General features: G+C 39.9%; 1 protein-coding gene across 1 annotated transcript; it reads left to right on the top strand.

The window, feature by feature from the left end:
- Nucleotides 1-73,275: 73,275 nt before the first annotated feature.
- PPP3CA (protein phosphatase 3 catalytic subunit alpha) lies at nt 73,276-244,106 on the top strand. Its single transcript, XM_058803206.1, has 13 exons — nt 73,276-73,561; nt 143,942-144,142; nt 193,615-193,739; nt 202,101-202,212; nt 203,395-203,540; nt 205,474-205,613; nt 212,000-212,077; nt 213,863-213,957; nt 222,093-222,218; nt 224,841-224,915; nt 232,464-232,548; nt 236,344-236,441; nt 242,370-244,106. The coding sequence occupies exons 1-13, from the start codon at nt 73,504-73,506 to the stop codon at nt 242,561-242,563; spliced, it is 1,533 nt and encodes a 510-aa protein (XP_058659189.1). The 5' UTR covers nt 73,276-73,503; the 3' UTR covers nt 242,564-244,106.
- The last annotated feature ends 44,252 nt before the right edge of the window (nt 244,107-288,358 follow it).

Genomic DNA, 288,358 nt, shown 5'->3' with positions numbered 1-288,358 from the left:
CAAGGTTGGATGGGGTTTTGAACAATCTGGTCTAGCGGAAGGTGTCCCTGCCCAAGGCATAAACAATATGATATTTAAGGACTTTTTCAACCCAAACCATTCTATGACTTCATAAAGGAAAGTGAAGTGTGTGAATCTCAAGGATTTGTTTCTCTTCTGGATTGTTTGCTTGTAGGTCACACTGAACTGTTTGTTTTCTTTTCTCCAAAATAATACTGGTCAAAAGTAATTGTCATGACTTTGCATGAGAGGCATTTAAGGAAGTGACTCAAATAAAGTTCAGATTGTAACTTTAAATCCACATTTAAAAAAATTAATTTTATACTTCCTTTCTGTGTGGGTTGATGCACCTTTTATCACTTTGCTGAATGTTGTCTTTTGAATTCCGATCTCCTACCTCACAGTATCACTACACACAAATCATCACATATGATGCATCACAAATATTGGTTTATCCTCTCCTTGCCTTTATATTGGAAAATATTTCTTATTTCAGTCACTCTGATTCTCTTTTGAGGCTGGATTGTTTTCAGTACTTCCAAGGGGCAAAAAAGCAAATGGTTTTTTAGGAGTGTAGAATATGAAAGAGGGGCAAGTCTGGAAAAAAATAATTGTACTTTCATTGGTGCTACATCCACTATGGTGGAGCTGCATCAAAGCAATTGTAAATATGAGTAATTTCCCTCTGTCCTGCAAAGAAAGAGTCCAGATGGTCTGTCAGACTGCTGGAACTTCCAGCCTCCCAAAAATTACTTCTCCAGCACCTGAGGAAGGAGGGAGGGCTCATTGGATCCTGCTGGCATCTTGTCTACATTGCTCTGCATGTACAAGTGCCAAGACTGAGGTGTCTGAGACTGACTTTCTTTGCACCATGTACCCTGATATCACTATTTTAGGCTTTGTGGCTTGATAGAGAGAGGGAGAACATACAGGATTATTTTAGCTTTGCAGCTTGCTAGAGATAGGGAGAAAATATAGCATTGAAAGCAACTTTTAAGAGTTGCATGTTTGGCATATACAGTATGCATTTTTTTTATTTTTCCTTTTTGAAGTGCCCATAAGTAGGTGGGTGCTTGGAAAATAGGACAGCATGATGAGAATGACTGTTAATATTCAACATGCTTTATATGCAATAGCTTTGCATATATTTATATTTTAAAAATTACTTTTTTGGTCCTCTATTTTGTAGAGTTCTTGTGGTGTATTACCATAATCAGTTTTTCTTAAGTCCAGCTTGGAAACCCCTTATTGTTAAAAAACATCCTTACATTTCAATAAACTTATTTTTCTCACATTTTCTGCCCCTCTGTTTACTCTATGGGTAAATTAGCACTTATCCAAGAAGTGGCCTGATCATTTTTAAAAGCCCAGTAGAAGAGAGGGAGAGATGCTAAGTAATGCTTCTGCACCTTTAGCCTCTTGTAGCAGAGAGAACCCAGTGGAACCTGGCATTTTTGAGAGTTATAAAGCTCTGGGTAGCACTGTTCCATTTTGGAGGGTACATAGTAACATCTTACACTTTTTATTGGAAAATAAAAGCAAGATAATTTTCTGTCTGAATATATAATGCATGAATGACTGCTTTTGAGACACTGATACATAAATTATAGATAGCCTTTCAGATTCTGCACTATGTATTATTAATTAAAAACTGAAGATCTTCATCTACACCCTGATATCTAGGCCATCGGAGAACATATTTTAGTGTTGGGGACTATATAACCCAGGCAGAATGCAATAAAATGCTACCATTTTGTTGTTTCTGGGTAGCATTTTGGTACACAAAATGGCCAGAACCTTCTGCTATTAGAGTGGACAGCAGGTGTTCTGCTTTATGAAGAAGAGACATGAACAAGAATGAAGGTGATGTTTTATTTTCCTTTGCACACACAAAAATAATATGAAGAAGCATTTATCTCATGCTTAGCTTAAATTATGTAATTTCCCACAAGACACAGTTTGCATTAGGAAATCTCTCTTTCTGTCCTTCACTCTGTCTTCTCATCTCTTCTCCTTGCAATGTTGTTTGATGGGTGTTGTAGTTGCCTGCTAGAGTAATTCTGAATTGCAGATTCAGAGAGAAACTGATGAAAATGCTCAAAGTTGCCAGATATTCTTAATAGCTAAGGTTCTAAAATAAAATAAAAGAAACACATAATAAAGCACATAAGCACAGCAAGCCACAGGTAGCATCAATTCCTTTTAAATTAACCTGGAAACAGCCTATCATAGTCTGTTGAGATGTTGGGTAGTGATTGTAGACCCACACTGAAGAGTGAACATGGAGAATGTCCATTGATTGTTTCTTGTAATCTAAGGATGTGCTAGAGCCTTGAATTTGAACAAATAGCCTTTGTTGTGTGAAGCAAAATTGAATAAAAGCTAATATCTGACATATGTCTACAATCACAAATTTAACAGCAATCAGAATATGTCTGCCCAATTCTGTACTCTATTTTTTAACTAGTTTTACATGGAGAACTACAGATAGTTTTGTGTTTGTTTACATTCTATGAATCAGTTGTAACTGCTGCTGTAAATACATGTTCATGTAGCTCTTCATTTTTACTGACAGAATGCTTCATGCTGGGACTGTTGCACAGCTGGGCCATAAATCTCATGCAAAAGTCAGGCAATACAAATGAAGATAAATGCAAATACAAAACCCAGACTAAAATGAGAGCTTCATTCATCCTATAGCTTGTGTGCTGGGAACAGAGAAATCATTCTCTGAGGAACAGACCACCTTTAGAACCTGTACAGATCTGAGGTGTTTATTGTCTCACAGGCCAGATCTTGTCACAGCTTCCTTAAGAAAAATTTCCAAAGATCTCGGGGAATTATCACAGCAAGACTCAACTTCCCAATGTGCATACATGACAAGTTAGAATAAAAATTGATGTCTAATTATTACTCATGTCAGGCAGTAAGAGTAACAGCCATTTATTTTCTTTTAGTGATAAGAAGGTAAAATAGGTGCCATCTGCTGATGAGCCAAACAATTTCTCCCCCATTGAATACTCCTGTTCTTGAAAGTAGCTGCCTTATTAATGCCTTCCTTAAATGCAAACAGCTTGTTTATGATCAGAGCCCAGCTACCAACCAGCCCTCATCTTAGTATTTGAATGAGTTCTTTTCCAATGAATAATCTCCCTGCATTTCATTGCTGACTAAATGAAAATGGAAGGAAGGAGCTGGGGAAGAAAGCTTGTGTGATTCTCTTGGACTGTGGTGGGGTAGCTGCTGGGATTTATAGGTTTCTTAGCTTCATTTTCCTCAGAGAAGGAGCTGATTCAGCAGTGTCTCTTGTGGTTTATGCTGATGGCAGGCTGCCATTGCAGTCAGCACAATCAGAGCAGTGTGATCCCCCTGTAATGCTGCTTGGATGGACTTGTAGCTTTGACCCGCAACTGACCCACATTTGGTTGCTTTGCAGTGGTTGACAACAGGGGGGCCCCAACCAGGCTAAGCCTGCAGGATTTCCAGAGCTTCCAAAGCTGAAGCACAATAGTTGTTTCCATCCCTCATTACTCTGCTCCCCTCTGCCTTCTTTACTCCTTCTTAACTGCTGCCTCCTTCTGAGGCTTTTTAGAGGAGCTGGGAGGTTGTGGCTGCCAGTGTCGGCCTACCCTGAGCATGGCAGGGCATTGCCACCGGCAGGGTCAGAGCAGGCCCTGGTGCACCAGGGCATGGGTGTACGACCGTCCCAGGCAAGAGGGCAGGGGCTATGTCAGTGAAAATGGATGTGGCACTGTAGGGCAGAGGAAACATCTGAGGTTTTTCTATTTCTGGGTTCTGGGAAGCCTGTGTTGCCAGAAGCTGTCCTTGTCATAGCCTGTGAGTAACCCTCAGAGGCACAATGATTCAGAGCTACCCCTCTGAGTCATAGGTCAGCAAAGTGACTTTCATTAAATACTTCTCATGCAGCTTCTAGTGAGTGGCATCAAGGTCAAAAATTATGCAGATCTGAAAACTGATGGGAACACATCTGAAGTTATAGTACTTAGAAATAAAAACTTTGGAAATTACGTTGAATCCAGGATACTGAACTTAGGACAAGACTTTAGATCTAGGCAATGGATGGTATTGGTCACTTTTATTTCAAAATTCTGATTCCAGCTACTGCCAGGGATAATGTTTTGGACTGGATGTACAAAAGTCAAATACCGGCTTACGGTACCTTTCCTTCCTGCTTTTCTGCGCTTTAGGGGACAACAGACATTCATTCTTCTCCCTTATCAGTAATACATCACACCTTCCTTTTATCAGTTCCTACAGGCAGGAGCATATACATGTATGTATAATCTTGTAGTGAGCCATGTTTCTTACCCACCTATCCTATAAACAATTTATGCTGTTTTCTGTCACATGTGCAGTTATATGGTGCATGTGCAAATATGAAATCAAAGGACTCAGGCAATGCTGACTCTACTGTCGTTTTCCCTTGCTCCAGAATAAATTGTGCTGGTCTTTCTGTTAGCATGGTGAAGTTCTGAGGGCCTTGCCTTTTAAATAGACTGTTTCAAAACAGTTTTTTTTTGGAAATAACTATTGTGGCAGCAGGATGCTGAGTGGTGTGTGGGCTGTGTGAAAGTGGCTCAGAGATGTGAAACTCCAGCATCATGGCTCGTAGGGATTATTGGACACCAAGCAAGTAATGCAATAAAAACTACACAATGAAAACAGTCAGTTGCTGACATTTATGATAGAGAAAAATAACAATTGTTCCTCTGAGCCCTTTCACCCATTATGCTTGTGCAGAATGTGGAAGATGAGACATAATGCTCAGTAACTGTATGCAATATGGTGTATTTGAAATCCTCAAAGCCAGGATTTTATTGCCAGAATTAGAATTATGGTGCACACTGAGAAGCCATTTGAGGAGTCATATGGTTTTTGGCTGTGGTTGTGGCCAGTGCTGTTTTAAGAGAAAGAATAATAATTATTGTTGAGGTAGACAGCGTAGGTGGAAGCTATGGTGCAATGTCTTTTTCCCCGTGTTTGACTAAAGCAACTAGAAATGAAAGATTTAGCTTAAAAGCCAGGCAATAGTAAACCTAAAAACAATGGGATACTTGTATTCCAGACAGTTGTTCTTTCTGGAAGTTTGCTTTACTGATCATTCTATTTCTCTACTTTCTATTTTCTCTACTTTTAAAAGCTATGTAGTTAACCAAGTCCACTGACAACATATATGTATTCATAGAGAAGGATGAAAAATTAAATTTCATAATAGAAAAATTTTTATGTATGCATGTATAAACAAGCTTATCCACATGCATGTATACATACATTTATTAATATACACTTCTTCAAAATATTTTTAAGCAATTGTGTAGGATAAATGGTGTTTGTAGAATAATAGTTTTAGTGGCAGCCATTATTATGCTTTAATTGCTATGCTGATCATAAATATTTTGGTGCATTTCTTGCCATCTTAACTCATGTCACACCACACATCTTACCTGTTTTGTATCTGAACCACTCATGATTGGACAATACCTGGAAAGTGTTGTAAGAGATTATTTTCCTCCTATATCTTTGATTAAATAAAATCAGGGCTCAAAACTGAAATACCTTAGAGGTCCCTTGGTGTTTGAATTGATCCCTTCGAAGTAGCTTTATATATTTATCTTGTTTCTCATAAATTGTCAACACTATATACACAGGTTTATATATATCTCTGGATACTGCATAGATGTGTGTACATTTATGTACACAGGATGTTTGGTTACATGTAATGATTTTGTGTGCCTCTTCTGTTTATCCTCTAAAAATTGAAGAGGAAAATAAGCTTGGGCTAGGCAGTTAGAATTATGGATGTGGTAGACAATTATATTTAAGTAGAGACCTAAAAATGAGAAAATATGAATTCTATAAATATTGGTCATATTTTTAAATGAATAGACACATCACTCCTTCCCACATCCAAAGCTGTTACTTTATATTTGGAAAGAAAAGTGATACCTTTATGAAGCACACACATGCATCTCCTTTGCTGAGTTACCTCCTTGCTCAGTGAAGACCATACTCTGACCCCTTTCCATTTCAGTTCAACTGTAGGGAAAATCCTTTCTTTTTTAAGTACAGCAGACAGTTCTCATTATTAGTATGTTGTAATAGATCCCTGCAGGTGTTTCTATCAACAAAGCATTTCATCTCAGACAGACATTCTTGTATAAATATTAAAAAATACATGCAAATACAATTTGATATCAAAAGATACCAGTACACTGAAATAATTAGGTCACAAGTGGTGTGAAATGAAAACTCTCTCAAACTCTGAGTTCCAAACTCCAACCTGAGTCCAGAGCCACCAGTACAATTTGTAATGTAGTAGAAACTAGTGCAAGTCTTAGGAGATAATCTGATCATTTAAACATTGCGGGAAACAAAAATTTTAAATTTAGGCTACAAAGTCTTTGGAGCTTTAAAAACTTTTAAGATTTTTAATTGACCTATTGCCATTTTTTCCTGTTTGTAAATTTCTGCTCTTTATTTAAATGGATTGATGGCTGTAGCAAAGCAGGTGGGTACAGAGCATCACTTGTGTTAGGTGAGGCACAGTGACACAACATCTCAGTGTCTTAGTGCAGGAGAGAGAACAGAAGGACCCTGTAAAATACACTAAATGTGCAAAGAAGCATCATCTGGGTGAAGTGATATGAATGTCTCACTGTAAAATGGCCGTGATGTCAGATCTCAAACACACAGGCTTGTGTTCACATGGCTTGGGGCCCTTAAAATACCTCCTTTACTGCCTTCAAAGTTATTTTATTGCTTGGATAAGGAGAGTAAGAACCAAAGATACCACTGAATTATCTGAGTAAAATCTTTTGATCTGATCAATATAAGGTCTTCCAATGCAGCAACTAAAATGCTCAGCAAAAAGCATTCTTTGTTTTCTGTAAAGTTTTTTTAGTAATGTGGCCACCTGAAATGTCCAACAAAAAACTCAGATGGAAAAAATACAAGAAATCCTTCGTGTGTTGTTTGCTACCCCTTGGAGGCTCCAAATCCTGGATTGCTTTTGGTAAAACTTCAGTGCAGCACCACCACCTCCAACAATGAGAAATGGAAATAATCAGAAAATCAAACAGGTGGAGAGGGAGCCCTTAGCTTGTACCTGGCCCGGAAGAATCACAGGAAACTTAAAGTACACAAGATATCTTTGAGTCTTTTAAATTCCTTTCTTTTCCAATCCTGAATGCTCTTAGAGGTAAGTCAGAACTGCACCATGCAAAACCTTTGGTTTCTTGAGAAGTGAAAACAATGATTCTCCTGGACTTTATGGACTGCAATATTTGACACATAAGAAAAATTTATTGAATACTATCAATATTTTCCAGTAATGCAACAAATTGGCAATGTTGCAGAAGCAATTAAACTGAGGCTGTTCTAGACATGGCACAAGGGATGTGCTGTGGTCAAGTTAAGACATTATTGGACCTTTTTTTTTTTAATTGAAGCTTCTTAGCTCTTATTCTGCCAGTCTTTGATGTTGTAGCTAGTGGGAAATGGAAGAAATATGCTTGAAATTATAGTTTCCCAACAGATTGAAACTTTTAATTTGAAAACTGCCCCAATCATAATGACTGTTTCTTCAGAGGGGGAGAAGCCTTTTAACTTTTTTTACAGCCTGTAGCAATTTTTCCAATTATCTGAGGCATTTATAGCGTAGGAGGACATTGGGAAAGATACATAAAGGTCATGAAGATTTATAAAACAGCGTAAGCAAACACTTTTTATGGCAGCTTAGGTGTAGCTGGAGTCAAGAGTGAGTGAAGACACTTGACTGTAGGATAGCTCTTTTGTTCCCACTAACTGTTAGACTCAAGACATTTATCTTCTGGCTTTTTCCATACATCCAACAATTACTGGTTTGAGAAAAAATCATGGCCTGGATGTAGGCTCTAATGAGCTCAGCTGATCTCTGGTATGCAGGGAGGGAATACATGGCCATCTATTCACACTGCTCTGTCACAGTCTGTAAGAGTGGTTGTATTGGTTGCCAAGCTGCAATTTAGGAAGGCTGCTGGCCTCTCTCGTCAGGCGTTAGTGGCTACCAATAGTTTCACAGATGGATGTTGTGAAATAGGTTGAATTCAAGAGAATTGAATTGCAGACATCTCACATACACACTGTCCTGTCTGTTTCCTCTTTTGCCACTGCACATGGTTTCCGGTCAGTGACTTTTTGCCGTCATTTCCCTCCCATCCTTCATCTCTTGCTCCCTTTCGTCACTTCCCTTTTGATGTTTCTGCATTCCTGTGTTCCACAGGAAAATACACAGTTACCATCATAACAACCATCAATGCTATTAGAGAGATGTTTCTTTGATCTTTTTCCAATAAAGTCATCACAGGAAATTTCTAATTTGTTCTGAAAGAGCATTCCATAAATCTTACCATTTTCATAAACATCAACCTGGTGTTTCACAGGGCTGCTTGAAAAGAAATTACTGAATGCATTTAGAATGCTATGACTGTAAATGCAAGGTATTCAAAGGACAAATCTTCTTCAAAAAGGCACCCACTGATCAGTGGATGGTGAAAGTTGCAAATGTATTATTAAGCTGTGTTCAGTTTTCTTATTTTTAGAATAATTAAAAGTAGTTTTTCATTCATAAAGAAATTTTTGAAGTAATATAAAATATTTGGAGAATTACAAGTACCGAGTCTGTCACCTTGTTTTTTTATTCATTCCACCCATGCTGTGCTGACAAAAAGTGAGAGAATTCCTTTTCTGAAGTCTCTTTCAGTGTAGGCAGATTAGGCCCTACACAGACAGAAAAGAAAGAGAAATGGGATGGAATTAATACTATAAATTATTATTTTCCTGTTTTACTAATTTTATATAAAGTTGAAATAGCTAGTTGTTTATGGTCCCCTTTTCTACACGATTACTACAACCTTTTCACTGTCCTCATTCACTTTGAACAGCTTCCTATCTTTTCCACACTGAAGCAGCAAAATAATGCCCCATGAAGGCTGGGCTCTGTGTGAAAGGTTTTAGTGGAACCTGGGAACACTTCAGTAATCCTCTTCAGGATCCCCAGGAGCCGCTCAGCCGGGTTTCCTTCTGTCACTCTCCCTGTGCCTGCAGTTTGTGGAGTTGTGCAGGCTCCCTCTGGTGGCCCGCGGCCACTGCCAGGCGACAAATACCGTCTGCAGGAGGGAGGTGGAACATAGGAATTTGATAGAGCAGGTAGCTCCTAGATTTGGCTTTTTATTTGTGGGGGCTACCGTTGAAAATCTAAATTTATATAAGCATGTAAATACAAAAATATTTCATATAATTAAACACAAATAAAAGAAATATAAATTTGTTGTGGTAGTCTAACAGTCTCTAAGTGAAGACTCCTATTTTATTTAAAAATATTTAGGTATCTTAGTTTTAAGCCAGCAAAGCCAGCATGGTTACTTCCTTCCAAAGATTGCAAGACCAATAAAGTTCATTTTAGCAGGTTTTATCATCAGGCACTTACTTTCCATTTTGCAAAGGAAAAATCATCTTGCTGCTGATTCACATTTTCATTGCTGGTGCTGTCCACATTTCTTTTACATTTGCTATTATGCTTTGCAGAGCTGGAGAATTTATTCATTTAGATTCTTTATCAGCACAATTGACTGTTTGTCCTTTCCTTTGAATGTCAGCTGTGTGAACCACACACAACTCTTTTTCTTCTTTCCTGCTTTTGGTAGACTGTGGGTGGGATCCAGGCTGAGCCCTCACGTGTTCACAGTTTGCAGTACAGATAAAATTTATGAAGCAGGGCACGGCAATATTGACCAGAGTAAAGCTCTCAGGGCATCTTCAATGCTTTTATTCCTACAGGACATTTTTTTAACATTTTGTTCTTTGCATCTTGTGTTATGCAAGTTTTAACAGCAGAGTTCAAAGTCTGAATCTAAATTATGAACCACTTTTAATTGTGTTTTTAGGCTAATTCAGCGTCTATTAACATCTGTGGTCTTCATCAAAAGTAAATATTGCTCTTTTATAGCATAATCAGAACAGAAGAGATAAAAGATCACCTCCATTCATGTTTGCTGAACTCCAAAATATCTTATTATTTTTCCTACAGTGATTTACTTTCACTCTTTGTATGTAGTAGTGTAAAAGTCAATGTTTCAGACCCTCTACCATACTGGGTTGTATTAACATGTATTTTGTTAATAACTATAAATGCTGTATTGGCAATTGTAACAGAAAGGAAATCAGTCTTAAGATCAAGAAGTATGATATATCAAAAAATATGTCGGGAGTCCAAGGTCCAAGAAAAGCAATTTAACCTAGTGAAAAGTATTTTGTAGTGGGTTTTTTATTGCTAATTTTTTATTTTCCCTAGAAATGATGATGTTAGTCCAGTATCCTATTAAGCATAGACAGGAGTTGCCTTTGCTGTAGCCAGCCCAGCCAGTGGAACAAGTCTGCAGCAGTGCACTCCTGGGAGAGGGTGCTCAGGCTGCCATGGGGGTGACGAGGGGAACAGGACAAGGGCAGGACAGAACTGTCAGGAGACCCCTGCACTCAGGCACTGCACTGGTTACAGCTCTTGCAGAGCAGCACAAAGTGTGTGACTTCTGCCCATACTCACTGGGATTCACCCCAGTGCTTGCCTGCCACCCAGGATCAGCAGCCCTGAGCCTGCAGGTTGGCACAGCACTGCATGGAGTGACTGCACTTCTGTGAGTGTGAGGACAACTCAGCTACCTTTGACATTGTAACCATAATTTCCTCCTGTCTCTGGCATCTAGGAAAGCAAAAGCAAAAAAAACAGACGAACAAATACAAATCCAAAGCAAGCAGCAATTGCCTCTTTTCACAATTATCTAGTGCAGGGCATCCGCTGTTAATTGGCTACTTTGTATCACAAGTGATCTGAAAGCACATTTTACTTTGGTGTACACTGGTACAACTTCAGAGTTCATTGGTGAAATGACACCAAAATTCTGATTGTGGTGAATCTATTAAGTATGAATTGACCATAAACCAGACTGAGCAGTCTTGAGGGTTTTATTAAACATTCTTTAGAAGAAATTCTAAGGGAGAAAATAACAAAACTGAACGGGTTTGAGTCTCTACATGCCACAGTGTTTCTGTAATGTGTCTAAGTTTGTTTTATGATAATTTTGCTTTGCTTCTAAACCCTATTTTTAATGAACTACAAAGAATCATAAAAACAGACCTAGAACTACAGTGTTTTTTAAAGTTCTTGACTAATACTTAAGCATGGGAAATAACTCTGATGTACAAGGATTGAGTTCTCAAAATTGCCAAAGCTTTTAGTGTATGTTAGCTGAGAATTTTTGTTTTCCAAACATGCTAGAAGATCTCTGGTTGCTTCCCAGACTATTTTGGAAAAATGAATGTATGAAATCAGTAAGGCCCAGTGTGCACAGGTGTGTTTAAAATAAAGGAAAATATTTGATCTCCTCTTTTCCTTAAAACAAAGGAGACAGCAGCTCTGTGTGGCAAAGGATTATCTTCTGTAACATCCATCAACATGTTTCTATACCCACAGGAAATCTGATCTGCATGTCAAAATAATGCAGATGATGTTCACCAATTTCAGCAACTTCTGGATAGATTTCAAACTTCCTGAGTGAAACTTACTTTTTCACAATAATAGAGTTCTCCTGGCATTTAAAAGCCTGTTGGGATAAGTAAAATCTAATATATTTACTTCTATATTCAAAATGTTTAAAGAAACTGAGAGTGAACTCCAGAAACCCGTAAGCCAGGGTTCAACTGAGCTTCTGTTTGTAACTCCTAGGTTCATAAAAATCTCATATCATAAAGTAATGAGCTGGTTTGCCACAACCTATAGGATCTGAATATGGTCTCCACATCTTAATCAATTCCAAAAGGAACATTTCCAATACATCTGAAAGTCTCTTCCACATGCTAGCAAAGGAAGAGAGATCTCTGTGAAGGACTATATCTAATTCATACTTTTTTGAGATTTTATGAGAGTGAATGCTATCAGTTCCAGCTCTGCTAGGTGCAGTAACCTAATTTACTACACTTGCAACACAAATCAAATTCAAATCAGAGTCCAGGTAGAGTGGGCATATCTTCTTTGATAATCTAATATAAAGGTAATTCTCAGTGGAGATTAAAAAAACCCTGTATGTAATTTATATAGAAGGAAATCTCTTATCTATACTATGTTGAAACCTTTCTTGAGAAAACCCTGTGTGTGGCTATAGTTCTTCATTCTGTGAACAGAGATGTATAAAGAAGAAAGCAGGGGAAGTCACATCAAAACTGCCAGGAACAGCAGGAGGACTGAGACAATTTTGAAGCTAGTTTCATACACTCATTTCTTTTTTAATTGCTTTGATCTTTTGAAAAGTCCATGTTCTGCACTGAAAATCTGGAAAACAGAAAGTACCCTCACTACTGCAGAAATTTGCCAGCTGTAGTAGAGCTTAAATAGATAAGCACTTGTGTGTGAGTGTGTGTGTGTGTACTTTATTAACAGAGAAGCATGAAAAAGTGAAAGTAAATATACTTTTATTAGAAAGTTAGATTTTTTTGTTTATGCTGCATTATGAAAAAATGATCTTCCTGACTGTAATGTTGTGTTTGGTTAGGAATGTGGTTTTTTTATGGGATAGAAGAACAGGGATGAGAAGGGGATATGAATTCTGTGGTGTGCTGCTCCAGTATTTTCCCAGCAACATAGCAGCACCAGTTGGTTGCTGTAACTGGCACAGGGAGAAGCATTCCTGCAGGGCTTCTGGAGCGGCATGGGAAAGAGAATGATTGGTTAAGCAGCAGGCTGAGCGTATTTCTGAGACTTGCTCTGTGGTAGCTCCAGACTTACATGATTTAGCAAAAATAATTGCTGTCAGAGTGTTTTACTGCTTGTTTGCTTTGCCCTCTACTATATCCTTCGCTGAATTAACATTGTATGACAGGAAGGAAAAGGTGCCGCCTAACAGGTAGAGCACTGTTTATGAAAGAGAAAGGAGAGGCAGACGTGCATTCTTGTCCTTTTACCCAGAATTCTGTATAGTTTCATGAAGGTCTAATAAAAAAAATGCAAAATGAGGTATTTGGATGTGTTCTGGGCCTGTAACTGCTGCAGGACTGTGTTTGTTCCATATTCTGTTTCTCTTGCTGCATTTTGAAGATGAGAGTCCATGCAGAAAGCAGTCAGCTATCAATAGCATAGTGATCAGCTCACTCTTAGGAGAGGGGGGCATCTGACAAGCTTTCCAGGTGTCCAAGAATGTGGGAGACCACCACCGAATTTCCAACACACAATGAGACCAAAGTGAAAGGGAAGGCTGAATTTATATACAATGTATTTTAGTAATGATGTGCCCTAGGAGTGTATTCTTTTAAGCAATGTACCTGCAGTAATGCTAAATAAAGACAAAAATTTGAGCAGAAATCAAAGGCAGATAACACTTTGCCAGGACTTGTCATGGCAGACTTATAGAGCACATCTTGCAGAAATGAATAATTACTATAAAAAATATTTTTCTGCACTGCACAGGTCTGAAGGCATTCTTGCATCACCTGAAAAAGCATTGCTTTCTAATGCCAAGCACTGACTGAAGCATTCAACATACTTTTAGGCCATTGTAGGGACCTATAAATCACAGCTGATAGGTCATGCGGAATTCTTGCTGGAATCAACCTTTCCACTTCATATAAATCCTCCAACCACATGGTTCCTGGCCGAAGTCAGAGCACACATGAGCCAGGCTTAACAAGTGAGAGTTATGAGGGATCCTATTTCTTTCTTTAGGGAATAAATGAATAAGCCAAGAAAATAACTCAGCAGGTCACAGGAGAGCAGATCCTGGAGGAGTTACCACCTGTCAGCAGATATCTTGGCTCACAGTTAGTTAGAAGTTGTAGTGTATGTGCAAGATCAGCATTTGGTAAGTTAGCCAGGAGACCACCTCATTCTCTGTCACCAATTGGATCACTGAATTAGCGCAAGTGCTAATCAAGAGCACTTTGAGAAAACACTTAGAGGAGCTTTAAATCAGGAGAGAAAAAAGAAAAAACAAGGTAAAATGGAGGTGTTGTGTATATTTTAGGCAAGGTGTTACCCTGCAAGGGGTAGTCTATGGAGCATGCTCACCTTGCAGGCCAAATAAATTGCACAGAGAATTATCCCACAGGGAGCAGATAGTTTCCTCCAGAGAATAAATGAGAAGGTAAGGACAAAGCAGAGTTTCTGAAGTGGTATAAAAGAGCTCTCTAATGAAGAAATAAAACCAAAGATCTGACATTTCATGTTGATGTATAAATCGTTAGGACTGCTCATGGCTTATGCAATAGACAGCAATATGAGCTAGCAAGAAAAAGAATCCTTTTTGTAAAAGGATGCCTTCCTGGATATGCTCAACCCCCTCATGAATCCGGGAGCCCTGAGAGGAAATATTGCCAGGTAGTAATGCTGAGGCCTCCTGTGTGCAAGGAAGGAGCTTGTAAGCCTGAGTATCTAAGTGTTGTCTTGCAGTGGCAGCTTTTTCTTATCTCTTCTCCATGGGCTCATGCTGGGAATGTTTTAGAGAAAAGAATGAGGTGTTTTATTGGCTCAAGTTTTTGGAATGCTTTAGAGGTTTTTGCTGAGGGATCCAAGCCCTGGCAAAGAGATCTGTGTCAAGCTGTGCTGAGGAGGTGATGATGCAAACTGGAATGTGGATTGTACAAAAGGTTGGGGAGAGGTGCCATTTTCCTGATAGATGAAGTATGGGAGAGGACCACCCCTGCCTCAGGGAGTTATGGAATGGAAGTCTTTATTCCTCAGGGCTGCCATGAAAGTGTTCCTACAAGTTTCCCAAACACATAAATGAAGAACAGCCTCTGAGATAGGCAGAAACATTGTGAAAGGTCCAGGTTAGAGAAGAACAATCACATTAATTACACTTAGTCATTCAGTACAATTCTTTGGTCAGAAGTAGTGGTTACAATTCCAGGTTTGTGCCGATAATTAAGACTGCAGCCTAGCTAGGTCTTGGTTGCCTTGTCATCCTGCTCTCTTTGGCAGAATGAAATCTGCAAGATTAATTTGCCTCAAACATGCTAAATGTGCTTTGTTTTTTACACAGCTGGGCAGTTGCTGAATGGCTGAAGGCACTGAGCCCTCACTGCAGCACACACAAAATGTAAAGAGACAGCTGGGTAACAGGCAGCCCATTAGGCCTTGTTGCTGTGCTCTCTCCATGCACTGCAGTCATCCTAGGTCTGCATCTAGGTACAAACCTTTGATCATGTTAGAGGGGCCAGCATGCAGTGCACAATTTCATTTTGGAAGGAACAGAAAGGAATCGTTCCTTGTATTTAACTTTAAATATCTTGGTTAATGTTTCACAAAAGGTAGTAAGACTATGAAGTAAGACTAAATTGAACTAGGAAAGACTTTTTTTGTGTTCTTTTATTAAAGGAGAACAATTAAAAAGCATCATTTCTACAAACTGACTGGTAAAATTATACTGTAATTTACATTCATTTTTAGGCTCACACCAACTGGTAATGTAACAAGCCTCATAAAGTTTTGGAATTGTGTCGCTGTTTTAATTACCAAACTCATCATGCACTTTGGTGATTTGTGTCTGTATTATATATCAGGAAAAACAGGTTTCATCTGAAGTTGCATAATGATGATTGTTATCTGCAGTGATTTGTAGTGAAAACAACTAGTGGGCAGCTCCAGTCTGTTATTACTGTAAATCAAATTACTTCAACTTGCACTCCTCTTGTTCTTGATCTCTCTGTTTGGGATGAAGTTTAGGTGTGCTTTTTTTTTTCCAGTGTAATTTCAAAATATACTGGAAAATATAATTTTCTTTTGGGGCAGGGCATGAAATGATAATGCAACTGTTTATAATAACAAGGAAGTAATGGTGTTAAACCTAACAGAGAAATTCATGGACATTTAAGCTGAGAAATAATTGCAGTTTGTAAACATCAGGACAACAATTCTTAAGCATGTTTTTAAAATTCTTCATTCACTGCTACATGATTATAAGTACTTTGTATTCTGATGTTGTGATGTTTTCTGACAGAAGTTGCTTAAAATCTGCAATATTAGAAAGAATTAGCAAGATCTGTGTGCTTCAACAAGTTAGTAACAGCAGCTGTTGTAAATAAACACTGGTTAAAGAATAAGAAATAAGTTTAAATATATACCTCAATTCTATTATATTATAAAGATAAAATTTAAATTTATGGGAAGATACAGTTAAGCTCACAAAGTAAGGAGGTCTGTGATTCCGCAGTGGATTCACTCACTCAAGCCAAACACTGTTGCAGATATAAGCATTTGGAAGTTTCCAGAGGTATGATAGCTTTTTGCAAGCTTGAACCTGACCTATTTTGTTCACTGCAATTTAAAACACTTGAGACTGCAGAGACTAGAGGAAAGGTTAGTGTTATTTAAGTGATAACATTCCAGAGTTGCTGAGACCAGCAGTAAAAAGTAGACCTTTCAGACAGGGCCTATCAGGCTGCAAGAAGTTTCTTAGGGAGATAATTTCCATTTTTGTCTGTCAAATTGTTTCTGGTGCTTCTGCTTTCCTCACTCAGCTCACCAGCTCTTACAGGTACACAGACCATGCTGGTGTAATAGCTAAAACAAACTCCACACCTTGCCCTTCCTGAAGCAAACTCACATGGATGTGTGAACACATGGCATTAGTCTGCGTATGTTTGCTTTATGTCTGTGTTCAAAAGTAAGTGTGGGGATGAAATGGCAGACAGAAAATAGGCATATCAACCAGTGCAACCTGTGAGGAAAAAGCAGTTTCCTTGGAGGTGCAAGACAAGAAAACTAACATTAATGCTGTGAATGCTCCCAGGCAAAGTGACCATGGGTTTTTTGTTTGTTTGCTTCTTTTATTGGACTGAAAGAGTTATTGACATACTGAATACAGAGAGATGTTTTCCTCAGCAGTTATGCCTCCAGAAAAAGGTTTTGGCTTGTTCTCTTGCATGTTTTACAGCATAAAATCAAATTATATCTCTGGTAGAAAATAGACATGAAGCCTAGTGATCTCCAGCAGGAATCCTGTTGGTGTTAGCAGCTGTGGTTGTTCTGGAGGTCAAACCAGAAGCCCTGTTGGAGACTCAGCTCAGGCTGGTGCAATCTGATTGTGTGAGCCAAAGAGTTTGATCTGGGAGGCGCAATTTTCCATTTCTTTAAACCTCAGAGATCACAACCCCTGGTGCTCAAAATGGCCCAGTTCTTGCCTACCAAGAACCACAATCAGGGTTTAAGGGAAAGGAAATACAAGGCCTAATGCATTACTATTCCCATAGCAGTGTAAGTCAGTGTTTTGTTGTAATTAAGGAAACCTGTCTTACAGTAGCACTGTGACACAATCTGGGAGACACTTTAGGAATACTTTAGGAATCCTAAAGTATTTGCATTTCAAGATATGTATTTGGGTAAAGTGAAATATTAAATATTCATCCAAAAAGAGAGAGAATTTAGAATTATTTAAATAAGGGATTTATTACCAACTCTTAGTTTTTGTTCATCTCAGCTACGGATTTAATATCTCAGGCAAAATTCTTGAACTTTAAACATTTAGTGAATTTATGGATTAAAATATTACACTAGAATGAAACAATCTACACAGTCTGTAATTGCAAATTTTCAGAGGGCAGCCTATTGCAAACAGATTGGAGGTCTCTTGTGCTGCTTCACTCTTCAGGTGAGAGGCTGTTTTCAAAGTTTATGACTTTGGATACACAGGATTGGTAGGGAGCCATTAGTAATAGTAAATAAAACCATCTTCCATCTGCTAAGCTAGTTCTTCCAAACACAGTACCAATGAATATACTTTTAATTCCTAGGCTGGGGCATTGATTATATGATTATACTATCACAGCATTATACTATGAAAGCTCAATAACTCATGCCACATCCAGAAGATGGATTATTTATCAATAAGCAGATTCTCTGGCGTGTTGATTTGGCTTTCTGGTTTCCAGTGTGCTCAAAGACAATGAAAATGAAAATCTTAGTATTGGGTCTTTAAGAAAAACCACCCCCAAACCCAACAACAATGGCAAACCAACACCCCCAAACCCCAAAGACCTCCCCAGGATGTCCCAAGCTGCCAGTACATGAAGAGAGAAGAAACCCAGTGATAGAGTGAAGTGGAAGTTTGTGGTTCAGGGTGTTTTCTGAAAAAGATATGACAGCCTTCCATAATGCTCTCAGGACAAATATTGGCCTTTGTAACAACCTTTTATTATTGTAAGAATAGGTTGTAAAGAAAAGAGAGGAAAAATAATTCTTCTGGAAAATATTCTAGTTCAGCTACATTTTCACCACTGAAAAAGGAAACACCACCTATGTGGTCCACCTAATTTGATTTGAATTAATCAAATCTGGTTTGCCACCACAGAAAATCAGTTCAAATACCTCAAGTTTAGGTAATTCATCTGTGTGTAGGTATGAAACCAAGGCATCTTGTGCCATTTTGTATGTTTGGATGGATGCCCATTATGTCACAAACCCTTCAAGGGTTCTGTACCTTTCTTGACTGACAGCTAGTGGCTAGAGGGGAAGAATGGATATCCAAACAAATTTAATGTGTGTCTTTATATTGATCCTTAAACCTTGCTATAGTGTTTGGGAAATTTGACTAAATCAACCAAATAGATGAACACAGAACCTCTTTCCTTCCAGTAAATACAAACTAAAAGCACCTGGGAAATACTGGACCTCTGTGGGAAATGCGCTCTGCTCTGCTTCCTTCGGAAAACGCTTTCTGCCCTGCATAAGGAAGACGACATTTGGGCAGAAAGAAATAGTGGGATTAAGTTCACTAGTATCCAGTGGTATCAGATGTTTTCTATCTTTCAATGAAGTCAGAGTTGTCCTCTTTAAAATATCAAGATACAGTTAATCCCTTGTCATAGTTTCCCTCATGTCAAAGCAAATTAAAGGCTTTTGACAGGACAGAGGTCTAATTCCAAAATGTAAGTCTGTACCAAGGAGTACAATACCTGGTAAAATTGACATCTATGAATTTATGTGTAATTGTTGTTTAATTGCCACTTTTTTTTTTAAATACACAGTTCTATCTCTTTAAAACCTTTACAGTACAGGTTAAATTCCATTAAGGAAAGGGTATTTTGTATTTGCTCTTTCCCCCCTGCCTTTTCATTAAGTACACATTAAGTGTCATCCTTTGCACTTGCTGGATTTTTTTGTCATAGACTCAATGTGATTATTGACATTTTAGGGCTCTGAATCTCAAACCATGGCTTTTGTTACTTGCATAGCGCAGTTAATATCTAGATGGGAGATTTTTCAGTTCTGTTGTTGATGTTTTAACAGGGTTAGTCATGTGTGCATGACTGAATCCATCTCCTATCAGGTTAAATGCAACTAATATCACATCAAAGAACTGATTAACGTCCCTAGTAGGGGGAAAATGTACAGTTCAACTCTTTAATAGAACAACACTGGAATACACTGAAATTCAAGATAATCCCTTTCATCAAGTTACATATGAATAGATCTTTTTTCTCCAAATCAGTGCATGAGTTCTTTTATTATAAGAGCTGCATATTTACTTGTCCCATTTCAAAAGACTAATTTTAACAATGTGTGTATTTATGCTTCACTGGCCTACTAAACATGATTATGTTGCAGTTCAGTGACTTTTAGATGTGCATTACTATAAGACACTTAATGGTAAAATTTGTTCAGTGAACTCTCAGTCCTTTATAAAACTTGGATGTATGTCCTAATAACTGCCCTAATACCTGCCTTACATCACATAGATCAAGAAAGGTTGGACACTGCTACCTGGAAGCGGTATTATGTGCACCCATGGTGTTCTACAAGAATGACTGAGAGAAATTAATACATCTGTAGGTAATGTCTGTGGCCCAATATATGATGGAATAGCCTTTTTTGTTTGTGATGATGCCTAATCTTTCTACATGCTCTGCTAGCTGGTAGGTCCTGTAATCTAAGAAAGGCTGTAAGGTGCACTGTTGTGTATGCCTTATATAGACATCATACCTATAGCTGACATTCTCTCTAAATTGCTTCTGGAAGCATCTCTGGGGCCATGTTAATACCTTCAACATCCCCGAAAATGCTAAGGAGAGCACAAGTTACTAAAGAGAAAGATCCATCCTTGGGGTAATTTTAATTAATTATCTGTAGAGATGAGAAGGAGCCAGGCTTGAAAACATCCTCTGTCACTTCCTATTTTTCTTAGTATAGACTTAATTTTTTTATGTTCTCGTTGACCTGACAGGAAGATTGTGGAAATGTTCTGACCCCAAAGAAGTCCAGTCTTCTCCACCAGTTTATGAGTGAGTTAAGAGAGTAGGGGAAAGACAGTCCCTGTATTTTTCTCATTCTTCCTTATGGTTTTTGTAAGTACCTCATTTGATGGACTTATTTACTGGACTGCTTTAATGTGTGTAACATATACAGTCTAATATGAGATTTCAAGGTTCAACTGCAGTTGCAAGAGTTAGCAATAACTTCTAGTATTCAAGATATAAAATAGTTTTTATTTTTTGTGACTAGCCCAAACCATGCTGATGGTAGAACTTAGTATATTTACAATTAAGTAGATACTGAGAAGAAGTGGAAGACTAAATAGCCAAGGTTTTCAATAGTCCCTTGAAATTTCTGCTTAGTGGGCAAGACTACTTCTTCCTTGTAGAATATTAACTTTTCAGCCTAACCTGTTCTTCCTCGTAAATTTTCTAATGGTGTTGTGCAGAGCTGACATATCAAGCCCTAAGAATTTACCCTTGTTGTTCCACGTCTTTATCAACAACTCAGTTTCTATCATGTCTTACACAGTCTTTTCTTTCCCTATTTTGAAGAAGATGCAGATATGATAGAGGGTTCCTTCCTTTACATTCTGAATTAATTTTTTCAGTCGTCTTACAAGATAGACAGTCTAAGAGTGAAACCAAAAAGTAAAGGAAGGCAAAGTTTCTTTGAGCTGTTTATCAAAGTTAGTTGTCCATAATGATAACAAAGTAAAGTAGGCATTAAAACTTCAGTGAAAGTCTAGGAGTAAGTTATAAAATAATGAAATAGTAAATATATTTAAGCATCAAAACCTTAAGCAACAAGCACAATTACTTGTCTAGTATTTATTCACAAAGTGCATACCAGATAGCTTCCCTTACAATTTTTACATCTGTGAAAATGAAATTATTTTCTTTTAATAGCTTTACAGCTAGAGAAAGGGTCTAATAGTTATAATTGAACTATTTGCTTCCTGTAGTACTGTCCAAAATTCTGCCTGGTTTCTCCCTGAACTTAAAATTAAAATATTTTTCATGTATTTTAGCTCACTCATTATCTCTATTCCTACCCTTCCCTCAACCATCTTTTTCTTTTTTCAAATTTAGAAAAATAACTGGAGTTTTAGGGACATATATTTACCTGGGTATCAATCCTGTGCGCCATTTTTATTCCTTGTTCATTGGCTCTTTTGTCTTTAATTTGGTATGGTTTCTTCCATGATTTTTACTAAAACTGTGTGTTTGATATGATCACCAGGACCTCAGGAGTTCTCTCCCTTCTTGTTTCTGAAAGGTTTAGAGGGAGGCATAATGAATCAAATCTAGGGCTTATAGTTCAGAAGCAAAGCTGTGTAGTAGCATAGCCTGATCCCTGGTAACAACTAGCAGGCCTGAAGGCTGTGGAGCAGTCAGGAACAGGCAGGTCGAGGGTGCCAGGCTCTTTCCAGAGCTATGTGGCTCTGCAGAGTTGTAAGTGAAGACTCTGTCTCATTCCTGTCTCTCCTCTCTGCCCTCTATAGTAGTTAATTGCCCACTGCTCATAGGTCTGGCACTGAAAGCTGAAGCACTGCTTCAATATTAGGTTTATGACTTGTTTGGTTTTCACAGGGGTGTGATAACCTGTACAGAGGTTGTTTCCTGGGTGTTTGGATTTTTTTCTCTGACAATGAATAGAGGTCTGAAGGAGCATGTTGAATTTTGCATTACTTCTGCACATCAGGAAGCACAATGCAGTTGTGGACCCCATGATTATGCTGCATGAAGCATGCAAGTGACCCCCTTGCAAGTTTCAGAACAATTGTAAAAAAATACAGACACATATTCCTCATCCATTTTCTTATCCACAGACCAACTCAGAAAACAGTCTCTTTCAGAGAACAGCAATTGGTCTACTCAAATCAAGAGATCACCTCTTGGGAATTTAGGATGAAAGATTCTCTCTGTTCAGATTCTTTGGCAACATGTGAACATAAACTTCCTCAATACACAAATTAAAAGTTATTGGAATAAATGGCTTATAGTTGAGGTAACATTTCTTAAGATATTTAGAGGGGAAATGAAAGCATAAATTAGTCATATTGCCAGTAAAGTTATTCCCTCTCACAGCCTTTCCATTTCTCCTCTAAACCACTAATGAACACTCTAGCTGTAGAAAAAGCACAAACATTGTGCTCCCTAGTTTGTACTTTTGGCAGTTCATAACATGTCAGTGTCTGCACTGTCAAATTCTGCTTCAGATCAGTTGGCCACAGGTCTGGCACTAAGACAAATATGTTTAAATTGCACACAGTCCAAAGAAGTGGAGAAGTCTCTTCAGTTTTAGGTATGAATACAGCCCTTTCTTCTGTCAGGTGTTTTGAAATTAGAAGTTTTCACTAAAATTACTGGTATAATCCCTGCTACAAATAGTCTCTGTTTCCTCTCTGTACTGGTAAGGTGCTACTCCCAGTGTACAAACAAACGGTGATTCATTAGCACAATGACCCAGAACAACAGATGACCTTGCATATGAATAGGTTATTCTTCTGCTTCAGTTATGGCAATGAATCATTTCCCTCTTGTGCTCCTCCTTCCCTTCTACTTGAGTGCATTTTTTATTATTCAGAATTCTCATCTTGAAAGATCGGTTGTCCCTGGAGGTCGAGAGGGGAAAGATCCTCACATGCACAAAGCACAGAGGAATACAACTCTGCCGAGTCATCAGGAAGTTTCTGGTTTATCAGGCAGTTCTCTGGTTATCAGTACCTCTCTTTGCTGCTTTACATTGGACCATACTTTCAACTGTTTGTGTCCTTCTGACACAAGGTATGTTTCATGAGTGAAAGCAGAAATTGTCCACCAAAATTCTTTTTTCTTCTGTGGAAGAAATTGACTTTTGGAGACTGTGTGAATGTAAATTAAACATCCAGATTGTTCATTGGAAAATCCACTAGAATGAATGTTTTCTGTCAGTATTTAGAAAGCAGTTAGCATGTTTCAGTTTTCTTGTTCTCCACCCTACTTGAACACAAGGAAGCCTTGTTCTGAACTTGCTATTCCCACACGCCCTTATGTTTCTTAAAATACCTCAATATGTAGATTTCCTGAAGGGCTTCCAGAAAATGGTATTTAGTAGTATCTGGATAATTTTTCTGGAACATTTTTGCTTAGGTAAATGTTAAAAACATAATCTCACATTTATATAGTGATTTGGCACCTGGCCATTTGTCCCTGTTTCATATCAGTGGAAAACAGCTGAGTTGGCTGACTTTTAAATACAAAAACATCCTGTTCTAGCTGAAGCTGTTAATGAAAAGACTACTGAAAAGTCTGTTGGTGAGAGTTGGCAATTGCAACGATCCTGTTCCTAGAAATACAATGGCTGATATTTACAATGGCTTGGTAGGGCCGAGCACTCCCTTTAGCAAGGGGATATAAGCGGTGTGCCACCCACATAAGCAGCTTCTGAAGCATGGGTTTACACACCTGGACTGTTTAAATAATGCTCAGGCTTGAGGTGAGAGGAGTGGAGAATCACTGACATTCTTCAAATGCTTAGTGACTTGCTGCGGAAGGACAATATTTCAGAATCCACGATGGAGAAGATGAAAGTAACAGGCTTAAGTTTTAGTGAGTTGAAAATTGGACATCAGGAGAAAAGGCATCTTCCTAAAAATTTTCCTAAAGATAAGGATGGATTAATCATAGGAAGCCAAGGGTACATCAAGTCCTTGGGACCTGATGAAATGCTAAGCCACTACCCATCATACTAGAGAAGTTGTGTCAATCTGGTGAAGATCCCACTAACTGGAAAAGAGGAAACATAACCCTCATTTTGAATAAGGCAAAACCAAAAGGCCTGGGGAAATACAGGCCAGTCAGTCTGACCTTGCGCCTAGATAGATCAGGGAGCAAATCCTTCTTGGATCTGCGCTGACACATGGAAGCTAAGGAGGTGATTGGTGAAAGCCAACATTGTTTCATTAAGGGCAAATTGAAGCAAAGATCAGAGGCAAAGATCTCTCTTTACTTTCCATATACAAGTTAAAAGCTGCAACAGAAATGGACAAAGAGAAAGTTGTCATCTCTGCTTCTGCCAAGGAGTTCCTTCAGGTTCTCCACTGAACCTCAGTAATATTTCTTCATTTCTGTTTATTTCACGTTGATTATTCTGATACTGATTACAAGTCTGTAGACCCTGAGAAGAATGTATTGCATCTGAAATTAAATACATGACTGTCATATTTTAATTTCTGGTAATTAGAATTGTAATGATTTGTTGTAACTGTGGGTATCTATCTATAAAAAATTATATTTACTGTCTAAAACACAAAAATTAGAATGAAAAATATAGTTCTTGTCTGCATTTCATAAATGAGTCAAAGGTTATGGATTTATGTTGTACATATTGAAAACATTTTTCCAGAGTACAAGGATATAATTCTAAGCAGTTTAAATATGTGGCTACATAAATCTATTAAATTCTTCTGAGTAAAGGTTAGATGAAGCCATTTTTTATTTTCAGATCTCATGTGCAGCCATTCCAAGTAAAAGAGTGTATTTAAATCAATTACAGGATTAATCTGAAGAGAATTCCATTAAGAATCTGAGAAGAACGGACTGAACAAATGCAGCTTTGACTGCCAGTATCAGGTTCAAACTTACTTTGCATTTTTTTTGTCATCATTTAAAGGTTTCTATGTTCACATGGAGAGTCTCTAGGCAGCTGCAGATCCTGACATGTGTGACAAAGAGTTAGGCCAGTGGGTTGACTTAGTCACAGGAATTATTTTTCTGGTGATATATATAGTGTCCTAAAGCATCACAGCTTAGAGTCAACAGATCCTTACGAGACAAATTTGAGTGGGTTCAGGTTAACAGACAAGAAAGCAGACACTATGTCCAAACAACATCTCAGAATGATCAATAAAAGTCAACCTATGACCCTGCAATTCATTTGTCTCTTATAAAGAGAGATTAATGGAAGAAGTTGCAGACTGAACTGAAAGTATTGATACCCCTCTGTTTTTTCTGTAAGGTCATATGTATCTGAAGGAAGAATAAATTAATTTAAAGTTAAGTATGAGAAAAGTCCTGAAGATGAAGCTAGGAAAATCATTGAGGAGTATAATGTGAAATTATGAAAAGAACACAGAAATATTCCAAATTCTGCTTTGACTTACCCCCCAGAAAAGCCAAATCATTTAGTGAAACAGGCATAGCAGGTTTGCCCTAGAAGCAGAGTTTATTTCAGTTCAGAAAAACATGTCTAAAATATTATTTAAGCATTCAAGAAAAAATGGGGAATTGTTCTGAGGGTTTTTTCCTTTTTACTTAAGCAAACATTTTGTTCTATGTAGGAAAGGAGTAGCACCTTCCAAAGAGAAACATGCTCAAACAAGCAGAGAGTCCATTTGAAAATGAGCTTGAGTCGTATCTTCAGTTTTAGTAGGGTCCTGATTTAAAGTAATTTGACACTTGCCAGGTTTCAAGATCAAATATAAATATGAAATGGTATGAGATACAAAAGAAGATTGTCCAAGTGTGTGTCAGCCAGATCTGCTACATTTTGGAGGTTTCACAGTGCTCACCCAGCTCCTGCTTACAGATAAAGAAAATTTGACATGAATATTCCTTAAAGTCAACTTTTTCAACATTGAAACAATATTGGTAAAATATTGGTTTCCAAATGTTCTGCACTTCCTCCAACTTCTGTGACCCACTCCATCAGTTACCAAACACATGTTTTTATCCCTTTTATACTTCCACTTTCATTGGTCTTTTTTGTAGATTAAATCTTCACCAAGGAACCTAACTCCTATCAGATGAGGAGTTCATTACTGGCAGGCTAGTAAAGGAAGCAAACAGGAGTGAGCAGAGTAGGCAAACTCCAAAGGCTGACCATGGTACAGGTAGATTGAAAAACTTCAGGAGGTGTGCTGATTAGGTAGATGACAAGTGGGGAGGATGCTGGGTTAGAAAAAGAGCATGGCTAAGCAATGGACAGCAGGTTCATCCTCTTGCCTTCCTCCTATGATGGAAGGCAAGACACTATGGCTCAGAAGAGGTTCATGTGGAGTCTTTGGTCATAGGGAGTGTTTCTGGCTCTATCAAAACTCTAGGAAGTTAATGCCTGAAGATTATTCTGCATACCAAGTGTTATGTAAATGTAAGAACATGAAATGCATGGGGGGAAAAAGACACATTATCGTGACAAAAGAATTGGAAAAATCTGAAGTAGGTAAATATAGAATCAGTGCTGCAGTGGAATAATAGGTGCCATTCTAGGATGATGAACAGCTACTTGGGCTGCTGCTTAAGCTCAGAAAAATGAGAAAAAAACTTGCACTGTGTTTGTCACATCCAAGAGGAGATCAAAGTATATGCTTGGATGTAATCCAATCAGCAATAAAATCATTACGGTTCTTTTTCTTGCAAATCCAGTCATGATGTCGATCATACAGATTAACACTCCTACGATAGCAGATGACAAAGATGCAGTTGATGAATTCTATCAACAGCTTGAAGGGACATTAATTAAAAAAGAAGCAAAGCTATCACCCTTGCAACTGGGGACCTAAATGTGGAAGTTTGGCTGTCAGAAGTTTGGCTTGCCAAAAGAAGTAATGGAAAATGACTACTCCTACTCATCTTTGTTTACTGAATGAAAGGGGCATCTGGTTGAACTTTCTTGCCTGCATGTTTATTCCTTCTTCATTTAACACCTAAGCTGAAAGTCCAAGACATTTGTATAGATGGCAATGGCACAATGAGTAAGAGCCAAGCAATGCTCAAAGATCAATATGCAACAAAGAGCACACTGAGTCAGAAGAGCAGTTTTTGGCTTCTAGAATGTCAAAATATGGATTTTCAGCAGCCCATTGCTTCTTTTCCAGACACAAAAAAATCTATGTGATGTCTGTCCAAAAGAGGTTGGTTGCATTGGCATGAGGGAGCAGTCAGTTAACCCAAATGGGCTATGAAATAAAACTGCCAAGTACAAGCTACCAGTAAACACATCCTGGTAAGTCAGGGCTGTGCTCTGAACATCTGTGAACAGCAGCAAGCAACCATTTCATAAGACAGCATGTGAACAGTAACATATGCTGCCCAGACTTTTTCAAAGTGTATAGAGGATTTTCTCTGAGAGAAGCTCTGAAAGAATTTGCAAACTAAAAAGGAACGTCATGTCCCACTCCCTGCCACCCACCCTACCCCCATCCCACCCCAGGAAACAAGTCAGATGTGCCCATGAGATAAGAAGGCAAGCTCCAGTACTCGGTAATCAGCAGCAAATGCTGGAATTAGTAAAGTGAAACCCACCAGTGGAAACCACATTAAGGACATTAATATGGGAGGGAATGAAATATCTCTATGCTGACCAGAGAGAGGATGCAAGCAAATCTTACCCAGTGATTACCTGCAGAAGAAATAGATTAGGTTCAGTTATCTGGAAACTTTTACATCCAACCACAAAAGTATTCAAAAGGAAGTGGAGGCAGAATTCCAATTCAGCTGTATCTTCTCACAGAAAAAAAACATGAGAAATCTTAGAAACATTTGTTAAAGTACAAGGTTCAACTGGTGAAAATAGGAATGGCTGAGTGAGCTGGGATTGTTTAGTATGGAGAAAAGGAGGCTCAGGGGGATGTCATTGCTCTGTACAGCAACCTAAAAGGAGGTTGTGTCCAGGTAGGGTCAGTCTCTTCTGCTATGTCTCAAGTGAAAGGATGAGAGGAAACAGTCTCATTGTGCCAGAGGAGGTTCAGATTAGATACTACAAAAAATTTTCCACTGAAATTGTGGTTAGGCATTGGAATAAGTTTCCCAAGGAGTCACCATCCTTGAAAGTGTTAAGAGATGTGTGGATGTGGCACTTGGGGATATAGGTTAGGGGTGATTATGTGGGTGCTGTGTTGATGGCTGGGCAAATGATCTTGAAGCTCTCTTCCAAAAAAGCTTATTTTTAAATCCAAGACAGTGAAGGAAAAGAAGCAGATAAAAGCTTATTCTTCACCCAATTTTCTTCCCATTGTACATGGATCAATACTTTGATAGCTTAGCCTGTGTTCCAGGTCTATCTTCTAAAACATCAGCTAAAGCACTGCCACCAGCAGTGTCTGCACATAATTATATAGATCTTCTTCCAAATTACTTAAGCTAGTACTAGAAGGAAGTATTAATGTCATCAGGTGCAGTATCCACCTTTTGGCAACTGTTCTCCCTGAGAAGATCAGGTTAGTTATGTGCTACATTACTCTAATGGAGTAGGAAGCAAACAATAGTTTGCCTTAACATGGATAAATCTTATGTACTTTTAGGTCTCTGAAACCCAGTTATTCTGTTCTCTTTACCTCATTGCTTTCACAGCCTTTTTTATTGTCTACTTGTATTTTTCTGAGCCATGACTACAATAATTTTAAAAACCCCAAACAACCCAACAAACTAGTTAAAAAAACCTCTAGTTTTGCTTTTGATGGAAAATCTAGGATTGAAATATAGCACGCCTCTGTGCTCTGCTGCTCTTATGTCCAAACTTTGAGCTACAGTCACACAGTGTATCATGCTCATTACTTTTTTTGTGTCTACTGCCATGCATTTCATTTCTTACAGGCTTAAATACTATACATAAGTTCACAAAGATATCTGAACTCACATATTCAATAGGATAAACTGGCTCTTGTAGAACTTTTTTCCCTGCTCACCCTCCCCTCAAAGTAAACCCCCAAACCATCTATTCTGCTTCTGGGTCCTTCAGTATCTTCATCCGCCATTTGTTTTATGCATTTCATTTTGCTCCTTCTCTTTTTTTGATGGAGAGAGAGATCAAATTAAACTGAGCAGTATGTAGTCAAGGCAGTGTTGGACTTGGTTCTACGTGTTTCAGTTGCCACTGATCCCATATTCACAGAATCACAGAATTTTTGCACAGAATAGTTAGAAGGGACCCACAAGGATCATCAAATCCAACTCTTGAGTGAATGGCCCTGTGGGGATGGAACCCATCACCTTGGCACTATTAGCCCCCTGCTCTAACCAAGTCCATCTGATGTTCCATCCATCAGGGCTGATGTTCATTGCTTATTGTTTGATTTAGAGAATTCTTTATTTTTAAAAATTAAACTGTTTTCATGCTGTGAGAAAGAAATCTGGATATGGGAATTCTCACAGACCTTGTTTTCTGCATGCTAAATTGCAGGTTTCATGTACAGATTTACAGAAATAGTTGGAGAAGGCTTCATGGTCTCCAGAATATAATGCAGGATATTAATTCTCTTCCCCTTCCTCTCCCATTTATGATTTTTCAGTCTTTGAAATACAACGCACCAGTCATGTTGATGCTGTTCAGACTTCTCTCTCGTGTATTTTATAGGTGAAAAAAACCACCAACAACTGCTTTTTCTGGATTTATTCTTGAAAAATTAAAACAGCATAATACCACAAAAGGGAAAAAAGACAATGTTTGATGAGCAGATCAAATGCACAAAATGATAACTTGGGATTTTTCCAAAGGACATTTTCCTTTACCCAGACATGCTTTTTCTCCTTGTTGCTGTCATGATTGATTAGTGAAGCACCAAACAATCCATGTAATTATTCACCAACTGCAGACCATCTGGAGTTAGGAATTTGCAGCCTCTTTCTAGAAATGTATCTGCACTGGGTTTGCTGCACGCTTTTGAGCCTCTTCTGAGCCTAGTACTTAATCACTACATGTGGGAGGTGTTAATTAGGGAATTGCCTTTCCAGTCTAACTACATTATCATTTATATTGTGCTGTAAATGTCTGTAAAATTTAAGATACTGTTCAAAGGGTCAGAAGTGCACCACATATAAAAGATTATACCCCAAAGAGCATGGAGTTGAAGTGCACAAGTGGATCCCATAAAATAAAAGGCAAATTATGAGGGAACAGTGGCTGCAAGAGAGGTAAAGGAACAGATGTCAGAAATTTTTTTGGAGGAGGAGGTGGGTGAGGAGGAGGGAAGCTGTTCCCATGTGAAAGATGATCTAAAATGGGGAGTGGGCGAAGGAAATGATTTGGAGTTTCTTACAAGTGTGTCTACTGTCCTATCAAGAAGTGTTTGCGCTTTTGAAAGGATAGCTAAATTTGACAGGAAATAAACCCTTTTAAACATTATAGCATAAAAAAGAAATGTAAACTGTTGCCCATTGCATGGTTTAGGCATCCTATACATTACAAAAGGAGCTAGCATCAAAATAATGCATGCCTTACAACCAGAAACTTGTAAACTCAACATGAACTGTCTCTCTCATCTTTCAGAGACCAGGCAAAACAACTGAGCCTTAAGAAAGACCTGAAGGTCAACGGCTTGGACAGCAAGGTAAGTATTCTGTCTTTGTGGAGATGGGGCAGGATGGAGGGAGGCCTGTTCCTTCACTGGGAACAGCACAGTGGGCACTAGACTCTGGCCATTTACAGCTAAACCAGGGACTGCCCACATTTTTCACTGTGGTGCTTCACATATGCCCAGTCATGACTGGCAATGACACACCTTAGCAATACTGTCTTTTTGGCTGAGACTTTAGAAACAGCTCTATCATTATTGTTGAAGCTACAAATACATGTTCAGAAGGAATCATTAAATGTGCAAAGACATCTCTGTCTGGGAAACATCCACCCTGCTTCATGCACTAATGTGTTTCTTCAGAGCTGGTTTCTGCAGCTCTTATGACACATACAGTGAGGCTGTTATCTGTATGGTCTGACTTATTTTGTCAGTATTTTGCTACAATATCTGTTCCTCCTTCCAAGACACAACAATTTTATTTTACAGAGAGGGGATATGGATAGATTTGTTGCATATGCAGTTTGCTTCCAAAGGCGTGCCACAATGCAAACATATGGGCTGCATCTCCTTATGGTAATAAATGTTATAAAGCCATGGCCTGGGCTCTGGCAGATCTTATAACTATATAACCAAGGTCTGCTCCTGGTATAGACTGTCCTTCCTACTTACAGAAAATGGACCTCGTCCTAGTGCTGAGCCGTGCCGTGTAATTGTCTGGGGAAGCATTAATTCCTGTGAACCAAATTCAAACCAGTCAGCATGCTAACAATTCAACAATATAAACAGTAATATAAACATTTGTCCCACTGATACAGGCATAACAATATCATATGTCTAATTCAGAAACATTTTTTGGCAGCATATAATGATCATGAAGCCTCCCTAATACCCCTGGCTTTTTCGTGGTTTCTTACAAACCATACCTGAGGAATAGGAGTCACCAAGTAGGCTGGAATACTCCACGTCCTATTGGGATGTCAGCTAAAACCCATATTTTGCCCCACTGATTGTGTCTGGTTCTCTAATTCATTCACTGTGATACACTTTAATCTTATACTTAATTAATTTGCCAACCCTTCCCCACTCGGAGCATCTGGAATTTCTTCTCAACAGTTTCCATCCCATATCAAATTAATTAAAAATAGTCATTAATATTAGTCTAAGATCCCTGTGGAATCAGTCTTGATGCTGGGCCGCAGTTAATGAGCAGATTTTTGTAACTAGTTGCATATGGCAAATGAAGGGGCAGGAAAATTAGGTGAGGAATAATTCTTTCTACTAATCCTGCAATTAAGAAAAGGTGAGAACCAGTAAATATCACCAAAGTTGTCATATAAGCCTTAGCAATGTTTTACATTCTATCACACTTATTCTGTCTCTCTGAGCAGGCAGCTGCTAGATTTAACTACAGTAAGATAATGTCAGAAAACAGAAGCAAAATATTTTGATCTGGGGACTGCAGAGCTGTGGGTGGTGTTAACTGTGTCCTCCATGTAGATCAGAGACAAACCAGGAAGATCTTCTAGAAGAGTGAGAAGCTAAACTATACTGTTACCAAATTAATGTACTACTCTTGCTTAAGTCAATGGAAGGTTCATCATAGTCTCTAGTGGAGTCAGAATTTCCTCCCCAATGCTTAAAACTCTACCAGGTTAACAGAAAAAGATATAAAAAAATTACTTGCTGTTCATTTTTGGAGACTATATATATCTGTGTAGTTGGTGAAATCTACTTAGCCATATCCCAGCTTCATGTTGGGGAAGACTCAACACGCTTTAAGTTTTCCACTTTTTGATGCCTTGATTTCTACTGGGTGGGAATCTTGGCATATGTAATGGATAGAAATCCTGGTCTGTCTGAGCTTGCCTCTAGTCTGGATGATCACAGGATACCCAAGAACATCATGGCACATATCCAGACATCACTTCAGATGCAGCCCAAGAAAGTCTCTGTCTTCAGAATGAAAGAGGTAGGTACCAACAGATGGACCAGTCTATTTATTTCCAGTCAAAGTTCAGTCTTTTTTACCCAGAGATGCTGCTTTTTCATTAAATAATGCTCATTGTCTTGGATGTGACAAGAATGTATTCACTCAACACAGTAGGAAAGGGCTTTAACCAGGCCAAAGGGTGAGCAGTAGAATGATCTGCATTAGAAGGACAGTCGGAATCATTTGGTATCACCTTGTCTGATTCAGTCTATTCTTCCTAGGTAATTAATTAATTAATTAATTTTTTGTTAAATTAACACAGGTCCAGAATGAAAAGCAAAGAGGAGAAAGAGAAGGAGAAAAACAGAGTCTTTGCATTGGCTCGTCAGATAAGAGGAATCCCACCTCTGTTACACCTCCAGGATGATTTGTCCCTAATGCATATAAAAATCCCATATGCCAAGGAAAGAGACCACTGTGGGGGCCCTGCCTGGACAATCTGCCAAATTGTAAAAACGGGGATTTTATAACCAGCTCTACCAAAATCCATGTTTTAGAGGAAAACTTCACCAAGTTGGGTAGTGAGGTGAAAACTTCACCAAAACTTCAAAGCAAGTTGGGTAGTGAGGTGAAAATGCCTTTGTGTTTTCCAGAAGCACCCTTCTGGAAGCACAACCTTTAAAGCAAATCATGTAACTTGGTGTTACTCATTCCTAAAGGAGAATGTTTTTTCACAGCACTCAGGAATGTCTTCCGGAAGAAGGGAGAGTTTCTGATCTGACTTATATTCAGTAATAATGTGCAGTTCTGAATTGCGCCTTTTGTGTACCCAGTGAGTGACATAGTCACTTTGTCACCTGGGCAAGCTGTGATAAAGCTGGATGGCCACTGGCATTTTGTCTGTCCAGTCTCTTGGAGGAGTCTGTAGTTTTCTGTGCCATGCTGATCCAGACACATCAGAGATGATTTCACGAGCAGGGGAAGGTAAGCGAAGATAAGCAAAGATTTTTTAAATTGGGATGTTTTCCTGCTTCCATCTAAACTAAGACTAGCTATCAAATTAATTCATAAACATCATCAGCCACTGACAGTTATTTACTGCTTTCAGATTAAACAGAATTCAAACCAGTGATCAAGAGGCAAAGGGTCTCTCACTCATTAACAGTTCTGTGAGCCATCAGTTTCCCAAGAGCACCAGGTTTTATAGGAATGTCAAGAAGTATGCAGTAGTCATGGTGTAGTGTATGCTTGAAATATTAATGAACTTTCTAGCTTAAACATACTTGGCTTACTGTAATTAGACAGCAGAAGACTTCTTAAAGATGCATTCCTAAAGCAAGTTAAACACTGTTTCTGTTATATGTCATTCTTCAAAGACAGCATCTGAAATAGGTATCTGAAGTGTAGCATTTGAACAGTGTTTCATTTACCCCAGACTTCACTGTAGCAGCCTTCCCTGAATTTAATAAGGCTGCATTAGAATGAGCAGTGCCCAGAGTAACCTAAGTCAATGAAAAGCAATTTAATTCACTGTATGGAGAGGCACATGGTGTCTCTCTCTCCCTCTGCCCCCAAAGTAGATTAAATGAAAAGCTTTCTTATGTATTGAATGAATGCTTTCAGGATTGTGTATCATACTCTGTTCTCTTAAAAATCTTGTGTAAACTGTGTATTTGTTCAAAGATGGAAAGGTGAGCTGAACATAAATTAATACACTGCACTAACCATACAGAAAGGCAACTATTTAATTCACTGACATTGAATAAAAATAAAAGGAACAAAATAGCTGAAGCACAAGTAGTATAAACAGGATGGCTGTGATAATATGGGTGCATGTGCTTTTATTCTTTGCAGTTCAGTAACACCTTCAATGCCACTCATATGGGGCATGCAGTAGGAAACCATGCCACTATTACCCTGAGTTGGGCTCTTTGGTGACATGGCACAGTGAAATACATGAGGCATATTATTTAACATAACAGTAATACTGTGTCTGCCAACTGTACATTAACTGAGACCATGAAGAGTGGTCCTGTACCTCACCATTCAGGCACAAGTTGGTGTTCTTAGCAGAGGTCACCCACAGACATTGTGTACCTTCACTGCAGGTACAGAAGCTGTGCATTTGTAACAGTGTTTTAATCTGATTTTAGCTACAAATACTCAGAAGTTGCATTAGGTTGTAAGTTGTCCTTTTATTCCATGTTGGTATTTGATCTCATCTTTCCTGGCTATTTCATATATTCTGGTTTTCATGGTAAGGTTTCTGCTAGCAGTTTGCATCTTCTTGAGGTGTAGATATTAAGTTCAAATGCCTAAATGTGTGGTGGTGGGCATTTGTTATTATCTGATTTGGACTGTACGAGTTAACATTTAACAGCAAAACTGAAGTACACAGGATGCAGCACCAAGTGCTTTAGTTCTTCTCACCTAGAGTGTGTCTGTACTTTATCTTTTGCTACCAAGGCAACAGTTTAGCTTCAGGCTAAACTCATGAAGTTACTGTACATGCTAATAGGAGATCAAGCTTCTTCAGAAAATCAAACTATGTGACCATGTGATTAGTTTTAAGAATGAATTAATACAAGAATTGCAAAGCTAAACATAATCTCTGTAACACTAAATTTACTTCTGTCCCTAATAAACTAAGTTCATATTTGAGAGACAAATTAAAAAGAAGCTTCTAACTTCTCTACCAGTAGAAAAAAAAGTTAGAAGAAAAGTGAGATTTATTCAAACAGATATCCGTGCTTTTCTTGTAAGTAGATTAGAGGGACAATATATCACATCTGTATTCAGTGTTTGTTCATCAGAAACTACCTCACAATTCAGAGTACATAATTCCAGGTATTCTTAACATCTGTATATACTATAAACAACTAATGTATAGTTTAATGATACCTTCTGCTCTTTGAAATTGTTGTGGATCAAGTTTGATCAGCCATTTTGGAAGATATACAAGGTTTGTGTATCAGATATGGCTGCCCTGATTCTCCAATCTGCTGTGAAATTCATGGATAGAAAATGGAAACAAGATTTGCAACGTGCTGGGAAAAGGTAAATGATTTAAATAAGAAGAAATGGGCTGGAATATTGCACTGTGTATGTGCATGAAAAAGATAGCAGTAGTTTTCTGTGGAAAGAACTCCCAGCAGCTATTTACTGATTAAATTGGTTTGTAAGTCAGTCAGAACTTTTATTGCTAGCGTGCCATACAGCTACAGTGCTTGCAAATCTCTATAATTTTTTGTTTGTTTTGTTTGTGAAGATGAGCTTCCAAACCAGTCCTGTGTGTGCTGTGCAGGACTTGAGCAATGTTTGGGCAGCGTGTGGGCAGCCCTTAGGGGAGGCTGAGTACTGGGCAGGGCACAGGAGTGTTGGTGTTCTGTAGTGCTGGTTGTGTGGGGTGGTTGCTGTGGCATGTGGAAGGAGCCACATCCTTTTGCAACAAGAAAACTGCAGGCAGTGGGGTGGGGACCCTGAGCTCCTGCTTCCTTTTGCATACTTCTGCTTGCATGTTCCATTGGGAAAGGATCTTTGTGACTTATATTTTTCATATCATGTTTCAGGTAGAGCTAAAGCAAAGACAGTAGGAAGAAGACATTAATATATATGTGCATACACACACACACACACACACACACATATATATTATTTTCTTTTAGACACTCTGTATTGAGATGCTGTTATCTAGAACTAGAATTCAGTTTAATGGCTCCCATCCTCTCTTCCTTAGCCTCATGTCTTCTGTGATGAAAAAGCAAATTCTTTCAGAGACAAGAAGCATTCCCATCAATAAAAAAAATTTGGATGACTTTCAGCATACTCAATTCTTACCCTGGCTTTCTAGCCACCAGAAAAAAACAAAACAGAAAGAAAACTCAGTGTCCTCCCCATCATTCCTTTTGTACCTTTTTTCCCCATCCAGTTTTATATAAGAGACCTAAGTAGAGTTTTGTATGAGTGGGTAGACAAATATAATAAAACATAATAGCACAGAGACAACAGGGACAGATGATGGAGAGTGTGGGCTGAATGTTCATTCTCCCTTTTGTCTTTGTAAGAAAATCCTTAACAGTACCCAAATACTAAGTTCCCAAATACTAAGAAAGGAAAATACTGAGAAAGTTCAACAGCAAGAGAGAGACAGTCAACTTTTGAAAACAAACTTGAAATTTGTAATTATGTTGAACCAGAATCTTAATGTACATATGCAGCTACTACCAGATTACTTTTGGAATAATCATCCCTCTCAGCCTGGCCTCTGCAGAAGGATTTAAACCCTGAATAATTCACCCCTCCTCCACATCAGAATCTGTATCTGTACTAATGTTTTCATTATGATATTTATATGAGAACATATATGAGCGGACCCACTGCTCTCATCACCTGGGATTTCCCATGTGGAACCTTTTTCAATCAATTCAGCTTCCAAAAATATTTTGCATCTCAGTATCAGAAGCCTATCCTTATCTGATTTGTACACCCTTCTGGTCAAACAGCAGTTCTAGGAGACATTGACTGAAGAGTCTTTGCACCACATACTGTCTCCATTCCATTACACACAACTCTGTGGACCATTCCATGCAAAAAATTTTTTCAGATGCTTTAGGCTGTCCTTCCAGCCTCTCCTTCTGGAAATGGAGTTTAAACCTCACTTTTCATTAAGTACTCCATGAAGTCCCAGACACTCTTAGTGTGCTGTCATAAACAGAAAGTCTCCCACTTGCCCTGAAATGAATTCAAGATTCTTAGGTTTGATTCTTCTAAAAATTTTCAAAGTCACTGAGTCCTACACCATTTTAACAGGAAGACAGAGTATAATTTGTGATGCCCCTTAGTCCTTGACAAAACATGACTACAGCAGAGATCATCAAACATTTGCCTGTGTTTTCTTCTGGTTTACCCCACAGTAACTAGATTAGAGGAATTTGTCTCCCTTGTTAGATCCATCTTTGTAACAAAATCTCTTCTTGCAGATACAAACTCTCTGAGGATCTTAAGCAATGATTCAATTAACCTTCCTCTGAAACATTTGTTGGTAGCATTTACAATTAACCTACCACATCTAAATTAGGATTTCTCTTCATCCTATTATACTTTTGACTTTTAATGAGTCAAAAGTTGCTCTCTTAAGATATCTTTATGGATTCTATGGTTCTAATAAAACACTAGAGTATCTATTTTTTCTCTTTGGAGTAAACACATATTTCACCTAGCTCTTAGCACAAATCCTTTGCTAAAGAAGGCAATGCTTTAAATCCAGTAGAAAAAAAAAGAGGATAGCTTCAAATAGGAGATATGAAAATGAGTACCAGAAGAAAGCTTATTATTGAAATAATAATAATAAAAAACAAGGTCCTCCTTGAGAAGCCAACGTTTTTTAGAATATCTTATGTTGACTAGGCTTGTTTGGGGAGTTTTTGGTTGCTTACTCTGTCTTGATTCCCAGACTATGGACAACATGTGTATGTTATATAGAATGTATTTATACCTCATTTTTAAAATGAAGGGGAATGATCTTCCTTGTTTAATTCTTGATGTATATATTCTTCATAATGTGTGATAAGATGCCTGTTAGATTTTTTTGTGGGGGTTGTTGGGGTTTGTTTCCTCCCAAAATTAAAATTCCTCATGATATTAAGCAAGACTCTTGTTTTTATCATCATTGTCTGGTTCAGAATTGGACCAGGTCTGAGAAGTCCAGCTTAATGATGAAAAGAGTGTTGAATTTTGGACATGAAAGTTTTAGTAATTTCAGTTGCTACTGATTTGTATGCAGGGAAAAGACTACTAGAGAAATGAAAATTTGACATTTATTTCCTCACATAAATGGAATGATTTATTCTTTAAATCAAAGTAACCTACTTTGGTTCCTTTGAAAGCCTTTCTTCATTCTTTTTCAGCATCTGATTAAGGTACATTTTTCTTTAGCAAAGAATTTTATGTTCAGTGATTTCAAGTTTACTCAGTCCTGACCTTAGAAACTGGTTTGTGCCTAGAAAGTTATTATCTCTGAAAATAAAGGTTGATTGCCAGTAGAAACCATGGATAAATCTTAACAGATGGCAGTACATGCTGCAATTTTATGAAATTCCTGCACAGGAGTGTACATACAACTTATTATGCATAGTTTTTGGGATCTGTGCAATTGAGTATGAATATATAGTCTGTGGGATTTGTTCTGTGTAGAAAGAAGAGCTTGTGTGAACTGACATGGTGACACAATTGCATGTGGTTTTGACATGTGCCTGAACCTTGGACAAAATTCCATGAAGCATGCAAGGCAGTCCAAGGAGAGCAAGTGTACAGTGTTTCCTGCCATGGCCCTGTAATGTGTTTCTGAGATGGTTCATGTGCCCATACTCATGAGTTGAGCCTGTTTCAAAGATCATTTATACTGTGATAGGTGTACAGATGGACAGAAATATCTGTAGAAAATTTGGTCAACAAAAGAGCAAGTAAAGAGCAATAGGTAATTTAGTACTGAGGTGTTTGTTCTTTTTAAGGAATTCGACTTGTTCTGTTCTGCTAGGGTTCTGTTGTATTCTGTGTCCCCAAGACAGAGTTCAGGTAGTATAAAATTACCTTATGTTCCCTCTGAAAATATTCTTTTACAAGAACTCTGCTACTTGATTCATTGCCAAGAACCTACTCCACCAGCTATTGTGGCAGCTGGACCAGAAGAACCGTGTCTCACTTTATTTCCTTGGAAAATAATTTCTGTCTGGCTAGGGAAAGAGCTAGATGAGACTTGCCATTATAAAATATAATCAATTTGAACTCCAGAGGAAGCTTGAGCAGATTTTCAGAAGCTTAGGTGGATCAAATCAACACAACAAAGTATGTAAAACTTTTTCATTTTGTGAAATATGAGGGAACGCTCAATACAGAAAAAAACAGATATTAGCTGATAATAGCATCAACATTTTAATGTGTACTGAGGAGAAAAGGTTCAAAGTGTTTAAACAATCTCTCCACAAACTAAATAGTTGCTAGCTAGCATAAAAGAGTTAATTACAGCTCACTTTCCAGTAAGTAAGAACTTTCTAATACCTGCAGGTGTCCAGTAGATTCTTTTATATCAGCTAGCCATAAGGGGTAACATGATCCTCCACTATATCCTTTTGAGTGGAAGTAGACACATTTTGTAAGGTAATAGAGAAGATTAATAACTACATTATTGTTGCAAAGAAAATGAACGCCACACTGAAATGCCTTTCAACTCTTTGGAATTTCAAACTGGGCTCCAGCAGGGCTCTAATCTGCCTTTTAACTTCAACTGAAACACTCAAATTGGAGCTGCTTTGTATGTTTGGATCACTGCTATACAGCTGAACTTCAGCCCCATCCTGTTGGAAATCCCCATACCCTGTTGGTCTCTGCCTGCTGTATCCTCATTGTTGGATATGGCAATCAACCTTGGCAGCTCTCACTAAAAGGCAGCTACCAGCTGTTTCCTGGGACAGAATGAAGCCAGGGCTCACTGCTGCTGCTTTCTTTAGGGCTTTAATGCCTTTTATCAAGAGTTTTCTTTTTATTAAGGAGACTACTATGGCAGTGCACATACAAAACTCAAATGGCTTGAAGTAAGGAACAGACTTCAGATGTTCAGTGTCTTGGTGTCAAAATGAGGACAGCAATGGCAAGTGCATTCAAAAGCTATTTTGAGGTAATGCTTTTGCTGTTCTGCTTGTGAGCCCGTTAAATCATTTGCAGAGGACTGCATTCCCTCTGCTGTATTTTCACACTTTTGGAGAAAGAAGGGCCTGAGAGAAAAACCTTTCTTCTCCTCAGTTACACGTCTTATGCTGAGATACTTCTTTTTCTTGTAGACATTTCTGACCACAAGAAATGCTTCTTGACTCTTCAGATGTCCAATGTCCTTAGAAAATGGGTTAATAGCACTAACCAAAATACTGCAGTACATTTTGATTTGAAGATATATTCAGATACAGCATTGCTAAATTGTACTATAAACTCACTTTGAGAACCTTCTATCAATAAATGGCTTGATACAATAATCATGGAACTAAAAGCTATAAAAACTAATTTTATCAGTCATTAAGCAGTTCTAGGAAGGCATCACATAGCAAAAACCTCAGCAATGCTAGGATAGCCATCCTACATAACCATGCAGAAATTACTAAATTTCTTCTTTTTGAAAAGGGCAAACTGAAAAAAAACCCAGAGGTGCTTGCTCTTCTACCTCAGGGGCCTGCTGTCCTTCTGCATTATCTTTTTGACAATAATGATGATAGTGTTAATTATCTTGTCTTATATGTAAAGCATATACTGAAATACAGATGCTTCAAGAAGCACTTCTTAAAATTTGGGATTTTATTTAACTACTGAGATAGACTTACACATGCTAATGCTGTGTACATACAAACAGCCATTGGGAAACACTTCAATAAAAATGGGACCTATGATCATTGGCCTGATTTATTGACCTAAATAAATAATGTGAAAAATATTCAGACATCTCTACAGCAATGCTCCCTTTTCTTGAATGTTGCAACATCATGTAAAGGCAGGAAACCTGTGAGTTACCAGGACCTGACTCACAGAAGGCATCTAGACAAAAAGTCATACAAAGATCTAGTTGATTCTTTAGAGTAAATATAGCATTTCATAGATTACAACAGTTTTATAAGCTGTCACAGAGATCCCAGCTCATCTTCCCTCCAAAACACTTCTCTTCAGCTCCTTCTTCAAAAACTACCAGACATGGAGAATTCACTACAGCCCTTGACAATTTGTTCTGGTTCTTAGCTATCATCACCTGCAGAAAGACAACTTCATTTCCCATCTAGACCAGTCCATCTGCCCCTTTTCTCCTGTTACATTTGTGTCTACTAATCCAAATGGCCTTTTACTCCTCATGTTATTACTCACAGAAAGAGGTTATATTGCTTCTTAACCTTTTCCACTGTAAGCTAAATACACCAAGGTTTTAGTTGTTCACCAATGCAGGACATTTTGTAATCCTTTAAGAATTCTCATGGCTCTTCTCTAAATTTTTTTGCATCATTTGCATTATCCTCCTTAAATTGTCAGTATCACAACTGGAGATAGTCAGCCCATAACTGCAGCAGGAATGCTAAATGAAGGGGTTATACAAGCTTTCTGCTCCTACTAGGTTCTCCTCATTATATACCCATTATGTTGCACGTATTGATGCTTTTTGACAGAGAAGTTAGAAATCTATCTATCCTGAAAGCTCTCAATGAGCCTGAACCATTGCTACCCAGTGCTGTGTGCTTTGCTCATAAAATGAGGGAGGGAGTCACAGGCTTTTGCAAATGCAAGCCAGCCACCAACACAGAAGAACCCAGTTTGGGCATGTTTTAAAGAAACAGTTGTTTTAGGGTCTGATGATTCATCTTTTCCTATTAAAAAGTCTGATGACAAATATGTATCGGGTGCCCAAAAATATGGTCTCAACATCAAGCAATGAATTGCAATAATGTGAAAGGTCGATCTTGAAAGCAGACAGTGAGGAACACATGCTGGAGCTGCGTTCATCCCACCACACAGGGGGCAGCTGGCCAGGTGTGCCAGAGGTGAACATTCCATGTGCCTCCCGTGCAGGGATCATGCTGCTGGATGCATCCTGTGGCTGTGTGGGGTGGCCTTTCCGTCCCAGCTGAGCGTCCGTCTCTCATTTGAGTCCCACATCTGCTCCTGCACGTGCATCTCGTATGCACAAGCTTGCAGGGCAGTAATGCTGATGCAAAGTCAGAAGCTGTTAACAGGTAAACCTGGTACACTTGGAGCCAAGGATAACAAAGCCATGCTGTGCACCACTGTGTTCTGCTGCTTCGCCTTGGAGATGGGCTGTGGATTACCCCCACGTACAAGTCCGCTTCAAATCGTGCTCATGCTTTGAGAATTCAGAGTTTTGGAAACATTCTCAGAGCTGGAGCACAGCCTGTGGTTTGAAAGAAGGCAGTGGGAAAGTAAACAAAGATGGAATAAAGTAGATTTTTTAAACCAGTTGGCTGGTTTATTTTTGTTTGTTGGTTGATTCACCATTTTTTTGGAGCCCTTTTGCCTTAGTTACTTTTTTACACCTTCTACAATGTGGCATCTTCACAAACATAAGACAAATTGTGAAGTATAACACAGCAAATTATGAGGCATATGACATCAGACAAGACATATAAATGAAAAACACTGAAATTACTCATTTTGTAGTGCATACACACATATGTCAGCAAGGGATATATGAGTGTATGTTTGTGTGTGTGGTTTTAAACAATTTCCAGAATCTTACTTTTAACTTTGCCTCTATTGTTTTCTGTAGAGGCATTCTAGCTTTGGTAATATTTGGGAAATGTTAACCTTGTGTTATCTGGGAAGTACCCACAAAATTAATCTGATGCATCTGGAGTATAAATAGGAAGTCCAGTACTCCACTGCACTTAAACTAAGCTGAGGTGGTGGTCTAAGAAAAAGAGTCCAAAAATACCATGGAGATGTAATAGGACATCTAATTCCTGCAGCAAAATGACTAATACTAAGTTTGGAGCGTTAGGCTGAAAAGAAAACCAAAAGAACAGGTTGAATTTCCTAAGTGGATAATATTCAGGAGTTGAAATTAATTCAAATAAATGGATCAGGTGGGAAATAATTAAAAAGAGAAAGAGATATAGATCATAATCATGTAGGGTTATGGTTGTATAAGCAATTTCAATTTTCTATTTCTCTTGCTAATAGGAAGGGAGGCAATGGGTGAAGCTGGAAAGAGAATTTCTGGAATGAAGCCCTTTGGAGAGGAAGAGAGAAGCAAAAAACCATTCTTTAGCTTTTATCACAGAAACTGGCAAAAATTCTGGGGAAATTTCATTGTAAATAACCTGAAAGATCCAGAGAAAATTGTATTTCCCATGAACTTAGGGATTTTAGAATTTCATTTCATCCTTTCATTGGTCACTCCATAAGCATTTTGGTTTCTAGTTTCCATATGATAACATTCTCACCACATCCAAGAGATTTAAATATTGAGTTTACTCTTGACTTTTGCAAAGATAGTCTTTGAGGAAATATTTTAAAGAGCCAATGTAGTTGTTGTTTTTCAATAAATGAGAGAAATGATAATATGATAGAGGCCCATGCAGACTGAGGAAGCATTAGGAGCAACCACCCTCCTTTTCTATGTCCAATTTTGATGCCGGATGTCTTTTAAGATAGATGTTCATTAACAATGAATCTCATTCTCCCTTTCCACATCCACAGCAAAACCACTGTGCTTACATTTTTCTTCTTGCATATGTGAGCTGAATGTACCTGGATGAGCTTTACTGAGCTAATGTATAATCTTTGTGAACTCTTGCTGTAAATAAAACCAGGCTTTTAAATAAAAACAGGCTTTTAACTTCTACATTGTGAAGGAAACCTGAGTGTAATTTTAGGGGAAGTTCATCAGGTGACTTCTGCCTGCACAGAGCAGAAGAAGGTTCTGCAAAGGTCAGTGCGGGGAAAAGCCAAAGCAGGTGCTGCTGCTGCTGCTGCTGCAGAAATCTTGAGGTAATTTGTGTGCATTGGATTCAATCTGCCATGGAAGCTCACCCCACTCCCTGTCTGTGGAGGAGGGCTCCTCTAACTTTCTTGACATGTGGAAACCATGCTGGGTTTACCTTTGAGGACTCTGCAGTCAACCTTTTAAAGAAGTCTGAGAAAAATGCAGACAGTGAGTAATGATAAGGAGACTGGGAAGAAAATACCAGAAACCTGCTCCATGTATTGATTTGTTTTGGCTTTTTAGGAAATGTTAGAAAATGAGTGAACTTCCACAGAAAACTGCAGACATAAAACCCATTAGCACTGCTAATGTGGGTGCCTTATTGTAAGCTTCAGCAAACTTTCAGTCTTAGTCTGGCCATGGATCTTCCACAGATGTTGTCTGTGCAGCTGGTGTTGTGCCCACCAGACAACGTCATTCTCCAGTACTTTCAAACCAACCTCTTCTAAAATCTCTATGTTTAGCTCTAAAAATTACATGGAATTAAATACAACCCAATTCCAGCACTATACAAAGTATATGATCTTAGAGAACTAACCCAAACTGTTACATATGTATATAAAGTTTAGCTTTAATTGACTGTAAGTTCAAGGAAGATGATATGGTCTTGTTTGTTATGTTATTTTAGTAAACAAATGCAAAATGTTTATTTAACTTTAAGCAGCACTGAAACTTGCCTACTATAACCCATAATTCTCTGATATTTATAGATGAATGCTTTTAGCCCAGACACCACGAATGCAACAGATTCTACGTAGCCTTCTGTGGTTTCCTAGCATAAAAATAATCTAGGACTAAACAAACAGTAGGGGAAAAAATAAAACTCAAAGCCACAGAACAGAAATATTTCTACAACTTGAAGAATTGTGTCATGTTGTTAAAAAAAGTTCATGGTTTCATTTTTGTCATATGGAACTTTTCTTAGCAAGGATCATCTAACACTACTAGAACTAATGTGCCATCTTGCCTGTATGCTATCAAAATACCCCAGAGTAGCTAAGTACAGCTGCTTCTCACAGAGATTCACAAAAAACCCCAAGTGAGTCCTTTATCCAGCTTACATTTTAAAAAGGCTGGACTTGCTCACTTGAATAACAAGAATAATATTTAGCAAAATAGGATAAAAATTTAGGAAAACACTCTCACTGCCAATAGTGCCAAAAATCTGGAGGTGCCATCAATAACTCTGTCATCACTGAAATGTATCAACAACTCAGAATATGAAAACACACATCTTATATATTTCTACTCATTAGTCTTCAATGCCCTGTTATGAATTTTCCCTTTCTTATTTCTTCTTCCCCCATCACCCCTCCTTGTCTCTCCCCTCCCCTGCTTTGCAGCTCAGAAACAATCCAGTCATCATAACACACACCTTTTTTTTTACTTCCTTTCCCCGAAGCCTTCCTTTCACCTACAAGCCTGTTGCATCTTGTAGCTGTATAATTAACTGAAAGTCTCATTTTTTATTTATGAAAATGAAGTCATGTTTCTCCTCATTATGATTGTAAAAAACCATATACCTCAAAGGTTTTAGGTCCAAAACAAATATTAAAAAAACCCTCCAAAGTTCAAGAATTATCATGCTTTTAAGCCAACCTTTATATGTTGGACACCTTTTACTTATGTTTTCAATGTTCATATTTAGAGGTATTGCAATCAGAAAAATTAAAGGTTGTCAGACGAGCAAGTCTATGAGTGAATGCTAAAAAAAATGGAATGCAGGGCTATATCGGTGCTGTGACATGGAAAGGTTTCTTTCTGTCCCCTTAAGTTTATGTTTGGAAATCTCCATCCTTCTGGGAAAAAAAAAAAACCCAAACAACAAAAACCCCAAAAAACTGAAAACAAAAATCACAGGTTTGGAAATAGAGGGCACTCTATGCAGGAAAAAAAAAATATCTTTCTAATCTAATAAAACTCTCTATTTTTGTGCATTTAAAAACAACTGAGTACAGTACATACTAATCATACTAATCAGTACATACAAATCATGCTAATACAAAATGAGTATACAAATAATATATAATTAATACAAAAGAAAATACAGTAAAGAAATGCTCCAAAAAAGGAGTGGAAAGTTTTCCATTGAAAATAGAGTGTATGAACAATTTTATCAAATATGTTGAACTGAGAATTTGTTCTATTACTGTCTCATCACAGCCTATCTACATATCACAACATCCATCTATAAATAACCTCACTTATACTGCTATTGTGTATTGCCTATTTATGTTGAAATATCCCTAGAATAGTCACACAGTTTTTCTGCTTCACTGTTCAAATCATGCATGGTTAAATCTTTCAGTAACATTCAGAGGAAACACACTTTCAGTACAAAATTGGCCTAATGCGCCTCTTACAAGCATAGGAGAAAAATCTGCTTACAGACTTCAGGCCTATCATATAAAATACAGTGAAACCTTTTGACTTCAATGAAAATGGGAATGCAATTTAAAATTAGGCATAAAGGTGATTATAAGAAATCTCCTACATAGTATGATCCAGTGTTTTTATGGGCACGTTTTTATGATAGACTTAGCAAAGACCTGTAACATGACACCTGATTAAGCTGCCAGTGCTTTGCTACAGTCTCAGGCATCCCAAAGAACTCTAAGGTACTTCACTAGCTACTAAAATTCAAAAACCTAATGAAATATACTTGCCCCATTAATACAAGAGGCAGTGAGTGCCCATGCACTTATTCCAAGACTTAGAATGGTGTGCACAATGTCAAAAGGCGTTAATTTTGATTTCCCTGGCAGAATTATTTTTTCCTCATAATTAACCAACTGGATGTTTGAAAGTGTAGCCTGATTTGTTCTGGCACAGAACCAAATTCAGCAGATATTTGATTGGAAATTTACTCCCCTAGCTACCCATCTGGATTACAACAGTGTAAACCACCAGAAAAATATGGATCAATGCTACACTCAAGTCCATTCTGATGCCCAGCCTGATAATACAATGCATTGATTGAGCAGAAAACATTGATAAAATGAACCAATTAGTTTAAATTTTCAAATAAAATTTCTAATGTTTTTCATCTCGTCACTCTCAACAACTCACTTGTGTGTGTTTTCTCTGGAAAAGTGTCACATTCTTCTAAGAACTTAGATGCTAAACCTATTGTGAAAAAATGCAGTGGGGCTCTGTTCCCTGGAGCTCTTTGCTGAGCTCTTCCTATCCATACCAAGTATTTACACAGGAAACATTAGAAACCCAGGTAAAATACTTCCAGTACTCACCTTTTGAGAATGCCTGACTGAAAATGTACCACTCTAAGTCTGATCTGCAGAACCAAAGTTCCACTCTTGTCACATCAACATTTGGTTTGCTAATAATTGTTTTCAACAAAATGTTCACATCAAGATCTTAGAATGGTTTTAGGAAATAGAATAGGAATTCCAGTGTACTCTGGAATACTGGTGAGGCATGAAAACACCATTAGTACTGCTCTTAGGTTTAAGCAATGTATAAGCTTAAATTCTAAAGAATATAAAAATAAATAATGTTCGTTTATTATTGCTTATTAACAAAGCATAGAATCATGCCATTTTTTACGTAACCTTTTCTCAGCTGATCATGGAATCTCAGTCTATAACATTGCAAGAAATTATCCCAAAGGATTTAACATTTTTTATAAGACAAGGGAACAACCAAAAAAATTAGAAGATGCCTTATGTTACACTGCTATTCAATGTACTTGTGCATCTTCCAAGAAATAAAAAGGAAAATAATTATTCCCAATTTGGAGAGGGCAAAATCCAGCTCAGTATCTCTCAGGATTTGACCACATCCTTTCAGTTCTGCTAGCACTGCCTGTCTCTGGCTGTGTTGGAGCAGGGCAGCTCCCCTGACACACTTTGTAGTCCTGCCTCTGTCCCCAAGCTCCTTTCAGCCCCTGCCTGCCAATTGCACTAAGTTTGCTCTGCAGGGAGTCAGGGTGCAAAGGGCTGGGAAGAGGATGTGAGTCTCAACATGCACTCTTTGCCCTCGTGCACCTGGAGTCCGGGAAATACTCTGGTTCAAATAAGAGAGAGGGAGATGTTAGTCTGTTTATACAAAGGCTGACATTTCTGGGCCAAGGTACCATCAAATTAGAAAGAAGAGGGAGGCAGAGATGTTAAGAATCAGGGACTGAGTGAAGTTCCAGAATGTAATTAAGAAATGATGACAATTATTATCTCCTATTACTGAGAGGTTAAAATGGCCTGAGGATAAAGATTTTAAAAGTGTTCATGTACATCTTTCCTTGCTGTGATGGTGGTTTTGCTGCATAGATCTTGCTGGCTCTAGTAGGAGTTAGGCAACTCTGGGGTACGGAGCTCTTTGTAGCAGTATTTTACAATCTCTCTTGAAATTATATATAGAAACATTAACTACTATTGCTTTAGTTATATAAATTCAGTGTTAAAATTTAGCAGTCATCCTTCTCCCAAATGCAATGGCTGACTGCTCTTTGATGCCTGCAGACCATGAGACAAACCAGTGCACTCAGATGCTTTGCAAGACGAATTCCTTGATCACAGATTCTTCTGTAATTACTGCCCTGCTGTAAAATGAGATTGTGCACACCTGGCTCACACAGGAATCACACACAATCTTCTTTGACTTTTCTAGGCCTTGATGAAAAGACAGACACATCTTGCTGCAGTTCCCATATCTAAAGGATTAATGAGGTTATTTAGGGAGTGTTATGAAGTTATGATTTATCTGGAAGATAGCAGAGAAGTACCATGTTATTTTTCAAGGAGATGGGTAGGGCGGGAGTCTGGCTTGCATTTACAAGCATTGTCTCTATTCTGTTGGAAATTTTCTTTCAGTTGGAAATATATTGACCTGCAGGGGGAGAAGGGGAAAATCAACCTCATTAACAGTTGTGGCATGGTTGCCTTTATTATGAAAAAGAGGTGACTAAGGGAGGTATGACACAGGCCTGTAAAATGATAGATGGTTCAGAGAAAGCATGTAGGCAGTGATTACTCACTATTTCTTACAGTTTAAAGCTTCTTCAACACTCATGCTATGATGTGACTTCAAAATAAACAAAAAGGAGGGAGTTGTGCAGGCAGCTCAGTGTTATTTCATGCAGCACAGTGTTAATCCATGGCATTATGAAGCAAAGAACTAAGAATGCCAAAGTAAGGACTTGTATTTCTGTGGAAGACAGGTCAGTCAGTGGCTATTAAAAGGTGTTTTTTCATGCGCAGTTTTCAGCTTGGGAAGGTAGTTAGGAATATGGTTAGGAAAGTGGTTGAATATTTGAAAGAATTGCTGTTTGTCTCACATTTCTTCCTTAGATAAGTGCTAATGGCCACTGGCAAAGAGTGAATAGTGGAGCAGCCTTTATGTCCCTTTTTCCTGAACTTTGTGGTTTTCCATAATGTAAGCTGTTCATAACATTTTAAAACTGCTAATTTTTCATGGCATTTTCTTGGCTTTTACCATCTGATGGGACTCTTATTCATGCCAACACCTGGATTCTCATTTCACCTCCACACTGGCATTTGTGTTGAGCTGGAGGGACTGTCCTGCCAAAGTCACTCTTTCCTTAAGCAACAGTCAGATACTTGCAGTTCTAAAGGAAGCCTTCTCAGAAATTGAGATGTGTGCGAGCAACCCTCACTCAGATTACAAATGCTCCCCTAAATTAGGACTAAATACCAACTTTTCTGTGGGCACCATGATAATTAAAGTTTTACAATAAACTGGAGTAGTTTTGTCATCCCTTCTAATCCACGAAGAACTTCAGAATTCCTTCTGTGATGGCGAACCACTAGGAATGGATACAATTTCTAGTGCTACAACAATGTTGCTAGAGTGGATGCAGCATATTTTCCCCCACTTTTAAGGTCAAGTCCATTTGCTGCTTAGCAAACTCTTTAAAAATGAACTGAAGTAGGTATTTAATGATTGGTAGTAGCTAGTAGTAGGTAGTGGGCTTTAGAATGAGCAGTGGTAGATAGGTAGTAGCTAGTAGTAGGTAGTGGGCTTTAGAATGAGCAGTGGTAGAAAAACTGAAGGGACACATTTTTTTCATTTGTAAGGCTTCTGCTTCCTGCTTTTTAATTTAGGTACAGAAAATTAAATGCTAACCAACTATTAAAATGTATGTTACAAGCTAAATATTGGGTGCAGGATGTACAGAAGATATTTAAGTAATTACTTCCTGGAAGGTCAATTTTTAGAAGTATACATGCTTAAATGTGAAAGTTAGTTCCTTAGCATTGTACATTTTAATGACCTTCCTTGAAACTCCAAAAGCAGCTCTGGATAACTTTATTAGGTACACGTTCCTCCAGCTTCAAGATTTAACATGGACCCAGAAAATGATGAATATATGTACTTGCATCAATTTTTCGTGGCCATTAAGAATTAAATGGATACAAGTGACTATAACTCATTTGCTGCCCAATTTACGTACCCTGTATATAAGGGGGTTTTTAGTATACAAATTTTTTACTACATTTCTGTCACCATTGTATTTCTTCAAGCTTAGGTTTATATTTCCTGATTTCAACAGCATGCCAGTGAATAGACCAGAGTGGAATTCTAGCTGAAACTGTGCCTGAGAGTCTGAAGATACATTATACTAGAAATCCATGGGAGAAAATCAATGTTGTGATTGGTAACTATACACTATAGATTAATTAAGGCCAGAGGCAAGGGATTTTAAGCCCAGCACAATTCTTTATTTGCTTTGATTGCAAACACAATTGTAAGCAAACTTCTCTAAGACTGTTCAAAGTTGAAGGTCATGTTGCACAGCATTGACAAAGCTTTTTGTCCACCAGAATTTCAGAGCAGTCTCTCTATGTAACAAGGTACTGTGATGCTGTAGCCATGTGAATAAACCACCAGTGTTCCTTGTGCTGCTCTGATGTGGAATGGCATGCCATTTGTTTGGTGGTTTTCTCCAGATTGGCAATTACATTTTAAATTTATAAATCCCTAGATTTATATAATGGTAAATCATTGTTATGAATCCACAGATTCCCTATGAGGGAACCTTTCCCTGCTGGACTGAGAATTCTACATTATTATTTGTCTGTATGAATTCTTAGGGAAACTAGAACAGTGCTAAGTAATTAGTACCAAAAGTGACAGAGGGATTGATTTGGTTCTTCCTCAGACTGTAATCAACGTAATCCCTCCTGCACCCTGCAGAGAATGTCCTGCTGTCACCTCATTGCTCTGATATGGTGAAACTTGCAGCATTTAACCCAATGAACAGTAATATTTTTAATAATTGCAGCAAAATTTTGAGGTTAGAAGCTTGTTTTTTAAAGAATTCAAACCAAAAAAAGAGTTTAAGTCCTTTTCTAACTTCAGTCCATTTGAAGTAATACTCACTTGGCAGAGTGGCCAGAGTCACTAGAGTAAGGGAAAATACATATGGTGAGAACATGAATGTTCTGATACAGCAAATAAAATCCCAGCTGCAAACTTATGGCAAACCCTTCATTAGTGACCTGATAATCTTCATTTAATGGAAAACACTAACAGCTACAAATCTAGTTAATGATTGTTATGGTCAATTAAAATGCACAAAGTCATCTATTGTTATAATCCAAGGCAATTAGGAGTAACTCTGGTGATGTAACATTTTCAATGTCTGACTGAAAATGAAGCATCTCAAAGCAAGGCCTGTTCTCTGATGTTGAAATGTAGTTTTCCAGAACTATGTTCTCTGCTGACTGTTTTTGATAATAATGGAACAAAGGTCTGATTTTAAGAACCTTATCAGCACATCCCTGTGCAATTTTAGTGCATTGCTCATCCTCCCAATAAAGTAGAAGCAATTCTATCTTTACACATCCCACACCTACTATAACTCCAAAATATCCTCCAGTTTACAGAGCTTCTGTAGCAATTATTGTCTGCATAGTCTTTTCCAGGTCAATCAGTTCTTTTAAATTAATTAATTAGCTCTGTTTTTGTTAAACAATTATTCATGACCTAGTCTCAGTTTCCCCTGATTTTTTTTCCATTAATTGTAATGCGTACCCAGGTAGTCCCACTAAAAAAATATGGTCTGCTTGGGAATCACTCACCTTCACTGTGCTTTTATATTTGTTACCAGTGCTAGTCACCTCAATTATCATGGGATGTTTTTTATTTTCTGATTATTCAGTTGACATTTTTTATGCAAGGCTTTTACAAATGAGCACTGCTGTGAGAGATGGGGATATAATTATGTTGCTGAAACTATGAGGAGGCTAATGGGGACAAGCATTTAATTAGCAATTAAAAGTAGTTTGAATACTTCAAACTAAGAAAGTTTTCATGGTTTACTCCAAAGGAAATATATTCTTCTGTTAAAAGTGCATTATCAACTTGAAGTTTAGACTTATGCTTTTATGGGGAGGTTGGGATTGTCAGTCATGCCTGTGACACATTCAGGCATCACAGCATTACTGTGTTGCTCAGTGATGTCTGAGGACGACACAGTACTGAACAAATTGTACCTGCAGCACAGAAGGTGCCAGAAACCACTGTCAGCTTAACTGAGTGCATAAAACCAGAAATTCTTGAATATATGGGAAAGGAACAGCACAAATAGAATGTTATTTCCTAGGAGAGAAAGTGGAATATATCAAACAGACTTTGAGTGAGAACGAAACAATCATACCGTGGAATCTCCCAGGGAAAGAAAAGGAATTTAGCTTCCCAAGATTGTTCCAGTTGGTGTTAAACTCTTATTGTAGTACATAGTTTTACCTAGCTCTCTTCACAAGTAAATCAGCACTGTAGCTTCTTGGGATCCAGTCTGTCTGGTCTAGAAATACCTGTCTCTGGTGCTCTGCCTTTTTTAATTGGACAGTGTGCTTGGCAGTCATCATCTTCATTTACAGTAGCTCACTGGGGACCAAGCACCATTAACAACCCCCTGTGGTTTGATTCCCAGAGCTTGTGGCTGTCAGTTTGGTTCCAGAGACTTTGCTGTCACTTTTGCAGTTTTGTCAGGTGTAGCTTCAGAAGGCTGTACACCTCTCTGCCCCTTTGCCTTTCCAGTCTCCAGCTAATAAGGAGCCTCTGGGCTTGAGAATTAACTTTGCCATGCCCCATTAAACACAGTTATTTTATCAGTCTTGTAGTGTTTCTACTGAGTCTGTTTGCAGCTGATGCATAAGAATCTCTTCAGATACTTGCTGATTGTATCCCAGTAGCTTTTGCTGGTTTAAGTCTTAATAGTAAAATCCATTTTGGCCATACAAATAGTGCAGGGCAGCTCAGGACTGCATCAGGACTGTGGGGCTGCAGAACCTGTCCCCAGCTGGGGCAGGGAGCACAGCTTTGTCCTGGGTCTGTCCCCTGCCACAGAAACCATGGCAGGTGTGCCCCTGCCTATCTCTGTTTAAGGCATAAAGGGCATATGCTCTTCCTAATAGAGTGAGGAAGTTTTTTATGCTAAGGAAAACACCGATTTTGCAACATTAGAGACTTACTGAAAGTGTGAGGAAGAGACATAATTTGCACATTCATCCACATAAATCTGCAAGCATTTTCTACCTGCAGGTACAATAATGGATACAGTAAAATTAAAGCTATTTAATGGCTTATTTTGTAAGGTACCATCTGCTTCAGAGCAGTATTTAACATTCAGGACTCTATTTATAAACAGGAAGAGGTGTAGACTTCAAAGCTGGATTTGCACATCCCAGCACTATGGCCACCTCACAAGCTATATATATATTTAACATGATACAGATCTACAGACCAAGCCTTGTATGTTTAGCTGAAGGAACAGAATGTGAAAGTGAAGGCTTATACACCCTCCTCCCCAAGCTTAAACTGGAAGCAACCAGTGGGCGATAATTCTTATCATTCTATTTTCATTAAATAGTCACCAGCATGTGAACGTATATTGGAGAAATAGAAATTGTGTAACTGCTTTGCTGTGATATGGATGTATTTATAAATAGACACTGCAAAAGAATTCCTATTCTATTGATCCAACAGTTTATCTTTAGTCTTGCCACTAAAACTTGTTCTTTACTGGTCAAATTAGCACATGTTTGCACGTGTGGTATTTGGATTTTATCCAGTTTCTGCCTAAACCAAATAGCTGAAATGGTGAAGGAACAGTGCAGAGAGATTTGTGGCTATCTCTAGATAACCATGAAGCAAAGCAAGCCAAGGTTTTCCTGTTTTCTACATGAAGGCAAGAGAGGAGGCTAATATTTATCAGCTGAGTTGATTTGGGGTTGTGTTATGTCTTTGTATTTTAATGGTACATTTTTCTGTGAAGAAAGGACCTTTAAACAACACAGTCATGGTGTTTGCATCCCTACTTTGTGAAACAGCCTGCCAGGCATGTCAACATATTCACTGAATTAATTAGCAATTTCTTTAATTTTTTTTGTAAAAATGTTTTCTCTGGATCTCCTTTTTTCTAGAATAGCTTTGAATTGGGAAACACAGCTATGAATTTTTGTTTCAGATATGACCCAGGGAAAAATGAGTAACTTAGACAGGTTTACAAAAAAAAGTTGAATTCTTTATAAGTATGCTCTCATGGCTGCCAGGAGTATCAACTGCTAGCAGCAGTTTCGGTTTCAACCTCTTTAGTTAGACAGAACTCATGGGTCACTGAAAGAGTGGTAAGCGTTGGAACAGGCTCCTCAGGGAAGTTGTGGATTCACCATCCCTGGAAGTGTTCAAAAAATGAGTAAATATGGCACTTTGCAATATGGTTTAGTGGTCATGGTGTTATTCAGTCAAAGGTAGGATTTGATAATCTCGGTCTTTTCCAACCTTAATGATTCTGTGAATCATTTAAAAAATATAAGCTGTCTTTTATTGTAAATTCAAATGGGTTGCAGATGTGAAAACCCCACCTTTTTGATACACCCACAAATAAATTTAAGATGAAATCTAAGTACAAACAAATATAATACTTCTTTTGATAGAGAATATGAAGGCAAAATTGCCTGAATTGTAAATGCATTTATTTTCAGAAGTTATGTTTGACATTCTTGGCTGAAAATGAGAAGTAATTTTGACATTCGCATGGAAAAGGTACATTTGCTTCCTGCCATGGTTGGCTTACACTGCCGTCAACGTGAACTGCATTTTCCCTCAGGAGCCAAGGGAAAGTGCAGACCTTCTGCTACAAACGTCCCTTTCAGTAGACCCATGAATCTGGGCCTTTATGTAGATTTGGGAAAGGAAATTATGTAGAACTGCTTTGTTAAAATATTATATTTTGATGTGTCTTTCATCAAAAACATTACATGGATATTTAATTAAAAGTTTGAAGGGGAAGGAGGGGGTGGCTACAAACTTACTCATGTATGTGTTTATTTTGATTGCAAACCAGAGAAGAACAAATCTGTATTCCTAGGAGTTCAAATGTTAAGTAATGGTGAATTTAATTGTTAAGATTACATAATCTCTCCACACTGCGTATATTCTGTCTGTCCCAACTGAATCATGATATTTGACTAGAAAACCATTGATCTGTAAAAGTGATTTCCTTTTAAATAAGGCACTAATCTTCAAGAAAATTGTGACATGATTAAAAACTATAAAATTGTTGCTAAATGCAAATAAAATTCTCACCAAGCTAGGAAAATAGAAATACCTGAAACACTTCAGACTTACTTCCCATACATTTGACAGCACAGGTTATTTATTTACCTCCTATTTTATATGCCAGAATTGTGCATGTGCATATGTTTATAGGTATGCACTAATCTGTTTATAAAGAATGAAAATTATTTTTTTGCCACTAAGACGAACATAAAGATGAGATCCCTGCTCAGTGACTCATATGTCTTATGCTGCAAGGTTTGGAATGCACAGAAGACATGGGGAGTGTCTCCAAGCCCCTCCCATTGAGTCAGTGGGAGGAAGAATCTTTTTTTTTGCCTTGGAATCTGCTCAGGTTGTTGCAGATCCTGATAGGAAAGACTTTAACATATATTCAGTTCCACAGGTGTACTAAGTTTGTAGACACACTGGCTGAGGAATAAACCTTTCACAGGTTTGGGAGTTCTTATATGTCTGGTAATAGACATCAGTGAGCCAAGGCAGGTGGTTGATTGGATTATTACAAATAACTTCTGAAGGAGATTTGAATCTGCCGAGTAAGAAGTGGGTAGAGAAGCTTTTTCTGGAAAACATTCTGCATACTATACAGAACTTGGGGAGAGGCTAAGAAATGCTCTTTTACTGAGAAAAAAATTAAAAAAAAAAACACAAAGAAATGTTAATTGCATTCAGATAAGGCATTTGGCCTGGAGACGATCAAGGTTCATTGCAACTGAACAATTGTAAATGCAGAGCTGATGGAAAGATTGCTCTTTACATGCAAGTATTTAGATGATTGGTCTCAACAGTGGAAGCTACATTCAGGGTCAGTCTTTTTATCTGAGAACAAAACAGAATATTTAAAAATACTTCAAAACCAAATATATTCAGAGATATAAGATTAAAAGCACAGGAAGTACATAATCAACTGAAGTTTCAGAGAACCAATAAATTTCAAATTACTAAATTTTTGGAGGAATTTTTTTCTGGAGATATGTCTCAGAAATTTACCATTGTATAATTTTTTTTGTCTGTATTAGTAGCAAAATTCTAGATTAGACAAACAACAATATGTCTTTATTACTCAAATGGCTCAAAGCTTTGGAGTAGATGGCATGCCTTAATTTTTTGAAGTACTTGGAAGTCTAAGACTCTAGTGAAATTTTCTAAACTGCTGGAACATACAATGAATAAAAAATGGTCAAAAATAAAGGGATTATTTTCTGCAATGTTACATTTCTGGGATACCTAACACAGGACTGAAAGTTGATGTAAATTACAAAAATACCACAAACTGTCCACAACTCCTGCTAAAGCTTATGAATTTCTATTGTTTGGTCATGGTCCTGTTGTACTTAGATCTAAGCCTAAGATATCCATATGTGTGCATGTATCATGAATAATTTTGCATGACTCAGCTCTTTTCAAATGCTGCATGGAATCCTTTCCCCTTTCAGGAAAAACCTCTGACATTAGTAGACAAGAAGGAATTTACCCACCTCATTAGTGCAGAATTGCTACTGCATGTGTAAATTCTAATTAAAAAAAAAAAGCAACTGAGTTAATTTTACCATGAAGAGCACTTCATTCATCTCAGCTGCAACAAGCATATACAAGGAATAATTTTTTCACTGAAAGGGGGCTCAGGCATCGGAACAGGCTGTCTGGGGAAGCGGTGGAGTCACCATCCCTGGAGGTGTTGAAGAGATAATTGGGCATAGAACTTATTCCATGGTTTAGTTGGGATGGCAGCATTGGTCAGAGGTTGGAGTCCATGATTTTGGATGTATTTTCCAACCTTAACAGTTCTATGATTAATTTAGTTTCATAGCTGGACACACTGTGATTTACAGTGGTGAATCTCCATTGAAACCTCCTGATCGGTAAATTTATAATACCATCTGATCCTGACAATTATTTTTGCAAACACTGGCCCTCAAAGCCAGTCAGCCTCCTCTGTCCTACCCTTTCTGGCTGCCAAGTCCCAATTTTTTACTAAATGTTGACAAAACACTGGTGCTACTGAGTGTCTATTTAATTTTTGACTGACTTTCCTGCTGCATGAGATCACTGGCAACTGCTAGAACACATTCTTGCTTTTCCAAACTTTGTGTTTATTTCCCTGAAGATCTTGCCATCTGCTGTGCTCAGCTGCCCAAATAAGTAAAATTTTCCATGTCTTATAATTCTTTCCTGAAAATATTGTCTGTTCTCTCAATATTTCCAGTTTTCATCAGGTTCTTTATGATCAGTTCACCTCTAAATAACATGTATCATAACAGGCCGTGTTACCAAAATCAGGAATATTGGTTTTGGCAGCAAGACAGTGGTTACTGAAGCAACATTCAGTAAGTGGCATTCCAGATATTATCTAGAGGTCAGCCAATAGAATTGTGGACAAGAGATTCATATATGATGCTGTTCATGCAGTGTATATTTCTTTGTCCTTACTTAGCATTTACACCTCATTTATTTTGACTTGCTTACTGTTGCCAACCCTGAGTGCTCAAAATCATGAAATTGGCTTGAAAATTATAATGCTTTAAGCAGTAATACATTTGGAAGTTCTTAACCCAGAGCACTTGCACTTTAAAGCATTCTTCTATAGCTAGCAGGAAATGTGCCTTCTTGGGGGGAGGGCAGAAGTGACAGGAGATATTCACACAAAATACTGTGACCCCCTCTGAGGTGAGAAACCACAAAGTATCTCACTTTTGAGAACTCAATGCTGGCTGAGTGGCTGAATTACTCATGATTTATACTGCCCTAAGTAAATCAGAATACCGCATAAATGTGTAACAAAAACAATGTATTTTTTCACCTGTTAGAACTTATGTGATCACTGCCCCTTCCTACTGGTTCCATATTATTTTATTTTAAGAATCAAGTGAGCAAAAGCTCTTGGAAACGGAAAGGCACATGGTGCAATTACATAGAGAGCTGAGGCAGTGAAGACATCTGTGCTGCCTGCCAGACTGGTTAGTTCTCATGTTAATCTGTTTATGCCCATCATCTCTATTGCTTAATGACATCACAAGATTAGTCTGAGCATACCTTGGGTCAGCCTGAGCCACACTTTAGGTCTTTGCACTATCAAAATGGGAATTGGCTTTGATTGAGTGAAAGTACTCTGTTCCTTTGCCTTGACATGCGTTCAGAGATAGAAATGTGGCAAGGTAAGGCAAGAGAAACAAATAACAAGTAAACAAACACCCCAAATCTTGCACACCTTACAGTAAATTCTTTGAAAACTGGATCTTGGGCGCAGAGCAGAGATTTCTTGTGAATTTTAACTCTAAATCTATTTTGTCTATAGCTTCAGCAAGCAAGCTTTTCACATTCTTATACCCAGGTCCTGCTGTATTTTTCTCTCTTTGGTGATTTCTAGTGGGATGAGAGTGGGAGGTTAAGGGAAAGAGCAGTATGAAGAATGAATGAGTGTTGCTCCATGTGGATCCTGGGGACTCCCATAAATCTGAAAAAGAAACGATGGAGGAGGATGTGGCTGGCTGCTGAAATGCTCTGTGGGCTACATCCTTTCTGTGGCTGTGGCAGACCTTGCACACCTTTGGGCTGGCGTGTGTGTGTGTGTGCTGGGTGCTGAGCAGCGTGTGCAGCTCATACAGAGCTGTGCCTTGGCACTGCACCCTCAGCCCACGTGCACACGCTGAGCGCGCCTGCTTTGGGAATCGTACAAATGCTTTAGACAAATGGAAAGCTCATGTGAACCAGCATGATGTTACAAGGATGAACTTTCCCAGGTGAAGGCTTTTCCTCCAAGACAACCTTGAATTTTCATCCTACAGTGCAGCCTTTTTCTCCAGCTCTGTAAATCTTCTCTGAAATGTCTTTATATCGCTTTGTGTAGTTCAGCAGAGTGCAAAATAACCTCTTGGTGTTTGCTTTAGTTCTGTCATATTCTGTTTACAAATTCAAAAGGACCTAACATAAATAGCTGTCAACACTTACATATTACTGTGATTCACTGACTTCACTACAAGAATTTTCATATAGCAGCAGAAAGAGCATCAATATAAAAATCTTATCTTGAAAGCCACTGCAGTTGTTCATCTCTCTTTCAGTGAGTGTGTGCACAGTGAATCTAATTATGCTACTTGAGATATAATTACACAGCTGCCAGAACAGGACATCAAAATGGTACCTCAGCAGTAGTGTGTGGGCCTGAACAACTGAGAGTGAAGGGCTTTCTTTTTCCTGTACTGCTACAATACATATTGTTTTGATCATCTAGTTTTCAAAACTCATATAAATGGGGGACAAGAGAGCAAAAGAAAAGAAATCAGTAAAATCAAAGGATCTGTGTGTCTTCTTCTTTTTTGTTTATTGACAGTATAATAATTCTTAAAATTCTTGAGATTCTTAAAATTCTGCTGAATTTTTTGGTGGGGGGATCAGTTCTGACCAAATCCTACCCTGCAGTTTTCAGGATGCAGGAGTTATGCTTTAAGGAAAGTTGGTTTGGAGTCTGGTTTTGTTATAGCAATTTAATATCTAGCTATAGACTAGGAAATCTTGCAGCACTGATGGCTAGCTGCCTATCTGTGGTCCTGTGGCCTGTGACATCTCAAACCTGTCAAGTGGAAAGATGTCAGCACGCAGCAAACATTGCAGGCTGGGGTTTAAATCATGTCTGCTGTGCCATGGGAAGGGAGAAGCAAAGAGACTTGCTGAGCTGCTCTTACATAACCATGCGGTGGACAAATACGCATCTGGCATGTATTACGTTTTGAAAAAGCACTGAGCTCCAGGCTTCTCAATTCTCAAAATCAAAAATGTAGAAACACTAGAGCAGAGTTTGTATTGCAAAATGATGAACAACTATCTCACAGCTACAGGAGGACTGTGGTATCCCCAGCTAGTTCAGTTTAGTCTTACTGTCTGGAAATGCAATTCTGGGGACCTCAGTCTGACATCTCACCTAAGAGGTCTGGTTTCTCATGGATCACCATGGTACCTTCCTTCAGTGGCAGCCCAGAGCACTCTGAATTTCACAAGGACTATTCCTGGCAGTAAAAATATACTGGGAGACATATTTAGCTCTTGTGGAAGATTGTGGAGCTTCACTGAAATAAATGGACTAATTGAGGAGTAAGGTAAAACCACTGGCTTTCATGGCTTGAATGTTTCCTTCCTTTTTTTTCTCCTGATAAAATTGTAAACAAGGTGCAATTTAGGGCAACGTTCTGACTAAAATATTCCATCTAGATAGTCTGATTGGCAAAATTCATCTGACAAATGAATGACAATATTCAAATGAATAGCTGGATAAAGTTAAGCAAATTCATGATGGACTATGACCAATAACTTCTATAGTACCTCTAGAAAGATGTCCTAAGTGTCAGTGCCACGAAGCAGCCAAGAAAGAGACTTTGCCACTGAAATTCTCAGGAAAAGTCCTGTGCTTTCATGAATGGCATCTTTTACTTGCCTACAGATATTCAGTGCAGAGTATTTAGAAAAAAAGACTCACATAGTCAGCAGGCTGAATTGATAAATTTGCTGGCATAAAATGCCATAAAGAACTTTCTGAATTAATTGGAGGCAGCAGGGCATTCAGCATTCAAATATATGATTCCTAGGATTGAGAAGCTGCCATGGATTCTAGCTCTTTGGATAAAAGCCAAACTTTTATGCAAACCAACAAGGCATGAGCTGTGAAAACTGCTTCACTGCATTCCTGCTGCCTGGTCTTGATGACCAGTGCTCCAAGGGAAAGCTCCATCAGTGGGGTCTGAAATTTCTTACTGGCAATGGCTGATGAGAGTAAAGTGGAGTTTTTCTCTTTACACTCTGGGACAAGGATTTTGCTTTGCAGGGCGCTAAGACTGGTGGAACTGTAATTGTGCTTACTGTGGATGATACAAATTAAACTATGAAGACACATAGATGTCTCAGAAGAAATGCAGACTGTGGTGCTTGGGAGTCTCAACAGCTTGGTGTTGGTGAATACAGGGTTAAGCAGTGCTTTTCTGAGCTAATACCCTTTCATTCTCTAGCTGTAGCTGGTCACTGTATTATTTTTACTGGAATATAGTTCTTCATTTCCAGGCTATTAAAAAGAAGTGATTTTAAAAAATGAATGCATAAACAAAAATGTGCAAATGCAGGATTCACATTTAATTGGAATTTTGGTTTGGTTGCACTTGAAGCCACACTTTCTTCCTCTTGCATACCTTCTGTCCTACAGTATGACTAGTGCAACCACAGACAGCTAGCTCTAAATTTGAATGCTTGACGTTCCCAGCAAAAGTGAATTCATAAATTGTATGCATTACCAGTATTTGTGCAAATTGGGTACACTTGGATGTGTTCCTGAGTGTATTTCCTAATCACCAAAGCCCTTGGGACCATCTAGTCCAACCTTCTTCATAGCAGGGCCAATTTCTACACTGAGTTCAGTATCTTGCAACTGAAGCAGAGAGCATCTTTTTATAGACACCCTGACGTGATTTAAAAGCTCCAAGTGTCCCAGCATATTCCAGGGCAAGAAATCCCACTGGTTAATTACTCATGGTGTTAAAAATGTGTGTCTTGTTTCCAGAGTGAATTTTGCTGAGTTCAGCTTCCAAGATCTGCATCTTTGAATGTGAAATGTGAAACTTGTTGTTGTTTATTTCTTATATAGCTTGTCTGCACAAGGAAAGGAAATTATTCTCTGCAATTGGCAGGTAGGATGAACAGAAGGGTATTAGTATTCTTTCTTCTCCTTTCTCCATTTGGAAAATCAGCATAATCTTAGGAGAAATTTAATGTTATGTTTTTAGCATTACTTCATACAAGTTTTCCTATATGCTCTTCCTAGAATGCTAGAATGGGAATATTATATATGAATGGTATGCAGAATATGAAGAACATCGAGGTGAAAGGCCAGTGTCTGCTCCTAGTATGTTTCTTCTGCTCCTAGCAGTTTCTTCTTCCTCAGTTTTGTGCTAGTATTTATTTCATTGGCCTCCCTGATTAACTTTATCCATTGTTTCTGGATTGTCTCACCACCACCAATCTTCTGATTATTGCCAAGGCTTAGTAGTTTCTGGAGTGATATTATACAGCTTGTCTGGGAAATCTCAATGCAGATGGAAGCTGGCTGCTATGTGTGTTACTGTTGGCAGTGATTGTATATTTAGAGCAGTATTAGCAATTTTTTTAAATAGGAAAAACCCAGATTTACTAAGCTCATCTCTGTGAGTGACATAGTCAGAGTTTACCCTAATTTATGTTGGTAGATAGTTCAAAGACAGTGACCAGAGAAAGCTTGATGACATTCAAAATACACACTCTGATTGGGAGAAATTTGCGACCACTTAAAATAATGGAGTTTAAAATTAAGAATCACCAGAATACTTTGGAAAGCACTTCTGGACACTATGAGGGTATATGTTGGGAGTCTGTGAAATGGGAATTCCTTCCTGGGAAAGAATCACTGGAAAATGTCACAGCAGTGTCTTAATCATCCTTCCCTATCACTGCCCACCGTGGGCTACAACAAAGCTAAGAAGATGGGGGAAGAGAAGAAGAGGGAGGAGGGAAGGGAAGGCAGGAACAGCAGCTTTAATGCAGAGGCTCTTCTAGAAGAATGTGTATGGTTACTGCCAGGTGCAATCTACATTCTTAAAGGGAAGAATACTGCTATAAAACTTTTCTGAAATACTGTTCCAGGTACTTCCAGAATGAAGAAGGAGGGGGAATAAAAAAATCCAAACTAAAAAGAGGGAAAAGAAGGGGAAAAAAAAAGAGGAGAATTTTGAGGACACAGAAATGGAAGGAGGTGAACCAATCATTCCCCACTGCATGTTCTCCATCTGAGCCCATGAATATGCAAATTAATATCTGAACAAACATTATCACTGACACAGATTTCCTTCCACAGCATATTTGTGTTGCCATGCATATGAATAATTGCATTAGTAAGGCAGAAGGTCTGGTTCTCATATTTTACATGCACCTATATTTTATCTGTGGCTATGCTTTGCACTCTAATTATATGGTGTTGGAAGCATCCATTTGTCTTCCTTCTTCCCAGTGAACAACACTTTTTTTACCCAGCTGACCCAATGACTGAAAAAAAATTGGAGCAAGAATAGAAAGTGACAGCTCAAGCTAAGTCGGGACAGGAAGGAGGCAAAAGGAAAACATTTTAGTGAAGAGACAGAGTTCAGGTCATCTGCCATCTGCTAGACCTCATTTAATTGTATATCTGCATAGCAGCAATCACTTTTCTCTGTCTCATCTCCCTTCCCTTTCTCTTCCTGTAAGCTCCATGACTAAAATAGGTAGATTCAGAGATTAAATGACATGACACTCTTTTCCAGCTGGGGGGAACATGGCACAAGCACATGGTTCTAGCACTCTCTGTGACTTTTGTGTTTGGCAGGAGTCGTGGTGCCAGGGCTGCTCCCAGCCACTAAGTATCCAGGGACCAATGTATTGTAACAGCATCCACATCCTTCACTGGTACAGTTGTCATCAGCCCTCTCTCAGCTGATATATTTAAGTGGAAAACTTCTGAGAATCTGGCAGAGCATGCATGTCCTGGGCTACTCAATTTTGCAAGTCTCACCAATCCCACTCTGAGGTCAGGATAAGCACTTGTCAATTTTTTAACTCAGAGCAAACCCATTTTTGCAGACATTCGACTAATTCACTACTGAGCAGAAGGTCAGCACTGTAGTACTTAAATGTCATTTATGCCTTATCTGAAGATTTTAATGGGACTTATTTGGTATATGATCTTGGCCTGGCCTTGGCACAAGAGTTATTTTCACCCGAAATGAACTACTGAGGGGCTGACAACATCCTTTGGAAGACAACCAGCAAGAAGTCATTACTCTTGGGATAACTGTGAACTCCAGGAGAGTTAGAGAAATATTTCCTTCTTAGGCAGAAAGCAGTGTCATATAAAGGAACGAACGCAAGTGCTGGGTTTATTGGCAAAGCTAAGATAGCAAAAGTAACTGAAAAGTGTTTGCTTCCACTCAATAAGAAACATCCTAATAGCTTTGAATAGTGTTAATGTCTGCTCCTTGCCTTAAGTTTAAATTGTTTTCACAAACTGTTAAAGTCAAGATGATGAAATTGTCCCATCCTATAGAGCACATCTATTTACAGAATGGATGTGTTCTGTACCAATAAGAATTACAGAATCCTTTAGGTTGTAAATGACCTTTAAGGTCATCAAATCCAGCTGGTAACCCAGAACCACCAAGTCCATCACTAAACCACTAATCCCTAATGCCCCATTTACAAGCCTTCTGAATTCCTCCAGGGATGGAAAATCCACCACTTCTCTGGGCAGCTTGTTCCCATGTTTGACAGCCCCAGCTCTTCACCTTGTTGACCCTCATTGAACTGGCCTCAGCCATTGATCCAGCCTGTCCAGATCCCTCTGCAGAGGCTTTCTACCTCCAGCACATCAACACTCCCACCATCATTAAGCTCTAGACCATCCAACCACTGTCTCACATACATGGCTACCCCACCACCTCTCCTTCTTGCCTATCCCTACACCTACTGCACTATCCATTACAACATTCCAGCTGTGTGAACCAACCCACACTGTTGCCATGATGGCAAGTTGGGTCATAATTTTCCTGCTGCACCTTGGTTTCCAGCTCCTCCTTTTGCTTGCCTATGCCACATACACTGGTGTAGATGCACTTCAGCTGAGCTATTGATCCTGCCACCTTTTTAAGGGGTGAAGCCTTAATTCCTTATCATTCCCAGGCGCTTCCTGTTGTTTCTAACACATCAGTAACATATCATGTCTAAAACATCACGTCTCTGCTGCTACAGATACTTTTAAAGGAAAATTTATTATCTGAGTATTTTTAAATGGTGTTCTCCAGTCCTGTGCATTCAATTGTCATCATCTAGAGCCAAAACAGCCTCTGGGTACCACTTTTTAAGCAATTCAGAAGATTTATGCATCTCTTGCTGTGCTGAATGCCATTTTTTGTAAGTAAGTAAGCACAGAGCACTGAAACTTTCTTTTAAGAAGTGAGGGAGGAGGAGGAAAGATTAAAGGGGCTCATGTGCTTCTTACATAAAATTTGAGGAGCTGATGAAAAGCAATTTGATTAAAATATGATTGAAAGGATGTTCTGTGGCATGCCTTAGGCTGATGTTTTTTCAGAAACAGAGGTGCAGGGGGGAGAAGGGGAGATATTGGTTGTCAATATTTCTGGGGTTTTTCCATGAGATTAATAGCTAGTGTTGCAAGCTGCCGTGCAGGAAAGCCTCGTGGGACTAGTAGGGCACTGCCACAGTGACAGAGTTTCTTTTCCTTTGCTGCACTTGGTTAAGACAGCAGCACTGAACTTTCATCCCTGGTCAATAATGTTTGTAGTCAATTAGAAACCCAGTTTCCCTTAATTTAGGGCTGCTCTGCATCACCCTGGGAACATAAAACATATTTTAAGTGAGTGTAAGTGTAACTTGTAACCATTAAAAGCAGCTTTGCATTGTACAGCAGTTTAAAGCCTCGGGGATAGTGAGAATCTGGATTTCCAGTGTGTAAATTATGGTCAGTCTGAAAATTAAATTAAGATTTTTATATTTTGTAGTGCTACCACTAAACCAAACTAAGTTATTTACATCTAATTCAATACTGTAGTTATATTAATTAGAGCTTCTTAAACTGTATGGTAATCTCTAGTTTTCAGTATTTTGCTTTGAAAATATTTGGGAATTTTACAAACATACATTCAGAGATAAGATTGTTCTGTCCTTTTTTATCCATTCTGAAGTTCCTCAGAAAAGACAGCACAGGAGGTCAGTTTGGAAAACACTCTATAGTCCATTGTTCCTTTTCATATTCACTATGCTTCTTTAAATAACATATCACAAGACACTTTATTTTCTGAGAGTTTTGGCAACTAAATCAAAGTTTTCAGTGTTTGTTACTTAAGTATCAACTTATTGTGATTAATTATCTCACTCTTAGCACCAGTTATGGTGCGCTTCCACTGAGCCTTCAGCTGGCACTGATGGCACTTGAATAAATAATTTACTCCAGGATGTGTTCCATGCATGTTACTTTAAAGTGGCAGAGATTTAGCTATACTGTTTTCAGGCCATAAAGGCAGCAAAACTAAATAATAAATCATGGCATCTCTATGAAAGCAAATAAAGCTTACTCTTGCAAAAGTAATTACACACATTCCTCTTTGTTCTTGTGTCTCTGTCATCAGCATTGCTCCTGAAAAAGGAGGCAGAAAAGCATCCTGGGTGTTAAACACCCTGGGTATCATGTCTTACTTCAGGATCTGTTCAGCTGCTTCTGTCACTAGTAGTTTTCAATAACACAACAGAGGTAAATCAGCTGTATATAGATACTTATAATACAAAATTAATATGTATCTCGTCATTTTGCTCTTCCCATTTCCTTCAAATATTGTTCATTTCTCTCAACAGGCATTGGTCTGTCATGATTTTTTTTAATGCAAGAACATCTTTAAAATGCAGTGAGCTTTCCTTCTACTCCTTTCTTAATTTATATTTTCCGGAAGATTTTAATATTCACTGGGATAACATCCTAAAGCCCCTTGCAAAATCTGTATTCTGTAGACTCCCATTAAAAGCAATGTCTAATTAAACAACCAAAGCCTGCAGGATGAACTCCCTGGGAGCAAATGACTAATTCTTGATAGCAGGACTGTGTTTTTAAGCTGTTGCCAACATCTTGAGAACTGTTCGATGCTGGAAGCTGCTCCCAAGGGTCCTTTCTTTCAGTTTCGCAACGTATTGGCAGAGGCAGAGGCTCCGGGACGGGCGCACCAGTAGGGGGAGATGAGGGGATGTCTTTCCACTTCTGGGAACCTTGGCACTCTCTCCTGCCTTCAGACGCAGATTTTTTGGTTTTTTTTCTACAGTAACACATTTTCACTGCACAAACTTGCAGTGCGTAATTAAAGCAATAATTTTAAACACATTTAGGCAAATCAGTGCAGTGTTCTGCTGGATACATAAATTGAGTAAAACTTGCTGCTTGCACCAGTAAATTTACAGGGACAAGCTACTCCTGCAGATCAAGTTTTAAGTCAATGAATGTTTAACCACACTGTTGGGCTTTGCCTGGGCTACTGGCCCTGCAGCTGGATGCAATAGGGCAACTGGGACTGTGGCCCAGCTGTGCAGGAGCTAAAGCTTGGCTAATTTCCTCTAATAGCAGATGTGTCCAGCAACTCCACCAGTTGTTCTTGGCAGCCTGCAGTGCCATTTGGCTGTAGTTTGCTTCTGACTCTTTTGCCTTTCATTCTTGTTTGCTTAGTCTTGATTCCTGGTTCCTGCTTCCTTTGTGTTATGCTCCTGTACCTCACCTTGTCCCAGTCCTGACTTGACTTCGAACAGGGACTCTGGTTTTCAAACACCTGGCTCTGTGACGCTCTGTCTATGCTTTCCAGTTTGAGATTATTCTTTCCATCTCTGGTGTTTTGATTTATTCTTATGCTGGCTTTACTCCTTTCCAAACTCAATTCTTATCTGGTCTTCACCTTTGGGCTTAGTGGAGTCATCTGATGAAAGTAGGTGCCTCTTAGGAAATCTGAAAATGCAGTGGAGGAAACTTGTGTTAGGCTGCTTCTCAGCAGTATTGGAATGAGGACAGATATGGAAGTCCTTTGCATTTCTCTTGTGTCTGCATGCTGTGAGGGATTACAGGCATGACATGTGGATCAGTTTTGCACCAGAGGCTTAATCTGAATGCAAATATTAATTTTCAGCCTTAAATGACCACAGTTATGCTTCTTTTATATTGAAACCTGTTGTAAGCAGGCCAGTTTTGGCATGGGGTAAACAATTTCCAGGCCTCAAGGTTATTTTCTCTCACTTGTGTTCTTCTCTTTCACTATTTGTTGACTTTTCAAATGTCACTCAAACTCTGTATAACTGCTCATGGCACCAGTTGTTACTGTTTTCCATGCTGATTCAGCATCTTGGAATTTGCAGCTAACCTTTTTCTCTTCTGTATTCCAGATGCCATTGCTAGCCTTTTATTGCAACACAATTCATTTTGGTATCACCCCTTCCATGACTCTCTATAGAATTGTCTATTTAGCTTTGCTTTCTCAACAAGGCGCAGTGTCATTAACAGTGTGTACAAATTCTTCTAAAAACTTCAGGACAAAATCCAGAACCTGCATAATTAGCCAAGCCAAAAGCCCAACAGATGAATGCTGGGAAAGACATGCAAAGCTCCAGAGAGGCTGATGATCAACAGGTTAAGTGCCCACAGGGGATCCATGAAGACCATGAGTGAAGAAAGGAGAGGATACATTTAGTGATGGGTTATGTGTCTGTGTTTTGCCATCTGAACTTTCCATCTCCTTGCCAACATAACCAGAAAGCATTTCAATGATGCAAAGAATTTACTTGCTACAGGCCCTTTATCTATCTATCTATCTATCTATCTATCTATCTATCTATCTATCTATCTATCTCCCTCTTTTGTACTGAGGTAGAACAAGAGGAGAAAAACTATTGCCAAAAAAGTCCTCAGACAGTGCCCCTTGATGGTGATCTAAATTGCTGTGTGGTCCTTTGTGTAGGCTCTCTACATGGGGGTGCATTTCCTCTCCTGAGGATATGATGGAACCAAACGACATGTGGAGTGTTGATAAATTATATTGCCTATCCAAGGCTAGTATACAACATTTGGTATGAAATTTATTTTATAAATTATTTTAATAATTTATTTAATAAATTATTTATTTTATGTTAAATGTAGATGGATCTAGTTCTTTTGAAAGTTTTAGGTGCTTGTTGTCACTATTGTGACTGTGAGCTGTAACAGAACGTTGGGCTCACTATGGAGCATCTCCTCAAGACTCACTATCAGCATAGACTGGTATGTAGTGGTTTTAATCTTGTAGACAATGATGCTATAGAGGCTATGGCCTAAGCAATAGACATAGATACAAAGATGTTGGGAATTCCCAGTAATTTTTATATTGAAGGGAAGTAAATCAAAGCAATTACACATCTCTCTTGAAAGAAAAATCAGGAAAATCATTATTTAAGGCAGCACCAATATCCAGACTAACCTTGTTGCACATATTTTCCATCCAGCCATCACAGTATTTAAGGGCCCTTGCTAATTCCCCTTTACTTCCAAGATATTGCCAAACTTACATTTATTACATGTGGAGCCAGAACTTCCAGAGGCTAATAATAATGCAGGAAGGACAGACTCCTGTAGGTAGAACAGTCTTTCCCTAATAATTATTAAAATTTTAAATACTATTTCTCGCAATCAATACTTTAAGACAATATCTTAATTGGTTGAGTCAGTGGGCAAAAGTATTGCTACATGTCTATAAAATAATCCTCACCTTGCTGCTGAAATAGAGTCAAGACAACTTGACTGCTAATTTTTCATAGGATCTATGATACTGTTTGAAGTCCCTCAGTCTGTGTGTCTTTATGAAAGTCCAGTTTGAATTACTGACTTCTCTTTGTATGGGCATTTATTCCTCCTTCCTCTGCAGCTGGATGCTGCTACTTTCCAGAGCTGCTTAAAAGAATTGCCATGTCTCTGCTAAAATGGAACAGAATTGTTCATCTGAGGCAAAGAGGTGGGTGCTAACTTACTCCAGACTTGGAGAAAATCTCTCCCCCAGATCTCCCCCAGAGCTTGTCCTCAAAAATCAGTAATTAGGAGTGACTGCTCTTTGGAAGACCAGAGCTTCCAATCTATCATGCTGGGCTTTTATTCTACTAGGGGATGAAATGACTAACAATGCTACTAGGGATTAGTGATGCAAGAGGTCAAATGTGTTAGAATTTTCTCAGAATCCACTGACTGTGTTCTTTTCACTCCAAGATGTGATCTTCGTATTCTCCTCCTGCTGTTAAATGAGAAAAAGGAATCTAATAGGACTCATATCCCATGAAAAACAAATTCTTCTGTGACCAAGGAGTGTGAGGAAAACCTGAAGGACTACCTGTATGGATGGATTTGAAGGACAGATTTAAGTCATAAGGAATGCCTATACAACCTTTAGTACTAACACAAATCTGAAACAGAGTATCTCTAGTTTGTTACTATTATCAGAGAACAAAGAAAATGTTTGGCCATTTCTCTCTCTTCCTTTCCCTCCATCACAGCAAGGATAAGGATTTCCTTTTGCTACGGAAACAAGTTATGGGGTGAAGATTTCACCACAAGAAGACAGAGTAGTTATGAGGTCTTACACCTGTGATCTGAATCTTGGCTGTATCATTCCTTGCAGAAGTGGCATGATTCGTGGTATTCGGCTGTGGTACTGACCTTTGTCTTAGGAAAGCTCATCTGAATGCTCCTAAGAAGAGATGACCTGAAATGGGGATTCCACCTTGGCAAGGAAGACTGAACACATTCAACAGATGAATTTTCAAGACCCTCCACGAGATAAAATGAAAGAGCTTTACATAACCTGGATGGGATATTATAAGTGAAAACCAGAAGGAAAGGAAAACTGTTAAAAAGGAAGAACTCCTATATAGGCTTCAGAATTAATACAAACATGCTGGATGTTCTTATTTAAGCAGCAGCAACAATGATACTTTCTTGTTAAAAAAGCAGCACTGAAGTCTTGTCCTGTGATTAATGGGGGAGCAAATGTAAACTCGAGAGTTCCAGAGCTTCTGTTATTCCAGGCTATGAGGACAAATCCAGATGACTCATGCAATCCCAGAGGAACGGATCCAAACTGGTCCTCCACACCTCATGAAGCTGGGGCCCACAACATGTAGGCACTACTGGCCATGCTGCATTCCTCACATGCTGCCTCTCGTTCCGTGTCCGAGCACCAAGTGCCGCTGGGCAGTGTTTCCCAGCAGTGGGGATGAAGATGTAGGGGGTTTTCTGTCCAGATTCTTCTGTGCCCTTCATGCTTCATGAATTATGCCTACCATATGGGGAGATGTCTGCTTACTTGTCATGGGCTTCAGGATTTTTCTGGGCATATATATGACACCCTCGGTTGAGCCCTAGCTCTGTTTCACATTCTCATGTTACCGCTGCAATAGGAATCTCAGATGGCAGCTTTATTACCAGCTAGTCTGTGCTCCTGGGACAAGAGGATGGTCACAGCACATGGAGCTCACCACAGTTATTGGAACAAGCTGAGAACTCATGCTGTTCTACTAAATGTCAGTCACATACAATGTCTTCTCATGCTCAGAGAAAATACCACAAGGACAGCCAACAAAACGTCCCCTAAAAATGTCAGGCAAATCAAAGCAGGGAGTATGTGTCACAACTGCCATCTTATATTCTTGGTGGCTTTCTAAAGCTATAGTATCTGCTAAGCAAGCAACTTATACACCACCCCAGAGGGAAGTGAGAAGTCAGGTTAGGTGTTTGTTGATTCTTGGCACATCTACACAGAAATTATTCAAAAACAATTCTGTAAACATCTCTCTCCAGAACAGGTATGCCCTATTTTCCTCCTTAATTAAAACTCACGGTGTTAAACTAAACCGGAACAGCCCAGCCTTACTCTGGAAATTAGTCATGAAATTAGTCAGGAATAGCTCCTCCTGAACAACATGTATAAACAAGCCCATAACAATATTTATGTTGTCTGGAATGGTGGAGGACACCTTCACAGTAAAGTACTTTCCAATCCTCTAAGAAACATGAAGCAAGAGTTGTTGTATTTCTTCCAGCTGGGGGCGGCGAACACTTCTCACCCATGTTTGGCCATTCCGCTTGTCCTCGCAGGCCCATTTGAGGGGACAGTGGTGTCCCAGCATCGAGGCCGAGCTCCGCAGGCTGCGCCAGCCCATGCCCCGAGCTGGCGTGTGCCAGATGCGCTGGGCAAGATACACAGCTAGGGGCGATGGATGTATTTTTCCTTTATCCGAGGGGATGGCTCAGCAGCCCCCCGGCTCAAGGATGCTATTTAATAAGATTTCCTTTCGCGGAGGCCAGCGCCGGCGTGCCGGTACCTGCGTGTCACCTCTCGGGGACGCGGCACCTCGGTGCGGACACCCCGCGGGGCAGGCGCTTGGAGCGCTCCGCACCCGCGCGGGCTGGCGGGGCACGCAGGCGCGGCCAACCGGGCGCGGTTCCCGGCGCGCAGCCGCCGCCCCCGTGAGCGGCAGGTAGTAGGCTCCTTCCCGCGGCCACACGCAGGCTGTGCCGTGCCGGACCGGACCGTGCCGTGCCGGACCGGGCCGTGCGGGCGCTCGGCGGGGGATGCGCGGCCCCGGCGGGCGGGCGGGCGCACCTGGGCGGCGCGGCGCGGCGCGCGCGGGGCGGGGCGGGGCGCCGGCAGTGAGTGGCAGCGCGGCGCGGGCCAATGGCGGCGCCCGGGAGCGGGAGCCGGGCGGGCGGGGCCGGGCGGCGCGCGGGGGCTGCGCGGCGGAGCGTGTGCAGCGGCGCGCGGGGCCGCGGCCGGTGTCGGTGCGAGGCGCGGAAAGACCCTGCGGGGGGCGGCGGGGAAGACACGGATCCGGATCCGGATCCCGATCCCGGGCGGCGGCGGCCGTGGTGGTGGCGGCGGCGGGAGGAGCCGGAGCGGCGCGCCGCGGAGGAAGGAAGCGCAGGGCTGGCCGCTGCGTGTGCAACCTGGCTGTTCCTGCTGCCCGCGTCCACTCGCGGCTTTTCCTGCCGGCGCTGCCTGACAGCCGCCCGCCGCGGGTGTTGTCGCCGGGGTCTTTGGCGGGGGGGGGAAGAGCGAGCCGTCCTGCACAGCCCGGAGGCGTGATTGAAAGCCAGCAATAATTAACTGGAGGAGGAAGAGGAGGACGGGGGTGGGGGAAGACGAAGGAGGAAGGCACCGCGCGGCAGAGCCCAGCCGAGCCAGCGAGCGGCGGCGGGACGCGGCAACTTCGGCCGCAGCGGAGGAGCCGGAGCCGTGACCGCAGCGGCCGCCGCCGCCTCAGCCCGCGCCTGCCCTGCCCGAGGGGGGAGAGCCTCGCCGCCTCCCCGGCCGCCGGACATGTCGGAGCATAAGGCCGTCGATCCCAAGTTATCGACGACGGACAGGGTGGTGAAAGGTGGGTGCTGCGCCCCCGCCGCCCTTTCGGCCGTGTCCTCCCGCCGTGCCCCGCAGGGGTCGCGTCCGTCCCCCCTTCCCCGCCTGCCCCGGGCAGGTTCCGCGGGGCTGCCGGCGGCGCGGCAGCTGGGAGGGGTGGGCTCGGCCCGGGGGCTTGCGCCGGGCCCCGGTGGAGGGTTTGCGGCTTCCCTCGCCTGCTTGCCCGGCGCTACATTGCAGCATTTCCCCCCCTTCCTCCCCCCGCCGCCTCCCCCCCTCCGCCTTGAAGGCGCTGCACAGGGCTGGCGTGAGAGAGAGGGGGAGCCCCAGCTTCCTCCCCCGCCCCGGTGCCTGGGGGAGAGGAGGGCAGGGCTCGGCCCCCTCCCCCAGCCCGGCCGCTCCTCTGGGCATCCCCCATTCCTCCTACTCCTCCGGACCGCGCTCCCCGGAGCCCCCCCGCAGGCTGCGCCGCCGCTTGTCACTGCCGTTCCGCTCCCCGCATGCAGCGAGGATGCCTGGAAGCCTCCCCGCGCCAGCAGCCGGGGCTGCGCTCCCGCACCGAGCGCCGCTGCTGGGGACCGGTTGCGCCGCTCGGCTCCGCCGTGCCCCGCTCCCGCAGGGCCGCTCCCGCGGCGGGGATGCCGGGCGAGGGGGAGCGGGCCGCGGGCGTTGTGGGAGGCGGCGAAGGCTGCTTCCTCCTCCTCCTCCTTCTCCTCCTCCTCCTCCATCGCCGTCTCTTGCTGACGGCCCGGCCTGCTAGGATGTGAAGTTATCCGGCGGGCGTAGCGTGCCCGTGCTCCCGCGTGTGCGTGCGGGTGGCCGTGAGGGTGCTCGGCAGAAACACGGATGGGCTCCATGAGCTTTTCTCTGCTTCGGAGGGGCGCCTGTGCTGCCAGCCTCGGCCGTATAAACAAATGAGAGTTTGGGTTGACAGCACGTTGTGCCCCGCAGTACAGACCAAGGTTTTATTTACTGGGGTGATGCCTGATGTAAATTGCACGTGTGCATTTCTCGGTGTGTAGGAAGTGCACGTGTATTTAGTGGTTTGTGTTTTTTGTTTGTTTGTTTCTTTCCTTCCGCACTGGGCGCACAGCCAAGTGTATCCAGCTCTAGTGTATTTCACCCAGTTAGGTTATAACCCGTATGCTACGGTGGACAGCACAAATCCAAGGTGCAGCATGGATGTGTCCAGATCCTGCGAAAGCTGGAAATGGAAATGGCCTTGAAATACATACACTTCTGTATTTACATGAGTGTATGCCAGAATGAAACAATCAGTGTAAATACTATTTGGGAAGATGTATTATTTGTGGTTTTGTGTTTATATTTACATTTACCATCTTATGCCTTTTCCCCTCTTACTTCATTTTCTGCCCCTCCAAAGGAAAGTGTAGGTATTCAGCTATTGTAAGAAACATAATTGCAAAAATTTTAAGAAAATCGCTATTTACAATTTAAGTTTTAGTCTGTTATATCACCCCAAGTGTAGGCTTTAAAGCCTGTGTTTAGCTGATACTTGTCTCCTGTAGAAACAACAAATGGCCATCCTGTTAGGAGATTATGGGGTATCTCTTTTTTTTTTTTTTTTTAATTTCATTAATCTACGTGGTCCTGGTACATGACCAAACTCCTGATCTTTGCAGTGGCCAGCTTCCTTTGGCTTAAGACAATGTTTGTAATGAACATTAATTATTTCAGTATTTACAAAACCTTTAGTGCTTTCAGCTCATCTAAATGTGTTTTGTCAGCAATTGCTCTTTGTGTTTTTCCCACGTGTAAATGTCTCAAAGATCTAAAACCACTATTTCTAAGAAAACTTAGCAGTATGTGTAGTTAAATACTTTTATAATGCAGCTCAGAGAGAAATCAACTTGGTTAAACTGAGTTCAAGTCTTGAACAAAAGGAACATAGGTGCTGCCCATTGCCCCTGCTAACTGTTTGTCTCATAATGTCAGTGTTTCAGCGTAGATGTGAAGATCTGCTCAACTGGTTCAGGCCTCCATTAAATATTGAAATCCTTTTAAGGTTTTAAAATAGCATCCAAGGAGTGTAGTATACAGTCAAGTGATTGTTCATAGGATTATTCTTTGCTGCATCTTAGGCACTTCACACTGCCTTCCTGTGGACATTAAGGAAGTCAAGAAACTGGTGGTAACGAAGGAAAGATCACCTGGTTGTTTCTGTCATATAGGACATGATTTTTACCCTCTTGAGATGAACAACTGAAATGGGCTTGCAATGTTAAATTAACACAGAATAATTAAATTAAAAGTTGCATTGTAAGCACCTCTATAAGTAGTTGAAGTCTTGTTATTTTAGAGAGAATAACCAGATACTGTAACACTGGTAAAGTGCAACCTGAGAAAGCAAGCTAGTTCTTCTAAGTTAGAATATCATATAAAACCTTACTTAAAGGAAATGCCTTTAACATGGATGTAGTCTCCGGATTAAATTTTTCCCTCTGCTTGCCTGCTTGCCTGTGTGGCATTTTTTTGGTTTGATTTTATTATGTTTTTTTGGGGTTTTTTTTGGTTTTTTTTTTTTTTTAAATCCTCTCGATTGCTGGTGTGTGAGAGGAGATGTTTCCTACGAACAGTAACTCTGAGCTGGCTGGTGAAAAATCCTGGCTTGGCACTGTTACGTAACAGTGGGACGGGCTTGGGGGGATTACAGTTCCAGCAGCTTTGTGCAGATTGCTTGTGGCTGAGAGCTGCTTCTTCAGGGGGTTGCTGTGGGCTTGATTTTGTTTTTTGCTTCTCGTGCTTAAAATGCTCAAATATATGGAGAAGTGGAGCTTTTCCATAGGCGAGGATTTAATCTCACACTAATTTTTCTTTGCTTTTTGAATTGTCTGAAGTGTGCTTGAACTGATTTGACTCAAAAATAAAACATGATTTTGGGATGTGGGGAAAAAAGGCTTGGGAGCCCCTAATGTTTTTACCGTCTTGCTCTTCTGGCTTTGTTGTGCATATCTTACACTGTCATACGATGAGAAGTGTAAAGATGAAATTCAGGTTTGTGTGTAATGGTAACTTTCCAGAAGCAAATTAACTGTAGTTAAAATTGACAAAACTGTCAGTTTTGTTGGGCTAATGAAAAAAGTAAAATTAATCCAGAGAATGCAGTTATGATTTGAGGAGTACTTTCATTTTACTCTGGTGCTCTCCTGAAGATGGTATGTATGTCGTGATGCAAATTACACAATTCATCTTTACTCTGAATTTTGTCATGCTGTAGAGGAGCAACGCTTTGGTCTGTTGACTGCAAATATGATAAACTGTATATTCAGGTGCCTTCAGAAGTTTGTGGGATCAAGGCTCAGGACAAGATACTGTTGCAGGAGGTGCTGACTTGATGTGCTTATAATTAATTTAAATTTCTTGCCTTTTTGTCAGTGGTATGGTGCAGCTTTCACTTGAACAGAGCTGTCTTAAAAGTTAGGGTCTTTCTTCAGGATTGAGGAAGCTACTCCTTATCCATGCTGCCTCCAACTCCTGAGACTTGGCAGCCAGAGTGTAGGCTTGGTTGTTCTTGTGAAGGTAGGAATACCTGTCCAGGAAAAACTGGACTGAGGGTAATAGCTCGTTTCACATGGCTCAACTGCCTGATGTCAACAGCTTTTGCTCACTACTGACATTAGCAAGATTTGAACCCCACCCAGAGGGAAGGAAAAGCCATGTATCATGTTACTTGACCTCCTCAACGTGTTTAGTGTTGCATTAGTGCCTCTGAGGAATACTGCATTAAAGCAGAGTAATCCTAAATAAAAACTTTGAAAGTCAACTGGAGTAGTTGTACAATAAAAGTGAATTCAGTATTTCTTGGAAATCTTGCACTTAGTTAGGTACACTAATTGTTTTGATTTTTTTTTTTCTGGGCAGGTCAGATGGTTGTATGCTTTTGTGTGGGTTTTTGTGTTTGGTGCTTTTTTATTGGAAGTGTAGTTTTAATGAAATAATTCTGTCTCAGTTGTTTAGAAGGGCTGTAGCCGTGGCTTGTGATCCTTGGTGTTGTCCTTTCCTCTTGTGCGTTGCATGGGGAGGTGTACATGGTTATATCAGCAATTGACAACACACAATAAAACCAGACACTGCTGTCTCTGGATTTCAAACTGTGTCCTTGTTAATGCTCTCCTAAAGTGCAGGCTGACAGTTGTTTGTAATGTAATATGAATGCCAGCTCAGGATCGATATTTCACCATCAGTGTTCATTTCAGATTTGTGAGAGGTAAAATTGCTGTCAATAATGGAAACTCTAAACTTCATTGGTAATTCCCATTAGTCCAGGGAGACTTGTGTGTATTCACCAAAGGCTTGTGCTCCAGGCTGGAATCCAGCGTTGGTGAATTGCAGAAGCCTGCTTCTGTCTTCCTCTGAATTGAGTTCAATTTTTCCAGCATAGATGAGTCCTGCAAGCGCTTCAGTGGGTTTTGAGCAATTGTGTTGACCTGAACATCTGTAACGTTTGTGGATTTGGTGTATTTTTTGGTGTAAATTTGGGTATTGCTTATTTATGGCAAGGACCAAGGTTACTTAAATAAAGTGTCTAATGCAGTAAAGGATGATAGGCCTCTCTGTTGAGGATGCTGAAGATTGTGTCTATCTGATCCTCATGAGGAAAAAGAAGGAATTGCTTTGTAGCTGTTTCTGTTGGCATAGGAAAGCTGACTTTAATTAATTTATTGTTGTAGTACTTAGGGGTATACTGCTTGTCCTGAGGAAGACTGCATCTGGGTTCAAGGTGTACCATTAACTAGAGAATCCACCCACAGCTGTGCAAGAAAGGTGGTGCTGGTACAGCTGGGGATTGATTCTCTTCCTGTCCACTATTACCTTCAATTGAAGGAGCAGGTGTACATCCAGCTCAGTTTTAGTAACTCCATAGTTGCAAGTCTCCAGGTACCTTTATGAAACAAGCTGTGTGAGAGGCACCTAGGAGCAGAAAACAGTTGAATATACTTGGAGAGATATTATGGTTGTTTAGGAAAGAAAGCAAGGTTGCTGTGTTATGGTTTCTTATGTATATAACTAATTTGTTCTTACCTCATGTCAAAACTAAGTTAATACTTGTAAGACCAATAGATTTTATCAACTGGATGACACTTAGGTGTTGCAGTCTTTGTATGTTTTACATTGTACAAACCTGTGTGTGTATGTGGGATGTGTGTAGCGCTCATGAGGGATTATGAGTGTGGTGCTGAGAAACTGAAACAAAACCAAAGTACAGTCTTTGATGACTATGTGTAATAAAGCTGGTGATTTGTTTTGATTTATGAACTCACTGAGCCTCTTAGTCTTTAAGATCATTTTGTAAATAAGCCCTTTAGTGAAACAAGTCTTTTGCTGTATAGGCATAGGGGAAAACTGTGCACTTGCTGAAGGGTGCCTTTCTTACAGAGTTATTGCTGCACTGCATAGGTGGGAGGCTTTTCTCATGCTCTGTATGATGAGAGAGTGGCTTGCTGAGTGTGCTGAGTCGTGGGACTGATATGAAGTGAGGCACAAAATTGCCTTGTTTGTGTGTTAAATACCTTTTGTATGCTTCTGAATTCCACATTGGCTAAAGCTGCCTTCTGTTGCCTGCTCTTTTTGACTGAGCCTCAGTAGGGAGCAGTGCTTTTAATACCACTGTTTGTAATCTTGAAAGGGGAGTACGTACTGAATGATATCAGCGTTTAACTTAATTGGAAAATATGAGCCAGTTGAGGTCATTTTCTATAGGGAGATGTTGAAGAGAACAGTTGTTTTCTCTCTGTTATCCATACCCAAATTGAATGGTATTTACTTTCATCACATGTATCCCACTTAGAGATGATAGTTGTTGCGTGGATATGCTTGCATTGCAGTGCAGGTTGTGGCAGGAAGATCATGTGCAAAATATATTTGTTTATATAACTTGATATTTTAAATTATCTTTTTTGTAGTTCTAGCTTCTAGAACTCAGCACAGTGCGTTCTGTCTGGTATTTCTAAAGGGATTTTCTATCAAAAGTAATTTTGGGTAATGTCAATAAATAAGTACCTGTAGCCTGGATACTGCCAACTCATCTTCCTGGTTTGTTTTTTTTTCCAGTTTCTTATGTTTCGCTGAGTGGCTTCTACTTACAGTACAAAAGCAGGACGATAAGTTAAATTTGGTACTCCATTTAACTGTGAATATTAACTTATTTTAGGCTTCTCAATGATGTTGAAGCAGTTTATAGTGGGGATTAGTTTCTTCTTCATAGCTTCAAGGAATGTGGAAAAAAGTACTTCCTTAAAAGTATTTTAAGATGGAGAGATACTGCTTAACACTTACTGTAAGCATGCCATAAAAGAAGCCACAAGTTTCTGAAGTAAAAGCCACTTCAAATTGTCTTCATGAAAAGGTACCTTCTTATATTCTTTTGTATGTGGTTTCATGAATCAAATATAGGCTGTGATTTCACAATAGTTCTTCAGCTGAACATTCAAATAATTTCCACTTGTGATAATCAGTCATTTATCTTGACTTTCCCCCATAAAAGATCATTTTATGTCTATTCAGTAATGGTGGAAAGTATCACCCCATTTTTGAAAACCATTATACTGCATGTGCCGACTAACTGTGCACATTCATCTAAGTGTGTGGCTCACGGAGTGGTCTGCCCCTTGGGTTGTGGATTGAGATGTGGAATTGCTGGAGGTGGTACTCCAGGCACATACTTAATGGTTTCCTATAATTACTGAGTGAAGGAAGAGACCAGAGATCATGTGTGGAAAACCAGGGAGACAATAAGTGCTATTATGATGGTAAATCATTCCTTTAAAGGTAAAAATCTGGACTAATTCCCACCCTATTTACTCTTCCCCCAGAAAGCTGCCGCTGTTGAAATAACACCTCCAGAGCAGTACCTCCTTGACAGTCATCTATGTGTGTTTTAATCTCTATTTATAAGAGAGCTTAGGCATGGTAGTGTTGATACAGCAACAGTGCTGTATGAGGAGAACATGACTGTCTTATTTAAGATTGATTTAGGATGCCAGCATCATCTCCAGCTAATGGTCAGCTAACACCATTGATGTTTGGAGCTGGAGAGGAAAAGAAGCAGAGTGGAAAGACACCACACATTAGAAATGGTGGTTTTAGAAGTTAGTTCTTGTGTGTCTTGGGGTGCTTGTGTCTAAGGTGTAGATAGCATCCTTTAGGGTGTATTTAACCAGTTTTCAAAAACATTTCATTTGAAAACTGTCTATCAATCAAACTTCATTCTACTTGTAATTAAAAGCTGTGCTGAGCTTCTGTTGCAGCTCCTTTTACTTGTCAGCAAGTCATGTTTTTAATGCTTTCCCCCTCTCATGTTTCAAAATGCCCTTTTCCTGTCTATTCCTGTCCTGCATTTCTAAAAACTGTTCTTTCCTCATTGCTCTTATGCTTGTTTGCTTGTTGCTAAGTATGATGAGCAGCCTGAGTGCTGCCTGGTAGATTTGAGTGATTTGGGTGTGTGCATTTAATGGAAGAGGTTCATGGAACACTGTATCTTTCCTCTTGGTGCATCTGTAGGTGCCTGGGGAAGCATGTGAGAACAGGGGAAGTACTCAGACTTCTGTTGTAACTCTGCAGCCAGCTGCTGACTGTAGCTTTCTTTTCAGTGAATAGCTCCACTGTCAGTGTGCTGCTCAAGCTCTACCCAGCTTGTCACAGAAGGATGTCTCTATTCTGCAGCTCAGCTGCTGCTTGCAGGTTTCTTGCAGTTTATGTTGAACACTCATAGTATGACTGTTAGTTTCAGCTTGTGTGGTTTGCAAAGCCAGCATGAACAGCGTGTTCTCGGTTAACTTGGAAGGGAGGTGGTATGGGTCCTCCTGCTTTGGTGCTTTTATAATCAGACATGGAAGTTAGTTAGCAATGATGGGTAAGACTTGGTGAAATTGCTAATACTTGAGAAGAATCCTGAGGTTCACCACAGATCAGTGAATTTTAAAACCCCCACCTTAAACTTTAGGATTGGAAGGTGCAGAACCTAGTCTGTATGGAGACTGTACCAAAACTTTGTGTAAATGAAAGGGAAAAACCATGCTAAAAAAGGGTTGTATAAAATCTTTGAGAAAAGATGCAGCAATTATTTTGTCTTTGAGAAAGGCATATTTGGGTTAATAAAATCAAGCTTCCAGAATTAAAAAGTGCTGTAATGTGTTGAAACGTGTACTGATGGAGACAGATATTGCTAAAACAATATTCTATCCTATATTCTTTTTCTTCATCCCATTGTTTGGAGACAATTAGTTTAGATATTTTATTGCATCAGATTGCTGTTGGCAAAATGCTTTGAATTATCTTGACTTTTGCACAATGCCGAGCTGAAGGGAAAAAAAACCATCCAAAATTGCTATGGAGCTACAGTGTTCATCTAATACTTCCTAGTTGTGCAGACTTGATCTTTTTATACAATGTTGCTATAAGAAAGGAAGTGCACTTTGAACTTCTGATTGGAATGGTGAAAATAACATGTGTTAATAATGGCTTATGCAGATGTGATGCTACAGAGTCTTACAACAGTCACTCTAGGCATTGTTCAATAGGCTTAACTAATGGAATCCAAACTATCCAAAACTAGAGTGTTGGCCTCATGCTGTGTGTGATTAGATTTTTATTTTTAATTAAGACTTTTGTATTTGAAGGTTGGGTTTACAAATCTACTTTTTTTTTTTTTTTTTTTTTTTTTTTACTGATAGTGACAGATGAATAACTATGTTGCTGCTTAAGGTTTCAGGATTGTTTGTGTTTTGAAGTAACCATCATTTGGGAAGAAATCCTTTGCAGTCTAGATAGATGTCCCAAAGTGAGGAAAAGAGGCTCAGCTTCTAGCTTCTTATCTGTTGCTAAGTTTGGCTATAAGTTCATATTTAGCAATTATTTCTTCCTTTGGATCAGGAAGTTTCATTGTCACAGGTTTTTTGTTGCTGCTGTGTTTGTTGCTTGTTACAGAGTCCCAGGCCACTGCCATGAAAATAGGTCAAAGCAGTGTATGTTTAGGTCATCATCTTTCCAAAGTATTTGGAATTTCTCTGGCAGTGTTTTTGTTTCTTAAAGTGGAGAAAGTGGTAAAATGACTTCTAATTTTCTTCATGCATTATTTTCTTGGTAGCAATAAGGAAGATAAAAAGCAGTGCAGGATTGTGATTTCTTCCTGGTCTATAGCTCTGTGTGGATGATCTTGGAGGGGAGGACACATTGCTAGAGAGGAACCTATATTCTCTCATTTTCTTGAGAAATTCCATGAAATTACTTGAAGTAGTATGTTTAAAGTTCTGTGGAGATTTTATGTGGGAACACATGCTTTGCTCTAGCTTTTTCTCCATATGTCAAAGAATAGTGCTTCATTGGAGAGAGCTGTATCTGAAAATTCTTTCTGCATATATATATATATATATATGAATTTTTCTATTTTAACCTTTTCTTTGCTTTTGTGTACTTGAATCTTTATGAATAAGTCTGATTTGGTTCATGTATATTTCAGTTAGCAAAGCAATTAAAAGCTTCTAGATGGTGATGCCTACCCTGTTCTTGGCTCCAGAGAAAAGATGTTTCATCATCTTTTCCTTCAACTTGAGACTTTAAGTCAGCACACCTCTTTTTAACCAAAAAACCAAACCAGGATTTATTAGTTCAATTATCTTTTTATTACTGGAAAAGACAATTTTGATAATTTAATACCTGTTATTTACCATGATTTTGTAAGTAGTTTAACATAATTGACAATTTGAATAAAGAACCATTCTTACAAAATCCCTTCCTATCCCCCCCAAAACACTCAAAACCAACCCATGAACAGAAATTAAAAATAAAATAGGATTTAAATGATTTCTTAGTCTTTTTTCCATGATGCTTGCCAAGTTTCAGTTTGATGTAGATTACAATGGTCATACTGTGTTAAAATCTTTAAAAAAGTGCAACTGGTCATTAGCTGCAATGACATGAACAGCTGTAGTATTTTATGACAACAGCTGGGAACAATCTAGTTCTCTTCAATAACTTTCTTTTGTTGTTTCTTTCATGCCATTTTTAAAATGAGAAAGCCAGATTACTGTATTTGTTCTCTGTTTTACACCAGGGATTTCTTCATAGGCACTGGTGGCAATTACGTATCAAAATACAGCATTGCTGTTTGTGACTTGGTACATTTCCCTCTGCAGGACCTGTTTCATAACCCGCTGAAATCTGTGGGAGTTGGAGTCTTTCATTAACTTGAGTAAACTGTGAATCAAGTTGTCATCCTAGGATTTCTTATTTTGGCCTTCCTTTTTCAGTGCATGATTTCTCTTTGGTTTAAACTACTTTGTTATATTTGATCTTTTACAGCATTAGCACTTATTTTAAGAGTGAGCTAAGTGCCTTTCTACTTTGCAATGCTCATTTACCAAGTGAGGATGAACTTGTCTGTTTGTAGGTGGCTGGTTTGCCAAGAAAGTTTGCTTCTCTGTTGCTCTCTCTTCAGAAGTGTAGTCTGAAATGTTTTCTGTGTATGTGCATATGGTTGTTCTTTATTGTTGGAAAAACAAACAGAAGACTTTATGCATATATGTTCTTTCTGTGTCCCTTTACAAAGAAGTTTTCTTCAGTAATGAACACATTTGGGTCACCTTAAATAAAATCTGTTTAACTCATTTTTCAGCTATAAGAGAGTAGCTTACGGGTAGTACTGAAGATGTACACAGCAGACAGGTATGAGAGCATTATTTGCTTCCCTGAGAAACCTGCTGTTGTATGTCACCTGAGTGGTGGTGTCTGTGATTCCTAGAGGGGAGCCTTATGGCATAACATGGTGTATTGGGATGACAGGTGGAGAGTTTGGGAGGAAGAAATGAAGAGCACAGTGGGCAAGGGGGTGTGTGTTTTGTGCAGTGAAGTGTTACCAAGGGAATTTAGAACTAAGGTAGTTTAGAAATCCAAGGAGAGCTGTTTTGGTACTGCTTTGCCTCACGAGTCTTGTTGGCTCAGGTGAGTATCCTGGAGGTGCCTGTGCAGCAGGGCAGGAAGCTGAGTGGTAGCTTCTGGGGAACTTGACTCTCAACAAGCAGAGAACTGGCAAAGGCAGTTGGTGAAATTTTTAGTTAGTCATATACTCTGTGCGTATACCCCTAAGTTTGATTTAGATAGTTCGTTCTCTGACATTCTCCATATTTAAAAAAAAAAAAGTTTACGGAGATAAAGTGCTTATAGTCTTTGTTAACCATAACAACTTTTAATCTGTAGTTATGTTATCAGTAAGAAGGAGGGGAAAATGACTTGAGGGTCCTGTGTTTGGAGCATCCTGAGATAAGGTTACTTTTGGTAGTTGGAAGAAAGAAGTGAACTCAAAAAAGATCCCATACTTGTACTACAAAAGGGGAAAAACCTGCACTCATTTCAGTGGAGAGATCACTTTTAGCTTCTGGGCTGTTGACTACCTCATCAGGTATGGTTTGATTTGATTTTTTGGTTCCCCCCCACGATCACTTAATTTTCTGCTTTCCACTTCACTGGAGAAATAGTGTATCTGTAATTTTTATGAATGATGTGTCAAAGTACCTTTCTCAGTCACTCTCAGTAAAAAAGCACAAGCTCTGACAGCTTCACAGAAGCCCAGAATAGTTGAGGCTGGGAGGGACCTCTGGAGATCATCTGGGCCAGCTCCAGCTCTCTGTCTTTCATCACAAGAGAAATGCCTTGGTCCCATAAGTCATCTTTGTGGCACTTTGCTGGGCTCTTGGTAATTGGTCCATATCTCACAGTTTGTGGGACATGTGGAAGTACATGGAAGTCAATTTATGCATAGAGAGAAGCTTGTACGTTAGGGAATAGCATACTTTAATCCTTTTAACAAGGTACTGTTCCTTCCCTGGAGCTCTGACTCTCAGGTGACGCTTACCTCACATGTAAATACTGTTTGTTTGCTACAGAGAAGATGAGGGGTAGCGCTGTCATTAACTGAAGTCTTAAATGCATGTGAATTTTCTGTACACTTAACCTCACATCTTGTATCCTATTGTAACAGACAATATTTTGCTGTAAGTTAATTGTATAACCTTGGCTAATCTCAGAAGTACTGCCCATCAGCAAGTTACTCTGCAGATATCTTTTTTTTGTTATAATCCAATTGCTCTGGCTTCTGAAAGTGTGTTAGACTCTTTGCCTTCACCCTTGGTTTATGGAGACAGAGGTTTTTATGGGTTGTCTTAGAGAGTTTGCCAAGAGCCTTCAGGGCTGCATAAAGACAATTGTTGCTAGCAGGTTGATAGAGGTAAATCCTCTGCTAAGCGCTGGTGAGGCCATACCTGAAGTGCTGGATTCAGTTCTGGTCTTCCCAGTATGAGAAAAACCTGGACATACTGGAACAAGTTCAGTGCTGGTGCACAGAGATGGCCCTGGGACTAGGGAAATCTGAGAGAGCTGGGGCCACTGAGTGTGGAGAAGACAAGAGGGGCTTTATCTGGCTGTACTAAAGCTGGTTGTAGGAAATGGAGAAGGGGCAGACAAACTCTTTTCAGCAGTGCCCAGTGACAAGGCAAGAGGTTACAGGCACTGATTGACAGCTCTCACAGTGAGTAACTTTGTGCTTTTCAAACGCTAGCACAGGTTGCTCAGAGGTTGTGGAGTTCCATCCTTGGAGTCATTCAAAAGCCATCTTGATGGGGCCCTGTGCAGCTGACTCTGTCTGACCCTGCTTGAGGACTGGTGTTGGTTGGAGCAGCTGACCAACAGAGGTCCCCTTTCAACCTCAACCCTTCTGTGATCACCTTTTACTCAGCTCTCTTAAGTGGATAATTACAACAGTTGATCAATTCAGAGACCTTTTGACCGAACATGAAGTAGAGAAATCTGCCTTAAAAATTCAAAGTCAGGTTTGCTAATGAGGTGTTCTACAGGAGGAATGCTTTGTGTGATCGAGGGTCCACCATGTAAATAATTATCCTGGCATAGCAGCAAGATGTGTTGCGTTGGGAAGATTATATATATGTATATTTATGAGTTAATGCATCCATATGTAGCTAGTAGTGTTGCTGGCAAAAGACTTGCACAGATCACTCTTGAGAATTTTCAGAATCTCCCAAGCATGTGCAGCTCTGGAGTTTGGTGTAGCTTGGAAGCAGGACAGATAGTATGACCACTGTACTTCACTTTGGACAACTGTAAGAAAAAGGTAAAGCAAGCTTTTATATAAATCTTACATAGTTACTGCCAGTGTTTCTAATATGACTATCAGAAAGGTCCATTTTCTAATTACTGGAAGGAAGTATTTATCTTTCCCTAGTCCTTGGTTCATCTGATTTTGTCATAGTGGCATGACAATTGAAATTGAGAGGGATGGCAGTTGTCTTTCAGCACTGACACTCTCTGGCATATTTTTTCTTTGCTGTATTTTCATGTTCATTTGTTTCCTTATGAGGGTGAATGTTGCCCTTTAAACCTGACTAAGTTGCCCTTTAAACTGAATCTTACATGTGTTAATCTAAAATCAAACCTGAGATAAGGGAATCTCTTGATGTGGGTAACAGAAAATGAAAATAAGCATCTGGAAAGGTTCAGAGTAATGACAGGATTATGCTGACTACTTCAGAAAAGTTAGTAGAGCAACCATACTAGAAGTTCTGAGCAAGTTCTGTAGGTGGCATCACCTCCATGGATAAGTAATTTGGATAATGGAGGTAATACTTGGTTTTGGAAGTGTAGCTTCCAGGGTTGCTCAGTTGACTAGATACATTTGAGGAAAAAGAGAGACAGATACTAGAATTTAAATCATGAATGGCCTCGGTGTAGTACAAATGATAACATAAATTTAAATGGGCAAACATACATCCCCATGCAAGAAGCTCTGAAATATTCTGTGTTGTAGGAGTCTGGGAGAGCAACAGGCTGAATTTATTATTGGTTCAGTATACAACCATCAGAAAGGATGCTCCCTGAAGTTAGGGAAAAGTCACAAGAGGAGTTTGAATTACCTTTTGTTTTCTGCTTCAGCATCTCCACATTTAGGTAATTCAAAGGAGAAAGGAGTAGGTTCTCACTACCTTCAATAGTGAGTAGGAAAGGTTCTCACTACCTTCAGTAGTGAGAACTGCTGAGTATGATAAATGACCCAGAGAGGATAGTTAGTTATTTATTCATGTTTGTGTATCTGCAGCACTGTAGAAGTCTCTGTCAAAGGTCTAATTTCTCTTCAAAGAAACCACCAGAAAAATGGTCTATATAGGCAATGTGTTTGTTCACAGTAGGACTGTAATATCCTATGAACATCTTCCTGAGATCAGCAGGTGCTCCTAAACTTTACTGTGGAACTGGAAATAGAGAAATCCTGGGTGTTTGTGATTGGCTTGTAAATACAAGGCATGCTGCTAGTTAGTTTCTGACAGAATAGCATCTCCTGCTTGTGTAAGTGTGCCTGTTTCTGGTTCAGTGGCACTGCAGCAGGAGAGGAGTATGTGAACCAGAACCACTGTGTAAGGGAAAGGTGAGTGTTAAAAGCTTTCTTCTTGAAACCCCACTAATTTCCTCTGTAGTGTTTGACTTCCCATTCAGATAGGGAAATGGCTGTGGGTAGTTGTGTTGCCAGGCAGGTGTTGCAGAGGCAAAAGCATTAATATTTTGTGCTATGTACTGAAAAGATTCTGAAGCTTTAGAAGACTTTTTGTCTGTTTTCAATCCTGTAAGAGCCTTAGGTAACAGGTTACTAACTCTAATTCCTGAGTTAACTGAAATGAATGCCTTTTGATTATTAAAGGAAAAAAATAGCCAAACCTGATATACAAACCCTTCTCCCCAAATCAACAAACATCTCAGAAAAAATTATGCATCTGTATATGCATAATTATGCAAAATAATGATGCATAGGTATGCATTTTTCTTTCCCTTTATAAACAAATTTGGAGTCTCCATTAAAAAAAAGGATGTTTTCTTGCATTGGTGGCCTAACTGCTATAAAACCTGTGTCAGTATGGACTGTTTAATGTCATGCCTTTCTCCTGTACCAAGAAAATGGTGATGACTGGAATGCATGTCATCAACTTCTGTAATCAGAGTACTTGAAATATTTACAATACCGTGATTACAGTAAAGCTTCTTATGTACACATACACACACACTGTAGCTGCCTTATATATTTTGGCCTTTCAAGTTTACATCCTCATTTGTCTGCTAATCTCATGTGGGGTTTGTTTTTTTTTTATCTAAGGTGCTTGGCAAAAATGAATAAAATATGAACTTCTTTATCTGCTATGTGAGGTTTGCTATGTGGACACTTACAAAATATTCTAGTGAAATGAAACAGGAGAAAAGAGCAAAGTTTGAAGATGTTCACAGGCCAAAACCAAACACTGCAATGTCTACTGAAACTACCAAATTCTATTTTAGGGGTTTGTCTGTCAAGAGTCTAAAACATTTTCATGGATCCAGTGAATGGAATTGAGCAGCAGGAAATCCTGGAACAGATTTGCTGGAAAGGCCTCTCTTTGGAAGGACACCTCAAATGGCCAGGACCAGCCTACAAAAAAGTACCCATCCATGTAACTTTCTGTAGGTGTGAGATGCAGAGGAGTTTCAGGCCAAGACCTGTTGGTCTGATCTGTTTTGTTTCTGTTATGTGCAAGAGCTGTGATCAGTTGGTGCCATGCTTGGCCAAAAAATCCAATTCTTTGTAGGCACTACTCCTGCTTCTTGTTTCAGATCCTTATAGTCTGTCCAATGGGAAATAATAAGGTATCCCAGAATAATTACACCTGTAGTATTTCCTGTCTGATGGGCAAAGTTCACAGAAAACCTTCTAAAGCATGACTACAGACTCATTTAATTGAATCCAGATTCTAAACTGGGCATACCTGGACTGAGTCCAGGGCATGAAACTGGAGAGGATTGGGTGGCACTAATAGATGGTGTTCTCCTGTAACTGGATTGCCAGGCATCTGTTGCAGGAGGCATTAGAGAATGTGCCCACTCAGTGGTAGTCAAAGAAACTTGGATTGCTCCTTGCTGGGGGTCTTGTAGAACTTTTTATGCTGGTGCTTGGAGCTCTAAAATGAGGCTGTTGTAAGTAGTTTTGCTTTCCTGGCATGAGGGCAATATCCACAGCAAGAGGATATGGATTTTTGCTTTATAGGTAAACTGAAATTGTGGAATAAAGTCCTCCTTTTTCCTGCTGGGATGAAGGGTGATCCTAGATCTTATGCTCTGTGCGCCTGTGTAAAACATTTATGTTAGACCTTTCCTTTTCTTATGCAGTCTATAGTCTTCTTAAACCTGGGTGGCTTCATGTAACTTGTACCAAAAGTGAAGTGCCTTTTTTTTAAATCCAGTTCATGATTTTGCAAAAAGAGGATGATGTAAGAACAAGAAGTGAAAGCAAATACTGTTAGAAAATCATGCCCTTGTGTGTGGATGTGTGGCCATGTAGCTTTTGTCTTCCTTGAGAACTGAGGGTTTCTTTCATGCCTGGCTGACTGATGTGCCCTGCCCTGTTGGGCTGTGCAGTCTGTCTTCCCTAACAGGCTGTAACAGGGTTTTTTTTAATCTCTTTTTGATAATTTCCGATTTTGCTGGCTTTTTTTTTTTCTTTTTAGGTGTACAGTCCCCTCCCCTAAAGGTTGCCTTTTGTATGCTGATGTACATAAACTACCGCAAGGTTTTCTTAAAGAATAGTGGAAGCAGGCCCACTAGTTCTCCCAGGAGAAAAGTGTAGTGAGGTCAGTGGTATTCCTTTTACTTCCCTTTTGGTTTTGTTCACTCCTATGCCTTGTAAAACAGCCAGGAAGATTTGCCACAAATCTGTTTATTTCTTCTTCTACAGAATATAATCCAATGCTGACTTTTATTTTCCTTACAATAAGTCTTCCAAAATCCCAGCAGCAAGTCACAAATGGCATTTTATTCTTCTAATTTGGAATCTTGTGCTCCAATCTGTTAAATCAATATTGCTCTCGGAATAGTGCCACTTGTTATTACCTGTCTGGTGAAAGCATTGGATTTGGCATGCATACATGTGTGTTCTACTTGTTTTGTTTTTTCTTAACTTAGAGTAAATGTATTCCCTGCCACCTCCCCTCAGGTTTAGGAAACAGGATCTCCACAACTAGGATTCTGGAACAAAAGCAAGGTTTAATCTTTAAATGAGAGTATGGATTGTCACTGTAGAGCCTTGACTCCAAATATAGTCAGTTGTTGTGTTTTCAGTACCAAATCTCTTTATCTTCTCTGGAGGAGTCACAGCTTCCCCTTTTTGCCTCTTTTCAAACTGCAATACTTGTTACCTTTTATTAACTTTACTTGAATTGTTATGGATGGAAAGTAGTGCAGCTGCCTGCAGAGTAATAGTTAAAAGTTTACAGTGAGAAAAGAGTCTGTTGCTTTTGCAGCATCTTTTGTTTTTGATTCGTCTTCTCTCTGCTGTAACCTCACTGAAATCCAGAGTCTCTGGCACTGGGAAGTGTGTGAAAGGCCAAAATGTCTCATTCAGACAGTGACTCAGATGTGCAGTCACTTAACTCTCCAAAGGCTTTGTTGTATCTCAGAACTGAGTGTACACTGCTCTGGTATATCCTCAGACCTGAGGACGTTCATGGGCACTCAGCCAAGTACAGATTATCCCAACCCTTGAAAACTGCTTGGATCCCAGTATAGTTTGCAGTAATTTGTTTTTCTATAGCAGTGATTAATTAAGACAAATACTCTCTGAAAAGCCTCTTAAAATTTTAGAAAGAAGAGATTTTATTTTCTCTAACACATACCTTCCTAAGGCAAAGTGATTATTCTTTAAGATCTGAATCTTCTGTGGTGATTGTTCTCCCCCAAGAACATCTGTGTGGAATTAATAGAAGAGCTGTATATAGAGAATAAATTGCTTGCAACTTCTCAGATAAAGTGTTGTTAAAATTGAAAGCCTCATAATTTTACAGCATTAGGGAGAACTACTGAGAAATAATCGTTCATGTTTTTACCTTTGATCACATGGCAACAAGTAAAAAAGTGGTTTTGCATTTCAAGTAGAAGTTGACATTGCTATTCATGAAGGCTTATGACTTGTGCATTTAGTGAAAAAAAGGACTAAGATTTGTCCTGTCTGTTTGCAGAACACCTTTTTTCTTGGGTTAGAGATGATGGCTTGCAGAGGGAGTGGTGGTGCTGTCTGGAGAGGAGACCCTGTGCCACTTCATCTTTCCTTCTACTTTTATCCCTTGCCTCTTCCCATCCTCCCCCTCCTTTTTTGTTTTATTGAACTGTAGCAATTTGTGACATGATCCCAAAGACGATGAAAACAAAGTGTATCGAAATGTTGGTGTTCTTTGAGATCTGGTGCCAGAAAGCTTTTGGAAAAATACCCAATTGTAGCAAGTACAGAAAAAAGATGAAACATTATGTGAGAGACTACTTCCATTTTGGTCACTGCAAAAGAGGAGAAAATTATATTCTTACGGCACTTTTCTAGCTGAGGTGCGCTGTCAGGAGAATTGTCCTTATGGGAATATTTGCATACGGAAGTAAAAAAAGTTGTGTAGGTCTAAGTTGGGACTCCTTTTATATATATGTCACTTTTAAGTTATTATTGCTTTTTTTACAAAAAACAACTTTCTATCTGAACTCAATTAGCTGAAAAGAAGCTGAAGGGGATATTTGTGGGTGTTTATAAAAATTTTCAGTATTTCATACTGGAGCAGTATTCCTAAGCCTCCCCATACTGGGCTGGACATGAGCAGAAATGGACCAGTCTCTTTAATCTTGTTTAATAAAGTACTTGCTTCAGCTGTACAGAGACTGTTTTGCTTTTAATTCAACTGATGTAAGAGCCAGTGAAGGCCGTCAGGTGGTTGGATATCTGCAAGAGGCAGTGGTTTGGCTGCTGAGCGTGCAGAGCAGTCACAAGGACGGGTGGTTTAGCGCAGCCTCCATGGCTTACCTGGACTTTGTGCAAGAAAACCTCTCTGGGGAAGGGTGACAAGATTCTGCCTGAGTTTGTGCCTGGGCAAGCCAACTGAAATGACAAGTGCAGCCATTTCTCTCTTTCCCCCTCCCCCTTTTTAAGTTTGTTTTTTTTTTTTAATTTGCTGATGCAGGTTTGTGGTATGGCTGAGGAACCAGTGACTCCACACATTGGCTGTGGTTCTCTCTGTACCAGCAGTCAGTCCTTTCTAAATGTATCAGATAAGCAAAACAGTTTATAGAGGGCTGAGTAAATTCACTTAAAGACTGGTAAATACTGTTTGCCTTATCTCTGTTAACCTAAACACTTTGTGTAAATGGCTGCTGGTAAATGATCTTCAGTGAGTTCTATGAAAAGAAAGTATTTAGTTTTAGAGTAGTTCAAGAGGCCAAAGGAGTTTACTTGTCTGTGATGGTAAGTTCTCAAGTAAATCACAAAATCATACATGGGTGGTCTGGAGACAAGCTAATTAAATGTAGTAGGAATCTTAAATTCAAAGACCAAGTTTTCTCTTTCAGTTTTTCTGTTCTTAAAAGGTTAGTTATTTTTTCCAGAATGATGTAATTTAGTGTTTTACGGAAGTTATTGCCAATACCTAAAAAACTTGTATGTGCTCAGAATGATTAGAAGAGCAATTTCAGTGTAGGGCTTTTGTAAACATCCGCAAGAGCTGGAGTTTGATACTTTGTTGTTTTGTAGAAATGGAGTTGGACTAAAAAGCTTTTTCCTGCTGATACCTCATTTTCTGTTCCATGGTCAGCTGGAAGATAATTAAGAGGCATAGTATCCTGTCTGTGAGGGAGGTACAACCCTTGAAATTTTCTGCAAAGCCTAGAAGATGACCAGTTTTCTCAGAGTCTTGCCTAAGGCCAAGTCCAAAATGCTGGTTTAGTAACTTAATGATGTATTTTTGGTACTGGTGCCAGGCCTCATTCATCTTACAGTGTCTTGCTGATTAATATAAAAGTTGCAGTTCTTTTTAAATTTTGTCATCCTCTTGCTTTAAATTGGTTATATAAAGTACTAGGAACATCTCTGACATCTGTTTTCTTTTGAGCTGTGAAATGCTTTTTGCTTTATAATTTATTAAAAAAGTATGTGTTAAATTAATTCTACATCCACCTATCCTTCTGGGGGCGATGGAGGGTGACTGTCCAGGTTTTCTTAACTACTGAGTACCAGTAAGCTCTGCTTGCCAAGGATGTCTTGGTTGTTGTTCCCTTCCATGCAAGAGCAGGACTTGCTGCTCATGGCCTGGTTCTTTCTGTAGTCTCCCACCATCCAGACAGAGCAGCTTCAGCATTTCTGGTGCTGTTGCCATGATGCCTGTAACATAATACAGGTCAGGAGACTCTCACCTCATGTTAGGAAGGACCTGTGATCCTCTGCATGGTGTAGGATTAAGAGCCTCTGTGCCACTTTAAAATGTTTTTCTTTCTGTAGGAGGAGGAAAGAGAGAAGCTGAGGGTCTTCTGCTTTTGATTCCCAATGTGAGGCTCATTAGCTGATTGCTTAAACTTAGAATGATTTCATCTGTGATGCAAGGCACAAGTCTAACTACTTAACCAACAAACTAACTAACTAAAGTCACTATTAAATATCTATTCTAAAATGAAGAATCATAAGACTATTTTGTACAACATCTGATAGTACATCTGAAAATTGTAAAGTACAGATATGGATGTGCTTGTCCCTTTTTGTTGACTTTTGCATATTTGAAAAACCAAAGTAACTTCTTTAAAAAGTTTTAATTGGGTTGAGCATTTCAGCTTTTTAAATGACTATATGCAGTATATGAACTGTTATATTCTCCAAAGATGAAGTGTGACAAAGAAGTCATATGCATTTTTTTAAATCAACAAAGAAGGAAGTAGACTTGCTATACTGCCTTTTAAATAGAATATTCTGTACATTTTGGTTTCGTACAGAAATCTTTTTCTATACTGGAAACTCCTGAATGGATTCAGAGCTGCCCTTACACTGGAACATTTGCCCATGTGTAGGAATATTTCGTTGTAAATCGCATTACCAGTGTTGCAGCAGAATTTTCTGCTAGCTGTGTTCACAGCATGGGCTCTTGTGACTTTAAAATATAATCCTTACTGTTTATGAGTGCAACACTGAGAATGAGGCCTCTGTAAATAGATCCAAATCCATATTTGTGGGTGGGAACATGGGAGGTTTTGTGGTGTTTTTTTAATCTGATATCTTGAGACAAGCAGCTGCCTCTAACATCACTCAAAGGGCTGCAAAATTGAATTAATCAGACACGCTTCTTTGACTGATACTTGGAAACTAATAGCAACCCTGTCACTGTCCATGGTCAGCTGAATTTCACCCAGCTGGAAATCCCAGTGGTGTTCTCTGTTCATAGTGGAGAAAACTGAGCCACTGGCCAGACCTTTGCCTGTTGACCTTCTGCAGTGATTTCCACCTCCCCTGGGAAAGTCTCCTGCTCCCTGAGGGGTGAATTATTTGGGCCCTGTGTTTGTAGGAATTGTCTGTAGTCTTGGACATCCTTAGTGGTCAGAGCATGGAAGATTATAGACCTGGGCTTCCAGGTTGATCTTTTTTGCATCCATATCTCTTTTTTTGGGACCAGATAATCCAGGCTGAACAGAAGTTAGATTTGGCCTGATGATTTGTGCCTCATTAGGATCAGTTGTTTTTTTTAGATACAGAATGTACGTGTCATTCATATGTTAGAAATATACCAAGGGAACTCCAAAGCAGAAGAACCAAAAACGAAAGTAGCTAATCACAAAAGGCCAACAGTGTTTTCTGCTGGAATTACGATGCTGGGAGAACTTCTCATAGTCCCTGCAGATGAGTCAGCAGTGCTGTCCAGCCAGTAAGGCCACCCATGTCCTGGGGTACATCAGGCACTACATTGCTGGCCAGGCCAGGGAGGGGATTGTCCTGTTCTGCTCTGCATTGGGGTGGCCTCACCTCGAGTCCTGGGGGCAGTTTTGGGCACCACAATATAAGGAAGGCATTAAGCTATTAGAGAGCATCCATAGGAGGGTAAAGAGGCTGGTGAATGTCTGGAAGGGAAACCTTACAAGGAGGAGCTGAGGTCACTTTGTTTTGTTCAGCCTGGAGGAGGATGAGGGGAGACCTCATTGCTGTCTTCAGCTTTCTCACAAGGGACAGCAGAGAGGCAGGTACTGATCTCTTCACTCTTGTGACCAGTGACCAAGGGTCAGGTGTCAGGAAGAGGTTTTTCACCCTGCAGGTGGCTGGGCACTGGAACAGGCTGCTCAGGGAAGCGGTCACTGCAGCAAGCCTGTCTGAGTTTAAGGAGTGTTTGGACAATGCTCTTAAGCACATGGTGTGGTTCTTTGGGTGTTCTATGCATGGCCAGGAGTTGGACTTCATGATCCTGATGGGTCCCTTCCAACTTAGCAGTTCAGAAAAAAATTACAGTACTTGAGTGTCTACAGGTGCAGTATGAATATATTTCACATAATGCTCTAAAGTCTGCCAGGTTTCCTGGTTTTTCTGACATTATATATAAAGCTTGGAAGACTTGAATCTGGTAGCAACAAGGTCTTACTCCTTATTTTTGTATGGAATTGTTTAAAGATCCATTGGAGTCTGCTAACCACAAAATGGAAACAAATTTATCCACGCTAATGTAGTAGCAGTTATATGTACAACATACTGTAACCTTCCAAACTGGCATGAAAAGCTCAAAACTTTTGTAAGACTGGAGGATGCATGGCATATATAGGATACTGACACCTTCTTTTGGATACCTGTGCTTCCTTCCAGTCTGGCAGTGGGGGGTGGACAGCTCCTCCAGGGATGGTGCAGTGGCTGTTGAGTATTGTCCAACCACTCCCAGGCATCTCCCACCCTTCTCTGAACACCGTGCTCTGGTGCCTGGTATTCCTGGTCATGAAGTCAGAAGACAGAAATATTTCCCACACCTGGGTTGTGTGGATGATGCCTCAGTACATTTCCTCAGTTTTTTTCCATTTAAATGTGGAGCTATCTGCCTGGGTCACAGATTGGAAAGTACACTGTGTTTCTTGGTACATGGCTTTGTGTCTTCTTGAGCTGTGGCTGTAATTATGGTATGGTGTAGGGGGATAGAATATAAGAAAATAAAGGTAGTATAGAAAGTAATCTTACCCCTAAGAAGTTGCAGCTGGGCTAATTATTAAAGATTAGGAGCAGGCCTGACTTTACCAGGCCACAGCTGTAGCCAATGAGAAGGAGAGTGCTAGAAAAGAGTGGATTGGTTGGTTGAGGGGAGCTGGAGTTAGTTGGCTGCTGCGGGAAGAAGGAAGAGTCGGTGCTTAGAGGAGCTGCCTACGAGAAACATCAAGGAGGTATGAAATTCTTACAATAAGGAGACAACAATATGGAACCTTTGCAATATAATGACAACAGTATGGAAGTAAAGGTTAGGGAGGGAGAGTTGCTCCCATGCAGTGTAACCTAGCATATGGCTGACCAGTGATGCCAGTAATGCCAATGACTTTTGCCTTGGGTATTTATGGCAGGAGGTGTCAAGCTGAGGGCTCTGTGTCCCAAGGCGGTGAGCAGGACAGTGACAGTGGTGTATGGTTCTGCTGACAGCGCAGCAGGAGCCTCTTGCTGGATATTTTGTTGAGGATATTCAGCTACCTGACCTGTTGAACATTTGTCTGTCAGCCTTTCAGATTAATGCAGATGCTGACATGCTCTCAGAGCAGTTTTGGGTATTATTAGTTGCACATTTGTGAAAACCTTCTCTTTGATAAATTTTTACTATGTGTGCTTAACAACTTCGGTGTAAAGCCCTGGCTCTCCCTGAAGCCTGAGGGAGCCTTGGCATGAAGCATGTAACAAATGAAAAACTTGGCTTGATCCAAAAAAGGGGGTTTCATTTCTTTTCAGATGGCTGTCTTGCTGTTCACTCTGTATAAATGTTGTCTCTCACCTTAAAAGTAAAATAAATAAAATTTGAGTAATTAATGCAATTAGTGATTGACAAGAAGAAGCAGTAGTCTTGGAATTTTTGTGATTGCTGAGGTGGCTACTTGTTAACAGTTAAAGTTTGTAGAAACTGAGAATAGAAAATTTATTTAAACTCAATGCATGCTTTTGTTAGATATTTTTTCCTTTTTTAAAGTGGACTTCCAAACCTTGTTATGCTTAGAAGCATAGTGATATGAAATAGAAACCATTGAAAAGGAAGACCAGTGTTCATGTGTTTCCTGTTTTATCATTATTTTGTGTTTAACTTGTCAGTGGCAAGAATCACATGACCAAAAACATCCTTTTGAAGCAAATTTACCAACTTGTATGACTGTGCTTATTTGTTCTGCATTTTGGAGAGCTCCCTAATGGGTTCATGAAAAGTCTTACTTTTATTATGATACATGATATTGTGAATGATCAAATACTGCTTTATTTTACCTCACTCAAGAGAAATGAAGTATGGATGACCATAATTTAGTAAGTTAGTAGTAGGTAATGTACTTTTTGGTGGTAACTTAAAGGAAAAGCAAGTATGAGTGAAGTGTGAGAAATGTGCATTTCTCTTTTTCTGTGAATAAATAAGGATTTAATTGCTCCCCTGAGGAAGAGTCCAGTTTTTACATGTATGGCTCCTTTTAGAATGTAACAGATACATTACTGTTCTCCCTTGGTCAGTCTTGCATGAAACAGGAAAAAGAAATGCAAAGCTTTTGCTTTTCTTCAAACTACAAAATTACACCACTCTGTAAAAACTGTTAAAAACACTGAAGTGACTTATAAATTAGGTTTTCAATTTTGGAGAGGGCAGTCTCCAAAACTACAGAGAAGGTTTAGTGGTAAGGTGGCAGAATGAGGAGCTGAACTGTGCCTGGGCTCACCCAAAGTGGTGGGATCAAGGTAGTTTCCCAGGTCCATGTACGTGTTCCAGTTACACCAGGACTCCATCTCAGGATGAGAAATCGTGGCTAGTGTATTTTTCCCTCTGCCAGGCTCTCCTCTGTTGTGTTTTCCAACAAGAGGAAGCTTGTGCCTGGGTGCTGGGCAGCCTTACCCCGGCCAGAGCTGCTGGGTCCTGGGTGGGCTGCAGAAGGCACCTGCAGGCGGGCTCCTCACAAGCCCTCCTGATTCAAGAAGAGGTGCTTGAGTGTGTCTTGTATATAAAATTCAGATTGGGTTTTGAGCTATGAGAAGGGATATTATTCATTATCTTCTTGTTTTAAACCCAGAAGCAAATCTAAGGGGTTGTAGAGTCAAGAAGTGGTGCCAATAATGGGCATTGGAAGGAAGAACTGAGCATTTGTGTGCCAAACACAGCAACAGGAAGATAAGCATAGCTCCTGAAAAGCCTGGCACTTCTCCTGCTGAAGTGATCTGTATAATGTTACAGTTGACTGCTGATGCTACACAATTTTGATAGATTAAACTGTAGTTTGTTTATATGGCTTTTCCTCCAAGGTTCTGTGATTTAAATTGAAGATGTAGGTCTTTAATTAAATAAAATTATTTTGATCTCTGTTGACAAAGTTGAGGCTTGCATAGCTTTCTGGCTGAAAAATAGTTGGTCTTTTGGGACTTAAACAGTAAGAGGTTTTTTTGTATACCTTTGCAAACATGTAGTTCCTCAGCCAAATGAATTGTCTTCTAATCTACACAGGTGTGTTTCTGCTTTATTTGAGGCATATGGATCATTAGTATACTTTGATTATCTGTATCTTTTGTGTGCTTGGGGAGGGGGGGGTTGTTGTTTTTTCCCTGCTTAGGGGAGCGCATGGTTTTGGAAGCATGGTCTTACATCTGAAAACTTGACAAGGGGCCTCCAGCTCGTGTAGCTATATTAATTCCTTAAACAATGAAGTCTTTTTTGAGGTATTTTTTTGGTTCCTGCTTAATTACATGCTTTTGGCAATGATAGTGTTCTTTAGGACAGTAAATAGGTATATGATTGTAGAAATTGGCCCTGTTCAAACTCTGACCACCAAACTAAATGTTAGCATTTAAAACTCCAGCTACAGGATAGAGGACAGAAAAGAAGCATTCACAGAAATGGGATGACATTAGTTTGGTTAAAGCAGATGCCAGAGAAATTATTTCTTTTGAATGCCTGGATGATGACAGGCAATGCTTCAGTCCACTGAGAAATCAGTCTGAAATGTTGAGCTAAACTTGGTTGTTTGCTCTCAGACTATTAAGTTAATTCCTGCAGGAGGCTGGCTTAAGTTGTTTACTAGTCGATATTCTCAGTATTCATCATCCATTTATCGCTGTCAAAGAGGATAATTTGGGTATTTTTGGAAGATGAAGCGGGAAGGGATTATAAACAGTTAGGAGAACAGATTTAGAGTTTCCTATGATGAATTGGAAAAATGGTTTGAAATCAATTAGGTGAAATTTAATAAAGACAACTGTAAAGTGTTATGCTTAGGAGAAATCAAATGTACAGATATAAATGGGCTAGGCAGCATGCTGGCCTGGAAGGATCCAGGAATCACAGTGGCTTTGCAAACTGAACTTGTCAGGGGTGGTGTGCATTACACTGAGATTTCATTAGGGCTGTATAAGTGATGAAACATGTCAGATAAATGGCAGAGGAGATAATTATTCTTCTGTGCTCAGCACTGTGCTTTTAGCCTCTGGTTTAGACTTATAATTAAAGGAGGATGTGGTAGATAAAGGCACAGGGTCTCAATGGCACCATCAAGGCTTGGACACAAGGTTTGAAAAATTCAGCCTACAGGGAATATGTAAAGGCTTTGAGGTTTTTTTAGCCTAGAAAACAAAAAGGTTTGAGAATGTCTGAATCTTAAATGATTCAAAAAGATGGTACAAGAAAGATACAGATCAACTATTCTGTATTCTTCATTTCTACTGAAGCTAAAATAAATTAGTTTAATTTACTTTGGTTACACAAGATTGAAATTTTCCAATTACAAATATCTTTCACAGTCTGAAAAAAATACTCCAGAGACTTACAATAGCTAGATGAAACATTGACACCATTGCAAAGATGCACAAATTAAAGCTGCCCTAAGAAGGGAACCCTCTTGGTCCCCTAGCTGTGGTGTACAGCATGGAAATGGATGTCATAGCTGAACTCTGAAAGCAACAAAGCAGCAAGTTAACCCTGCTTGAGAGCCTGTCAGCTCAGCCTTAAAACTACACTGATGTAGCCAGGAATATCTGCTTCTGTTCATGTAGCTGCCTGCAACGCTTCTGCAGAGAAATTACGCTGTGCGTGGTAGAGATGGTCTAAAGATGGCAGAGTGTGCAGGGGCTGGTATTAGTCAGGGTTTCTCAGCTTTTTCTAGTCCATATCTAATTTTTACTATTGAAAATTCTTGGCTTATTATAGTATGTGCTTCTTGGAGTGGGAAGGTTCTTCGTGTCTCACTTGTTCTCTGCAGCGTTTCAAGGGTGAGTTGCACCTCCCAAGCTGGGAAGAGCAGGCTCGGATGATTGCCAGGGGCTGTCACTAGCCAGCTCAGAAGCAGGTAGAATAACAGAGCAGGCTGTAGTGTACACATGTGAGTCAGCACAGGTGGCTGACTCGGCTGGCTGCATTTGCCTGTGCTGCAAGAGTTAAATTGGTTCTGGTACCTGAGCCTGGTGCACTGAGAAATGGCCTGGGAGTCTCTGCAGCAGTGACCTACCTGAGTCTGGGGCATCTTCCCCATCCCTGTGGTACAGGGAAAGGCGGTCTTTCCTCTGCCCTGTATTTGACAGGACTACTCATTTTGAGCCAGGCTGACAATGGTAACTACTGTGTTTGGAGTATTAAGTTGTAGCTAGAGTCACAATGTTTTTTCCTGTCCTATCCTTTTTTCCTGATTTATCCAAATGCACAGAGCACTGGACTTGGAGAAATGATTTATTTGCCTTTTGATGTGACTTGTAGTAGGGGCTGCTTGCACTGATGAGTGAAAGATCCCACAGATCCTAATGGCTTTTTTGCCTTTTAAATATGATATTTTGAAATGGATATCCTGACACTTGTGCAAAAATGGAGGAATGAGACATTTTTTGAGGAAAAGGAAATTAATAGTTCTTATAGAAGATATGCAGCATCTAGTTTGAGGCATGCTTGAGATTGGCTTTTGAGCTCAGTGAAGTTGCTTTCAATTTAGGTGCTATTGCAAATAAGAAGAATGCTTCTTTTGGTAAATTGAGAGGGGAAGATTAATACCAGCCTTCTGTGACATTAATTTATTCTTGGGGTAGGGAAGGCATAAAAGTAAAATTATGTTTATACTCAATCATCATACTCTGATCATGTAATTTGCAGGAGCTAAAATTTTAAAACTCTAATGTTTGTGTAAGTTTGTCACTTTGTAAGTGATTGTCCCAGTGCAACAAATATGAAATTTCTACCTCTTGTTATTTTAGTCAAATGGAAGCATACAAACCCAAAACATTGACTTTCAACATTGAGGCAATTTGCTATTTAATTCTCAGGGAAGTCAAAATGTCATATATGGAAGGGACCTGTTCTGGATAATTTACAGGAGGTGATTTTATATTTTTTTTTTTTAGCCCAGTGTAATTTCCATGCTGTTGCTGTTAATTCCTTACTCAGGTGCTTCTTGTGGAGAAAGGAGCATCCATTTACTTTGGAAAACCTTGTTCATTTGGCAGCTGGACCTGCTGATATTCAGACTGCATGACTTGTGGCATGAAATGAAGACTAATCTTAATGCCCACATTGTCTCTTTATTGAGGTGTCTGTATCTCAGCTCCACATCTGAGATACAACACTTGAGGTAGTTGCCTCTTCAGTGTGTTCCAGGATTTCACTGAAATTCCATTTCATTGCTCAGAGCAAAATTAATAATATAAAGATTTTCCCAGGTAGGCTTAGATCTGTTTTGTGGCAGTCATTGAGATGCAGATTAAATGATGGCAGCCCTCTTCTAATGAGCTCTCTTAGTGCACTTTGTCAGCAGTGAGGCTGGTTTCACTTGAGCTGACGCCTTCATTTAGCACCTTGTATTAGCCTAGTCTGTTTTAATTTCATTTCCTTACAGAATACCTACAGAAGTTTCTCATGCAGTTTTTCTCCAGTGAAAATAGCTTTGTTAATTAGCTAACATCACTGTGAGGGTTCCCTTTGCTTCTGGTCACTTCTTTTTTCTTCACTGTGTGAAAGTATTAGCTTCACTGTTTGCCATAGTATAGTAATGTTTTTTCAGAAAAACTCAAATATTTAGACAGCTGTTTCCTTTAGTCAGTACAGCACTGAAGAGGATATTTTTACTACTCTGACACTGTGCTCTTAAGCTAACTCATTAATTAATTTGGCTTGTTTTGCCAATTCTTTGCTAAGACAATTGGTTTATGGTAGTCTATTCTTTTATTTCTTTACGCTTTCTGCTCTCACAAGGTGCAGCAGCTATTTTATCAAGGAATTGGGCAGGTGTAATATCAAATGGTGTCAGGCATGAACATGATTTCCCTGAAAACCTGAAGTAATAATTTTCAGTGTTGTAAATTCAGGCTTCAAAAATATTTTATATGTGTCTGACATAGGCTTGTGCACTAAAATGCGACCACTTTTCTCTTGCAGAGCTCTGCATGGGTTTCTGCACACCAGCACTTGTGAAAATCCCCCAAACCACTCAGAACACTTCTCACCTTAGGTGAAAGGCATGTGTTACTTACCATCTGATAGGCTTGTATGTACCAGCAGGGCCTGCTACTTTTGCAGGATGTAAACATAGTACTTAAAGGTCATATGCCTTGATACACTGATTTTTAAACTTAATGCTTGAGACACTGTTTTCAGTATATATCTTTGTATGTCTTAGAGTCTTACAAATCTGAGCCCCTGCATGGTAGAAGTTTGCTGAAATTCTTTGTGAGTGTCTTTGTTACTTTCAGTCCCTCTTTGAATATCATGTATTTAACAACAATTTGTAATCACCAAAACAGTTGCATAGGAGGGCTTTTAAACCTGTAATTCTCTATAGTTGTCTGTGGAATGTCTTCCAGGTTTTCTGAATTACTAAAACTTTATATATTTTGAGAGAAATTTTCCCATGTTTACAGTTCTATAGAACTTTTGAAATACTCTTTAAGACATGCAAAGGTAGTGTTTGAAATTTATGCTGGGAAAACGGTACAGCACTTGCCTAAATGAGGCATTTCAGCCTACAGCTTGGTGTTTCAAGGATGTGAAATGTGGACTGATGTTTCTCAGTGTGCAATATCCCTGTTTGTAAGAGATGGTTCTGAATAGCAGATGTGTATGACAGAAGTACATTAATGTGAGTATAACCTTGTGTACATTCATATTGCTTCTATTTCTGGGATCATTTTAGAAACACTGGCAAGTTTAGATGATGGATTTTGTAGAGTTATCACATGGCAAAGATTCTTTTATTTTCATAAGAATTTTAAATTTGGATGTTCAGAGGTCAAGAACAGTATCTTTTAAAATGTGAGTTTGTTGTTTTTGGGGTTTTTGTTGGTCTTCATAATTTCTTGTTTTCCTCACAATTCCTTAGCTAACCTTGTTTTCACCAGATAACTATTTATAGACAGTATCTCTGTTACTGGGAAGACTGAGCTGGCAGGGCTTGAGGGGGATTCCAGGAGGTGACATCATCTCATCTGCACAGCAGTCTCCTGCTGGCATGGCAAGAAGGGAAAGCCCCATTACTACAGATGAGATGAGAGAGCTGGTAAAATGCCTTTTATAGAGTATATGTGCAAAGATTTAGTATCTTACCTGCTTCGTACTGCCTGAAGAAATAATGTCTCAAAACTCTTGTTGCAGGCTTGGTCTTGAATTTTTAAACTGTCCACCCACTCTTTTCTCTCCTGAAGCCTCTTCTGTATTTCTTTTCAAGTGGAACTTAAAAGCTTTTTGAAGCAAACGGAAGAGGGAAGATATTTTAATTTCCTTGTTTTCCAAGGGGATGGCACTTGAGAAGGTTCATTCTGACAATAAATGTGCCTTCAGCTGCAAGTATGGCAAAGGGGGATATGTATTTTATTGGTCCTCTTGGATAGTCAGCATCTCTCGTTTTGCATATCCAATTATTAGATAGTATCATTAGGGGAAGTGAGTGTACATGAAGCTCATATGTAGCTGTTTGCTGCCTATTTTTTTTTTTTTTTGTATGAGAAAGAAAAAGGCTTTCTATAGGGGGAAAAGGGAAATCAACATTTTTTTCCTATTTGTGGAATGTAATAAAATAATTTTTTACAAGAGGTATATATGGGCCTAGTTTTCAGGGAAAGTACAAGTACCTGATGAGGAGGGATAAGCTACCTTGTCCTGTTTTGGAGATTTGGAGTGGACAAATACATGGACATTTAATTTTTTCAAATAATGATTCTATCCCTCTAAATGGTATGGGATACAAATTTCTGCATTTGATGTTTGCCTTTGTTGCAGCCCTGAGCCCAGGTAGCAGAGCTGCGCAGTGGGACAGTGACCACTCAGCAAAAGCAGCACTCAGTCACCCCAGAATGATTTTTGATTTGCTGCATGGCAGGGCTGGAGCAGCAGCTGGGGAGTTATTTCACTTTACCACCTGTATCCTCTGTTCACTTGCCTAAGTGCCAGAACACTTGAATTCCAATCCACCTTCCTACTTGTTGTCCCACAGTGGTCCAGCAATCTCAAGTTTAGGGTAGTGCTTGCTCTAGAGAGACTCGTTATGATAAATTTGGTTTGGGATAAAACTGTAGCTGAAACACAGAAACAACAAGTTATTGGGTTTTTTTAAAATAATAGACCTATAGTGACCTGTGCATTTCAGAAATGCAAGGGAGGAAAAAGTAGTTTGGATGAGGTATAGATATTTGTCAAATGGAGAAGTATTTAGGCAGTCACTTGAAATAGCAAGTATGACTTCCCAGTTAGGTTTGGTTTTGAGGCACAAAGTGGTCTAGAGGAAAAAAAAATGTTTGCTGTTAGGATGTGTTTTCAAACTTGAAAATACTGGGTATTTTAGCTTTTGTTTGCTTGGAAATTATGTATTATTGAGTCTTGATTCTTGTGCAAAGCAGATGCCTAGAGGTGGACAGGGGGAGAAGTGGTCAGTGCTGCGCCTGGAGTGCTCCTCCAGTTGCTGTCAAAACCAAGGGGGGAAGAAAGTGGATTTCTTGGCTGAAAAATACACAGCGGTTTTCTAAAGGCGAAAAGATTTCAGTCTCAGCTGTCGAAAACTGATCCTGAGATAGGGCTGATAATGTACTCTTGTGTGAGAAGCTCGAACCCCGGCGCAGGTGACAGCTGACCTACTTAGTGCAGCCGTGTGCAGGAGCAGTGGCCAGCCCTGGTGCCCGACAGGGACACAGAGCGGCCCCGTGGGGACCCTGCCCTGGCCGTGTGCCCTACAAGAAATCATCTGTCTCCAGTGTAATTAGTGGCGGTGCTTAAACCAGCACGCTGGCAACAGTTCCGGGCTTTTAATAAAAGCCTGTGCCCAGGGGAGGAGAGATAAAAGGGACAGTTTGCAAAACGCCTGTGTGGTTTAAGCTTGTGCAAAAGAAAGGTGTCTGCTGGCTGAAAGTTGGTAGAATCTGCTGTGTAGATTATACCAGTTAACACAGTGATTTGCATATCCGTAAAAAGAAAGTATTTTAAAAATGTCAGAATAAAAAAGCCTTAGTTTTAAACTCTTCAAAGTAAGATTTACTTGTGTAAGATCTGTATTCAGGCTCTTTTACTTCCAGTCATGATTAACTCTTGTCTCTTAACTTGCTAATTGCTTCAATGAATGTATTAATTCCTGTCAATATTAGCAGAGCTCTATCACTCTGGGTTTCTAATTTACTTGTTTTCAGAATTGCAGGGGGAGGGAGAGAGAAGGACCAAGTAAGCACATCAGTAGGCGTTTCATTATTGATACTTGTATGCTGGTTTTTTAAGCCAAGTGAAATTGGAAATGTGTTGCATGCCTTGCACTCTCTCTGGCAGCCATCCTGAGGAGGCAAAACAATTAATTCCTCTTCCTCTCACTGGGCCACGAGTGTGTGCTTGGAGCTGAGTGCATTCTTCAGCCAGTCATACTGTGCAGCCCAGTCTTTTGCTCTGTGAGGAAGCTGGTGTTTTTATGAACCTTAAAATAAAGGAAATAATGGGCCATGTACAGTGCAGCTTCTTAGAATTTTTTTTTATTAGGCTTTTATCCTATATTTTCAAGAAGAAGTAAAGAATGGAAGAGAGAAAAGACAAATGTAACTACCCAAAACACAGCTTTTACTGGTGTGAAGGCCAGCATTCCCCTGCTGGGACCTGAAAATGTGTGGAAACCAGGTAATTATTCTTTCTGACAAAGCACAGGTGTCTCCTTATGCATCTGCCTATTTTAAAAATAGACCCTTAATATATATATATATTGTTAGATCTGGAATATTTATTTGTTAAAAAACTTCTGCTAGTGGTCCTTTTGTCCTTAATGAAAATTTCTTGGAGTCATAATTTTGTGGGTTTGACCAACTTGAAAAATGTAAGGCAGAAGACAAACATTTGTCAGTTGGGAGAGGAAAAGCAAGAGGGCTAAGTATTTTCACCATGCTTTAAAGGCAGCTCTTCCCTGTAGCTTATTTAGTTAGTGAAGGCATTGTGTCACGTAAAGCAGCACATGTTGGTGTTGAGGTGCAAGCTGCTGGTCTGGACTCCTAAATTCATGGTACAACTGTTCAAAGGGTAGATGCCAAGTAGTTTAGATAGTAGTTGTTTAGGAGATAATATGTAGGACGACTTAAAGGTTCCGCTTATTGAAGCAATTGTGTTTTGTTGTTGTTTGTGTTTGGGGTTTTTTGTGTGTTTTGTTTTTTGGTTGTTTGGTTTTTTTGAGTGAAAGAAAGGAAGCTAAAAACCAGAATAAAACAGATTTTAAGGGTCGGTTTACCTTTAGAATTGAGATTGCATGTTCAGTGATTTAACAGTTTTGATGTGAAAGTTCATAGTTTTCTTTTAATTTAAAGCAAACCTTTCTATGTTGTATCTAGACATCAGATTCTGATTTTGTGGAAGTCACGCAGAACCTGCCATTTTTGCCCATAGAAGCTGAATACCGTGTGTAATATCCAGTGTATATATCTGTAGGAGCTGTGGTGGAATCCTCAAATGGCCAAGGCAGGCTGTCACAGTCTGATCATTCACTTCTCTAATACCCCAGTTCACAGTGACATTATGTAATGAGGCCTCTGCAGCGCTGAATTCAGTGTTTGCCTCCTCCAAATTCCTAGTACACGGTGCAGCATTGAAAACCTGTTAGCTGTCAAATTGTTATGTCTTGAAATAATTTTTCAACCTCCTTCCCATCCTATTTCTTGGAAAAGTAAGATGTGTTTTTTTCTGCAGAGCTATTGGTTTTGATTATGAAATTATATAATGTGAGCACGTTTAGCAGTACTAAGCAAGCTTTTACTATTTTTACTAATGTATCATCTGCAACCTGAGATGCAATGGTTAACTTCTGACCCTCAGACATGTTTGTAGAGGTGCAATTTTTTTTTTGAGTCAAGCCTACTTTTAGCCAAATACCAGTATTTGAAGTTGTGTAGTCATTATTAAGGACTGGCTTCTAGTTTTCCACATCCTGTAGTATTACATTAACCTTTCAGTTTGTGCTGGAGGTTGAAAAACCTGCATAGAATTTCTGGTAATTGTTAGCGCACACATTTTGGACCACCAGGAGTAGCCTTACCACCTTTCAGTGAGCATCTTACTGCAGTTCTGAGCATATTACTGAAAATAAGCTAACTTGTAAAGAACATTACTCTCATAAATAGTTTTTAAAAGCATTCTAATTGCAACTAAGTTACCTCTATTTAGGAATTATCACAGAATCATAAAATAGTTGAAGTTGGAAGGGGCCTTTAAAGCTCATCTTGTTCCAACCTTTGTGCTGTGGGCAGGGACACCTTCCACTAGACCACATTGCTCAAAGGCCCATCCAATCTGGCCTTGAGCACTGCCAGGGATGGGGCATTCACAGCTTTTGTGGGCGGCCTGTGACAGCATCTTGAAGAGCGGAGCAATAAAAAATACTTGTTAAGTGTTTTCTCTGGTTGGGCAAAACTGGACTTTTGGGTGCAGGCAAAATAAGACTGGGGTATCTCTAACAGTACTAGTGCATGTAGCCCTTCAGACATCAGCTTTTGAGATTGTTGAGACACTTTATTGACAAAACAATTATGGGGAATAGTGTTGGAACCTCAGTACAACTATTTTGTATTTGGGGACTTGTAAATACAACACTCTACACCTACATTACTGAAAGTGGAAAAAAGCAAAACTGCTTTCTAGAATTATTTTCAAAGAACCAGGTTTCATTTCCTTGATGAGCAAGTGCTGTTTTTTTTCCAAGTGTGTAATGGGAGTAGGGATGTCGGAGAGCAGTGCTGCTGCTGCTGCCGTTTGCAACAGCATCCTTGGGAAATCTGCACAGCTGCACTGCCACCTGCTAAAAATTGGCAAGGTGGGGAGAGAGGATATTCCTTACCTAGACAGGGACACAAACACTGTCTAACAGTGCCACCCAGTGATGTCTGCCATAACAGCACGGCAGAGCGAGGCGCTCCGAGTGCCCGTGGTGGGGGCGGCCGGGGGTCCAAGCCCCCCGGACATGAGCGCTCGGCCACACGCGGTCGCCTCTGCCCGTGCTCGAGCGACCTTCTGGGCTGCATCTTTGGCATGAGGGACAGCGTACATCTCCTTCCAGCTTGAGGCGGCGTCTTGCTTAAGTGCAAACGTGTGGGGTGAAGTGCTGGGCCGCAGGAGAGATGCTTTGTGGGGTGTACAAGACGTGTTTGGTTGAGCACACCTGGATCACACGCAGCGGGTGGTGTTACACTCACAGCACGGTTCTGTCACTGAGTGCGGTAGGAGCTCGGTGTAGCTCTTTGGGCCTGTTTCTGGTCTGTGTGAACAAAAACACTTGTGGAGAACAGCAAAATGCACAAAGTTGCAAATCAACTTTCAAGTGCCGAGTCCAGGCCTGGAATTCGGCAGAATTGTAATTTTCAGCCTCTGGAAGGCATGCGGAGAGGTGGGAAAGTGGCTAAGCTGTGCACAGGCAGGCTCAGCATTTTAAGGCTGTAACTGCAGTGAACATAATTTTAGGAAGGTAATACAGACAAATCAAACTTTTCATATTCAAGCCTTTTATATTCAAAACTGTAAGGGGAGATATTACATAAACATCCCCCCTCATCTATTTAAAAGAAAAACCCTCACTTAATAGTGTGGTAGGAGTCTGAAACTAAAAATAATGGCTTTTATTATTATTCAGCACTTCTTTAATATCAAGCCAGGTGGAGTCAATAAAAGCTACTTTAAGGCCACAGAAGATGAGCTTCTGCCTTTTATGGCTTACACTTTTTAATTGTATCTGGCCTCAAAACATTTTGGAAAAAAATTGAAGCATTCAGAGTTCTGATGATGATAATGGCTTAATATTTTGTATTTTTAAAATATGAAATTAATGTGTTATTACATCAACATATAGAGGGCTTAAATGCATTTTGAAATCAAAAGTAGAGGTTGAATGTTTGTACATCATACATCCTAGAAATAATTTGAGGAAAGGAGGGATAAAGAAGTTATTTACCTTTTTCCTGAAGTCGGTAATGAAGCTGCCACCTCATTATTTTTAATATGAAATATGTAGGATGGTAAAAGTATGTATAAAAATATTTCTCCAGCTGGAGTGAAAAAAGGTACAAGTGATTTCTTGATAATGTGTTTTTTTCAGAATAGGCTTTTGAAGGATCAAATACTTAGAATTTACTTGGTCATTGTCTGAGTGCTGGTGCTTTGCTTTCTTTTGGCATTTGTTCTAGTATTTTCTATAACTAAAGTTAACTGAATTTTTCCCCCCTTGGTTCCTTAATGTCACATTTGCAGTAACATGCTGTGCATGTACCAGGACATGAATGTGTGGGTGTTTTGATCTGTGTTCGTTCTTTCCTCAGATAATTGTTAGCACTGTTTAAGTATTTGCTTTCCTAGCTTAGATTTGCTTGTTCCTGTTGAGTTTGAAAAAAGTAGACTGATGCCATCTGTTAGTTTCAGACTTCTGTGTAGTTTGACCTTTGTAATCCTTGTCATATGTAGCACAGAAGCTGCCCTTGCTGCAAAATATTTCACAAGGGAGGCCCCTTCTCCTCCTCATCCATTTAGAAACAAACCCGGATGATCTCATTATTTTGTGGGGTTTTGTTGTTGTATGTTTTTTGAGAACTTTTCCTACAAGAAGAGATTTGATCAGCGTATAGGCTTCAAAACTGTATCTGCTTACTGTTCGTGGCTGCATGCAGGCCATAATTTTGGCTTGCCTTTTCTTTTAGTTCATAGAACTGTGCAAAATATGAGAATATACAGGAAGCTTGTTCAGTTTGTTCTGCCGACATATGGTTTATTTTCCTTTCTTAAACTGATAAACCATTATTCTTTTAACCCTTAACCCAAAGCATAGAAAATATTTTATTATAACTCTGTGTGCAGTCTTTCTAGTGAAAAAGGAAGGAGAAAAAAGAACTAAAGGGGAGCTAAAGGAAATATGTGAATTATAAACACAGAAATGCTCAATTCTGAGCAATTTTAATTTTCTCTTTTGCCATCTTATTAAGGAACTCGCCTCAGTTTTACTGGAAAGTTCATCAGCATTTCAGTTCAGAAAGTAAACTCTCAAATCACTGTAATGCAGTTTCAAAAATATGCCACTGTTAAAAATTTAGTTAGAATTAATTCAGGTATTTATAGAGATGATTCATTGCTAAGAAAAAGAAAACAATAGAAAAGTCTAGCAAAAAAAAAGTTTTAAGATGTCTCCATTTTCAAATAGGATGTATTAGGGAACTTGAAATGCTTCCGCATGGGGAAAAAACTATTGGCATAAATAGTCTTTAAATACTTAATATTGGCGTTTTCTAAACCCAAGGTGTTCAGTGCACTTCAACCTGTTATATGACTCTTAGTGATAAACAACTACAAAGCAAAGCGAAAAATGCACACTCCCTAACCCTAAACTAGCTCTTCTCAGAGAAACATGGTAGTATGTTTTCTATGCAGTGCAAAGCTTTTTATCCTCCCATTATAAATACTAGAACATTGGACTTTGGTTTTGTTTAAGATTTTTAAGCTCGCATCTGTTAAAATGGTCTTTATTTTCATAATTAAGTGTGACAAAATGTATAGTGGTGGAAGATGTTCCAAAATGTTAGACTTAAATACAAGTTGAAAACAGTCAGTTTTATAAACAAATACCTGAATGAAAATGCTGGTTTGAGATCATTAGTTCTCCCTGCATCTGTGTGTTAAACTGCAGAAATAACCCATGTGATAAAATGAAAGTAGGAATAATTGTCCTCTTACATCAGATGAGTTTTCTCAAGTTGTAGTACCTAAAACGTAGCAGGATTTCATAATGGAAACAGTAGAAAGAGTATAACTGAGGGTAATGTATTATAAAAAGGAAAAAGAAAAGACAGTGGTTAGAAATATTTTTCTGGGTTTTTCAGCTAGAAGAGACTTACTGGCTCCAAAAGCAAGTGTCTCACTCCACAAGATGGATTCTTTTATAGAAAGCACTCAAAGGAAAGGCACACACATTATAATATTATATAAATCACATTGTAAAACCATCTATAATTTATTCATACTTTTTTTACCTAATACAAGAATTTTTCTTTCAGTAAAGCTGTTTGTGAACAGTCTTCAGCCTCTACTAGATTTTATAGAGGTTACTGTACACTGGCACAGTGTACAGTAAGTTCCTAAAATATTTATTAACTTTTGGATAAGAATGTTTTTTATATATATAAATACATAAAGTCTTTGCATATGTATCCACACTATGAAATTATTATAATTACATACAGGAAATACTTGTAAAATTAAATATAATGACTATCAAGTAAAGCTGCTAGAGTGACAGCTCCCTAAGGGGTTGCCTGTGCTGGGCACTATTGCTGCAGCTAGACTGTATCTGTATGTGTTGATTTCCAAAGAAATTCCTGCCTCTAAATCTGGAGCCTCTGTCTTCTCCTTTCTGTTGTAGCCGTGCTGCCTTTAAATTTATTTTTTAAAAAATTTAAATGAGTTGGAAGGAACCTTGAAGATCATCTGGTTCCAACTCCACTGCTGTGGGCACCTTCAACTACCCCAGGTTGCTCAAAGCCCTGTCCAGCCTGGCCTTGACCACCTCCAGGGATGGGACATCCACAACTTCCCTGAGTGATCTGTTCAATGCCTTGCCAGCTTTACAGCTTATGGCTGTTAGGGCTCTTCCTGTGTCTCTGCATTTGTAAATCCTTGGTTGATAATGAACAAGCAGGTGCTAGTCCTCTGGGAAGCTGCTTATGTGAGCTCTGGGGCTTGTTTGCAAAATCAGAGCACTGTATGCATGACACCAGGGATGAAATTAGCAGAGCAGTTAATGGCAGCTGATGGGGAGTCTGGAGGGATTGTTTTAAAATTGCAAAAAGGAGAAACTATAAGACTGGGAAGGACCTCTTCTGGAGCACTGAATCCACTCATCTGTCACTTCTAGCATTCTTGCAGCCCTCTCCAAAAATGGTTCAAGCTTCCCTTTTACACTGTTGAGATTTCTTTCCCAGTCTACCTGGATTCAAAGACTGTGTGAGACCTCTTTAGTGCTCATGTCTGGCAAGCTTCCTACTGATGACCCAATTAATACCCACTTGTTCTCTGGTCCACCCAGATTTCTTGTATTTGTCTCCAGCCCATATTCCTTCTCCTTTTCTTGCCTGTTGTAGGGACAACAGAGCCATCTTCTCCCTATCTTCCCCCCACCTTCATTTTTGCCTAGCTGAAGGAGGCAAAGTCTTTTAGCTTCTCATAAGAGACCCAGGGTGGCTGCTATCATTGTCACAGCCCTGCTCTGCACCTATTAGGTATGAGTTTATTTCTTATGAGTTTATTTCTTGATTGCAGGTCACCAGGGCTGTGGATGGTGTTCCGACTGATTGCTCACCACAGCCTTCCCAATTATAACATCTCAAATTCGCCTCATAAAAGTTGGATTTGATCTTGGAGGTCTGTCCTATTGTTTCCAGAGTTGTACACATTAAATAATTTGTACCTGTCTTTCCCTTCTCTCAAATGTATTTAGAAACTGAAAGGCTGAATGGATGTAGCTAACTTAATGAGGAATAACCTGATGCTAAGTGTCTGGAACCAACGGATGTTTTGAAATCAGAAAGTTTAAGAAATAGAAATATAAAACTTTAACTAATGAAATGAATAATTTTACTGAAATCTGTAAAGAAGAAAGCAGAAGACCGTCAAACCTCTCCTGATAAATTGATATCAGTAACAAGAATAATTTTAAAAGTTACTGCCTGATATTTTTAAATTTGACACTGCAAAACAGCTGAAATCGTGCCCTGTCAGGAGAATGTTTTGAGTGATGCAATCAGCATTTCCTTTTTTAACCTCAGTATTTCTATAATATATCATTGATATTCACTTCAGGAAATCTTCTACAGAGACAGCATGAGCTAAATAGACTGCAGTGGAAACACAGCTTAAAAAAGTGGTCTTAGATGTGATACACCAAGTCTATAAGTGCAGCAACGAGCTTGAGGGGAATGTCCAACTGATTTTTACTGGGGTAGAGTTAATTTTTTTCACAGTAACTGGTATGAAGCTCCTTTTGGGATTTGTGCTGGGAGCAGTGTTGGTAACACAGATGTTTGCGTTACTGCTGAGCAGCACTTGCATGGAGCCTAAAGACCTTTGCTGTTCCTCATCCCACCAGCAAGAAGGCTGGGAGTGCACAAATAGGGGGACAAAGCTGGGATAGGTGACCCCAGGAATATCCCACACCAAATGGCATCTTGCTTGGCATATGCAGTGGGGGGAAGGAGGAAGGAGCAGACGTTTGTAGTGATGGTGTTTGCGTTCCCAAGTCAGCGTTAGGTGTGATAGAGCTGTGCTTTCCTGGGAATAGCTGCCTGCCTATGGGAAGTGCTAAATGAGTTCCCTGTTTTGCTTTGCTTGTGTGCATGGCTTTTGCTTTAGCTATTAAGCTACTCTTTTGTTAATCTGAGTTTTCTCACTTTACTCTTCCAATTCTCTCCCCTATTCTGACATGGGGGAACTGACTAAGCACCAGCTGTGTGGGGCAACTTCTTACAGAGAGATATTTAAAAGTTGGGGAGAATTTAATGGTGGCATTTAGTAGTTAAATATTTTGACATAAAACTCCCATTGGTTGAACTTTTCTTAGTTGAAATAAACTTGTATTTAACCCAACTTACGCACCATAAAGTCCTATTTGCCCTGTTTGCTGTGTAACAGGCTCACAGGAGGTAAGCTTCAGTGAAGTGCTGGTGAACCTAAGCTTGATTGCTGCCATGATGCTTGCACAACCAGTTCTGAAATTTTACTGCTGCAAAAATGAGGAGGAGAAAGCAGGAAGACTGATGTTTGACATTTAATTAAAAAAAAATAATTGTTTGCAATCTGCAGAAGTAGTCTGTTTCTAGTACAATTACTCTTCAGTAATTATCTCTCAATCCTTCACCAGCTTCTGTTGTCAGGGAGAGGACGGAGTTTGCCATTTTTTCAGCTCATAGCCTGCTCCTGCTCTGTCCCCCAACATTCTCCAAGCTGGCTCCCCATCTTTGAGTCCCTTCCATGCCCCTGCGTGCTGCACCCTGGCAGTGTGGTGTTTCCGTGGATCGCTCTCCAGCTGGCTGAGGAGCGCTGAGCAGCAGGCAGGGCAGCTGGCAGCCGGCGTCCCAGGGAGCTCCGCTCCACCAGCACTGCTCTCTCTCCCTGGCAGCCAGCCACAGTGAGCTGCTGTGCAGCAGCCTGGTGAGCGTTTGGACTTGGCACAGCTCAGCTGCAGGCTCAGGTAGCAGAGGAAACAGAGCAGAGCTTTCCAACCCATTCTGAAACACCAAACTCAAGTTACTGCTCTGAAGAGTTGAGCAGGAACCTTTGCTTCATACACCTGAGCCAGCATCTTGGGAGGACTTGTTGCACCCTTTCCAGTTTTTTATATTTTTGTTGTTCTTTCCCAGCTCTGTCAGAAAGTTCAGTAAATGAGGGAGGCAGCTGAAGTAAGGCTGTAGAGAGGAGGGTCTGGGAGCCCCGAGGAGGGAGGGGGGTATTCTGACATGAGCTGGTTCCTGCAGAAGCAGCACAGGAAATGTGGACTGGACAACAGCAAGGTAGCATGCTATCAGTGTAGTAACGCAAGGGACCCATCAGGGTCATCTTATTCCTCATTCACCCTTAATTAAATATTACTTGCTTAAATATGTATGTAATAAAAGGTAAAAGATGTTACAAGCTGACTAATTTTTTTTTCTCTAATGTTTTCTGTAGCCTTTTCTACAAGAGTCTTTCAGTGATAATTTATGTTTCTAACTGATAGACTTTTTCCTGAATAGGGCTTTATGTAGCCTGCTGTGATTGTGGCATTCTAAAAAAGCTGACATAATTTTGGTATATTATTTCAATTAAAATAGAAGATATACAGGTATTTTATGAGTGCAATTTGTGTTGCCCTTATAATATTGCAGATTTATGATTGTGTTGGAGTGAGTGGAAACAACCTACCCAAGTTCTTTATTTACAGTCATGCCAGGAAAGAAGATGGCTCTTTGCTTCAAAAGTATTGGTCCTTGTTTTTAATCTTTAATTAACTCTGAATTTGACTAGATCTGCAAATAGCAGATGGTGAAGTGTTGCCAAATTGCTGCTCATCATCTGCTTCTCACATATATAATTTGTAAGTATGTAAGTATAAAGGAAATATATGACAAGTCCTCAGCACAGTGTTCCCCAGTAGCAGGAAGTTGAATTTGTTTTTCTTTTGGCATTCAAGTTTAACAATGAGCAAGAGATTAAATAAAGCATATGCATAAAAGAAGACTTTCATAATAGATTTGTGAGAAACAAGTAAATAGGACAGCTACTCCAAAACTTGGCATTGTGCTAAACCAAATGAATAAATTAACTTGGTGATGTTCAAATGAAATGGAGAGTTGCCTATATGTGAACTATTTCGCTTGTTTCCAGTGCTGATAATTGATGCCTTTTGTTACTTGCACTGGTGCTTCTGAACTCTGACTGGGCTGTAGTAATTGAACACAAAAAGGGGAAGAAGGGCTCATTAAGGGCAAGAATTCTTATGGGAGGCTGGGGTGTCTCTAATCTTACCTAGTAGAAACACACAAGATTTCTCTTCAGCTCTGAGGAAAGCTGGAAAAGTAGACTGTTGTATTGGCAGCCTCTGTAAAAACTCTCCCTTGTTGCCCGATATCTGTTATTACCTTTAAAAGAAAAAAATAACACGTGTTTGAAAGTAAAGCTGAAATACTGAGAAAACTTGCTGCTTGTCTAGTCATGCATCTCCTGATTTAAAAATATTTCATATGCAAGGCTGGTTTTGTTTTGTAATGTTTTCAAGGCATTAGCCTGTAAATTGTACAGTCCTCAACTTGAACATGACACTTGCTGTAATTCAAATGTGAGGTTGCATCAGCAGGTCTTTTTAAAGCAGTGGTTGAAGGTTAAGTGTAGGCATGACTGTACTGCTCCTACGGTTCTTCACCATCCTCTTTCTGAGGGGTCATTTAGAGTCCCACAGCTGGGAGGTGTCTGTGTGAAAATCCATGAGGTGGAGTAGAAAGCTGCTTCTGCCCTCTTAGAATTTATTTTGTTATGGAGGCTTTTTATACCAGAGCAAGAAATCAGCTCAGATTTTTAACCTAGGAGCAAAGCCTTACAGCACTCAGCATTTAGCAAATGCATGATGGAGCAAAATATGCCTGTAAAAAAAAAAAAAGCAACAGACTTTAAAGAAAGACTTGAGTGAAGGTGTAGGGTGAAAAAATGGATAAAAAAAAAAAATACTTTATCTGTACCTTTGGAAAATATTTTATTCATGTTTTTTTTTATGGCTTCTTAATTTTTCAATTCTATTGTAATTAGGTTTGCATTTAGCGTATACCTATTACCTAGAAAGGATATTTATCGTACTGGCAGGGTCTTATACTTACTTTTGCTGTCTAGTAGAAGACATGGAAAACTACATCTCGAGTATATGGGTTGAGGGCATTAATTTTGCCTTCCTCACAGATCAGTCTGTCATGTCATTTGTAAAAATCTGTTTTCAGAAGAGCTAGTTACTCTGAGCACTGTTCTAAAGCCTTGGGAGGGGAGAAGGGATTCCTGAAAGGGAAAAAGTAAAATATATTTTGCTGAGTGTGGTTCAGGTGGTTGGTTAACTTGAATTGGATTAAACCTCAGAGCTCAGATGGTGTCAGTTGTGCTGGTGGGAGGCTGGTGGAAATTGACACTTTGTTCAGCTTGTAGGCATTATGCATGTGGGTAGTGTGGTTGCCATCTTCAAAAGAAATTCACAGAAAGATCCACAGATAGGAGGGAAAAAAGGCTTCTCATTTCTCCTTACTGTCATGCAAGTGTTCAAACCAAATGGATCGACAGCCCAACTTTTACAGTTAGAGGTGTACGTGTACTGCTGTGAGAGGATGGACTGTGACTGGTGAGGTTTTGTGTTTCTTTGGTTTACTCTGCTGACTCAAAGCTTTCCACTGGCTTGAGTGTGGGAAATGTATGATGGTAGTAATAGCTCCTTGGCTGAGAGGAGATGTGATTTTATAGGGGATGTGTAGAGATCAGGGTCTGGATTCATTTTACCTTTTGTATCTACCTTAGTTAATTGCCTTAATCTCTTTTTCTAGGCTGTGGAGAGCAGCATGCTCATGGGGAACAAATTTAACCTATTTAAGATTCCTACTGTAGAAAGAGCTCAATTGTGCTGTCAAAATTCTGGTAGAGGGAGTCTAAAGATACTGGGTTAGTCATGCACATTTGTTGGCAGTTGTATGTTAGGAATGAGATGTGCCTGGATGGTCTTGTATTTGAAGTCTTTGCTCTGGAACACATTTCACTTTAGGACCAGTGTCTCAGCGTTTATTATGTCAATGAAAAATTCAAAGAGACTTGAAAAGATCTTTAACATAATTCTGTCTGTCATGGTCACCCAGATGGTTTTGTGATCTGGGTTATGGTTTTCTTGGGTTCTCACACAAAATGCAGAATAGGCAAAGACGGAGTGTATGGGAAAGTGGTGAAATTTGCTTGCTGTCATGGAGCAGCTTCATCTCAGAGTCAGAAATGTTTAGAGCATATAACAGCCAGTCCTCTGACTAAACAAACTTCTTGGTTCATCTCACAAAGTATAAAGAAACAGGTTGGTCTAACTTTAGACTTTCAGAGATGACCTAATATACTGAACATGAAATATGGCCCAAATATAATTTCATATCTGTGTCAGGCAGAGCTAGATGAGTTCTTTTTTCATCCTAGTTTTAGTATACTGAAGAGTAAGAGGTCTTCAGTAAAATAAGGGAGGTCCAATATTTTGAGAGAAAACCCTGAGTGCATCTCCCTACTCCTCTTTTCTGTGTGAAAGAGCTCAGACCAAACCCTTACTTCCTCTGCATTTTACTTGGAAATGAACATATCTGGTATGTTCATCTGAGTTTCAGCTGCTTTCTCCTGAGAGCTGTGAAAAGATGGTTATGCTGCTTATGCTAATCTGTAGATTAGATGCATAATTTCCTGTATTTTGTCTACAAACACAGAAAACAGACAGCTTTTGCTACTGTTAGACATAAACCCAAACTGGAAACCTGCATTTGCAACAAAGTCATGGGCACAGCAACAAGCTAAATGGATTTACAGTGACGAAAGCATGTTGAAACTGTAATTTTAAAAAAACCTGACATTTAATTTCTGCTTTGTAAATCCCTGTTCTTAATGGGGGATAACAAGAGATTTAAGGGATAGGAAGACATCTTGCTGGTAGATTCAGGCACAGTTGGTGTTTGGGCTAAAACCTCATTTTCTGTTAGCTTGCCTTTTATCCTAGTCGCAAAAAAATCTGACAAGGAAAAGAAAAGTGTTGAAAAAATATGACTGGAATGAGCACTATGTTAGATTAAGTATTTTTATTTGTACCTTTGTGAGTTGTTGCATGATCTAAACTTAATTTTCAAATGCTAATATTTGCAAGAGTTGCTGGTGGAAGTTTGTTGTCTTAATCCCTTGTATGTAGTAATGTTAAAAAAGTACATGAGAGTGGAAGGGAACAGTTCTATCTGAACAGCAGAATTGCATAAAGACCTGAAGATTCTCCACTTTTTATCCCTTTACTGGAGTCAGAGTCAGTTGTTGGTTTCCAGCCTAGTCTGACAGTGGCAGGAGAGGATGGGTAGTGGTAGGTTATTGCTTTTCCTATTACCTTTTAAATTTGCCATTGTGTGTCTGTAACCCTGCTGGGTTGCAGAGTGGCTTTATCTTGGCAACTGCTTTGTTTGCTGTAAAGCAGATAAAAAGCTGTGTAATCTATGCAGTTGGCACTTGCAGGAGATTTTGCAAGTAGATGTGAAGTAGCTGCCAGAGGTCCCCCAGACAGCTTGTTCTTCCCTTCCCTGGCTGCAGCATTGAGAGGGGCAGGTGAGCACATGGTTCTTCATGCCTCTCAGTATTGATTTCTGATGGTGGCCAAGTGAAGGGCACGTGCAGGGATTTATTTTATTGATTAAGGAGAGACAGTAATGTCAGTGCTCAAAGAAATGAAGTTTGTCATGGCTGCTTGCAGCTGACTGTTCATTTTAAAGAGAATTTCATAGTATATGGGTAGTAATATTAAATATAATTGGGAAGGCCAGTGGTGGTGGTCACTGAAGAACAAGGATTTTGGAGGGACTGACTGTGTAAAGGCTAAGTATTCAAGGGATAAAGCTCTTCTGTCTTGTATATGCATGTTTGTCACCCAGTTTTGTGATTACAAGTCAACAGTGTTGAAGAGAGAGGTTTTGGAAGACCACATTTTACTCTCTTGATAATTCCTAGAAAGTGGGGCAGTAGAGAATACAGCTTTGTGAATGGTCTGATACATCTTTTCCTTCTCACTGTAACTAACTGAAAGGATATGTTAAAATAGAATGAGAAATACTCACTGGCCCCCTTCTTCTGGAGGCAGCAGTATCACACCTGAAACCTGTCATTACCTAATTTTAATTTCCAAGAACACACAAGTTCGTTTCTTATTTCAGAAATAATACTCCCCTCACTTCATTCTTCTGTAGGTATATTTAAATTAAAGTGTCTCTCTCTTTGAATTGATTCCTCCCTCAGTCATGCTGAGTGTGTCCTGTGTAGTTGGGCTTTTGATACTAATCTAGGGCTTTTGGTCCCCCTTGGAATGAGAGCATGGTAAAGAGAGGTTGTAGAGTCTCCATCCTTGGAGATGCTCAGCACCCAACTGTCTACACAGTCCTTAGCTTCAGAACTTTTCCCATCTGTGAGACTCTAAAGATATAAAGGATAAATAAGGCAAGATTAATGAAAATGTTGGAGACAAAGGTTCAAATTAGAGTAGTACAGGTTTCTGCTTTAGGTTAGGTTGTTTAGTCACATTTATCAATTAATGCTGTTGTGCAGGCTTTTCTGCAGTCACTTTATTTGGAGTTACAAGAGACTGGAGCACAGGCTGCTGCCTCTTCTGGTTTTCTTTCCTCCTGTTGGACCTCCTTGTGTCTTCTGCTGCAATCCCCCTTAGGTGATATTCCCCTCACTACTGGAGTGAAGTGACAGATTGGTGTTGCTAGGGCTGTCTCAATCCGTGTGCAATCCAACAGGCATCACTGGGTGACTGTCAGCAGCCTTATACTCTGGGTGAACAGGCAGAGAGCTGTGCAGACACTGCGCCTCTGACGAGCCGAGGTCTGGGTACCCCTGCTGCCTCTGTTCTTTGTACTGCATGCTTGCAGTTCTCAGATTTCTTCTCCCTTCCTCCCAGTACTGAAGTGCTGAAAATATTCTGCCTATGAAGATGCATTGCCAGTGAAAGACTGCAAAAGTGTGATGTGTGAAGAGATTTTTAATGATACTGTGATAAGCACATTTCAATGGTTTGAAAAATCATTAAAGCAAGTATTTTGGCAGCCAAATGTTTTATGCAGGCCTCTGAAATGCTCTTGAGTATGAGTCTGAAATGCAATTAGTTAAATGAAAAAAGGGCACACAGACGTGTAGGACCACTTCTGTATTTTATAATTAAGGAGAGGGGAGAAAAGGGAAAGAGAAGTTACCTGTGTGAAGAAGTTAGACAAAACCAATGTAGAGTTCAGAGTTAGAAGAGGAAAAACAATCTTCCTCAAAGCCATTCTTTGAATTTCTTATTGAGGTCTTGCACTCCCTCTCTTGCATTCTAGTCCAAGCAGCAATGTCTGTTAAAATCTGAAAAGGCAGATGAAACTGAAAAACCCCTAAGAAAATCACAGAAGGAAGAGATTTTTTAGGAAATATTGACTTGTAACTCACAGTGGTTGCTCGTATTTGTCTGTGCCTTCTATCCCATATTACCATTACCCTCCTCTTTAAATATTTCAGGAAATCTCTGCTAAGGAGTTATGCTAAATGGCTACAGCACAGGGAGATGGTATTATGAATAGAGATTAATTTCATGTTTCAGTCTTCAAACCAGTTTCTAGCTATGAGACATGGTAAGCTGTAGTGAGTTGGACCCCAGCCCTCCTATGCTGGCCTCTCATTTTCTTCTGAAATGTTTGTGTAGTGTGAAAACATGACAAGAACTGTTGGGACTTTTCACTGTACAGGAGAATAATCACTCCCTTGATTTCCTTCTCACACCCCTGACTTATCCAGATACTTGAGAAGGTATTTACTTATGTGTTCAAAATTTGCCTTTTCTCGGTTCATCTGAGACCTGTTTTCCTCCTGGCTTGGCTGTATATGTAATATATGTAATATGCACCTTTTGCTGTTGCACTTCGGATAAACCTCTTAGTGCTCTGCAGATTGTCACTTCCCATATTGTTTTTATAATTAGACCCAGTTTTTAGTTTCTACCTGCTCTTCCCTGTCTTAAAAGTTATCAGTTGCTGAAACTGATGGGCACACAGGTAAATCCATTATTATCTTTAACTAGGGTATTGTATGAAACCAAGATATGCTGACCGGAAGTCTTATTCCTGAATTTGGTGGCTGTTAATTTCATCTTCCATCTGTTAGGTCTTGGGCATTAATCTAAGCTTTGGCCATATACTTCAAGTTTTTGAGAAATTTGTCCTTTATCTATCTTCAGTAACTGAATTGGAGGCCTCTCACTGTCTCCTTACTAGGCATAAGCTGCTAAGTTAGATTTCTTTACAAGTGTAAGCATTCAACTGTTTCACTACTTTTCCTATCTCCTCTTACCTACTACCTTACTTGAATGTGTGAAGTCTCACCAGGTCTGCATTCTGTATTCTGTTAACTTGTGTTAGCTCTTCAAAATAAATCCCTGTGCTTCAGCAGTCATGAGGACAGGAGGCCCACCAGATTGTTAGTTCATCTTGCAGTGAAGCTGCTGTAGCAGGTTGACTTGAAATTGTATAAAATGAGATGTTAGCAAAAGCCAAAATGGGTGTTGTAAACATGGAAAAAGCTTTTTGTGTACTGAAATGACATTTAAATGAGTTTACTCTGGTTTTCTAAGTAGCATAGTGCAGTACTTATCCTGAAGTTGGAATTCCTTATTTTACATTCCCTTTGAGCCATTCCCTGATAATAGATCAAACTGTCATTCCTAATGGACTCAAGAGCAAAATAAGGACAAAGTGTGACGTGTTGTAACAGTGTGAAACTGGAATCGGGTCTGTTACTGCAAGAGTCATAATGGCACATAGTTCATTCCTGCACACAGGCTGCATCATCTCAGGATAATGATCTCTGCCATGAGACAAAGTGTTTCTGAGAGAGACTGCCAAAAATGAAGAGTATGAGTAAGACAGTGGAGTGTTTTTCCCCTGCAGAAAAGCACTGTGTTCTGTAGCCCTAAATGTCAAATTAAACAGTAACTTTGAAGTATAAATAAATTTTGAAATACGCAGTATCAACTGTGGAAAGCTGGAAACATTGTAATAACACACTGGAAAAAAATGAGATTTCTACTCCCTGTTGTGTTGGCTGTATAAATGATTTGGAAGAGCAGGTGAACAGTGAGGTAATGAAGTACCACTTTATTCAGGATACTTAAAGGCCAGCTCTAAAGAATTGCACAACACTCTTACAGTCCTGCTTAACTAAGCCACAAAATTGTAAATGAAGTTTGATGTAGATAAACGTGAGTGCACCCATGGGAATGGAAACCCTGAGAAAATTACAGTTCTAACGTGCTAAGTTTGGACTTGGCTCTTGTCCCTTTTATTTCCAGGATCATCTTCCCATGGGTCACTCTGGGAAGGCAGGAGTCTGATGCTCCGTAGGCCTAAGTAGTGCCCAGCAAATGGAGTGGCTGATGTCACTAGGGAAGGGCAAAGGACATGGCTGTGCAGTGTGTGCCTAAGCTCATGTGTTTGAGCAGCTCTGGGTTACCAAACAGCATAGTTAAACTAAAAGACTGTTCTGAATGCTGGGGTAAGCCATGAGGAAAATGGGAGAATTCAGAACATGAATCTGGGAGAAATCCATTGATTATCAAGTTTCTCAACTCCAGGTTTTTTATTCCTCTGTTTTTACAAGTAGGAATTAATCCTAATCTACCAAAAAGCTTGGCTGTATTGTGATGATGGTTCTTGTTTATATAAACGTAGCAAGATAGTAGATGTTTTTTGAAGTGTTAGAACACAAAAATAGGTCTCCGTCAAAAAAACCCAAACAAACCTCATCCAAACCCCAGCTATTCTCATCCCATGAGAGCTATAAAGTCCTGCAGGTTGACATGCAATATTACAAATATTTGTTATTAAGAATATTCCAATTGCAATCCTTATATTAAGGGGGAACAAATCATTTTCTTGGTGAGAACTTTCTTGGTGGAGCCTGTGAGGGTGAATGTTGCCTGGCTCTGTGGCAAACCTTGAAGGGCTGAGCTAATGCAATCTACCAGATGTTGGGGTTATTTTCAATTCTGTAAATGAGTAAGCCTTGCCTTGGGCCCAAGCCTTTGCAAAAAGGAATTAAGGGAAGGAAAGAAACATAAATAGTAAAAAGGCAAAGGCAGATAATACAGCCTCCTCTTTAAATGCTACCTTGTCTGTGCATCATGGATAAACTTATCTTTATAGAACTCCTCAGTATTTGTTTGGAAGTAGTGTGTGTCTGTTACTGCTTCAGGAGAGGTTATTTGTTCTTTCTGGATGTGGTTTTAGTGTGTCCTTTTCTATTATTAATTAATTGTACCAGCCTATTATTGAGAGAAACATACACATCCCTGTTCTGTCTTTGCCTCATAGATGTATTTACTCTGTGCTTGTGTTTTACCATTAGGGTTTTCCAATTACGTGCTTGTGAACACTGGAAGGAGAAGCCAAGACTGTATTTCAAATACAGTATTTGAAATCTCATTTCTCAGGTAACCAGGTAGAGTTAAATGATGTGAATGGCAGACTTCATAGTGATGGAAAAATAAAATGGAATGCAGTGTGATTTTAGGTTCATTTTGAGTTCCAGAGGAGAGGGTTTTAAGCTGTTTCCATTAACATATACATATCTGAATATATATTTTGCTTTTGACAGTTAGTTTCCCTGTGGAAGGATTTTTTCAATATATACATCTTCAGTGTGCTTCTGACTTGTGTTTTGCTGGAAAATGTAAGAACTTTGTTCATTTCATGCAATGAAGCTCTTCCACACCCATTGAAAAGAGATGCTTTATTCCTTGCTTATTGACCTGGTTCCTTGCACCGAGAAGCAGCCTTTCTGTGCTAAAATGTCTACAAGTTACAACAAACTCATTTTGAAGTTGCTGTATTTGAGCGTTGCTGGAGTTGTGATTTCACAATATTCATTTCATTATTGAGTCTGAAATTCCAAAGAGAAGAGCAAATTTGGAAGCAGTCCAATGTGCATCCAAAAAAATTCAGGGTGAAGCTTGAGGTAAGAGGGACTGCTATGGAAACTAGATCAGTTCTTTTTTGCAGGATGTCTGCCAAGGCCCTTCATTTGTAGAGGAAGGCATAATATGTTTTATCTATGTTGTCTCAATATAAAAAAATCACAGTCCCTCATATGAAAAAGATGGATATGCAATATTTTCTTTCCATTCTCTGGGATGTTGTGAACCTCAGAAAACCCATTCATCATTCTCTGCCTTGCATTTGCTGTGGGGAACAATGTTTTCTTCTTGCTTGCTGGATTAGCCCAAACAATTTTTACTTTTTTTTTCCTCTTGAAAACATAGCTTCATACATAGCTTCTAGCCAGGAAACATTCTGGGATTCCATTTGGAAGGTTTTAAGCTTGGGATGGATGGGGAATAGACAAACAAGTTAACTCACTTGACATCTGCTGCTAAAGTTGATGTACATAAATGTGTCAAAATTATTTTGGCTGCCTGCAGAAGAGGGAAATACTATCATAAATTCAGTAGTGTTTTGTTTGTCCTGTCAGCCAGGGTTGCTGATTCAACTGATGGTTGCTGGTTAAGAGTGTGAATTTGGATTAATGGGTTTCCTGTGTATCTGCCCCTGACTATAAGCAGGGTAGATTCTGACAGTGATATCACCAAGATATGAAGTATGAAAATAGGACTTGAGTAATTTAGAAATCACTTTTTTTTGTAAAACAGAGATTCTAGTAAGTAGGTAGGCCTTTTCCCCCAAAGGAGTTAAATCAGAAGCAATTAAGTTTGATTGTAAAGCTTTAAATGTAGAATTTATCCTTCTGAGTTTGCATTTTCATTTAGTATTTGCATATTCGTTTTAGTGTTTATGTATCTTTAAATTATTAGGGCAGGAACATGGGTTCTGAGATCTTCAGGTAATGAAAAAAGACTGAATACTATGTTTCTTTAATGTATCCCACAGAACACAACCATTAAATAAGTTAGGGTTTGAACTTGGTGGCCTTAAAAGTGTGGTAACACTTTCAAGCCTTTGTGCAGTCGAGTCTCTTGGTTTTCAGATGTTTGCCACAGGCTTTCAGTAAGATTAGACCTGTACCAGCTAATATCAGCGTAGGGCTCTTGAGATGATGCAGAGTTTGCCAAAGCACATGTCTGATGGTACCTCAGGTAGAAAATAGTAAGAATGCAAGAGCAAAAATAAATATTACTAAAAATTAATGTGGTTAACTTTTAAGGTTTAATTAGGACATGCTGTGCTGAACGAGCATGAGGAGGTTTGAAAACTATTACATTATGTGCATCTAGGGCAGCAGGGGAATAGATCTTTTAAACCCAAGTTTCTCCTTTATGGATGATGTTACAATTAACCCAACGATCTTTGAAGTTATCTTTAGTGTAATCTTTAAACCAGGAGAAATGTGGAAGTTGTTCTGTGACAACATGATGGACAGTGATGAAACTTGAGGAACTGGAGTTAGAGCTTTCTGGATAAGGCATGGATTCTTGGGTGCTTTGGGAAATTCCCAGCGGCAGTCTTAGACTTTGTTAATACGCATTCAAGAAATTAAGCACAAATGATTTTGTTTCTTGTGTGATAAATCCTACTTAGTACACATTAGTATCTTTAAGTTCTTAATGCTAAGATAATATTAATCTTAGAAAAGCCTTTGTGTCATACAAATATAATATATAATACATTTGTACTTGCTTTTCACTTACATGCAGGATTTTCTACTCTTTATCAAGTTGCAGAGCAATTTGAGACTGCTTGATTCTGCAGAAAATGATTTAGTTGAAGTGCACTTAATTTAATCTCCTCTGTTTCACTGAGTATTTGATAAAAGATAATTGAAAATGCTTCAACTTGTGCTCAGAAAGTTGTAGTTAAATCAGACTTCAGTTTGCTCTTTTTTCCTGCACCATATTAAAGGTCGCTGGTTCTTATTTGTAATGTGAATTATGCAGGAAAGTAAGCCATTTATGGACTCAGTTCAGAAGTGATGGTGCACTTGGTTAAATGTGCCTCTAAAATGTATTTGTTGCATTAATCTCTGTCTTACAGTGTGAACACTGAATTGGTAATACGAGGAAGATATTGCTGGCTGCCAGGTGATTAATAATTGATTCAACATCTGATGAATTCTTGATTTTCCTAACAACTGTCTTTTAATTCATTTGTAGAAGTAACTCAGAGAGGTTGGGAGCAGCACATGAAAGGTTGGGATTGTTTTTGCTGCAAATTCAATAGACTGTAGTTTGCTGGGAGGCAAACTGGTGCTGATTCTGACTTCACAGTTATCATCCCAGTCATTACCATCCTCTTGGCAGTAGAAAGAGTGAAAAAGGTAACTGTTGTATTACTTGCATGTCCACAAATTTTTTTTGTTTTTCCTCAGGGCTTCTTTAGTGACTCTAATTCAGTGTAGGTTGTTCTGTGTTTTTTCCCCAGAAGACAACACTAGAAATATTAACCTACCTTCAACAGAGCAAATTTCTTCCCTTTTGTTTGCTGCTATTTTTGTTAGGAAGTAGTCTCGCTCTTGACTAATAAAATAGTGATAATTTTTTAAAATATCTTCATTAAAGCTATTCAGGAAAACAGAACAGTCAAAGATTAACAAAGTTTGAAGGCGCTAGATAGGGGGAAGAAAAATCTTGTAAACAAATTATGAGTGTAATTAAGTGAATCATTTTGTAGTTTAAATTAAATCTCTTTTTTTTTTTTTTTGCAGTTGAGGTGAAATATATTCTTCCCCCACATAGGAAAAAAACCCCCAAAACAACAACAACAGCAAAACCATCCCACCAACAACTTTTTTTTCAGAGAGTCCAACAGATTATAGGTGGCCACTGGTGGGTGATAAGTGGAATGCATGGAACTAGTTACAGTTGGAGTAATGTTTTGGAGAGTAATGGCTACACAGACACCCCCAGGTCACAGAAGTTTATTGCATTGCAATAAAAAGATGTAAATCAGACTTCAGTGTTCACAATGATACATTTTCAAAACCAAATTAGATGAAAATCACTTAGGCTTTTGCAGCTCCCATTGAGATTTTCTGTGTTAGGTGACAGCAATCAGTCCTCTTAAGTAAGTCTGATGCAATACAGTTGTGAAAAATACAACTTTGTTTTATAGTGATTTTGATGTTTTAGTATATGGGGAAGGGAGGAAGCAGAGTCAGAGAGGCAGATTTTGTAGGGTTTTTAGATGAATATTACTAGAAAAATGTGAAGTTAATGGCAAAAGATAGGCTTTGCTCTGTATTAGAACTGCAACCTGATTAATAGACTGGGAACATTTTGGTCTCAAATAGTTTTTGTTTTTTTTTTTTTTTTCTCACATCTACTGCATAGTTTACAAGGAGCTAGTTTTAACAAGTATAAAAAAGTAGTTTTGTGTATCTGGTCATAGCAAGCTCTGTAGGGGAGAGAAACTTTGTTTCAGTGCAGAGGTGTTTATTGATCTCTGTTGACTAATTATAAATTTATTTATTGTTTAGCTATTTTCTTTTTATACTGGAATGCTTAATCTTTTCTGTGAAGTTCATACAATAGGTTAATAATGCAGCTCTTAAGCTGCATTTACAAGGAAGTTCTGTTGGCTATTCTGGAAAGCTGCAGTTAAGTCAGGGAAAGCAGACATTTCACTCTGCTTACTATCTGTTTTGTCACAAATATTAAAAAAGCTATTAAAAAGTGTGGAAGCAAGTTTAAATATTATTTTGGCTCTCCAGTCCTTAGGGTGGGGAGGAGACAGGCATCTGTCCCTCAGAGGGCCCTTACTGGCGTTGTCTGCCTGGGTTTAATTTGTTTGTAAGCATTTGTTTTGTGGAACAGGAAGGGCTTTTGCAAGACCCATCTTCTCCCTCAAGTTCTCTGGTGATAAAAGAAAACATTTCAGTACTTCAAGCTTGGAGCTGGCCATTGGCTGCCCATGAAATGTGGGAGATGCCTGTGTTCTCCTCTCTGAGCAATATTACTTGAGGAGATAATGGTTTTGCTGCAGATAACTCTGAACAGAGGCAAGGCTGGTGTAGTGATTTGGGTCCAGGTGAATGTAGCCTGTACTGAGGAGTTTCTTCTGGTATGCCCTTTGGGTATAATGCATTACATAAAAGGTTTTGAGGATCCAAATTGTCTGGGGTACTCACAGCCCTGAGATGCATTTCTTTTTAACTATTCCCTCAAAAACATCTCATGTGGAATAGATGTTTTTGGTGTTTGTGTGCTTTTGGGGATTTGTGCTTGTATTTGTATTGATCAAGAGTTAGTATAGTTTAGAAGCGTTGGAGCCATTCAGTGTTGGCTAAATTTGATTCTTGAGGCTTTTGGGAGCTTGTGGATTAGTATCCATTACTTTTTGAATTCAGATGGAATTTTGTGTGAAGTGGAGAGACTTTTAAGACACATACCCAAACTTCTACAAAACTAGTCCAATTTCTTAGGGCAGCACTGTCAGAAGTGACCACTCGTTCACATCAATGCAATGTAGTTTTACCTGTCAGTAACCTGGAAAAGCATTTTAACTTCTTCAGCTGTGTGCAATGTGCATTGTTTTTGTGTGAAAAGGAAATACAGGTGAGGGTATCCTTTGGTACTTCTTTCTGATTCTGTATAGCTTTTAGAGATAAAGTCTGTAATCTGTAGAGTTTTCACTTGTGTGCATGCAAACACAGACTGGTGAGTATTTAAGTTCATTTCAATTTCTGTAATTGTAATTCGCTTCTTTATTATTAAACATTTAAGAGTGTGTAACAAGGCCATCAGCAGTCTGTCTTGATACCACCATGGTGTGTATTATTTCCTTGATAGGTTGTCTGTTAAATACAAAACATATCAGAGATTTTTTATTAGAATAATTGTGTGTAGATGAGTGTTATGAATACTTCATGTCTGTGTGCTGTCTCTGTCCTCCACACCAGTACTAATGCTTTTGCTGCAAATGGTGCAGGGCAACAAGTTAGAAATCACATCAGGAAGTGTAATCACTGTAATTTTTGCAATTATTTTTAACGATGCAGAGCTGAATGTATTTGAAAAAGCCCTCCACAAAACCTCTTGATATGTGTAAGGCACATTGCTCAGTTTGGGATACCTCTGCAGATTGCAAAGGCTCTTCCTTTTTGTTATGCTGGTCCCCAGAGTAACTGTTGCCTTGGTCACAACATGTGAGACAAAAAGAAGTGGTACTGGCTGTGCAAATTGCCACTACCTTTCAGGTTGATAAGGCATAGATTTTGACTCTGCCTTCCACAAGTTGAGCTTATGACACAGTGAGGCCCTGCCAGGAGTTTTGAATGTGTGCTGCATTAGAAATTTGCCTTTAAAACAGAATGTAAGAGGAGACAGCTCCAAACCCCTTAATATTCCTAAATTTTGAATGCCTTGGGAAGTATCCATTTCTACGTTGATATTGTTACTCCATTGATTTTGGAGACCAGCATTATCAGAGGGCTTGGAGATAGTTTTGTGTAGAAATCTGTGAGAAGTAATTTTATTGATCCTTGTTTCCTTATTCAAACCATTACATAAAATTGCAAAAGAGTTGAGCAAACAGAAGAAAGTCTTGTGTGTGTGGCTACAGATCTGTTTTGGGAGTGTTGTGCACCTGAAATATTTTTTGTTTCCCACTACTTGTTTAGGCTAAGAAGTATTCTTTTCCCTGACATTCCTGCAGCCTTTCTTGTAACAGTGGGAGATCTGCATGAAGCAAGAACAGTGAATTCTCTGTCCTTGTACTCCATCATTTGGTTCATGAAGTGTGCCTTTTATCTGCAGGTCTTTATTAGATGCTTAGTGCAAGCCCATTGCTCAGCATGAGAAGTGACCGTGTTCTTGGCAAGAGGCTGCTTTGATTTGCAAGTAGCAGGGGCTACATCTTTGAATCTGTTTGAAGGAAAGAGCCCCATGTTCCACTTAAGTCAGAACTGTTTTCCTTGGGTCAGGATGATGCACTGAAATGAAGTAATGCATGTAACAAAACAGAACAGTGCAGCGCTCTGAGTGAGAAAAGCCAAGCAGCACATCACGGATCGCAGATGCCAGATGGCTTTTTGATGCTAGGCTGTGATTATGGCCTGTTTCTCCAGGTGCTGCTTTTCTTCATTATAATAATATATAATAATGTAGCAGGTCAGCTATATTAGATCAGTAATGTTGATATAGTGATATATGACACAGGTGAAGTTCTGTTTCTTGCTAAGGTAATTTAATAAAAAATCCTGATGCACCTTACAGGTAAGCTCATCTCTTGATAATGCAGTGAGTTAATGGACTTGGGAGATTAAGAAGCAGTGAAATGTGTAGGCTGTGTCTTATCATTTGCAATCCATTAGTGAATGGACCTATTTATATATTTCCATGATAAATACCATCTGAGGTTTCTCCTCTGGCTCATGGTCCTTACTTTCATGTATAAGCAGAGATCTGAGATACTTTTTAGAGCATTTGAATCCCATTTGAATCCTATGTTTTCTGCTTTTGCTTTTTATGGTTCTTAATGTGAAAAATACCTTAATTTTATTTGTCAAAATATTCATTATTAATACTAATCTCTATTAATACTGCCATATTGCAGCAAAAACCTGCACAGTTGTCCCTCTGTTCTTGTCCCCCCTTAATCTTGTAGCCATACTTTGATCTCAGGCTAGAAAAAAATTGAGTTCAAGGAGGGGTAAAGGTTCTTACCTCTGGGAAGGTGCACTAATACTCTATTAATTCTTCCTAGAGCAAAAAAGTGTCCTCAGCTTGTCTCAAAAAGTTATCTGCTTAGTGTAAAAGAAGAATTTTGATTCCTTAGGACCCAAAAAATATTATATGTGCAGTAGGGGAATGTTGACATCAAAATTCCTGCCCCGGCAATAGATGAGGCTATTTTTACTGCTTCTAGGAAATGAGTGAATATCTAATGTGAAAGTGGCCTTGGTAGCCAAAGGCATGAGTTTTGTTTCCCTGATGCCTCCACAGCTGCCTAGGCTGCGACATCACATTTCCTTTCTTGCTGTCTGATCCATGGCTTTTGAGTCATCTGTGGAAAAGTATTTTGGTCTTGGTCAAGGTAGGGGAAGATGGTATTTTGACCTAAGGTCTCTCAGCCAGCACTTCACTGGAAAAGTGGCTGATTGAAATCTCTTTTGATCTTGGTTTGAAATAATAGTGACCTGTTCTGTATTAAAGGATTTGAGACCCGAGATGTGACCGAGAGTGCCTGATGTCACCTCACCATTAGCAAATGAGAGAGTCCCATTTTCTTGGTGTCTCTCTGGTAGCTGTGCTCCTTCTGTTGTTGCAGTGTGTTATAATAGCCTGTTTTAAACTTCCGGGTCCCTTCCCAGGTGTGCCTATACCTCTCTCCCTTTCCCCTTGCCCCCATGCTGAGTGAGTCCTGTCAATCAGGCTTAACATTTTAGGAAGGTCGTCGTGTGGTTGGTCAAGTTCAAAGGATGCCCCTATGCCCAGAGGTCATTGGCCTGTCTGGGTGTCATCCTCCCCTGAGACCCTGCCCCTCCCACCTGGTTGGTGGCTCACCTGCCCCTTCCCTGCCCCTCCCCTGGGAGCTTAAAAAGGTAATGAGACCATGTGCTCGCGATTCTGCTGGAGCTGTTACCAAGATTCAGACCTCTGTGACCATGGAATAAAGCTCTGGATATAACCCTCCGGCAGAATCCGTCTCCTTCTTCCTCACCATTAGCCTGAAGCCTTCCCTCCTGAGGTAAAGGGAGTTCCTACCAAGCCTGGACTTGTTCAGCTGCCCAGCTGCAACCACCAGCGAGCTAAAGGTGTCTCTGGGGTGACACACCACAGTTGCCACCTTTGGCCTAGCAGCAAGGGTCAGACTGGCCCAGGCACAATCTACCTGGTAATATTGGGATTCGTATTCCAATATTCTGTGACTTTTTTTTTTGTTGGGGGGAAGTGTGCTGAGAGTCCTGTTGTGCTGTGCTGGTCTTCATAGAGGCGTCACAGAGTCACCATGACCAACACACGATGGTGCACGACAGACCTGAGCACCCCAGTGCTGAGCTCGTTCTGTGTGTTCTCTATGTTTAGTTACTGGCAAAAAAAATACTGCTTTTACACAACAGATCTGGGAATAAAGCACAGGTGTCTGGTTCTCTCACTGCTTCATTAAACTGCTTTTTTAAACTCCAGTGTTCTGCTTAAGAACAGGATGTTTTAGAGAGTATGAGCAAAATGGTAAATTTAGACAGATTTATTTTTATCTAACATTTATTAAACAGCAATTGAGATTTGAGGGAAGATATGGTTTACAAAAGATATAAAAGCATCTATAATAATTAAAAGGAGGATTTGAGTTAAGTGTCCTTTTAGATACAGGACTAGAAGCTTTTACTGTGAGCTTTGAAACTTTCTGCCATGTGTACTGAGAAAAAAAAAGAAAAAATGTTTTAAAAAAAAGTGCCTGTCAAACCACATAATGTTCCAATCAACAAAAACTTGCCTTTTAAAAATGTTAAATTTTTTTTTCTTACAAATCCTGCTTGCGTTACTTTTAAAATCAATACGACTTTTTCCAGAAGCGCAGGTTAGTTGATGGAAATAAATGTGCTTTGATGATGAGTCCAAGGCAGAAGTTCCATGCAGATGTTCCATGATACAAGTGCTGGTAGAGGCAAGCCATGAAAACCAAACAAAAATACCAGGGCTGATTCACAGCCACATTGCTGAGATTAATGTCAGTGTCACTGGGTTTGGTTTGGTAAGTTTTATTTAGACACTGTGAGCAGGCTGAACCCAGTTTCAAAGCTCAGTGTGAACTGTTAATTCTGGATTAGAAAGGGTATTTGTTTAATGGCATTACAGCGTAGCACAGTGGTGAATTTGGTCCATAATCTTTAGTATTGATCTATGTGAACTCTAATAACATCACAGGGAAATTAGTTCTTTGAGCATGTTGGAAGAAGCACAAGTTGTATATGAAACGATTTATCAGAGTCTCATGGAAGAGTCTGAATTCTTTTCATCAGGAGAGAAAGGCACCAGTGCTTATAGGGTCTGTGGAGGGCTGACTTTGCCTTCTGCTTATGCCCCTTCTGTAAACTGAAGGGTTGAATTCCCCTGTTAAATGTTCTAGTTTGAACTGTGGCATTAGTTTGGAGTGGTAAGCCGTATCTCTGATATCAGGCAAGAACAAAGAAATTTTACTAAGCCTTTGCTGAGTTCCAGGAGAAACTAGGTATTTCAGTGAGTATAGTGAAGACTGAGATGGGGATTTTTTTGTTCCTTTAAAATATGGCTCTGTGTAACATGAAGTGTGTGCCCCTAAATCCTAATGCAGACAAACCCAAACCATGCTGGTAGAACTAGTTGGTATCCAGACATTAAACAGCATGGGGGAAAAAAGAATTACTAGTACTTCTTTATGTTGCTGTTTTTCCAGGTGTATGACCTGACCCCTAAATAAGAAGGGGCTGTTATTGGATCAATAATACATGTAGCCTAGTACAAATTAGTTTATTATATAATCAGGTGCAGGGTTTTTTAATGCAGGTATATTTCCTGTCTATTGATTATGGCTGAACAAGCAGAATTCAGTTTCAGTGGTATTCTGAAATTGTTTTTCACACTAGTATGTGTAGAGCTTGGCCTTTCCTTGTAGACCTTAAACCAGTGTGAGTCAGTATAGATTCACTCATCCAGAAGTATGCTGATTTAAAACTTCTGTCAAGGGCTAGAATGCTACTAAATAAGCAAAGCTCTTTGGAATTAAAAGAAAAAAAAATCCCAAAATTCAAACAAAACCTGAAACAAACAAAACACCCACACATCAACTGCTATTTCCAACTTCTTCTTAAGGTCAATTTGGCTTCAGCTGCACTTGGTCCTTACACGTACTTATATTGGTAAGGCTTGTTCCTTAGACTTGTCTGACTGACTTATGAGGTGTTGGTGTATATCTGCTACTTAGTGCATGTCTCATGATCGGCAAAATAATAAACTAGGTTAACATTTACAGGTCAGCCTGTCTTTTTTATTTAGTTCATAGGGCATAAATGTTTTAAATTTTTTTCCCTCTCTGATATTTATTGTCTTATGTAAGGTGATTGAGTTTGTTTGTTTCATCAAAACGTAGCTTTTAAAAAAAATTCAAATAAAATAAAACTTTTCTGATTCAAAGATGCTACTTGCAAGTCCCTTGGTCAACATGGTAGTAAAGTACCTTGGTCTGTTAGCATCCCTGCCCCCTTGTTTTTGTCCTTGTCCTTAGGCTGCACATAAAATTATCAATTGCTAGGTGCCAAATAGCCTTAAATTTGAAATGTGAAATGTATTTTTTTAAATGACTACTTAGTAATGCTAGTAGGAATTTCTCATTTCCTCTGCCCAGTGAACTTTCTTGTAGCAGCCAGGGATGTGCTGGTGTTTCTTGTTCCAGGAATCAACCTCTGCAGGCTGACATTTAAGCCGAACAATTTCTGTAATATGGCATTTAAGGAGTGTTAGGAAACAGAATTACTCCAAATAAAGGGCGCTTTACTTGCACTTAGTCATCTCTCCTTTTAGGAGTTCAGGGCCAGGCTGGATGGAGCTCTGAGCAACCTAGTGGAAGGTGTCCCTGCCCATGGCACAGGGGTTGGAACTTGATGCTGTTTAAGGTCCTTTCCAACCCAAACCATTCTGTGAGCCTATGACTTGTTTTAACAAATTTGTCTGACAAGTGCCAGGCTGTGTACAGTGTTCAATTTTTGGAAGCTAAATCTTGGTTGCCCTGGTAGAACAGCTTTGGAAAGGAAATGGTGTTTTCTTTATGCCCTTTTGCATGTCACTAGAAACTTTTTAATTAGTCCTCAAAGCCAAGCTGATTTCTGACAGAATTTGGTAAAGGGTACCTCATTATGCTCAGAATGTTGGAGAGGGAATTCTGTTTTGTAGGTGAGGGTTTATTTGCAGTCTCTCTTTTAGCTACCTTTGCTATATAAGACTGAAATTTGGTAGTGTCAACTGACTTAAGTTGAGCCAAAAAATCAGAAGGAGATGGTGCCATAAATTTGTATTGATACCTGAAGGTTTTCCAGGTGCTAGAATTGAATGTTTGGGGTTTTTTCCCCCCTGTAGATTGAAATAATTTCAAGTGCAATTACTTCCTGATTGCCTCAAATTAGGAACAATAGTGAAGCTTTACCATAGAAAAGAAATTATCCATCACTCAAGTGTTTTGAGGGATGGAGGACTGTGACTGATTCCTTATCTTAAGTCTTGGAAGACCTTTGGTATTTTCCATTGTTACAGGGTTCTTTTTCCCCTGACTATTTTCTCCAAATGAATTGTTCTCATAGAGGAATTTAAACTCTGGGTAATTATTGTTCTCTGTTCCAAAAGCTAATAAAAACAAAGCTCAACAGTATTCAGTTCGAGGCCTATGGAAAAACTTGGGTGTAACAAAGTAGAAAAACAAACTTTTCTGATGAGGCCAGGAAGCTACGATCACATTTTCCAGTTTTTACTGTATGTGTTGGTCCTAACTGGGAATGTTTCTTATTGAACTGAATTTTTCCTCTCCACTTTGTATTGTAGTTGATTTTTTATCCATGGACTGTGGACAAGAGTGGATCGTAAATGTCAAAGATACTTGCATATGATCTCAAACACAAGGAAAGAATATTCTTTTGCAATATTTTATAGGGATGTGTGTTGTTTTGTGCTCTTTAAGACTGATAGGATTTGTTTGTTTATTACAGTAGTTGGCCAAAAGGTACTCTGGGAATGCTGCCAGTGTATAACCATGTCCACTACAATTTGATATTTCATACAGACCCATTTCTTTGAATTAGGAGGCATTTCTTTCTTGCAGTTGTTTTAAAGTGTACCTCCTTCCCCTTTCCAGCCTGTACCTCCTCCAAGGTTCTCAGGGTTCCTATGCTCTCTGATGTGTCTGTTGCCTGTAAATGTTCTGGAAAAGTTCTGATGTATTTTTTTCTCTGACTTTTTCTGAAAAACCAAAAACCAGTTTTATTGCTAATTGCTTGATAAGGACTGAAAATTAGAGTTAGATTTGGCTTGTTACAGAGATGTACATTTATCTATGCTGTTAATATCAATTCTACAATATATTACAAGAGTGTTCAAGAGTGGGTGAGATGTGTGAGTCAATCAACTCACCAGTCAAGGGTCAAGCCACCAAGGGAATCTTGTGCGTTTATCCAGGCCTTGGTGGTTTTTATAACTATTCTTCATTTGAGCCCAGAGTAAGAATAATGGGCCACTGCTCTAACCTCTTGGAAGAACCTCTTTGTGTAAATGCTTCTTCAGAGTTTTAAAGTTTTCCTGAGGTGAATATAAAGAAAATCAAATCCTAAAATAGTGAGTGTTGTTTTTCATGTTTTTTTTTAAGTGACTGAAGGTGACATAGCTACTTATGGTGGTTCTTTCCAAGTATAATTTGACCTGAATTTAGAGAAGATTGATTTATGCTTTTTAAAGAGTTGAAGAAAAGTATTGCTATATACTTTTCTTATTGTTAGGTACTGTGTATTCTGGAGGAGGCCAGTAATGCCATGAAAAGGCCATAGCAGTTCCTGAAATGGTGGGTAGTGGTAGTACTCTAGCCTTTCATCCCATAAGAACCAGGCACCTGACATCCACACAAGGGCAGCCCATCATACCTCAGCTTGGTAATTAGACAGAGATTACAGGATTTCATCCCTCCTCTGTTGGTCCAAGTTAATGGTGACTTTTATTGTGCTTCCTTTCTGCTGTGCCACTGGTGCAAAAAGATCTCTGTATGCTCATTAAAATGGCAGAGGCAGTTGAGAGATCATCCCATCAAAAACTTTTCCATGTGGTTGAGATGTACTGGCATAGCTCGTGGCACAGTGTGCCAGTCAGTCCCAGCTCCACAGCTGGTCAGAGGCAGTGCCCTCCTGTGAAAGTAACAAGGTGCACAGGGGTGAGATTTCATCCTCCCTTGTGAGTTTGAGGCTCAAATCCTGTAAAGGTATTGTGCTTCCTGAGGTGTCATGGAGTTATTCTGCATGAGAATTGCTTGAAGTGTGCTGGAATGGGTTGTCTTAGAGTGGGACATTTCACTGGAGGAGTGAAGCCTACTGATGAGAATGCCACAGCCTTAGTGTATGGAAACAGCATGGCAGTGTGTTGGGATCAGTACATGGTTGTCACAGCCCTTCCTTTTACAAACACTGTCCTATCACAGCTTTTGTCCAAAGTTAGGCACGCTTCTGTGAGGCAATTCTCTCTTTGCTGTTATGTTCCCCAGTTATGACTGAAGTGTCGGAATATATTAAAAATATTCATTGGAACTGGCGTATTTGATGAAGCCTCTTATGTTACCTTTTAAAATTTTTATAGTTTGAGCTTTTGTTCATCAAAAAATAATGCTAGCATGGCTCATCTCAGTCTTGTGAGAAGCGGTTTCCTTGCCAACCTGTAGTACCTTCTGTTTTTTCTAGGCCACAGGTGTTATTGCTTCATGTCAAATGGCCTGTTTTCTGTGTTGTCAGCTGAAATATCTGTGAAAGGAACTCCTCTCTCTTTTCTCTAAATTTGGTGTATGTGGGCTTTGTTGAGGTTTGACTCTCTTGTCTGCTCCCAATTTGGTTCACATACAGGTGCTGTTACTCAAAGGTGTCTTCATGTAACATTCTTTTTGATGGACTCTTTCTTTTTGCAGTATTGACTGGTTAGCCCAGTGAAAACCTCAGCTTTCTGTGAAGCAAAGTGTCTTGCTCATGAGTAATGTTAATTTAGTAATGTCTTTTAGCAAATACGGTTGTGAGCTCTTCTGATTACACTGCAAGAACTTGTTGGCAATGAAGAAAAATTCATGCTAAATTTCTATAGGAATCCTCATAGCTGCTTCTTATTTTATACTGTAGATTTATTTTCCAGATTCTAATTTCCAACACTTTCACCATCTGGTGAGCAGATTTAGTAAAAACAGTCCTCAAATGCGTCATGTCTTAAAATAGCAGGTGAAAGCTTGATCTTTTAGAGAGAGATTGCCAATTTCAGTGCCTACTCTAATGACAGTAGCTAATGTAAAATGAAACCTTATAGTTTTTGTTAGGAAACATCAGAACATGTGTTCCACTTTTAGCTCCACTGAGGTGATTTTGGTTTGCCTCTTTTGCTGTCATATAAATAGCTGGGTTTTTTTTTTTATCAGGTGTAGACATATTTCCCTGCCAAGTACACAAAAAATTAATAAGAACTTGCATATGGTATGAATGCTATAGTACAAAATTTTATATTGAAAAGAAATTTTGTCTTCGGAATAATTCAACTTTCTGTATGCTACTCCTAAAAAAATACCTGCTAAGGAAGTAATATGCAGGTTAACAAAGAGATCACAGTGATTCAGTGTACTGGAATCATTGAATCTGTCTCCAGAAAACTTGTGTATGGAGATGAAAGCATTATCCATGTGGTGCCTGAGGAAATCTATTGAGGGGGGACATTTGTCACATGAGAATTCCATGTCTTGCATGGCTGAGCATCTTTGGCAGTTGCCTTTCCTTTTTCCACTGCTTTGGTGAGCCCTGCACTGCCTGGGGGTTTCACTCTGTTCCCCTTTAGCAGCTGAGGATGATGGTGACTCATCTTCTTGTTTCAGTCTGTCACCTGAATTAAGTAGAGTTCTTGAAAAAAAAAGTTATCGTTCCTTCCCCTTAGGTTCATAGAAACCATGTAAACCAGAAGTTCATAGGCAACTGTACAGGAATTAGGTAATGTTAAATTCATGTCTTTAGGCTGAAAAGTTAATCTTCAGCTGTGTCTTTGTGTTGCTGCATAGGTTTTGTCAGACCCAATATGGTGCAGAAATGCAGAACTCCGATTAAATAGTAAAAACTCCAGCATGGGTGTTATTGGTCAGCAGTAATGCTCTGGGTTATGCTATATGTTCAAACACATTATAAAATTCGTTAAATTTTCAAAGTCAGATTGCAAAACCTGTTAGTTAACTATTAAAAGTGTTCCTGTCTTTAAAAAAATAGAGTTTTGTTGGCATTTCGGAGATGATTTTTATCATAGTTTTAGGAAAATTTTGTGCATACTGAGTCTGAAGGCTATGAAGAAGTAGATGTAAAAAACCCAAAGCTGCAGAGTGACCTTTGAAGTTATTTGCACCTGTGGCATAGTGTCAGTGTGTTTAACTTGTGCTCTATGCATGGCTGTAGTGCAAATGTTTCTCAAAATGGAGAATTGCAAATTGCTGTCAGACAAATCCAGTGCGTTGGGTTATTGAGATGTTAGCAGATGTTATTGGTGTGTTTTCCTTACAAGTAAAAAAGCAAACATATATGCGTCATAAAAGTGCAATAGTTATGGTCAGCCATGCAGCATAAGTTGCATAAAATTATAGGACAAGTATTACAGGGGGAGATAATTTGGGAACTTGAATGTTGATGAAAGAGAGTTGTTCTTATGGGCAGCCTCCTCTGAGAGTATTAATTTAGTGTACAGCTTCCTTTTAAAATGAATAATATATAAACAAAATAATGCTTGCTTTGCCACATGCTTGTATTTTATTTATGCGAGCACACATGGTCCACTCTAATTAAGCAGAGCTCTTTATGGTTTATTTATTTGTTCCAGAGAGGCTGCTTAATATTTGAGAGAAACAGTAATGATGTCTGACCTTTGCAGTGGCTGTGTTAGCGATGAGATGGATTTTGCAGGAGCCTGCAAGAACAGCAAAAGAACAGGTTGATCTTTTCCTCCATTTGCTGGAACATGCTCAAGAGACCTGAAAGCACAAGTGGAAAATCCCCATTATTAAATGGTTAAAGAGAATTTTCTTGTGCTTTGGGATCTCAAGAGACTGTTACTGACAGGCTGAGGTCAAGGATTTTAAACTTTGTTTCTTTACATTTGGTTGTGGTCCATGTTTTATGACCAAACCACCAGGGTAGTGTTTTGCTTAGCCAATAGGTGTTTGTTTTTTATGCCAGTATAAAGAAAGTAATGTAAATGAGATGGACACCAGTCCAGGTTTTAAGTTTTATAGCATATGATTAGGCATGCATGAGTCTTGTGTAGCGAGATTTGTCTCTAAACTTCTAAAATTATGTCTTATATGTAGATGCACATTTTATTGCCTCTCCCTTTTTATGGCCTTTGCTTAATACACGTTCCTGCCTGTTTTTACAAAAACATCCCCTGGGCCTGTGCCGTGGCGAGGAGCTCAATACTGGCAGCTCAGTACTCCACTCCTTCCTCTTCCTGCCTTTCCCTGCTGGCCTCCTTTCCCAGTTCTGTGTTCTTCCTCATTGTGTATTGTGTGCACAGTTGATGTCTGATGAAATTCTAGGGTTTATTTCTGATAAGAGTCAAATTTATTGCATTCGTTATTTACTTGTATATACTAATACGATAGGTTTAAAAAAGCAGAAAAAGAAACAAAAGAATGGAGAAACAGATAGCTGTGTATTCATATGGTAACATTGCTCTCTATAAAGCAATGGAAGTTAAATGTTTGTTGTATTTATAAAAGGATTTTGGTTCATACCAGCCATTTGTGGGTGTTATTAGTAAAAATGATGTTTAACTGACTTCTGCACGAGTGTGACCATTTCTCACTTTGTTCTTCCGTGGAAGCTCTGTGTATGTTGTACATTCAAAGTTAATATTCTCATAATGGAAGATGCAATTTGTGGTCTATTCAGTCACTCATGTTTTTGCTAATTAATCATGAATCATCTGCTTTTGGAGGAGTATATTTTTTCTTTAATTAGGTATGGGTACATCTTTGTTAGAGCTCTGCCTGCAGTCCTGCAGCGTATGTCATTTTTTTCTATATTAGTAGGTTTTATGTCGTAGCTTCTGTTTGCTATTGTCATTGCATCTGTGTTTTGCTCTGCCTTTATGAATGTAAAAATCTCCTTTCAGCATACAAGCACATACGGTAGTTACCTCAAAGTACTGGTGCACTGCACAGGTTTGTGCATTGTCATGCCTTTGAGGAGGAGCAGTGGCCGCTGTCTTGCTAAGGAATGCAAGCTAATGGCATGTGCTTCTTCCAGCCAAAGTGATTGCAGATATGTACCAACTTTTCCCCTTCCTCCTTTCTCCATGCTGGAAATGCAGGATCATTAGGACTACGTAGTCTTCCAGGGTTTTGTTTTTGTAAAAGGTGGATCGAGGCTTGGAGAACTATTGAGCTATCACTCACCTTCTGGTTTTAGAAAAGATATTATTTTTCTGTGTTGTATAATAAATTGTTTATTTCATAAATTTTCACCTTTCCCCTGCCCCCTTTCCTCATGTTTAAGTCTGAGAGCAGTCAGGCTTCAGTGTATTTCAGACACCCACATTCATAAGTCCTCTCCAGACTATTTCAGTGAATGAACTGCTGAAGCAACAATAAGGAATGAAAACAAGATTGAGGTGGGGGGAAAGGCATTTTCTGAAGCTGTCTTTGTCAAAAATATGAGTGGAAAATAACTGTAAAGTGATTTTTTTTTTGTATTTTCTGCTCTGTTACTTTTGGTAGTGTAAGAGAAGAGTGTTGAGTTTGAACTTTAAATAGTGAGTGAGGGTTAGGGGTTTTTGCAGTCTGCTGCTGGTGCAATTAGAGGAAAACTGAAGCTCATGGATATATTGATCTGCTGTGTTAGGGTCTCATGTCTTGGGTGGGCTGAGGCTGCCAGTAAGACGTTCCACAGGGGACACCCTTTGGCAGGGACAGGTTTGCACTGCAAATGTGACCAGCTGAAACCAGCCCTGTGGCCACCTCCTGTCCCTGCTTGGAGCTCTGGAACAACCTGACCTTCTTGCATCTGTGGCAGGGATCAGGATAATTACCCTGTGGCTGGTGAGGCAGGTGCTGCCTAATGCCACTCCAACTGAACTGCGAGGGAAAGGGGGTTAAGCTGGGATCATGTTCCAGCCTCATCCTGGCAACTGACAGCATCACCTCTGAGCATTCTTGCTCCAGCTGGCCCCAGGAGAGCAGGAACATACAAGTTTATGCTTCTGACCTTACTTGAGGACAGTATGCAGGTTGCAGCCATGTTGCCAGGACAAGCTTTCTATTTGTCCATTTATTTCCGTCTTCACTCTGATGCATCCTGTGCCCTGTCCATGCTGGAATGGTCTCTTCAGCACTGATGGGTTTCAGATCTATCTTGTGCATCAAGCTATTACTTATACAGGGAAAACATCTTACATCCCTCTACCCAAAGTCATTAGAGAGAGCTCCGTCTTAGTTTTGGAATTTTAATTAAAGTTTATCTATGCGTGTCCATGCACAGATAGTAAATATTGCACTTGTTTATGCATTTTATGCCATTAATGGAAGGGATGGCAATGTTCTCTATTTCTACCAGAGCAGTTTAAACTCTGTTCCCTCCTTTCCCTAGTATTCCCATGCCTTTTAAGGAATTTACTTGAATGTATCTACCTGTAATTATGGCCTAAATATACTCCTCTCAATTTTTTTATAAGCATGAATTATTTCTTGCATGTGTTAAGAATATATCTTGTAGAATACATGCACTTTAATGGTATCTTTGGGAGTCTATGTACAATTTGAACCACAAATTGTAAGAGGGAGTAGAAAATATTTGATAGCATTGTTCTGCAGCAGAAATGTGTTTCGAAATGTGTCAGTAATAGAAGCTTTTCTGTAAAGAATGACCATATATTTTTTGTCTTTTTTTTCATGTAGCTGTCCCATTTCCTCCAAGTCACCGTCTCACAGCTAAGGAAGTGTTTGATAATGATGGGAAACCTCGTGTGGATATCTTAAAGGCACACCTTATGAAAGAAGGGAGACTGGAAGAGAGCGTGGCTTTGAGAATAATCACAGAGGGAGCTTCGATTCTCCGCCAGGAAAAGAATTTGCTGGACATAGATGCACCTGTCACAGGTTAGTGTGGAGTTATGGTGATGGAGAGGAATGGTTGCTGGCTGGGACATGTTTGGTGATGCGTTAGTGTGTGTGGCTTCCTAAGGCACTGAAAGGCAGCTTGAAAATCAGTTGTTCTCTCCCATACTTGATCCACTCTTTGTCTGCTACCACTGGATAATGGAGGCCATCAAGCAGCTTGTAATTTAAAGGGAAGGATTACATCTGCTGAGACCTGTTTCTAAGGCAGGCCACAGTTTTAGTCTTTAGGAGAAAACTACAACTACTTTCTGAAACGTGACAAGTTACCTGGCCTTTTGCACCAGGTATTAATTCTGTAATTGTATAGATGTTATTTATCATAGTAGGACTGTTCAGACAGCATTGGGCTCTGGATGTCATGAAGTTCAACTAGGCCAAGTGTAAGAACCTGCACATGGCTTAGGACAATCCCAAGCACCAATAAAGGCTGGACAGAAAATGGACGGAGAGCAGAGGTGATGAGAAAGACTTAGAAATGTTGGTGCATGAGAAACTCAGCATGTCTTGGCAATGTACACTTGCAGCCCAGAAAGCCAGCTGTGGTCAGGGCTGCATCAAAAGCAGCATGGGCAGCAGAGCAAGGGAGAGGGGATTCTCTTCCAGCCCCTCTGCACTGGTGAGGAGACTCCACCTGGACTGCTGCATCCAGTCTGGGGCTCCTGACATAAGGAGCCCATGAACCTGTTGGTGCAAGTCTAGAGGAGGTCCACAAAGATGCTCAGGGTCCTGGAGCACTTCTCCTCTGCAGAGAGGCTGAGAGGTCTGGGACTCTTCAGCCTGGAGAAGAAAAGGCCTCAGTGAGACAGTTTAGCACCTTCCAGTACCTGAAGGGGGCCTACAGAAAAGAGGGAATTCTTATAAAAGCACATAGTGACAAGGCAAGGGGGAATGTCCTCAAACTGATAGATGGTGTGTTTAGATGAGATATTAGCAAGAAATTATTTACTATGAGGGTGGTGAGGCACAGGCCCAGAGAAGTTATGTATGCTCCATCCCTGGAAGTGTTCAAGGCCAGGCTGGATAGGGCTTTGAGCAACGTGGTCCAAGTGGGACTTGCCCAGCCCGTGATGGAGGGGTTGAAACTGGATGATATTTAAGGTCTCTTCCAACCCAAACTATTCTGTGATTCTGTGAGGGAATTATGGTGTCAAATTTAGTGGAAATTTTAATTAGATGTTAAGGAAAATAAGAAGTGCAGAAAAAAAATTAGCAGTTTGTGTTGCCTGGGGGATTAATGAATTGTGCCGGTTGCAGAGCCCATCCTGCCCTTGACTATCAAACACTACCACCCACTCATTAATCCTCAGGAAATGCCTTATTTTTGAATTTCCTTCTCTAATTGTCTCCTGCCTCTGCCTGCATTCTGAATGCGTGAATGCATTTGCTTGCTCTAATGGTGTCCTCCCATATTTTGTTGTTGCTACTAGATATGAATGCATTTTTGACTACTAATTGATCTGTGGCATAGAAAGTTAGCTGGGGGAAAAAGGTATCTAATTCCAGCCAGTTTAAACTGTGAAGCTGAAGTGTAAAACCTGGTTTAAGAAGTCAGGTGCTTTCATCACTTTTGCTTCTCGAGTGCCCTGATAAAAGTACAAGAAATAGTGATTTACTGCAGCGGAAGGGTTACCAGTTTTTATTGGCAGTACTGGTAGCAGTCACCAAAAACTACATAGAAATAATAAACCCTTCATTATCAGGAAACCTTCTCTGAAGCTGAATGTAGTGTCTGGACTAGAATGATGCACAGTTTATTAAAGCTTGTAATTTTAAAAATGGCATCCAACTAGAGGATTGTAGCTTGACCTGGAGAGATAGTGTGATAGTGTGTATCATTTTTTATGTAATAATTAGCTTGTCATGCTGCTGTGCAGTTCTGATGGAGAAGATGTCAATCATGTTGCAGCTCACGGATGAATAAAGAAAACAGAATGAATAAAAGGATCCTTAGTTGACTGAAAATAAAGTTCTGCAGATATATTTTTTTTTGATGCTTCACGATAAATCAAAGAAGTTGTAGAGGTGCAGTACCCTTGTCTATAACTGAGTGTCAGACACACAGAAAATTCTATCTTTGTATGTTTTTTTTTTTGGGGGGGTGTCATTTTTACTTCTTTTTTTCTTAATCCATTGAGAAATGCAGACTGTAGGAGGGCAGCTGTGGTGTGTTGTGTCCCAGCTGATCTCCATAAGCCTGTGTTTAATGTTCTCTCCCTCTCTCTTTAATTTTTCTCTTCAATTTTTTTCTTAAATGCATTTGAAGGTGTTGGAATTGTTCTGAATTATATTTGGGGATTAATCTTCTGAAGTTTACCCCATTGTATAACACTGGTATAATATAAGTCTTTGATTCTTTTTTCAGTTAAGCCTACACCTTGCTTTGGTCCTGCCTTTGAAATTATTCTCATGCAGTGATTGTGATACTGCAGTATTCTTCAGGGTAGCTGGCAGCTACTTTCTTTTAAGCCAGCATAGGAAAGCTGGGCTCCTGATGTGTGTTAGCAGGGTAGCTGAGAAAGTGCTAATCTTCTGTATGAACAAACATGAAAGCTGTAGTTATGAAAGTGATCATCAAAAGAAGGAAGAACTTAAATTGTGAGGGGGAGGTTGAGAAAGCTTGTGAGGCATGGTTGTTGTGGGCCTGACAATTTTCTTTGTATGAGTAGTATGACAGCAGGTGACTGGATAAAGAGAATATCAATTGTCTGATGATGTAGTGGAAGTGCCAGGTATGCAGGCAGTCAGGAAATAGCTATGCAGTAGAGGAAAGTTTTTTCAAACATTGGGATGAACAAACAAAACCACTGATAGAGTGGATAAGAAAATAGATTTTAGGATTCAATACAAGAGAAGCAATCTTTTTGAAGAATGACAGTCATAAACCACTAATAAACCCCCCTAATATGGGATTCTTTGTGGGAGAGGCATTCATCTTTTAGAAATATATTCCTGTCACTGGCTTATAAGATGGTGATCATCAAAAAGAAGAAAAACAGAAGAGCGTAACTGTAGAAGCAATAGCATTGTGGATTGTTAGAGTGATATACTTGGTAAGTGTTAGAGAATATGAAAAGTTCTTTCTTAAAGCCTTGTGCAACCATCCAGTCATTTGAAATTTCACTTCTTTTTTTATTTTAAGGGGTGGTAAAATTGTCCTCAGAAGAAGTATCAGAGTTCTGTTTATAAGTCATGTGCAATGAAGTGGGTACATACAAGGCTTGAATTTGAGCAAGAAAATGATAATTGGGTGTGAGTCATGCAAAGAGCCTGAATGTGACATGCACAATCAATTATTTTGCATTTGTGTATAAAACTTACTTTGTATCTGTGGTTAGCTGGAGCTATCAATGTGATTGCTATTTGAGTTAATACATTTTATCTTCAAATTTGGCAAGGTTATAAGCCTTTTGAAGTATTCCTGATGAACCCATTTGTGAGTGTAGCTCAAATTGCCATTGTTTGCTCCACACATGCACTACAGGTGTGGCTCACAGACATGGAGAGCTGTTCCTGCAGTAACACTGGGCTCCTGCTCACTGGTAGGAGTATGAACTGATGAGGCAATGTTGTCTTGACTGACTTAATCTGTAACCTCTTCACTTGGAGAAATGCAGACTTCATTTGAAGCTTGTGTGTTTAATGAGGTTGATCTACCACTAGACTACAGGTGTTCAGTGGACAGATGGCTTTATGGCAGCCTTAGGGTTTCCAGTCCTGTATTATGTTCATAACAGTATAATGACACATGGGGAAATTGGCTCATTTTTAGTGTTTGTTGTTTGTTTTTTTCTAGAAGGCTAAGGAAGTATATCTCTGAATCACTCTGATGGCAATATTTACTGAAATCACACTCCAAAGTACACTTGGGAATGCCAGATTTATGATTGACTAGGTTGCCTCATAACAGAGGTTCATTACTATACAGAGTGATTTTGAGCAAGTGATACACCCTGCCCTTTCTTTGCATGTTGACTGACTGCATGGTTTTATGGGCTCTCCCAAATCTAAAATATGCTGCTTGGCTACTGAACATTCTCAATTGCATACCAAGAATGTGTCCCTTTGACTGCATGGATGACTTTCTCTTTGTGCTTTAATGTGTACCTCCTTAAATGACATACATAATTACAGGATAGACCTAGAACTGTAAAATGGTATGTTTATCTAATATCTATCATTGCACATCCTTGCTGGTACTTTTTAGATTATTTTCCTTGAGGATATTGTTATATTAACAGATAGTGAATGAAAATAGCATGATACCTTTTGCACATATGACTGCACAAATGAATAAGCTTGTAAGATATGTATTGGTGCTTTAAGATAAGTCTTTTTTCCCTGATGATATCTATTTTTAAAGTAATTAATGTGTGCTCTTTTTTCTTGTCACACTTTATATAGCTCATTTTTGTGCTCACTCCAGTCTTTTTAGCTAGTTCTGCCTGTCAGTACTGATGAGAGTGTCCTCCAGTAAACTAAGAACACTAAAACCGAAGTCATATACATCTTCATAAAACTATACTTTTTAGTATGTGTACTGAAATGTAATGCATGAATATTACTGAGGCAGCTGTCTGTGTACAGATGTTCTCAACTCAGTTTGTGTGGCTGCCCCACCAGCAGTGTCCATGACAGTAGTTTCTGGCTTGGTGGCTGTTGCCAGGCTATGCACAGGGCCCAGCATCTGTTATTCCTTCACTTAGAACAAAAATGGAAGATAGATATACTTCCATTCTAAACATGCTTCATTGAGGAAGTCCTGACTCTGTTAGCCTGTGTGCAAAGCTTTCTGAACTGCCAGGTGCATGCAGCTTGGTAGATGGAGAGAGGAGAGCATCAGGGAAGACAGAATAAAAGCTTATTCTTGTAGTGTAGAAAGCGTCTTACTCTCTGCAGAACTCTTTGGCCATATTTTCCTCTCCTAGTCGCGTTTTTTGCAGCTCCAATGTTTATGGCTGTGGTAACTGCAAGGAAACCACTGCTGTTTGCAGAGTCTTTGCATCACATAATGTGAGGTAAAGTGTTTGTATCCTGTAGGTTTGGAAGTACTAACCTTGTGCACACTAAGAAGAAATATACTCACTTGCACTATTATTGCAGTGTCTTTGGGTGGAAAATTCCATTGGCTTGGTTGATGCCACAGCATTATGGAAATCTATCTTAAATACTTGAATTGCTTGTAATGTTTGTGTCTTCGGGAGCACCCAGAGTTTTTGCAATTCAAACTCTAAATTGATGAGAGGAAAAAGGTTGTAGGCATGTATGGACAAGCCTGTGTGGGAACAGCTGTGACAACTTGGGTGACCTTTGGAAACTTTTGTACATTACAGGTCCATAAAAACTAGAGGGAAAGCCCTTTCCTACTAGCATGTTCCTTTATGATCTGTGAGGCTTCCAAATATTCTCTGGGTACATTATTCCATGGAATGGTAGGGTGTTCTGTGCCTGAATTTTTCTTTATGTACCACATATATTTTTCCTTTGCCCAGTTTCTCTCATTTGGTAGCATGAAATAACATTAGTAGGTTGCTAGTGCTGTGCAGGCTAAAATTTTGTAAACAGCAAGAATTTCTAGCTAAAGTGATCAATGTTAAGATGAGTTAATAAAAATATTTACTCCCACATTATAGTAAAAGAGAATATAATTTAAAATTACATTGAATTTAGTAGGCATGTGAATGATCTGATCCAGTCTGAGACTCAAACTAAAGCAGTTCTTTCTAACTTTTACCTTTGAAGCAGTTTAAGATAAAATTTCAGCATGGAAAATAAGGAAGGTTGCTTATTAGAGACCTACAAATGTTTTTAGATCAATCCATATTTGCACAGCAGAGTTTGTTTGAAATTAACAGTTCTGTAGAAGTAATTGTAGCTAAAATTTATTTCATACTTAGGCTGAAATCCTATGTGGTGTGATCACTGTTGAAGAAATGATAGCATTCCCAGAATATGTATAACTAAAATTTTTACACATGTACCATGAAAAAAAATCACATACGTGATCAAATTGTCAAGTGTTATAAGGCTGGTGTCTTCAGACACCCAAGTCTTCAATCTTAATTGCTGGTTTGAAGCCTGGATACCTGCAACTTTTGAGGATAAGAATTGGACTTTTCCCTTCTTTGCCATAGGACATTCAGTATAGTTACCTTGAAAAAGCATCTTTTTTTTGTTTGTGGCACTAGGAGCGAGCGTGTGATGGGTCCACCCTCAGAACAGGATGCTGGTTACAGTACAGCTCTTTTTGCTTTATCTTGGAGATACAGGAGAGCTGCAAATGCTTCTGGTATGACTGTATCAGTTTGAGTTGCTGTTTTAGCAGTAACACCTGAGACCTGGACACATTTCTGCAAATTAGTCTCACTCTCAGATGTAGTAGCCTGCAGTTAATTCTCCTGCATCATGAGAAAGTTAACTTTGTCTGGAGTGAGGTAATGTCTGAAGTGAACTGTTACTTGTTTATTTCTTAATATCCATTCACAATCTCATTTGCATAGATGAGATTTCAGCAGAACAGGTTGGAACTGGGAAGTGGAGGAAAGGGAAAGTATTAATAGCACCCCCTATTCTTGTAGCTGTCTTGAAAACCAATGGTAGTCCAGTCGTTTTTACTATATAAGAGCAGATAGAAGAAGAAAGCAGAAGCAGCAAGAAGAAAGCAGATATGCTTTCTCAAATTAATTAGACTTCATGAAGAAATGTTTGACATAATTTTTAAAATGTGTTAGATATCCTCTTTTCTCAATGTAGCATAAACACAGTTTGCTGTTGCACAATTATTTTCCATTACGTTATCACTGTTGAATGTCATTAAACTACAGAAAACCTGTATTTAAACTTATGTTTAAAGTAATTTACCATTTAAGCATACTGTTGAACAGCTAAAGTGATCTTGATTGGATCCTTTATTTGGGTTGCTGATTAAAACTGACACTACTCCAGCTATTTTGCATGTTTTATTGAGAACTCGTAATGCATCAGATCACTTGTGGCTTAAAATCTGATTCTTCTGTAAGAAGGTGAAGATGTAAGGCTGTATATAATCAGATTTTTTTTTAATCTGGTCCTTCCCTAAATGCTTCTGTTGGTTCCAGATATAGATTGAAATATGTGTGCCTGCATCCCTGGTAGAACAAAGCAATTGTGTCTTGTAACTTAATTGAGCTGCTTCAGCCATTAGCATCTGACATTTTGGCAGAGCTGATGTTTTCTAGTAGCAGCTGCTTAAATCTATCATTATTGCCAACACAGTGGATACTACTGATGATATATTCTTTACAACTACCTCAGTTGTTCTTATAAATGATCTATCTGTGGTTCACTTTATTTGGTGCAAAAACTGTAGTCAAAAAAGCCAAACTGAATTTGTGGAATCTGAGATTTCCTTCAGATATGGAGCTTAATTTGATGCTGTGAAATGGAAGATCAAATATATTTTGGGCTTCAAGTCAGCACAGAAATTGCATTGATTAAAAAAATAATCACTAGCAAAAATACAAAAACAACTGCTTGCAAACACCTAAGCCTTCAGGACTTTGTTCTTGCCATCTTTTATTTAGCATGTGGGTGGTTCATCATGTAAATACTGACAGCACAGTATAGCGCATTAGCATTTCTTCTAGGACTATTCCAAGCAGACAGAGTACATCATAGCAGTGCTGTTTGTTATAGCTTCTCAAATATGTATCTGAAACTTGTAAATCAGCGTTTTTACTTGCTTTGCAATTTTGTAGTCAGTGGCACAGCTTGAGTTAGACCTGGGTCTTTGACACTTGAGTTCTTTTTTGAAAATGACCATGATATTTGTACTGTGTAATGCTCATTAAGAAGAGTGAACCTTTGTTCTTGCCTTTTGTGTTCTCTTAGCTTTGCCCAGTTACTCCTCCATTTGATTTCACCTTGGTTAATTTAACTGAATCTTAGGTCGTAGTCTCTATTAGTAAGGGATGTGGGAGTGCAGTGGGATCACTGCTGAAATCACAGCCACCCATGTTCCTCCTTCCATCCATTTTGGATGGAGGAGCTACTGAAATGAGTAAGAACTAGGAGGCGGCAGAGGGAAATTCCAGCCTATGTTTGCCTTCTCCCTTGGAAAATAAAAAATCTACCAGTCACAGATGAACAAAACAGAGTTCCCCGTTTTGTTTGAATGTGAAATAATTATGGAGTCATGATTTATATGTGTGTGAGGCTGAAAGGGGGATTGATTTGGTCTTAAACACATTGTACCTGCAACAGCTGTAGAGTGGCTGCAGTACAGAAATCAAGAAAAGGAGTCAGAGGAGTGTGAGGGGGTGGGCTAATAGCAAGTCAGAGCAAACAGCATTTTGTGTCAGCTGATTGTTGCCATTGGAGGTACCATCATGTTAATCTGATTTGGGAGCTGCTGTGCAGAGGTGTGCCTCTGGTGTTCAGAGTCTGATTGTGCGTATGGAGCTAACACCAGCTGTCTCTTGCCTTCATCTCTGCCCTATTTTTGTGTGTCTAACCTTGCACCAAAGCCTGCTGAGAAGTACTAACAAGTACAAAGGAGATAACTAATAGGTTCCTTCTTAAAGAGATACCATAAACATACCTGTCATCACTTAGAGCATAAATCAGAGAGCATTAGAAGTTGGAAATCATACTTATAGAAGGACATTATTCTGAGCTGGGTGATTGTTTTATTTCTTCCTGCCTTTACATGCTTTTGCATTAGTGTTTTAATTATTCTAAGAAATACTACCAGAGCTGAGACAGATGCTTTCTTTATTTGGTTTTCTGCATTTATCTGGAGAAAACTTTTATAGAATAATTTCCAGGTGTATATAATATCATCTGAAGATATTGCCTTTTTAAATGAAAAAGAAAGCTGCTATAGTTCAAAATATTTAAATTCATTTTTTAAAATTAGTATTTTAAGCTGTTATTTACAGCCTAAAAAAATCCATGATCTCCAAGTAAATGTATCAGTTAGGAAGATCAGTTTTGCTGAACATCTTTTCAATCTGCAGTTGATTTCAGAAAGTCTTGGGAAGTGTCACAGGGGATTCTGGCAATAATGTACAAGATTTGTACTTGTAGCGTGTCAAGCCATAACATTTTCTTTTGACATGGAGGTCATTATGTGCATCTTGTAGGGCATTAAAACTTTAAATGGTGAGTTTCAAATTATTCCTCGGTATTCTCTCTGCACTGTGTTTGCTCCTGCTTTTCTCTTCTCAGCTTTAGGTATCTAAATCTAGTTGAAATTCATGCATTGATACCACTTGGGGTGCTAATGTCTTAAAAAAAAAAATTTCTTAGTGTTTTTGATAAGTGAAGAGGTTCTTACTTCTCATCCACTAAAGAAGATTCAGCATTAATTGAATTTTCAAGAGGAGTCTGTTCTATGACATGTTATCTTTCCCTTTGTTGCATACTGAACTTAGCAGTTGTATTGAACCTTTTGGATTGCTTGGCTTAAGTCAATGTTGTTCCTTCCTGTGAGATTTTTGTAAATTCAGCTATGTCATCTTTAAAGCAGGCAACCCAAGTGTGAATGGCAGAGGACTAACCTCCAGTTTCAGAGCCTTTGTGAGAGTCAAAACCAGCCATGGTGCTCAGCACAAGGGAAGGTGCTGTGGAGAATCCTTCTTGCTCATTAAGTGTCCCAGCATTACTGCTTTCAGATGGTACTTCTGAGAGTTGCGATGTTGACTTTTTGACAGTCATTCTTACACCTCTTCTCACTCCTAATTTACTTCTGCAACAAAATTTACCTTTAGAAGTGGAAAATACCACAAAAGTATTCCTTCAATCAGAATAGGTTGAATTTAGATATCAAAATTAATGACTTGTGAGAGTTCATTACAGGAGTTTATTCATCTAAACAAAAAAAAATCTTCTGAATAACCAAGGAGATAAAATTCAGTGAACTGTCAGATTTATTAAATATTAACCTGTGTTAAGAGCACTTAAATGTATCATTTTTAAAAACCTGAATAAAACAACACATAACACATTTCAGTTCGTTTTTCATGCATGTTCTCCTTTGTATTTAGTGCCCCCTGTACACACAGGTCAAGAGCTTAGTGTGGCAACAGGGGTTGGGGACCCTGCTGGTGGCCATAGAAATGAATCTTGCGGCTTCAGCTGTTGACAAAGTGGCAGAACACTTTCATTTGCTTTCTGCTTGGCTTGATTCCTGTCACAGGCAATAGTTGGAGTTGTCTAGAGCAATAAATTATGAAAGCTAATGTAGCTTCTTTGTTCCACTTCATTTCCTTTGGTTCTCATCAGACTTTAGCAGGGGGGAAAAAAACCAGTCTCAGTGCCGGGTACACAGCTGAAAGTGTAGAGAGGAAGACCTAAGAGCTGTTTGTGAGATCAGCCTGCATACATAAATCTAGGTTATATTCTTTCCCCAAACTATCAAAAAAACTTCAGTTGAAAGGGTAAAATTCCTTTGAAGAAAAAATATTTAGATTCTAGACAAATAAGAAAATATTTGTCTCTAAAAGGCAGTTAATTAGCAATGCCTATGGCAGGAAATAACCGAAAATTTTACTTGAAAGGAGAAGAGCATACTAAGCATGTTAAGGTAAAACTTGGTTGGTCTCTAAGTACAATAAAGCAAGCATTGTTATAGATTTGGATGTGGTTTGTGTTCTACATTTGTTACTGTAATGATTGATAGCAGCAGATTAAGGATAGGCTTGTAGTCTACTGTTTCATGTAGAATTACTTGGACTTAAGGGAGGTTTTTTGTTTGTCTTGTTTTCATTAAGATATCTGCTAAGGGAAATAGACTTTCTCATTATGACGGAAAAACGGAAATTTCCAAATACATGTGGAGGTTGGTTATGGCCAAAACCACCTCTAAACAGGAAACCAGTATCAAATGTAATAAAATTCTGTGTAAATCAGTAGTCCCTCTTTGAAAATCCAGTGCATTGTCCCTAGATTTTATTGTAAAATTAGAGAGACATCATTAAGGAGATGTGGGGAGAATACATCAGGCATGGTGCAGAATACTGCTCTGGCTCCCAGAATCCTTGTTGTGGGAACAATGTATCCTCAGTAAAATGATGCTTTTAGCAATGAAAAAATTACTTTCAGATCAGTGACACCAATCTAGGTCTTCACTAGTGCTTCTGCTTTTTCTAGTCTAGAAGCTTGAGGCTTCAGAATATCAAGGCTCTTATCACACGCAGGAACTCCTCTTGAAGGCATGATCTTAAAATGTAGCTGGTTGAAGATGCCATCTGGTGGCATGCGTTTGGTGTGTCTGGCTGCTTCCTGATGCACCTGCCATCAAGGCTATATATTCTCAATATGCAAGAGAGGAAGAGTAACCACAGTGATAAGGCCAGAACACAGAGGTCTCCAGCTGTTGCTAGGGGAACAGGCTGGAAGGTGACCACAGCTGTGGGAGAGCAGATAAGGGTAAGCAATTAAAGCAAGTCAGCCTAGTCAGCCTTTTACTTTGGAGTCTCATTTTCTAAATAAGCATTTGGGAAAAAATTCAGGTTATCTTACTTGGAGTGGCAGTGAAAAATAAACTGGATTTCTGTTGGGTTGAGGCAGCAATGAAATGATGAAGATCTGAAGCCTTTGCTTGCTGCAGATTTTATGGTAGAAGGAAATGTTTCAACTGCATAAACAAAGCTTGGGTGTGTGTGGGTGTGTATATCTGTGTTCTAAAACCTCAAGATTTGTATATCCTTTTATCTTTAAGAATATCTGGAATATGAATATCACCTTTCCTAGTTCTTCAGAGAAGCTCTTTTCTTTTTTCTTTGAGGAGAGCTTTTCAGGTCTAAGAGTAATTGAATGGGTAAAGGTTAAAACTTTATAGCAGTAGCAGTTATTCACTGTGCTGTTGAAGCTAAGTTACTCAGTTTAGGTAGTTTAAACAAAAGGCATTAGTCTGCCAAAGACATCTATCTTCTCATAACATTTGAGGGTTCTTTGGCGCTTAATTCATCGCACTTTTTCCCTAGGCACCTGTGACCTACTCTCCAGACTGCAGCTTTTTTCAGCATAGGTTTCATTCAGTAATGAAGATAATGCTATTTTTGTGTTGTTCTTCCCACATTAAGCCCTTTTCTTGAAATAATTTAGGTTGACCAGTATCTTTGAAAATCACATTGCGCTGCCTCTTGCTCAAAACCAGGGCCAGGTTCAAAGGTAAATCAGAGTAAGTTCTGCTGCTTTTCTTAATTAATCCATCTTCTTCTTTCCAACTTACACACATTTGTCCTTTCCTTGTAGCATGATGTTTCTGAGCAGACCTCCTACTAGTCCAACTGTGTTCTGAGGGAGGTTAACTCCTCACAAAGGCTGTTATATTCTTCAGGCATCACGACTGTCCCTCATGACTATGCTTCTTACTGTCTGTCCCTGTTTTATCAATTATCCCTATTGTCTGTTTTGCTCCAAGAAAACCAGTGACTCATCGGAGTTCAGATGGCTTCATTCTAAGCCTCTGAAACATTTCTTTGATTCTTCGTAGAAGACGGACCATATGCAGCTCCTTTTACCTTTTTGTTCTTTTCTTTTGGTGATTTTGTATTCAAAAAATCTGGTCTTAGAAGAGTAGTTGTCTGATCACTGAGATGTCTCTTCTCTCAAGACCAAGTCCTTTAATGCTCCATGGGAAAGGCGGTGTTAACATTTAAGCTGTCACCAAAAGCTATTGCTCTGCAATGTGCGACTGATGGTTCGTCCCCATTGCCAGAGTGTACGGAGGAGAGCCTGGTGTTCAGAGGCTGTTTTGTGTGCCAGCAGCTGTTTCATGTGCACCTTCTTGAGTACCTGCCCTCTGTCTGCCTTTGCACTCACAGACCATTGCTGATGCAAGCATGACTTTGAAGAAAGAGTAATAATGGAAATGTGTTCAGCTGATGTGTCGCTGTCCCGGCTGAATCTATCTTGGGGATAGATATTATTTAAAATATTTATTCTGTGTCCTCAGGGACACCTAGGCACTCAATCTGTCTTGCAAAAGATCTGACTGGTTCCTTAATTCCAAGCTTTTGGAAGTGAAGTATTTGGCTCAACTCCTGTTAGTATATTGGGATATGGGGGTATAGAAAAAGGACTTCCCCAAAGTATCTTATTCACAGAAAAACATGGACAAAGGCATTTCAGCAGGAAGAGTATGTTTTTAGTTGCAGTAATTGAATTCATATTGACAAGAATTTTGTGTTAAATACAGATGCTAATGGTTAGAATTTTTTATTTGGTGCCTGTTCTGTTGCATTTTACATGTTTTCTTGTGAACTAGAAGCATTTTCCAGTAAACAAGTATTTATATCTAGAGTATTATATGTGATCTCAAAGCACAGTTGTTACAGCTGATAAATGTGTTGGGTGAGTGCTGTATCAGTTATGAAGCTCTGGTGTATTTGCATGCATAGGGGGCATAGTGTAATTAACTACATTAAACTGAATAACACACAGCCTCCCCATTGCTTCTCTTTATGGATGTAATTAGATGCTGAGAGAACTATAGCAGGAAATAGGAACAGTTTCCTCCTGCCACTCCTCAAACAGGTTTTGAGTTCCAATTAAAATAAATTACATTTTCAACCAGAAGAGATTACTGACATGATATTCATGTCATTTATAAACAGGCATGGAAAGCCTGTTGTAGAAGTAAATATTAGAAAGGAGAAAGAAGAGGAGAATAATTCAGAAAACCTAACCGATAGGAATTAAAAAGCTGATTCTTTGAATTGCTCTGTTAGTTTTCACTGAGAAATCTACCAGTGGTTGAGTAATGGGGCTTGAAAAGCCTCATCACAAAATTTTGGGTCTTAGAGATTTGTGTAGTTAAACTGTATATTATGCTCTGACACTTGGATGAAAGAGCAAAGTTTCATAGTTTTATGTATTTTTTTTTTAAATAACCTTTATCTTATGAGACTTCTTACAGAAGAAGTAACTTTCTGCCCAAGTTCTTCAAGTTTTGGTCCATCAGATGGTCCCAGTGTGCATTCCTCACTGCTGTGACAACAGAACTTATAAAACAAACAGAACAAAACTCTTAATTATGATGCAATTAGATAGAAGCATAAGATTTTTTTTAATCATCATTTTTGCTGAAATCTCATGTGTTTTATATCAAAATAAAACATTGTTTGGCTTTAAAAGAATCAGCAAGAAATGAGAAGAAAAACCACATAGTGAAAATCATGTGATAAAGGAAAACCCTGGTCTTTTCAATGATGAAAATGTTTTAAATCTGAGACTATATTTTCATTGTTAATAAACTATGTAAGGGAAACCAGCAGTTCACTTACTCCATGTTGTCTAGTACATGAGCCTTTTATCCTCTCCCTGAAGATAAAAGGATGGGTAAGGTGGTCCAAGAAAGATTTGAGAAACGAGGAATTTTTAATTCTCTATTATCATCATACGATTTCAGTGACTTGTAAATCTTTGGGTAGACATTATGATAAACGATGGCTGTCTTTTTAGCTTAATCATGCAGAAAAGGTTAATACAATCACAGGAAAAAATGCTGTTTCCTCTTCTTTCCTTAATTATTCTGACTGTTTAGGAAGGCTCAAATATCATTGTGAAAAAATAATTAGTATAGTAATAACAATGTTTTCCACATGTGGAAAATCTTCATTTCCATGGCTCCTTAATCTGGGTCTCCATGTTACCTGCTGTGTATATTATGTCAATACATTAATCAAACGGAGGGGAATGTGGTGTGGGGAAGGCTCTTGGATCAAGTGTATTTTTAAATATCATGCAGGTGTATATTTTTCAGCAATTTCTTATTCTGCAGATGCAGTCAAGCTGTGCAGGTGTATCTAGTGGAGGAGGATTTTGACAATGCTGATGCTTGATGGTCTTTTCCTGTTATCCCTCCACACTTTGTTCTCGATTGCATAAATGCACTTTTGAAGCACTTTGGGCACCGCATTTTTGAGTCCAAATTCAGTAGCCTTTGATACTTTTTGCTGGAGAGAGAACTCTGTCCTCCAAAGCATAATGTGATCTACAGCCTGTCAAGAACAGTAATTTGATGGTTATGGCTAGTAGACTGTGCCTTGATTTTAGATATAGAAAAGCAAAAAAAAAAAAAAAAAACCAAAACAAAAAAAACCCCTCAGTTTTTGGGTAGAAAAAGCAGAGAGAGAAACTAGCTGATCAATGCATGCTTGTCATGTTGGGGTTTGGAGCAACCTCACCTTTCTGCGAGTTTTCATAATGGCTTATTTTGTGATGTTTAACATAAAGATGATAATGAGTTTTAGACTGAAAATATGAGCTGCATTTGGAAGATTTTTTAGCAGTTCATGTCTCTGCAATTGTGTGGTAAACTTTAAAGTTAAAGCATTGCAATGACAATTCAATTGGAAAATTAACGGCACAATGTGGAAAATAGCTCATTCTCCTCCCACTTCTTCGCCATCTTTTCATCTACCAGAGTAGTCTAATTCCTGGCAATCTTCTTATTTTCTCTGCAATTTTCCAGTGTCCTTGATAATATCGGAAAAAGTACAAGTCTTAATTGCTTCCTTTTTTGAGATGTCTGAAGAGATTGCTCTTCATACTTTTTTTTGTGTTACATGCTGCTGCTTTTTTGGGGTTTCAAGTTAAAATGCTGAGACATTTTTGTAAAACTGGCTGTAGTAGTAAATTCAGCTCATTACATAAGGAGTTTAAAGCATGCTCTTGTGCTGTCACTGCTGTTAGTTTGCCAGCCACATAACTGCAAATACCTTTTTTGGTCTGATGTAATCACTGAGTTATTCTAATACCATTATAAATATTGTTGGTTGAAAAGAGCAAACTAAGACCTGCAGAAGATATTTCCTCAGCTGAGCGGACCTGGGCATGCAGATCCTCCATTTTCCTTTCACCTCCTGTAATGCTGAGCCAGTGTAAGTGGCCCTTTGCTCTAGCATGGCTGTTGACCTCTTAAGTGGCATTTGTGCCCATCTGGGCTGGCTGGGCTGTTGTGTGGCAGCAGCCTGAGCTGCCCACTGGCTGGCCTGGACCCCTGGGCTGGGGGCTCACTTGGACCCACTCTCCCAGCTTGCTAAGCCCACTGAGGTCTAAATTGGCAGAAGTCCTGTAATTCAGTGTAGTGCCTGGCTTTTTGCTGGTTTAGTACACTTAAGCAGTTCATTTCATTCAAGGATGTCTGAGAGCAGGAGCTGGAGTAAGGAGAACTGCAGTGGCCAGGAGCATAATCGGCTGCTGCAGCCGCATAACCAAGGCTGAAATGGCATTTTCTTATTAGGGGAGTTGAAGGTATTCTGTCATTTCTTTGAAAATAGAGTATTTTTCTCAGTGCTTAAGAAAGAATACCTGGCCATCGATATCAGTACCTGGTAAAGTCAAATGTATAGTCTGGGCATGTTCGAAACACTTTAACTGTGTATGTAATGCTTTTAAAATTTTCCTATGTTATGATAGTGAAATTATAGGAGTAATGTCTCATTTCTTGAAACTAAATTAGGTATGGTCCTTAAATTGCTACTAAATGGAAAATCTGCTGATGTTTTTTGAATATTTGCAGAATAATACTGAACTCTATATTTGAGTCACCCTGTGTCGAATTGAAGTGTGACACTTTTGTCATCAAGAAATTCAGTACAGCATGACACTTCTTCACTGTGATTTCTATCTGGGAAATATACCAAAATTGTACTTGTGAAATCTGCTCAAAACATGAAAAGCTTGAATATGCTTTCATGGAAATAATTCTCTGTGGAACCAGTATAAGGGAGGAGCTGTTTACTTTGAGGCTTAAAGAAAATCACATCGGGGTGTGTGTATGAAATACTCAGGATACAAAGTTTACACACTTTGAGCTGGGTTTCAGGCACTTGTCTGTATATGTGCACACTTACTGCACTCTATCATGGTGAACCATCAGACAGTGTATCCATTTGGAAGTTATTTTAAATGGATCTGTTAGAATGGGTCCAGAGGAGGCCATGAAGATGCTCAGAGTGCTGGAGCACCTCTCCTGCAGACAGGCTGGGAGAGCTGGTGCTGCTCAGCCCAGGAGAAGAGAATGCTCTGGGGACACCTTACAGCACCTTCCAGTACCTGAAGGGAGCTTATAAAAAGGAGGAAGGAGGACATATTATATATTATATTGGCATGTTAGGACAAGGAACAATGATTTTAAATGGAAAGAGAGGGCAGATTTAGATTAGATATTGGGAAGAAATTCTTTGATCAGATGATGATGAGGCCCTAGAACAGGCTGCCCAGAGAAGTTGTGGATGTCCCATGTAGCGGGGACTGGAAGGAACCACATGATTCCTAAGGTCTCTTCCAACTCTTGCCATTCTCTGAATTTGTGTTTTTGTATTTGTGATGTTTATGGAAAATAAGGTAATGTTTTTCTTCAAAAGAAAAAATATTGCCTGCGTCAGTGCTCATAATTATGGTGTGGATTGCAATTGTGTTTGTTACTTGTATACTAAATACTTGCTGATTATTTATTGCATGCATCTCTTGATGAGGCATGTCCATATTTTGCTGCAGTTGTTTCCAGCATTTTGAATAGCATCCTTGCAAGTTTCATTTTGTGGTACTCCAAGGAGCATTAGTTTAAAAAATAATTTTTGGTGTTTTAGCATCCATTTGCTTCTTTTTCTCCTTTTCAAAGATTATGAAGGCCTTTCGTCTCTGGCAATAAAGGATATGTTTGATCTAGGTTGTATCATCTTTATCATATAATTAGAGAATTGTTACCTCTAAGGTCATTGAGTTCAGCCAGTAACCCAGCAATACTGTGTTCTAATGCTAAACCATGTCCTTAAGTGCCACATCCACACGTTTTTGAACATTTCAAGGGATGGTGATTTCACAAACCTGACAATCTATTCTAATGCTTGACCACCTTTTCAGTGAAGAAATTTTTCCTAATAGCTAATCTAAACCTCTCCTGGCACAGCCTGCTTTCAGACATCCATTGAGAGTGACAAGGTCTCCTGAACCTCCTTTTCTCCATGTTAAACCATCCCAGCTCTCCCAGCTGCTTCTCATCAGATTTACTCTAGACCATTCACCAGCTCCATTGCCTTCCTCTGGACACACTCCAGCACCTCAATGTCTTTCTTGTAGGGACGGCCCCAAAACTGAACCCAGGATTTGAGGGGTGGCCTTCCCAGTGCCAAGAGCAGGGGATGATCCCTTCCCTAGCCCTGCTGGCCACGCTATTGCTCATACAGGCCAGGATGCCCTCAACTTGCCAGCTAACCTCATCTAAGGAATGCCAGCATGTATTTAACTCTGTGTTCAATTCTGGTGGGAAGCCTTATTTCTGATCTAGGCTGTGGAGACTTGAAGTGATTTTTTTTTTATATTGTCTCTTCCTCTCTCTGTTGTTGTCTTTTGCAGAATCTTAAGCAGTTGTTGTGGCATTCTCAGCCTTCCTGGTACAGGCACTCAGCATTGTCTGTTTCTGTGTCATGTCTGGGTGAAGACTGCTGGAATACCTAGACTGAGAACTACTCAAGTCTGTTTAAATTTGTTTATTAAATCCCATTTTCTTTCACCAGAACCTCTTGCTGACAGTATGGGGAGGGGGAAGAAAGTTGAACTTCTCTTTCTGGGGAGAACTTGATGCACATTCTCTCAGGTGCCCTCTCAGGTTAGAAACAGTGTCTCTCAGACAGGAAAATCTAAATCATCCAGAAATATGTTTTGTAAACATCATGCAACACGTTTTTGGAGCAATCTGTGTTGTACTAAGTCATCTCATATTGAAAGCAGAACAGCACCTTTGCCTGGTCAAAAGCCCCTTGCAAATTCTCATCCAGGTGTCTTTCCCATCTCCCTCCCGCATCAGCTTTCAAAGCCAAAGGCAACCAACCTTCTGTTCACTCATCTCTGCTTCCTCAATGCTTCTGGACTTGCCTCTTCTCACTGTTCCTCTTTGCTCTCTCTGGAGCTCCCTTCCTCTCTTGGTCACTTCCCTTCCTCAGAAACATGTGGAATCCATGCAAGTTTTCACTTTATCTCAGCTGCCCTTTAAATGCTTTTGTCTAAGGACTGATATAAAGTAGAACTTCCTCTGAAAGTTTTTTTAGATTTGGGAAACTGAGTTGCAGATTTTTGATACCAGTGTGCCAGTTCCTTATCAGCTGTTGTGGTCCATATTTGAGGTTTAAAACAACAGAGCCCCCATGGAGAAGGTGGAGATCTTTTACTTATCTTTTACTTTAAGCTCAGTAGTCTAAAATCAGGAGCAAGGCAGTAACTTGTGCCCTGCCCCAGAAAGTCAGATCTGCCCTTTAAAGTCTGGGAAGTATCTTTGGGGGCAAGGTATTCCAAAGACAGATGGCTGAGACACCCTTTCCCTGGATGTAGGCAGGTGCCTTTTGTACCTCAAGGCACCTGCCTACATCCACAACACCTCTCAACTGCTGGAGAAAAGTTCCAGCCCCTAACTAAGGTAGCAGCCAGTTAAATCTGCAGCAATGCAAATGCAGTTTTTACTTCTTATTCTAATAGATTTTATGAAGGTTCATTATAAACAGAGTTGAAAGGACTTGCATTTTAAAAAGAAAAGAAGTCTCTTTTTAGTTCTGCCTTTAATCCAGGTCACTTCAATAGGCTCACTGTGAATCTCATAGAGCTGGCTTAGTACCTGTTGAATATTCATCTGCATGGAAGTAACACAAAGTTTTAGTTTAACAGCCTTTTTAAATTGCCTCCCAGGGTGTGAGGAAATGTGAAGATGCATTTCTTAATCTCAAGTATGTTTGTTTAAAATTTTTAGTAAATTCTGTAGAAAGATGTAACATTAAAAAAAAAAAAGCTGGCAAAATCATAATGTGAAGGAGAGTGCCTGTCTCTTCCCTCCAGGAATATAGAGCTTGTTTTAGATGTCTCTGAATTAGGGATAATTAGATAATTACACTTTGTGAGTTTGAGGGTTTTTTTTTTTTAAGTTCAATTAAAATATTTCTGTTTACAAAGGAACTTAAATTTGCTACAGTTTTCATCTCAGACTTTTTTTACAACTCATGCAGTTTTGGAATTAAACAGGTAAACTGCATTAGCTCCTGGTTGGACTTCTCAAGCTTTTAGGCCTTTTTTTGCTACTTGTGTCCCATAGTCTGAAATATGGTTTTCTGCATTTGGTAATGCTCATAGTAGTACTGCAGCAAATGATGGAATAATGCTAGGTAGGGATTTTAGACACTACATACAGGATAGAGTTCAGTAACAGATGTTACACCACAGAATCACCTAGTATGTCATCTCATTTAAAGGGAAGTTTAATGCCTTTTCTCCTCTGGAATTAGATGTCAAAAGGCCTTTTTCCCCTCTTGGAAATTGGGCTTTTGTGTTATTTTCTTCCATCTGAGGAAGAATATATTTCTAATGCATTTAGTGAGGTTGATTTTTCCGTTGAGAATGACAGCAAGTGCTGTTTGCTGTGGTTCTCAAAGGAAACATAAAGCTTGGCCCCTGCTTAATGGATGGCTGCTGTTAGTCCTGAGCAATGAGTTTTGCTGTAGTGAATAATTCATAACTAGGCAGTGTTTGCTGCAGAGTTTTCATGGAGTGGGCTCTGGTCTTGGGGATGGTTTAAAGGCTCAGTACCCGTGAGAACTCTGACAGAGGGAGCGCAAATCACTCTGTGTCACTGCTGATGATTGCAGAGCTTTCAGCTGGGCTTTTCTTTGCTTATTAACATTTTATTCCAAATATTTTTCTGTCAAACATCTCTTAGGTGTCTCCTAATTTTATAATAGCATACACACAAATAAACTTGAAGTAAGTGTTGTTTAAGTTATTTCTGTCCCAAGGTACAGGATAGCAGTACAACTGTCCTGCTTGGTGTTTCTAGAAGTCAGAGAAAGTTATACAGAGTTCTCTTAATTCTTTTATTCCACAAAGTGGCTGTGGTATGTAGCAGGAGGTATCATGGAGACCTTAGTGTTAACACTGTTTGGGTTCCTACATTAGTAGCAACTTCTTCTGGAATGTAATGTGCCTTTTCCAGTCCTTATTTTGTTTGTTAGCTCTATATATGCTGCCTGGGCAGACTTACAGTTCTTGGCAGCTGTTTGCTGTTCTTAGCATGAGAAGCCACTAATTTTTTTGCTTTGCCACAGTGTCCTCTGTGAAAACGACCACTTGTATTGGTCCCTAACACAGTTTTGGGTGGCTGTATTATTGAACATCTTTCCTGTAATGATGTTTTTGTCACTGGATTGTCTCTCAAAGGAGAAGAAAATAGTTATTTCTCATAGGCTGAGTTAAGCCTGTGGTAGCTGTGAGTTCCAGAGGTTGCAGGGGGAACAGTGGCTGAACACTGTTGTGGTTCTGTCAGTGACACTGCATATTAATGCAGCCATTTCTGGGGAAGGGCAGAAATATGGGTGCATAGTAATCACTGGGAAAATTAACATTTGGTTAATAAACTAACTGGAAGTTCTCTAGGGAAAGCTAAAAAAAAGAAAAACATTATTTTGTGAGTTGACCTAAGAAGAACATGTCAACCTGTTAATTCCTTAGCCTAAAGATATCTGGTGATCCTGCTCTTTGACGTTGCTATTCGCCTTCTTTAACGTTGAGGCCAAGCACAGTCAGAGGCTGCAAATGCTGTTTTATACTGTTCAGAGCAGATGAACCCTCAATAGTATTTAACCTCTAGTTTTTATTAAGTTCCCTCTAGTATGTGTGTATCTCTCCCCCCTCCCACTAGTTCTGTTCATGTAGGCTGCTTTTTCTTACCAGCAGAGATGAGTAAGAGCTAAAGAGTGACCCAGTTCAGACACTGTGATGGAATTGAAAAGGAACACGTACCTCTGGGAACAGCAGGACATGTTTTTGCTTTAGCATGGCTAGATTTGTTGTTCCAATTTGTGCTGAAGATTTAAAAACCCTCATAGGCTAAAAAACCTGGAAAATTACGTGGTTATTTGTATTCTCTTGAAGCATATGGAGGTTTGAGGCTTTATTCTTTGAGAAGGTGTGTTAATTTGGTGCTTGTCAGAAAGGTTGTGTGAGGAGTAGGCCCACGTGTGGTACTCTGTTAAGGCAGTGGGATATGGATGAAATATGGAGTTTGCTTATTTACTAGTCAAAGGAACACAATGTCAAACAAACAATACAAATTACAATGGTAGCATTGCAGAAAACAGAAGATTTTGAGGGTTAAAAAGGTAAATTGAAATGGATTATCCCAGCAAATGGTAGGATATGAAGACTGAGTTAATTTCCTTGTACTCTATTTTTTTATTCTACACGGAGGATTTGTGTATAATGATGTGTGCAGTGGGCTGTCTGTAGCCAAAGGCATTTAGAAAGTAGTCTGCCTAGGTCTTTGTCTCATCCTACTGAAATGGATAAGGATTTACAAGGGACACAATCAGACAGATGTTAAAAGGTTTTGAAAAGCTCCCCATTCATACATGCTGACAAAATTAATGAGGCACTTCTCAGCTTAAAGCATAATTTTTATATGCAGTTTATGCTTCTCAACTGAAAAAAATCCCTTTTTAATTCCTTCTCTAATATAAATATTTTGTTTACTTGTTCAGACTTCACTATTGACTATACCTTAGGAATTTTAAATTAATTTAGAGTGTTCATATGTATATTTTCTGTTTGTTTCAATGAGAAGTTAATGGCGCTGATGTGAAAAAATCTATCAATTTTCTGCATAAGTTTAGAGCTCTGTAGCAAAATATAGTAAATTGAACCAAAATAAAATAACCAAGAACTCCTTCATTACTAAAGACTGTAGTAACAAGAAAGTGTATATGTCATGTATTAAAAACAGAGTATGTATTTATTCTACAGGTGCATCCTAAATGAATAGAAGTACTGTGCGGTACTTTTTTCTTTTTTTTTTTGACATAAGTTTTTAATGAAGTTGCTTCCACTCAGGTGGTCAGCATCTAAAACCTGTAGACCAGATGGTTCTCCCCAGGAGAGTGAAATGCAGAATTGCAGAGTGCAATCTAATGGTGCCAGACCATGCAGGACAATCTGCTGCCTGAGCTTGCCTTAAAAGCAGAACAGGAATAACCCAGAATTAATAGATGAAAAATGGTCACAGGCCAAACTGTGGCAAAACATAATTTATTGGATTATTTAATGGGGAACACAAAGCAATACTTGAATAGCAGCAGGTGAGAATTAATTTTAAATCTAAAATTGTGCTTGAGGCTAATTTGCTGCTTTTACCTATTGAGTTGCTAAACATTACAGTGGGGTAGGACAACTGCTTTTAAAATCCATGCCCCCTATTCTGTGATAAGCCCATAAATATGTGTTTTGCATAGCATCAGCAAATAGATGTAGAAGGAGTACCTCCGTTCCTGGTCTTAGAGCAGTCCCTGTAAATCTTGTGGTTTTTGCTTTCTTCTCTTCCCTGAAGGCAGAATCCAATCATTTTCTGAAGTCACATGTTCATTTATGTGAGGGATTTCTTTCCTGCCTTTTCTGTTGTAATCTAAACTGCCGAATTTCCTGAAAATGACGTAACTGTGCCTTGTATCAAAATGGTGGTTGTTTCTTTCTCAATGTGGGAGCATTTTTTCTTTAGCCTTTGAGGAAATTTCCTTTCTCTTTGGCAGACGTGCCAGTATAACTTGAAAGCCTCTGCATAAGAAATCAGGGCTTGCTTGCATAAGCTGCTGCTTTCATCTCCTTCGGCACATCTGCATCATGCTTTCCCTCCGGGGGCTTCCTTGTCCTCTCTGAGAGTAGGGATGGGTTTGCATCTCTGAGAATAGCCTACAAATGCAGGCAAGCTTAAATTTCATATTTCCATGGCAAGTAGTAGGTTTGGTGGAAGTCTGGTAGCAGATGGACACTCAAGTAGGAGTGAAAGCAAGAAGAAATGTGTCTTACACCATCTCGGGCTGGAGAGAATTTCTTGATCAAATTGAGATTAATGGTTATTCCAGCCTAAAATTTAAGATGAGTGGGGTGATTTTCATCTTGAATTAATTCTCTTGGCAGCAATAAAATTCTGGTGTATAACACAGTGCTTTGATCTATGCAGCTCTCCTTTTCAAGCAGCTGATGGTGGAAATAAATATATTTAATCTATAAGCTTGTGTTACTGTCTACTTGAGGCATTTTTTTAATATTTTGCTTTTGTGTGTACTTTTGCTTATGTATATGTGAACTGTCAGAAAGAAATCTGAGTTTTTATTGTCTTGTTTAGAATGAGACTTTTTCATTTTCCTATGTTGAAACACTTGAGAGAGCAGGTACCAATATTTATTTTCTTCCAAGATTGAACTTGGGACCTTCTGTGCTATCCACTGGTAGAATACGTGGTTCTTTTCAAAGCTTTGCTGGTGGTGGCCTGTTTATCTGGCTTTAGGTGACTCTGCAGGTGATTGTGGGGCTAAATGCTGTGTTGAAACACAAGCATTTCTCTTGGGGGCTTCTGGTGTGTGCACTGGGGTGGGTGATTGGTTTCTCCTTTTGAACAGACCTTTAACTTCTGCACTGGGTCTCCACAGTGCTGAGCATCTGGCTGCCTCTGAAGGGGGAGGGCTTGGGGTGATGAGAGGGCTTCATTTTATCTATATATCCACTGCAGAGGAAGGTTGTTGCTGGGTGTCTGTGTGTCACTGTGTCAGCAAGATAGCCGAAATGGGGGTGAGGCAACAGGGGTTACTGACCCTGATGTGAGGGGTACGCACCGCTGACACGGAGCAGTGAATTCAGAGAAGGAGATTCCTCATGGTCACATAATGCATCACAAAATCTCTTCTAAGAATCAAATTTGGTCATGTATTTAGTACCACCTGAATTTACTATAATATTGAATTATTTTTATCTGTCATCAGAGGGTTTGTTTTTGTAAATTATTATTTAATAAAAGAAGTAGTGAGCCATGCTAATCAGATTGCAGTAGCATTATGCCAAGCTCTCTGCAGTCATCTAGTAAAAGACAATTTCTGCTTCACAAATCAATCTCTTCCACTAAGTCCTGTCCCCCTCTGTTGTAGGCTGGCGGTGAGGGGGTCCTTTTTGGTGCTAGGTAATTGGGATAAGAGTTTGAGCTAAACAGCATTTGGAGGAAAACACTTTTTATACTACATTACTTGCCAAATTTTGATGCAGTTACCAGCATTATTCTCACACTAAAATACAGCACTATACCAGCTCACATTAAAATACAGCGCTATACCAGCTAAGAGCATAATTGTCTGTCCCAGCTGAAACCAGGACAAATAGTTATGCAATTTTTTCAGCTTCAGCTATGACGCTGTAGTAATCTGTGATGCTGCCCATGTCACAGGAGAGGAGACCCTGCTTTGGGATGATTATGTGAAAGAGAAGGATAAATCTGCTGTAACATAAAGCCAGCAAAAAGACATATCTAGCATATATGTAACAGTTCAATTTCATGTTTTCTAGAAAATCTGTTTTAAGCACCTTTGCCATGATGCTTGCAAATTTTTAATTTTAAAATATTTCCACTGTCTCAATCAGATTTTAGATCTAGAGTTTCAATATAGGCAGTATCATGAAAATGATGTCAAGATTATAGTATATGGACCTTATGACCATTTTGGTTCTGCAGAGGTGTAAGGCAACTTTTGCAAGCTTGGCTGGTATAGCTGGTAGTGCCACTGAAGGTCGAAGAACTGTATGTGGAGATTATAGAGATTTTTAAAATGGAATTAAAAGGAGAAATTAGTTCCAGCTTTTTATCCCCAGACACCTACCACAGTAGGAAGCTACTGGAGTGAATGACAGTGCATAATTGGGTCTCACAGTTTTAATGTGCATCTTCAAGCAAACTTCTTTTTTTTCAAGAGGCCATTACTGAAGATGATGATTTTTACTTGCATCCAGATACATTACATTTCTGCAGGGTAATTGAGCATCTGCAAACAAAATTGAGAGGAATCAAGGAGTTTTAAAGAAAGGGACTATTGTGGAAACTAACAATGATCTGTCTCAACAAAATGCATGTATATGAAAGTGACCTGAGGGATTTCTAAATGCGATGGAAAAAGATTAATTTGCTTTTCTCAGAATATTGTTTTACATCACTCTCATCCTAATTGCTATTGCACACTGTGTTATTGCATTTGGATATGTACGCCAAATATTTATGACTAGTCTCATGAAACTGAAACAATTAAACATGCTGTTCTTGAAAAAATATCTAAGAACCATACAAACAGTTGATTGGTCTTTGCTAGCACATTCTTTGAGGAGCACAGCTTGGATCCTAGATGTGTAGTTGAGGTTGCAGGGGTTGCCCTAAAATGTCTGTAGTGCATTGCTAGGGCAGGTTGCCATTACCTGGCACAGATATAGGTGAGGGATTTTTGACAGACAGGCATGGCACCTACTGAGAACAGCAACTGAAATCATAGAGTCAGAAAATGCTTTGGGTCAGAAAGGACCCTAAAGATCATGAGCAGGGGCACATTCCACTAGACTGTGTTACTCAAACAGCAGCAGAAGAATCTCTTGTCCGTGATTTCACCTGTGTGGAAGAGCCAGTATGCCTGTCTGCACTTTGACCAGCCAGGTCTAGCCAAGCAATGCATTAAATGCACTAATATAGCATTTTAGTGCTCTACTGTTAGGTATGGGAAATGTTTGGGGTTTTGGCAAGAATATGGCAATGTCTTTGCACTAAATAGTATGTAGCCAATGACTCTTGTAAGTTTTTGTATTTCAGTGCAAGCTTCTTTCTAGAGGGGTTAAACTGCTTCTAAGCTGTGAGCTCAGTGGTGTGGATGGGTGGCCTGTGCTGCTTATTGCTGCAGAGAGGTTGTCTGTGCTGTGGGGTGCTTTTCACGCAGAGTGGGGAGGCAGATAAAGTTTGAAATTCTGTGCCTGGGTGTTAATATTAAGAAAAACAAACCAACCTGTAATTCCTCTCTGGAGTCACTATAGAGGTGCCTGATTCAGGATATGTAGCTGCTGCTTTTGTCAAATAGGTAACAGATCACTGTTGGTGAACAGTATTCTTCCTTGCCAGGGGAAATACTTGGATGCTGTGCCAAGTTTGCCCTGTTTCTGTGTGGTGGCTGTGTCATGCCAGACAGCTGATATGCTGCTAGGAAATCACAGAATCATAGAATATGCTGAGTTGGAAGGGACCTTCTAGGATTATCAAGTCCAGCTTCTTGCCCTGGACAGGACCATTCCCAAGAGTCACACCATGTGCCTGAGAGCATTGTCCAAACACTTACTGAACTTTGTCAGGATGGTGCTGTGCCCACTGCCCTGGGGAGCCTGTTCCAGTGCCTAAATGCCTTCTGGGTGAAAAACCTTTTTCTAATATCCAGCCTAAACCTCCCCTGACACAACTTCAGGCCTGGCTGGCAATGCTGTGCCTGCTGCACCCTAGGACATGGTTGGCCTTCTTGGCTGCCAAGGCGCTGCTGATTCATAGTCAGCTTTCAGTTAGGCAGGACCCTCAAGTCCCTTTCCACAGCGCTGCTTTCCAGCATCTCATTCCCCAGTCTGTACATCCAGGGTTGCCCCATCCCGGTGCAGAGTCCAGCACTTTCCCTGGTTGAACTTCATAGGAGCTTGACCAGCAGCTTTGGCAGTAATGCAAGCAGCAATGTCTCTTGTCTGAAGTTGCACCAAACAGAAATAAGGTCAAAAGGGTCAACCAGCTGCTGAGAGTTGTAGTCATCTTCCTGGGCAAAGCCTCTTGCCTGTGATAAGTGCTGATTGGCAGGAGCAGAGTATGTGTCAAACCTGGGATGATCTAGAACATATGGGTTACAAACGTTTGGGAGGACCAGGTACTTTTCTCTGCAGATATTAAAAGAAGCTCCAGGACATTGCAGAAGTGTGCAATTAGGAAATCACTTTGCAGGGTGTTTAGAAGAAGGTTGTGGCTTTTGCTGTCCATCTGGACTTTGGCCAACTGAACTTTGGTCATCCTAACGAACTATGATGCAGGCCTTTGTGTAGGAGCTTTGCCCTGCTGTTAAGAGGGTGCTGTCAGTGCATCTTTGAAACCTTGCTGGTCTTCAAGGTACAAATTATAATTCTGTGTGTGCTTGAGGTAAAGCAAGTTGTTAATGTTTTCTGAGAGCAGATATCTGGCAGGCAGATAAGAAAAAAGAGGAGCTCCTTTATTCTCCTTCATTGTAGCTGCTGTGGTTCACTGGAATTAATAGGTGCTGCAAAAGTTTTTCTGAGACTTGATTTGATTTTTATTTTTATTACTTTTTCCTGTATGTATGGTACTCAGTGTGTAGTACCACAGCTAGTAAAGCTTTTTATTGAGCCAAAGCTGTGTTGGCAGTACCGTGCTGTTTCCAAAGACAAAGGGACTGATGGTCAGTAGTTAGAAGGCCTGTGGCTGCAGTCATTGTGCATCTGAGATGTTACAGCTGTACTATGTTTCTAGAGCAAATGGGAGGAGGGGAGATGGAGAGGCAAAATTTTAGGCATTTCTAAGATATTTAGGGCATCCTGCCTCATGTTGCTACAGAATGGCTGAGGTTGGAAAGGACCTCTGAAGATTACCTGGGCCATCCCTCTGACTGATTTAGGCTTGCTGTGTGTAGATGCTTTTTAATGGTAACTTTAGGAGATGAACCACTTTTGTGTCTTGTGAATAGCTGTGTGAACAATGGTTTCTTCCCTACAGTTTCAGAACTGATACGATGGTATGTCTTTACAGACCTTTTCTTATGTTATGACCTTGTTTAGGTGTGTGTTGAGCAGAGGGTAACCCAGCAATTCTGCACTGACGATTGTATTGTCTGCTTTCAGTCAGTGCAGTTGTGTCATCTCGTTTTTCTGTTGTTGTTTGGACACAGGTGGTATCTTAATTAAGGACAGGATACTGAGGACAACGTTGATCACAGATTGCAGAGTTAAGGAGAAAAGGTGTTGGAAGTTTGGACATCAGGGTGATCTGTTACAAGGCTGGCTGCAGCGTTCTTGCCACGTACTAAATGATTGCCCTTGCCACGTGTAACAGGGAGGTAACAAAGATGTTGATCAGAATGAAGAGGTAAGCCAGGCAAGAAAAGTAAGCAGGCATAGTGGCTGATACATTACATTTTGCAAAATTATCTTGTTCATACTCTCCATATGCAAGTGCAGCTGCTGGTCTCTGTACAGGTGTTGGAGATGGGAAGCACAACAGCAACAGAAAAAGCTGCTAGGTCACATCCTTCCAAGCTGGAGCTTAGTACTGGACATAACAATTCATTTCAGCCGAGTATCACATCACAGGATACCACATCTTAGGGTGAAGGTACTCCCATTGTAATACTGCACCCAGATTTTTCTAGGCCTGCATGAGAACTTTGGTGTAGACTGAGCATCTAGGAAGTCAAGTCATGACTAAGGTCACCAGGCTTGTGGCTCTCACCAAAACTCTGCGAACCCTGCAATGCTAAAAGGAGGTGCCCTGAGCCCTGTTGAAGGAAGTGCCACTTGCCAGAAGGCTTAGAACTTCATCAGGAGGCAAATTGTATATAATATTTTCGTTAATTATCTTGGCATAAGAGAGTGGGCATGTGCTAATAAATTCTACTGAGGACGCTCTGTGGGAGGTACTGTCAAACAGAGGACTGGAAATGAGGGAAGAACTGGAATGTATTAAAGGTTGCAGTAGTAAAAATGGGATGAAGTCCTTAGTTTTACTCACGAAGTTGACTGTTTCTGTTGTTAGCATCCTGCTCATCATCTTGTCTGTGGAAGAGAAAGTCCTGGCTTTCGCAGTTAATGGCAGAATGGCTAAGTGGGAAAAAGATAAATTTTGTCTTGTCTGAGAAGACATCTCTAATAAACACAGGCAAGTGTTGCTCTGATTTTCATCCATGTGTGGTTAGAAGTCCTGGTTAAAGTTTTCTGGAATAACGAACCTGATTCTGATTGTATTCAAGTTAAAATTCAACAAAAACAAGTATAGACAAAGTGCCCCAAGGATAAAGGATGCAGAAGCAATGGAACTGTGCATATGGAAAAGGTCGAGGAGAAAAAGCCAGAGGAACAATGGCTTATTTTCTTTAAAAAACAGTGGTGGTACAAAAAGGTGGTTGCCTGTTAATAACGATAAGAGGTCAGCTTGGAATTGAAAGAAAAGTTCCCTGTCTGTGATGAGAGGCACAGTTGACTGAACTGTTCTCAGTGCATGCATATCTTCCCATAGTGTGATATCATTGGAAAGTCTTTAGTGATTTTTTTTTTGTTTGTTTTAATTAACACAGGAGCCAGAACTCTTGGTGATTTCTTTTGCGATTTCTTGTTGCAGTTCCAAGATGGAACTGTATGCAGATTCTGAAAAAAAAAAATTCAGAAGCCTCCTTAAAGTATCTCTGATATAGCTTTAGAGTATAGTGAGAAAAGAGCCTGTTGAAGAACAACAAATCTGGAAAGTAAATTTGCTTCAGTATATTGAAAATTGAGAAGCCCAAGTCTGTCCTTGTGAAGTCTTCCCATTGTAGGTGCTGGTGGAATTGGTACTTCTGCCTGATTTACAGGGTTTCACTGGAGATGGAGCAGAATTAAGAAGAAAAACAGAAGGGTCCAAGAGCTATTGATTTAATTTAGTAGGATTTCCTTTTCAAAACTGGTGGTATACTTAGGGGGTTGAACTTCTATTGTATGGAAAACTGTAGTTTAAGCCATTGGAGGTATATTAAAAGACTAGGTAATTTGCTTTATTTTTATTTACTCTTATCTCTGTTGGCTGTACATATCCAGTAAAGGAACAGTAGCACTTTGTCAGCGGAAAATGAGAGGAGCCTGAACATCGTGTAAGTCACTGATAGTTGGCTCCTGCAGCATGACTCAGTGGGCCAGGTAACTGAAGTGGGCACTCTGCAAATTGAGCACATGGGTAGTAGTGCTGGCAGCCAAACCTCTATCCCATCACTTAAGAATATTGACCATGCTGGGAAGAGGAGGCTGGGCTTGGGGAGGAAAAAGAGACCCTATTGGGAATGTCCATCTGCTCTTCATGCTGATGAGGTTACATCCCTGTGATTTCTTGGCTGGAGAAATTTGACTTAATAAATAAATCTTAAAAAAGCTTCTGTGACTAATAACAACAATTTGTGCCAGAAGAGGATGCTATCAATTTGGGAGTTAAAAAAAGGAAAATTATATGTCTTCACTGTGGATCATTCAGCATCCAAGTGAAATTATTTTTTCCCCATTAAGGTATTTTAACACTTTGGTGTCTTATTCAAACTAATAATTGCATGTTTTGAGTATGCTAGTACACATGTTCTCACAGCTGCTGTTCCCATGTGGGAAAAGCAGTGCTATTAACCCAGCCTCCCGCTGGGGTTATAAACCTTGCTATTATGTGTTGGGGGAATGAATTGCAAGGAGCTTATTTGAAGGAGATACAGATTTATTTCTGCAAGTGAATTGTGCTCTTGTGTCACCATGAGTCAGAAAGATGCAAAGTTATCAAAGGTGGAAAGGTAGTCAGCTTTTTACAACCCATGAAGTAAATTACAGTTCTGGTATATAATTTGTTAAGTCAGTTCAGTTAGGGAAATATAGAGGACAAATTCCAGTATAAGATTGCTTACTATTAAGTAACAGTGATTATGTGTAATTAAGATTAGTAAGAAGATAGATACTGGTATTTTTGAAGCATTTTAATTAGTTTTATGAGGTTTTCAAAGGCATTGCACTTTTCAAGGCTCTGTCTTGAAAGTTATTTTCTTCTTTTATGACTGTCAGTGTTGTAAAGTCATGGGGACTTTCTTTACATTAATAATATGGACAAAGAAATGTTTTCTGTGGTACTTAGATTTGTTGGGTTTTGTTTGTTTTGGTTTTTTTGGTCCTTTAATGTTCTGCCTACTTCTCTTAAGAGTCATTAGGCAACATGTTGTCTTTTGTGTTTTTTTTTTTTTTTTTTTTGAATCTCTAGCTTTCGTTTTGGAATGCCAACATAGCCTACCAAGTCCTTTTTATGAGTCCAAGCAGAAGTTATTACATGAAGATGTGAGTTAAGTCTTTGAAGTGAAAAAGATATTGCTGAAATTCCTTTACAGTTCTAGGTATATATAGTTAAAAAATACCATCAGGTGAGAATATAGGTCTTTTTATTTATAGCTCTTGGTTTTTTTTTTCTTTAATGTTGGAGTTTATGTTAGTATATAATAATTTGTGTTATATTGTGTTTTGGCTCGATCCTGATAATGGAGAAATGTCAGTATCTGTTGCATCTGGTGAGTTAATAATTTTCTATCCTGAGGAAGTACACTTGAATAAACTCTGCTGCAGCATACCATACAGTTATTGTACTTCTGTGTAAGTGCAATGAAATGAACGCCTCCAGTAACATGTGGAGGCATTTAATTATCAGAACCATTTGTTATTATTATTTGATTTGCTGTTAAGGAAAGTAGTGAGGAAAAAAAGCCAAAACCCTCCTGGGAAACCAAAAGCTTTTTAGATGTGTTTTGTGGTTGATGTTTCATGCTTGTTAACTCCAGAGTTTGGTTTCAGAGCCCTTTTAATAGAAATGCTAATGGGATTCTTCTCCATCTTAGAGTGTGTGATAAGAGATTTTTTGAGGGATAGCAACATGAGCTGCATAGAGCAACATACCATTCAGTAACACTGTCCAGATTCTCCAGAGCTGGTGTAACTGGGATAGTGTTTCATAAGACTGAGGGGAGTGATTCCTCTCTAGTCATTGCTTATATGCTTGTTTGGGGCTTGTCAGTTTGCTGGCAGTCCGCTTGCTTTAACTTGTGTTCTCTAGTAGTGAGTGTGTGGGTAGGCAAAGCCAAGCCATCCCCACCCCCACCCCCTGGAGTTAGGTGCCTCCCTCAGTGTGCACTTCTCACCTGTGAGTGAAAGCTCCCACCTGGAAACCTTTTCCTTCCTACCTGCAGTTGCAGTGATCTGCTGCAGGGAAACCAGGAGTCATTGGCCAGACAAGTTAGCATGGACGCCTGCACTGGTTTGATTGCAGAGGTTGGAGCTTCAGGTGGGCTAATCTACATTGCTTCTTGGGGAGATTCCCTATTCCTACTGGCCAGCTGCTGTTAATCTCTAATACAGCTTTGATCCATTCATGGATTAGAGCACTTGAGAGGCACTGACAGGACAAAGGAGATTGGAGCAGGAGAAGCATGTTACCTCCTGTGAACTCTCCATTTAGTTGTACAGTCTCTTGATCTGTCTTCAGTCTGTGACAGCTCACCTTGCTTAGTACTAAATTCTGTATTGATTATGCCGCTGATTATATTAAATATTTACTTTATGATAGTAAAGTTTTACCGTATGGGTCTTTAATTTCCTTTATTTCAAATCAATAAGATGGTGTTTTTTCCAGTATCTCAGGTCCTTCTGGGGATTTTAGTCATACTCACTGTAATTGTTACTAGTCTAAGTTAAATAATAATGCTGTTCTAAAGTTATTGTGCTACACAGTAGATTACATTTTGAGCTGTGGACTTCAGCTTTCTGAGCAAGAGTTGACTCTAAGCTTGGAGTAAATGGATTTTTTAAGCTTCCTTTTGCTGTCACCCTGCCAAAGGTAAACCCTTGAGATGAACAGCTGAGGTGAAGGAAATGATCTAACGACACTTGTTGATAATTAGTTGTAAAAACAGGTAGTACTCAAGATGCTTTAGTTAAATCTTGTTCATGCCAAGGCATCTCGCAAACAGATTTTGTTTAGATTTAGTAATTTCTGGTTTACGTTGTTTATTTTCAACTGGAAATGCTGTAAATCCCTTTCTAATAATGTGTCTGTCTGATGCATTCCCATGCAGTATCAACATCAGGCATGCCCTCTCTAGACCTAATGCAGCAGGAACTGCTTCCCCTGGAGGTGCAGAGAAGCAGAATTAGGTTTGAATGGGAAAATCAAATCAAGCTGAATTGAGAGGAAAAAGAGTTTGCATGGGTTTCTGAAGTGAGGGCTGAGTGTGTTGTATTGTGGGCTGTACACCTGCTCAGTTTAGTGGCTAGTGTAAATGGGGCTCCTCAGTGTAGCATGATACCTTACCCCTGCGTTATATGGACATTATATGGATGTGCATTATATGGACACTGTCCTTCACAATCCTTAAAAATGAATTTGAAGTGCAGCCAGCAGATATTGCCTTACTTTATTGCAAAATAGCCACCTAATGTTTGACAGCCATTTTGAATTGTGAGGACTATGCATTGATTAACTAACAGCACAAAGTCTTTCTGAAGAAGCATTTTTATTTTCTTGACAAGAAAAAAGGAGATGTAGATAGTTGTGGAAAGGAATAGCATCTGCTGTAGGCCATCAGATATTTTCCAGCAGTTCCTGAGTCTACTGGCTGTGCAGTGTGGTCCTTGCTCAGCCCAGCAGCACAAGGCAGGGTGACCTGGCTGCACACCAGCCATTGCAGTGCCACCATGAGCATGTCACCTGCAGTGTAAGTCCAGTGCAAGAGGGGATGCTGCCTTCATGATGAGGTGGCCTTGATGCTGACCCTTACACAGATGCTTAGTTCATACCAAATCATAGTCTGAGCTGATGCACCTTTTCTTGATAGATAAGGTATAAGAATTACAGGACTTAGCAGAGTTTAAAGGCTTGGAGAGGGTGTTAAACTTCAATGCTGTTTTGCAGCCTCCTGTGCTGTTTTTCACCTTTTTTTTCCTGATGGTTTTCACTGAAAACCGCAACATACTTCTCTTTTTGTTTGTGTTTTCTGTTGAAATAACTGTCTAATAATACTGCAGCAATGAGGGAGAGTTTTTGTCTGGGATGCAAAGTCTCTATGGACTCACGTACATGGGTAGCATTAGACTGACGATTACAGAGGACTAATTTTCTGTAAAAAATGTCTTGAACTAAGCATGAAACTTGATTCTGACTTGGAATATGCACTGGTTTTGTTTACTCATTCCTTTCAGAATGGCAAATTTTTTTTGGCTTACATAGTTCAAAAAATAAAATACACTCCAATTTATTTTTCTATAATTTACCTGTAAAAACAGGTAGATTATTAGATGACATCTGTTGTCTCAAAATTCTATTCAGAAATTTTTTTTTTCCACATCTGTACTTCATTTATTCTTGGCCTTTCAGTTAAGTGTGAACTTGTTCCAACCCTGAGACTGGAAATCAATTCTGTGTGTCACAGGTTTTGATGCAGTCCCAGTGTCAAGACAAGCCAGGGGCCTAGAAAACTGTTGCTTTCCTTCTCTCCTGCTGTAGCTCTCCTGTCTTTGTCCTGACATATTGAAAAAGAAGGTGAAATTAAGAACAAGGGTAAGAGAAAAGCTAAAGTAGGAAATCACAGTTGTAAAGGATGTATTCAGAACAATTTTAACACTGTACCTATATTTTATTTCAAAAGTTTATAGATGTATTTGCATGATGATATTTTTTTCCTTAGTGTTGCTCTTTAGGTAATTTCTTGCAAAGTCTTAATTTGTCACACTGAACCCCTCACTGTCTCCATTCCTCAACAGTCAGGCAGGAAAAGACAGCTAAACTGTGATTAAATCAATATATTTTCCCTCTTTTTGTATTTAGGCACCCTTTTTATTCTATAATGATTACCTAACCAGGTAGCAGAAACTAACGTTTTTGTGTTATTTAATATGTATTTTGCTCAGGATACACATGCTCTTTGAAGAAAAATACAACCTTTTTTTGTTTCTTCCTGAATGCAGAAAATTACCATTCTTTTTTGTAGAATGATCACTTTGTTTGTGAAGGGAGTTTGAAGAACAGGTAAAGTGACTTCTTGCAGTTTAGAAATTATTCATTTTACACCTTGTGCTTTCCTCTTCTCTTGACACTCTATTTCACTGGTTTGAGGAATGTATCCATCAGCAATTTCAAAATGTGAATTTTCCATTGCTAGAAGTTTAGTGAATTAATGTATTTTAAAACCAACATACACTCTTAATATTAAATAGCTTTCTGTTTTTACAAATGCTAGCAAAATGACTTCATGCTGGTTAGCAGCTCAAAAACTGCATCAGCCAATAATGAATATTAGAGAACCGTAGATAAGAATTATAAAAACTCAAGTGAAGGTACAAGGAATAGAAATGGCCTTTTAAGTTACCAAAAAACTCTTTTACTGTTGCCATTTACAACAGAGAAATATCTCCTGATAATCCAGGACTAAAGCAGCAAGAGAGGCAGGTGCTGATACTTCTATTAAATCTTTAATTTGACAGAAAAGCCAGGTTTTGCAGCCTACCACTCTCTTGTGTTGTTGCTAATTGAGTTTTAAATGTTGCACTCTGTTTCCTGCTGTAATGATGATTTCTATCTTTCTAGTTAATGAGCTTAGATAATTAAAGCATCCATGTTCAAGGGCTGCCTTGAAAACCACAGCAGTGCTGCAGTCGACTGAAAAATCACCTTAAATGATGATTCTTTACCTGTTTACTTAAAAGAGAACTTCACAGAATACTGTTCTTATAGGTGGCAAATAAAAACCTGTGTTGAAGATGGAACCTCAATACAGAAAAGCATTTTGGCTAGTCAGGTGTGATATAATCCCACAAATCACGATTATGAATGATCTACAGAAAGGTGATGGCATTAGTGCAGTTCTTAGTGACACTGTGTTGTAATGCCTTTGCAAGGGTGTGAGACTTTTCACAACATCATCCTCTGTGCCTGAAAGGACAGTATAATTAAAGCAAAACAAAACAATGATATTTACTAACTTTGAGTACCAAACCCACAAAGGAAACAAGCCTTTCTTATTTAAGTATTCTCTTTTGCAAGTGTTTCTGGAGCTGTTTTTTTCTGACACTAGTATGCAAATGAGATCTATGTGACAGGGAGTACATGGAATATTAAGAATCATTGCTCCAATGCAAAGCACATCTGATCCTTACTTGTTATCCATGCTACTTCTGATAACTTGCTCCAGTTTAAATAGCATTAAATAGATGTTTTTGTGTGTAGTTTTGTTGTTGTTGTTTTTGTTGGAGTTTTTATTTGTTTGTTTTGTTGGTTTGGGATTTTTTATCAGAGATATTAATACCTGGAGTAGAACTTTGTTACAACCATTTTAAAAGGGAAAAAAGGGGAAAACTGCTTTCTGGACTTGCAAGACTTGTGCCTGCAGAAGCCTTGCTAGGCTGCAGAAGTCTGTGGCTTTGTTCTTTCAGTTCCCTTATTGCTGCTGTTTGTTTCTAAAAGTAGATCAAGGAGAGGGGCTCAAGAAAAGTCCTGAGTCTGTTCCTGCTTAAGCTTAGGACTGGAAATTGTTCCTTGCTCAGCTTGGAAGGGACAACTCAGAAGCTTCCAGAATTAAAGGAGGATCTTCCAGGGATCCCTTGTAGCCACGTAGTTGGTCAGTCCTCAATGGAAGAGATGAACTGTTGTCCACTGCTGATGGAAGTAATGTTGTCCATGGCAAGTTTCTAATCCTCCATCCTCTAAGAAAAACCTGTCAAAACATTTCCAGAGTTTTAGGTCTTTTCTATGTGATCCAGTTTCACTGAGCCTTCGATCAAAGCTGGAAAAGTATTCAAAAGTAACAAATACGACAGTTTTCATTTTTTAAATTCTTAAAATAGTCTTTTAGACTTTTATAATTCTTAAACAAGCGACTAACATATATATGTCTGTTCTTTGGTGGAAAACCTTTAGTATTTCCTAGCTGTGTGTGCATTCTTATAAGGTAAGGGAATTAGTTGTTGGATTCTTAATTTTTTTTTTTAATTTTAGAATTGTCTGTTCTCAGAGACAGCATGAAAAAGGAGAAAAATAGGTTGAAAGCCTGTTCTTTTCTACTTGTGTTATTTCATAGCACCTTCATCAGCTCTACTTCCTGTGATGCATAGATATACCTGCTTTGCTTGGTCACCAAAAAGACACACACACACACACACAATTATCTTCTTTTGTGGGTGATGATCTTCTAAAACCTGATTACCTTACTTTTGTGTTTTCTGAAGATAAGGTCCTGTCTGTACTGACTCATATTTTTTTTGTCACAATGATATGTCTTCCTTTTTTTATAAGAGGCTTCTGTTGATTTTACTGCTTCTTTTTTCTTTTGGTCACATGCTTTTCAGCTTTCTAGCAGTCTATTTATAGTAGACAGACTGTTGAAGGTCCTTATTGAATTTTCTTTACCAAGTTCAGTAGTAAATATTTCAATTGGAAATATAGATACACAAAAGTATTGTATGAACTTTTCAATGAATATTTAGTTATAAAACTTCTGGAGTACATGAAAACATTCAGATACAATAAATACAGGTTTATGATCCAAGAGGGTTATTTTTTTTATATTGTATTACTTGGGCAGATACAAAAGGCTAAAGACAGACTGCCAAGCAATATCTACAGTTGCAGTGAAGCACAGGCAAGCTCTACCAAACATATGAATACATTAGAATTTTATTGTTTTTATGTGTCTGAAAGGTTTCTGCCTCTAGGTCACTTCAAATAACCAGGTTATTGCAGTCCAAAAGTGAAGCAAGCAGCCTGGGAAGTCTGTGAAGTGCAAATAGCATATTTTTTTCTTAGTACACATTTTTCACTTGACAGTATCAAATCCACAAAAGAATTGTTTCCCTAAAATTGTTGGACTGTTGAAGGTCAAATTTGACTGATCAGTTGTGCAAAACCATTACAAGGGAGCAGCAGCAATTGATGTTTTATAAAGGAATGTGTAATGAGGGCAAAGGATTTTGTTTCATTAAATCAAGGCAGCATGTTCTTGGGAATAAAGCCTCCTGCCTGTCTGCAAGCAAGGAATAGAATAGCTAGAAATATGCATAAAAATTAATATAAATGCCATCAATGTAGAAGATACCAGGTTCACTATTTTTCTCCTGTTAAAAAGACAGTTTGTTAAGCTACTCATTATAGAAAACAAAGGGAATTAGACATCAATAAAGAAATAAATGAACAAGAAATTGGAGTGGACCCACTCCTTGTGGCAATGGACTATTGAATTACAAGTTATGATTTCTTTCAAGGTGCTGTTGTCCAGACTTTTTGTCTGACAATATGTGGATGGTAGTAAGCAACAGTGTAAAATTTAAGCATCTGTAAGTATCAAGGGACCTATACAGCCATATAAATCCAGGCTAGATGCAGACATGATTGCTTAAAAACACAATGGCATCTTGTGTGTTGGCTGTTTTCCTGACCAATGACAGCAATTTTGTTGCAAGAAAATTTGTAACACTGTTGTGTTTACTGCATTTGCCTTGACTGTGTGGAGAAGTTCACTCTTTTCATTTATCATTTGGGTTTTGAGGTTTGGTTTGGTTTTTTGGTGGGCTTTTTTTTTTTGTTTTTTTTTTTTTTTTTGTAATAGTAACTTTTGTTTTAGTGAAAGTTGAGCTTCCTATGATGTTTCACCATTTTGGTTGATGATTTCATTGTTCTAGTGAAGGACTCTGGTCAGAGAGACTCCTGGAGTTGCTTTGATAAGGGTCAGTGGTTTTGAGCACTTCCTTGGGTTTTTGCTTGACTCTGCTTTGTTGAACAGAAGCACATACTGCAGAGGTCAGCTTGTCACCAGCCCTCACAAGATGGAACCTCGCAGCCTGTAAGAGGTGGTGAAAAGTGGCATTTCTCTCTGAAATGTAGTGGTTATGAGAAATCACAAACGGTTTAATAACGTGTTATATTAAAATTTCAAGTAAAAATGATACTCTTACTGTGAGCATTTTCAACTGATGGCTTTTGTCAAATCATCTTTCACCAGGAATGTTTTCATGGTCCTTGTTTCTTACAGCTGGGAGCCGAATTTAAAGCTGCAGGAAATGCATGCTAAAGAGAGATGAGGAAGAGAAATGCAATTCTTTTAATATCATGGAAAGGATTTTTTCTTTTTTCAGGACACAAGTAAACTAATCTATGGCTGGTTTGGGGGTTAGTATTGTGGTATATTATAGTTGGAAAGAACATTTTGTGTTATGATTTAAACTGATAATGTATTGGATCTCAGCCAAAAGCAGACAATGTTCTTTCTGAAAAGTGAGTCATTCTAGGCAGCAAGAGAGTTAAAGAGGAATGTTCTTCTGAAATAAGGATTTAACATCTTCAATCTGTGTGAGCATAGTGTTGTGTTAAAAAATCACAAGTATCCAACTTGCATGGAATGGGAACAAGGAAATACTGATCTTGTACTGCCCCATTCAAGCATTATTTTGCTGTGTGCTCTGGTGGGATTGTGTTACATATAATTGTATTATCTTTTTGTCTGGGGTTCAAGCAGAAGAATCCTTTATCCTGCAAGTGCAAAGTGTAAGGTGTGGAGATCCTTGGTTGGTGATACTGAATTCATGTACGCTTAATTCGCTTATCAAATGTCAGTGAAATCTTTTGACTGATAGGCAGCATATTAAACACTTACTTATCTCCCCTTGGAATGTCTGGTCTGTAATCATTTAAATATATTTACTAACGCTCCATTAGGAGCCTGAAATGATGTTATATTTGAGGTTACTGGTAGACTACAGAGCGGAAGCATGCCCTAAATGCCAGTTCCGTGTAACAGTTTTTCTTTTTTTTTTTTTCACCTGATACTCTCTCTGCAAGGTGCTGGCATTTTCTTCTCACCTCTGTTTCTGAACAGCAGTACTCCCTTACGTCTCAGAACAGCTTAAGGCATGCGATGTGGTTGGTAGCTGTCTGCTAAAATAATACTTCTTTCCTGTCACTCCCCTCTTCTGACTTTTTGGGGTCTTTTCCCCTCTCTAGCCAGACATTAGGAATACAATTCTGAATATAGTGTGAGGGGCTGGTTAGCTTACTTGAGGAGCACAGAGCAAGAGCTAGCCCAAATCTGCCTGACTGACATCCCTTAGTGCTGCCCTCAGTCCTTTTTAACTTGCTTGCACCCTGCCTAATAACAAGGTTATGCAAAGAAACATAATTAAGGCTATTCAGTTCATCAACATGACTTCTTTGTGTTTATTTTCATAATGATCATTAAGTGATAGCAATTTGTTTCTACAGCTAGGTATTCATAAAGGTGCCTTTAAACCCCAACCATCCTATAATTCATGTTGATTTAAGATCAGCATATGGATTTAGCCATCTTCTCAAGATCACGTTTATGTTTTCATCAAGGGGAAATCATTGTAGTCAACTCCTCCTTGCACTGGCTCTCCTAACTAATTATTCTGTGAGCTTTTACCAGGACAAAAAATTACTTTGGAGAGCTTTCTCTTGAAAGCACTTTTCTCAGGAGCTTAAGCATTTTCCACCAGAATTAGATTTGCATAAGACTTTGGTTATATAATTTAGATTATATAATTTCAAAAAGTAATTTTCTGTGTCTTAAACTAGAATTGGGGAATCTTGTACGTTGCTTGCTTTCCTTTACATTATACTCATATACTAGGGGTGTTCACATGAACACCCCTAGTACAGAAAGGCTGGATACAGTGATGACTCAAGCCCTCCAAGATGGGTGCAAAAACTGACATTTAAAGCTCAGTAGGTCTTTGCTGCTGGTTCTTTTCATTCATGGCTCGGAATATAGCCCAATGCTACACTTCACTGAATTTCTTTAAGCTAATTGTGCTGGCTCTTCCAACTCAGGAGGCATATGAGTATCCATGTTGATACTGATGGTTGCTAATTAAGAGCACAGGAATTTGAGAAATTTTATTTTCATTTTCCCTTCTGTTTGTGGGACGTACAGAGTGCTACATATACAAAGGTAACAAACAAATGCTGTTTTTCGTTGTGGGCAAATGTTTGTTTTCCACTGATAAGATAAATTGTTGCACTGAAGGAAGGAGGATGCTCTTTGTAATAGTGTTGCTTCTGATTCCTAATAGAACACTTAGTAGGGGTGGGGTAAAGCGTCAGGTTGGGCTGTGATGGCACAGAATGAGGAAACTGTGAGAGCAAATGTTATCCCTAGGTGAAAATGGATAACCTGTATTACCAGCCAACATGAAGGCTTTGTGGTTGGGTTTTTAGATAGTAGGCATTCATATACTGAAGCTTGACATGCTAATACTGCTACCTGTAAAATCTTGTAAATTGTTGGGTGCTTGGAAGGTGATTGGATTGCAGTCTGTGATGGTAATACTGCTCTAAAATTCTGTAGTAAGCAAACTATACCATCCATCATGGCCCTGTAAATAACTGAGGCTTTCTTTGGACTTTATTATCCAGTAACTATTACTGGATCCATGTAATACTAGTGCCTGTGTTTTAGCTTTACTGGGGTTGGGATTAGTGCTGCTGAGAGAAATACTGGTTGTAGAGAAACCTGTTCCTATGAGTTGAATTAAATCATCAGAAAAAAAATTATCCTGTTATTTCAGAGTCTCCTCTTCAATAGTCCTTTTCTCATTTTGCCTTGTTTCACCTTCCCTAAATTTCATTTGGAACATGGTGTTTAAAGCCAGGCTGTGACTGCTTCTTCTGCACGATCTTCCTTCCTCCTTGAAAGGGCTGTCTGCTTCTGGTGCATTGAATTGGATGCAGCAATATAAATGTGCATTGCTGCCTCTCAGGCTATCCCCGCTGACTGAACCTGTGACCTTATACACTGTTAAAATTCCTTGGGCCTTTTTTTTTCACATCTGTAAAACTGAGGATAAGAGAATTTTCCTATTGCTAAAAATAACCTTGATCTCAGGATACGAGCTGGAAATCCTGACCCAAGCACCAATGAATATTTCCTCGCAAATAATCCTTCTGATGGGGTTATTTGTGGAATATTCACTGCTCCCTGATTTTAAGGGTGCATTAACAGGAGGCAATGACAGTAAACTTGCTTTTGTGTTTGCTAAGGAGGATTTCAGGGGCAGTGCTGACCTTGGGAGGGTGGCAGGGGAAGAGCTGGTTGTTTTTTTGGTGGATGTGGGAATGAATGCTAATTTAGTCCTGTCACACTTTGTTTCTCCCTCCGTGACCTCATTCAGCATCTTGTATATGTGATGAAAGCACTACCTTTGTTGATCTTGGAAAAAAAAAAAATCTGTAAAATAGTCACTAGATCACCATCCCCTACTACCGCTCCATTAAGTGGCTTTGATCTGGAATTGAAAATTTTCATTTGGTACTTCATTACCAAGTGCTACCAACTTACTCTTCTGAAAAATTCAGCTGGGGTAGGGGCATGGAGAGAAGGGCTTTTTCTCTGCCAGTGTAGGTTTTACAGCAGTTGGTAGAGCCTGTTTCCTAAGACTTGTTTCTGGTATTTCCTGTATACACAAAGGCACTCCTCTGCCTGCTAAGCTTATGTACCTGGTTTTTATTTTGTTTTGAGACGCTGCAAATAATATTGTGACATGAAAATTAATACGTAGAGCCATTTTTAAAATCTTTGTGCTAAAGACATTTTTGTAGGCTTAGCGTTTTGAAGGGCTTCTGCTGCATGGGTTAGGGTTTGGGGGTTGTTTTGCTTCCTCCATCAGAGAATATTAATTGTTGTCCTGAAGGTCTTTTCTGATGTGATGTTTTCCCTTCTCTATTATTTTTCACTCTGCCTCTTCAAATCAAGTGTCATTAATTTGTTCTAGCCTTCAGGGGATGGTGGGAGAAAACGAACTCCCATTAGAAGGAGTGAGCGTGGGTGATCTTTACAGACACTGGAGTTGCAAGTGTTGGCAGAGCACAGTGTAGTGTCCTCATGTGTTGCACAGAAAACAGATTTTCCCAAGATGCTCCTTGCCATTTTTTTCCTCTTTGCAAGGAAGGAATGTTATCAGTCAAATAACATTGGCAAATGTGGCCTTGATGCTTCCTTTGTGGTTTCCTTTGCTGTACCTGTACGGTCAGTGGTTTCTGGATTTATCTCTGGCTAACCAGGCCTGTTCATGAAAATAGATGATTGAAGTTTTTTGTTAATGCCAGTTCACTCTGGTAGTATAAACTCATCAATTTGCATGCAGTGATTGAAGGGAAAAGATAGATGAAAGCCTATTATAATCACGTTAGATAACCAGATATGAATATGAATGAGATCACGCTTCTTTTGAAAATAGAGCTGTGTTGTTCAATAGACTTAGTATAACAAACATTTATATTAAAGCCCATTATGTTGAGTCTTGTACTTGTTTTCTTTGGAAGAGTTACTTAGTGAGCTGTCTACATGATTCTGACCTTAATCTCAGTAAGTAATGAAATCTGCAAGTTCTTTAAACGGCTCACAAACAGGAACAGAATTGCATGGCAATGAAACAATGTATTTAACTTAACCACAAACTTTGTGTCTTGAGTTGCCCTGTAGTGAGCAGATGCAAATAAAAATCTCTGGAGTTTCTTCTTTTATTTTGTACTTCTTCCTTGTCATTCTCCAGAAAATAAGGAAGAAAATTGCTCTTTCCTTAGTGATTAAAAAAAAAAAAAAAAAGGAATGAAACTGTGGCGTTCTGAACATTTCATTGCTATGGCAATATATAATATTCCTCAGATACACATTTGCTGACAAACTTCATTCAAGCTGTAAGGTTATGTAATCAAAGACATGTGACCCTTATATATGACTTTGTTATTAAATTTTGAGGAAAATCAGAGCCTTCTGATTTATAGTTGAACCCTTCAAAAACAATGCAGTGGTTGTTCTTGAAGCACATGAGAATTTTATGCATATAGCTGTTGCAGTTGTTTTCCCTCATTTTATGAGTTTTCTGAGGAAGCCCAGTCTTTGATAACTGAGCTGCAGAAGTTAGTTTAGTTGATTTTGCTTTGCCTTTGTGTGGCCACTGTAAGTACTCCTTCCTACTTGGCTTCTTCACTTAGCCTTTTTTAACTTTTAATTCCTTCAAACTCCTTGCCAAGAGAAATGTTTAGGGCATACTTCTTATTGGACATGCAGCCTCTTTACCATCTCGTTGTAGATGTGTACAAGTGACCAGCCACAATTCTGCTCAGACACGTGCAGGTTTACATGCTGCAATTGTTTCTTTGTCAGTAAGGCTTTGTAAGTATCAGTTGTCTTTGCAAAGCAGTAAGCTTTTGGAAGCATGTGCTCACTAATGGAATGGTAAGCAGCTAAATGCTTCCAAAACATTGTACAAAGCAACCTCCTTTGGGATTTGCAGTCTGCATTCTACAATGTAACTCAATAGGGTGTTTTCCTCCCTTAGGTATTTTAGTATTGTGTGCTGCTTTGCTCAAGCACAGTCTCTTGGAACTCAGTGCAAAAACATCTCCAGCTCAGTGAATGTAAAGAACAAGTGATCAAGTGGTGGATATTATTCCCTGCACAGTGGTTTAAAAGATATCTTTGCTATATTGTTGTTAATTGTCATATATGTATGAATTTGCAAATGTTGCTTCTGGAGCTGGTGATAGAGTGTTACATACCTGCTCCTAATACCTGATGGCATTTGAAGATGAGAATATAATCTTGATACATGGAATGAAAATTCACTTGAAACAGTAACTGTATTTTACTATCAGCCCATTATGTTACACCAATTAAGTATGTACCTGGTAAATGAGAAAATAAGTGCGGCATATCCAAACTGTTGCAGATGGAAAAATTTTAAATTGACAATGTTTAATGTAGTGTGAATATAAATTTTGTTATTAATGTCCATTTTGAGCGGGAAATTATATAGAATAATCTTTGGACTGAGTTTGTACATAGTGAAGAGCATTTAGATATCTGAAGGAAGGTATGTGAAGAACATTCACAGACTTTTTATTTGTGCCAGTAGACATTGCATTCTAAATCACTGTTATACCAGTGGTTTGTCATCTATAAATAAACTGGCAAATGCACTGCTCAGCTTCAAGTTTCCTTCACTGCTAGTACCACTTGAAATCAGTGGTTCCTGTTTCAGTATTGCGTATTCTTTGACATAAATCAAAGAAAAATCCTCACAGTGAAGCCGTCAGAAACATAATTTAATTTGTGTTAGGATGACAAAAACATTTCTCCTGTGTCTTGCCACATCCAATTTCTATTTTTGTAATAGAATGATATTTTATAGACAGTTAAATTGGAAAAAATCTGCTGCTTACCTAAAGGTTGTGTAGTGGATCAAAATACCCATCATAACAAGTAGAAAAAGCTGCTGAGAAACATGATTTCTCAGGAATTGCAAGGGCAGTCCTGTGAATTTGAATCTTGTGAAGGGGGCCCTTGTCTTCCTTGAAAACTTCCTCAACAGAGATACATTTCTAAGGAGTCCACAAACAACTAGTGTTTCTCAAATTTTCTGATTGTACCAGGAATTACTTTTTTGGAGGTCAGGACATTAGTTTCAAATAACTTAAAAATTTGTTTACATTTAAAACATTTCTAGTGTGTTGTGTAGTTCTGGAGCTTGCTGCCCTGAGAGTTTAGGTAGGATGTTGACAGGCTCAAATACACAAATTCTTAAGCAACAAATATGATGACTGAACTGGCTCTGGAAATAGTAAGTGAGTAGAAGAAGTTTTGTTGTTCTCCAGCTGGCAATTTTAGAATACAAAGGAAGTTGAAGAGTACTGGGTAAATTAAGCAGTGCTGTCTTCTTTAGGGAGAAAAATTTGCTGTCACATTAGTTTGTTATTATAAATGAATGAATGTACAAAGGCCATGACTCGATGGCACTTCTGCGAAATCATTGATATTGGATAGTATGTGAATTCCTCCTCTGGGTTTTTGTTTTTTTTTTTAATATGAACATAGCTGCTTTTAATGTTAATTCTGCACACATAGAAACCATGGTTTACATTGCCTGTGTTCATAGTTTAAATCCATGTGTACATTGATCCTGGAGGTCTTCATTAAAAATTGAATTTCCTGCTTTACTGTGCTGGGGATTTTATTAGTGATGAAAGAATCTTTTCATCTTTGCATTTGTTGTTTAATAGTAAGAGCTCCAGTACCAAAAGAGGGCCTGTACAGGTGTAACAAAACAGAATGTGTCTGGCAAAATTAACAGGAACAACAGATTCAATGCTAATACTTGTAAGAGGCTAAACCTAGTGTGCTTTTAATTACATTTTTCTTGTAACATAAAGGATGAAGGTAATGGACTCAGCAGTGTGGCGTGGATATGAAACCTCTCCTGTGGGCTCTTGGTGGGACAGTGCTGCAAGTTCTTTCTTAGTGATATGAAGCTGTAACATGACATGGAGACTATGCTAGAGTTATTGGCTGGTGGATATTTCTACCTTTATGAATGGAAATATCATGCTGGGTCTCTTTTGCCCCCACCTATTGAAAGATAAAGTATTGATTCAACTGCCTGGGAAATCTTCCAGATCTGAGAGGTTCATAGGAATTTAGAGTTGGAAAAAAAAGGTGACAGAACTATAGCTTTAGAAGCAGTTGCAGTTCTTTTCAAATGATAAATTGAGCATAGTGGTGTATGCTTGCAAAATTGCCCCTTTAATTCATTTGTAAATCAGGCTGTTCGTCAGAATATGAGTATATGGGTTTTATGTTACAAGGACATTTCAAGCCTATACATACAAACCTGGAAAGTGTAAAATGTGTAAGCTATTCCATCCTATCCAGGCAAAACACCAATTGGATTAACTGTATGTAACATTGTTGTTTCCCAGGAGGAACTCTGGGATTTGACCATAATAAATTAAACTTCAATGCTAACTTAATTTTGAGCATCTTCCTCTCTCTGCTTTTACCTGCTGATTTTAAATTTCTCTTTTGGAACTACTTTAATTGACAAGGTTAGTTTTGAGTGCTGGGCTTTTCAGCTTTCCATCTTTGGGGGGCGGGGGGGGGTGGGGGGTTGTTTTGTTTTTCCTGAAAACATTTCAGCATCTATTGCTAAGTATAAAAGAAGTAGGCTGCTCTGTGCAAAGTGCCTAGAATATCTGTCAAGTACCCATTTTCAAGACCAATTCAGACTTTTGCAAGTTGTGGGATTGCAGAGCTTTGCACTTTTTATTTCTGCCCTTTTTACTGATTTGCACACTGCTTTTCTGACTTGTGACAAATTCAGGGACGTGCAGGTCCTTGCAGAAAGCTTTCTAACCTTTCTGGTTTCTCTCTAATGGGCCCAGTGTATTTACCTGTTCACACGTCTGCATACCAAAAGAAAAAAAATGTCCGGTTTCTTTGTGCTTTAAGTAAAACTAAAAAAGTTGAATCCCTTTAAAAATCTGTAAGTCTTGTTCAACTTCAGGTTTTTGCAGTTGGAGCAAATGGGGGCGGGCGATAATTGGTAGAACTGTACAGTTATGTAACTAAAAGCTTTTCTGCTGCAAGTTAGGAGAGCAGATTGCCTGGCCATCAGATTGCGACACATGTTTTTAATCTTCCCACAGTGTCCGTGCAGAGGAGTGCAGTCAAGAAGTGTGTATTGGTTTGGTAGAATAATGTCTTCAAATAAAGATGTTACCAAAAACTTTCCTTCGGAGTACAGACATTTTTTTTTAGAGAAACAGTGGTGGTGCCACACCACTTGGAGATTTACATAGTATTTATTTTGCATAATTAATGGCAGATATTATTCTTAGGTTGAAATTGTAATTGTTGATGGCTTTTAGTATGAAAGTTTCCATCTAAAACTCACCGTGGGAATCAACTGGCAAAAAGATGATACAGTGTATCACAGTGGTGATAAGATGAAATATGCTATTTTATGGGAAAAATATCATGTTACTATCACAGAAGAATGGCCAGCTAGTCAGGAATCATGAATTGTCTCCAATTTCACATAAATATTCATGAAAGCAGTGACTGAGATATCAGTGAGTTTTTTCTGTACCCAAAGGGGAGTGGGTGGTTTGTTTGGTTTGGATAGGGGTTCTTTCTGGCTTTTGTATTTAGTTTTTTTGATGGAATGACACTATATGGATCTTAGTGTAAACATTCAGGGAGAAGTGATACAAGTATAAAACTATACTGTGAACTTGACTGAGATGAAAGACAGTAGCCTATGAATGCTTTGCTCTGGGAGTTTGTTGGATTTGGTGCTGCAGCTGTGGTATGTAGTCCTTTTGTATCTATATGGAGTTGTGACTTCAGCTTCTCCAAGGCATGCTGACAAATGTGAGGTTTTCTTATCTGCAGTGGATCCAACAGCATTACCTGAAAGAGAGCATCTGAATTTTACTTAAGGTGGACTGCTGCTGCATGATAAGGCCTATCCTGGACCCTTGGTTTTCTTCCGTTACTTCAAAAATCACCCTTAGAGTGTGAAAATCAGAGGATTGGTTTGGTTTGGTTTTTGTTTTTTGGGGGTTTTTTTGATTTTTTTTTTTTTTTTTTTTTTTTTTTTAGGTCACTGAAGAACCAGTTTAAACAGTCCCAGTCAGGGCTATTAACATCACCTTGGTTAAGGATCATTACCATAAAAGCTCCAGGCTTGACCCTAAATGGGATGTGTGAGGGGAAGTTATCTTTTGAGTAGAAGAAATAGAGCTGGTTTTGACACTGCGTGCTTAGACATCCATGAGTTCTCCAAAAGCATTGCCTGCCTTCGTGCAGATGCTTGAAATCACCCACCAGGGAGTTTGAAGTTTCACAAGAGAGCAGAACCAAACTCTTCCCCTAAAGGCACAGACTGTTACATTGCTTAACTAGTGAATGATACACAAAATTGTCATAACACGTCTTTGGATTGTGTGTACCTAAGATGATTTTTGCATGATGAATCTAAATATTGCTCCTCTTCTGTTCTAGTTTGTGGAGACATCCATGGTCAGTTCTTTGACTTGATGAAACTGTTTGAAGTGGGAGGTTCTCCTGCCAACACACGGTACCTCTTCCTGGGGGACTACGTGGACAGAGGGTACTTCAGCATTGAAGTAAGTTTCCAATTTCTGGATTTGAGTGCAAAATTGCTTGCAGCCTGTTTTGTATCTTTACCATCATAACTAGCTCAGGAATACTGAGGCTCTTCACGAATACCATGTTAATGTTGCTGGTGGTGTTTTTATAAAAGTTGCTTGGAATCCAGCCAAATCCCACTATATCTGTGCTCGGAAGCTGACATAGAATGGTGTTAACTAGTGGCCATTTAAATATTACACAGAAAGCAGCGTGCTCTGCAGCTTGCAAAAGCTAAATAGCCTGAGTAGATGAGAGCTATTAGAAAAGAGATATAAGAGAAAAACTTAACCTGTGACCCATAGCTTAGTTTGACTTTTAGGCTTATTTGATCTGAGTTTCCTGGATGTGAAATTTTACGAGAATGGAAGGACTAGATGAGAGGTAGATGGGACAAGAAGCCAGCACGCAGCATGCTGTGCTGGAGAGAATGAGTAAGTTCTGTTTAGGTGTGGCATGCAGGAGTGCGTGATCTCTGGCTTTTATGCAGCACTTGAATCCACAGAGAGGTGATGCACAAGTGCCCTGCTGGTGGTCTCAGACCTGGTGTAGTCTCCAGGTGAGGCCATAGAGAGTGTGGAGGTCAAATGGCCTCTTTAGCTGGCTTGTGAAAGAAACAGTGTCCTATCCAACCTGCCAGCTTTGACTAGAAGTGAGTCAAATACCAAACCCAAATTCTCTGTTCCAGTGCTTGTAAAGCAAACTAGATGTTTTCTTCTATCCTGTTATTGCTTGATTTTACAAACTGACAGGATGAAGTGCACAACTACTGAATAAAACCCAATGTGTATTTTTTTTGTCTAGGTTATAGCTGATCTAGTTATTAACCAGTCAATCAGAAATCCTTGCTGAACTCTTGATCTTTTCTGTGAAAAGTTCAGACTTGAATTCTCTCTGAGTCAGGGCAGAATGCCCATTACCTGTTGGAAGCAATATAGATCCTATGATACGTGTCTGTGTGTCTGTGACTAGATAAGATGGCATCATGTGAGAACACATCCACTGCTGTTTCATTCTACATCCCACATTGAAGGACACTGTTGCCATATTGGTATACAAGTGTATAAGGCCGAGCACCTGAGTTTGTGCTTGGAAAACAGATCAGTGTATTATCTTGCCAGTGTTATGTTTGAAGTAAGAAGTTTCTGAAAAAATAGATTCAATAAAACTACTTTTCCTTTATTAGTTCATTTTAGAACTGCATTTCAAGTGAGCTGGTTATCACTGCTGTGGGTTTCCATGCTGGATTGCTTGGGGAGGGTTGGGAAGGAGGAGCAGGAAGAGCTGCACACACTTAAACCATTGTGCAGCTCTGTCTTGAACTACCATTTTTGAGTTGTGATAACCTCATTCATATCTCCTGCAGTCTTTGATTGAGACAAGATGTGTCTGGAAGAGGAAAGTTTTGTCTTCACTTCTATATACGTAGGCTTTTAATAAAAGAAATAGAACAGCTTTCAAGTGCTTCTCTGACAGTTTACCAAAATCTGTTCCAGGGCTATTGCCAATTAAAGAAATAGCAAACCATATGAAAAAAAGACAACAGCCTATGTATAGGCAATAATCCCCTTAAAATCTCTCATTTAGCAACCTGTGCATACATACTTAGCAAATTGTATTCTGAATGCAGTTTTTCCATTCAGGAACATTGCTTTTTCACTGGAAGCAGTATTGGCTTCCGCCAGCACCAAGGAAATATCTCAGCTGTCACTTATATTATTTCTTTTGTATGTTAGGTTCTCAAATCACTACTTTTTTTTTGGTCACATAACTGATTTTCCCCACCTGTCACCTTGATTAAAGTTTATCTTTGAAAGGAAGGGCAAGTTTCTGTTTCATAAGTGTATTTAGATGTAGAGCTGTGCATTCAGGCATGAACTCACCACAATAAGTAGTGACAAGGAAAAGAAAATTGTGAAGAATGCAACTTGGCATTTAGAGGGGGAAGATATTTCTGGTGGAGAAGGGGACCTAAGTATATCGATCAGGCACCAACTCTTGTCAGTACTTTGTGCTGGGGAAGTCATGCTGGTAAACAGCCCCAGCCTCAGTTCATATTTCTGCCATGTAAACAGCCCCAGCCTCAGTTCATATTTCTGCCATGCTAATCACATAGTGATCTTTCTTCCATCCATCTGCTGACTTCCCTTTCTGCTATGGAGACAGGAGAATATTGCAGTTCTGGGGTCTTCCAAAAGAAGTAAGTGGCTGGTCCAAGGTACTAATCATGAGTAATAAAAGCTTTAAAAACATTCCCCTTGATTGCTGTGTGATCTCTAGTGTAAAAGTGACACCATTGAGCTTAGACCGAGCTGAGTTCTGATAGTGGGCGAAATAATCCTTCTCTGTGGGCTGCAAAGCATTTGGAATTCTTCTGGATGAAAGGTACTACATAATGCAAGCTATTATCATTAAGAACAGAGAAAGAAATTGCATAAGGTAGGTGGAAGGCATTTGATAATTCAGAGGGAAAAAGAGAAAAGTATTTGTATAAGGCACTCAGCAGAAATGTCGGTCCTTGCTCTATGGAGCTTTTGATCCAAGGCTCAGTTCTTCATGTGCATGCTGCATTTTTACTGGTGTTAGCTTCACTGCTTGAAGGAGGGGGTGTGTTTTGTGTTTTTTATATTAGCTCTAAGCAATGAGTCAAAGGATGAGAGACTGATAAAAAGTTCCAACAGGTAAAGTAAAAAAATGTCAAGTTGTGAGTAGAATGAGACAAGGTTTCTTAGCACTGATGGAATCTTTATTCCGTACCTGCGTTCTCTTTTCTTTTTGACCTTTTGACAGAACCTGGGCATTTCTTCACTTAAAAAACCAAATTCCTGCAATTTAATACAGTGCATTTGTTTCCTTGGCTGTATAACTGATAACATTTCCCTCTTGTGCTTGTGCATTGTTCCAGGGCATTTGACTCCAGAGTAGAAGAAACCCCTTAGTCTTCACTGTCAAGTAAGATTTATGGTCATGGAGAGTAGAAACCCAAATGATCAAAACAGAGGGCTATTTTTAAATGTAAAGAATAGTTAAAGCCTAAGTGGTTCTGCAGGAATAGGTTGTAAGGAAGAATGACTAATCTCTACCTGAGTCTGAAAACTCTTTTTTGAAAAGCAGACAAGTGCTGTGCAGTATAGGGAGGAGGGCACATATAGACTATTTTTCATCACGGTCTTGGGAAAATTACAGAGTAAAAACCAACTACAGTGCATTATTAATAATAATATGTAAACCAACTGTTGGAATTATTTTCTTGCTCAATTCCATGTAACAGCATACAGTCTTATATGTCACTTGACCATCATAAGGTATGTAGTGATCATTTTTGGCAGAGGAAAGAGTTAAAATATGGAGAATTGAACCAGTGTTCAAAACTAACAAAAGTGGAGTTAGGTTTTAAGGTTCAGAACATGCATACATTTCCCTTCCTGAGTGCACAGACTGACATTGCAGAAGGTGAAAGTGGTGTTGTGGTATTTCCAGCAAGAACAAAGTGAGGTGTTTGGAGTGAGTCTAGAATTTGACCACTGGACCTTACGCCAATTTTAAAAAAGCATCTGGCACTTGAGATGCTTCTGAATTTGGTGAACTGTTGGAAATTAAATGGTCTCTCCCAAGAAAAGAATTACACGTAAATAAATTTATGTTAGTAAACAGTGGGTGTAGTTAGTGCTGGTGAAAGTTGTGTTTATTATCTCTCAGGTCTCTGAACTTTCCAGTTCTTCATTGGAAGAATAAACACCTTTCAGCATCGTCTGTTACTGTAGTGTATTAATGTTTTCCAGTAAAGAGCTTGATTTAAAATAATTTGGGCTGATCAGGAATACTTCACCAGTGAAGTCAATAGTTTTTTTCAGTTCTCTTAAAGCAAAGAAAATCCTAGGACTTTAATTATCCTGAATTTCCTTGCCCTTTTCTTCTGTAGACCAGTAGCAAGTATCTTTCTACATAGCAACAATTTGCATCTTGTGAGATCTTATTTTTGTATGGCATTGCTCCTCAGAGCTGTGAAAATTCAGCAAATTCAGATTATTTTTATATGTATTAGATTCCCAGACTGTAACATCTGTTTGTGTCAGGGCCGTCCTTGCAGCTTGACTGGTCCTGTGCCAGCTGTTCCCAGTGTGAGTCCCCGGCATGCCAAGAGCCCCTTTTGGCTGCAGGGGGAGAACATGTGATGGCATCATTTCTGCTGCACTGATGCCATCTCTCTGTGGGACCCATCTTCTCAGAGAACAGCTGGGGCCTAGACACAGGATACCAAAAAGGAGAGTTAGGAGCCATCTCTGTCTAGAAGGTACTAGCTATAAGGATTATAGGAACATTTACAAAAAAGAATTTCCTAGTCACTTTTTGGTTGAAAAAGAGGTACTTCTTTTTGGATATTTTTGAACTTTTCAGATACTCTTTTTAAAGGCTGAAATGGGAGTAATGTGGTCTAAACATTAGCAAACAGTATATTGTGATTGTGCTGAAATGTTACTTGGAGTGAAGACAAAATGGCTTTTTCTTTATTTGCAGTAGTGTTCATAGTTTTCTTTGTGCTCAAGGGATAGTAGTTCAGAAATGGCAGTAAGTTGCATCTCATGTGAGTATTCTGGTTACAGCTGCAATGTATCTTTGCTTGTCTCTGAAATCATGCTGTAATAAAGACTCATTCCAGTAGTGTGAATGCAGCTATGTGTGTATAAAGGTACATGGTTTCCATTGGGATGGTTACTCCATTCTAGGAAGCTGTATTTGTACTGGATGTTGTGATGGTACCATTATTTCACTGCAACTACAGTAATGCAATTTTTATATTTCAGTGAGGTGTGTGTTAGAGAGTGTGGGAGCTATGCCAGTTCCACAGGTCACAGAGCATCAGTAGATACCTTAGCAATGTGTGGCTTAAATTATCCTTTCAAGTATGAATTACCTCACACTCACACTTTATTTCATCTGCTGAGGAGTGCCCAGTGCTGTCAGTCATTTGGAGGGGGACTTCAACTTTTGTGGCCCCTGCAAAGCCACACAACTGACAGTGAGCTGCATCTCTCTCTTCCTGGCACTGCCAGTGCCACAGCACCAAGAAGTGAGCATTGTGATGCTGTGGTTGTACTCAAGTGGCCATGATGATGATTTTCCAAGGTACCTTGTTTTAATCACATGACTTGAGATGCACAGAAGAGCTGTGGGACCTTTGGTTTTCCTCTCCAAGGATGGGCTGAGATGTGGAACTGTGCAAATGCTCCAATTCAGCATGCAACAGTGGAGTTAAATCCCAAGTCTGTTTTGAAAATGTGGGTCTTTGGCTTACACCGTGCTTAATTTCGCAGACCTTTACTTTCCTGAAGCTGAGGCTGCCAGAACCTCAGCGGGAAAACCGCTTGACTATGGGAGCTGGGAGGTAAACAGATTACCTCTTTGTTACAAACGTAACATATCTGCTATTTCAACAGCTGAAAGACAGTAAACAAGAGGGGTTTGAGGGTCCTAAGTCTTAGATATATATATATATATATATATATATATATATATGTGTGTGTGTGTGTGTGTGTATGGATAATTTGAAATTAAATAGGCAAAAATACCTTGCAGATGTCTAGATTGCAAGGTCCCTGCTGTACGTTTTGCATAGAGTTACAGCAGAGCTGATGTTTGGTATGTTCTTAATGAAAATGTTGAAGGAAGCAAGGTATTTAAAACTTTTACAACAGGGAAGCAGTATTATGAAATACGTAAAGGCTTTAAGCTCAGATTTTCAACAAGGACAATTTATCATAAATATTTTGTTTTCAGTAAGAATTATGATATGTGAATCACAGGCAGGAAAAAATCAAAGCCAGAATGTTTGCTCGTGATTTGTTGTTTACGCATAATGTTTTTTGTATATAAATGACACTAAGTTGAAAAGCCATGAAAATCATTGCCCTCATATTTGCTCTTTAGTTTGCATGGGAAAAAAAAATCATCTTATTAGTTCTTACTTCCTATTACAACATTACTTCACTGAACTACTGAAAAGAAAAGGGAGTAAATTAAAGAAGTCATCTAAACAAAATAAACCTTTGATATAATACTACTGAAAACAACACAAAATGTGAATAGTGGGCTTATGTTGCTTGAATAGTGGCAAACCACGACACAGAGAAATAGAACTTTCTAGACTGTATTGATTCTCTGTTATCTTCTGTCTGCTTCTTATGAGTACTTCAAAGGAAGCATAGAAAAAAAAAGAAAAAATAAATCTATGATAAGCAAATACAGAGCAATCAACTTGTAAACAAGTACCTAATCCCAAAAAGTCAAAAATGCCATCTCTCCTTATTTTCCCTGCTTTCCAGATCTGGACAATATTTTAAATATGAAGTGCTTGCTTTAATCTTGCCAGAGCTTTAGGAAAATGAAAAACTTAGTTACGAGGGCAATGTTTTGGCAGGACAAGAAGCTCTAAGGTAACTTGGCTGGAGCTTTCCTTGTGTGGATGGGGGTGTCAGTTTAGACTTCTTGTCTCACAACATTTACATCAAATTTTTGCATGTGTCAGTAAGTTTGAAGAGGAATGTTCTGGAAATTTTTGGAGGAATGATGAAGTCATCATCAAAGAAAGAGAAACTTGCTCTGGTGGTGTGGACAAGTTCAGGTTTCTTGCCCCCTGAAATGAAACCATCAAACCCAAGTCTGCTGGAGTTTACACAGAGACAGAAGACTTTCTCCACCCACACCCTTTGGTTGTTTTGGGCCACAACAGATGACTCCTGTGACCTGACACCATAATTCCATGCTGGATTACATTAGCATGATTTCCCTGGCATTCTGGCATCTCTTCTCACTTCCTGCAGTGGCAGTAGCGCCAGGGAGGTGGAAGAATTGGCATGAGCTGGGAGGCCTCCCGCGTGTTTCCAAGAGGGGGCATTAGTTTTACAATTCTTCGAGTATACTGACTGTATTTTTGCTGGTTTTCTCTGTCTGTACACCCTCTGAGTAGAAGAACAGAAATTACAGACAAAGGACAGGCAGAGCATTCAGATGTTTACATGTAATAAATTCAAGGCAATGAGTAGTAGTATAGAACTACTGCTGCTGTGTGATTACCTATGGATAGTGTGAGCACAAACATTAAAATGTTGAATCCCTTCATCTTTTCCTGTTTTTCTTCTAAGTTGACTAAGTAGCAAACAAGGGATCTGAAATCTACATGTTGAGATGATGAAATTTATTATACAGCTGTTTTTCAAGACACTCTGAATTGTAAAGGGAGCTCACACTATAATGTAGAGGCATTGCATTGACAGCAATGCTGTTGTTCTAATCTGAAACAAGAGAGTACATTCTGAATTTCCAATTTATTGATTATTAAGCTAAATGAAAGGATTTTTTTCCCCCAGTGGAACAAGGGGGAGTGTTGGGAAGTAGTTGTAAATAAAAGTGGGGTTTTTTGACACCTTTTTTTTCTTGTGCAGCATTTCAGCAGTTCATGGTTATATAAGAAAGGAAAGGCTGGAGGAAAAATAATTCAGACAGTTTTTCTAGCTTTCTAGTTTTTGAGAGGACATTGTGGTCTGTAAAGTGTCCCTGCAGGCAGTGGGCTCATCTCATGGGATGAGTGGTTGTTATTTCCATCAACTTTCTTGGAGCTGTGAGTTCATTTTCAAAACAAATATTTTTAATTAAGTGATTTAGAGAGGTCTGAGCAGAGCTTAGCCTCTCCAAGTCTTTTTTTTTATCTTTAAAAACACGTCTAGAAGAAATGTCATCTCAAATAGAAGTCTTTAGGAAAGACAAAAGGCTTGTAGAAGCTTAGTAGTAACTTCATTTAATGCAAGAGCTTTGTGGATCTTTTTATCGCAGTTACATGTAGGGAACAATGCTAAGTGAAAAATAAACAAGCTCTCATGTAAAAACTGTAATTCTGGAAGCTGAGGTATTTCCTGAAGTGTGAGTTAAATTGTTCTGAGGCAAATTTTCCTTAAGCCAGGAAATGCAGCTCTTCCAGTGGGATTGTTTCCACGGGAGGTTTCTGCCTAACCTTGCAGGTGGAGAGTGTGCATTTCCCTCTAGGGATGCACAGCGAGAGCTGGGGCTGCTGGAGGCAGCCTGGCACGGCTGACCAGGGAGGGGCCACTCAGCAAGAGGTGTAAAACTGACAGAATATACCCACTCGAGTTTCAGACAGTATGGGCTGAAGTGCAGGGAAGTGTTTGAGTGTAGCATATGAAGAATGGAGTTAATCAGTTGAAAATAAATGCTTTGCACAGATTACTTTTACTTTCTGTGCAAGTTTTTTGTGATGGAAGGGAATGTAAATTGTTCCGTCATTAATTATGAATTCTAATTTTCTTTCTTCTTCTGCTTCACAGTGTGTGCTGTACTTGTGGGCCTTGAAAATCCTTTACCCCAAAACACTGTTTTTACTTCGTGGGAACCATGAATGTAGACATTTAACAGAGTATTTCACATTTAAGCAAGAATGTAAGTCTATCTTACCCTTCTCCTCTTAACTCCTTTTTCAGCAACTTAATTTATTTTGCAGATATTTGATACTGGTTCAGTATTAGTAAATTTTCATGTTAAATGCCATTAATTTTAAATGGTAGTCCCTGTTCCCTGAGGGGGAAGTTACCTCTCAGTGGTGTGGAATGGAAGGGCTTAGACCCCCCCCCAGATTTGAGTATGGGAGCTCCTGGGGCTGCTGTGGGTCCATCTGGCTGGGATGCTCTCGGTGAGCGTGTTCTGCTGCTGATGCTCCTGGCAGCAGCCAAGGGTTTGCTGCCCCACACAGCAGCCTGGCAGGCAAAACCTGCTGGCACAACAGCCCTGGCACCTGTGACAGGTTCCTGACTGCTAGTTAAGGAGGACCTCATCACACTGGGTCACTGGGTCTCATCTCATGGAGCAGGAGAAAAATGCAAGGAATTTTTATTTTGTTTTTCCTTTAGGTATAGCATTTTCACATTTGTCCTCTGTGTCGGCTTAAACTTTTCAATATGCTCTTTTGATATAAATTCCTTTCTGTGTTGCAAGAAATGATGCAGTGACACATAAAAGCTTATTAGGTGTAGACCTTTACCTGCACAATGAAGCTTTTTTTCCCCTGTGACACAGTGAGATGAAACTATTGCCATAAGTCTGTGTTTTCTTTTTACACTGGGGATAAAGGAAATGTTAATTGGCTCGAAGGCTTCATGGTTTACTGAGTTTAATATGCATATTGGTAAATTAACATTTCAGCTTCATTATTCCACCTCGTTCATTTCATAATGGCATTTCTGTAGATAATTAATTATAAGGGACTGGGCTAAAGTTCTGACTGTTTCATAGAGAGTATATTGAGTGATAATGATGATAACCGTTCAGCAGATGTTTTAAGGCTTGCTCTACAGATTTCGTACTGAGTAGAAATGGTAGACTGTAATGGTATATTCAGGTGTTTATTTACAATTTTTTAGAAAAAATACGAAAAAAATTTATTAGCTTCACCTCAGAACAGGAAGAATTTTTCCAGCAGTGATATTTTTATATTAAGCAAAAGTTTGGGTAAAGTCCTCAATACTAGATAGAATAGTGAGAGGAAAAAGTTTGAGATATTAAGCACAATCCTTTTTCCTCTTAAGTATTGATGGCAGTTTCTGTTACTATCTTAATTTTTAAAAGGTAAAATCAAATATTCAGAACGTGTATATGATGCCTGCATGGATGCCTTCGACTGCCTTCCCTTGGCTGCTCTGATGAACCAACAATTCCTGTGTGTACATGGTGGCTTGTCTCCCGAGATCAACACCTTAGATGACATCAGAAAAGTAAGTCTTGGAGGTTATTACCTGTAAGCACAATGTAAGCCCCATCTGACAACTCCTTGTGCCTTGTTAAGTGTTCTGTGCTTTCTTGGAGTAGATGCAAAAGAGATCTAGAAGAACCTCACAATATATAAAGATGTAACAAAAAAGGCTCATGTGATTGTAATGAATATAGTTGGTATTTTTTAAATTGTCAAGAGCTTCATTCTCAAGAGGACCCACCATATTTTTAATAGTTCTGCGTTTGAGTGTCCAGCAAATGGTCTAATTGAGGCTTAATAAGTTCATACTTGTTGTACCCTTATGTTCTGAAAAGTTTCTCAGAAATCTCGTGCAAGTTCAGAGAACAGTATCAAACAACTTCTTCACATAATCCAGTGTTATTGCATTTTATCAAGGATTAATTTTTTATTCACATGTTTTGTAGAAGAGATCTCTAGGAAGTCGATATTTCTAGGAAGAGCTATTTAAACCATTCATTCTTAGTGTTCCCAGAAAAAAAAATCCTCCTTGTTTGAGACTTGCAAACATGGATATCTATTTCTGAGCTTTCAGGTTAGTGAAAGGTAATTTATATTCTAAGGTTAATTTGTAGTCTACTAAGAAATTATTTATAAATATAGTTTTTAAAAAAACCAACAAATTGAGCCAGTAATTACATGTTTTGGTTTAAAAGCAATTAGCTTAAGATATTAACTGCACTTTAAAAAATTACTGAATGCAAAGTTTTGTTTCTGAGGTAAAGATTTACTATCTCAGTAAACAAAAATACTCTGCATAAAAATTAGCTGGCTCTGCAACAGCATAATGGCAGAGTAAAGTTGTTTAGCTCTCAGATTCTAGATTAGGTTCATTAACACCTTCCCTTCTTCCTGCCCAGCCCTGCCGGTTTATTATCTTTGGCAATCAGCAGAAATTGGGTTTGCAGATTTATGAATTTTTGTTTAAATGCATTGTAATTACATAAGCATTAAGCGGAGAGGGCTGAAATAAGAAGTGTAGATATGCTGTGAATATGTCAAAATAAGAACGCAAAGGTAAAATTATAGAAGTCTCTTACTAAAACTTTGAGTGTTGAAAACTTACAACACCGATTTGTTCTCTTTGATTTTTTTTTTTTGAGGGGAGAAGGAATCCACTAGCTACTGAATCTTTTACTTGATCTTTCTGGTCAAAATGGAGAATATTTCAGACTGCAAGCCTTATTCATACACCATCTTAACAGGGCTGCTCTTATATGAAAGAATTCTTGAGATAGCGCATAATGTTATTATATTAAAGAGTTCTTCCAGGAGAATACTGATTTTTATTATTTTGCTATACTTCATCTTATTTGCAGTATGATTCTATGTAATTTGAAGTATTAAATACCCATAGGAGGACCAAAAGGAGAAGTTTTTAGCTTCTTAATTAGGGTTAAGGTTACAGGAGCAATAGCAATGTCATGCCTACATGCTGTAATTCAGAGATATTTTCTTGATATTTAGATACATTTTTTTTGTGAAAATGTACATAAATCTAAATGGAAACTGGCTTTGAAATAACTACTATATTTTCTTGAGGTGCCCCACTTACATAAATTTAATGTTTTACTGTTTGAAAAATCGTGAAATACAGAAATATTATATTCTCCCTTGTCCACTGGAATGCTTGCAAAAACCAGTAGAAAGCCAAAAAAAAAAACAAACAAAAATTCATGTAGAGTGTGAATCCACTGAATCTCTTTATTTTCAGTTCTATCTGTTCCTTCTGTCCCCATCAGTGTTTGCAAGGAGTGTTTTGGTGCTCAAACTCCTCTGCTTGAAAGCTGAAGAACAGATTGCTCTGAGTCTCTTGTTCACTTGCTCATGGAATAAAAAAGAGTAATTTTGCTTCATTGTTTCTGTGATACATAGTTGAAAGAAGTTAGTATTTCTTTGTCTCCTATTTTTCTTAGTTAGATCGATTCAAGGAACCACCTGCATATGGACCTATGTGTGACATCCTGTGGTCAGACCCATTGGAGGACTTTGGAAATGAGAAGACTCAGGAACACTTCACTCACAACACAGTCAGGGGGTGCTCGTACTTCTACAGGTGATTGTTACTACTTTGAATAGATTTCTGTTGATGGACTGGTTCTGCTTTTGCAGTATAAATGTTTGCTTGAACTTTGTGGCACCACTTAGGTAATTAGGCATTTTTATCTGCAGGCTACCCTTGTTTTCAGAAAAATTCATGCTTGCTTTATTTTAATATCTTCTGTTATGCCACAGTGGGAAAACTCTAAATCACTTAATTTTATTCACCAAAGCATGTGTATTTTGCCTCTGGTTTTGTAAGTAGAGAATGAATGTGTCACTTTTAAAAAGGGGTAGGCAACTGCATTTCTAGTTTGAAAATTAAAACGTAATTTCTAATGAAAGATGCCAGCACTGAAAAATGGATTACTTATTGTTCTGTAAGGTAAATAAAAATTGTGACTTCCCCCACAGAGGAACTTTTTTTCCTCTCAGTTTGATCAAATGTTTTTGTTTGTTTGTTTAGAAGCAATTCTTCTTAAGAAATTCAGTATTTAAAGAGCATTTGTTAAATGGGACTTAGTAATACCTGAAATGCAGAAAAGTGCCTGTAACATTCCTGCAGAAACATGTATGTACTGTCCCCTGACAGTCTGGGGATTTTAAGGAATTTGTGCCTTTTTTTTATTGTGGTAGTTAAGAACAACATACAAGGACACCAGAGTAGCAAAACTAGCAGGGGAGGAGGTTATATGGCAAAATGAGCAATGTATTCAGTGAAATATTAATTTAAAAAAGGTGTTGTTCAGGAGAAATGTGAAGATGTTATTGAAATGTTAAGAGGTTGTTGAACTTTTTGAAGTGAAGCATTTCTGCTTCAGCCCATGCTAGTTACACACAAATCTATGTTTCCTCAGCAAACTCAGAGGAAGGGAGGAATCCCAACTCTTTCCTTTGCATTAGAAAATCTCACCTTGAACACTGACTGTAGCTGTTTAGTAACACGTCAAAAGTAATTCAAGGGCTTCCACCAACAACCAGGTGACAGAGCCACTGGAATCAACCTCCTTGTTGGTGACATTATCAAGAAGGTGGCAGATGGTTTGATGTTCAGCAATGAGGTTTCTGGCTCCCTTCTCAGAGCCCCGTTGCTGCAGCGTGGGGCCGGCGAGGAGCAGAGCAGTTGGCTCTGCAGCCTGGGCTGCTGGCTCCCGCCTCCGGTGGGAGGTGACATCTGGGAGGTGCTCCATGGCTGTGTTTGGGATCATCATGGAAGGGATGGCACGCTGCTGCAAACAATTGGTCAGTGCAGAAATGGGCTATGACTGAGCAGTAAAATCATTGCTTATCGTCTCAGGAGCAGCAGCAAATGCTGGAGCGTACCTGTGACTCCCAGGCACTGCACACACGGGGAGTGATGGTGATTTCCACTCATGAATAGCCTGGCAGATGTGGCATGTGCTTAAATACAGGGCTGTTTATTTACTGGAAAAAGTTCTAGATTTTAGGTTGGGGTTTTTTTCAGAGGTCTGCTCCACACAGTTGCCATAAAATTTCTTTAATACATATCTCAGTTTCCTTCAGAAAATGTAGCAGACCTAGTCTGTGTCCTGACGTGTATTCAGAAAAGTGCATTTTCAGAAGAGGAACTATTCAGAAGACAGATAATTATCAGGTCATGTGAGGGACATATAACTGCTTGATGATTGAGTCAGAAGGCTAGCTTAGAATCATGTTATCTGAGTTTATATAAAGGCAAGCATTCCTTTTCAAAGAAGTAGCTAGTTGCCCTGGAAGATGACTAATTGCTTGCCTAATGATAATACCTGGTATAAAAGGTCTCCATCAGTGTAGAATGTCTAATTTTCCTTGCCCTTTCTAGTTACTTCCTGAGTAAAGGAACAAGTTTCCCTGAACAGGCTTGTAAAGGAAGGACTGAATTACTCAGTCCTCCTTCAAGAATGCCTGTTAATAGAATGACTGTGTTTATTCTTCACTGAATAACATTTCTTAAGTTTCTTCAGTCATTTCTAGAATGGGAAGTTAAAAGACAGCAATGAGAATTTTGAATGAAAATCAGGAAGATTTCAGTCATGCCTGTGAATAAGTGAAAGAATTTCTAGCTGATTAAGGTCTCCTAATCAATTGCAGGAAATATCTGTAATAAATAATTTTTATTTATCAGAGATGTTCTTTATAATGACAAGTTGCAAGTTACTTTGCTCTGACTTAAAGTTTTTTCCTAATACAAAGATGCTGTGAGGAAAATAACAGTAATGTGGCTTTCTAACTGTGCATGCACCATCTTAACTGGACCTTCCATCTCAGAAGTGCACAAAATCCTCTGCATTTAGCCAAAACCCGTTTGTGAAATGTTGGGCCATTTCTAGAGAAAGTGTAACTACTGTAGCTTACAGTAGTCTGACAAGCTTCTCAGTGAGTTTCTTACATGATCACTCTCATACAGCCTATTGAATTTCAAACTGATCCAGTATTTTTTCAAGAAATGTCCCTTTATGTAAGAGTTCATGAAACTGCTGTGGCTAGGTATGAAATGTCAGATCTTGAAACCATAGGCATAACCTGTAATTTAAAGATGGCAAGAATAGTCTGATTTTTCAGAAGTGCTCAGAGTCAACATTTAGTGCACATCTTTAGCACCTAGCAGTATTTTGTACTGTGGATTGTCAAAATAGCACAATACCAGAGTGAAATGTTAACTGTGGCATATAAGGAATTAATCAAAATATATTAAAGTTTCTGTACCTTAAAGAGAACAAAAAGTGATAGGGATGGGATTTCATTTTCCCTATATGAAGTTTAAAATTGTACCTCCTTTGTAGTCATGGTCATGTTTGATGCAATTTTGTGCAAAAGTAGAAATCATTAATGGAATGCTGGTTGTTTAAATTGCTCTTTTATTATGAGTTAAGCTTTTCTTTCATCCATACCCAAAATAATGTTGTGTTCAGAGTATATTATAAACAAGAGGGAATTAATTTGTCACCGAGTGATATTAGACCCACAGGCACATAGTTTTTCAGCTGATCCAGCCAGTAAAGATGTTTTCCTGTTTACCAAATTATCTAGTTCTTGCCTTGAATTTTTCTAGCAAATATTTATTTACACTTTGCAATTTGTACTGATCTTGCCTTTGCACTTATTTCATAAGCTAGTGGTACAGTAACTCTCAAGCTATTTTCTAAGAAACAGGTTGGACACCAGGAGGAAGGGGTGGTCGGGCATTGGAATGACTGCCCAGGGAGATGCTGGTGTCACTTTGCCTGAAGGTGTTCAAGAAAAACTTTCCAGCCTTGGATAGCAGTGAAATGGTTCAACCTTGCAGATACTCTGGGGTAGAGTTATAATTTTGGCCCTACAAGCAAAAGATTTCAGTGGTGCACTTGACGTGCAAGTTAAGTTTGTCAGTATGCAAAGATTAAAGAAATATCTGCTGACAGCTTTTGAAGACTGTAGTGTGTTTCAGCTCAGGGTAGGAAGCACAGTTGCCTTTTTTTTTTTTTTAATTTTTTTTTTTTTTTAGTAATAGCATTTTTAACAGATTCTTTTGCTCACTTTTCTACTCTTCTTTCTCCCAGACCAGAAGCTTTTAGGGCTCTTGCTGCCCTCACATTGTCTGCCCAGATGCACTGGTAGAATTGCTTGTGTGCTCCATCAGGCCTGGGAAAACATCCAGTTTTGGAAGAACGACTCTGCAAAAAAAGATGTGTTTATTTGTTCTAATGCAGTTCCCCGTTCCACTTCCCAGTGCAGCTCTGCAGACAGCACAGCTAAGAGCATGGAAAATCTGGTGGAAAGGGATGTTCTGAGAGTTGCTTAAGGGACAGCACAGCAACAAAGCATTTGCCTTTGGAGAATCAAGTGCAAGGCCAATGGATTATGCAGGGAACCTATTTTATATGTGCATGTAATGTTACAGAAGCTTTTTGGACTAAATTTGAATGTTCTCTTTTGAAAGAAGTGCTTTTGCCTCTCTTTTAATGGTATGATGAGGGACATGAAAAAAACTATGTTGATTTCATCTAATTTTTCTAGTTTTCCAGTTATTGGTGGAAAAACAATATGAAAACATTTGCCATTTTGGTTCATGTTAGCAAAGTATTGCTTCTCTTTTAAAACTGCCAGCAGTAATCAGATATCATGCAAAAGAGACCTCAGAACTAGTAAACTATGCATGAGGCATGTTAATGAAAAAAGATGCCCAAGTAGGGAATATCAGAGTCACGTACTCCATGGGGAATAGCATCTCTCTAGCTTAGCAGAGGGGTGTTTTGTTTTCTCTGTGAGTCACTGCTCCTCCGTGATTCAGCATGACACATGAAGGCAGGAGGCTGGGGCGCTCTGGAAAAGCCTGTTGCGTGGGGGATTTCTGTTTGTTTGTTTTCCCTCTTGGCCAACTGCTTTATTTCTGGCTCATCTGAGTTACAGTCTGGGCTCTGCAAAGCAGGGCAAGGAGGAGAGGGTTTCTGGAAGGGTAGCACTCTGAAAAACTAGTAGGGAATTTGACTGCAAGTCAGTCATTTTAATAAAAAATATTTGAAAAAAGATTTCTGAGCAGAAGTCATTTCTGTAAAACTTTGTTTCTGATTATTTCTGCCATAATGTCTGTTTTATTGGCTCTTTGTGTGACTTTTTATTTTTACCTGCATTTTAGGACATATATTTTTGTGTTAAGGAACATTGTTTAATCTAAAGCTAACATACTAAGGAAATGCAGGATAGCATATGTAATAGCTGCACATGATGCAAAGTTTGCTACTCCCCAGCCTCTGCTTCAACAAGAAGCTCAAGAAAAATGCCTGCAAGTTGCTTTGCCTTTTTCAAAATAAAATATCCTGATAGACTGCTTATGGGTTGTGGTGGTCTGGGTAATAGGGCAGCTGGCACATTGAAGGTCCCATGCTATTCACTTGTAAAAAAAGAAGGCAGGCAAATAATTTTTTTGTAAATTTGCATGCAGCACTGTGTGACACCTCTGCCTTTGTAGGTGTGGGCCCTGTAGAATCTGCCAAGTTCTGCTAGCAGAATTCTTATTTTCCACAAATTTATGAAGAACAAGATAATTAAGCAATAAAAATCTCCACTATTTTTGTACTTGAAATGGAAAGAAGAACCTATCATATCTATTTAGGAGCATTTTTTACCACTTCATTATGTCTTCTTTAAAAGCAGTACTTAACACTGGATGAAAAGAGTACTATGGAGGAAAAAAAATGTAATAGCCTAGCCATTTTGAGCAGCTGCACTGATAATGAACATAATCAACTGTCTATCAGATTTTTGTGATAGACCCCAGTTTTCAGAAGTTAATGTAAAAATTTCTAAACAAAATGTACCATAAGTCTGCATTTAGTCACAATTAATTATGAAAAGAAATGTATGCAAATCAGTTCTCATTTGCCAGTGGTTTGAATGGCAGCCTGTCAGCATTTGAGATCACTGCAGTTGCCAAAATGTTGCCCCACGTAATTTGGGAATTGAAGTTGTTTTATAATGGCAGTTTTTTTAGACAATTCCAAATACCAGACCTGCATCTGAGAATACATGCTAGGTGGCTTAAATCCAGAAACAGCAATACAGCATTCCACTGGTTTTGCTGCAATGACATTTCAGCTTCAAAATACTCAGGAAAGTTTGGAAACAAGTAGTATCATTTCTCTTGGATAAACTAAAGGAAGATGATGTATTAGATTGGGGGAGGGGGGTGTGTAAGTGTTCATCTTTTTCATGCATGAAATTAGATACTGAGGGGGCTGTTAACTGATTGCAAGTGGCCACTTAAGGTGAAACCATGAAACCATGCCTGGGACAGCAGTTTTTTGTGTAATGTATAGTTAAGATTTTTTTTTTTTTTTTCAAATCTTGCTCAGTATGTTTAGCACAGATGTATTCAGTGAACACATTTTTGGGGTTTCAGAAGTCACAGGATTTTAAGTTGCCAAGGGGAAAGATAATTTATTTCTCAAGGAGATAAAGTTCAGGAAGATAAACATCCCCAGTTTGAAGATTGATTTTCCTTTCTTCTTTCTCTCTCTTTCCTTTTCTTTCCACTTAACCACCTTATTTTCTGGTCCACAAGCAGCCGCTGCATACAGTAGTCAGTGGGTGAAGTTTTCTGTTTCAAGCAACTGCTGTGTTACATTTTGTTTTTTTAGAATACATTAAATCTTAGATGAATAAAAGAAAGTACGTTTTTTCTGACAAGCCATTGGGTGATTGTAGTTATGAAATGGATGAGTTTCTTGCATTCCTTTCCAAGCAGTTATGAGGTGGGATTTAAAAAGACACTGCTGGTGATGTTGTTGCTACTGAAATCTGCCTGCAGAGCAGGCGCTAATTTCATGAATGATGCACGCTTTATGATACATTTTTTGAAAGCTAGAGTTCTTTGTGCTGCTTCTGATAATGCCATAACAGGTGCTATTACTTTTTTTCTAACAGCTACCCTGCTGTATGTGAATTCCTACAGCACAATAACTTGTTATCCATACTTCGAGCTCATGAAGCCCAGGATGCTGGGTAAGTATGTGTGGAGAGGGCGAAATAATAATAATTATATATAATGGCTTACCATTCCCAAACAGAGCACAAAAAGGAAGAGCACATGAGTGAGAATGAACTGGAATGTATAAGTTGCAACAGCTCTCACTTTTTATTAACGCTACAAAAATGCACACTGGCATTACAATGTCTTTTACATAATTCTTAGTGAGTTACAAAATTTAATGAATTCTTATAAAAGCAACTTACTTAGCCTTAGTGTATTTAACTAATTTAAAATGACCAAAATTTTTTGATGCCAAACAATGGCAGGCATGTAAAGAAAAACAAATTCATTTTGGAAAAAGATTTGCAAATGTGCCAGAGTATTTTGACACACTGATTGTCATGATGCCAGAGAAGTGATTTGGCTCACAAAGGCCAGAACTGCCATCTTTTAGGACTTTCTCAGCTACCTAAAACTTTTGGGCCCACTGGTTTCATATTTCATAAAAAAAAAAAAAAATTTGTGGAACTGTATAGGCACATAAATTTTTCTGCAGGAATATCATTAATGAATTCAAGAAGTCTAAGCCATTGAATGGAAAAACAGTCCAGGTCAAGCATTAGGTAGTGTTGATGGTTCCCCATGAAACTATTGTCATTATAAAGGTAGATTTTTTTTGCTGCTTTAAAAAATTACTTTAAAAATTCCTCTTATTTGAAGTGTACCATACTTGTGAGATATTAATGAAGGATTGGAATCTGAATAAATAGCTTTGCATATCATGCCTAAATTATTATTATTATTATTGTATTTGTTTGGAGGTAGAAACTTTAGCCAACTTGAACAGCAATAAAAGATAAATTAGTGGCATTGTAGGAATAAGGTCAATATTCACTATGCATATTAAAAACTATTCTGAATGTTTGAATTGTCGTGACTTCCATATGGTAATGCAATTAAAAGCAAGCTATTACTATGCCAGAAATACCTAGGATGGAATACTCAAGGGTAATAAGATTTCTTTTTTCTTGTATTGCTTTCCAGTAAAGGGTGAAAATTTAAAATTTTGTGGAAAAGATTGCATTTAAACTATACAGCAGTTTCAGTGCAACTTTTGTGGATGTTTGCTAAATTCTTATGTTTCTTGTAGCTGAGGACTAAAGAGCAGTGCTTGGTGTACTTGTGTCTAAGGACTGTTTGGTTGCTTTCTTTCCAATTACTTGCAGGTTTAGTGCTTGATTATTTGTTGGCCCAATAAGCCTTGTATTTTTCATGAGGCAGTAAGGCCAAGTAATGAAAACACACAGACATTAATGAACTGGCTGATAGAGTGGATAAGATTAGACACAGCACTGAAGGTATCAGATGCCCCATTTCCCCTTCCCTTCTCACCCCTTCCATGTCCCCTGGCCTTGCCATGGCTGGAGAAGGCAGGCAGCAGGAGGGCCATGGGGGGCACCCAGGACCCTTCCAAGGCACCTGCTGGTGCTTGCTTCACCCAGTCCCCCAGAGGGAAACTCTGGCAATGTCCTGGGCACTGAGCAAATGCACAACAAATCCACCTCTGGCTCACTGAATTTCAGAGACACTCCACTTTCAAGCATGGATTCCTGGTCATGTCAAATGGTTATAATGAGAAAATCTGCAGGAAATACTTCTTTCCTGTGGCTTTTAAGTAGCTCGTATGTGTTTTTCAGTCTTGGCGTGTGTTAAAAGCCAGAGCCCTAATGCACTGGGCATTTTTTGCACTGAATGTGGTCAGTGGCAAATATGCATTCAACACTGGGTAGTAATTACTATCTTCCCTTTCTTCTTAGGTATCGTATGTACAGGAAAAGCCAAACAACAGGCTTCCCTTCACTAATCACAATTTTTTCAGCACCAAACTATCTAGATGTATACAATAACAAAGGTAAGAATTTAATTCCTGGTCATGTACAGTAGACTGTACTTGTATGCACTCAAGTATGTTGGTGTCTTTTCATTCCTGTATTTATCAGTTCATGCCCATTTTCTTCCTCTTTTGTTAGTTTGTGCCCATTCCTCTTATTATATAATACAAACTTAATTAAATTTGTTACAGGCAGATGTATGCCTCTGAACATAACTGTGTATTTTAATATGCCTTAGGATATTTCTGTATTTTGACTGCAAGTTATTAAGTAAATGTTACACAGGAAGCAAAACTTAAAACAGCTCTATTAATGAAGAAGTATATTAGGAAGTGCTCTGGGTGAGATGTTTAGAGCCTAGTGTTCCTTATAATTAATTATCTGTTACTTGCTTCTTTCCAATAAAATTATTGGAGTTTGTATGTGCAAACTGTCTAGCCAGTTAAGCTTTGACAGGTCATGAGTGGATAAAGCATGGGATGGGTGTCTGAGTTCCTTTACATTTTGGGGGTTTTAATCCTTGACTACTGAAATGTAGAAAATTAAATATAAATAGCCAAAAAAATAAAAAGGTTACTACAGAAATAAGGGTCGTGGTCACTGTATAAAGGCTCCACTGAATACAAGTCTTTGCAGCTTCTCTGAATTTATTCATTTATCATATTCCTGGAAATCTCTAATGAACTGGAAAAAAGAATCATGTTTCTAAAAATAAAGTTTTCTAATATACTTGTCCTTCTATATCATGAAATGAACCATATTGTTTACTTTCTCTTAGTCCCCATAATGATAAAATTATTTCTGTTTCTCTGTGAACAAAGTCAAATAATTCTTTCTCAATTATATTCTTGAAAGTTGCTCCCTTGCAAAGAGATCAGTTTCTCTTGCGAAGGGCTGTTTTTAATCTGGATGCTTGTTTGCAGAGGAAGCAAGCAATATTTTTTAAACTTGAATAGAAAGCTTTCTTCAGGCATCGTTTTACGTTATAAAATTTATAATCTAAATGCTTTTGTGCCGTGAACTGTATGCAAGGGAAGGAAGCACTTCACTGCTAGATAATGGGGTTTGTACACCTCAGATTTCTCAATATGCCTGCTAATTTGTGGAAAAATTAATATGTTATTCTGCAAAACCATGCAAGCAGAACTGTCAGTAGCTACTTTTGTAAAAGTTAATGATGTAGGGGCTCTGCTAGCAACCTAAGAAGTTCAGGATGAAGTAAGGAATGTGTTCATTTTCTTGGTGGGATCGTTGCTATTGGTGGAGAAATGTGTTTACTCTCCTGCTTGGCTGCTTTGGGTCGAAGGCTGAGCGATCACAAGTCTGTACAAGGAAGGTGGTAGAAAGTGTTCACCTTTTGTTTCTTGGGCATGGAAGCAGTTCTGTGCAGTGAAGGTAATGGGTGAATTATGTGAAACTTTCTCTTGAAGGCAAATGTTAAAAGGAAAGCAATGATTCACAAGGTTCAAAACCTTAAATTTACCACACAGTTTGGGTGGTAAAGAGAATTGCCTCTCTATTATCTCCATTTCCAAAGAGAGGGTCATTTCCCTTGTTCCAGGATGCTCCACTGTGACAGGCAGGTCTTACATGTGGTGGAAAGCCTATTTTGATGGAAAGCTCTACACCATTTGCTGAGGGGTTATCTGTGGCCACAGCTGGAGCTGGTGTGCACTACCAGCAATAGCAGCTCAGAGTGAGCTCAGGCAAATCAGCGCTGATGCCACAACAGCACCTGTGTGCCACTCCTTAATATACAACTTCTTGTGAATTCAGAGGCTGACCTTTAGCAACTTTGTAATGGATCTCCATTGAGATTAGCTGCCTCCTTTTCTCTCATTAGAAGTTTTGAGGCATTATTTCATGTGACTGATTGCACTGGCTCTTGGCATTTAAAGTACATCATGCATAGTTTATCATGCTGCATTGCTCATACATCTTTATCTGGGTAGTTTCTGGGTGCTTGCTTCCCTGTTCAAGGAAAAAAAACCCACTATGGTATAGAATGAGTCCAAAACATGGCTACTTGTTGGCTTCCTTGGTTTGCAGCAAATAAATTTACTTAGAGCACAGTTTCTGACTGGTATCAGGAGAAAAAGGAAGGTATTTCCATCCAGAGGTGTTGTCAGGGCAGTTGCTGTAGCTGACTCATCATGCACTGGTGCAGAACCTGATTGATTTTTACAGGTCATCTGGAGGTTTGGTTACTGTCAGTCCCTAGAAAAAGAGTTATTCTCCTACTAGTAAGCACCTTCCTGTCCAGTATGCATTCTCAGTGTTCCTCTGGTTGTCAGCCAACAGTCACCCTGAATAAATTCCTGAGAGGCTTCAGCTCCCTCTGACATTAAATGGGTCATTTTTAAATGTAGTATTGTTTAGGATAAATACATTTTTTTAAAAGCTGCAAGAGGTTAAGAATGCTCATTTTCTCCCCCAGGTTGATAGTTCTCACACCCATTAAAGCATACGTAGTTTCTTGAGCTTCTTCAGAGCACTTCAAGAGTAGACCTGTTTGCCAGCTTTTTCCAGGGGCTGCTTCAGTTCCCGCTGGAGAGCAACTGTGGGATCAGATCTGGGATCAGATATGCCACAAAGAGCAGTAGGGAGGCAAGGATATCAGTGCAAAAGAAGGTTTGACAGGAGTGGCTGTAGATAAGCTACCAAACAAGCCTGTGTTCAGCAAATCTGCTGTTAATAATGCTGCCATGGAGCCTCTGCATGGGCTGTCTCACAGTGCTGACCCACCATGGAAGCTCTCCTGGCTGTGCAGGGTTCTGGCACCAAAGGGAGGTTTCTGTATCCCCTTGGTTGCTGGCTGTGGCCTCGTGCGGGCTGTGTGTGTCACTTGTGGCTCCTGTCACAGCCCCAGGCCGCACACACACAGCTTCGGGTGCCAGAGGGAGGTTTTGCATTAGGAGGCTCCTGTCAGGGCTTCCCTCAGTACTTAAGGGAGACACAGAGAGAGCCTTTCAGGGGGTGATTCAAAGACTCAGAAACTGCCTCAATATTGGGGGCCTTGTGTCCTCCATTTTCCATTATTACCTACTCCATTACTATTATTAATTCCTTCCATATTCAGTATAATGGAAAGCATTGGCAAAGGGAAGGAATTTTTTGGCAACTTCTGAGCTACTGTTCCATATCGTCATAGCTTTCTCAAACATTTCTGCTTTCATTTGTTTTATTAAAAGGCATAAAGATAAAGATACTCAAAGATTGTTATTAGTACTCGTTACAAGAAGCACCAGTGCATTGGTGATTCTTTTAAGACTACTGCTTCTGGAGAGAAAGCTTATGCAAGAAGATAAATGTTAATTGGATTGTGGTAGTTACCAGTGACTTCAGGGCCTTAGAGATCATCTGTGCTGATCAAGAAACTTTGAGAAAGTCATGTAAGTACAGATTTGCCCCTGGGCTCCAGGGTGCCTAAAACTAGGAGAAATTCTCTATAGCAACTGAATAAGAGGGTGCCAAAAATTACCTTGTGATATGATCTAGCCTTGTATTGTGTCTAAACTTTCATTCCTTCATTCAATATTTCTTAATGCCTTAATTAGGATTTGCTGTAATGCTGTTTATGCACACCCCCCAAAAAATAAACTAACAAAAAAATAAAGTGAAAGATTCTACAGAAGTTCTATAGAGGCAGAAAAGTTACTTGTAAAACACTGGTAATACTGGCATTTTTGTGTCTGGCTGTAACTTCACTAAGTGGGTGCTTTTTGGCTGAGTGGGCAATTTTAACTTGCTGTTTAAATACAGACTAGAATCTTTTGAACACTTTTAAAAGATTAGGTTTTGTAGTGGAGAGAGAACCACCAGAGAACCCACAGTTATTGAAAAAATCCCCAGCATGAAGTTTCTTCCAACGTGCTGCAACATACGTGTGTTGTTTCCTAAAGGAAAAGCAGGAAAAGAAAGTCAGGATGCAGGGGAGTTTGGGGTAGTAGAAAAATGAAAAACCATCTGTAAATCTGTATGCCTGTTAATGTATCATAAGTTACATGTCAGTGAAGTACATAAAGTATCAGCATGAAGTATACCATGAAGAAGTGTGCCTGATCCAGATGGATCTAACAGGAAAATTATTTTCACCTAGAAAAAGACAGAGTGGTATACCTGGAAGACAAGGATGCTCTGTGAGAAATATTAGCACTTTGAGAGGGAGAATAGAGGTGTAACCTCTGTTTGCCCTATCAGTTTTCTTTAATGCCTTATCTCTGCTGCTGTGATGAGTTCTTGTCACGGAAACAAAAGCTTTTAAAGAAGAGTTGTCAGGGTATCTAGGCCATCTCATTGCTGATGCAGAGACGTTTGCCAAAAGTGATTTTTGCAGTCTATTGATTAAATCTTGAATGTTACTTGGCTGTTTCTTTGCAAGATGCAGTTGGACATGTAAAATAAAAATCTTTAAAATTGTATAAGGAAAGATATTTCCACCTACAGTTATCTTCACTTCTCTACTGATTATTTAGACCATTACCTTGTGTAGTAAATAATTTTTGCTGTCTGATAATATTTAAACTTGTTTTACTAACCCTTATCCCTGACCTGACTTGGGTAGAAAATGCTGTGGTTACTTAGCAACTCTTCGTGAGAAGGCATTGTTCCCAGTTGCACAGTTAATGCTGAAGTTAATTTGGCATTAAATCAGAAATTGAAATTCTTTCTTAGGTGTGAAGAATTTGAGGGACTTTTCACTGATTCATTTTCTAAATGTGGGATGAGTTTTCTGAAAGAAAATTACAAGAAAATTAGTTAAATTGTTTGCTGAAAATATATTTATGTTGTTAATCTAAAAATATTCTGGGCTAGTATTTCTACCAAGCTCATTATTTTTTCCTCTGATTGTTTTTTTTTCTGATGGAAATGTTATTAATTAATTTACCCTGAAAAATGGTTTGTCAGATCATGAAGCAGGATATGTCATGTCCTTGAGAAATTCTGAGCTGTCACACAGTTTAATGTTGTTCACATGGCTTCAGGCCTTGACCTACCTCCAAATATATAATCTTTAAAAGCCCCATTTGAGATGCCAGAAGGTCTGAGACATCCATTCAGATCTGGCAGGTGTGACACAGTTGTTCCAGCTCATCTTTAACTGAGGGAGACCAAGGAGGTGCAGCACTAGCTGCTGTGTCTAACCCTGAGAAGGTTAGAAGGGCTGTCTCCATTTGTAGCCAAGGAAGGAGGTGTCTTACCTGCGCTGTTTTCAACACCCATATTCCCAACCTTAGGGTAGCTGTGTTAAATGCTTCAAGCTAAACAGTACAAATGCCCTTTGCCTGCTGCATTAGTGTTTCATTTCACTCTGATGTGATTTCAGCATCCAATACCTCAGTTTACTACCATTGGAAGCAAGCGTAATGTCATTTGGGCTATCTGTACATCTTCACTTTACAAAACATTAGCTTTTAAAAGTTATTTACAGCAGCAAGTATCAAAATTAGGTTAAAATGTGCATGTCGGTTAAGAATAATAAAATAAGATTCTTGTTCTGGTTGGTGATTATACATAATAATGTATAATCTTGGCTTGGTCTTTATCATCTATCTGAGTATGTGTTTGGAAAGAAAAGTATTGAGGTTTCAGCCTGGAATAATAAGCAAATGTTGAGTAGAGTCAGGTTTTCCTCTCTTACAAGTTTTATAACCAAAGGAGCCCATTCCACTTCTGTCTCCTCCATCAGCGACTGTGTGACCTCCACTCTTGTAACCTTCAAAAGCTGTGTCCTCTTTCAGGGCTGCTGCTTCTCCTGTAGCTTCTTGGGAATTGAGTTAACTAAGGACTAAGGAATGAAGCAGAGTTGAAACCCCCAATCTTTTCTGAGCCTACGGAGAGGGAAAAGAAAGCTATTATCAAAAGAAACCACAGAGGCAGATAAGCTCAGGGAAACTCCTGCTGTTATCTGAGGAGCATTTTCTACTTGATCCTGGCAAAGTTTTCCTCTTCTGACTACTAAGTAGTAATCAGGACTGTACATTCATAACAAGAGCTGATTTGCATTTTAAATATCATCTTCATAACTTACCTAATAGAAATATTTTGTGTGCGTTGTGCTTGTAAGTTACAGATTTTTAATTTAAAATGCCAAAAAGTATTTGTGATACTGATTTTATGATACCCTATTTTATTTTATTCTTTTAAGAAAATAGTTATTTTAGAAGGCTTCTCTGTTATTACCCTGCTTTATTGTGTAATGTTATTTTGAAGTAATTTGTTGAGGAGATGAACAGGTCATTTACAGGGGAGAATTTTTTGAAATACTATTATCAGAACTTTATTTTGTAAGCTATTCAGGTATATAAATTAACAAGGTGTTGTGAGGATATTTTTGTTACAGTAATCTTAAATTATCTTCCTTTCAAAGGAAACAACCTAACTAAAGCCATTTTTATTTAATTTTATGTTTTGCAACTGTTTTGCATAGGGTTCAGGTTTTTCAGAGGCCAGTTTTAAAAGTTCCCTGTAAAAATTATTTCTTTATTCAAATTTCACAGAATTTAGAAGTAGACTTAATTGATAAATTGAAGAAGTAGTGGGAAGGGGAACTACCTCAGCTCACTAGATGATGAATTTGAAGTTTTAGCCCTTCTAAATGAATCTTTACAACCACTAAGTGGTCCTTTTTGTGTGGTTTTGACTCATTTTTTCTGTAAAGCCACAAACTATTTATTTTTATTATGCAATTGTGTCACAGTAATAGAAAAAGAATGAATTTCAATCTGCTGCATGTGATTTCAGCCAAAATCTGTTGGAAATATTCAGAGCATTGACACTGGTTTTCTTATTTTTGCTATTACTAGTATTAAGCCATTTTTTTCTTCTGCTGAGCAGCAGATTGACTGCCAGTTGTCAGACTGGGATGGGCAAGAGTCAAATGTGGTTTATTTAAATGGAGGGTATCTGCCTGGCAAAGGTTCACATTATTGCTGTTTTCTGTGTCTGTCAGGGAGTACGTTCCAGAAACTCCCATGTCGCTCTGGACTCTGTCATTGACCACAAAATGAAAGACATTTAACATCCTATTAAATATTTGTGAAGCAACAGCCTAGTGCATGAAAAAAAGGTTTCTTCTTTGATTGATTGACACACAATTAGAGAAATAATCAGAAAAGAGAGAAATAATCAGAAGGAATTGTTCAGCCCCTTCAGCCAACACTGCATTTCCCATGATGCTGTCTCACATTGCAGTTGTGCAACTTTATTGCTGGCTATTAAGTGATAACCAGTCCCTGGAACTACATTCCTCCCTGGGGAGATGGAACTGGGAAGGCAGGAGGAAAGGGGAAAGCATAGAATGACACACCTTATGTTGACTGTTTCCGTTGCTTGTGTTGATTAAATATCCTGCATGCAGTCTCCTGTAACTGCATTGTTTAGACAATTTCATGTCTTTAAGTCACTTTGGTGATAATCTCAAAACTACCTTTTTGGGTTACCATTTCAGACGTGAGCCTGAAGTCCATTAACAATAGTTGACACTGAACTTGGTGCAGTGCTTTGAAAAGTGGGTGTGGCATAAATATCTATATTTCTGCCTGTGAACAGACATAGTCTGTGTGTTTGTGTGTTGATAAGAATGATGAGAATGTTAAATGGTGCAAGACAAATTGTATTAGTATTGGTTTGTATTATAGGGAGCACATTTTTGCCTGCCTAGAGTTTGCATAATGTGAGAAGCAAGTGTCATCTCAGTTACAATACTGTGAATGAAATATGTTGAAAATGTCCATCAGAAGAGCAGTGTTCAGACTCTGAGTCATAAATGCTTTATTCTGTTATCTCCAAAGCATGGTTGTGAGGAGCTCAGATAACTCTGTGAAATGAGGGGCTCTGAATACTCTGCTTCATTCCTCACTGGTGGCAGATCCCAGAGCTCATGTTCTTGACTGCTCAGAGATATTAATTCACTTACCAGCCCTTCTTAGTGGCAGACAAGGCTGTTGACACTGCTTTCAGACTGAAAACAGCTTTCCACTTCAGTGAGGCTTTATCCTACCATAACTAGCATTCAGGTGGTGCCACTGGATCGAGTGTGTGGAAGCTGCTGAGCAGCTCTGTGGGCTGAGCATGCTGTCCCCATTCCTGGTCTGGTTAGCCAGTTGCACACATGTCTGATGTCTCTTCTGTTTCTTTTCTTTCTTCCTTCTAGCTGCAGTATTGAAATATGAGAACAATGTTATGAATATCAGGCAGTTCAACTGCTCCCCTCATCCGTACTGGCTTCCAAACTTCATGGATGTGTTTACCTGGTCCCTGCCATTTGTTGGTGAGAAGGGTATGTATATAAATCAGTTCTGTTCATAAAGACTGCAAAATGGTTTCTTAGCCACTTAGTCATTTATTTTAAAGGACAAGAATGATTTGAAGACAGGTGTCTTGCCTTTGAGGACAAAGTTGTAGAAATGGGGCTGAGAGAGGCAAGCAATTAACAGTGGTTAATCACACTTGTCATATTTTTTTGTAATTTCTACTCTTTCCAGGTGATGATGCCGTTATCTTTCTGCTGCAAAAATAGATTTTTTGGGAGTGCAGGCCATAGGTGCATTCACTAAACAAAATTCTGATTTGTTTTTCTGTTATAAGCTTTTGAACATCCCCTTGGATATCACTTACTGCTGAATGGGTGTCTCAACAGACCTCTCTACATGGGGTTACATCTTTACTCACATTACTTTTATGGGTTGGTTGCTTTTTAATCAGCAAACACAGAGCTGGTGATATTAAGAGCCAGTCTGACTAGCTGTTCCTGGAGAGAGTAGAGGGATGCCAGTAGGAAGGAAAACTTGCTACTCAGCCCCTTCTCTGCACAGGACATGTGGTGCCTCATCGCTGGCAAGAAGAGTCTAAAGACCACAAATGAGATTTTATTGAAACCTGATGCTCTTGATGTTGCCTAAATGCAGCTTCATGCTGTGAATGGCAAGCACACAAAAGGCATGAAAACGCTTCGGTCTAGCATATTAAATTAATACAAAATATAAACTGCCTAAACCCCAAGTCATTTATTTGGTGCTTGAGATGAAGCTTGCTTTGATCCATCCATTATGGAGTATTGCTGCAACAGCAATTACTGCCAGAAAACTCTAATAAACTCTTAAAAGCTGCTTGGAATAACAGTTCTCTCTTAATAGGCAACTGGAAATACAGCCAGCTGTGTCTCATACCTGCAGTCATGACCAGCTTTGTTTTGAGCTACTCTTGTTTGAGGAATGCTGCTGGTGAGACACCTGAGGTCTCTGTGGACAAAGCAGATAGACCATGAAACAGGGATTACCAAAGAATAGGCAGCTGCTTGCACTAATGGAGACATGACATAATCCTCACTGACACGTGTGCAGACTCTTGTGAAGCAGATAAAACGTGTTCATTCTCTTTGGCTGTAAACTCAGCCAGGCTGTTTTTAGGTTGGGCATGTTCTCCACACACATTTTAGTCCTGTAAAATGTTCTGTAAAGTCACTTTTCAGAGGCTTCCCATCAGCAGCCTGCTCATGGGGCCTGCAGGATGCATGGCCAGAATTGTTGAGGTTCTGGCACTATGATGTTCCTCGTTCTTCTTACGTCTTGGGGGTGATTTTTCCTCCTTCGTTTCTTCCAGTGGTCACACTTACCAATTTCTTGGAAATTTTAGAGCCCAAAGAAGTGAAATCAGTATTTTCCTTTCTATGCAAAGCAATATTCAAGGATGTAAGAGGGTGTTCCGCACAACTTGTTATTTATTTCCTTTTTTTAATATAGATTTTTTCCCTCAAAGGCCAATCAAGGTAGGAAGCTGTTAGCTTCACTGGTTGTTGTTAATGTGGAAAGTCTTTCCACTAATACTGTCAGAGGAAAATATTAAATCCTTCACTAAAGTCGGAAAAAATCTAGCTTTTTCCCACCCTTCTAATTTTCCAAGCCTTCATAGTAGTTACAGAAGAGGATTTTAATAACTACTTGACTAAAAAAATTAAAGTTTCTACTTGTGTAGCCAGTACAAGGGTAGACAAGCCTGGTAACACTTTTAATGTTGCTTACTACATGTAGCTGTAGTGACATTTTTCTTAATCTGCTAATTGCTTCACATTTTATGTCATAACTTTGGCTTTTTTGTTCTCCAAGTTGCATTTTCTTGGTTTTGGTTTTAGCTGGGGTTGTTTTTTTCACTGTTCTTAGTCTATATGCTCTCTGGTTAGTGTCTCACAGTTGTCTCTCTGGAAAGAAATGAGACCAGGGTAGGGACAGTCTGTGGCTGACCCTTGTATGCCCAAGTTTCAAAGTAAACAAGCTAAATATGACCTAAGTTCTCCAACAGTGATGTATCTGTTGAATATAGAATTGTTCCACCTCCAAGGAATGTACACTGTCTGGTCTATTTGTATTTGTTCCTTGAATTCAAGGGATACTGAGAACATCTTACAAAGGTTGTTTTGTTGAGCTTGAAGTCGTGTCCAAAACCCGGATAAATAAAGAAATACTCTATGATCCCTCTTGTTGTACCTTTTTCCACTGGAATGTTGTTCCCATTTGCTGGGCAGGGAAATAAAATCCTATTGCAGTTTAGGAGCAACAGGAGAGGGGTCATTTTGTTATCCAAGTTGAGTGAAAAGCAAAAAATGTGTTGAAGGGGAGAAAACAAATCCTACCTACATCACTGACAGTTGCAAAAAGAGAGATCATTAGCAGATTTTAAAGTCTATTTGTTGTGTTGATTGTATTTGGAGAAATATTTGTGGAAACTCGTGCTTTTTGTTAGCTACACAGGACACTTTCAGCTTCTAATATTACGGGTCCTGTTGTTTAAAAAGTGGGTGCTGTTATTATGCTGAATTTTTGTTCACACTACTTCAGCTGGAGTTGGCTCTCTGACAGACCAGGGGAGCTTAATATCAACGTTTTGCACTTGTTTTCCGTTTTAGTGACAGAGATGCTGGTAAACGTGCTGAACATCTGCTCAGATGATGAACTGGGGACAGAGGAAGATGGATTTGATGGTAAGAGCCTCTACCCTTGGACCCTTGGTTGAGATTGTTTGCCTTGGAATTGCTTTAAAAGTTTATTTACTAACCATGAAATAATTTTCTGAGTCCCAGTTGAATTCTGTGCCACTGAAAGCAACTGTTGTGCTGGACTCCAATGGATTTGCTTCCATTATGCTTCAGGAAGAATTAATGGCCATGCCCTGACCTAAACCATTTCTTTATCCCATTCTTCTGGTTAAAAAACTTGCATTTCCCTCCATGAAATCTGGGTTATGTTGTCATGAAGGAGGCAGATGATTTCATGCAAAAGATGACAGGTATTCTCATAGTGAGTTTCATTATGTCAGTGAAATATGCTTCCTGCAGAGCTCCTTCCCAAAATGTTGGTAGTGTGACTTTGGAGGACTTTTACTTGAGGTATTTCTTTAGTCACTTCTTTTGATGCACTTGAGTGTCTAAAAGGCTTTCAAGAGCAATAGAATCATTAAAAATAAGCATGTAAACACAGATAGAAAAGGTTTTAACCTGGCATTTCTGCCAAGAGAGAAATGGTCACTTCTGTTACCCTTTGGGTTGAAGTTTATATGATGATTAGTTGCCCTGTACCTGTTGGTTTGACTGTGAATGGTATTTTGTATCCTAAAACTTGGAGATTCTTAAAAGTCAGTTTATTTTCTTAGACATAATTTTCTGTTAGGCTCTGCAAGAATAGCAGCTGTCTAAAATGTGCCTTCTCAATTGAGAAAAGATGAAAAAAATCCCATGTATCCCTGACATTCTTACTCTGAATGCTCTCAGTGTTTTAAAAAAAATCTGTGAAAAGTAATCATAGATAATCTGTCTAACAAAAATAATATATGAAAAGGACAGAAATACTAAGAAATTTTAAAAATAAGAACCTGGAAAAATCTAACACTACTGAATATTGTCAGGATGTTTTTCGCCAGAATGAATGAACTAGGCAAATGGAGAACTTTCAAGTAAGACAAATGTTTAATGAAGTTGTAATTAATAATTAAATTTCTCTTTCCAAGTATTTATTTTTAATCTAGGAAGCTAGATCACATGTTTTGCAAAATGTTTCCTTTGTGATGGAAAAGACTGGTATAGATCATAGTACTTCGATTTTATTCTGAAAAACCAGATGGAATTCCCTGTTCTGCATCGGCCACAGAGTGTGGACATGAACAATTATCTTGCAGGACTTGGGACAAAGACTGAATTATTGAAACTGGTAATCAGTGAAGAGAAAAAAACACCTGTTTGAATATTGTGCCCCATTTTTTTTTCCTCATGAAATTTAAATAAGTCACTACTGTGTAATTAAAGTAGTATGTGAAATTGTGTGGAGGCATACGATGAGTAAAAACTGTGTCAAGTTAAATACAGTAGCAACAAACCATGTGCTTAAAATCCTTGGCTCAAGAAAGCTCTTAAGCACAGGCTGAAATCCCTCTGATTGCAATGCCAAAGCAAAGACTTTATGGGACAGATTTCTAAATTAATTCAGCCTTGGCTTAATACTTCCTTTTAAAGTTGTACTGTAAGCTTCCATTTGGCATGGACAGGCCAATGCCTATGTGCTCTTTTTCTAAAACTTTGGAGTGTCACCATTCCCATCCCCAAGTTACAGTTCACAGGAGCATGTTTTCAAAAGCAGAATCAGATATAGGGAGGTGTTGGGGGTCTTAAGCAGCAGCCCTCTCCAGCTGAAGGAGGTCTCTGTATTTACTGTGTTTTTTCTGAGAGGCAAGTGAGCCCCCAAAACACCTCCCTGGGAGTTTTGCGATGGCACTGCTCCGTACCTGGAGTTTGCAGCATTGCACGTGTCTGAGCAGGGAGACAGGCTGGAATGCTCTGGGATGGCATGTGTGTGTGCTGTGAAACAATATCTAACAGCAGTAAAGTTTCCTTCCAGCTGAGGAATAACTAAACCATTCCTACTGCTGTACTACTAATACAGTTACCTAAATCTGCTCTCAGGGTTTTTTTGTATGAATGATTTCTCTGTGTAAAACATTATGGTAAGGAAGATACTAGAAATGTAGTTGTCTTTAGCATGTGTAGCTAAAAACCAGAGCTGGCATATGTTTGTGTCTGCTTTCCCAGGTAATCAGTCCCCTTGGAACTGTAAAATGAGCTCTGTGGCACTGGTGCTGCAGCTTGCTGTGGGCTCTCACTTTTACCTACAGCCCAATGGACATGTTAGGCTCATGGGGATCGAACACATGGAAGAGACTGAAGGATTCTGACATAGAAGTAAATTTGAGGTTGATTTAAGTTTAAATGGAAGCTGATATCTGTAATGATTTCTTAGTGGGTTCTGATTTCTTATCTGTACAGCAAACAAAAGTTCTCTTTCTCTCAAGTTGAGTTCCCTCTTTTTTTATGGTTTTGATTTTTTTTTTTTTAAAGCCTTGCCTTTTGGGGAAGAGAAGTACAAGATGTGTTTCATTTGTGTTCTCAGTGAAACAGACCAGAATGATTACCAGCTTAATCAAAGCTGTTTCTGTAAGGACTGTCTGCTGACAGTCTTGTAGTGGCTCAATATTTCCACTGTTCTTCCTCAGTAATTTCTGTCCAGCTTCCTTGGAGGACTAGTCGTGTTTAATGGTTGATTTTTTTTTTTAACAATATTTCCCATAGTAGGAAACGCCTGATATCTGCAACAGCAGATGCATTTTGTTTTATGGAATTATTCTTAAAAGCCATTGCTATTTTTAGATCATCAATAGTTTTCAGGGCTCGCTGCTGATTTCCTTTCTCTCCTTGCAGTTTGAACATGCCCTGACCTGGGTTCCCACATGTAGTGAGAATGGTCCATCACTATGGTTTGCACTGATCATTTGTTACCTTCTTGTACATTTTCTTGCCTTCTGTCTTCCCCTCTCATTCCTTTCAAAACAAGGCCCCATCAGTATTGCCTGACTTCACTGCATGGTGTTCTTGTGAGCCCTTTTTTATTTATTATTATTTTTAGTTCTGAGTCATGTATGTTGCATCTAGCCATGAGCAAGATGCTCAACAGCATGTGTTCCTTTTTTTTTTTTCCCCTGCCCCCTCACAGTTTTTTTCCCCCCTAAGGAAACACATAATGGGGATCTGATCAATTTGTTGTAGGCAGTTTCTGTGTAAGCTTACTGTGAAAAAAGCCTAAATATCGTAATGCCCTTTATCCCATATGTCCCTGCTGGCCTGTATTGGCCTTTTGGTTTTACTCACTTTAAAAATGAGAGAACATGATAGGTCAAGTTTCCTTATCTCTGATAGTTTCCTCTTGCTGTACTTTCTCTTTCCTGTTTGCTGTGGTGGTTGCAGTATAATCTGATCCAGAAAAAAATCTCTTGGGCAAATGTTAGCTCATGTGCTGTATGTTTGTGCATCAAACATATCACTTAGCAACAGGAGCTGCAAATACCTCTACCTAGCAAGCATACAGTCAAGAGTTCTGTTTTGTTTTAATTAGCAACATTTCTTGCCTCTTGCATTTGATTGAATAAACTAAACTGCTAATTAAAAGGGTACAATAATGCAGTAAACAATTTGACACAAATGCACTGCTTGCTTTGTATGCATCCTTACCATGATTTGGCGTGAAGACACTCCTAAATTATCTACAATTTTTTTTTGTATTGCCTTCAACAATGTAGCTTTCAGCCTTCTCACAGAAAAGCCACTGTCAGAGCCATTAGCTACTGCACTTATTCCTTTGTTGGAAAACAGCTTCCCAATACAGTGCTGTAGTTCCAACCTAAAGAGAATTTCCAAGTCAAAGATCTACTGCCAATCATAACCTGGTTCTGCTGTGAACAGTAGTATGTGACATTTGCCACATCTCACTGCAGTAAACTCTGCCTGGAGCCAGCTCAGCAGCAGCTAACAGAGACTGAGAGAGCAAAAGCAAGAGTCTTGTCCTTAGATCTGTTATTTACCAATATCTTGATGCAGACCTTCATGGTACGGCCTGATGAGAGTGTCTTAGCTTGCCAATGAGTTGATTTGTAGCTGGGAGAGAAACTGAGGGGTTTTCCCAGTGGTTTGCATTTGTTTTCCTCCAAACCAGTAAGGCTGGGCTGCAGTGCATACTTAATTTCTGTAAGTTAGTGGCAGAGTGGCATTTTAATGTAATCTTTGTATTTATTATTCACTCTGTGATTTGGTCAGACGTGGTTGCTTCCATGCCCAAAGCATTTTCCTGTGAGGTGTGTCACGGCACATGGGTGTGCTCTGCCTCTGGACCAACCTAGCAGCTTGCACTAGGTGCCCAGTGTCCTCAAAGCATGGTGCAGTTGTGCCTGGGCACCAAGAGCTGCACTTGTCTTGCCTTCAAAGAGCTGATTTTAAAATGCAGCACCTTGCACGGTGGTGGCATTTGCATTTGCTGCCTGAGAGCTGCTGGAGCAGTTGGACAAGGGCAGGCGAGCGGCGCGTGGCACAGATGCTCTAGGAGAGGCAGACGTGGCTGGGACAGTAAGCTGCTCTGTGAGAGACCCGGAGCAGTCAGTTTGACCCTTTTAACAGAAGAGGCATCATCACACAGGCACAGCCCATGTGGCCAGGGTGGGGCTGGTTTTGAGTCTTGAAGAGAGAAAGTGTTGGAGGGGTGGTGACACCGCTGCTGGTCTCCTGCTGCATGTGGATTCCCTGCAAAACCTACTAACAAGGCTTTAAGCTGAAAAGGTTTCTTTCTTTTTTTTTCTTTTTCCCCCTCTCGTTTTCAATCTATTTCTTTCCTTTTGGATGTTCTCTGCTTAATTTGTTTCTTTTCTGTTTTTCAGACTTTACTTAAACATTACACTTCCATTGATGTTGTCAAATGTTCTGTATTATTTTTTATTTTCATTCTACAAACATCACTGATCTTTTTCTTTTCCCCTCTTTGGAATTCATAAGAAGATCCCATTTATGCACAGAAGAAAGGTATTCAATAAGTTGGAAGGCTCAAGTTTTATTAATTTTCCTAATACTTAACTACATAATATATATGAGTATACCAGTGAGAGATTTGGGGTTGACTTTTTTACTCAGCACTGTTTTAAATCTGTTCAATCCTACGTCTCAGAGTATTGTCAGCATTTATAGTCTTTTTTTTCCTTGTTGTGCTTCTTAACCTGGACATTTAAATTACCTTTTATATTAATCCTTCATATCCAGCTTGCAGATTCTGGGTTTTGATACCAATCCAAAATCCAATAGAACTTGTTAAATCACTGAAGTAAGATTCAAAGCTTTTACATTATCCCGTAAATAATTTTTACACTTCAACTTTAATTTTTTTAAGTTCCTTCATTCAGAAAAGGTTTGTTTAGATATTGGAATATCTTTTCAAGATATTTTCGAGCCTAAATGAGTGTATGGTTCTTAGAAAAGAAGGTAGAATCTTAAGAGGATATCAGGCAATGTTTGCAAGGGCTAAAATTAACCCTTTTACCTATAGCCAGTTCTCAGGTTTTGACCCATTTACTTTCACATAGGTGTGTGCTTAGGTATAGCTCAAGTAATTCATCAGGATTTGCAGTAATAGTTAATTTCAAAATATTAAACTAGACACACTTGGAATGTGAGTCTAAGATTTATGTATAAATAGTCAAGAAATCCACATACTGTGAGGTTAGTGATATTCAGTCAAAACTAACAGAGCAATAAAACATTGTGAATATCAGGTGCATTTGTTAATAAAGCCAGAGAGGATAAATAACATTATTCGTAAATTTTACTAAACATATGTCATTTTCACATATTTGTGACACATTAGGAAATTCAGTGGAGACCAAAATTTTTTTTAAATATATTTTTTTAGTAACCTTTATGTGTATCAGTGAGATACAAAATACTCCCTTTGAGCCTGTTGTGTTTTATGATTAAGGAAGGGATTTTTTCCAATTCTTATTTTGTATTTAAGTGTAGGACATAATATTTCACTTCAGTCATAAATTACAGTTCCAGTTTTCAGTTCTCAAATATCCTACAGTCTTAGTTGCTGTTCAATTTTTTGAATATCCTTATAAGATACACCAGAACAGTGTGGACTTGTAATAAGCAAGTAGGGATTGGGATGCGTAGGGGTAAGAAAGGAAGAACAATCACGCTCAAGTGTTTTCAGAATTGGAAAGGCTGAAAACCATGTCTTGTCTGTCTTGAGAGTACAGTTGTTCTGTGAGGTCATAGTACTGAGGTAGGAAGGTACCACTTTCTGTTCCAGGAGAACCCAGCTGAATCAGTGCTGTTTAATTAAAACTTCATTAAGCTGTTTAAAGTATATTACATTAATTCAGTTACAGCTGAATTATAGCTGTTTCTCCCACTCTTTATTGAATAGAATTAGACATTTATGCCCAAGTGTTCATATCTCTTTTTGTCTTTATATGTTTTAATATTTGCTCTATATTTTTATCTTTATGTGTGGGAGATTTGAAAGCCATCATTCTGAGTATCTTTTAAGGAGAAAGCTAACTTTATTCCACCTAAAACCAGGACAGTATCCTGGTATATCATGGCAGGTCCCCCATTTTCCAGTACACCATCACCATTCCTGGTTTTGGTAGATAAACACAGAGATATCATCCTCCTTAGTCTATGGGCTATCCCTAAAAAAGTCCATTGAGTTAATGAATTCCATGACCTTGAGCTCCTGTCATAACAGTTTTTCAGGGCAGGAAAGCTGGTGGGAGATGTTGGATTGTTGCACGCTGAAGCCAGTTCTGATTCCATCGCCACTTGTCTGGTTTCATCCAAGCATATTCTTCACTAATGTTGTCCTGCTCATTTTTACCCCTTTCTGCTGATTTAGCTTCCCTGATGGGCTCTACAAAATGGATCAATTTGTTAGGATTTGAAAACTGAAATTTTCATTTTTGCCCTTCAATTCTGGAGTAACAGAGAAGGAAGTGTGGCAGTGATACATAGTGGTGTCTGAACAGGCAGGAGTTGTCAGGCAGCATGCACACAAGTCAAGGTTAGCTGTCCTTCAGAAACCTTTAGGAGCAATCTTCATGATGTATGTGGTTCTGATTGTGATAAATAATGAAACTGGCTTTCTGAGTGTAACAGAACATTTTCTTGGGGATGTGGAGGATCCTTTGTAATAAGTCCCGTTTGCTTTTTTCCATTCAGGTGGTTCTCTCTTGCATGTACAGATTTTGATGATACCCAAGTAACAAGTACACGTGAAACTCAGCCAAACTGTAGTCTGTGTTGCACTACAGCTTTTTTAAAAGGCAGAGTATTGCATGAGTTCACAAATTTCAAAGCAATTGTAATTTTAAGCAGTCCATAGCAGTGATTAGAAGGAAGTTGCTCTGTAGAACTCTCTTTGCCACTGCCAGCCAACACAATCCCTATAATCTCATGATCATTTCCAGGACTCTGCCCTTAGGTTTTATTATCTTTAAATAATTTTTAACTAAGAATGAGAAAAATTGTTTTCAGTTTTAATTGCAAATGTGGCTTATTTTGGCAAACTGTAGCATTAATATGACATTTCTTGTATTTAGTGTTGAAAGTATTTAGTGATAAATTGTTTATAAATTCCTATAACAGTTTTTAATATCTTTTCCATAGGTGCAACAGCTGCTGCTCGAAAGGAGGTTATAAGGAACAAGATACGAGCAATAGGAAAAATGGCTAGAGTTTTCTCAGTGTTAAGGTAAGGCTTTATGCTGGGTTAGTTTTTTTTAGTGTTGAATGATATCTTTGAATGGTTATTTAGAGCACTCAACTGTTAATCAAACAGCAAATCTGCTATTTTAGTATACCACCCAACTGAGTTCTACTGCAGCCTTTTAGAGATTGTTTTATTTATACAATGGTGCTATTTATTTAAGCTCTGAATAGTCTTCCTCAGGGCTTCTGCTGAATATGAAACAAACAAAAGACATCAGCAAAAAAAATTCCAATTACCATTTTTAAAAACTTTTACTGACCAGGTCTACTAATTAACTTCTAGCCCCTGTGAGGCAAGTGTTAAATGTGGGGAAAGGGTATGCTAACCATCACCTCTTATTAAAAAAGAAGTCAGCTGTCACACTTCGTCACCCGCAGATGTTGCTACAGCCACGAGTAATGATGACTAAAGATGAAAGCATTAGGGTCATTTACCTAGAAATCCAGGAAATGGTTGTGCAGGCAACAGCAACTTGCTCCTTTGGGCTGCACTCCCCCAAACACATGAACATGAGTAACTAATTGCTACCCAATGTTTAGCACTCTCCATTTGATGTCTCTGAGCAAAAGAGAAAACATGCTGTACTGTGCTGAGGTCTAAATATAGAAAATACAGTTCTCCCTCCCTTTCAGCCAGCGATTTTTTCCTCAGGAAGCTGTGTGTTGGTCTGCTGGAGTCAGTTGATGGGATTATGCTTAGTGAAAAATCATGGGAGTTCTAAAACATTTACTGTTATGATTTCATGATTGATGTAAGAAGAATAAATAAAATAGTTACTTGCAGAATCCACTATTTAATTTCAGTGGAAATGTCCAACTTGCTTGCTTTGAATGCAGCATGCCAGCAGTGGGCAGGTTCTCTGCAGGGCTTTGCATGGCCACAGCAGCTCACCCACGCCTTGCAGATTGCAGCAGCATAGCTTTAAATAGCAAACTGAGATGGAAGGCCTTGTACCTGGGGATCCCAAAGTATTACAACAGACTTACTGGTGATGCATGAGCTACTTCAAAGTGGTGCCCATAAAAAAACAGATTAGCATCATGCCTTTTCCTTAAACAAGATGGGGGAGCAATCAAATGTTTCCACCTGCTTCTCTGTACCAAGTCTGGCAGAGAGCCTGGAGGTGGCTGCTACCACCTTCATAAAACAGCACAACTATTTTCCTCTAATGATAGTTGAGCAAACAAAGTTTGGGAAACTTCTGGATTGACTGTATTCCATTGTGAACCACCTTTTAAAATATAGGATTAGTTCACAAGAGTTGTGAGCTTTAATAAGCAGAAGAATCTGAAATTGCATGATCAGCTGATATATTTGGAGTTGTACAACTTACAGATCATTGACATCAGCCATGTGTCAGACTTCTTCAAAGGGATCTGTAGGGCAGAAGCTTTTCAATGGTTTCAAGGATGGAAGAGGGACACAGAATAATTCCTACATGTGCTCTCTCTACAATGACGCACATAAGTCTCAAATCTTAAGTCTACCCCAGGCAAAACCACCACAGCCTTTTACAGCTCTTGATTATTGACGGCCTTGAAAGCTTTGCAGGAAAGACTGAAGATGAAGAGCAATTTGTTCTCCCTTAGCTTTAACCAGCAAATACAGCACATCCTCACTGTGATCCAAGGTATAGTCAGCAAATAAACAGGTACCTACAATGCATGGTTTTGGTGACAAGTCTTCCAGGGGGATGAGTGACATTTCATCCCAGCCACCACTGGGATACCTGTTATCGTTTTTTCTGAGAAAGGCTGATTCTCCTCAGCTAGGTGGCAGGGTGCTAGGCAGTAAAAATTTCAGAAGGTAATCTTGCAAATACTATTCCTCTAGAAAAGCCTGGGATATTCTTTCTGTCTTGTCAGCATAATCCACATAAGACACAAGTGTCAGGTAGTTGTGTGTAACCCTAGAAAGAAATCAGCAGCGCCACCATCTATCATCTGTCTATATACCAACCTGCTCTGGAAATCTTTGAAGTTCCCGTTCAAGTCATTGTGTTTTATGAAGTTTATTTCACTAATTCTTGAAATCTTTCTGAAAGATAGCACCCAATCTGACCATCTGCAAAGAATTTAGTTATCTCTTCTTTGGGCTGGAGTGGTCCCTTTCCTCAAGGATATAACTTGAATGTAAATCTGAAATAATTGCAGCCATTTTAATGTAAAAAATTAGGTATCAAAATAGTGTTGTATTGAGTTTCAAATGTTATAAATGAGCTTTGATGAAAATAGATATTGTAGAAGGATTGGCTTTAACTAAATGGAAGACTTCGTGATTCCTTTCATTTACTCTCTCCAGCTTTGTTTCTCAAATCTCACTTTTCATTCGGTGTATTTAGACTGGAGAGAGTTAAATAAAATACTTAATCAGTCTATTATCCTTTTTTTTAAAATAAATAGAATAAATTTAAAAAAAAAAACAAATTATATCAAATAGAAATGAAGGAACACTGAAGGCTAAAACATCATGATATTTGTGACACACATCTTTCTTGTACACATTCAGTTTAAAGATAATAAAAATACAGTCAGTAAACTTAACCCATGTGGGTAAAGCTACTAGTGCCATTGCAGTTTAATTTAAAAAAAAATATATATATGTAATGTACTGAATAATTGAGAGAAAGCAAAAGCTTTGCTGTGTAACTGTTGATGATAAAAATACTGTGTTAATTCTGAAAATATTTGGCTCTTGCGTTAGTTTTAATTGCTTGGGAAACTTGCAAACAAAATGGTAACAATTTGATTTTGACTGTTACATAATGAAAAGTGAGTGCAAGCAGAATTATTTTCAAACTAAAAATAGAACTGGAAGAGTATATGTAGTAGGTAAACAAGAGTTGTCTCATATATGTGAGTCATTCAGGGCATGTAGGTCCAAAGGAAATTGTAAGTAGTAGAATTGCTGAGAGACAGTTTTTATAGACAAAACCACATTATCCTCAAGTGGATATGGAACTAAATTCTGTCTTTGTATTTGTTTCCTCCAGCTTAATGTCATTATGTACTTCAAAGTAAAGCACTTCAAAATAGGTTTCTCTTAAGGAATTGGGGTCAGTTTTGCTGCTGAGAAAGTATGTCATCATAGGCAGCATCACAGTCCTTGTAGAAATCTTTATTAAAGGCTTCTCTGGATAGAGCTGGTGTATTCCTCTAGCCATATATTTAGAAACTCTATGTATTTGGAGACTAGCAAAGCATATTTCATAAAATAATAGTTTCATAAAATAATTTTTTTTAATCCATATTATTTTTAGCATACAAAATTATTAAGGACAGTACTAGCAAGGATGGAAGTGCTTATTAATTTTAATGAGCTTTTAGCTGCCTTTCCTTAAGCGGCTGGTGGTCATCAATAAATAATGCACCTGCCTGCTAGTGTAGACAAGAGCAAACTAACAGTTAAAGTTGATTTTGGACCACACAGTGTAAAATGCCTAGATGCATTGTTGGCAATTTCTGGTCCTTCTCCTGTCAGATTTGAGTTGAGAGATGTGTTGTTCCGAAGGCACAGGTTATAGTGTTAACTGCAGTAGGAGTTGCATATGGTGTGATGCAAAGGTTTAACAAATGTACACAGCAGTGAATGGGATGTCACTGGTGCTGATGTCATCACCAAATTCAGTCTATCTTGGCACGGAGATTGGAGATGACAAAATCATTGCAGGGCATGTCTTAATAGCTTAAGATGTCTAAAACGTATCTTGTTTTTTTAACAAAGACATTTACTTACTTTTGGTGGTTTTATTTTTCTTTTTTTCTTTAACCTTTGCAGAGAAGAGAGTGAGAGTGTGCTGACGCTGAAAGGTTTGACCCCGACAGGAATGCTGCCCAGTGGTGTGCTCTCTGGAGGAAAACAAACACTGCAAAGCGGTAAGCCTGCTTGCCTGTGTGTCTTGTCCTGTGTACAAAAACAATTGGTTTTCAACTGCAGAACCTAAGAAAAGTAACCACAGCTGTCTCATAAAAAAAAAAAAAAACAAAAAAAACAAAAAAAAACAAAAAAAACAAAAAAAAAAAAACAAAAAAAAAACAAAGGACAGAAAAAAACCAGGCAGTTTGTTGTGTTGGAGCATTTGTGAGCAGTTCATGTAAGGCCAAATCTCAAGACTTAATACATGCCATCAATTTTTAGAGAAAAAAGGGAGGGGGGAGCCCCTGAAAATCAACAGTTCAGAATGGTAGCTCAGGATTGTATGTGACGTGCACTCTTTCCGCAGTTCAGAGCATCTTTTGGGTTATTTTTTTAAAGAGCAGCCTTTGATACATGGAGTACTGAAGGTTTGGCTTAGCTAATGACACTCGGACTCTTGTTTTATCTAATTTGTTCTTCCTTATAGAGAGCCACCAGTGGAAAATAGGTCTAGAATTAGATTTTCTCTCCTAGAAATTCTAGGCGACAACATGAGAACAATTCCACTCTGATTTTAAGCCCAAGTGAAGGGAGGCTCTTACAAACACAGTGTTTGCCTTATACACAAACACAATACAGATTGTCAGTTTTATACCAAGTGCTTCTTGTTGCAGGAAATTGGTAAGTCTATGGTAGGACTGCCTTTGTTTCCTTATGGAATAAGGAGTGCAAAGTGTTTAATTACTGGAAGCTCTCCCTTTTTTTCCTGTGTGTACTGCTGTAGAGTATATTGCAGGCATGCATAAAGGTCTCTCATTATAGAGATTCTATTGGCAGTAGATGTAAGAAATAGAAATGCTTTATAACCTTGACACAGTCTCAGCCTCTTGTTTTCCTGTTTCCTTCCTGGAGCATTCTTTCTCTGTATTTTTCCCTTTACTGTCTCTTTTATCTAGAAGATTCAGGTATATGGTGGTAAACCTCCTTTTCCACTTTTTTCCCTTCTCTTGTTTCTTGTTGATGACTTGTGTGTGATGGACATAGTAACGTTCTGCTTTGGAAATGCTGCAATATGATTTCACAGGAGGCCTTTCTTAATGGGTTTGTGGTCTTCACCTAGGCTTTTCTCCACATAGTTGCTTTACATTTGTCAGAAAATTTGGTCCAAGGAAACTGCTATTGTTGCCCTGGCAAAATATTAGGAATAGAAATAAATTTGAGAAAATTGCCAAATGTTCTTGTTACAATGGCTAAAAGGAAAAAGCTCCTCATACTGCAGTATTCTGGCTCAGTAAAACATTACTATACACAAGCTTCTGCATTAGTTAACACACAGTACCCCATTCACCAAATACTCTGAAGTTTATATAGTTTCTGTTAAGCACACATATTGCCATATGTATTAACAGAAAATATGAGTAGTATGTTCTGTTGTGGAAGTATACATTTTAGTCCTCATTTTTTCTAATGTGTCAGTGCTGGTTTGGATCTGTTTATTCATTTTAATTTTTCATCCTAGTTCTCATGTTTACTTTTCTTTCAAGTTTGCGTTGGTTTTGTTCCTTGTTTTTTGGCCATCTCTCTTGCTCTGCTGCTTGAGAGGCATAGGTTTGCTTTGGTGCATGAGGGTTAAATCCTCTCACTTCCCCATGCAGCAAGATAATAGTATAGGTATTTTAGAACATATATTAATCCATATTTGATATCCTAACTTAAAAAAAAAAAGTTTGGGTTTTATATAGGGGAAAACAAGACAAAAAAGAAGAGACGACTTCCTAAAAACTTGATTTCTTGAACTATTCTCTAAACCACAGAAATTCTTGAAAATCAAAATTTCTTTTAAAATATTTGCTATATTGGATTTCATTTAATGATTTGCATCAGCTTCTAAATCTCTGACTGTAAAATAAAATGCATACCAAAGCTGATGGGTAAAACTCAAATGAAAGTACATGTTTAAGAACCATTAATGGTTTCATAACAGTGGTAACATGGTATTTATAACATTGCTGCAATCTCCTGGTTACAAGCTCTGCTCTCTCTGACCAGGCTTTGCAACTTTGGAGGTCCAACAGTCAATCTTACATCTGCATCCATTGATTTAAATAAAATATTAGCAAAATGTGCTTTTTCAGAGACTGGGTTGACAAAAAGAAAGTTTACAGATGGAGCAGACTGGGCAAGGTTGCAAGCAAAAGCATAGATTTCTGAGGATCCCATGCTGTGGGGATGTTTCTTTTAGTCAGGAGAAAGAAAAAAATAATTCTGTTTAGTTGTATATGGAATTCCTTTGCCTTGTACTGGCATCAGTACTTTTCGGGCTGATGTTGTAAGTTGTATGAATTTTGTGCGATGGCTTTATGCCATTTTTTGTTCTCTTTTGACAGGGCAAGTCAAACTGCTCTTACTGAGATGAGAGCTGGGACAATTATATAATGACCTTTTCAGGTCAGATGTGCAATATGGAAGATATTTACATTTTATAGTTCTTTTGAGAAAACTTCTTAAATGTGTCTTTAAAAACTTTTAGTTTGTGAAACTTTTGCTTTAAAACAAACTCTAGCTTAATTCAATCTGCAAATTACTGTTTTTGTCTAAACATTTCTCTGTGTGTCTGTTTTGCCAAAATCCAGCACTTACAGTAACATTAGTGTTGTAGCTCCTTTGCTATTCACTGACTTGTTCTTAGAGTTGAAATCCTCTGCTCATTTTTTCTCATTCGTTTTGCTACCCCTTTCTTCTCTTCAGCTACTGTTGAGGCTATTGAGGCTGATGAAGGTAAATTGGCCAGTCCCCTTTCTGTTGGTGCCACAACAGATAAGGGCTCTGCTGGGTGTATTCATTTTGCTGTAGCTTGTACAGATTGTGTGGGTGTTGGGCTAACAATTGTGGCTCGGTATTAACCAAAATGTAATTGCTTTAAAGGGGAAAGTGTTTTTTTTTTGTTTTTCTTTCTGTTGCTGCTGTTGAAGTTTTTCTCTTTCTGTAAGTTACAAACACGTTGGAATTGCTTTATGTGGAATTAAGCACTGAGTAATGCCACAGGAGGAGATCAGGGAACTCAGATTTCACGGGACATAACTTGGCAGCACTCATAAATGCTTTGTGACACATAGCTCAAAAGCTGTGTGCTGGAGGCTGGCTCAAACTATCCTCAGCAATTTCTGGTCAAAGAAAACACATAGCTTTTTATATATTCTCTCTTTTTGTTGTTGTTTCTTTTCCGCTTTTTTTTTAATTTATGCTTCAGTTTGTTTCCTTTCCTTTAGGTCACTAATGAAAAAATTTGATTGGTCTTTTGTTATAGTACAGCATGTTTCTGTTTCCCTTTAAAAGTAAAACAACACGAGACATTTGTCTGCAAGATGTCTGCTTCTTTTGGTAGTGGCAGTTTACACACTGGATATTTACGTTAGAGCAACCATTAACACAGGCACCATTTTAGCTGCATATAAAGTGACTGGCTGCCTTAGAAGATTTCTGAATGCTCAGTATTGAAAACTGGTGTTTTGTTGACAGACCTCTAATTTAACCCTTAACAATTTTGAACACTTCAGGTAAAATCGAAGTAACCATGTATTGCAATGTAGATGTACAATATTTTTTCAGTATTATAAAGTTTTGGAAGAAGAATTTTCAGAATTCCCCTTTAAAACAAAATTCTTCAGTTGTATTTTGTTCTTGCCCCTCTCAAATTTTCTGTGGGTATTTTTTTAAACTAATTTTTAAAAAAAGTCTGGTGATTGTTGTCCTTTGGTAAGATGTGCCTTTTTGGCCAGTTGAATTTGTTTTTGAATTTTTTAAAGCAGTGATTAAAATTACAGAACAAACAAGTAAGAGAAAATACAACTGCTTTCTAAATAGCAGTGAGTAAGCTGCTATTTATGTTGGAATTATCTATTCCTATCAGCAATCTCTAATCTGCAGTGTGCATTCTTGTTGACAGTTTGGCTGTTTTCTGTGATTTTCTGTGACTATGTGTTGTGTTTTAGTAGACTCTCAATGTAACCTGCTAATATTCGTTGTCTGACCAGCAACTACAGCAGAGCACCTTCCTTAGTGTTACAGACAATAACGTGTCTACTGGAAATACAATCCCTTAATGTGCCCCCATGCCAGCAACATGCACCCCTCAAGTTCATTTTTGATTTGCCATCCTTGCTAGTTAGACACTGTCACCATAGTCACAACTACTGCTCCACACAGGTGAAGCTTCTGATGGAGGAGAAGTTTCACCAGTTCTCCTTCAGGGCCCAGTGACACCAACTGGGCTGTGCTGCTGGCAAGCTCCAGGACATGGCAACTGCTTCAGCTTCAATGCAGCCATCCATTAAACTGTTGCTTTAAGGGATTAGCATGGGTGCTTGTTAGACTTCTTCATTTTGTGGTAGAAGGTAAATAAAAAAAAAAAGCCAACCCAAAAGGCAAACCCTAAGAAAACTCACTGTACAACCTGTTCTGTTTTCACTGCTCCGTCCCTGCTCACTTGACTAGTCACCTTTATGTTGTTATTTTTCTGAGTTGAAGTATAATACATGTTAAAAACTATGCACTTCACAAAGTTCCAATGAAACATTTGTGAAACTGGCTAAAGAACTAAATCCTGAGGCAAGCAGGATCTATCATTTTTCACAGGAAAGGCTGGTGCGACCAGCATGAAAATTGCCTTTTCTTGCTCCCCACTAAATACAAGGAGTGGTAGCTTGGTACCAGGTATGTTCTGGGGTTTTGGCTGTGTTAGGCTTTTTTTTTTTAACAAAGTTACCAGCTTGCCCAGAACTGGGACTGCACATAGGAAGGAGAGTATCTGGGGGTAAGGAGAAGAGAAAAGGGGAGAAGGAATACTGAATTGGATCCCTGAAACTCCCCTACCATTTTCTCCCCAGGAAGTTTGCAGTTTCCTGGTACTAAAGCACCATTTCTGCTCTGTGGCATGTTATGATAGAGGCCTAGCAGAAATTCCAGTTCTGGAAGTGCAGTGCACTGATTTGGTACAGATAAGAGAAAAAAGACACAGAAGGCTGATCTATGGGGCTGTGACCTGCTGTTTGCCTCCAGTGCTTTTTTTCTCTTTTGCTTTAAATCTAAAGATCTGCAACACTTCAGTTAGAGAGAGAATAAAATAAAAATCGCAGTCTGTGACTACATTCCTTGGCCTGTGGCTTCCTTCTGAGGTTGGTATGGCCTCACCAATGTCGCTGCTAAAGGGCGGATCATAAATCCTCAGTTGGAACTTTGGTCTTTTGTCAGTGCATTTCCTGAGCTAAACTGTATAGCTGTTCCAAAATGACAATATCCCTGATCTGTGTTGCACAGTGCTCCTGCCATTTGAGTCAAGCTGCTTTCTATGAGTCCAGGGTTGTATCAGGGAAAATAATTGCCCCAGGCAATCAACAAGCAGCTCACCTGTGTTGAGAACAGAAGGCAGCTTGTTGTAGGGTCACTGCAGATCTTCCCTAGCTTTCATGTATATCCCACAAAGTGGCCTCACCATGTCATCACCATCTGGAAGTAGCCAGCACTTTTTGCATGATCTTTGGCAGTCAGGTGAGAGTTTTGCCTGATGGAAAAGCACTAGGACAAGGCACAGTGTCCACAAGGCTGTAAGTGGTGACAGCAAATGCCAGCTCACCAGCTCACAGCTGTGCCCCCAGCATGGTTCCAAGTGCAAACCATAGTTTCATGTCAGCGTCTTGGTGTTCTGAGCAGAGCCCCAGTGGACAACAAAATACTGGAAGTTGATCGTGTTGAAAACAATGGTTGTGTTGGAAGGGACGGTGGTGGTGAGCCCCAGCTCTTTCTGAGCGTGGTAAGGAGTTGGTGGTGGTGTCAGATCTTCTCTTTGCTGCCTTCCCAAAGAAGGACTCCTGCACTTGTTGCTAAATTGGGGGAAAAGCTGCTGAGAGTTTTAACTTGCTAATTTTATTTTTCAATAATCCTTTATTTAGCTATCAAAGGATTTTCACCCCAGCATAAGATCACTAGCTTCGAAGAGGCCAAAGGCTTAGATCGAATTAATGAGCGAATGCCTCCGCGCAGAGACGTGCCATCCGATGCCAACCTTAACTCCATCAACAAGGCAATCTCCACAGAGACTAATGGCACGGACAGCAACGGCAGTAATAGCAGCAATATCCAGTGACCACTGTCCGGGAGGGGGGGTGAGCTGCAGGGAGCGATGGGGTTGCTGCACGTCAGCACTGGGGTGTTCTTGCCTCTGATAATAGCTTGTTTGCTCTGGGGGCCAGGTGTTGGATTCAGTTTACAAAAATCATCAACAAAGAGATCGTCAACTTTAATTTGGTGGGAGGGCGGGTGGGGGAGACACACCTCCTTTGGATATGCCTTTAAATGCTTGTAGAAAAATGAAAGCTCATGCTGGTATATATTGCAAAGTTAGGGGAATGAACATGTTTTCCTACTGCATTGGGAACGTCTAGCTATGTTACTGAAAGGCCTTTTATTATGTTACTGGACATGAAAACTTTGTTTAATTTCTTACTAACTATTGTACGTTTACAGTTGCAGCACTCAACATCTACAACATCGAAACATTTTTAACAAAATGTACAAACTAAATAAGGACTATTTATTGATAATGTTTTGCTACTCTTGTCAGACAATGGCTATGAAATAAATTAGGCACTCTTTAAAAATATAGAGAAAAAAAGAAAAAAAAAAGTTGGAAATTTGTTTAAAATGCCAAAAAAAAAGAGAGAGAGAGAGTGAGAGAGCGAGCGAGAGCGACAGTTTATTTTGTACAGATTATGCTTACCTCAGGTTTCTTTAGTGTGCTTCAATGCCCTTCTTTAAATATAACACTTACCTTACTAATTTGGCAGCAATTATCTTTTTCTTTGTTAAAAAAAAACTGGAATAATAACATTTATCTTTTTTTGCTGTTTATATTTAGGGGGGTTTGGTTTGGGAGGTTTTCTGGGGTTTTTTTGGTAAAACAAGTCTTGGTTGTGGCTTGCTAAATTTAAATATTTATGAGTGGTGCATTTTTAAGTATAGTGAACAAGACACCATATTAAGTGCAGTGAAAAGCATCTATATTCTGTAAAAATCTGCCTATGCATGTTTTTTAAGAAAAAATGGCTGTATAGGCCTGTATGGGACTGTAATGCGCTTAGTGGTCTGACTTATACTGGAAATGTATGTATACTGGCGTACTTTATATTCTCTAAAAAGAAAATGCTTAATGCCTTTGAAATTTTGTAATCAAAAAAGCTTTGAAAAATCTAAGGGGGGAGAGTATTCTTAAAGTTTTTAACATAAGCTTGTCAGTGCACATATAGATGGGTAGCATGTTTAGCAAACCTTGTGAAATTTAAATAAGTTTGTAGTTACATGTGAAATTCTAAATGCATGATAACTGTTAATGTCATAATGGTTTAGTCATTTTGTTCTGTTTTGTCATGTGCCACAAAATGTGTAATTTTTTCACTTTTTTCCCTTTGTATATCAGTTACGGGTTTCAACTGGTTCATTCTAAAAAAGAAAAGGAAACAAAACAAACAGTCCATTGATATTTTTTAACAATTGTATAAGTGCCCAAGTAATTCACTACAGCCTACAGCCTTGCCTTTGTAATTTGACTTCGAAATGTTGGCAATCAAAGCATGCACTTGTAACAATGAAAGAAGCATTTTATATTACTACTCAATAAAAATGTGCATGAACTTAAGCATCCTGCCCTTTCTTGCCGTCTCAGTGGCAGAAGCGCGCAGGCACCACACACATGTGCTTCTTGCTCTCTTTTGCTGTGGACAGGAGAGGACCGCTGGTGTAAGAGATGAGTGACTTGTTTCAAGATTCAAGGTCAGTTCTTTATCGAGAAATAAACCCATGTATTACCCAGCTACTGACTTCTGTCAGTCCTTCAGTTCTGCAGACTTCCCCCAAGGTCTGGTTAGAATGTTGGGTTTTCACTAAAATGAGTGGGATGTAACCCACAAGTAGAGTGCCCAAGAAAAAAAAAGCCCTCTGTGTGTTTTCCCCTTTTCTGGAGTGTTTAAAAAGGTCAAAAAGTATCATTTACAATGATTACAATTTTATTTCAAATGCTCTCTCTTTTAGTCAGAGAAGAACTGTCAAAGCTCTGCCTTCTCATTTTCTCCCTAACTGTGCTCAGCATCCTTCCCAAGTCCATCATGCTGCAAAGAGCTGACAGATGATGCCAAATGGTGCAATGATGTGGGTATTGCCTTAGCCCTCCTTTCAGGTACCATTATTAAATATAGGCTCAGTGCCTGCTTTCTTATATGTTTTTCCCACTTTAGCTCTTGCTAATTTTGACAAAATACGACAGGTGGCAAAAATAAAGAGGTTTCATAATATCTGGGACTATTTCAGATGTAACTTTTCATTTCAGATTGTGTAGAGGTGCAGCACAGACGCACAGAGTCTGTGTGCTCGTCTGCCAGGTGGAGCTGTTTGTCCCTCTGGTTAAGGGGCACGCTGTGTGCAGAAGGGGACAGTGACGCTTTGCGTGACCACTTGGCTTTCCTGCTGAGCCCTGTGTGCTCCCTGCGCACTGCAGGTTACCTGAGGTAAGTCCTGCTCTGGAGAGGCCCCGTGCTGCACGGCAGCGCTGCTGGGCAGCACAGTCTGAAACGCTGTCTGCCTGCATTTCACTGGGCCCTGGCAGTTCCACCAGCCAGTCTGACAGTACAGAAGGGGGGGTTCTGCTCCGCAGTGACTCTGCTTAGGCTCTCAGTTGGTAGATTTAACCCAAAAGGTCCATGCTACCAATCACTTGGGCTGGAAATGTCTGCTGTAGTTGCTGAAGAATTTTTTAGATAAGCAAGTCAGCCCAGGATGAGTGATCCACTAGGGAATGTACAAAGTATCTGGTCACAAAAGAGGTTTTGGAACTTTTTGCATCTCAGAAGAATGAAAAGTGTCCAGAGCATGCAAAAGAGCTGTGTCCTGTGCATCCAGGTAGGATGGCCAGGCTCCTTCCTGAAGCAAGCCCTGCCATCCTACTGAGGGGCAGTTTCTGCATGGCTCCAAGGGATAGTCTAAGCTATACTGAAATGTTCCTGGAAGGACCAAAAACAATTTCCAAAGCTTCTCTCATTTCAGGGCATCCAATCTCTTCCAGCTTTCCTTCTTTTTTTCCTAATGCAGAAGAAACTGTGGATGAATTTGAAGGAAAACCCTGCTGCCACTGAAGGCTGAGTTTTGGATTCTGTGGCCTCATCAGTGACGTGTCATGCACAGGACTGTGTCATCCTGTACAGATGTCTTCCTTATTCTTACTGAATACCCCACCTTAATGCCAAAACCATCATTGGTGCCCACTCGAGAGATTTCCTGTATTTTTTAGCCACCTGAATCTTGCTGTTTGAGATAGTATTTTATATAGTGTCTTATATTTTCTGCACTATCATAATTCTGCTTTTCAACAGCTATTAAGCACAAAGTGCATTAGCTCTTAGTGTATCTTTTTTGCAGAAGACAGCATTCAGTTTTTTCTGGATTTTCCTCCAAAACTGCAGTAGATTTAACCCTACTTAAGCTTGTGCTAGTGTTGCCTACTGTTGGGTACAGGTAGGAATTTTTCAGCATTTTCCTCTTCTGAAGCCTCTAGAGGAGTCCTGACCTCTCTCCTCCCTAGCTTAAGTTTTTAGTGAAGTGGCATTCAGAGTGTAAAATAATGAAAATTTGGGGGCATTTTCTGGGTGCAAGATGAATTTACAATTTTAGTACTTCGAAATCAGTTTCCCTTCTTTTTTCAAGATACTGCTGCTCAGATTAGTCAGATTGATGAGTCTTCCCACTTCTTTGACTAAGAGAAGGATGTGAGAATCAGCTATTCCAAATGCTAAAAAAACCACAAGCGCCAAAACAACCATTTGAAAAATAGTTTTCAGTTTGCTTTCTTAGTTACTTTTGGAATTATGTTTAATCCCCTTAAAAGTGGCCATTTTGAGCATGCAAAAGGATGAGACTTCTTGGTCTTCAATGATTTTGGGAAAATATGTCTACATGCACATTTTTATATGTAAATGTTCAGGCTTTTAGGCACTTTCCTTGCAGTAAAAAAAGATGAGCTGTTGGAGCTAGAGATAGGGCTTGGGGTTTTGTGTCTTGCTGAGCTGATGTTGCAGTATCAGGCCTGCTGAACTTCATAAAATAACAAGTTTTGTGAGGCCCTGATTTTTTAAAATATTTTTAAAATAACTCGAGCAGTTTCAGTTTGACATGTGACACCAGGTTTCATCAGGCTGACAGATAGCTGTGTGCTCTGGGCAGTATTCTGCCAATGATTGCAGAGGCAAGGGCTGCCTTGGCTCTGTCATCCCTGTCAAAAGCTTGTTTTAGGTAAAGTAACTTGGCAAAGATTGTGCTGCAGGACTGATTTAGCCACCAGTGGGAAGCCTGCAGGCATGGTGACAGACATGACAGTGTCTGCTCCTTGTGCAGCCCCACTTGTGGCCATCACTAGTTGCTCTGGGAGTCCCCATGGCCCCCCCCTTCCCTTTTGGGCAAAGCCTGGCATGGTTGTCTGCTGAAAGTTTGGGTCTGGACACCCAGTTAGGCAATTCTTACAGCAGCAGGACTTGAGCAAGAGGTGGTTGTTTCATATTTTAGCTTTTGCATTCCTGAGGTAGCTGATGCCGCTGACCATGCTGTGATTGAGCAAGCCCATTGCTCTCAGCATTTGGCTATTTAATAATCTCCTTTGCTTTAAATGAGCAGTTGAACACTGAGACCTGGACTAATTTCCCAGTGTTCTATGCCAGAGGAGACTGGCATGGATCATAACTGCTGTTGTGTTACAGCATTGAGAGTCACTGAGGCCAGCAGGCACTGCTGAGATGGGCTCACACAGGATCAGCTGGAGCAGGTTGACTGGGGCCATGTACTGTCAGGTCTTGAGTATCTGCAAGGATGAAGACTCTGCAACCTCTCTGGGCAAGCTGTGCCAGTGCTTGAGAGCTCTTAGAGTACAGAAGGCTTTTTCTTACATTTAAAATTTTGCTGTATTTCAGTTTGCGTCCAATGGCTTTTGTCCTGTTGCCAGGCCTCACCAAGAAGAGCTTGGCTCTTTCCTTTTACTCCCCCCATCAAGTACTTATCACCTTTTCTCCAGGCTGAGCAGTCCCAGCTCTCTCCATCTCTTCAGGTCTTCCAGTCCCTTAATCACCTTTGTGTTCCTTTGTTGAACTCACTCCATTAAGTCCATGTCTGTCTTGTGCTGGAGAGCCCAGACCTGGGTATGGGTCTCCAGGTGTGTCTCACCAGTGGAGAGTGAGGGGGAAAAGACTCCATCTGGTTGCCTGTATGTGCCATTAAATTTCCACAATATATGCCTGTAATTTAAGACAAGTGAAGACGTTTCTGGCATTGTGAGTTGAAGAGATGAGAGCCATACCTCAGAAAGCAGAAGGAGCAGAGGGACATTGCAAGTGCAGAGCTGAGATATACTAAGGTACAGATCCAAGAAGGTAAGAGAAAATGAATGCCTTGCCAGACTGAGAGAACAGTGAAAGACTGGATTAATAGTTGTTTGCCAGGTCTGGTAATAAATTTGATTGCCAGATTATCCAGGTAAGTATCAATTGCAAGAGGGAGGACCTTCTTCATTCTTTGTCCATTCCTGTGCTTTGTCCACACCTACTGCTGATCCTTCAGAAGGTGAAATAGTCATGAAAAAAATCTCACCAAATTTTTACGAGGGAAATATTTCCTTCCTGTATTCAGCAGGCAAGTGGCTGAAGCCCTGAAGCATGTGATGTGTATGAAGTCATTACCGTGGTGCAGATCTGCACGTTATCACATAAATGAGAGATCTTGTGCCTCCCTGGGGAGGGAGAAGTAACCTTCTGACAAGGTTGCCTGAGGAGGAGGTGATTTGTTTATCTGTCACTTGGTTGTTTATTGTTTTCAGTACATATTTAATAAGCTTTGTAGTCAGACTGCATTTCTCTGAGGAGCAAGAGCACTCTGAAGGGAATATGGGTCTGACATTCTGGCTGAGCTTAAATAAAGCTGCAGAGCTGATGGGCTGAGAAGGCCCTGCAGCCATGGACCAGAGTGCCAGAGAAAGGAAAGGAATGAGTAGTGGATCTGGGAGCAGAGATTGGGTTATTTATTTCATTCTCTTTTCAAGGTAGCCAGGAGATGAGATGGTGGTAGCAGTGCTACACTGCGAGTCTGAGATGACGAGGCAAGGAAGCCGTACCAAGCTCCCAGGGCTCTGAGTAGGCCATGACAGAAACTAGGCTGATAAAATTCACCTGAGACTAGATGTGCACTTAAAATTTATAGTGGAGTTCAGGTGCTGACCTGAAGGCAGTTGTGTAGAAAAGGAAAGCAGGCAATGGCATGGAAAGTAAAGTTTTGGAGGGCAGACTTGTGATAAGGAACGAGCTGGGATTCAGAGCCCTGGCAGAGGAGGAAGCACAGATTGTGGAATAGAGTGATAAATTTATTACATGCTGAAGAGTTGAATCAGTTCAGCCTTAGTGCAAGGATGGTATTACTAAGGAGTTTGGACCTTGTACAAGGGAGTTGCCTTGCAGTCAGCTGGGATGACTGGCTAAAGCCTGTGTTCTCTGCAGGATAAGAGGGCAGGAATTATGAGGACCTTAAACCTCAATTAGCCTTGTAAGGTAGGGATTGCAACTATCCAGGTCAGAGAAAAATAAAAAGCTAGCAAGGAATGGAAGAATGACCTGTTAGCCAAGTAATTTGGATATGACCAGTAAAGTCTAGGAATACAGTGAAAACCAGCATGAGTCCAGCTGAATTATCTTTGCTGATCATGGTTGAAAAGCAGCAGAAAAGTTTTCCAGACACTTGAATAGAAAAAGCAAGGTTAAATAAGTGGGAAATGATGCAATGACGGTAAGGGAGAGATCTAAAGTATTGGCTAAAGGACTGTGGAAGGAAAGCCAACAATGAGATTTAGGGTATGGAAACAAGGACTACAGGAGTTGAGACAGAAGCAAGTTAAGAGTTGATGGCACTTATTCCAGGAAATTGCAAAAGTTTCTTTCCTAGCCACAATAAAAAATACCACATTTCTTGCTTGTCAAATTAGCAGTGCTCTTTAACAGCTCTCTGAATGGGTGGTATGTTTTGAAAATATACTTGGAGAGCATATAAGTACAGAAATTTATATAAATCAGGAGCAACCACAGGGTGATTGGTCTAAGCATAATCATATGCAAGGATTTAAATCTTGAAGGAGCTACTGACCACAATGTGTGTGAGGGGCTGTCTGCTGCAGTACTGTGGGGCTAACAGGCCCAAAGGATCAATGTGAGGAACGCACACATGAAAGCTGAAGCAGAAAGGAGCCAGATGGAGGGAAGATCACAACTGTTGATGTTGGAGAGGAAATTAGAGATGCCGATCCTTAGATGTAGCAAGTAGAAATTTAGCCAAGCAAGAAATGCTTGTGGCATTGTAAGTTGTTTCATGCTTCCTTTTTTGCATCTGCCTCTGTCCACTTTCCTTGGTGAGACTAGGTGAGACTGTTCCTAGGTTTGTACTTTCTTAGGGAGACTAGGGTTACTGAGGGGCATCAGGATTTCCTAGCAGGGATTGCTGCTGGAAGGAAGTTCTTCCACATGTTTCTCTTCCTGTTCCTTATTTTCTTCCCCTCTTGTCCCTTTTTCTTTTCTCTGCCTTGTTCTCTTGTTTATCACAGCCACCATTTTGCCCCTGGTTCCTTTTCCCAGATCCTCTGGGGCACTGATCCTGCCTGCGTGCTGGGCTCAAGCTTTTTGTTCCTATAAACTGTTCCTGTTTTTGTTCCTTGTGAATAGGTGGTGTTAGGAAAACACTGATATTTGTGGGGAAGGTGTGGACAGGGGAAGAAGATAATTTTTCTCTTAGCAGATGGGGAAATAATATTGGCAATAAGCTATAGACACATTGTTAAAAGTGCTGACGTTGCTGCCGAAGCAGGTTGGCATCAATAGGTGATAGTACTGATCCTTGCTGAGAAGCTGCTGGGGAAAACAAGCAGAGGATCAGCTCTGTGTAAGGAAGAAAGGGGGCTTCTGGCCTCTCCTGCCTCTGTGTGGCTATTTTATTTATAGTGGAGAAAAAAAATAATGGTTTTGCCTTCACTCCCAGCGAAGTTTGTCTTGGCCCTTTCACCCCTGCATCTTTTTCTTGTAAGGAGTGATTCATGCGTGTGCCTGCATATGGAAATAGATTTGCAAGACTTGCCAAACAACTCACCTCCTAAAAGCACAGCTGGGTGCTGACACCGCAGTGTTTCCCTCAGTCCAGAAAGTTACATCCAGAAATAACCTTCCATCTCTCACAGCTCCATGACTCACACAGGCTTTGGGGGATGCAGGGATTCCCATCCCCAGAAAGCCCCACTGCTGCTGCTGCTGCCAGGGGCTCAGGGAGAGCTCACTGCCAGGGAAGCAGCTCCTGGCACAGCCTGCACCAGGAGATGCCATCCAGCCCACCAAATCTTGCTTCTGTGGGGACCCAAAGGGGTATAAAAGCAGGCATGCCCCGGCCCAGGCTCCCTGGGGATGTGTTGTCTGCAGCTTCCCAGTGGGGAATGGGGGGAGCAATGTGTCAGGACTTGTGGTCCTGATTCACCCAGCTTCCCAGCCATGGTTCCCTCTGTGGCTTGGCTGGCAGCTCCTAAATGATGTTTTCTGTTAAAACCACCAGAGCCATCATGTGGCTTGTCTGAAACTCATCCTTGTGAACGAGCACCTCTGGGATGGTCTTCCATAATGACTGAGAATATGTGCTGTGACATCTACTGGAATCTAATTCCAACCACGGCAGGGGGGGTTGGAACTACTGAGTTTTCTTCCAACCCAGGCCACTCTACATTCTACAATCTATAGTGATTATTCTATTAAGGTATAGCTAGCCAATAAAATAAAAATATTCATGCACTAGTTAGAGAATGGACAGTTGCTCTGCACTGCCTGGAATTTCTTGCTGGGCTGCTCTTTGGCATCTTTGCTCCCATGCCAGTCCCAGAGTATGAAGCTTTAAGTAAAATAATTTATAGAAATACTTTACTTTCTCCACTTCCTGTGGACTGTGCTTTTATTGTTTTTTAACACAGTTAACCCAAGTTCACCTTTGTGTGTAGTGCATCAGAATTACTCCTGGCTCCTCACAGCTTCATCAGGAGTGTCAGCACAGGCTCTGCCTCCAAGAAGTTACATATGTAGATGTGTGTGTGTATATATATATATATATATATGTATGTATGTATATAGATGTATGTTAGCCAGCACAGGTGTTTTGGAGAGAGAATATGATCTTTTTTCCAGCATTTAGATTGTCTCAGTATCACACAGTTATCAAGAGACAAGATGTAAAAGTGGGACATTGCCCTGTCTGCCTCTTCCCCCCCTTGCTGTGTCCCCATGTGTAATCTGGCCCTTCCTCTGGCTTTCTTGGCTGCTCTCTCCTAGGAAGTCTGAGGGACTTTCTAGTCCCTCTCTGGGAAAGCTGAAGCACAGAGATGACCCAGTGGTGGCTTAAAGCCTCTCAGCCTGTGTGGCAATTGCACCAGCACCAAGAGCACCTGCAGCCCGTCCCCACAGTTCCAGCTTCAAGGGCACTGGGGCTGGGAGGGGTAACTGCAGCTCACTGAGGCAGAATTTCTCAGGAATCAGAGCACAGCCCAGGAAACAGCACTTTGGAGCTGAGAAGTGTATGTGTGGGGAACATTATTGTTGCTTCTCCTGCTGTTGCTGGCCCGGCAGCCTTGCCTGCCCTTGGCTGCACTTCCTTCAGGTAAAGCAGGAGGCCAGAGATGAGCCCATAGGGTGAGGATGTGCTGCAGGGCCGCCAAAGCCAGCAGCCAGGTCAGGAGCTCACCTGCTCAGAGCACACTGCAGGTGTTTGCAGAAAACCTGAGCCTGTGGGAGCTGGGGGGCTGCCCGGTCAGTGCCTGGGACTCGCATCGGGACAAAGAGAGCACATGTGTTATGGCAAAAGTGTTCTGTGCTGTTCAGCAAACTCTGCCAAGGTGTTCTCAGGAGAAGAGAGGGATACAGTGCAGAGCAGCAGGACAAAGGGATATCTGGGCTACTTAGAGCTGGAAGGGAGTTTTGGGTAATAATATTAACTGTGTAATGCTTTTTTAGTGAGACTTGTGGAGGAATATCTTTGTATCTAATGGAATAACTGTCATTATTTCCTGGCTCTGAAATATTTCCAGTCTCCTGCAGTATCAAATGTACTGGAGAGGTCTCAGGGATTGCCTGTTTGCAAGGGCAGTGAAAGGCCAAGGCTCAGGGAATGGAAGGAAATAAGAGAGGAATGAGAGAAAATATTATTTTAATAGCAGAAAATGCATTTCTTCCAAAACTCCTATTTTTCTTTTTATAACAAAGATTAATTAAGGATAAAAATTCCTGAAATATACATAACTTGAAAGAGATCAGCTGGGAATTAAGCTTTAGCAAAATTGTCAAAAGACTAAACACATCATTTATCTCTGCAACACAGCTGAGATGCAACAAAAAATGCATTCTGCTGAGCACTGAAAATTAAATTAAGTAATGCTTGTGTGAGCATTTGTACATCACAGGAATAAAACCCTGGAGTCTTGTGATTGGCTTGGATACTAAAATCTTTGTGATGTCTGTTGTAGGATGGGCTTGCCTGGTTACAGGCAGGCTGCTGCTCCATCAGTGGATCACATCCATAGTGGCTACTGAGAACTGAGGGATACAATGCCTTGGAAATCAGCATCCCTGGAGGGGTTCAAAAGCTGTGTGGATGTGGCACTTAGGGATGTGGATAGAGGTGAACACGGTGGTGCAGGATTGGTGGTTGGACTCAATGATCTTAGAGCTCTTTTCCAAGTTAATAATTCCTGCTGATTACCCAGACTTCCAGGCCTTTGGTGAGGACCTTGTCCTCAAAAGCTGCTACCATCCCTGGTGGTGGCAGCCTGTTGTCTTCCACAGCCTTCTCCTGGAGCTGCAGTCTCACAGAGTGTAGCTCAGAACAACAAAGGTTTGCAAGGTACATCCTTTAAGGGGATCCTTCCCTGAACTGAATCGCACCTCCTGGGAAGAAAATAACTGTAATTCCTTTCTCTTTTTTTCATGACAGGCAATTCATTTGAACATGCAGCAAAAACACTCAGAGAGGCCAGACTCTTTATGGGCACTGCCTTGCTCGGGGGGCAGCAGCACAGCCCCAGTGAGGAGCTGGCAGTGCCATCACCCCCTGCCCTGCCAGGGCTGGAGGATCCACGGCACCCCCTGCCCGGGTTGGAGCATCCATGGCACCCCCTGCCCTGCCAGGGCTGGAGCATCCATGGCACCCCCTGCCCTGCCAGGGCCGGAGCATCCAGGCCTCTGCAGCCCTACGTTTAAGCGAATCTGGTTGCCATGGTGACAGTGGGCCTTACTAAATGCGGCCTCTGATGCCCAAAATCCCGTGGGTGGTGACAGCTGAGGTGCACACAGGGTCCCTGCTGACAGCAGAGACCTGCTGGTGCGGCTCACCCAGGGAAAGGTGTTTGCACTGGTGAGCGAAGGAAGCCCCGGCTCTGCTGCTGGTGTTAATTGTGGGTTGCTGGTTTTTATCTTCCACAGCACCTCGGTGCTCCCCAGATCAGGCAGGCTGGCTCAGGGATCTTGCACTGCTGCTGATAAGAGGCTGCAGTAGATTTATCTGACAGGTGCAGGGGGGACTTGCAGCCTTTTCACTCTTTGACATGGCAGGGTCCCTTGCTCAGAGTGACATAGCCATTCCCATGCTTATCTGCACAGGGCTGCATGGAGGAAGGGTGAGATTACACCTGATACAATTATCACTCTTTCAATTACCTGCAGCAGCCCCAGACACCCTCTTGGGTTTACTGTAGGAATCTAGTAAGGCTCAGGCATGGGAGTATAACAGGCTGAGGGAAACTGTGTTTGCCAGGCCTTTTCCTGCAGCTTTCATCGAGAGCTGTGGTGCATGGAGAGATGCAGCAATGTGTGTGAGGCTGCAGGGCTGGCTGTGTGTGTGTCCATCCAGCTCTGCTCAGCAGTGTGCCACTGAGGAGAGGCAGGAGGCTCACACACTGGCAGTCCCCATGGTGCTCGTCCCTCCCAGGCACGGGGGTGGCGTTTGCTCGCAGGAGGTGGGAGCTTTTCCGTGCTGTCTGCCCATCTGCACAGCTCTCACACTGAGCTGGGGGTTGTTGGAGCAGCAGGACGTGAGTCCCCAGTGCTCCCAGCTCCCTGTGACAGCCTGAGCAGCTTCTGGGCCCCGCTCCCAACAGATTTCAGTGAAAGGCTCCCCGCAGTGTGGGGCAGGACATAGGCGTCCAGCCCCCACTGATGAAAAGCTCTGCTCGGGTTTTGGAGCCAGCAAGGCAGCCCAGCAGGAGCCACACAGTCATCTCTGCAAGCTGTGGGAGATGCACATGGGATGAGATGGAGCTGGAGGGATATAGGGAAGTGGTGCAAGGCGAGGATCCCCCTGTGCCTCGCAGCATGCGAAGGAGGAGAAGGAATCAGAGGTTACAGCTCCTGCTTGAGCTGTCTCCTGGAGCTTCCCAGATTCTTGGAGCAGCCAAGACCTTTGTAAGGCAGATTTCCTGAAAAATGACAAATAGCTCATTCTTGAGGTATGAGGCATTAGGAGAAAAAGGGCAAGGAGTGAGAAATATGATGCTGCAAAACTTCCAGAAGCCATTGCAGCTGATACATAACAAACCTAGAAGCGAAGGCAGAGAGGGAGGGAAGAAGACTGTGAGGCAGCCTGCAATAAACAGCTTCTTGCAAGAAAAGCAGAGAGAGGAAAGGGGGGCCAGACACACCAGTTTTGCCGGTGAAAAACAGGTGTACATGCAGAGAGGTCAGCAACAGGAATTACTGAGATGCTCTAAAGGCCACTGGGGACATCCACCCTCAGCAGGTGCCCCAGCACATGACCGGTGGCTTCTGTGCTGGGTCTGGTCTCCAGGCTGCTCCAAGGCACTTGGCCAAGTGTGGGGCACATGGGGCTGCGGCTGAGCTGGGGCTGGTGGCATCCAAGGGGGCAGAGAAGAATTTGGTGGGAATCAGAGGGGGAGCCTGGAGGATGGAAATCACACATCACCCTCATTTCCATTTCACAATGGAGGCGAGGAGGTGTCTTTTGGAGGTTGGAGGTGGTTGTACTTTTTAAATAGTGAGTGAAATGTGAAAAAATTGTTCCTGGTCCTACACCCTCAGAATGATTTATCTTGGTATTTAATCCTGCTTGTGTTTCCCTACCCACCACGTTCTGGTTTTTCTCTGCACTTTTGGGAAAGCAGTGGGAAAGCAGCACGCTGCTAATTACAGCCCAGGGCTGCTTGGACACAGAGGAGAGAGGCAAAGGGAAATAAATAAATAAATGAGAAGTCCCATCACCATAATCCACGAATATAGGTGCCACTCTTTGCAAAGCCCACAGCTGTATTCCAGAGAGATTGCAAGTTACTGGCAGCAGTTTGTCAGGGTCTGGCTGGCTCAGGGTTGGACTGGTGGCAACATTTGATCTCCATTTTTGCACTGCTGAGACAAAATAAAATGTGTTGGTGTCAGGGTCTTGTCTGGGGACATCTGCATGGCCAGGGTGGTGCATCTGCCCAGCCCTGCAGGTTTTGGGGCCGTTGCTGGTTGCAGGGTGGGACAGGTGGCTGCTGGGGGATGCCCAGGGAAGCACCATGTGCTGCACACTGTGTGTGTGCTGGCAGGGATGTTTGCTTTTATGGCAAGCATATCTCAAGGGCTTATGTTTGAAATCCCAGGCTGTCCTTGCATCCATGTGCTGTTGGACTGCACAGTTGTATCCTTCATTAAAAACAAATGTGAAGGCACCTGTGCTGCCTCTGGGCAGGGACTCAAGCCTTGATAACAGGAGCATGGGGAGGCAGGGAGGGAGCAGTGGAGGGCACGTGCATCCCCAGGATGCTCCTTTTGCTTCCTCCCCACAGACTCCTGGTGTCTTGGCTGGTGGGGCTGGCAAGAGGATGCTGTCAGTGGATGCAGGTAGGGGCTGCTGCTGCCTGCATGGTTCCCACTGCCAGTCAATTAATTAATAAATCTTTCTGGCACCTTATCAGATCCACAATTCAGTCAGTTTGGGCTCCCTGTGGCAAGTCATCCGTGACTGTTTTTATTCACTTTTCTTTCTGGCTGCAGGTCCCTCAGCAGGCTGCCTCAGGCCAGTGAAAAATCAGACAAGCTGTTCTCAAAATGGGGGTGATGAGTGCTTCCTGTGGTCAGTGCTCTGCCTTGCAAGTTTGGCTCTGCATCATGTGCTTGAGCCCATCACCTTGGCATGGTTCAGAGCAGTACTGCAGTGGCCAGCTGCCAGCATGGTTCTTCCTCCTTGGGTGGAGTTCTTTTGCTTTGTTTCAGGTTTTGGGGGAGGTTCAGGGGCTTTTGGTTGATTTGCACAGGATCCCACTGGCACAAGGGGCTGGTGGATGAGGGGAGAACCCTCATCCCTGAGGCACTTTCTGTGGGACAGCATCTGCTCTCTTCCCTCTAGCAGGGAGCACAGCACTCCCAAGAGTTCTGGGGATAATGGAGCTTCTTCCACACCTTCTCCCATGCCTGGGAGTTCTTGTAGGAACAGTCCATTTGTCTGGCAAGGACCTGTGCAAAAGCTCTCTCCTTGGGGATGGGCTGGTAATGCCCATTTCCATTTCTGCCTCTGTGCCAGCCCCAGAGACAGCCTGGGAGCTGGTACCCGACTGCTCCCAGTGCCTCTCATGTGCCCTGAGACCTGACAGCTCCTAATGAATGAAGAGAGAAATAAACCCCTCCTCCTGCTATTGAAAATTGAGGTATTTCTCTTTTTTTTCCCCATCTTCAGAAGACAGAGCACTGGGAAATATGAGATTGTTGCTCCTCCACCAGCCTTTGTCTTCTCAGAGAACAAAGGTGTTGAGGGAGAGAAATGGAAGTCAGTATTTGTATTTTTCAATGGAAGAGCAAAGAGTCCAAATCCCTCCCACTTTTGACATGTACAGTAATTCTTTCCACATCATAAAATCTTGGAGGGCTGGAACTACTAACGCTTATGATCATTAATGTTGTTGCTAATTACTTGTCTTCCATTAGGTATTAAATATGCACTCAAGGCTCGCCACTCTTCTGCAGTATCTGACACAAAAAAATGACACTTTTTGCTTTCCAGACCCTGCTTTTTTCCCCACTGGAGTTGCCCTCACCTCAACTGTGCCACTACAGGACCTGGTTTGAAGAGTTTCCATACAGTCACATGCACTGCAAACCCCAACATCTCCTCTCCCCTCTTTTCCTCATCCTCCTATTGATGATCTTCTGGTCCCACAGGTTTCAACGTGTGGGACAGACACCGCACACATGTCCAGAAGTGTGATCTGAGAATTTCCAAGCAGCTAAATAATCATTGGTTTACCTTCAGAAGAAAATTAATGTGATTTAAAATGAAACAAATTTGCCTTGGAAGCAGCAAATTTATATTCTAGGCCATATGAAGAAATTCAGGGATTCAGTTAACTTGCATGGAAAAAGAAAAAAAAAATAACCAAAAACCAAAGGGAAAAAACCCTGCTGCAAGCAGTATTAGCTGCCAAAGCCATAATTGTGCAAAGCTGGAAATCCCTTGCTCAGCTGAACCTAGCACATTGGTACAGCATTTTAAGTGAATTAGCTGGCATTGGAAAGCTAGCGTTTCTTATAAATAATAAACCAAATGTTTTTTTCAAGTCATCCTGACAGCTTTCTTGGAAATCTGAAAATACAATACTTATGTTAACCAGCTGTGTCATCTGGATCAGCATTTCAGTTTTTCAATGGGAATTATAAAAGGTAACATCTGTAAAGCAGCACAGTTCATATAGATTGTGAAATACTGCCTCTAATGCAGAAATACATCAGCGATGAAGTGATAATTTAAAAATCATTATCCCTGTAATTTATTAATATGTTCATATTACACAGTAATTTATGCTGTTATTTTGTCACTTTTCTTGTTTTCACTTGGCTTTTATTTTTACATGTTAATCTTCTGTTAAGCTAGACATCTTAATCTGTTAGCTCAGACAGGCTACTCAGCTGCCTGCCCAAAAGCTGGAACACTTGTGCATGGCGTGGGTGGGACTCCCTGATCTGTGCTTTGGGATGATCCCAATTGCTCCTGCAGGCTTGGGTACACTTATAAATGTCAAGGTTAGACCAAAAAAGGAGGCAAGGCAGTGTGATCATTGTCTTTACTGAAGGAAAGCTGCTTGGTTGTCTTGTTCTTCCAAGCATTTTCAGGCTGTGAGGAGTGAGGCTGTTTCGCCAGCATGACCTTTCTTAAGGGAGATCTTTCTGCTTCTACCACCCAGACCCTTGGTACTCTCAGATCCCTTCTGCACTCACTGGAGCTTTCAAATTTTGCCACACTGGGCAGTGACAAACTGCCCTAAACCCCTTCCTTGGTGAGACTTACAAACCCAGAGAAGGGCCTCTGTGATGAATGCTGCAGGTGGTTTATTTCCCCTTCTCTGTCTGGTTCCTGTTCTCCAGGACATGCCCATCCTGACCAACTCCAAAAACCCATCTCTCATGTCTGTGCATCTCAAACATCAGATAAGAGGACTGAAGAAGTAGGCCCAGAGGAAAATTGTCCAAGAGGCCCACAGTGTGGCTCGGTCGGGCACGCTGATGTCTCATTTCTCATCGAGAGCAGTCCCATGGCCAGATGAAGAATTCCCAGGGTGGTATGTAAGTCACTCAGCTTCCAGAGCCTGGCTAGAAGAACTGGTGAGGTTCAGGCTCTGAGATCCCTTTGAAATCTTGAGATGGGAAAACGGCCGTGGCAAGGGAGACCCCAGAGCAAAGCATCAGGGTTATCCTGAGCAGGGTGGTGACGATAGCTGCTAGTAACCATGGAAGGTTTAAATTTAATTCCATACCCACGTACATTGTCACCACTCAAATTAGAGCAGCTATCCCACAGCGACGTGAGAAATCACAGGGCTTTAAAAATACATGGTAATTAAAACTATTAGAAAAATTAAACATTTTTATACCCTCATTTTCCCAGTTCCCCAGTGGGATTGTGGTACTGGTAATTTAAGATTGGGGGGGAAGGGGAGGAGAAGATGCATGTATCTTGGAAAATGAATTTGGGTCTGAAGTGAAGGAATCCATCCTGTGCTGCAGAAATTATCAGTAACTGCAGCTGAAGAAAGCAGAAACCACTCTATCCCACTTGTCATACAATTGTCCATATGGAAACACTTATTTGAGAAGGAGTAATTGAGAGCCTTAATATGAAAATCATTTCAGATTTGCCTCTGAACCAAAATGTCTTTCTCCTTCAAGATGAAACTTTTGCATGAAATATTAACAAAAGAAGGAAAGCAGTTTCTGCTGAGGATTCCTGGTGTGCCTGGGAAGCCATCAAGAAAGTGTTCACAGGGGGTTGCAGCTGTGGGGGCTGCGTGCCCAGGGCAGGGCACTCCCAGACTCATGGCAGGGCTGAGATTGCAGCCACAAAGTCAGCCTGGTTTAAATAATTTGAAAATGAAAAATGAGTTTCCAGAGCACAGAATGAAAGAAAAGCAGTTCCCCTCTTAGGAGGCTTGCAGTTAAAAAAAAGCATTTTGGGGCTGAGTTCTTTGCTGAAAACCTCTGTGTGCCCATGGTTTTGAACAGTGTCACTGCAGCACTGCCAGGATTCAGTCTTCTCCCTTCCTCCTCCTTCTCCTGCTTTGACAAAGAGGCAATTGTAAATAATTGAAGTCTGTAAATTGCCCAAGTCAGTGGCTATCCTTTTAAGATAAAGTTTTTAAGTGCACTGATGTAATTTGTACAGTAGTTTGAAGTTCAGGATTACAAACACCAGGTAAGGTTTTATTTTAGGGTGTTTCTGGATAGACCAGCCTGGTTATTGGAGAAATTTTTTTAAAAGCATATTTCCATCTCTGCCTAGTTTTAGGAATGGCTGTATCTAGATTCAGTCCATGTTCCTCTCCACATGCTCTTTGGCTATAAAATGCTCCCTGCGCGAGGGTGTTGCCCTGGCTCACTGGTGCTGGAACACTGCCCTGGATGGTCCCAGCACCTTCCCACCTTCCCCCCTGCCCTCAAACTAAGCATTGGAAGAGAGGAGCTCCAAATAAATGAAGATAAGGGCACAGACTCCAAGCCCACCGGCTGTCTAATGCCTGGCACAGAGCCAGGCTTCTGTGCATTTAGAGCAGAGGCCACAAGCAAGTATTTATTTATTGATTGAGAAACGGCGCAGCGTTCCTCTGACTCGCTATCGGTTTCCAAATCTGATTTAAATAAACTCTTCCAGTGCATAAATCCAGGCAAAATGTCATTCACCATATGTTTATTACTGAAACTTGGCTCTTGCTTGCATCAAAGTAGTTTTCACACGCAGGCTGTTTGTTACAAAACCTCAGTGAGGCAGGTATAATTAGCACTAGCGCTTGAGGGGGAAAACTGGGGCTCAGAGCAGAGAAAATAATTTCCTTGCTGCTGCAGAGGGAGTCAGCATGGGGATTTGGATTAGAAACAGCCTCTCCTACCTTCCCATTTTCTTCATGCAGATGACTAGATTTGCATCTTTTATTAATTTATAACAATTGGACAAATTTTACCTTGCTCATTTCTTAAAGAAAGAGCTAAAAACGCTTGTAAGGCCAGCTTAGAAATATCCAAAAATATGGGCTTCTACCTGAGTGGCCACAACTACCTTGCAAGAAAGAGGTGTGATTAGTTACTGTATGCCATTTTGCATACAATTAATGCTTATCAAGTGGAACACAAAACACTCTCTGAATATATCATTTATATGAGCTTTATAAATGATCCCCTCTCATAAAGCCAGCATAACTCATTCTGATGAAGCCATGCAAAGAGCCTCACAGAAATAAAAGCTAGATCATTTTGTATGAAACTCCTCCAACCCTTTACATATCACCACTAGGATTATTATCAAGTAGGAGTTTCAAATGAAGTTTGTGAGCTCTAAGGAGGCAAAACTTACAGATATATTTCCTTTCTTTTCACTTTGATGTTCATATGTGAGCAAACAGAACTATAGGCTGATTTTTGATATTTTCTTGTCTGCAAAACAGACCAATGAAAAGATGAAATTTGTGTCCAGGTATCCTCTTTTAGGTAAATTCCTAATAAATATGAATCCTAACCCTAACTGTCTGCAGGCACTTAGACAAGTTATAAAATAAGAAAATGTTATCCTGCTGCACATATTGTAGGTGTCCTTCAGCATGTGCCCAGGGAATTAGCTCCTGGTTTGTGGCTTCAAAACAGGCACCTGTGTGGTGTGATGCTGGCCTTGCAATATCCTTTATGTCTTTCAGAGTTCCCGTCGTGTGTTGGCTGCTCCTGTTGAATCTGCCAGGGTGGCTTTTTGGATCATGCTCAGATGGAGGAAAGGTATTGCAGCCCAGGGTTAATTGGTAGCATTTGCAAGTGCAGAAGGATGGTGCAGTTGGTGTGAAACATATGATGTACACAATGTCACTCAGGCATTTCCCTGGGTCTTAGTGCAGTACTAAAGTTAAATTAATCTTGTTCCTGTTCCCAAGAAGAACTGGAAGCTGGGAAGTTATCAGTAAATTTAAGGAATGTTATGCATGATGCTACTGTAATTTGGTTACAGAGCATACTATTTTAAAGGCCCTTATGTTTCTATTTCACAAAAGCATTTTTAGTGCATCCAAAGAGCTACTTGTACCTTTACAGAAAGGACATTACCTGTCTTGTTTTCGTTGTTGTGCAAAAAAGAAATAAGACCTAGATAAATTATATTTTCAAAGGGTTTGTTTCTCTCCTTTTGCTTATGCCCCCTGGGGGATTTTCTGCAGCCTAGAAATGAACCTGCTGGCAGGGCTAAAAACCAAACAGCAAGTCAGGCCTACGTGGCAAATGGCCCTGATGCTTTCAGGCTTAGCCCATTGCCAGCACTGGTTTCCACACAGCGCCTGCTGGGCTTGGTTATCTTTGCCTTTGGCTGATTGATAGTGCAATCACATGGGGAAGAGCCTGGAGCCAGCGCAGAAGTGCAGGGTAAACCCCCCAGTATTCCAGCAGACGGGAAGGCAGGCACGGAGAGCGGGTTGTGTCTGGGTGTGCAGCTGGGAGGCAGGCACAGCAGGGCAGGTGGTGCCCTCTGGTACACTCTGCAGGGCAGCTGAGGTTATTCATCAACCCCATTTCCTTCTTTCCAGCTTCTTTACTGCTGCTTTGTGTTGTTATGGGGACTTTTCTTTCCTCTGAGGTGTTGAAAGCAGCAAAGCTTTTGCTGGTACATTAGTGCTGCTTCGGGTGAGTGGTTAGCAGGTCAGAAAGAAGGAAGAGCAGGGGAAGCACCTGGAGTGCAGCTTGTGCTGCGAGCACCAGGCAGGTAATGGAAGAACAGAGGCAAAAGATCATTAACCACCTTCCCTGGAGGGAAAGGGCTGCTCCTGCCTCACCTGTGCAGCCGCCTCAGCTGAGATGCCTTGGCATCTTCAGCAGGAGCGGCCTGTGGAGGGCACAGCCCCAGGGGGTTTGCAGGGTGGTTTGTGCCCTCCTGCCCACAGCTGTGGCACAGGACCCAGCCCCACCCACCACCACTGTTCCCATGTGCAGCAAAGATTGGGAAGTGGGAAAGAGAGAAAACCCAAAAAACCCAAAATTTTGACCGAGGTATCAGTTTAGATATTGTATGTATTAGAATCACTTTAAAAATCACAGCTCAGAAATGAAGCATAGACTAAAACTCTGATCCAATCCAGAAAACAATTATCTCCCCACATCAGCCCACTGGGACTATTACAGAAGATGGGTTGATTTCAGAATGACACTCCATGGAAATTAGACTTTTATAAAGCCTCAAAGGGAAGGAATCAAAAGATGTGGAAAATGTTTTTTAAAAGTGTATCTTGTGATAAGAACTGGAAATTTTGGAGCAAGGCAATTGATTTTTCTTGAGAAACTGGTTCTTATTTTGGTAGAGGGAACTGAAATTGAGGAGAGGATGCCAGATTCTGACAGCATGGTTGAGGCTGCAGTGTGCCCTCTCTTGGATGTCTTTCTTTTCCTGGCTGCTGTCAGCATGGCTGAGATGATGGGTCATCTTCACTTGGGCTTTGGCTGGGTATTTTCACTTCCTGGAAGTTCTGTTTTGGTTATTCATCAAGATACAGGGAAGGGGAGGAGTTAAGTATATCTCACCACCTTAGGACGTTTCCCTAATCAGCAAAATTGTTTTGAAAAGGGGAAAAAAATAAGCCCATGTTAGATGATGCACTGAAATGCAAATGTTGACTCAAACGTGCAGGGATGAAATAACAAATTTTACATCAGCAGGGTCAAAAAAAAGAAGGTTTCAAACAAAATAAAACCAGGGTTGGGCAGAGGCAGGATAAAGGCCTTAAAAGTGGTCAGAGAAGGTGCAATGCTCCCCTTTCCCCCACAGGTAAGCTATGCTGGAAAAATGGTAACAATGGATGAGGAGAAAGCTAAGGTACTCAAGAACTTTTTGCCTCAGTGTTCAATAGCAACTTCTCCTCCCACACCTCTCGAGTGGATGGACAGCAGGATGGGGACCAGGGAGCAAAGTCCCTCCCATGGTGAGTAAAGACCTGGTTCATGTCAGTCTAAGTGTGCTTAAGTCTATGGGATCCAATGAGATGCATCCCGCAGCCCTAAGGAATTGGCTGATGTAGTTGCCAAGCCAATCTCCTTGCTTTTTGGCAAGTCATGGCAGTCAGGTGAAGTCCCAAGTGAAAGGAAAAAGAGAAACATTTTACCCATCTTTAAAAAGGGTAGAAATGAGGAGCCTGGGAGCTACTGGCCTGTCATCCTCACCTCTGTGTTTGGAGAGATCATGGAACAGATCCTTCTAGAAGGTGTGCCAAATCACATGGAAAACAGGGAGGTGATTTGGGACAGCCAGCACAACTTCACCAAGGGAAAGGTCTGCCTGACCAGCCCAGTGGCCTTCTATGATGGAGGGACTGCATCAGTGGACAAGGGAAGGGTTGCAGATGCCATTTGTCTCATTTACTTCTGTAAAGCTTTGACAGGGTCTCCCACAACCTCCTTCTCTCTAAATTGGAGAGAGGGGGATTTGATGTGTGGACTGTTGGATACAAAAGTGGCTGGATGGGCAGATCCAGAGGGTGGTGGTCAATGGCTCTGAGGGGTCAGTGGATGTCAGATCAGGTGTCTGTACTGGCACCAGTGTTATCAAATATCTTCACTAATGGCATCATCAGGGAGATTGAGTGCACCCTCAGCATAGCTGCAGATGACACCAGGCTGAGTGGGGCTGCTGACACACCTGAAGAGGGACCTGGATAAGCTGAAGAAGTGAGCCCATGGAAATCTCATAAGGTTTAACAAGACCAAGTGCGAGATGCTGCACGTGGGTCAGAGCAACCCCTGGTACCAGCACAGGCTGGGGATGAACAGACAGAGAGCAGCCCTTGAAAAGGACTTGGAGTGCTGGTGGGTGAGGATGCACAGATTATAAGAAAGGTGGAGAGGGCCTTTTACAGGAGCCTGTACTGACAGGACAAAGGTGAATGGATTCTAACTAGAAAAGAGTAGGTTTAGGTCAGGCATAATAAAAAATTCTTTACTGTGAGTGTGGTGGGGCACTGGAACAGACTTCTCAGAGAAGCTGTGAATGCCTCATCCCTGGCATTGTTCAAGCAGGCTGGATGGAGCTCTGAGCAACCTTGTCTAGTGGAAGGTGTCACTGACCATGGCAAAGGGGTTGGAACTGGATCATCTTTAAGGTCTCTGTCAACCCAAACCATTCTATGAATCTATGAAAATAAGGTTTCACAGCAGCCCTGTAGTAGGCTTATATGAATGGAGAGGATGGCAAGCTGAATGGGGTTAATTAGGAAGGTAATTTTGCAGACAATTACATTATTTGTTTGAAATGCTGGATACACGCATTTAAGCTTATTTCAGTTGCCATAACAACCTGATACAAGCATCATATAATCTTTTATCACATTATCTTGGATATGATTACATTATTTTACAACTTTGGTTGCTAGGAGAACACAGTACCTTCCTGCATGCTCCAAACAATTCTCACTTTGCAGAGACATCAGCTTCTGGCAGCTGGCCTCTGAGATGGCTTATAGAATCATTAGCGAGGCAAGAAACTGAGCTATATGTGTAGGCGTGAGTTGCACTGGGAAAACTCTGAGAGAGGATGGATGGGATTTTCTCCTGCCATGGGGCTGGCAGGGGAGGTTCTTTTTGAAGAGCTGGGAGCCAAGGAGGCAGAAGTCTGGGGGGCAGCCTTGGAGGGAGCCTTGTTTGAGAGTTAGCTTGAGCTGATGAGCTTCCTGTGCTCGTTTTGATGAGTTTGCATCACAGAGAACAAGTTGCATTTCATGTTATCAGTTTCCTTTGATGAAAAGGCTGATAAATGTGTAGTTATGCCTCCCCAGTTGCTTCTGACATGACAGCAGAAGCCTGCTCTCTACCAGCAATGCTTCTCTACCTCTGATATCTCTGGAGCTCTTGTAGATTACCGTGTTTTCCACGTTATTAGGTCTGTGTGTGGATGGTGGTTACTAGAGGTAATATGGAGGTCTGAGATTCATAAAAACATGAGTAGAACACTGAAATATTTTTAAAATTTTTAAAACCCAGGAGTGTTAGCAGGAGCATAACTTTTATTTTCTTGTCTCTCTTATTTGTGATTACAGAAGCTGTGTGGGAAGACTTTGTTCTTAAACCACACTTAATAGCCAGGAAGGAAAGAAAATTAGTTGAGGTTTTCTTTTTCCCCTTTGATCTCCCTCTGTCCTGCGCCTTAAATTGAGATTGCAATTAAAAGGAAACCCCAGCTGCCCAAGAACCAAAACAGAAGTTCGCAAGGTGGCCTAAATATCAGCCTCATCTTGTTTTCCTTTCGCCTTCTGCTTTGAGAGTTACAGAGTTGGGCAATACAGGCAGCAGTGTGAAGACAGAGATTTGAGTAGCAGCACACACATTTTACAAAGAAAACATGGAAACATCATGGTCACTGGTCCTTGTGACAGCAGCACCTCCCAGAGGAGTGGAGGGGCAGAGATTATGGGCATGGACCTGCAGGAAGGAGGGTTTGATCTCCCAGGCCATGGTGTGCTTGACAGAGCTGCCAAACAAACGATGCTCAGCAACACGGGACCCTCCTCCCTCTGCATGGAAATGTCAGGCTTTGGCAGCTACAGGGAACCTTGCTGCTTTGGAATGAGAGCACAGCTCTCCAAAGTGTCACCAATGACCCAGTCCCCAATTAACAGCATGGCTTTGTGGGTTTCTGACACTATTCTTAAAGCTCCTGTGGGCTGCTGCAGCCTACAAGCCAAGGATCATTTCTGCTTTGCAACACTCAAGAGAGAGGAAGGGAAAAAAGCTGGGAAGGGAAAGCTATGGTTTCATTATTCCATGCTAGCAGGATAACAGAATACATTTCCTTTATTACTAAAATGTGTCATTTGAGAAAAGATCCTGCTGTCTGATCAAGCTCTCCATTAGTTATTTTTGCATGTGCATGCACAAATCCAGCAGCTAAGCCTAGAGCACTGCTGTATATTGGAAACCAGAAAGTGCTGCAGGGTGTTTCTAAAGAATAGCAATTTGGAGGTTGTGGGTGGTTTGTGGGTGTAATCAAAAAGGCTGCATACTGAGGCATCTGAATTAGGCTTCTCTTTAGACTGCTTACAGCCTCTATCAAGATTGTTAAGAACCTCATTCTGCCACTCTTAGCCTCACCCAGTAGAATTTTCTCCTGAGAGCAATTTTATTGGCATACCACCCATTGTATGAAGGAGCCTAACACAGAAGCTGAGCTCCAGCATGGCTGAACACAAGTGGAAAAACACTGAGCTTTACCATACACACCTCTGCTCCCCATATTTTTTCAACTGCTGAGAGCTGAGATCAGCTGGTGAGCAAACCATGGAGCACTGGTGGCACCTGTGTGTGTCACCCCTCCATGACCAGCATCCTGGGGGCTGCAAGGCCAACACAGTCAGCATCAATAAGGGTGAAAACCATGCAGTTTCTTTCTGCTCTTCTGGCTTGTGTTAGCCCCTACCCACCATGTCAGAGCATTGGCTCAATGTCCTGCTGCCCCAGCAGGCTTTCCCCCCGCTCCCATCCATGGTGATCTGCCACAGCCACCACCATTTCCAGATCCTCAACAGCTCTTAAATTCCTGGCTGATTTTTTTTATTGTTGTTGTTTTATTGTGTGTTTTCTTAGTTGTGTTGGAGAGATTGTTTTGCAGAAGTTCCTTCATCTTCCCCCTGAGGATCCTTGTTCTTGCTTGTCTTGAGGGGACCCAGCAGAATGTCACCTGAGTATCCTGTGCCTCGGGGAGCCTCGTGCCCTGCGCGCAGCCAGCCTGCAGCACAGGCAGCTGACTCCAGCCTTGCCTAATCTGGTTGATCAGTTAGTGTGGAGGTAAAAAGTTTAGTGTCTGTGCAGGGAAGTTTCTCCCGGCCTTTACCTGCACTAGCAGCACGCTTCTGGCCTGCGCGCTCCCGCTCCGCGTCAGCGCCGGGGCAGCGCGTGAGCCAGCTCAGCCCAAACACGAGTGCAAGAGCACATCTAGCAAGTTCCCCCAGACATTTACAGCCCTGACTTTGCCAGTGGAAAGTTAATCATTGGTTTGAAACTGTGCAAAAGCATTAAGGGAAAAAAATCACAAGATCACAGGAAGAACTCTAATGTGTTTCCTAGTATATCCCTTTCATTTGCCTCCACAGATCACAGTTCTAAATACCTTGGGGAGAAATGTGTCTGAGCATTTCAACACCTGGCAAATATTAACTACCTCAGAGCACGCTCACACAAGCAGGTTTGGGGGATGCTGATGTCTATGGAAATAGTCACTTTCAAATTCTGCCCTTCATTTCAGTATTTTTTTGAATAACCACCACAGACAAAGTAAAGCTACAAAAGCACTCACAGTATTCAAAGATCATTTAGTGCTTTACAAATATTACTTCATTAAGCTTTTTGATACCTTTCCAAGGTAATTGTGGTATTGTTGTCTCTTTGTGCTTTTAAAAATAGAGAAATTATGTATTCTCAGAGAGTAATGCAGAGTGAGACTCAGTAAAACTGGCTTGTGATGTCCTGATAATTCTTTGCAGATCCTCTCACTGCTACCCAGCACTCCTGACCTGTGGTGCAGAGGAGCCCATCTGTGTCCTCTAGCTAAGAAAGGTAAAATCCCTGCTAGATGAGCTCTTTTTTGGTAAAAAAGGGTTGAGGGGGGAGAGGGAGGAAGTCTGTGTTCAATAATGCTGAACAATATTCTTTCTGAAATCTACTTTTCCTGCTTAGAAGCGGTATTGATTCAACTGCCCATTGGAAGCAAACAGTAACATGAGCAGCAACCCACATATGAGGAAGTTGAACAGGTAGGATTTCTTATAGGTATGCTCTTTCTTATTTCCTAGCATTCATTGCTGTCCTTCCCAGGGAAGAGTGGATAGTGGGCTGGACTTCATCAATATGTATCAATTTTAGTGACCTACTTGGTCAAAGGAAATATGAAAACAAATCTGCAAAGTCTTGAAATCTCCTCCTTGGTAGACTAGAGGGACTAGCTAGCCCTGTGAACCACACCTGATAATGTATTTCTCCATCAATAAAAAGCAAAGTCTGTTTGCAGCCTTCTTTTTTCTTTCTGTGCAATGTCTTCTAAAACAGGAGTGATATACAGCTGGTAAAAATGCATGTGGTAGAAAGAAAAATAAAATTCTGCTGTTTATGCAGAACAACCAAGTGGGGGAATGTGGAAGTGCTTACATGCCTGTTGGTAATTTTTTTTTGTGAGTTTAGGGTGTTTTTTGGATGTTTTTAGAGAATATGGTCTGGCCACCCATAGAGAACAAACTTGAGCCCTGTGGACGGGCGTGTTTGCCTGGCAGCAATGCAGCTGTGCTCTAAGGAGCAGCATCCCATAGAAATATAGCCCACAAAGCAAAGCAGGCTGGCCTTTTTCCTTCCTTAGACTTGAACCACTTGAACAAATTGAGGGGGGTATACTACAGAAAGAAGAAAGTGCACCCAAGACAGGATATTGCACACCTGGATCCACAGATTTGCAGACATCCCAGACTCCAGGTGCCCACAGGAGTTTTGTACTCATATCCCCACCCACAGCTCCCCTGGGGACATGTCCAGTGAGATGTTTGTCAGGGAAATGGCACAGCTGTGGTGGCCTTGACAGCTGTCCCTCCCTCAAGCAACCAGTTTTCTCTCTGCAGCAACATGCATGGTGGAAGAGTGGCTTCGGCATGTTTGCATTTTAGCTCGCTTGCTTTACTGATTTAGTATAAATTACCATGATTTCTAGAAAACCTGGATGCTTATAAAGTTAATGAGGCAAGAGAAGAGCACTATAGGTAAATGCCAGGTAGCAACCTGTACTTCTGTCTTTTATGGTTGTACTTTTCACTGTATTCTGAAAGCTCCCATTGAGGTACAAACTTCTCCATGCTGTAAAAATTTTAAGACCCTAATAAAAATAAGATTGAATACAATGGCCAAGAACTAGACACTTAAACAACACTTAAATACACTGAAACCAGGCACCAACTCACAAAAAAAGAGTAATTATCCTCCCTGTACTGCTGTGCTCTTTTCTCTCTGGTGAGCCACACAAGGTGACATGAGAGCCATCATCTTACTCTCTGGCAGCCCTCCTAGACAGAAGGAGGGATTGATTGATTGATTGATTGATTGATTGATTGTTTCAAAGCAACGATGAATGGGGAGTTTGTCCCTGAGAAGGCTTTATTTGCTGCTGAGCATCGGCCACTGTCACTGCTCTAGCCGATGGTGACTGTCCCAGGGCATGGTGAAGGGGCTGGGGGTGGGCACACAGGCCACTGCCTGTGTCCTGAGCCAATGAAAGTGGAGCCAGCTGCAATTCAGAAACTGCATGAACTTGGGTCCCAGCCCCATGCAGTACCTGGTTTGCTGGCCAGCTGTTTTTCAGTACCACACCAGCTTCCTTAGGTGGTGCTCAGAGGGTTTGTACCTTAGTGCTCTGTACATCTCCACAACAGTTGCTCCTGGAGAACTTCAGTGTCTTTGTGTGACTCCTCATTTCTGTTCTTCAGACACTGATGAAGGCAGAGGTCTGCAGTCCCACCTGCCTGTACAGAGCACTGGTAAGTACCTGCTGGTTCATTCTCTTTGGTGGCAGCCCCCTCCTGCAAGGGAGCAGGCTAGCCAGCGCTGACTGCATAACCTACCCTTTCCATAGGTCACAAGCTGTTTTCTCAAGGGAGCTTTTGTCTTAGACACAAACAGTAAATCAGTAGATTTCCCCTCATCTGTGTGACCAGCACAATCATGAGTCCAGAAGTAATTTCTCTGACTGACACATGCCAAAATCTAAGTGGAACAATGCATGACACCATCTCACACAAAGTCCCTAAGAAGTAGGCAGCCCAGATATGCTGGCCCTAGGTGTGGCCAGCCAAGAAGGTACCTCACCTTGGGAAAATATTTCCTGGTTTATAAGTTTATCTCATTTTTTTTTCCAGCTGCTGTGGTTCTGGCTGAAGCTGCTGGCCCCCACATGCTGTGACTGCCACCTCCAATATGACTGTGGGGGATCAGGTAGGTCCTCTCAAACCTCTTTCCATCCAAAGGAAGTGAGAAAAGAGATGCAGTTGATTGTAACTGAGATATGGTAAGAGGCTACTGATCTGGGAGGGCTGCAGCATCTGGCAGAGATCAGTGAGCTGTTGTAGGAGAGGTCCCAAACGATGTGCATGCCTGAGGTAAAACTCTGGTGGTTTTGGGACTGTGGTTTTCAGCCAAGAAATGTGCCTCACCCAAGGCAGTCCTTCATTCTTTTCTTCAGTGTTGGCAAAACAACCTCTTGGATCAAGAAAGACTTGGGTCTAAAGAAACTTGATTTGGACAAACCATAGCTACTATTTCATTGCATCCTCTTGCAGTGACTTTTTAGAACTTTGTGCCTTTTGTTTTATGCTACGGTGCCGATGTTGCTGTGCAGTTGGTGTATGTACCTCTGAATTTAGTTTGTTCTCATCTCACAATTGCATCCCTGAGGAAATGATAAGTGTACTGTAGACAAACACAAGAGTACAGTTGCTCTTCCAGGTCTGCCATATGTTCTGCCAAGAAGAAGCCTCTGTGGATGCTCAGTCACTCCCAGAGTCTAAACTGTCCCTCTCATCGGATCACAGTTCCCAGTCCTTCTGCTTCAAGACCTTAAACTGTTTTTCTGGCCCATGCCAGACAGGTGCTTTAGATTAAGACTAGGTAGTTACACTCCACAGGTGTATGAGCTGCTTGAATAGTGTCAGAGGTTTGTTACAGGCTTTTTACTAACACCTGACTTGGTGTCTGGATTCAGTCCAGAGAAGATGTTTGCCAGTGTGGGTGGTGGTCCTTGATTCAGGGCCCTTGGATTTAGAGAATGTCTGGAGATGTGCAACTCTTCTAGCACATCTTTGTCCAGGTGTCCATCTGCAGCAGAGAACAATTAATTGCTCCGCTAGGGAGGTGTTAATTATATAAAAATATAGCTGCTCTGTTACAGCTATAGCTGGCTGGCTGAGGCTGTAAACAAACTGTGCCACAGAACCTTCCACCCCCAAGATGGTTCCTGGTGTCCATGTGGATTGCTGCAGCTCAGAAACCTTTGCCATGGCAGAAGCTCCACTGAAAGTGCAGGTAGGGTAGAAGGAGAGAGAGTGCCCCTCCAGGCTTGCTGGATTGAGTTTGGCAAGAGGTGTTTAGGCAGCCAGGAGGGGGCTGAGCTGCAGTGGAATGAGCTGCAAGGATGCCTGCTGAGCCTTTGTACCACAGTCTAGAGGACATAGCTCATGTCCTATTCTTTTTAGTGCTGTGTTTTAGAGATGCTTCAGGTACTGAGCTCTGGGGTCCTCTGTGCTGTTGGGAAGTTGTGCTCTCTTGTGGAGGCATCAGATTTGCTCTGGGGGGACAGCAGCACGCAGGGCTTGCTGCTCGTTCAGCCTCAGAGCCCCAGGCACCCTCTGGCTGCAGAATAACCTGCAAGTGCTGCCTCTGGCATGTTCCCTTTCCCCTCTGGTGTGCCACAGTGCAGAGCTGTAGCAAGCAGTGTGGATCTGAAGTGTTCACTTTGTCCTAATGGTGCCTTAATCTTGAGCAGAGGTGGTGTGCTGACACTGTGTGAGCAGCAGACAGCTCTGTCCTCAATAGCTCAAGGTACTCTAAATTAATGCTGATAAAGCTGGCAGCCTATGTTAATCCTCAAGTAAATGCATGAAAACTGATTAATAAAACAAAGCTTCAAGCTCCAGCGCTCCTGCATTCAGGTCACTGACCCTATTTTAAGAAACAGGCTTTTGTGCTTGTCCATGGCTCCCATTCCTAGGATGGGAAGGCAGAAGTGACAGCTAGGGCCACATGCTGGTGTCTGGTGTGGCATGGCTTCACCCAGGTGGTTTTTCCCTGGATAGAAAAGAATTGCCATTACATACTCTTTTTTACTAAATCCTTCTCCTACTCGTATCAAATGTTTCCTGATGTTTTGAACTAATGTTCTCATTATTTAGTAGTGACAAAAGAATATATTTTGTTTCCCGGAGAGCAAAAGCCTTATTTTCTAACTGTGTTTATCTCTCTTGGAAGTTTATTTTGAATGCAATGCTATTAAGACTGCATAAATTTAAGCCAGGAATGGTTTATGACATGCTTAAAGTGTATCTCTGATTTGTTTATAGTGGTGAATTGGGCAGGAGGTAAATGGCATATTACTTCTGGACACAGTCTGAGGACTTAGCTATATGCAATTCAGCCAAAGCTAATGAAACATTTCTGTCCAAGGAGGCTCTGACTTAAGGAACAGTTCTCAGTGGGGGTGACAGTGGGAATCTTTCCATTCACGCTTTCAGGGTGTTGGATTTGAGAAGCAGGGGCAGCAACATCTTTCTGCTACCACCATGGTCTCTTTCCTGCAGAACAGCCAGGAGATAAATAGCTGTAGGTTTGCTGTATTTCAAGGCCAGCACATTTGTCACACACCCCTTTAGAGCTAACCTCATGGTTGACTGCTTTGCTGTGATTAAGCTGCAAAGAACTTAGAGATCCCACCAATCTCAGTGCTGGGATTTGCCTTTATCCTTAAAGAGGGCTGTTATTATTATCACGTTCTCTGGCAGGACAAATTTGGTCAGAAGATTACAGATTGCCATCCCATCCCAAACAATCCAGGCTTGTAACCCATGACGTGGACTCCCTCCATGTACCCTTTGGGTCTCACTCAGAGCCAACTGGAGCTTGCCAGCAGGCATGACACAGGGGACTCTCCAAGGATTAAGCACAGAAATTTGCTGGCCAGAGCTTATACCAGCTGAAGGCTGAGCCTGCCTTTGTGAGCTGTTGTCTCAGCAGAGATCCCTACTTTTATGAAATGTTTAAAGGCACACATTGCTCCTGAGCATGGGAATTCACAGCCATTTTCTTCAGCCTTTGCAGGGAACTATAAGCTGCAATTTGGATTCTCTGCAAAGCCCTCTGAGTACAAAGCCTTGCACCAATGGCTAATGTTTGCTCCTGCTGCAGGCTGAAGGCTACATTTGCAATCAACAGGGGCACGGAAAGTATTCATCTTCCAGGCATTTTATAGATGCTGCTTAGCATCCCAGGTTCTGACTTCCAAGTGCATTCTTTCTTTAGTGCGACATTTGTGACAGAAAATTGGATTTCACTGAAGTATGAGGGGCTGGAAACACTCATTGCTCCTGTCTCACTTCAAAAACAGCTCTCTCTCAGCCCCTAATATATTAATATCCTTCCCCTGTCATTTCCCCCAAGTTCACCTACAATAGGAATGAAATTCAGTGGAAGTTGCAAGTACCAGATCATGTTTGGCAAGAGATGCTCCATGATGGTTTGTTGCCAAGTTGTATTTAATCAGCATTTTTCAGAGACTCACAGACTGGTTTTTTTCTCCCAACCTTCTCTCTCTGAAGTAAAATTAAGTTAATTCCAGGACTGGATGGACCTTCTGCATTTGCTTGGTCTAGTTTGGACAGGGAAGTCTAAGTTAAAATAAAGCTGTGCTGGTCCTGAGCTTGAACCAAGGAAATTGAGAGGCCTAAGGGGTCTTTGCAAGGGAGAGAGCACATCTCCATTGGATGCAGCATAGAGCTCATCCCTCACTCTCTCTGGGCCCTGGAGATTTCACTCTGGGCTGCTTTTCATGGGGACTAGCATGCAGTCCCTTGAGGAAGCTGTGGTGCAGCTCACATTGCTCTGTTAGAAGTAAAATCTAAATTAAGATGGTGGAGGTGGTGGGTTTCTAGCCGAGGAGAGGAACAAAAAGACTTGCCTCCAAGAGGAACATAACCAGCCAGGCTCTGTAGAAGGATTTTAGGACTTGCTAGACATTTCTTTTTTAAACCTAAAAAATCTGAAAAGCAAATTAATAGGCTCTTTGAGTCATTCTGTGAAACCCATAAGAAGCTGTGAAATTTCACTCAACAGCTAAACTTCTGTGTAGATTATTTGGGCTATTTTTCCCCCACAGAGAGGGGAAAAGCAAGAGCAGGAAGTTACCACCTGGGAGGGACTAAGGCCAAAAGAGACCCTATGCCAGAACTGGATTTCATTCCTCTCCATCATTTCAGTGGAAAACCTATGAATAGCTTTAGTCCCAGAAGGCTTAAGTGAAGGACCATATGTGATAGAGCAGTTTTGCACTGGACAGCTATGTGGAAGGGTGAAAATTGTCTTGCAAAGCTGGCCCTTGGCAGGGGGGGTATAATGACAAGGACATATGTGTGGGACAAGGCATTCATGTGTGCTGCATCCTCTGGGAAAATCAGGACAGTGAAAAAAGGAGTTTTGTGTAAAGGACAATGAGTGCGGCTTGCCTCTGTTTTTTGCTACTTCACATCAAATCACCACTGTATCATTTTGACTTTTTTATCAGACCAAAATTTTGAGCACTGTAGGCCATCAATCATTTTACTCACATATCAAAATTTTTGCTATAATGAGAAATAATGAGATATAGCACTGCATCCTGGTGAAAGATGTCCTTGTGTTTTCTTGGGATACTGGAGCACATGCAGGGACTAGCCTCTGTTCCACTGATGGTTCCTTACAGCCTCTCTGCCTCCATGCCCTTCTTTTCTTTCAGGAAATCCAGCTCATCTGAGGGTCACTCAAGCATCTGCAGGTAGAACTCTCACAGCTGACAAGCTTCCCCCATTTAGTGATTTTTTTTTTTCCTTTCCCTAGGCCCTTCCACATTACATTCACTGCAGGGCCAAAGAAACCTCATGTTCTTCAGAAATGCATTGTGTAGTTTTTTTATGGTGTAGCATTGACAGAAAGCCTGTGCTCTTCAAAACCTCCTGAGGGCCTGGATGGATTGCATGGGAGATCTGTATTGCTCAGGGTCTGAAACATCTCAATCCCAGATCTCTGCATTTTTTGAGGAAATGAAACTGTCTTCAGAAAGGAAAGAATTTTCTTCTACTGAAGGACAAAGTCATGTCTTCTGTGCAAATTTGAGAGGGCAAATTTCTCCTCTCAGATCAGCATGACAGATTGTATCTTGGGTTGGGAGCAGCTCAGACATATGGGGACTGGGATGGGGAGCTGGTTTCCATGCAGTGCGCCTGTAACCCTACAAGGCTGGTGCTGGCGTGGCAAGCCAGTAGTCATCCCCTTGAAGTTCAAGCTGAATAAGAATTCAGCAGCTCTAGTCATTATTTGAAACTCTTGAACTGGCAAGATTATTCTGATATTTCAACCTCCAGACCCCCTAGTTCAATCCCCTAGGATTTCTGATACTCATTATGTCCTTTACTGATGGAACACAGCAAATAGACAAAGCCAGGCATTCTGCTGTGACAAGGTCACAGCAATCCAAGGTGAAACAAGATCTGTTCCACGTCTTTACGTAAGTAAAATTTGAATTTAGGTTTAAAAAAATAGCAAGGACTGGAGAATCCTCTGTTCTTTTTCTCTCTCTTGCTCTTCCCATTGCACTCATTATTCTGCTTTCCTGCATGACATCTGTAGGAGTCCAGCTACTATCCCAGGGGCACAGCAAATCTTTCCTGTCATGATACAGAAACATAGTATTGGGGGGTTCTTAAAGCCAGATGGAACTGCTTCAGTTTTAAATAAGTCTGAGGAATAATGCTGCTCAGTTAACATAGAAAAATTTTTGTCCTTTGCTATCAGTATCTTTGTCCCTTTCCATATACCATTACAGCATTTCTGTGCTGTATGTGAAGGCTCACCCTTACACACACTAAAAAATCCTTCAGCTCAAAGCATTTATTGTATTCCACTTGTGTTCTTCAGCTTATTCTAATAAGAAGTATGAAAGTCCTTAACATTACATCCTGTGATGTTTGGGCAGTCAGTGTGAAATACCACCTGAGCAGAGGTAATGGGGCCCAGTTCACTGACAACCACAGGGGTGGCTGCTGAGAACCTGGGGTTGGAGGATGCTTTGCCCCCAACACTGAGTCCTTCTGGAGGTCCCCTTGTGCTGCACAGGGGTCAGAAAGGAGTAGGGTTTCCATGTTTAGTAGAATAAGAACCTGCAGTTCAGGGCTTGTGCTTTCCACCCAATGTTTTACCAGAACCTGTAGCAGACTCCCCTTCAGCACCTTCTGTTTCTCTGTCCCTACTGTGCCCCTCTCCCAGGGGTGGGGAAAGAAAATGTTCTGATGTTTCAGACCCCGAAAACACAGTGTGAAACCACTGATCACTGCTCTGCATCCCAGTAAGACTGTGAACCAGGGTGGCTAGAAGGTGATCACACAGCTTGGTCTCCTGCCTTCCCTGCAAGAAAAATAATGCTTACTGGGATGCAGCTGAGGGTGGGAATACCTTTAAGCCTTGCATCAAAATCTTTCAAACTTTGGCTTTAATCACTCCTCCAAAAGGCTGAGTAGGAAGTTAAAACATCTGGAGCCACAATTTCAGGGTATTCCTGAAGGTGATTAGTCTTTTGCAGGATTTTTTAAAGGGTATAAATATATCCTGTGCAAATTCCAAAATCTTGCCATGGTGTCTGCTACAGACAAGAGAAAACACATTTTTTCCCCCCAAAAGCCCATCTGAGCCTTAAATGAGAGCAAGCATTGTGACATGTTTACATTTTGTGGGGAGGGGAGCGGTGGTGGAGGAAGCATAATCAATGCAAGGGAAGATTGTGTTGGCACTGCTCTCTTCTGCTGGCAAACTCAGCACCTGAAAAGCCCTGGAGCCACTCTTATGCAGGAGAAGAGATGCTGCCATGCTGATGAGCTATGACTTGTGGGGAAACAAGTCCAAGAGAGAAGTCTTCAAATCACCCTGAGTTTGAATCTGGTGTTAAGAAAAACAAAAGCAGCCTCAGGTATTTCTGCTAAAAAGGAATGGAAACATAGTTATAGGGAAGGTGGGAGTTGGGGGAGATGAGAGGTGTGAAATGCATTTATTTCAATCTTGTGAAGTACCATAGCATATTGAAGCACTTCAGTGAAAATCAGGAGAGATGGATTTTGACACAAATGTGTCTTCTAAATCAGCTAGATGCACGTCTCCCTGCCAAGATTATGCATAGGTGAACTTTGAAAAGTGCTAGCCTCATCAAAATGAAAAAAACAGATCTCTTCTTCCCATCTCCAGACAAACTAAGGTCTGAAGGAAAATATATCATTAGTTGCAGGAATATGAACTTTGATGAGCATATAGGGCTGGATGGACCTCTGGAGATCAGCTACTGATTTCTTTCTTTTTTTCCTGAGAGTCTGAGTAGCTCTACAAGGAAAATGTAATTTTGTGTTACTGAAATAAAATCAATTTCTCATTTCTTCCTACTTCACACAGGCCCTAACTTTACCAGCTACTGTTGCAAAAATAACTGGAGTGTTCATAACTGAGAATTTAAATGGAATATGAGGTGCTATAATCCATCAGCACACTCAGCTTTTCTTGCACACGGTGCAGGAGCGTTTTCTGGAGTAGAGGCAGAACCTCCCTTCTAACACTGCCGGGATCCATTGTGCTGCTGTAAACTAAATTATCTCAGACAAACTACGGAGGTCCCACTGGTGTCAGGAAAAATTTTCAGCTTCTTATCTTTTCCTCTCCAGTTTTTCAAGTGGGTATTTTCTGTGGGGTCACTACCAAATGGAAACCACAACCACACTGGTCAAAATGCTGTTGTGGGGCTCGAGGAGCAGAGAGCTGTGTGAGTGTGTGGAGGAAGATTAAGGAGGAGCTGAGGAAGTGGAGACCAAATCATCCAGAGCTTGAACACCATCTACAGCTACTCTAGCCTGATAGGACTGCCACCTAGATGAATAGAAACCATGGTCTGTCTTTGTCTTTCTGTATTGTGTTGTGATGCTGACAAGATTTGTGTTTGTCTGCACTTCCAACACTTTCTTCTACTTTTTGGATGTTTCTGTGGATGAATTATAGTAGAAAGAGATAAATTATGAGCTAGAATATTTTCTTTTAACTTAGACCTCAGATTAATAGAATATAAGAAAGAATATATTTGAAAATTATGTAAGTAGATTTTTGAGTCTGCAAAGTACCTTATTTTGCCATGAAAAGGATGAGTAACATTTCCCAAATACTAAATTTTGGTTCAAAACTCACAAAACCATGCTCTGACGTGGTGTAGAGAAAGGTTTGTAAGATGATCTTCTCTGATGTTCACACCTATAAGTAGCTAATGTTTACATGAGCACTCCATCTTCTTGGCTTGCTGTTGCCCACTGGGCATGCTCCAATCTCTAGTGTACACATTTCCAGCCAAGACTGCACCCTAAGTCTGAAAATTAGGAAGCTTCAGACTTTTTTCCCAAACCTAAAGAAAATCCACATTAGTTGTTGGTACCAGTGACCCTGTGTTTCCTCAAGACTGTGCCTGGGAGCAATGACCCATCACCCCTGTCTTTGCTGATGCTCAGGGTAAAAAAGAAAAACATTTTTCTGTTGATTTCAGCGAGGCAAGGAGTGGGCCCAGCTTCATTCACACCCACACTCTATGTTTAATTAGAAACTATTTTCCTCTAAGAGCAGGCATTTGAATTTCTTGAGATGTTGCAAAGAGCTTGAAGTAGGAGCTGCCGAGAGGTGGGGGTGTTTCACGTAGGAGGAGGCAAATAACTGTTGGAGAAAAAAAATAATTAGGGTCTTGGATCAGTGTAGTTTTGTAATGTTCCATAATTAAAGACTGTTTGCATGTTCTTCATGCAACAGAAGAAGTGTTTTCGGTCCCTTTCAGTATAAATTTGACCACTATCTGGCAAAATCTATTTTCTAACCAGAGTTAATGTGGGCTAGGATCACCCAGCATCAGGGAAGGTACCACAGCTGTGAGGAACAACCACCTTGAGCCGAAACTCACTTTTCTTTAGATGTCCTTTTCTAGCCTGCCAGGACATTTTTCCATTGTGTGCCTTCAGTCCTGTCCCAAAGGGAATAGTTATTTATTAGTGCTGTAAAGCAAAGGTGTGTGCTTGACTAAATTCACAGAGGCTGTGCCCACAGCCTCCTTACTGCTGGACAGTCAGGATTTAGGAGGGAGCCATTAACCGTAAGCCTTGTGTGTGCAGTTATATATGGAATCACTGCAGGTTACAGCCCCTGTGTGACAGCTTAATGGCAGTACTAAAACACAGCTGGAGTCAGAGATTTCACCAGAGTCCTTCTCATTTGTGCCCTAAAGACATCCTTGGAAGTTTGCATTTGTAAATGCCCTCATATCTTGCGCAGTGTGCAAAACACAGAACTGGGGATTGAAAGTTGATCTCTGACCAGGGGGAGATAATAAAAAAACCCTCCTTACTACAGCCAACAATATCCAATCCCTACAATGGGAAGGTTGCACCTGAGGTAACCTTTGAGACCAAAGCAGGTATAGTATTTAGAGAAGTGCAAACATGGAATGAAGTGTCCCCAAGGCTACTCCTTTCCTTGGGAGGTCTAAAGGAGAAGTTGCCTTTGGCTTTCCCATGAAACCTTTCAACCCACCATGTCCATCTCAGCTGGGGGAGCACCAGTGCTGACCAAGTGCAAGCACTGCTCTCAGTTAAAGGTGCGAGTGGGGCTTGCTGGGAGTCAATGGTAATTTCAAGCCTCCTTATTAGGCTCTTCAAAGCAGATAAAGACAGGCAGGCATGTGTGTGGAACCATCCCACGGAGACAAGCTGGACTGACAGCTGACTCTGAAAGCTGGTGATAGGAGTGGCAGGAGGTGCTGGTTTCCTGGTGTTCTGGAGCTGCTCAGAGATGCTGTCTGATGGCAGTGATGGGGAACCCGGGGGGATGATGATAAGAGGAAGATGTGCAGTGACTCCCTGAAGCACTCCAGTGCACACTGCTTTATTGGATCCTGGCACAGCCTTTCCTTCTGCTGCTTAATTCATTCTGATTACTTGATAGCTGACTAAAATTGAGTAAAACTGTCACTTACCAGCAGTGAAAATTAAGATGTGCTGTGCTGCTTGTGTTTATTTTCCTTTCAGTTTGGAGGATAATGTGGTGCTGAGGCACAGGGGTGCTGTGCCTGTACTGCAGCCTCCCCCTTCTGCTCTGGGGGTGCCTTGGCTCCTCTCAGCCGAGTGAGGAGGAGGAGGAGGGAGTGGTGGTGCAGCACAAGGAGTTGCCCTCTGAGCAGCTCTCTTCCCAGGGACGGGGTGCTTAAACAAGCTGCTGTAGGCAATGCACTGTGTGCAGCTTGTAAAGTGGAAAATTACTGCTTCATGCTGCAGGGTAGAGGCTACCTTGGAAAAGATGATGGTGTTATTTAGCCTCAGCATGCTGGCTGTGAGGTCTTTTGTAAGAGGAACCAGGGAGTGGGATGTCACTGAGGCTGTCAGGGAGGTATTAAGGAGCATGAGTATTTCAAGGGAATGGCCAAAAAAAAAAAAATCTTTATTGAAGAGGCTGTGTAGGGGCCTAGGAGCCAGCGCCACCTCACTCTGCAGTTTTCCATCTATTTAACCCTCTTGCACTTGATATTGCAGCTCTGATTATTACAAATTGTTAATCTGTTTCTGGATATATTAATAACTGAGTAGCCCCTGTTAGGCTCATTGCAGTCCAGTCATATGCTTATAGAGCCTGTCCATTAGGAATTTCACATTGAAATACAGCTCTTCCACAATCAAACTTTTACAAAGGAGGAGTTTTGGTTTTGTAGAAAGGAAAATGCAAATGAAGTTTTTCACTGACTGAAATTTCATGTTTGTGGCATAGAAACAAAATCTGATTTCAGATTTTTTTGCCCAGGTGCACTGTAATCACTGATGATTAGTTCGGGACACTAGGCTCTGAGAATCACTCTTTTTCTGTATCAGTGGCTAAGTTAAATATGTTTGCTACACATTGTAGCAAACTCACTTTTGGGGAGGTAAGCTTTAAATGAGTAGAGATTTTTTGGTGCCATTTTCTAGCTGAAAACAGGGACCAGGGTACAAGGTAACTTTGACTTTCTGACCTGCTCTGGTCTTGTCTTCTGGCTTGACCCAGAATTGTTCTTTTTCTCCCAATGACTTACTATATTGTATTTTTTAAATTATGTTTTTGTGTAATTACTACTTGAGAAAGAGACCTATCCCTCTCTTTTAGGGCTTCTGGCACAAGGGGAAGCTAAGCATAATTGCAGCTTAAATATGTGATCATATTATAATAAGGGTTTAATAATCAGGAACCCATTATAAATAGAGGTGGAGTTTTATCAAGATACAGTTTAAAATGTCCTGGTTTCAAAACAAGCTTAAAAGCAGTATTAAGTTGATCTGCTAGAATTTTATTTTGGATAATACTAATTTCCAATACCCCAGAGCCAAGATCTACAGGCTCTTTTCATTTTGGGGAGCCATATAATAAAGGCTGTAGCAGTGAGTTATGTGTCCTCTGTGGTGGCAGGCTGTGATTAAGGGGAGCTGGATTTCCTCCTCACACAACTGAGAGACCAGAAAAAAAGCTAGGCTTCTCACATGGAGCAATCTGATTTCTTGCTGTGCAGCACATTCATGACTAAGTAACCATTCCTGCTGATGCTGCAGTCACAGGGGAAGCCCAAAATGAAACCCCAGCCAGCAATCAATGTAGCTAATTTTCTTTTTACTGTTTTTTTCTCCTTTTTTTTTTCTTTCCTTTTGTGCAGTGGAAACAAATAATTGGATGCTATGGACAGCAGCTTGATCCAAGAACTATATTTTTTTCTTCCCAATAAAGATAAGAATGAATCCCCTCCTTTTAAAAAAATCTTTTATTGAGTTGCTCAGTGGGAAGTTCTGAATCCTTCATGCAGTATTAGGGAATTTATTCTAGTGAAAAATTTACCATTTCTAAGGACCAGAAGCACAGCATTAAAAATCACTAAAGCAGTGCTGTTTACTCAAGACAATGAGTGTAGTCAAGTTTTGCCTTCTCCTGCTGATGAGCAAATTCATGCAGAGAAGATAAGGGGCCTGTCTAGGGAGTCTTCAGTGGGGAGCAAAGTCCCATGGGCACCTAATTTCCAAAAAATTATGTTTCTCTTTGAAGATATTAGTAAACAGGGAGAAGTTCCTCATTCTGATAAGGTTTATTTTATTTTGTTTCTGATACTTACTGCGAAAACCTTGATCCAAAGGTTTAGTGCCATTCCAGACAAGGGAAAAAGTTCATGAATGCTTCTAAACTGACTCAACATTTGGTAAAGGCCAACCTGTCAACCAACTACCTGCCAATCTTTGATAGGTCATTATCAAGTGATTCTTAAACTGATTTATAGTCTTGTCTCCTCCAGTGCTTGAAGAACTGGAAAATTCAGAACTCAAAGCTGGCTGCTGAATCTGGCCTGCTGAGTTACTGAACTTTGAGGAAGATGGCAGTGGAGGCTCTATTGCTTATTGTTGTCTCACTCGAGGAGTTATGAAGGGGATTTTATAACAAAAGTCATAATTACAAGTAGGAGTTTAAAATTAGGCATGAAAATGCAAATATATTATAAAAATGCCAAATTCAAGATGATAACCTGAGTGTAGGTTAGAGAGATTCTTCAACCTAAAAAAACTGAACAGTTTTAGACTGCTAAGGGTCCTTCAAAATAAAATATCTGGGAAAATAGTGAAAGGAATGAGGATGTGTTAAGAAAGGAAGATGGCAGTAAAGCTCAAAGAAAAGGACAATTTAAGCAGCATTTTTTTTTATATCAGATAAGGTATAGAAGATTCATGAGAAGAAAATTTCTCCCTTTATAACATTTTTCCAAATTTAGAAAATAGAGATGAACATGAGACTGGTTCCACACAAGTAGCAGAGAACAGACTCCAGCCAGCTGTCCCAGCTGAGGAGCCCTACAGTGCTGTTTCCAAAAAGGAAATGAAAAAGGAAGTCTGAGGCACTATGGGAAAGTTGTATCTCGCAGTTAATTCCTTCAAATATGGCTCAAAAGTTGTTTTCCATAGGACAATATCCCAGGCATGAGAATTGCAAATCTATTTTTATTTAAGAGGCAGTGACCTGGTCTGTTTGTGGGGGTTTGTAAAATCTTCTGTCTGTCAGAAGGTAGGTCTGATGACAGAACACCAGGATAGTAGTATTCATATAGGATGTGGATAATTGGAAGTACAAATGGGAGAGTATCCTGTGTCTTGGGTGAATGCCCTTCCATATGGCAATTGTGGTTTGCCTCTCCCCTTCTTGAATGTCATATAATTTCTGTTCTAGACTTGAGCAGTGTTGCCAGTGAGTTTCATCAAAACCAATATATTACTGCAGAAAGGGTCAGTTTTGACTTGTAATACTTTTTTTTATGGAAAGTTTTTGATAGAAAATTCTCAAACCAGCTCTTATCTCAAATGTCAGTGTTGCTCTTTCTGTAAAGGAAAAGCTTTGTGGAAGCAGGACTAAGTTTTGGTTTTACCTATTTCCTCCAAATATGCATTCCCAGGGACAGATTCCTTCAAATGAGAATGCTTATTCTGAGCCATCACAACTTTTATCCTAGATTTTTATGGCTGCCTTGTTTTGGAAACACACAGCAGCTGCTGGTAGTGATACATTAAAATTTAAACTTTGGCACAGCTGAACCCTAAGTGTAAAATCTGAACCACACTAAGGTAAGACTAGGAAATAGAAGTGCTTCAGAACAAACCTCTTGTGTTCCTCTAGACACAGAGAAGGCAAAGAAGTGAGCAACCCTGGACCTTCCCCCAGCTGGTACCCTCACATAATCTCCACACACAGCACCAGGTAAAGAGGATGTGTGCAGAGGAGTCACATGGATCAGGGTCACTGCGGGCAAACTCTCAAATGAGAATTTGGTCAGGGTTTCAAGACACAAAAAAAGAAAAAAAAAAGCTGCCTGGTCATCCAGGCTTTGTTGGGTCAAATAGAAAATGTGCATTGCAAGACTCAGCCATGTGGAGAGGTCAAGTGAATGCCTTCAGTGGTTCTCCAGTTTTCTCCTCCTCCTCCTCCTTTGATGACTGGCTTGTCAGCAAACTCACTTGAGCCCGGTGCTTTTCATTTGAAAGCTGACTTTTTGCAGTCATCTTGACTTGTAAGGAATGGGATGGGACTTAAGCCTACAGGCCTCTAAAAAGTTAATTTCTCCTATGAAATATCCTTTATTCTGGCAGAAAGCCCTTGAACTGCTAGTAAAGGCAAACCTGAGAGTTTTGACTGTAAAATGCCCTGCTCTAGAGAGAGCCTTGGTATGCAAACACTGTCACTCAGGTATGTAATGATAGTGAACTACTGAGAGGAAAGGTGGACAAAAGATTTTATTGAAGACTGAAATAAAGATTGTTCTGTGTGGCTATCGCAGGGAGAAACCTGAATTATTTTCCCCTGTAGCATCAGGTGTCTGACAGAGCACAGGGAGTAAATCTCCATGTAGTACTTACATGGAAAACTCACCATGACTTTTGGCAGACTTTCATATTTAATATTAAAAAAACCCCAAACAACACAAAGCCTTAATATTTGTAATTTAGAGCAAATCTAGACAACAGCCCTAGCAGTTTCACCAATTCAAAGGACAGTGCTTGGCTCATGGACACTGCTGTGGGTGTGCTCTCAGAAATGAAGGTGCCAGTTATATTTTAGGAACAGCTTGGGCAGAAGTGGGAACCTGTTGTTGCAATCAGCAAAGGCCTGTCAGTGAATGCTGAAATTCTGCAGGACAAATCACAATGTTTTAGTCACATATTCTCTTTCTGCTCCATCTTCAGCAATGAATCTGTCCTTGAGAGTGGTATGTCTGTTTAGCATCCAGTGAATAGGCGTTGATGAGTTTGGGTTTTTAGAATTTGTAATGTGGAGAACGGAAATATAAAGCTTGGTAAATATTAAAAAATTAAAATGTACTGACAAATGTTCAATTGCTTTGAATTATAAAGTGTATCAGTCAGCAGGGTATACAGCCTGTTGTTTAAACTTACTTTTTACAAGGGGGGCAGAAATACAGGCTGGAAGAGGAGGAGAATAGATTAAAGAATATTTAGGTAAGATGAATGAACTCCAGTCAGCAGGGCGTGATGAAATTCACCCCAGAGTACTTAAAGGTGCTGTCTGAAGCAATTGCTGAGCCATTAGCGATTATCTTTAAGAACTCACAGAGGAGAAAGGAGGTCCCTGAAGACAAGAGAAGGGCAAACACAGTGTGTAATATTTTAAAGAGAGGGAAAAGGAGGACCCAGGGAATTACAGACCTGTCAATCTAACTTAGTCCTTGAAAGATTCAGGAACAAATCATTAAGCAATCAATCTGAAGTAGCCAGCTGATACAGGAAAACAGTCTGGTCAAGAACAATTGATGTCAAATCAATCTAATTTCCTTCTTTGTCAAAGTAGCATGTCTATGAATAAAGAGGGAGCAGCTGGTGCTTGATTTTTAGTAATGCTATTTGACATACATGACAGACTAAAGAATATGGTATAGGTATAATTACAATGGGGTAGGTTCACAGCCTGTTGAAAAATAGCTCCTCAGCAATAGTTATCACTGGATCACTTTCAGGGAAGATATTTCAAGAAGGTCATTCAGCAGTTTCCTTATACTCAGTTCTTTTAAATTGTTTGGTTTTTGTTTTTTTTTTTTTTTTTTGGGTTTTTTTTTTTTTTTATTATTGACAACTAAACAGCAAGCAAACAAAGTCAATCTCTCTGTGTCAAAACTAGGAGATGATAGAAGTCCTTGGAGGTCAGGATCTGAATTTGAAATGATCTTCACAACTTGGAGAAACTACTCCCAAATATTTAAATTAAATTCATTCAGGAACAATCCAAAGTTCTGTGGTTGGGAAAGAGAGATGTAGATAGATAGAGGTGGGTGAAAGGTGGGGAAATAACCAGGCAGCAGCATATTTGAGTATTGAAGGGAATAATGAATTAAATGTTCTGGGCTATGGTTCAGAATCATCATCCTTGAGATACAACCAATATTTATTTTCCTCTCTTCACTGGAGTACTGCAACCAGATGCTCCCTTTCCCTGCAGGTGAAGAGAAGGACAAAAACCCAGGTAAATCAGACAGAGCATAGGGCATGGAAAAGCACAAACTGTGAAGAGATGCCAAGGGAATTGGGTTTGTTCACTTTAGCCAAGGGAAGGCTGACAGTAACATGGCAGCAGATGTCCAGAGCAGAGGTGGGGGCTGTGAACAAAACAGAGAGCAATTGTTCTCCTTGGTTGTGGAGAGGACAGATTTTTGTGTAGATTTACCAGTTAATGTCAGGGTGAGAAGGGCTGGTGCAGTCACGCAAGGATTTTTTTTTTCCTTTACCTTAGGACTAGTCAGACAGTCCCTTTTGGGAACTCCTGGCTTTGTGTCAGTGTGGGGAACTCATGCCATGCAGTTTCTCCTACAGCTGCACATTTCTGCTCAGGAAAAAGTATGAAAAAAATGTTCTTATCTCTCAAGTTTCCATTTAAATGTTGCTTTCATTATGTGCCAGAAATGGTTTGATTTGATGGTCTTGCATTGCTCACCATGAAAATGTCAACATTTATTCCCCATTACCATCCTCTGCATTGAAGATACTGCAGAATTTTAGTTCATAATAAGCCAGCTGGTCCATTACACATACCCTTTTTCTAACATCAATTACTGCCTGCTTTAGACTCTCCTTCCTTCTCCATGGCAGCATCACTCCAAACCTTATTTCGTGGAAGATAAGAGACAAAACAGGCTTATATAAATATTAATTGACAATGTTGTGAAAAAGATTATCTGAGAATCTGTCCCTTGGAGAGAGCAGCAGAGCAGGCTGTTGGATTAAAAACATCTTAATGCAGCTCTCCAGCAGAACACAGACACCCCTAATGCCACCACCTATTGCAACCCAGACAGTCCCTTCTTTAAATTATACATAGGCTGAGAGAAGTCCTTGATTATAGGGTGCATGAGCAATAACCCCACAGTTACTGTCTGCTGGTTTGTTAGAGTGGCAAACACCCTCAGATTTGCTTTCAGCTATTAATTAACCAACCAGTCATTAACTGCTGCTAACAATTGATTTACAGGGAATTATTGCTTAAATAGCAGGAGGTATTTAAGAGGAAAATAAATTAAAACAAAGAACTGTTGGATCCTTGGGCACAAAAAGGACTCCTTGTAATATAGAGCATGGCTGCTACAGCACTGTAATTACAGAGTGATAAACAGTGATTGGGAAGTACGTTCCTTTCCAGAGACAATGACATTATGCCTCCTGGAAAGAGCCCTTTTGTCTACACTAATTGAATGATCTGAAATGAATGATGTTATCAGAAACCTAACTGAGGCAACTAATGTTATATTTATGGGTTATCAAAAATGTTTAATCACAGCTGCGGTCTCTCCAAGATGTGTCATGGACACTGCAGCATCCCAAAAATATGATTGAGGGCTGGTGTGGCATATTATCTTAATTAGAAAAGAGAATTACAAGTTCTTCCATTGGTTCTGCCTCCCTCCACACTGGCAGAACAAATGAGAC

This window comes from Ammospiza caudacuta, chromosome 4 (genome assembly GCF_027887145.1).
Source record: "Ammospiza caudacuta isolate bAmmCau1 chromosome 4, bAmmCau1.pri, whole genome shotgun sequence".
NCBI classification, from domain to species: Eukaryota; Metazoa; Chordata; class Aves; order Passeriformes; family Passerellidae; genus Ammospiza; species Ammospiza caudacuta.
Note: the sequence above shows the minus strand (reverse complement) of the source record. Positions and strands in the feature narration are given on the sequence as shown.

Coding starts and splice junctions, on each gene's coding strand:
- PPP3CA (XM_058803206.1), top strand. CDS start 73,504: ATGTCGGAGCATAAGGCCGTCGATCCCAAGTTATCGACGACGGACAGG. Junction 205,614..211,999: donor GGGTGCTCGTACTTCTACAG/GTGATTGTTACT, acceptor TTTTTCTAACAG/CTACCCTGCTGTATGTGAAT. Junction 213,958..222,092: donor AGATGTATACAATAACAAAG/GTAAGAATTTAA, acceptor TCTTCCTTCTAG/CTGCAGTATTGAAATATGAG.